This window comes from Dama dama, chromosome X (genome assembly GCF_033118175.1).
Source record: "Dama dama isolate Ldn47 chromosome X, ASM3311817v1, whole genome shotgun sequence".
In the NCBI taxonomy this organism is placed as follows: Eukaryota; Metazoa; Chordata; class Mammalia; order Artiodactyla; family Cervidae; genus Dama; species Dama dama.
In genome coordinates this window covers 84,899,388-85,143,180 of record NC_083714.1, presented here as the reverse complement: position 1 = coordinate 85,143,180, position 243,793 = coordinate 84,899,388, and the positions used below count along the sequence as shown (strand labels likewise).

The following is a 243,793-nucleotide window of genomic DNA, read 5'->3' as shown; positions in this document are numbered from 1 at the left end:
AAAACATCTATTTCTGCTTTATTGGCCATGCCAAAGCCTTTGACTGTGTGAATCACAACAAACTGTGGAAAATTCTTAAAGAGATGGTCCAGACTACCCGACCTGACTCTTGAGAAATCTGTATGCAGGTCAGGAAGCAAAAGTTAGAACTGGACATGGAACAACAGACTGGTTCCAAATAGGAAAAGGAGTATGCCAAGACTGTATATTGTCACCCTGCTTATTTAACTTATATGCAGAGTACATCATGAGAAACGCTGGGCTGGAAGAAGCACAAGCTGGAATCAAGATGGCTGGGAGAAATATCAGTAACCTCAGATATGCAGATGACACCACCCTTATTGCAGAAAGTGAAGAAGAACTAAAGAGCCTCTTGATGAAAGTGAAAGAGGAGAGTGAAAAAGTTGGCTTAAAGTTCAACATTCAGAAAACTTTGATCATGGCATCTGGTCCCATCACTTCGTGGCAAATAGATGGGAAAACAATGGAAAGAGTGAGAGACTTTATTTTGGGGGGCTCCAAAATCACTGCAGGTGGTGACTGAAGCCATGAAATTAAAAGACGCTTACTCCTTGGAAGGAAAGTTATGACCAACCTAGACAGCATATTAAAAAGTAGAGACATAACTTTGCCAACAAAGCGTCTAGTCAAGGCTATGGTTTTTCCAGTAGTCATGTATGGATGTGAGAGTTGGACTATAAAGAAAGCTGAATACTGAAGAATTGATCCTTTTGAACTGTGGTGTTGGAGAAGCCTCTTGAGAATCCCTTGGACTGCAAGGAGATCCAACCAGTTCATCCTAAAGGAAATCAGTCCTGAATATTCATTGGAAGGACTGATGCTGAAGCTGAAATCCAATACTTTGGCCACCTGATGCAAAGAACTGACTCATTCGAAAAGACCCCGATGCTGGAAAAGATTGAAGGCAGAGGAGAAGGGGATGACAGAGGATGAGATGGTTGAATGGCATCACCGACTCAATGGACATGAGTTTGAGTAAACTCCGGGAGTTGGTGATGGACAGGGAGGCCTGGCGTCCTGCGATCCATGGGGTCGCAACGAGTTGGACACAACTGAGCAACTGAACTGAACTGACTGACTATAATAGTAGATACATGTCATTATACATTTGTCCACACCCATAGAATGTACAATGCCAAGAGTGAACCCTAATGTAACTTATGGATTCTGGGTGATAATGATGTGTCAGTGTAGGTTTATCACAAGAATATCACACTAATTCAAATAATAATAGGAGAAACTGGGGGAGGGGGTAAGGTGATGTATGACAAAGCTCTGTTTTCCGGTAAAATTAAAACTTCTTGAAAAATACATTCCATTTAAAATGAATATAACTAAAAATCATAAAGTAGCAATTCATTTTTTCTCATAGATATGTCTAGTTTATTATTTATTTATTTTTGGCTATGCTTGGTTTTTATTGCTGCATGGGTTTTTCTCTAGCTGTGGTCAGCAGGGGTTACTCTCTAGTTGTGGTGTGCAGTCTTATTGCGGTGACTTATAGCATAGGCTCAGTAGTTGTGGGGCATGGGCTTAGTTGCTTCTTGACATGTGGGATTTTCTAGGACTAAGGATTGAAAATGTGTCTCCTGCATTGATAGGCAGATTCTTGACCACTGAGCCACGAGGGAAGCCCCTTGTCTAGTTTTTGTTTTGGGGGTTTTTTTTACATAAAATAAATTAAAATAACCTCTCCATTCACATTATGAAAATTATATGGAAGAACAGAATATTTAAAAGTAAACCAGGGACAAACTTCCAGTTATAAAATAAATGAGTCATGGGGATGTAATGTATACCATGATGACTATAGTTCATAATACTGTATTGCATATTTGAAGGCTAAGAGTAAATCTTGAAAGTTCTCATCGCATGAAAAGAAATGGTAACTACATATGTTGATGGATACTAATTAGACTTATTGTGGTGGTCATTTTACGATATCCCAAATCATATTGTTCACCTGAAGCTAATATCGTATGTCAGTTTTACCTCAATTTTAAGAAGTATGCCAGACAAGATTAATCTTATAGCTCCAAATGAAATAATGCTTCCTTCTCATAAACCAATATTTTATGAAGAATCTAAACCTAAGGCAATTTAAAATTTGTCAGTGTCTTTAAAAAGCTAATATTTCATTTGCTGATTTTCTCTGTTGTTTTTCTTTTCTCTATTTTGTGTATCTGCATTCTAATCTAATCTTTAGCATTTCTTTCCTTCTGCTAAATTTGGGTATAACTTCTTCTGTAGATCTTCTATATCTAGTTTCTACTATACCTATAGTTTTTTAATTTCTTTGTTTTTGTTCAGTCGCTAACTTGTGTCAAATTATGTCCTCTTTTCTAGAAGCTGTAATGTTAGGTTATTGATTTGAGACTGATTTGATATTTTTCTTATTTTTAATGTAGGCATTTACAGATATAATTTTCCCTCTGTTATGCTTTCACTGTATTCCATGCTTTTGCATGTTCTTGTTTTCACTCATCTCAAAGTATTTTCTAACTTCCTTTGTGGTTTCTTCTTGACTCATTGATTGTTTAATATTATACTATTAAATTTCCACATATTCATGAATTTTCCAAATTTTCTTTTGTTATTAATTTCTGGTTTTGTTACATTGTAATCATGGAAGATATTTAGTCTGATTTAAATCTTTAAAATTTATGTTTATTATTACCATACTGTCTTGCTGAAATGACCCTTTAATCAACATATAATGTCATTTTTGGGGGCTTATAACAATTTTTGATTTAAAGTCTATTTTTCCTGATATCTACAGCTACATAAGCTCCCTTTGGTTACTATATTTTACATGGAATATGTTTCTCCATCCTTTAATTTTTGATCTATTTGTGTCTGCATCTAAAATGAGTCTCAAGGGAGAGGACATACGTATACTGATAGCCAATTCATGTAGATGTATGGCAATTATCCTCCAATTAAAAATAAATTTATTTAAAAAATAAAGTGAGTCTTCTACTCACAGACTTAGAAAAAGAACTTATGGTTGCAAGGAGGAAGGGATAATTATGGACTTTGAGAAGCTCATGTACACTGCTATATTTAAAATGGATAACCAAAAAGGACTTATCGTATAGCACGTGCAAATCTGTTCAATTTTATGTGGCAGTCTGGATAGGAGAGGGATTTGGGGGGAGAATGGATACATTTGTTGCAGGAAGGGGCCCCCATCCAGGGCCCAAAAGCTCACTCAGAAATGAATTGTCCAAGGAGACACATGTGCTGACAAAGCAAGAGATTTTATTGGGGAGGGGCACCCGGCAGAGAGCAGTAGGTTAAGGGAACCCAGGAGAACTGCTCTGCCACATGGCTCACAGTCTCAGGTTTTATGGTGATGGGGTTAGTTTCCAGGTTGTCTTTGGCCAATCATTCTCATTCAGAGGGCTTCCTGGTGGCCCACGTATTGCTCAGCCGAGATGGACGCCAGCGAGAAGGATTCTGAGAGGTGGATGGATACGTGGTGTCACGTTTTGACACTTCCTGAACTCTTCCAGTTGGTGGTGGCTTATTAGTTCCATGTTCCTTACCAGGACCTCCTGTCATAAAACAACTCATGCACATGGTAACTATGGTGCCTGGCCAGGGTGGGCGGTTTCAGTCAGTGTACTTCCCCTAACACCTGTGTATGTATGGCTGAGCCCCTTCGCTGTTCACCTGAAACTAACACAACATTTTTAATTGGCTATACACCAATACAAAACATTAATAGGAAGTTTAAAGTTCAGAAAAATAAATAGAGTCTCTTCTCACAGATATAGAGAACAAACTAGTGGTTACCAGTGGGGAGAAAGAAGCTGAAAGGGGCACTTCAAGGCTAAGGGATTAAGAGGTATAAGCTATTCTGTATAAAATAAGCTACAAGAATATATCTTACTGTTAAAAAAATTTTTTTAATTTAAAAAAAAATAAAAATAAAAAGAATATATCTTTCAACTTGGGGAATATAGCAAATATTTTATAATAACTATAAATAGAGTATAAGCATTAACAGTTGTGAATCACTATATTCTACACACCTGTAATAGAGATGGGAATACCAGACGACCTTGCCTGTCTTCTGAGAAAGCTGCATGTGGGTCAAGAAGCAACCATTAGAACCAGGCATGGAACAACTGACTAGTTCAAAATTGGGAAAGCAGTATGACAAGGCTGTATATTGTTACCCTGCTTATTTAACTTATATGCAGGGTACATCATTGGGAAATGCCAGGCTCAATGAATCGCAAGCTAAAATCAAGATTTCCAGGAGAAACATCAACAACCTCAGATATGCAAATAATGGCAGAAATAACCACTAATGGCAGAAAGAAAAAAGGAACTGAAGAGCCTCTTGATGAGGGTGAAAGAAGAGTGAAAAAGCTTGCTTGAAACTCAGTATTTAAAAAATAAAGATCATGACATCCAGTCCCATCACTTCATTGAAAATGGATGGGGAAAAAGTGGAAGCAGTGATAGATTTCAATTTCTTAGGCTCCAAAATCACTGTGGACAGTGACTGCAGCCATGAAATAAAAAGACACTTGCTCCTTGGAAGGAAAGCTATGACAAACGTAGACAGAATATTAAGAAACAGAGACATCACAATGTCAAAAAAAAAAGTCCATATAATCAAAGCTATGGTTTTTCCAGTAGTCATGTACAGATGTACAGATGTGAGAGTTGGACCATTAAAGAAGGCTGAGTGCTGAAGAATTGATGCTTTCAAATTGTGGTGCTGGAGAAGACTCTTGAGAGTCCCTTGGACAGCAAGGAGATCACCCTGAAAATTCATTAGAAGGACTGATGCTGAAGCTAAAGCTCCAATACTTTGGCCACCTGATACAAAGAGCTGGCTCATTGGAAAGGACCCTGAGGATAGGAGGAATTAAAGACAAAAAGAGAAGGGGGTGGCAGAGGATGAGATGGTTAGAGAGCATCATCGACTCAAAGGACATGAATTTGATCAAACTCCAGGAGATAGTGGAGGACAGAGGAGCCTGGTGTGCCACAGTCCACGTTACGAGTAATAAAGTCAGACATGACTTAGAGACTCAACAATAATAAGAACATATAATGTTGTATAGCAACTATACTTCAATGAAGAAAAAAAATGAGAGTATCTTATAGACAGCCTATATTTGGATAGTGGGTTTTGTTGTTGTTAAATTTATTTTTGGCTGTGCTGGGTCTTCGTTGCTGCCCATGGGCTTTCTCTAGTTGTGGTGAGTGAGGACTACTCTCTAGTTGCAGTGCACAGGCTTCTCACTGCAGTGGCTTCTCGTTGCAGAGTGAGGGTTTTAAGGAACATGGGCTTCAGTACCTGCAGCATGTGGGCTCTAGAGCATGGGCTGAGTAGTTGTGGTACACAGGCTTAGTTGCCCCACAGAATATACAATCTTTCCAGGCCAGGAATTGAACCCTAACCCTAACCCTAACCTGAATTACTAGGCAGATTCATAACTACTAGATCACCAGGGAAGTCCTACATTTAAGTAGTTAGTGATAAGGAAAAACTAACTTCTGCTATTTTGCTATTTGTTTTCTATATGTCTATATACTCTTCTTCAGTTCCTCCATTACTTCTTAGTTTTGTATTTAATTGATTTTTTTTTTGGAGTGCATCATTTTAATTCCTTTGTCATTTCCTTTTCTTTACACTTCTACATTATTGTCATAGTGGTTGTCCTGGGAACTACAATAAATCTCTGAAATTTATACAATCTAGTGTGAATGAATACCAGGTTAACTTCAACAGTATGTAAAACTGATCCCATACAGCTTCATTTTTCCCCTTTTATGTTGTTACCATCAAACTTACATCTTTAAACTTTGTGTGTTCATTAACTAATTTGTAATTTTTGTTTTATGCACGTTCTTTTAAATCATATAAGAATATAGTTATTAAACAAGAATTCAATAATATTGGCTTTTATAATTACCTGTGTATCAGTGTCCTTTATTTCCTCAAACAGCTTTGAGTTACTGTCTAGTATGCTTTAATTTCAGCCTGAAGGCTTTGTTCTAACAAGTCTTGTAGAACAAATCTACTGGAAATCAACATTCTCAGCTTTTCTTTATCTGCGAGTGTCTTCATTTTTCCTTCATTTAATTATTTATTTGAGGGCTGCTCCTTGTGGCATGTGGGATCTTAGTTCTCAGACCAGAGAGCAAACCAAAGCACTCTGCAGTGGAAGCACTGAGTCATAACCACTTGGACCACCAGGGAAGTTCTTTCTTTCATTTTTAAAAGATTGTTAAGGGGGGACTTCCCTAGGGGTACAGTGACTAAGAATCCACCTTGCAATACAGGGGAGGCAAGTTTGATCCCTGGGTGGGGAACTAAGATCCCACATGATGGGGAGCAACTAAGCCTGTGTGCTGTAACTACTGAAGCCCGTGCAAGGCAACTAGAAAGTCCTTGTGCTGCAGTGAAAGATCCACATGATGCAATGATCTCTCCTGCCGCCACTGTGATCCAATGCTGCCAAATCAGTCAATCAGTCAATAAATACATATTTTTAAAAAGATTATTATGCCAGATATAGAATATCTTTTTCTTTCAGCACCTTAAATATGTCATCTCACTGCTTTCTGACTTCCTTAGTTTCTAATGAGAAATTGGCTGTTAATCTTTATTTCTTTAAACATTTTACTTTCTATAGTTATAGCTGATTAACCATGTTCTGATAGTTTTAGGTGAACAGAAGGGATTTGGCCTTATATATACGTGTATCCATTTTCCTCCAAACTTCCCTGCCATCCAGGCTGCCACATAACATCGATCAGAGTCCCATGTGCTATAAAGTAGGTCCTTGTTGGTTATCTATTTTAAATATAGCAGTGTGTACATGTCCATCCCAAACTCCCTAACTATCCCTTCCCCTCATATGTCCCACTGGTTACCATAAATTCATTCTCTAAGTCTGTGAGTCTCTTTCTGCTTTGTAAGTTCATATGTATCATTTCTTTCTAGATTCCACATATAAGGGATGTCATATGATATTTCTCCTTCTCTGTCTGACTTACTTCAGTCAGTATGACAATCCCTAGGTAGGTTCATCTATGTTACTGCAAATAGCATTATTTCATTCTTTCTAATGGCTGAGTAATATTCCATTGGGCTTCTCTGTTGGCTCAGTATAAAGAATCTGCCTGCCAATGCAGGAGACATGGGTTCAATCCCTGGGTCAGGAAGATCCCCTGAAGGAGGAAATGGCAACCCACTCCAGTATTCTTGCCTGGGAAATCCCAGGGACAGAGGAGCCAGGCGGGCTACAAGAGTCAGACATGACTTAGCTACTAAAACAATATTCCATTGTATATATGTACAGTATCCCATCACCTCATGGGAAATAGATGGGGAGACAGTGGAAACAGTGTCAGACTTTATTTTGGGGGGGGCTCCAAAATCACTGCAGATGGTGATTGCAGCCATGAAATTAAAAGATGCTTACTCCTTGGAAGGAAAGTTATGACCAACCTAGACAGCATATTAAGAAGCAGAGACATTACTTTGCCAACAAAGGTCCATCTGGTCAAGGCTATGGTTTTTCCAGTGGTCATGTATGGATGTGAGAGTTGGACTGTGAAGAAAGCTGAGCGCCAAAAAATTGATGCTTTTGAACTGTGGTGTTGGAGAAGACTCTTGAGAGTCCCTTGGACTGCAGAGATCCAACTAGTCCATCCTAAAGGAGATCAGTCCTGGGTGTTCATTGGAAGAACTGATGCTGAAGCTGAAACTCCAATACTTTGGCCGCCTCATGCGAAGAGTTGACTCATTGGGGAAGACCCTGATGCTGGGAATGATTGAGGGCAGGAGAAGGGGACGACAGAGGATGAAATGGCTGGATGGCATCACCGACTCGATGGGCATGGGTTTGGGTAGACTCCGGGAGTTGGTGATGGACAGGGAGGCCTGGCTTGCTGTGATTCATGGGATCGCAAAGAGTCGGACACGACTGAGCGACTGAACTGAACTGAACAATATCTTCTTTAGCATTCCTCTGTCGATGGACATTTAGGTTGTTTCTGTGTCTTGGCTATTGTAAACAGTGCTGCAGTGAACATTGGGTTGCATGTATCCTTTAGGATCATGTTTTTCTCTGGATATATGCCCAGGAGTGGGATTGCAGGGTCATATAGTAGATCTTAGTTTTTTAAGGAACCTGCATACTGTTCTCCATAGTGGCTGTACCAATTTACAATCCCACCAACAGTGTAGAAAGGTTCTCTTCTATCCATATCTTCTCCAGCATTTATTGTGAATTTTTTGCTAATAGCCATTCTCACTGGTGTGAGGTGATATCTCATTGTAGTTTTGACTTGCATTTCTCTAATAATTAGCGATTCTTATGTGAGAAATTGGCTATTAATCTTGAGGATCTAAGTGAAAAATCACTTCTCCCTTGGTACTTTCAAGATTCTCCATCTTTCTTGGTATGGATCTCTGTGTTTATTTTACTTAGTTTGATGAACTCCTTAGATGTGTAAATTCATGTCTTCCATCAAATTTTGAAAGGTTTTGGCCATCATTTCATTTTTTTCATTCTGCCTTTACTCTCTCTCCTCTCCTGCTGGGACTCTCAATTTTTTGTATATTGGTGTATTTGATGTTGTCCCTCAGATCTCTTAGGTTTTGTCCATTTTCTTCATTCTCGTTTTTTCATTCTGTTTCTCTGACAGGATAATTGTAATTGACTCATACTCATGTTCACTATTTATTTCTTCTGTCAGCATAAATGTGTTTTTGAAGCCCTCTAGTAAATTGTTTTGGAGAAGGCAATGGCAACCCACTCCAGTACTCTTGCCTGGAAAATCCCATGGACAGAGGAGCCTGGTAGGCTGCAGTCCATGGGGTCGTGAAGAGTTGGACATGACTGAGCAACTTCACTTTCACTTTTCACTTTCATGCATTGGAGAAGGAAATGGCAACCCACTCCAGTGTTCTTGCCTGGAGAATCCCAGGGACAGGGGACCCTGGTGGACTGCTGTCTATGGGGTCACAGAGAGTCAGACATGACTGAAGTGACTTAGCAGCAGCAGCAGCAGCAACAACAGTAAATTGTTTTTCATTAATGTATCTTCTAGACCAAGAATTTCTATTTTTTATATCTCTTTTATATCTCTTCCTCAAGTAATGTGTTTTACTTTTTCCAGCTTTATTGATATAATTGACAGATAATGTGTAAGTTTAAGGTGTACAACATGATTATTTGATACACATATATATATTGTGAAATACAGTAAGGTTAACACATCCTTTACCTCACATAATTACCATTTTGCTGTTATTTCTATTTCTTTATTGATATTCTGTTTCATGAGACAGTTTGTCTTGTTTCCTTTAGCTTTTTGGACATGATTTGCTTTAGCTTTCTGAACATATTTTAGGTAGCTGATTTTTTTTTCATTTATTTTTATTAGTTGGAGGCTAATTACAATATTGTAGTGGTTTTTGCCATACATTGACATGAGTCAGCCATGGATTTACATGTGTTCCCCATCCTGATCCCCCCTCCCACCTCCCTCCCCATCCCATCCCTCTGGGTCATCCCAGTGCACCAGCCCTGAGCACTTGTCTCATGCATCCAACCTGGGCTGGCAATCTGTTTCACATTTGATAATACACATGTTTCAATGCTATTCTCTCAAATCATCCCACCCTCGCCTTCTCCCACAGAGTCCACAAGTCTGTTCTATACATCTGTGTCTCTTTTTCTGTCTTGCATATAGGGTTATCGTTACCATCTTCTTAAATTCCATATATATGCATTAGTATACTGTATTGGTGTTTATCTTTCTGGCTTACTTCACTCTGTATAATGGGCTCCAGTTTCATCCATCTCATTAGAACTGATTCAAATGTATTCTTTTTAATGGCTGAGTAATATTCCATAGTGTATATGTACCACAGCTTCCTTATCCACTCATCTGCTGATGGGCATCTAGGTTGCTTCCATGTCCTGGCTATTATAAACAGTGCTGCTATGAACATTGGGGTACACGTGTCTCTTTCAGATCTGGTTTCCTTGGTGTGTATGCTCAGGAGTGGGATTGCAGGTAGCTGATTTAAAATACTTTTCTTGTATGTCCATTGATTGTCTTGGCTTCTTGAGGTATAGTTTTTATTAATTTCCTTTTTTCCCTGTGAATATGCCATACTTTCTTATTTCTTCATGTATCTCATAATTTTTTGTTGTTGAAAATTGGACATTTTGAGTATTATTATGTGATAAAGCTTGAAATCAGATTATCCTCCTTTCCCATTGTTTCTGCACATTGCAAGTTACAGGTTTTGCTTAGTGAACTTCCTAATCTATTTTTGTAAAGACTGTATTCTTCATCATATGTGGACATTGAAATGTTTCACTAGCTTAGCAGTCATCTAATGATATGAGAGTGATTTCCTTAAACACGTGAAGGCAAAACAAAAAAATGTTTTTCAGTCTTTGCAGACTGGCCCTGTTTTGGTATAGTCCTGTAACACAGCCAGTCTGCTTACAACTCTGCCTTAGCTTTCACTTCCTGCTAGAACTGAGCATAAATATTAGAGGTGAAAGCTTGTAGAACTATCAAGTCTATTCTGGGCATGCATCCTATTATGGGGATACAAAGCTTTTGTTTCCCAAATTTAAGTCTCTCCTCAGCTTTTGCTCCTAGACTTCTGACACATCTATTATGTACCACAACAGCAATGTTTTGCCCTTAGCAGCAGTGGCTTGTTCATTTGTCTTTTAATATTTTTGAGGAACACACTGTGTGAACAGCTGCTTTCCTGCCCTGAATGACTTCTGAGTTAGACAAAACTAAGGCAAGCCTCTGTGTCATTTGTTAGGGAATCCACAGACAGGTCAAAACAAACACAATTTCTTGGAAACAAGGTCTGCTGTGCTCTTTGGGAGCGACATGCTAAGTCAGACATGACGTAGTGACTGAACAACAAAATGATACTATACTGGTAAGAATAATTTGGCATTTTGGTACTTAAACCTCTCCCTACCTTTACCTCCTAACCTCAAAAAAGTGATCAAACCCCTCTCTGTATCCATGATACAACACAGATTTTCCCCACTGGGATTACATTTGTTTATATGTTTGTTTCCACAACAAGACTGCAAACAACTTGAAACTAAAGGCTTTTTTTTTTCTTTATTCAATCAGTGAAAATTTACCACATGTGTACTATGCATGTATTTTAGAAAAGGAACATACGAAGATGAGAAAGACAACACCTTTGTTCCCAAGGAACTTACAGTTTATGGGGGGGACAGATTACAAGGCAGGATAACAGAGATACACTGAAGAAGAAAGGAGCAGTATAAAACTCAAACTGGGAGGTCAGGAAAGCTTCCTGGAAATTATCATTTTTGAGCTGTGTTTGGATTTGTTTGAAGATCATGAAAAGAACTTCAGACCCAAAGTTCTCTAGGTACAACTGCTGACCACAGAGCTACAGCCAGGCATGATATTAATAAATTGGAAGGTTCAGACCAAATGCATCATTTAAGTCTGGATATTTTGGTGGAGCCAACATATCTTAGTGAGTTTTTTTTTTTTTCCAGTTGAAAGTCATTGTTTAAAGAGCACTCATTGGAATATACCAATCACTGATTTCTGCAGGCAGAGTTTACCTGTATGTCCTTAAAAATGTCACACAAAGAGCCTAAAGACCATACTTCAACATTTCCACCATGAGTCACACTCTATTCAGGTGTACTCAATTTTCAGGACAATGATCAAATAAAAAGTGGTGTCAGTAAGGATATGTTAATGTGACGTTGGCACCAAGGCATTAGCACTTGTTTTCATTTTGAGTTGTGGTAAAACGTACATAACATATACTTTCTTTACCATTTTTAAATGCACAGTTCAGTACTGTTAAGTTTATTCACACTGCTGTATGACCAACCTTCAGAATTCTTTTCATCTTGCAAAACTGAAACTCTTAATTATAAACAACTCCCATTCACCCTTCCCCAAGTCCAAACAATCTAGATATCAGGAAGCAATCAAGATAGACTCACTATGATTTCCATTTCGCCAGGGAGTAATCTGCAACCTGAAGTGAAATTTAATCCACAGGGAATTTGCAACAAAATAGGAAACCTGTAGCCATTTCTGTGGAATAACCTTCAGTAAATCATTTCACCTCTCTAGAGCACATATTCTTTAGTAGTCAAAAGGAAGGTAGTGATTGAATGGTATCTAAGGTCCCCTTAGTTTTGATATTTTATAATATTAGCATACTATTACACTTGTTCATCTCATTCTTGCTCGAAATTTAATAGAACCCACTTAAATCAAGATCTGATATCACCATAATCGTTTCAAGTGTATTCTTCCTAAAATATTTCAGTGCATATTATTAGTTTTCAGGTATCAATGGCCTCCACAAGCATTTCACAGCATCTTCAGAAATCTGACTACAAAACATCCTACATTTCAATTGATTTAATTCAACACCAACCCTGAATATCACAAATGATATCCATTCAGATTTAAATGCATCTTTAATATTTTACATCATGGAACAGCAGTGCTAGAAGTAACACTGAGGTGATTTAATCCAATGCACTCATATCAGAATAAAGAAATGGGTCCAGAGGTTCACTGCCTTGCCTGTGTTCACAGAGCTAGACAGAAACAAAGTAAGGAATAAAAGTTGTTTAAAAGCCAGATTTCTTTACTTCTTATCCAGTGTTTCTACTCCATGTTTGCAAATATATGCTTCCCAGTCTTATATAACCTGATAATCTGTCTGGGTAACTGTTTCAAATTAATTAGTATCAAAAGGAAATTCAGTTCAGTTCAGCTGCTTAGTTGTGTCTGACTCTTTGTGACCCCATGAATCGCAGCATGCCAGGCCTCCCTGTCCATCACCAACTCCCAGAGTCCACCCAAACCCATGTCCATTGTGTTGGTGATGCCATCCAACCATCTCATCCTCTGTCGTTCCCTTCTCATCCGGCCCTCAATCTTTCCCAGCATCAGGGTCTTTTCAAATGAGTCAGCTCTTCACATCAGGTGGCCAAAATATTGGAGTTTCAGCTTCAACATCAGTCCCTCCAATGTGAACACCCAGGACTGATCTCCTTTAGGATGGACTGGTTGGATCTCCCTACAGTCCAAGGGACTCTCAAGAGTCTTCTCCAACACCACAGTTCAAAAGGATCAATTCTTTGGTGCTCAGCTTTCTTTATAGTCCAACTCTCACATCCATACATGACTACTGGAAAAACCATAGCCTTGACTAGACGGACCTTTGTTGGCAAAGTAATCTCTCTGCTTTTAAATATGCTGTCTAGGTTGGTCATAACTTTCCTCCCAAGGAGCAAGTGTCTTTTAATTTCATGGCTGCAATCACCGTCTGCAGTGATTTTGGAGACCAGAAAAATAAAGTCAGCCACTGTTTCCCCATCGATTTCCCATGAAGTGATGGGACCAGATGCCATGATCTTAGTTTTCTGAATGTTGAGCTTTAAGCCAACTGTTTTACTCTCCTCTTTCACTTTCATCAAGAGGCTCTTTACTTCTTCTTCACTTTCTGCAATAAGGGTGGTGTCATCTGCATATCTGGGGTTATTGATATTTCTCCCAGAAATCTTGATTCCAGTTTGTGCTTCTTCCAGCCCAGGGTTTCTCATGATGTAATCTGCATATAAGTTAAATAAGCAGGGTGACAATATACAGCCTTGACATACTCCTTTTCCTATTTGGAACCAGTCTGTTGTTCCATATCCAGTTCTAACTGTTGCTTCCTGACCTGCATACAGGTTTCTCAAGAGGCAGATCAGGTGGTCTGGTATTCCCATCTCTTTCAGAATTTTCCACAGTTTATTGTGATCCACACAGTCAAAAACTTTGGCATAGTCAATAAAGCAGAAATAGATGTTTTTCTGGAACTCTCTTGCTTTTTCAATGATCTAGTGGATGTTGGCAATTTGATCTCTGGTTCCTCTGCCTTTTCTAAAACCAGCTTGAACATCTGGAAGTTCACGGTTCTTGTATTGTTTAAGCCTGGCTTGGAGAATTTTGAGCATTAGTTTACTAGCATGTGAGATGTGCAATTGTGTGGTAGTTTGAGCATTCTTTGGCATTGCCTTTCTTAGGGATTGGAATGCAAAGTTACCTTTTCCCATCCTGTGGCCAGTGCTGAGTTTTCCAAATGTGCTGGCATATTGAGTGCAGCACTTTCACAGCATCATCTTTAAAGATTTTTTTTTCCATCTTTAAGGATCTGAAATAGCTCAACTGGAATTCCATCACCTCCACTAGCTTTGTTCATAGTGATGCTTCCTAAGGCCCACCTGACTTCACATTCCAGGATGTCTGGCTCTAGGTGAGTGTGAGTGATCACACCTTTGTGATTATCTGGGTTGTGAAGATCTTTTTTGTACAGTTCTTCTGTGTATCCTTGCCACCTCTTCTTAATATCTTCTGCTTCTGTTAGGTCCATACCATTTCTGTCCTTTATTGAGCCCATCTTTGCATGAAATGTTCCCTTGGTATCTCTAATTTTCTTGAAGAGGTCTCTAGTCTTTCCCATTCTGTTACCTAGTCACAATATTGACTGACTAGGACAAAATGTAATGAACCATTGAAAACAGTCATTCATTTACATATCTTGATTGTTCTGACTAATCTAGAGGGTGACAGCATTAATAAAGGATAATGAATAGAATCCTGGAAGAATGTATTTAAATTGAGAAATGCCTAAGTAAATTGGCCTACCAAATTTACTGCCATTAGGACAATAGTAAACTTAATTATAATTTCAAAATGGAATATTCTAATATTATACTTCTATTTTAGTGTTAGTGTTAGTAACCCTCCTTTTGATGTTAACCAAAAACTCAGAATTTAGATTGTAAAAGTTTATTGATATGATCAAAAAGCAAACAGCCAGACATTTGGTTATCTTTGCCACTACAATGTATAATTTTGAATAGTATTTTAAAATGCATAACAAATAATATTTAAATCAATACTAGAAAAGTAAATTTAAGAATCTACTTAAGGCACTTCAGATGAAAGCTACTTTCAACATTTCCACAAAAGTAACACTATTCTAAGTATAGTAAATCTGCTCTCTACACATTTTAGCCAGAACACAACTTCTCTCCTTAAAGAAGAAGAATGTGCTCTTAAGAGAGACACAAAAAATACAAAGAACTGTCATTCTTCAATGCTCATTGCAAAGTATCTGGAGCTATAGATTACATGGCAGTAATACTCCCCTGGTTAGTCTGTACAAATCAGGGCATATTCATACAAGTCTCATAAGAATCACAGCATAAATTTATTTGGCCTGAGACAAGTACAAAAACAGCAGATAAGGAATCCAGATTCACACAGTTTATAGTGGAGTAACAAAAATGGGCTCCAATAGAGAGTAAATATCACCTCACCCACCAAATCTACTTAAAAAAAAAAAACAAATCAAAAGCCCCACATAGAACATTTCTTCTTAGGTAACTATATTCATCTCTTTCTTCAAACATCTATTATGTAAGATTTCTAGACCATGAGGGAGAGTTATTAGATGGTAAATAGTAGTAGGCAGTCACAATATTATCTTAATATAATACTTCTAAGGTTTCTTAAAATTTTTCACAATCGAAATTTGCATATTTCTATAATAGTGGCATTTCTGGATACTGTTTACAGCCATGGAGAAGATTATAGCTATATCTACTGAACCATCAACTTTCATTCTTCACAGAAATTTGGTTAGCACATATGGTTATTTTCATTGACAGAAAAAATATCAAATTCAAACAGAACTTCTTCAAATGATTACTTTGTTTCTCCACATAAAGTGAGAGGACAAAAGTTAAAATAATAGCAAGAAAACAACAGTTTACAAGAAAAATTTACTTTCTATTCATAAGCAACAACTTAATGTTTCATGATTTTATTTTCCCAATCTAGGGGAGTCCTTTTCCTAACCATAAGGGTTAATAAAATATGTTGTCACTGTAATACAGAAATTGATTTAACCAGATAAATCCATTTTTTTCACTTAGGTACAAATGAAATAAGTGATAATCTCTGAGTTGCAGAAACATTTTAGTCCATTCTAAACTTACACTGATTTTAATACTAAGCTACATTTTTATTAGAGAGGGGCCCATCTTAAATAAATTAGGGAAACAGAATGAGCCTGAAATCTTTCCAAATACAGGCAGCTACCACCACACTCATGAAGAAATCATAATCCTGTATTTAGGAATACTTTTTAATGTCTACAGCTACCAAGAAACATAGTCTGCACAATATTTCAGGAGGGAAGATGGAAGAGGACTGGCTAGTCATTTTTTTCTAAAGTCTAGATGTGTACGCTGAAGAATGGTGTTTCATTTTCAGAAGACACATAGTATATATGATTTCTCTGCTCAAAAGGAAAGATGTGTGAAGTATACACATCCATGCAACGATGGAAAAGCTTAGAATAGATTCCTGATGCTGTTATCAGTAACAGGCATAGGCAAGAACACCTGGTCACAAGTCCCCACTACCTTTGGATAAGATAAAAAATCACATGGCCAAACATTAAGCAACACAGTTTTGAACCCTGTTCTAATTAAAATGTAGTAGTTTTAAATTTTTTTATAAAACTCCACTAAATTAAATGTTCCAGAAAGTTTATTGGGAAGGGAAGGTTAAGAGAAGAATTGTATCCAAATACTTCATGAAAATTGCTTGTTAAGGCACTATACATCTTCTTTGGTTAAATGATTAACTATTTTAATCACTTGGAAAAAAAAGAGGTAATCCAAAATACATAAATTGCATTCTTCTTTTCACACACATTATTTTTCATTTTTCAATTTCCATTACTCCAGTGTCTACATATTTCTGGAATTCTTTTTAACTCATCAGAAAGCTGAAACAAAAATATATACCAGTCTATTAATATCTTAAAGAAAAGTAGTTTTTACCTCTAATAAATATCTTGATTTTATCATATCAGATCAAAGAACATCTGGGTACATGTATAATAAACTTTGAGTACCAATAACAAAAAGTAAGAGACACTGAGATGCTGAGGTAGTCTTAACGAGAAACGGAAGTAGAAATAACCTCAAATTAAAATATCTCCTGAAGAGATGCCAATTAATAACTGTATCAACCATGGTGATAAAATAAGTAATAGAAGTACTGGTAAGATTACCCTTGCATCCCAGTTAGTATTCTATAGGGGATAAATTATTTTAAAATACATATAGACAGAAGAATAAAAGTATAGAGCTGGAGGATTATTAGTCAAGGATCAAAGTTCTAGTAGGTTTTAATCTTTAGAATTAAACAAGTTTGCAAGAAATGCAAAAGGAGATTAAGTTGTTCACTGATCAAAAACATTTAGAAATGTTATAATATAATGAACCGGCCAGGGAATTAATTCAAAATTATCTACTAAAAACTTCTGTTGAAAATATGAAGAATCAATTTGTGTCTCAAAAATATCTCTTGATATACTTTACGTTTAGTATTCATGGTCCTTTATAAAACAGGGCAATGTTGAATTAAAACAAGAATTGTAGTAAATGGCACTCAGATTATAAAACTAACTCATGATATTGCCTGTTGTGTACAGGTACATTTCTTTTGGCTATTAACAGAATAAAATGAAGAAGTTATAACTAGGAGAATAATTTCTTCTCTGAGCTTTAGAGATCGCTATGAATATTTTAAGTCAATTAGACCTTCTTAAACACTCTTTCTTATTCTACAGTATACAAATTGGATTCTACTTAAATGTTCTGTTTATTCTACCTAAACAGCCTGAAAAGTAGACTGAGAAGTTTTGGAAAAAACATTAAAAAATAATTTGTCCTCAAAAAGATGTAAAGTATGCAAATAAGGAACTGTGCGAGGGTAAAAAATGTTCTAATCATTATGAATTTGATAGATTTCTAGGTTAAATTAAGTGATGTCAGAATAATACTGAATGATTTTCCTGAGAAATCACATAGTTTTATTCACTATATCATAATTATTATAATTTCTATATGCAACATAACTAAATTAAAGCCTATCTCTATGTCAGAAGCTAGAGTAATCTGGAGGTAAAGTAAAAAAATTATAAAGCACATCAATTCTAATCATTGAAAGCATAGGTAATCACTATACAAATGAAAAATAATACCTATATGGATATCCATGATACTTAGATCTGAAAATTGAGAGCATCCAACTGAAGAATAATACAACAAGTCCAATACCAGCCACACACATTACTGCAGAAAAATAAAAGGAGAGTGATATGAGCATGTTAAACATAGTAAAGAGTAAGAACATAAATTTTAGGCTACACTTCTAAGAGTAAAATGCAAGGGCTATATCTACTGGTAAATCTAAACTACAACAAATTTCATTCCCATTCTTATATCTTCAGGAGTCTGCCTTCACCTTTAATTTTCTCTATTACACTATAATGGAGCAGATTCTTGGAGGGCACAAACAAAACCTTATGCATACCAGGAGCCAGGAGAAAGAAGCAGCGTCCCCATAAGAGACTGAATAAGACTTGCCTGTGAGTGTCCAGGAGTCTCCAGTGGAGGCACAGTTGACAGTTTGGCCTCAAACAACAGTAAGGAAACACAGCCCCACCCATCAACAGAAAACTTGATTAAAGATTTACTGGCCCCACCCATCAGAACAAGACCCAGTTTCACCCACAGTCAGTCTCTCCCATCAGGGAGCTTCCTTCCATAAGCCTCTTATCCTTATTCACCAGATGACAGACAGAATGAAAACCACAATCACAGAAAACCAACCAAACTGATCACATGGACCACAGCCTTGTCTAACTCAATGATACCATGAGCCGTGCCGAGGAGGGCCACCTAAGACAGATGGGTAATGGTGGAGAGTTCTGACAAAACATGGTCCACTGGAGAAGGAAATGACAAACCACTGCAGTATTCTTGCCTTGAGAACCCCATAAACAGTATGAAAAGACAAAAAGATTATGACACTGAAAGATGAACTCCCCAGGTCAGTAGGTGCCCAATATGCTACTGGAGAAGAGTGGAGAAATAACGCCATAGAAACCTGGAATGCTAGGTCCATGAATCAAGGCAAATTGGAAGTGGTCAAACAGGAGATGGCAAGAGTGAACACTGACATTTTAGAATAAGTGAACTAAAATGGACCAGAATGGGCAAATTTAATTCAGATGACCATTATATCTACTACTGTGGGCAAGAGTCCTGTATAAGAAATGGAGTAGCCCTCATAGTCAACAAAAAAGTCCGAAATGCAGTACTTGGGTGCAATCTCAAAAATGAAAGAATGATCTCTGTTCATTTCCAAGGCAAACCATTCAGTATCACAGTAATCCAAGTCTATGCCCCAACCACTAATGCTGAAGAAGCTGAAGTTGAACAGTTCTATGAGGACCTACAAGACCTTCTAGAACTAATACCAAAAAAGATGTACTTTTCATCATAGGGGACTGGAATGCAAAAGTGGGAAGTCAAGAGATACCTGGAGTAACAGGCAAGTCTGGCCTTGGAGTACAAAATGAAGCAAGGCAAAGGCTAAAAGAGGTTTGCCAAGAGAATGCACTGGTCATAGCAAACACCCTCTTCCAACAACACAAGAGAAAACTCTACACATGGACATCACCAGATGGTCAATACCAAAATCAGACTGACTGTATTCTGTGCAGCCAAAGATGGAGAAGCTCTATACAGTCAGCAAAAAGAAGACTGGGAGCTGACTGTGGCTCAGATCATGAACTCCCTATTGCCAAATCCAGACATAAACTGAAGAAAGTAGGGAAAACCACTAGACCATCCAGGTATGACGTAAGTCAAATCCCTTACGATTTACACAGTGGAAGTAAGAAGTAGATTTAAGGGATAAGATCTGATAGACAGAGTGCCTGAAGAACTATGAACAGAGGTTCGTGACATTGTACAGGAAGCAGTGATCAAGACCATCCCCAAGAAAAACAAATGTAAAAAGGCAAAACGGTTGTCTGAGGAGGCCTTACAAATAGCTGAGAAAAGAAGAGAAGCTAAAAGAAAAGAAGAAAAGGAAAGATATACCCGTCTGAATGCTGAGTTCCAAATAGCAAAGAGAGATTAAGAAAGCCTTCCTCAGTGATCAATGCAAATAAATAGAGGAAAACAACAGAATGGGAAAGACCAGAGATCTCTTCAAGAAAATTAGAGAGTGCTCACTTCGGCAGCACATATACTAAAATTGGAATGATACAGAGAAGATTAGCATGGCCCCTGCGCAAGAATGACATGCAAATTCGTGAAGTGTTCCATATTTTTAGCCATTAAAAAGAATTCATTTAAATCAGTTCTAATGAGATGGATGAAACTGGAGCCCATCATACAGAGTGAAGTAAGCCAGAAAGATAAACACCAATACAGTATACTAACACATATATATGGAATTTAGAAAGATGGTAATGATAACCCTTTATGCAAGACAGAAAAAGAGACACAGATGTATAGAACATATTTTTGGACTCTATGGGAGAAGGCGAGGGTGGGATGTTCTGAGAGAACAGCATCGAAACATGTATATTATCAAGGGTGAAACAGATCACCAGCCCAGGTTGGATGCATGAGACAAGTGCTCAGGACTGGTGCACTGGGAAGACCCAGAGGGATGGGATGGGGAGGGAGGCGGGAGAGGGGATCGGGCTGGGGAATACATGTAAATCCATGGCTGATTCATGTCAATGTATGGCAAAAACCACTACAATATTGTAAAGTAATTAGCCTCCAACTAATAAAAAATAAACGGAAAAAAATAATAATAAAAAAGAAAATTAGAGATACCAAGGGAACACTTCATGTAAAGATGGGCACAATAAAGGACAGAAACCTTATGGATCTAACAGAAGCAGAAGATAATAAGAGGTGGCAAGAATACACAGAAGAACATTCGGCCCCATCACTTTATGGCAAATAGATGGGGAAACAATGGAAATACTGACAGGATTTATTTTCTTGGGCTCCAAAATCACTGCAGATTGTGATTGCAGCCATGAAATTAAAAGACACTTGCTCCTTGGAAGGAAAGTTATGACCAACCTAAATAGCATATCGAAAAGCAGAGACATTACTTTGCCAACAAAGGTCTGTCTAGTCAAGACTATGGTTTTTCCAGTAATCATGTATGGATGTAAGAGTTGGACTATAAAGAAAGCTGAGCGCTGAAGAATTGATGCTTTTGAACTGTGGTGTTGGAGAAGACTCTTGAGAGTCCCTTGGACTGCAAGGAGATCCAACCAGTCCATCCTAAAGGAGATCAGTCCTGGGTGTTCATTGGAGGGACTGATGTTGAAGCTGAAGCTCCAATACTTTGGCCACCTGATGCGAAGAGCTGACTCATTTGAAAAGACCCTGATGCTGGGAAAGACTGGGGCAGGAGGAGAAGGGGACGACAGAGGATGAGATGGTTGGATGGCATCACCAACACAATGAGCATGGGTTTGGGTGGACTCCAAGAGTTGGTGATGGACAGGGAGGCCTGGCATGCTGCGGTTCATGGGATCGCAAAGAGTTGGACACGACTGAGCGACTGAACTGAACTGATATTTACAGAATAATCCATTTTCCCTTTACAATTTTCATACAATATGATTAGGGGTCAAAAATGTAAATCTTAAACAATTTTTTATGAGTATTAACACATGCTCTTTGTAGAAGTCTTTTCTTCTTCCTAATCAAATGCACATATACAAGTATATATAGCTTCACTCCAAATATATATTTGTATTCTAATTTTTTCACATATCTAAAAAGTGCTTAGGAAAGTTCTTGGTACATATTAAGTGCTAAAGAAATATTTATTATTAATATTTGTGATCATTTCATTAGGTTAGAATCTTAGAAATAGATCTAATTGTGACTAATTTAATATATGTCACCAAAATGTTTTACAACTTAAATTCATCCCAGCATTGCAGTAGTAGCCAGATGGCCTTTCCCCAAAAATGAATACTGAAATAGGCATTTTTTCAAAAGTCAGGAATTAAAGGTTGTATATTGACTGGATGAAAAACTGCTACATTAGCTCTATTTTTCTAATATGTAAAAATTCATTTCAACAAAAAAATTATCTTCCAAATTTAAAATCCAGTATCATCTTTTTTCTAGAAGGAAAAAGTAGATAGATTTATTAACCTAGGTTAATTTTGATGACATTTAACTCTTTAACCATAAAATAAAAACTCAAACTGATTTCATGTTAAGTAAATTACATTGTTAGCATTTCTTTGTAACAAATATCAGCATGTGAATATTCTAATAAATAAAAAGTCCATGCAAACCAATAGGAAAAAGTGTAACATTCTAATATATAAATGGCAAAAGACAAAAAGGTATTTTAGACAAAGGAAAACAAAACAACTAATAAACATCTAAGAAAATATTCAACTACAATAATAAACAAAGAAGTACAAAATAATATAACATTTCCCCTTTATCTGATTAGCAAATACACACTTACATACATATTTTTAATAAAGTTCTCTAATGTTGATAAAAAGTTACAGTGAAAACAAGCATACTGAAATGCCACTGGTAGGAATCTAAACTATTAAACATTTGGGTAAAGAATTTGCATCATCAGCTTAAAACATCAAGATAACTGAAAATACTCATACACAGGACCACACAGTCATACTACTTTAAGGAATTAATATGAAAAGGGGATAAAGTTTAATCTATACCATAATAGTCACTAAATAACTATTCATTATAATGAAAGGAAAAAACTAAATGTTTAACAAAATCAGAATGGTTAAATAAATAGCATAAATAATAAATTAAAAATTATGTGTTGGAAAATATTAGTGAAAAATTTTAACTCCAATTAAAAAGGGGGGTATAAGATTCAAAATATTATACATACAGTTGAAAAGATGTTTTTAGAAATGGAAGAAACTTGTACTACAATGTTAAAATTATTAGCTTTTCAATGGTGGAATAATGGGTTACTCTCCCTCCAAATGTTTCATTCTCTTATTTCCCCCAACATTTTCTACAATGAGAACATATTACTTTTATAATAGTAAAGTAAAATAATATAAGAGGAGAAATGATTAAGAGGACATTCCTTTTTTCTGTATAAAGGCAGAACTGCCACATCTTGGCATATGATATGACTTACTCTTTCGCTTTCCAATATCCATGTCAGATGTAGCAGCTTCACATAAAAGCACCATTCCTAAGGTAACCCCACCATCTTAGAAAAATTGTTTAAGGAGAAATTCACAGAGAGAAATAACACAAACTTTAATATTCCTAGAATAATATAGAATGAATAAATATATAAACCTTCAATTACAAAAATCATAACTAAGTAATCATTTAAAAAATTGTATTCAGGTAGAACTGATTTACAATGTTGTGTTAGTTTCAGGTGTGCAGCAAAGTGAATCTGTTATACATATATCCACTCTTTTTTAGATTCTTTTTTCCCATATAGGCCACTACAGGGCATAGCGTAGAGCTCTCTGTGCTATACAGTGAAAGTGAAAGTCCTTCAGTCACGTCCACCTCTTTGTGTCCCCATGGACTATATAATCCATGGAATTCTCCAGGCCAGAATACTGGAGTGGGTAGCCTTTCCCTTCTCCAGGGGATCTTCCCAACCCAGAGATCAAACCCAGGCCTCCTTTTATTGCAGGCAGATTCTTTACCAGCTGAGCCACCAGGGAAGCCCATACAGTGCTATACACTAGGTCCCTATTATCTATTTCATATATAGTAGTGTGTATATGCCAATCCCAATCTTCCAATTTATCCTCTCCATAACCAAGTAATTGTGTGCCTATATAGTATGACAATTATTTACTGTGAAGATATAATAAAAAATTAAGGTTAGAAAATTACTTCATTTGTACAAATAAACTGATATTTTAAACAAATGTCCCACTATAACTTATAGATAAAACATGAGTTTTCCTCTAAAATTGTACTTTGAAATAAACTTCTGAAACATTCTTCCAACTACTGAGTCAATTTTGTATACATTAATATAAATTAAGTAGCCATTTTGAATATTTCAACTACTTGCCAAAAAAGAACACATTTGAAATGTACACCATTTAGAGAGAACAGCAACTAACTTCTATTTGAAAAATAACTTAGCAAATATTTTTTAGAATTTCAACAATTAACCTCAAAGCACAAATTACTACTAAACTACTTAAATTGTCCTATTTTTTTTAAAAAAAGAAAATCCTATGAGCCATGACTTCACTTTTATTCAGCTTAATATAGAAGCTGCTACTGCGGCTGCTAAGTCACGTCAGTCGTGTCCGACTCTGTGCGACCCCATAGACGGCAGCCCACCAGGCTCCCCCGTCCCTGGGATTCTCCAGGCAAGAACACTGGAGTGGGCTGCCATTTCCTTCTCCAGTGCATGAAAGTGAAAAGTGAAAGTGAAGTCGCTCAGTCGTGTCCAACTCTTCGCGACCCCATGGACTGCAGCCTACCAGGCTCCTCCGTCCAAGGGATTTTCCAGGCAAGAGAACTGGAGTGGGCTGCCATTGCCTTCTCCAAATATAGAAGCTACATAAATACAAAATAGACATACTCTTGCAAATAGGTAGTACGTGGCTTGGTTGAACAGTAAAATAAGAAAAATAAAATTCTGAAACAAAATAGAATGTGTTCAAGTAGAAAAGAGAGATTCACCCTGCAGTTTGGTGAATACAAAGATTAATTTAAAATGCTCATATTAATTATTCATATACACATGCACATTGTATGCTATCTCATGTGGGTAAAATTAAGCAGAAAGGGACAAATAGGTGTTCAGATAAGGCCTGAATTTATAATTGGCTCTAAATTTGTCTGTTCATCCTTTCATTACCATTTTATACACTCTTTTTAATAGTCTCTTTTTAGGGATGATACTCATTCATGGTTTTGTTGCTTAGCTAAGTTGTTTTCTCCAGTGATTTTTTTTTCCTTACTAGGATTCTTTATTATACACCTTACTAGGATTCTGTGTATTATACACCTCTGCATACCTATATGCAGGTATGCATAAAGATGGGCTTCCCTGGTAGCTCAGCTGGTTAAGAATCTGCCTGCAATGCAGGAGACCCCAGGTCGATTCCTGGGTTGGGAAGATGGCCTGGAGAAGGGATAAGCTACCCAGTGCAGTATTCTTGGGCTTCCCTGGTGGCTCAGCTGGTAAAGAATCTGCCTGTAATGTGGGAGACCTGAGTTCCCCTGGATTGGGAAGATCCCCTGGAGGAGGGCATGAAAACCCACTCCAGTATTCTTACCTGGAGAATCCCCATGGACAGAGGAGCCTGGTGGGCATCACAAAGAGTTGGACACAACTGAGTGACTAACACAGACACATGCATGAAGATTGATCATTTCTAAAGACTCTGGCTATAGATACTCTGATTAATGGTTGAGACTTGTTTTTGGACTGGTTTGCTTCTGTATCATGGTCTAGAGCTTTCCATCTTGCACTATACCATCAAGGTCTTTGTGTGCTGTTGTTCTTAGCTATCAAGAGCTATGATGCACTTCCATATGTATTGCTTTATTTCATTTATAGACTCTTTAAACTTTTACTAACACTGTCTATTATAGGCAGGCACTATTAGTTGGAGTTACAAAGTTAGAGGAAATATAGACCATTCCTTGAACAAGTTTACACTCTAGTAGGGGATACAAACAATAAATACTTACATAATCATCTTACCCTGAGAGAACTGAATAGAAAATAGAGGAGGTGTTATTACATAACAAACAGGAACTAGGCTATTAAACAAGCTAATAGATTTGTGGTACAGGTGGCAGAGTAGGAAGGAGAATGTAGAGCTCACCTCTCCCCAACACACATGCCAAAAAACCATCTATACTAGAATAATTCTCATGGAAAACTAACTGGATACTGGTAGAAGAAATCCTATACAACCAAAACTGCAAGAAAGATCTCCATGTAACCAGCAAAGGGTCAGCTTAGGACCTACCCATCTCAGAGGGATCTGTAAGGAAGAGAAGGTCCACAAAGGCAGATCCTCACTGTGGGGAGTGATCACGTGGAGCCACAATCTGAGTATCCCAGTCCTTGCCTTCTAGGAAATCCACTGGGACAGACAAAAGGGCGAGAGGAGCCTAGACTCTACCTGCAAGGAGCACACACATGATGGCAGAGTGGACAGAGCCTTGCACTGCTGGCTGTCACCTCACCACAACTCCAAACTGAAGGGGCGGAGGAGACACTGGCTGTGCTCACTCCACACCACAGCCTGGCGTGAGATCTGGGGAAAGACGGCCTAACTATACAGAGATATATCAGCTTGCCTGGGGTGGTACTACAAAAACAGGCAGCAGCTAAGTGCTGAAATACCAGGCAGAGAGACTCAGGGACAGGACTCATGTAGGACAGACTGGAGGGCCTGGGGTGTGGTCTGGGTGTACACAGTGGTTCTATCCCAGCTGCGCTCAGCCTCCATCCACTCCACACCCCAGCTTAGCCCTGGATCTGAGACAGACAGGTCCTGAGAGACGACTGCCACAGAGGCAGCCCAGATCTCTTGTGGCAGTGCAGCCATCTCAATTCCTGCTGCCACAAGGCCCCAATCCTCAGCCTATTCCTTACCACAGCCTTGCACTAGATCTGGGACAAACACAACAAAGGGACGCAACCTTGTGCTGCTTCTGACTGGAACCACAGACACTTACACAGACAGCATATAAGTCCTCTGTGACTGCACAGGCCTCACTTGCTTCAGCAATCACCTCTTTTGGGGCAGGGCATGCATTCAAGGGCAGTAGAGCCTGACTGACCTTCAGGGCTTCTACTCCAACAACTGAGGAGCAGACCCTATCCCTGACAGAACAGTGACAACAACAGAGCAGAGAGGAAGCTCCGCCTCAGTCTAGCCAGGCTCCAGATACTCCAACACCAATCACATCCCCTATCAAGGGGACAATGGCCAGCACACCCTGAGGGAAGACGTGGCTGGCTTCCATACCAAAACTACCTTGTAGCAGAAACACTGGACATACACAGTCTATACAGGGATGCTCCCACTTAAAAACACCCCTTTAAAATCACAGTAGATAATTTTTTCTCCTGAAGTCATAGAGACAGAGAAAGGTAAGTAAAATGAAAAGGCAGGGACTTCCCTGGCAGTCCAGTGGTTAAGACTTCAAATTTCTACTGCAGGGGGCACAGGTTTGATCCCTAGCCAGGGAACTAAGATCCTGCATACAGCAAGTGCGGCCAAAAACAAAAAAACACAAAAACACAAAGGCAGAGGAACTACTTCCAATTAAAGAACAACAGAAATCCGCTGAAAGAAAAAACAATGAAATAGAGCTCACCAGTCTACTAGACCCTGAGTTCAAAAAGGTGGTAATAAAAAGAAATGATTTAAGAAAGATGATGGATAGAAATGCAGATCATTACAACAAGGAACTAGATAAAGAGAGGATTCTAAAGGCAGCAAGAGGGAAAAAAAGAGTCAGTTACAAGAGAATGCCAATAAGGCTATTAGCTGATTTCTTTGTAGAAACACTGCTAGAAGGGAGTGGCATGATATATTCAAAGTCCTGTGAAGGAAAAACCTGAAACCTAGGGTACGATAGTCAGCAAGATTATCATTTAGAATGGAAGGAGAGAGAAACAATTTCTCAGACAAGTGAAAACTAAAAGAATTCAGCAATACTAAACCTACCCTAAAAGAAATATTGACATGTCTTCTCTAAATAGAAAAGAAGCAAGTATATATGGGAAAGGGAAAAAAATCACATTAGGAAAGGCAAATATATAGAAGGATTTAAGATCACTTAAATAAAAAAAAAGATCACTTAAATAAACCAGTATATGGATTTAAAAAACAATTTAAAAATTGTAAAAGTGATTATAACTACAATGAACAGTAAAATGATAAGCATGAAGATGTAAAACAGGACATCAAAATCACAAAATGTGGGGGAAGGGAGTATATGCACATGTATGAATATATATATATATATATAAAGGGCTTCCCTGGTGGCTCAGATAGTAAAGAATCTGCCTGCAATGCACGAGATCCAGGTTCGATCTCTGGATCAAGATGATCCTCTGGAGAAGGGAATGGCTACCCAATCCAGTATTCCTGCCTGGAGAATCCCATGGACAGAGGAGCCTGGTGGACTACAGTCTGTGGGGTCGCAAAAAGAGTCACAAATGACTGAGCAACTAAGCATGAGCATGGTACATAATATATATATAAATCCATGTATGAAACAGAAACAGGCTCATAGGCATAGAAAACAAACTTGATTATGAAAGGGAAGAGGGAGGGAAGGACAAATTAGGGGTATGGGATTAACAAATACAAGCTACTATATATAAAATAGATAAGCAACAAGTATTTACTATATAGCACAGGGAATTATATTCTAAATCCTGTAATAACCTATAATGGAATATAACCTAAAAAAAAACTGAATCACTATCTGTATACCTGAAACCAACACAATATTGTAAATCAATGATACCTCAATAAAAAATAAAAATAAAAGAGCCAGTAAAATAAAGTGTACCATAGATGATAAAGACAAAGATATGTGTATAAAATTAAACATAATTATAGAATTCTGAAGAAACGTTTAAGTTACTTTGATTATTATTGTCCAAACTATATTTAAACAATTTATTTTCCTACTGAAATAGCAGTTTAAAAAAATAATACATAACAATAATTAGGACTTGCCAGGGATAGCAGAGTACATATGTATTTCTGGCACATATGTATTTCCCTAGCCTCTATTGGGGGGTGGCTGTGCTGTGAGGCATGTAGGATCTTAGTTTCCTGGTCAGGGATTGAGCCTGTGCCCCCTGCAATGGAAGCATAGAGTCTTAACCACTGAACTGCCAGGGAAGTCCATCAATTATTTTTATGTGCAAGAAAACATTTTTTGCAATATTCACCAATAGAGAATAACTGAATTATGATATATCTATCATGGACTTTCCTGGTGGCTCAGATAGTAAAGAATCTGCCCATAATGCGAGAGACCTGGGTTTGATTCCTGGGTTGGGAAGATCCCCTGGAGGACATTTGATAATGGTGGCTATTTTCCTTTTCCTTGCTTACATTTTCTTATTTTTCTGTAATTCTCATGCATTTCATAACTATGAAGGCCATACGCAATTTATTAAATGCTTTTAATACACTAAAAAACTAAACTGTATGAAAAGTATGTCTATAACTACAAAAAATGGAATTCCTCTAAATCATCCAGATGACACAAAGCAGGGCAAATGACATTACCATCAAGTCACTGGGCAGATTCTCTAACCGTCTGGGCTACAACTGATTCCAATATGTCAATACCAGGACCCCTTGCCTGTTTGCACAACTTAAAAGAACATTACATCTGTTCACCTTGTTGATCTATTTCACAGAGTCACTGCTTATGCAATCAGGTAGGTAAACTATGTTCAGTAATACTAAGAAATGTATACTCTTACCTATCTGATATCACTGTTATCTACCCTTGCAGCTTACAGAGACATCTATTTTCAGATGTGAGAAAGTAAAAATCTGTCCTATGGGACAGAGGACGGGAAAACACACATATAAAGTAGCTGCATAATTCACGGGAAATAATATTTCTCCCTAGGACACACTGCAGCTGTAAATGTCAAAACAAACTCCATTTTTGAGTAACTACTGCTTTCCTACTCAATGAGGAACACTGTAATCTAAAATCATAAACTGATTTGAACTACATCAGTAAGAGGGAAATATTCCATTCTTACCTGGAGGATTTAAGTCACGCGATCTACAAGTACAATTTCTAAGTAGCCTCAATTCAGAACCAAAGTGACAGAGCTTCAAAAAAGGAGTTTCACAGATCACCAGCCCAGGTTGGATGCATGAGACAAGTGCTCAGGGCTGGTGCACTGGGAAGACCCAGAGGGATGGAATGGGGAGGGAGATGGAAGGGGGGATCAGGATGGGGAACACATGTAAAAACATGGCTGATTCATGTCAATGTATGGCAAAAACCACTACAATACTGTAAAGTAATTAGCCTCCAACTAATAAAAATAAATGAAAAAAAAAAGGAGTTTCTGAAAACAAAGTGTACATTTATCTGAACTTTGTAGTTTCCAGGAAACAAAATCCTGGATCCACCTCAGTCCAGACTTGACACTGACCCCTTTACACTTAGCCTGGCTTTGCTTTGAGCTCATCAAAACATTGCTTCATTTACACTTCATCTAAGCACCATCTTTCCCTAAGTCCTATAACAACTCTATCTTTCCTTAGGTAAGAAATCCCATGATTCCTCTGATTTATAGTCTCCCTTGTAGCAATGATCCAATAAACTTGGCTTTATCAGACTGCAGGTTTGTCCCTAGAGGTCTTCAGTTGATTGGGCTAGGGCAAGTGACACAGTAATATATTTCCAAAGATATTATGATTTGCATTAATAAGACAGCAGCCTCAACCAAATGCTACAGAGAAAATACTGGAAAGTGAGAAAATAGACAAAGTAAATGTGGCACCAAGAACTTATTATAAAGAGGATACTGAACAGAAGAACAATGTGTGTTTCAGCTACAAATTGAGCTTGGCTGCTTCCATGGATATAATTCTGAGGGAAAAAAAGACAAAATTTAATCTTTAAATAAATGTTAAAATTTGGTAATATAATCCTAAAATTGGCTATTTTTAAACACTATGAAATTATTAATTCATCTGATGTATGTAAACATTGGATCTGTAGAATTCACCAGTAAAAAGTCTGACTAAAATAAAAGCTATCTCTGTGTTATTTATTATTTACTCATACTTATATATATATTTGTACTTATTCACTATACTTATACTACGTTTTCCACAACAGAATATATGAGAAAACTAGTATTTTAGTGTACAAGACCATGAGGTAAAATAATATAAACTCCATGAAAACAGGGACTACATTTTTCTTATCACTGTATCTAATAATACCTAGCACAGTGCCTAGAAACAGTAAATGGTCAAGTACTTGATCAATTATTCTATTTAGCTGAAGACTGACTTTCACTCTTAGCCAGCTTACTCAAAAGAACTCACCAAAAGGGATAAAAAAAAAAAAACTTCCGCCGTTTAAGAGTATGGCACAGTCTTTTTAGCAATCGAAATTCATTAATACAGAGCAATTGAAAAGTCAAAACTAAATCTAGTTCCTTCATATACTAGCACTGATCTCACAGGATATTAATCATTAAGGTTAACTTTGGTATATAATGTAAAGAAATCCTGGACTTCCCTTACCACATGACCCGTGTGGGGATTCTTATGAGCATATGGTGGTCCTCTTATATGGTTCCACATTTGACCAGATGTCATAGCAAGCACAAAACACTAGGAAACAAAAAGTAACGAAATACTCATATAATATGGTATGGTCCCATTTTAATTAGATTAACAGGTATATGAAAAGTATATCCTCTCAAGTAATATATGAAAAAAAATTTTCCAGATAAATGACAAAAAGCTTATATTTCATCATAAGGATCACAAGAATCAATATTTACTTTAAAGGAAAGCACTGTTTCAAAATTATAACTAAACTGATACAAGTTTAAAATTGAATATTGAAAAGTCTTTTAGAAGAATGGTTTAAAAAATGGAGATTTTCATAGGGGTGACAGTCATTCAGGTTGAATAAAAACTAGGTACAAGGAGTTCCTTCAAGTTCTTGCCATCCTAATGAGATAATGGAGGAAACAAACTGATTTTAAGGTATAAAATAAAAATATCAATACATAAAATCTTTTTCCACGGGTAAGAAATAAACAAAATGCCACCTAACAATGTAATATTAGGAGTTTTATCTAAACAATTTTTCTTCCAACATTCACTCACCAGAGCCGCAAAAGCCCATCCAGTTTTATTAAAGAGAAATTCCATATTGCTCCTTCGAAGATACACAAGTCCACCAATAACAGCCAAAAGCAATCCCAACATAAGGGGACCAGCATAATTTGGGGGTCTAATTACTCTAATCTAATGGAAAGGAGAGAAAAACATTTTAAAGTATGAAATTTATTCATTAAGTATATAGGTCAAAATAATTTGAAATGAAAACAATCAAAATTAGTGTGGTTACTTTCATGAAAAATCACACTTTTTCTTTTCATCCTAATTAAAATAGCCTACAATGTATCCTAAAATGGTATGGATGCAATATTCTTTTTAACCACAACATAATATCTTTTAGGGACTTCCCAGGTGGCGCTAGTGGTAAAGAATCCACCTGCCAAGGCAGGAGATGCAGGAGACAAGGGTTTGAACCCTGGGTTGTAAAGATCCCCTGGAGGAGGAAACAGCAACCCACTCCAGTATTCCCGCCTGGAGAATCCCATGGGCAGGGGAGCCTGGCGGGCTACAGTCCATGGTGTTGCAAAGAGTTGGACATGACTGAAGCGACTGAGCACACATATACGTCTTTTAGATTAAGAAGTATTTGCCAAGTACAACTAGATACACCATGGATTTAATAAGGATGAAAGAGTGGTTTCCATGCTGAGTTGACTAAGTAATAGAGGATGTTTTAACATCACTCTTTCATCAGGATGATTCTGTTAAATGCTACTTATAAAGGGACTGACAAACTATCACCATCTCAGTGATATGAGGACGAGACCAATTAGGACCTCCCAGAAGAATAAGTGGATAATGACAAAGTAACTTTCTACAAAGCAAGGAAACTTACATTGACATCAGTTCTGTCAGCAATCCACCGGGCAATCTGCTCAGCTGAAAATCCACGCACCTGCAACTCATATGTATCACCCCGTTTTGGCTTCCCTTTTGCAGGAAAGTTGATGAAAGTTGGAGCTGAATTCATGTTTAGCTGAACAAAAAGTAGTCCATGAGAATACAAATTACCAAAAAAATAATCTTAACAGCAAATATCTTGAAATTTGGGCATTTTACAAAGACAAATAAGCCCAGGTTTAGGTGGGTTAAGTGATTCATCTAAGGAAAGTGGTAACTGATGGAGCCAAGAGTCAAACCCAAGGCTGCTTGTGACCCTAACTAGTACACTTTACTGACAAAATATAAATTCCTAGCTAAGAAACCTACATTTTACTCCCTTAAAATGGAAAATTTCCCATACCACAATTACTTTAATCTGTTCAGAGATTATGCAAAAAAGAATACATTTATGAGAACTAAAATTGTCTCATGTAGCTTAGGTAAGAGGAGAAGGCAATGGCACCCCACTCCAGTACTCTTGCCTGGAAAATCCCACGGACGGAGAAGCCTGGTAGGCTGCAGTCCGTGGGGTCGCAAAGAGTCGGACACGACTGAGCGACTTCACTTTCACTTTTCACTTTCATGCATTGGAGAAGGAAATGGCAACCCACTCCAGTGTTCTTGCCTGGAGAATCCCAGGGACGGGGGAGCCTGGTGGGCTGCTGTCTATGGGGTCGCACAGAGTTAGACACGACTGAAGCGACTTAGCAGCAGCAGCAGCAGCTTAGGTAAGCTTCAAATAGAGCACATTCTCAATGTGGAGGAAACAAGATCGGGGTAAGAGAGTGCTCTATTGCAGGGAAAACCAATACAAAATGGTAGCCAATTGGCAGAAATAGTCAATTCTAAAAGGTTCATAAGTATTTAGTGATAAGCATAACATTTCTCTGTCATGAGACCATGGTATTCTTAAGATAACACTGGAATTGCTAAGGTAAAGAATCTATGACCTACTCATTCGCATTGTATCTTTCCTGATGTGATAATACTTGTAGAAAATAGAAAATGTTAACAGGGAAAAGATGTTCATCAACAGATGCAAGCATTCAGGTACCCTCAGCAGATAACCCTTTAACAGAGATTGGCTTCTATAAAATAACTATAACTTAAAGACATCAACCAATAAAATAACCCACTCCCTTGTTTTTATTCTATACTTAAGAGTAACCCTTCTAAAAGTAGTTTTTTTAGACTTTCCTATAAGGGGAGAGGGTATACTGATTAGGTATATGATTAGTTTGGCTTTCTGGGCAGTAAAAGATGCTGAATTAGTGAATTTAAAAATTAGCTCTTTGGTTACCAATGTACATAGATTTTTATGGTTTGGCGAGTGTACACAAAGTCTGCAGAGCTAGATAAATTCTGGCTACGCTGTTAAAAATTCAGTTTGAGTCCACAAAACTAAGCACCAGACCCTGAGTAGTGTTCATGCCTCCAAAGTGCTTCCCAAATTTTAGGCCAAACTCTTCAATAGTTGTTTATTTATATGGTAGTCCTCACTTGTCCACAGTTTCACTTTCTAAAGTTTAAGTTACCCGTGGTCAACTGCAGTCTAAAAATACTAAATGGAGAATTCCAGAAATAAACAATTCAAAATTTTTAAATTGCAGCCGTTCTGAGCAGTGTGATGAAATCTCTCACCATCTTACCCAGGATGTGAATGATCCCTTTGTCCAGCATATCCCACCCATTAGTCACTTAGTAGCTGTCTTGGTTTTCAGATCAACTGTTGTGATATCACAATGCTTGTATTCAAGTAACCCTTATTTTACTTAATAATGCCCCAAAACACAAGAATAGTGATGTTGGCAATTCAGATATACCAAAGAGAAGCCATAAAGTGCTTCCTTTAAGTGGAAAGGTGAAAGCTCTCAATAAGGACAGAAAAAAAAATCATTTGCTGAGGTTACTATATTCGTGAACTTGTAAAGGAAAAGAAATCTGTGCTAACTTTGCTGTTCCACTGCAAAAATTACAGTAAGTGGTAAGTGCTTAATCAAGATAGAAAAGATAAATTTGTATAATAAGATATTGTGAGAGAGACCACACTCACGTAACTTTCATTACAGTGAATCTGTTAGTCGCTCAGTCATCCAGACTCTTTACGACCCCATGGACTGTAGACCATCAGGCTCCTCCGTCCATGGGATTTCCCAGGCAAGAATACTGGAGTAGGTTGTCATTCCCTTCTCCAGGGGATTTTCCCAACCAAGGGATCAAACCTGGGTCTCTTGCATTGCAGGCACCTTCTTTACCATCTGAGCCTATATTGTTTTAAATCTTCTATTCTGTTATTATTATTGCTACTCTTACTGTGCCTAATTTATAAGTTAAATTCTATCATAGGTAGGTATGTACATATGTATGTATAGGAAAAAATATAGTTACATATAGGGTTGAGTACTATTTGCAGTTTCAGAGTCTTAGAATGTATCCCCTGTGGATAAGCAGCGACTACTATACCACCTTTGGATTTAAAATATACACATATACATATGTGTCTAAAAGACCTATGTAATATATGAAATCCATTTCCTATATGAAATTAAAAACAAAAATTTACAGACCAACTCCAGTCCATTCTGCTAGCCACTATTACCATTTATAGACCTTTCTGAATTTATTCACATACATGTGCATATACCAACAGAAAACATAATATTGTTTTGTGTCTGCCTTATTTAACAAAAATGGTATCATATTAACTGAAATATTCTGCGTTTCATTTTGCTTTTTTTATTCAACCATGTTTGAGAGATCTATCCATAATAGTATGTGTTATGGCGCACCAGGGAAGTGCCATATGTATATGGGTGGCTCAGATGGTAAAGGATCCACCTGCAATGCGGGAGACCTGGGTTCAATCCCTGGGTTGGGAAGATCCCCTGGAGGAGGGCATAGCAATCCACTCCAATATTCTTGCCTGGAGAATCCCCATGGACAGAGGAGCCTGGAGGGCTACAGTCCATGGGGTCACAAAGAGTTGGACATGACTGTGTGACTAAGCACAGCATATATACATATATACATATATATATATATATATATGTTGAGGTTGAGATATATATATATATATATATGCTCTCATAGTTTATTAAGTAATTATGCTATTGTTGGCAATTTAGTTTTTTCCTTTTTTCCCAATTAAAAAGGATGTTTTAAGAAATAGTCACCAAAAAAAAAAGAAATAGTCATGTACATATTTTCCTGTATATATGTGAGAATGTTTCTCTAGAAATGGAATAATTAGTTCATAGAGTAGAAACATTTTAAATGAAGATGGATAGAGCCAACATGCCTTCAAAAGTGGCTGTACCAATTTACACTCCTACCCACCAACACAGGAAGGTATGTTTCCTCACATTCTTGCCAAAAGTTGATCTAATGGGTAAATATTGTAATAATGTATATAATATATATAATTTAACTTATATAATACATATAATCATATAACAACATTTATATAATATATAATTTATATAACACCATCATTATAATTTGTATTTCCATGATTACTAATATAACATCTTTACACCAAATCAGCTCTTTAAAAGTATCTTGTAGTCTATAGACACAATCAACAGTGAAAAAGCAATGGGAAAAAAATAACATATCTGATAAGGGGCTAATATTGAGACAACATAAAGAACTCCTACAACTAAAAAACACACATTAAAAATTGGGCACAGGAAAAAAAAAGTTGGGCAAAGGGAATGCCCTGGTGGCACAGTAGATAAGAATTTGCCTTGTAATGCAAGGAACACAGGTTTGATCCCTGGTCTGGGAAGTTCCACATGCCACGGAGCAACTAAGCCCATGAGCCAAAACTATTGAGCCAGTGCTCTAGAACCGGGGAGCCACAACTACTGAGCCCATGTGCTACAACTACTAAAGCCTGTGTGCCTAGAGCCTGGGCTCTGCAACGAGAAGCACCACAATGAGAAATCCACACACGACAACAAAGAGTAGCCCCCATTCACTGCAACTAGAGAAAGCCCACACAAAGCAATGAAGACCCATCATAACTAAAAATAAATAAATAATTTTTTTTAAAAATCGGGCAAAGGATATGGATAGACATTTCTCAAAAAAGATATACAAATTGCCAACAAGCACATGAAAAGATGTTCTACATCTAATCATTAAAGAATTACAAATCAAAACCACAATGAGACACCATCTCACACTCATTAGGATAACAACCATCAAAAAATAAAAAATAATGCAAAATGGTGCAGCTGCTATGGAAAACAATATGAATGTTACTACAAAAATGAAAAATAGAACTACCATATGATCTAGGAATTCCACTTGTGGGTTTAAATCTAAAAGAACTAAAAGCAGGGTCTTGAAGAGATATCTGCATACCTATGTTGATAGCAGCATTATTCATAATAGCCAAAAGGTGGAAGCAACCTTAGTGTCCATCAACAGATGAATGAATAAATAAAATGTGGTATATGCACACAATGTAACATTATTCAGCCTTTCAAAGCAAGGAAAAAATTTTTTTAATATTTATTTATTTACTTGGCTGCTCTGAGTTTTAGTTGCGGCAGGTGAGATCTACTTCACCTACCAGGGATCAAACTCAGTCTCCCTGCATTGGGGGCATGGAGTCTTAGCCACTGGGAAAGTCCCTGGGACACACCAGGGAAGTCCCAAAAGCAAGAAAATTTGGATGCATGCAACATGGATCAACTTCGAGGACAGTACACTAAGTTAAATAAGACAGTCACAAAAAGACAAGTATGTATGATTCCACCTATATGAGGTACTGACAACAGTCAAATTCACTGCAATAGAAAGCAGAATGATAGTTGCCAAGGGCTGGGGGAAGAGGGAATAAGAGTTATTTGATGTGTAAAGAGTTTTAGTTTCATTGTACAAGGTGAAAAGAGTTCTGGAGATTGGTTATACAGAAATGTGACTGTACTAAACACTACTGAGCTACATTCAAGAATGGTTAAGATAGTACATTTCAGCACTAGTGGTAAAGAACCTGCCTGCCAATACCAGAGATACAAGAGACGCAGGTTCAATCTCTGGGTCAGGAAGATCCCCTGGAGGAGGACATGGCAACCCACTCCAGTATTCTTGCCTGGTGAATCCCATGGACAGAGGAGCTTAATGGCTACAGTCCACAGGATCACAAAGAGCCAGACACGACTGAAGCAACTTAGCATGCACACACACATACTTTCTCACAATTAAAATTTGTTTTTAACTTCTTATAAATTCTTCTTTAATTTCTTATAGGCTTTGACAATCCTTAGATGTTAAAGAGCCAAAATAAGATGTACGGTTTTTGGTAGGTTATCACTTTTTATCCATGCATGGCCTTTGTATGCTGTGGCACATAACAACATTCTTTGGAGAAAGATTTGAATTTATTCCACAGATGGATACACTACCATCCTTATACCACTAACTCTAAATATAGCTCTAAAATGGACACTGATTTTAAAAGGTGTTTGATGTAGAAGAAAACTTTATATGTATCTTGGTAAAATAAATGAAATTACAATTTTTAATTTCCAAAACAATCCTTGCTTCAACAGTAGAGAATGAGAAAGCAATTTCTGAAACTCTAAAAATTGTTTCCTTTGGTCTAAAAAAGCCTAAACGCACTAATCTTTTAGGTTGCAGTATGTTTTATGAACACACTGATTTTGATTTATGGCACCGTGTGAGACTAGAATGTGACCAGCACATAACACACCATAAAGTGGAGCATTAAGTCACTCGTCTGACATTTACTTGAACATCTAGTACGTGCTTAGCACTAATAGCTACAAGATACTGGCTCTGCCCATAAGTTAAGTATACTCTAAGAAGGGCTGTCAAGCAACCCTAGGGCTAAAGGATAAAGTAGACAGCAAGCAAAAACAGATTAATAACATAAGTAGAGAGATGGAAATCCTACAAAGAACCAAAAAGAAATACCAGAGATGAAAACCACTGTAACAGAAATGAAGAATGCCTTTGATGGACTCAGTATACAGGACATGGCTGAGGAATCTCTGAGCTAGAGGATCTATCAATAGAATCCTTGAAAACTGAAAAGTAAAGAGAACAATGACAAAAACAAAACAAAACAGAATATCCAGGGACTGTGGGTATACAAAAGGTGTAAAATATACATAATGGGAATACCAGAAGAAAGAGAAAGGAACAGAAGAAATATTAATGACTGAGAAATTTCCCAAAGTAACGTCAGACTCTAAATCACAGACTCAGGAAGCTCTAAGAATAAGAAGTGGATAAATGCCAATAACATTATACCCATGCATATAATTTAACTCAAAGAAATCAAAGATAAAGAAAAAACTCTTAAAGAAATCAGAGGAATAAAATGCTTCGCCCATAAAGTAAGAGAGATAAGAATTACATCCAACTTCTTTTCAGAAACCATGCAAACAGGAAGAAAGTGGAGTGAAATATTTAAAGTGTTGAGAGAAAAAAATACCACCAACATAAAGAATTATGTACCCTGTGAAATTATTCTTCAAAAGTGAAAGACAGGGACTTCCCTGGTGGGCCAGTGATTAAGAATCCACCTTCCAATGCATGGGATCCAGGTTCTATCCCTAGTCAGGAAACTAAGATCCCACATGCTGTGGGGCAACTAAGCCTGTGTGCACCAACTACTGAACCTGCACACTCTAAAGTCCATGTGCCACAACTAGAGAAGCCCTCGCACACTGCAACTAGATGCCCAACAAAGAGCCTGTGCGCTGCAATGAAGACCTAGCACAGTTAAAAATTTTAAAAATAAACTTCTTCCCAAAAAAAGTGAAGGAGAAATAAAGACTTTCAGACAAACAAAGCTTGAGGGAATCCCTTGCAAGAAATGTTAAAAGTTCTTTAGGGAGAAGGGAAATAAGGTAGGTTGGAAACTTGAATCTACATAAAGAAAGAGAAGGACTGAAGAGGGAATAAGTGAAGGTAAAATAAAAACTTGTTTTTTTAAAAAAAAAGCACTTGTTTTTCTTATTCTTAATTAACTAACATATAATAGTTTGTTCAAAATAATAGCAGCAATGTATTCAATTTTATGTGTGTATGTGCCTATATATAAGTGAAATGACTGACAGAAATGAGCAAACTCTAGGAGACAGTGAAGACAGAGAAGCGTGGTGTGCTGCAGTTCATGGGGTCGCAAAGAGTGAGATATGACTTAGCAACTGAACAACAACAATCAAAACAGTGTGGTATCCAAAGGAACAGAATAAAAAGCCCAGAAGTAGAACCACATATAGTCATCTGATTGTCAACAAGAGAAAAAGCAATTACATGGAGACAGTATAGTCTTAACAAATGGTGTTAAAATAAGTAGGTATCCATGAGCAAAAAAAAAGACAAAAAAACCCCACAAAAGCTAGACACAGACCTTATCCTGTTCACAAAAAATAACTCAAAATGGGACTTCCCTGGCAGTCTGGTGATTAGGACTCTGCACTTCCAATGCAGGGGACATGGGTTGAATCCCTGGTTGGGGAATAAGATCCCACATGCTGCAAAGCATGGTCAAAAACAGAAGAAAGAAAATAACTCAAAATGGATCAAAGGCCTTAGTAAAAGACAAAATATAAAGCAAGCTCCTAAGAGATAACATAGTAGAAAATCTAGATGACATCAGATATAGTGATGAATTTTTAGATATAATATCAAAGACACAATGTATGATAGAAATAACTGATAAGTTGTACTTCATTAAATTTAAAAGTTTTGCTGTGCAAAAGACAAAAAGTAAGAGAGTGAGATGACAAGGCACAGACTTAAAACTCAACAAGGAGATCAAACAACCCAATTTTAAAAATGGGGTACTTCTCTGGTGGTCCAGTGGTAAAGAATCCGCCTGCCAAAGCAGGGGACAGAGATTCGATGCCTGGCCCAAGAAGATTCCACCTGTCATGGAAGAACAAACCCTGTGCACCACAACTACTGAGCCTGCATTCTGGAGCCCTCCAGCCACAACTACTGAAGCCTGAGTACCTTAGATTCCATGCTTTGCAAAAACAGGAGCCACTGCAATGAGAAGCCTGTACACCACAACTAGAGAATAGCCCCCACTCACTGCAACTGGAGAAAGCCCATGTTTAGCAATGAAAAACCAACATAGCCAAAAATAAATAAATATAGGCCTAAGACCTTAACAGACATTTCACCAAGGAAGATAAACAGATGGCAAATGAGCAGTTGAAAAGATACTCCACATTATATGTCATCAAAGAAATGCAGATTACAACAGTGAGATACTGCTACACAACTGTTGTTTTAGTTGCTAAGTCGTGTCCGACTTTACAATCCCATAGACTGCAGCCTGTCTGGCTCCTCTGTCCCTGGGATTTCCCAGGAAAGAATACTAGAATGGGTTGCCATTCCCTTCTTCAGGGGATCTTCCTGACCCAAGAATCAAACCCACGTTTTCTGCATTGGCAGGTTAACTCTTTACCACTGAGCTACCTGGGGATTAGAATGGTCAAAATGCAGAACACTGATAATACCAAGTGCTAATGAGGAAGTGGAGCAACAGGAACTTTTGTTCACAGCTCTTGGGAATGCAAAATGGTACAGCAAATGTGGAAGATGGTCTGGAAGTTTCTTACAAAACTTAACATACTATGTGTGTGCTGTGCTTAGTTGCTCAGTCGTATCTGACTCTTGCGACCCCATAGATTGTATGTAACCTGCCAGGCTCCTCTATCCATGGGATTCTCCAGGCAAGAATAGTGGAGTGGGTTGCCATTTCCTTCTCCAGGTGATCATCCCAACCCAGGAATGGAACTCAGGTCTCCTGCACTGCAGGCAGATTCTTTACCGACTGAGCTACAAGGGAAGCCCTTAACATACTATATGATCCAGCAATTGTACTCCTTGGTATTTATGCAAAGGAGTTAAAACTTGTGTCTGCATAAAAACCTGCATACAGGTGTTTCTAACAGTTTTATTCATAACTGCTGAAACTTGGAAGTAACCAAGATTTCTTCAGTACATGAATGAATACACAAAATCTGGTATATCCAGACAATGGGAAATTACTCAGCTCTTAAAAGAAATAAGCTATCAAGCCATGAAAAGACATGGAGGAACTTTACATTCATATTACTAAGTGAAAGAAGTCAATCTGAAAAGTCTACATACTGTATGATTCCAAGTATATGACATTCTGGAAAAGGCAAAACTGTGGAGACAGCAAAAAGATCAGTGATTACCAAGGGTTAGTGTGGAGGGAGGAATTAGTAGAGTATAGAGAATTTTAGGGCAGTGAAAATACTGTTTATGAATACATATTGATGGATACATCTCACTATACATTTGTCCAAATCAACAGAATGTACAAGACCAAGCGTCAACTACAATATAAACTATGCACATTGGGTGATTATGATGTGTTAATGGAGGTTCACCAACTGTAACAAACATACCACTCTGGTGGGGGATGTTGATAATGGAGAGGCTATTCATGTGCAGGGGCATAAGACATAACAGGAAACCTTTGTATCTACCTCTCAATTTTGCTGTGAACCTTAAGCTCCTCAAAGAATAGTTTTAATTAAAAAAAAAACAGGTAAGAGAGGTCATGATTGGTACAGCCAGTAGGTATGGGATACAGGGCACAGGAAAAAGTTAAGTGTTGAACAAGAAGGAGCTTTTCCACTAAGACAAGCAGCAAGAGGTTAAAGACAGGTACCTAGCTCTTACCAAGAGCTACAGTATTACACAACAGTGGGATTCTTGTTCTGAATTAAAGTTACTTGATAAATTGTTCACTTAAAAACAAAGTGGTACTTTTCAAATTATATTTTACCACCAAAAAATATACAAAAGTTTACATGATTTCTGCCCAATTTCCACATTCTAATAAGTTAGTATTGACCAACATATTTCACGTTTAGCTTAACTTCAGCTTTTATTTCACTAACTACTCTAGATCTTACATAAGACAAGTCCTATTTAACTTCTTGCAGTCATTGAAAAAGAGGTATTCCACATTATATATAGTTTACCTATTTCTATTTAACAGAATAACCAAATAGCTTACCATCTGAAATACATCAGAGCCTTCATCAAAATCCACCATAGCAAAAAATATCCTGTTGGTAAATGCACTGGAATATCGCCAGGAGTTTGCAAGGATCTGGAATTCTTCATCAGCTTGCCTGGATGCAATTGGATTTGTAAAGATAACATATAAAACATTTTTAAAAGCAATCTAATGCAAGTCAGGCTCTGTTGATAGGGTTAGGACAAACCTTGGAAAACAGCCACTGTTTTGGCATAAGAGAAATCTTATATCAAGAGTTGGGGATTTCAACAAGAAGTAGTGATTATCTGACTCTGCTTCATACTTTGTGCCTGTTTCTTATCAAAAAGCTCCTTCTAAATTCACTGGAAAAAAATCTAGCTACAATTTTTAATAGGCTAAATTACTTCTAAGAGTTCAAAGACAAAGAATTGAGATTAGTTAAAAACTCAAGCCATATTTTACTTTTACCTGATTTCCCATATGCTTTTAGCTCTAAGATCTGACATTTCTTCATCTGTGATTATCTTTTTTTGGTTTATCTTAAATTTGAATTTAATAGTATCATACATTTTCACTTCATAAATAAGAATCATAATATTAAATTAAGTGAAAAGATGAGTAACAGTATAAGAAAAAATATTTTCACTGAATTCTAATAGACAAGAAAATAGCTTTCCCCCTCAAAATGGAATTTACATGATTGTGAAGTAAACCTTAAAGTTTATTCTACAGTTTCCAATTGTTGTTTGTTGTTTTAGTCGCTAAGTCATGTCCGACTCTTTGCAACTCCATGGACTGTAGCCTACCAGGCTCCTCTGTCCATGAGACTTCCCAGGCAAGATACCAGAGTGCGTAGCCATTTCCTTCTCCAGGATGTGATTATCTTTTAATTCTATCCCTCCACATTTATTTTCATTGCTGTCACCTAAAATTAAATCTTTAATATCTGACATTTGGATATTAAAATTCTTAACTCTACTTTCTCCTCCTCCAATCCTTGAACATTACAATATACATCAATCTTTCTAAATAACCACTTTCTTGATACTCTTCCTCTTCTCAGAAACCATTGTTGCTTTTTTATTACCTTCAGAACACAATCTCCAAGCTCTTTCACTGGTTATTCAAGGTTCTTTATCATCTATTTCCAAATAATGCATCTAGCTTTTACACAACCTTCAGTCAGTTCAGTCGCTCAGTCATGTCCAACTCTTTGTGACCCCATGGACTGCAGCATGCTAGGCCTCCCTGTCCATCACCAACTCCCAGAGTTTACTCAAACTCACGTCCATTGAGTCGGTGATGCCATACAACCATCTCACCCTCTGTCGTCCCCTTCTCCTCCCACCTTCAATCTTTCCCAGCATCAGGGTCTTTTCAAATGAGTCAGTTCTTTGCATCAGGTGGCCAAGGTATTGGAGCTTCAGCTTCAGCATCTGTCCTTTCAATGAATATTCAGGACTGATTTCCTTTAGGATGGACTGGTTTGATCTCCTTGCAGTCCAAGGGACTCTCAAGAGTCTTCTCCAACACCACCATTCAAAAGCATCAATTCTTCGGTACTCAGCTTTCTTTATGGTCCAACTCTCACATCCATACATGACTACTGGAAAAACCACAGCCTTGACTAGACGGACCTTTGTTAGCAAAGTAGTGTCTCTGCCTTCTAATATGCTGTCTAGGTGGGTATTACTCAATCTCAAACAGGATCTCTTAATTCCAGCACTTTACTCCTATCTCTGTACCTTTCCACACATCATTGCTTCTAAACAGAATATCCTACCACCATGTAAATCTGATCCATCTGTCTAGCCCCAGTACAAGTCCTACCTAAGTCCTACCTTCTCTATTAGGCCAAACCTAACCATTCCTGTTATATGTCCTTCCTGAAATTTTGTAGCATTTATTATGTACACAATTCATTTAGTACTTAATCATAAACTGTGTCATACTGACAGATAAATTTTCATATGTGGAACTCATTTCCCTAGCCAGATGATAGGAGTGAACAGCACTCTGGGACCAAGCACTCTTATACTTCTCATCCTAAGAGCACCAACTACATAGTATTATACAAATTACTGTTACTTAATTTTAATTATTTGAATGAGTTTAGGAAAATGTGAGCTAATTTAAAATTTGGTCTTGTAAAAAGATACTATTAAAATCATGAAGAATTCCATTAATTTGCATTTAATGCATAATTATTAAGGACTTGGTTTTCTGACATTTTTGTATACTCATGATTGCCAGTGAGTAAACTGACTGAATTATGAGTAACTGCAGAGTTTAAGTTTATTCATAGTTAACACTTACTATTCTTTTTCCTTCTTCTACCTGCTTTTAATTTATATTCAGCATAAGCCCATCCCTGAAAAAGAAGAATAGCACTCTGGGACCAAATACCTGGCCTATCTCCTACCTCTGGGGAGGAAATCTTTAAGAAGAGTTATAAAGGCTTGGGGAAGCATAACACACTATTCTGAAAGAAGGCTGTCTGTTCCTTCACATGGGCTCAGACTATCAGAATTTGGAAAACCTCCCAAGATTTTACTAGTTTTTCACAAGGTAGCTTTATCATTTCATTTAAAGTGATTTCCCAGACCACACATATGATTTAAAAATATAAGTAAACGAATAACAAAAAGCAAAAGCTATTTTATTTTTTAGTATCCACTATTTTTAATTATCTATAATGTTTTTGTTTAAAGAAATACCTTTTTTCCTAAAAGCATTCAGAAATAGTAAAATCAAATCAAATAAGCATTGTTTGATGAAAGTTTGAGATTAATCTCCATTTCTAAGGTTTGAAATTACTACAAAATAATCTAGAAAAAAGAAATACCTCTACATCATGAATCTTTGTTTTCTAAAAAAGTTCTCCTGTAATTCCAAATTTTGAATATAGTCACCATTATTGTATTAATAAATATCCCTAGCTTTTGGTATACCATTTAAAACACTGGAAACTGTTTCTTCCAAAAATGAAAGAATATTTGTTTTACATAACTTCTGGGACTGTTGTCATAAAACAAGAGCACACAAGTACTACATCAATGCTATTGACATGCATTTATATAACTTGATATCAATTTTTGAAATTTAGATTTTCTGTTATTTCTATGATGGTTACCATGATACTTTATCCTTGCTTTTTGTCCCTCCCCCACTAATATGGACAAAGACTAGGGACTTCCCTGGTGGTCCAGTGCTTGAGAATCTCCCTTCCAATGCAGGGGATGCAGGTTCGACCCCTGGTCAAGGAACTAAGATGCTACATGCTTCAGGGCTACCAAGCCTGCACACCACAAATAGAGAAAAGCCCCAGTGCAGCCAAAATAAATAAATAAACAAAACCTTTTAAAAAAGACTATAAAAGAGTAATACTATTATATTTTAGTGAGAAGGGGATGGCAACCCACTCCAGTATTCTTGCCTGGAGAATCCCCATGGACAGGGGAGCCTGGTGAGCTGCAATTCATGGGGTCACAAAGAGTTGGACATGACTTATCAACTAAACACAGCACATTATGTGTTACTATAGACACGCTAAGAAAGTATACACATTAATTGTTTATGTACCCACTGAACTAATCTCATTCTTCTGAGATTGAAAAATGGTTAAAATCTTTTGAGTTATTTAATTTTTAAAGTGTAGTTGAAAGTTCATACTTGCACACGACACATTGTCTATGAAGTTGGAGAGCAGTGAACATGACAATAACGGAGTAGTTTCTCGGTGGGGCTTTAACAAGACGACGGAACTTGTCTCCATTCATTCTTATTACAGGCCTTTTATTGGTCCATTCCATCAGCTGACTAACCTTTTCAGACAACACCATCTAAAAAAAAAGATAAAGAAAGCATGCCATTAATACCCTCAACTTGGAATTTAAAGTTTCTTTTAACTAGGCAACTGAAAACCAAGACTAATAAGCAGAGGTACATAAAAAATATAAGAGAACTAAAAATGAAAATTGGTACTTGGGCCTGATGATGATAATTATTCTTAAAATTATATTATTTCATGATGAGATTTAAGCATATACTACATTTTTATGTGCATGACTTATTATTTCCTAATAAATAAAATAAGATAAAAATCATAAAAATTTTCATTGGCCAATGATTCCAAAGAAAGTGGGAAGAGCTACTCTATCTAATTTTAAGGCTTATTATACAGCTTCAGTAAGCAAGGCAGGGTTATACTGATAAAAGGATAGATACATATATCAATGGAACAGAAATAAGACCTTGATATAGACCTACACAATTATAGCCAAAGGTACAAAATTAACTCAGCCTTTTCAATAAACGGTACTGAAACAACTGGATATCCATAGTCAAAAATAAGAACCTCAAACTGAACTTCACACCTTATACAAAAATTAATTTAAAAATGGATCACAAAATTAAATGTAAAAATGAAAATCATTAAAAATTAGGAGAAAATATTCAGGATCAATGGGTAGGCAAAGAGCTCTTAGACTTGACAACAAAAGCATGATTCAAAAAAGAAAAAAAAAGATAAACTGGACCTCATCAAACTTAAAAACTTTTGCTCTGTGAAAGACCCTGTAAGGAGGATATGAAGACAAGCTATAGAGTGAGAGAAAATATTTTGAAACTACACACCTAAAACAGATTAGTAGTTTGAATATATTTTAACACCATCAAAATTCAGAAAAACAAACAAAATAGGCAAGACATCAAGAGACTTCTAGATCAAAGATGATCTACAGATGACAAATAAACACACAAAAAGATGTTCAACATCAGTCATTACTGAAATGCAAATTAAGGGCACAATGAGCCATCAATACACATCTGTTACTAAAATAAAATATAGCCACAATACCAAATGCTGGCAAGGATGTAGAGAAACTGGGTCTCTCCTCTACACTGGTGGTAGGAATATACCATGGTACAGTCTTTGAAAAAGAGTTTGGCAGTTTCTTTAAAAAATTAAGCAAGTGACTTGTGAAAGTGAAAGTGAAAATTGCTGAGTCATGTCCGACTCTTTGCAACCCCATGGACTATACTATCCATGGATTTCTCCAGGCCAGAATACTGGAGTGGGTAGCCATTTCCTTCTCCAAGGGATCATCCCAACCCAGGCATCAAACCCAGGTCTCCTGCATTGCAGATGGATTCTTTATCAATTGAGCCACAAGGGAAGCCCAAGAAAACTGGAGTGGGTAGCCTATCCCTTCTCCAGAGGATCTTCCCCACCCCGGAATCAAACCAGGGTCTCCTGCATTGCAGGTGGATTCTTTACCAACTGAGCTATCAGGGAACTAACCATATAATCCAGCAATTGCATTCCCAGACATACATCTCAGAGAAATGAAAATGTATGTCTATACAAAGAAAGAGCTAAATTTTGCTTGTTTCTTTTTATAAGTCAGTCATCATGAGGCAATGGAAAAGAAGCATGGTTAGTCAATGAGAATTTCAGTTGGAAATAAATGCAATCATATTCATTTATCCTTCCTCTCACCTCTACCTTTATGTTCAAACTTTGCAAAAGTAGTAAGAAGGGAAAAGATAAAAAAAGAAGTGCAGAAGACAAGAATCTCAGTGCAGGGTTAATGCTAATTCATGGTTTTGTTCTTCTTTACAAGACAGGGGTATGTTTGTTAATGGTTGGTAAATTGTGGAGTGGTTCACTATTCAGAAGCATCTGACCAATTACATTTCCCATTATTTACACTAAACTTTGGCGAGGGCACTGGCATTCAAACTGTAAAAACAATTCCTTCCCATTAAACTCAATCATCAAGGAACAGATGTTAGGATGTGCCTTTTCACTCTGAAAGTAGATCAGGAATCTAATAGAGAAACAGCACTCTTTGAAAGACAGACGTCACTGTATGCATGCTAAGTCTCTTCAGTATATTAAAAAGCAGAGACATTACTGTGCTGACAGAGGTCCATCTAGTCAAAGCTATGGTTTTTTGAGTTGTCATGTATGGATGTGAGAGTTAAGACCACAAAGAAAGCTGAGCGCTGAAGAATTGATGGTTTTGAACTGTGGTGTTGGAGAAGACTCTTGAGAGTCCCTTGGGCTGCAAGGAGATCAAACCAGTCAATCCTAAAGTAAATCAGTCCTGAATATTCACTGGAAGAATGGATGCTGAAGCTGAAGCTCCAGTGCTTTGGCCACCTGATGGGAAGAACTGACTCATCAGAAAAGACCCTGATGCTGGAAAAGATTGAAGGCAGGAGGAGAGGGGGACGACAGAGAATGAGATGGTTGGATGGCATCACTGACTTGATGGACATGAGTTTGAGAAAGCTCCAGGAGCTGGTGATGGACAGTGAAGCCTGGTGTGCTGCAGTCCATGGGGTGACAAAGAATCGGGGTCACAATTGCTCACAAGACTGAGCAACTGAACTGACTGACCTTTAAAGCATGTCTGTTCTGTACATCTGTGTCTCTTTTTCTGTTTTGCATATAGGGTTATCATATGGTGCACTGGGAAGACCCAGAGGAATCAGGTGGAGAGGGAGGTGGGAGGGGGGATCGGGATGGGGAATACTTGTAAATCCACGGCTGATTCATGTCAATGTATGACAAAAGCCACTAAAATATTGTAAAGTAATTAGCCTCCAACTAATAAAAATAAATGAAAAAAATATGATAATTTATGTCTATAATTACTGGATTAGGAATCTATTCATGATATTTTGGGAAATAAAAAATTAAGTTGTTAAAAAAAAATAAAGCATGTCTGAATTCAACCAATACTGAAAAAAATATTTATTTCCTGAGTACACTTTTATCAACAATAGAGAAAGATAGCATAGAAAGATAGTTTTGCAGCTGGGACTTCCCTGATGGTCCAGTGGTTAAAAATTTGCCTGCCAATGCAGGGGACACAGGTTCGATTTGACCCCTGGTCCAGGAAGATTCCATATGCCATGGGGCAAACCCATGTACCACAACTACTGAAAACTGTGCACCCTAGAGTTCATGCTCCACAAGAGAAGTCACTGCAATGAGAAGCCTGTATACCACAATGAGAGAGTAGTCCCCACTTGTCACAACTAGAGAAGACCCAGTACAGTAAAAAATAAATAAATAAATTTTAATGAAAATACTTTTTTAGCAGATAAAAGATAATTCCAGTAGGAGTCACAAAATGAATATGTCACATGTGGAAAAATGAATATAGTCTTTAACAAGCCCACAGAGAAACAGATACACTCTCAAAAGACTGGTATAACAAATAATTAACAAGACTTGTGGAACAATGAATGATACTAAGGAAACAGGCTGTGAGGGAGGGATAAATTAGGAATTTGAGATTAACATACATATAGTATAAAATAGATAACCAACAAGGACCTACTCTGTAGCACAAGGAACTATCCTCAATATTTTGTAATAACCTACAAGGGAAAATAATCTGAAAAAGAATACTGTGTGTGTGTATATATATATATATATATATATATATATATATATAACTGAATCACTGTGCTGTACACCTAAAACTAACACAACATTGTAAATCGACTATACTTCAATTTTTTTAAAAAAGGAAACAGGTTGGTGGTAAAGACAGTGGAAGAGAGTGAAACAGAAGGCAGACAGGATAAGGAACAAGTGGTGGAGTCTAGCTCAACAATAGAATTAGTTACAAAAAATTATCAAGAACAGGATATTTGATTTAAAATAAGGCTGCATAGATTAAACTCAGTTTTTCAAAACAAATGAATTGTTATTTGATACAGAATTAATGATACTCTTAGCTGAGAGAACAATATTAGTTCACAGTTTAAAAATATGCATTCAATATTCTAAAGCAGTCATCAATTTCTTTATATTTCAAATTAAATTTGACAGTTACCAGCAAATTGAAACATAATTTGGCTATTTTATTATCTTTAACTACAGATTCTATTTGGAGCTATTTTAGAAAAGAAAAAGTAAAGCAACAGCAGATATAGTTTCATATAGTCTGTCTATCTCTATTCAGTCATATAAATACATGACCATTCCAATAAAAAAAAAATGTGCTTTGAATTAGCGATAAACAGGTGGAGTCTTCTTAAACAAAGTCTCAAATAGGTCTGTGTAAAATTTTGTGATATTCCTCTTTCTGTTTATTAACAGACTGGAGAGACCAGATATCTGGCTTTACAATCCCTAAGTAATTTACCAAGTAGAAGAGATTAGTTCAAAGGAATTACAAACACTTTAAAACTCTGAAGAACTACACAAGAAAGGTCTTAATGACCCACATAACCACGATGGTGTGGTCACTCACCTTGAGATGGATAACCTGGAGTGTGAAGTCAAGTAGGCCTTAGGAAGCATTAGTACAAACAAAGCTAGTGGAGGTGATGGAATTCCAGCTGAGCTATTTCAAATCCTAAAAGATGATCCTGTCAAAGTGCTGCACTCAATATGTCAGCAAATTTGGGAAACTCAGCAGTGGTCACAGGACTAGAAAAGTTCAGTTTCCATTCTAATCCCAAAGAAGGACAATGCCAAAGGATGTTCCAACTAGCATACAATTGTACTCATTTCACATGCTAGCAAGGTAATACTCAAAATCATTCAAGCTAGGCTTCAACAGTAGGTGAACTGAGAACTTCCAGATGTATAAGTTAGGTTTAAAAAAGGCAGAGGAACCAGAGATCAAATTGCCAACATTCGTTGGATCATAGAGAAAGCAAAGGAATTCCAGAAAAACATCTAGTTCCGCTTCACTGACTACACTAAAGCCTCTGACTGTATGGATCATATCATAACAAACTGTGGAAAATTCTTCAAGAGATAGGAATACCAGACCACTTTACCTGTCTCCTGAGAAACCTGTATGCTGGTCAAGAAGCAACAGTTAGAACCAGACATGGAAAAACTGACTATTTCAAAATTGAAAAAGGAGTTTGTCAAGGCTGTATATTGTCACCCTGCTTATTTAACTTATATGCAGAGTACATCATGCCAAATGCTGGACTAGATTAATCACAAGCTGTAATCAAGACTGCCAGAAGAAATGTCAACAACGTCAGATATGCAGATGATACCACCCTAATGGCAGAAAGCAAAGAGGAGCTAAAGAGCCTCTTGATGAGGGTAAAAGAAGAGTGAAAAAGCTGGATTGAAACTCAACATTAAAAAATTAAGATCATGGCAACTGGCCCCATCACTTCATGGCAAATAGAAGGGGAAAAGTGGAGGCAGTGACAGATTTTATTTTCTTTGGCTCTCAAATCACTGCAGATGGTGACTGCCACCATGAAATTAAAAGATGCTTGCTCCTTAGAAAGAAGGTTACGAAAAACCTAGACAGTATTAAGAAGCAGAGACATCACTTTGCCAACAAAGGTCCATCTGGTCAAAGCTATGTTTTTTTTCCAGTAGTCGTGTATGGTTGTGAGAGTTGGTCTGTAAAGAAGGCTGAGTGCCAAAGAATTGATGCTTTTGAACTGTGGTGCTGGGGAAGACTCTTGAGAGTCCCTTGGATTGCAAGGAGATCAAACCAGTCAATCCTATAGGAAATCAGTCCTGAATATTCATTGGAAGGACTGGTGCCAAAGCTGAAACTCCAATACTTTTGCCAACTGATGCAAAGAGCTGACTCACTGGAAGAAACCCTGATGCTGGGAAAGACTGAAGTCAAAAGGAAAAGAGGGCAACAGAGGATAAGATGGTTAGATAGCATCACCAACTCAATAGACATTAATTTGAACAAACTCCGGGAGATAGTGGAGGACAGAGAAGCCTGGCATGCTGCAGTCCGTGGGTTCCCAAAGAGTCAGACATAACTCATCGACTGAACAACAACAACAAAATGGGATTATCACCTCAAAGCACTGCTTAATACAGAGGCAATTAATTACTTTCTGAGTTCATTTTTCAAAAATAAACTGAAGACAGATCACAACAAAATATGAACTAGTTTTAAACTTTTACAAAAAAGCAGATAAACATAGCTTGCAGCATGATAATTAAAAGTTATAATCCTTATTACAATGATCTAACCTTTAAAAATTTAATATGTCTTAAGGTAAGCCTATCTTGAATGGGTTTTATTGAGAAAATAGAAGCTACTATTTGGAATGCCTTCCATGTATGTGTCAGGCAGCAACTTCTCTCCTTACAGAATGAATATTCAATTCAATGGGAGGGTTCCCTGGTGGCTCAGACAAGTAAAGAATCTGCCTGCAATGCAGGAGACCCAGATTCCATCCCTGGGTTGAGAAGATCCCCTGGAGAAGGAAATGGCTACCCACCACTCCAGTATTGCCTGGTGAATTCCATGGACGGAGGAGCCTGGCGGGTTACAGTCCATGGGGTCACAAATCCTTACAACAACACAATTAGGTTAAATACTCTATTTTTATTTCATTTAAATGTTGAGTAAACAAGATCAGAGAGGTTAAGTAACTTGAACAAAGTGTCACAGTTAGTAAGACACAAAGCTAGGATTCAAACAGATCATTCTAAATCAAGCAATAGCAGCATTACTAACATGTTGGACCAGGTAATTCTTTGTTGTGGGGAGCTGTCTGGCACATTGCTTATTAAGCAGCATCCCTGACCTCTGCCTGTTAGATGCCTGTACCATCACCAGCTGCCACCAACCAAAAATATCTCCAGACATTGCCAGGTAATCCTTGGGAAGTAAAATTCTCCACTCCCTCATTGAGAAACATTGTTCTAAACTGAAAAGGATTTTAACAGCTCAACTCAAGCTTTTATAATTTTATTATGTATTCAAAAATATTTTTATTAATTACTGATCAGAACACAACGTAAAAGAAAGATTTGGTAATAAAAGTAAGTAAAAACTTCCTGGAGCAAGCCCTTAGCACGACAGATAATAAACTTCCTAGGCCTGTGTTTCTCAAAGTGTGGCTAATGTAAAGGAGCCTATTAAAAGTGCAGACTTCTAGGTTTCATCCTCCAGTAAATCTGATTCAGTAGATCTACATAAGCCCCACTCAAAGGATGCTGATTAGCAGGCTAGCTGATATAAAAGACCTAGCAGTATGCCTGAGTAAGACATATGTCTGTAACGTGCTGAGTTTCCTGTCTCGTTTGGTGGGCCAAAAACACAGATGTTTTTCCATGAACCCAATAGGAATTGAGTGTTATAAATCCATTCACTTAGTTCTAAGAAACTGCTTGGTGAGCAGGCCCCTGAATTTTGTCGGGTTTATCAGTTACTGCTCCTGGCTACTTCTGTGGTTAAGACAGCACTACCATCAATCATTGACACTGAGGCTTTTATTTGACAACAAGGCATCACCCATATAGTGAATGCTTTAAACATGGAAGGGAAAAATAAATAAATAAATAAACATGGAAGGGGAGAGGAAGTTATGCTAAACCCTGACTCACCAAGTAGTAGCAAATGGCAGGAGAGCTTTGGTACTCCCAGGGGAGACTATATACATATATAAGAGGCCTTGCTACCTGAATATGAACGGACCTTGATCCTCACATGTCAGTAAGATGGCAGAAGAAGGTGTTAGTGATGTCTAAGACTGTATACCACCTGTCATCAGACTGTGTAATGGATTTACCTGCAGTCACAATGTCTGGGAGCAACAATTGCAATCAGCTGGTAATAAGCTGCTATAAGACTTCAGTTCCTATTAGTCTTTTCTTTAACTGGCATTAAGGGCTGAGATAGTACATCACTTACCATCTCTGATGCCTTTAAGTCTTTAATCAAGGCTGTGATTTCCCATTTTCTTTCTGGGGGAGGGGGCGGTTCTTTAGCTTCTGGTGGATTCCAAGAATATGGAGTTTTAACATGTACCCAAAGTGATTCTGTACGCATTGAAGTTTCAGTACTGCTGTTCTACATTTTAATTCTTATGAGCAATTCATCAAGACAGTAAGGTACTGGCACAAAGAAAGAAATATAGATCAGTGGAACAAAATAGAAAGCCCAGAGATAAATCCACACACCTATGGACACCTTATCTTTGACATAGGAGGCAAGAATATACAATGGAGAGAAGACAATCTGTTTAACAAGTGGTGCTGGGAAAATTGGTCAACCACTTGTAAAAGAATGAAACTAGAACACTTTCTAACACCATACACAAAAATAAACTCAAAATGGATTAAAGATCTAAATGTAAGACCAGAAACTATAAAACTCCTAGAGGAAAACACAGGCAAAACACTGACATAAATCACAGCAGGATCCTCTATGACCCACCTCCCAGAATATTGGAAATAAAAGCAAAAATAAACAAATGGGACCTAATAAACTTAAAAGCTTTTGCACAACAAAGGAAACTATAAGCAAGGTGAAAAGACAGCCTTCAGAATTGGACAAAATAATAGCAAACGAAGCAACTGACAAAGAATTAATCTCAAAAATATACCAGCAACTCCTGCAGCCCAATTCCAGAAAAATAAACGACCCAATCAAAAAATGGGCCAAAGAACTAAACAGACATTTCTCCAAAGATGACATACAGACGGCTAACAAACACATGAAAAGATGCTCAACAGCACTCATTATCAGAGAAATGCAAATCAAAACCACAATGAGGTAGTCAGAATGGCTGCTATCCAAAAGTCTACAAGCAATAAATGCTGGTAGGGTGTGGAGAAAAGGGAACCCTCATACACTGTTGGTGGGAATGCAAACTAGTAAGCCACTACAGAGAACAGTGTGGAGATTCCTTAAAAAACTGGAAATAGAACTGCCATATGACCCAGCAATCCCACTGCGGGGAATACACACAAAGGAAACCAGAATTGAAAGAGACACGTGTACCCCAATGTTCATCGTAGCACTGTTTATAACAGTCAGGACATGGAAGCAACCTAGATGTCCATCAGCAGACAAATGGATAAGAAAGCTGTGGTACCTATACACAGTGGAATATTACTCAGCCATTAAAAAGAATACATTTGAATCAATTCTAATGAGGTGGATGAAACTGGAGCCTATTATATAGAGTGATACAGTACACTCACACATATATATGGAATTTAGAAAGATGGTAATGATAACCCTATATGCGAGATAGCAAAAGAGACACAGATGTATAGAACAGTGTTTTGGACTCTGTGGGAGAGGGCGAGGGTGGGATGATTTGGGAGAATGGCATTGAAACATGTATATTATCATATGTGAAATGAATCGCCAGTCCAGGTTCAATGCATGAGACAGGGTGCTCAGGGCTGGTGCACTGGGATGACCCGGAGGGAGGGGATGGGGAGGGAGGTGGGAGGGGGGTTCAGGATGGGGAACACATGTACACCCGTGGCAGATTCATGTCAATGTATGGCAAAACCACTACAATATTGTAAAGTAATTAGCCTCCAATTAAAATAAATAAATTTATATTTTATTTTTTTTTGTTTTGTTTATTTTTTTCCTGCTCTTTCCAATCTTTACTGCTTTGGAATGACTTTTTTTTTTTTGCCATACACTGACATGAATCAGCCATAGATTAACATGTATAAATTTATATTAAAAAAATTCTTATGAGCAATGATCCCATGTTATATAATTTTTATGCAATTATATATACAAATTAAATAAGCATTAAGCAATTTAAGGAATAATAGGAAATTTAAGGAACAATAGGAAAAAATACACCATTCCTAAAAATAAACCTCCACATGATGTTTCTGAAATGATTGAAGAATGTGATATAGTCAAGATAACTCAAATATAACACATATAAGGCCTTAATAATTCCTAGACACTTCTTTTACTACTCCCCTCATCTTTTTTGATTTTATAAAAGAATATCTCTTTTTTTAATATTTGAGTTAAAAGTTTTCTTCATTGGAGTAAATCTCTAGTAATGAAGAAACTTCTTCCTTAGGGGTGCCTCTCATCCATTGTTAAGAGCCCTTTGTTTGTTACTGAAAGCTATGGCTCAGAAACAAAAATTTCGTTTTCCTATAGCCTCTACATTAAGTCCCACTAATCACTCTCTAGATATTCCTTTATCTTTCAAAGTCATAATAATCAAAAGTAAACGGTTAAGGGGCTTTCCTGGTGGCTCAGTGGTAAAGAATTCATCCTGCCAATGCAGGAGGCACGGGTTTGATCTCTGGCTGGGGAAGATCCCACATGCCAGGAAGCACCTAAGCCTGTGCACCAGTTATTGAGCTTGTGCTCTAGAGTCCAGGAGCTGTAACTACTGAGTCCACTTGCCACAACTACTGAAGCCTGCTCACCCTAGAGCCTGTGCTCTGTAATGCGAAGCCACTGCAATGACAAGCCCACACAGCACAACTAGAGAGTATCCCCCACTCTCCACAGTTTGAGAAAAAGTCCAGGCAGCAACAGACTCAGTACAGCAAAAAAAAAAAAAAAAGAAAGAAAGAAATACACACAAACACACACATATATATATATATATATTTAAAACATAAACAGTTAAAATGTCACCTGGGCCCTTCAGGTCCTTCTACTTACTATTTAATACTTTAGAGTCATTAGTAAGAAACTCACTTTCCAAGAATGATAGTACATGAAGGTAAGAGATTTATCAACCGAACTCAGCAACTCAAAGTAGTAATTGATTTGGAACCAACTCTATTTCAAATACTTTTCCCACTAATTGTTTTAAAAAAACATTTGAGAAAATATATCCATCCAGTTTTAAAATTTGCACTGGATCTATTTATTCAAAACAAAAGTTTACTATGAAAAAACATTAGATTTGTTTCTCCCCTTCTTGGAGTACATTACTTTCAAGTACTCAAATAAACAGAAAAGTGATAATATTCACAACCAAAATATAATACCAACAAAGTTAAGTAAGCTTAAAGTCTTTCTCTCCTCTTGAAATTTGTAAATTAGTATGGCCACAAAATAATCCCACTAACAGGAAGTCAATTAATACCTCTAATCCTGTTAGTAATAATCAAGTATGATGAAACTTTTAGGAGTATAAGAAATTGCAGTGACAACAGGTTAATTTTATTCTACTTCCTTGCATAATATCTCAATTAGCTCTAGCAAAGTAGATTAAGCTTTAACAATCACAAATTCTCATATCACTGAATATCACTTATCAAAGATGGCATATAATAATTCACTATCATTTAAATTCTGATCCTGCCATTAAGATTACTTTTAAATTTCAGAATAAAGCTAAGCATCACTGGTCTGAATTCCTCTAATATGCACATCCTTTTTACTCAAAACTTACTTCATTGTATCTGTGTTCTAGACCATCAGGGTTTACTCATAAAAATTCTTGATTTTTAGCTTTCCTAATAATCCACTAGTCTACAAATGTTAGTTTAAAAAACTCCTGGTTAAGGAATAAATTTCCAATTCTATCCTTAAATTAAGAGTGAGACTGAACAGATCTGGAAACATATTTGGCAGGAGAAAGGCAGTGAACAGAGAAGACAGTATTTGTAATCCTTAAATGCTATCTGCTCCATTCTCGGTTTACATATTTCCTGGATAGAGCTAAAATATTCCACTAGATGTTTTATTTTTGGAGGATGTCTCAATTTGCTTGTTTTGCAATAATATTGAGCCTTTGGTTCTTGGTAATAAGGTATTTTCTAAGTAATTGCTGGGATTTTGTGCATGTGACACTTTTATGTATCAGTTCTCAAAGCAATGTCAGAGAATATAGAAGTTTTTTCAGTATTGCCTGCCTTGTCAAAATATGCAGATAATTTTATTTTCTGAATACTCTTCATAAAATCTTGACACAAAAAGATCAATTGAAAAATATTTTATATTGGGATTTCCCTGGTGGTTCAGTGATTAAGAATACACCTGCAATGCAGGGGATGTGGGTTCGATCCCTGATTGGGGAACTAAGATCCTACATGCTGTGGAGCAACTGGCCCCATGCGTCGCAACTACTGAGCCAGCTCCCACAACTAGAGTCCATTTGCCTCAATGAAAGATCCCACATAACGCAATGGAGATCCCACAGGCCACAACTAAGACCAACACAGCCAAATAAATTTTAAAAAATGTATACTGCAGAGGAACACAATATTATTTTATTTTCTAATATTCATCTAATGTCTTCTACATGCCAGATATTACATTAGGCACTTTACAGGCCCCATCTCCTTTAATTTTCACAATATGAAAATAAATAGGCATTTTCCCATTCTACTGATAAGGAAAATGAGACTCAGAGTAACTGGCTAAAGATCACTTGGATTACATTAACATACATGCTATTTAAAATTTTACACAATATTTTGAAAACTGAGAAAAGAGGGAAAACTATCTGCCATCCTAGCATTATTAAGACCATTTTTTAATGTTTCTGTATGCTTTGTGCATTCACTCTTTTCCAGGGAATTCCCTGGCAGCCCGTAGGTTTGGATTCAGTGCTTTCACTCATGGGGCCCAGGTTCGATCCCTGGCCAGGGAACTAAGATCCCACATGACTTGCAGCCAGTATAGGGAGGAGCTTGAATTGAGATGAGTCTGCGAAGAAACAGATTATATAAGTTCTTTTGTACTTTGCAAAATACATTTTTCTAACCTTTTGGTTTTCAGTTTTTCTCCTTAGCATCTCTGGCAACACTATGAAGGATGAGTTCAAGGATGATCAGTTAGACAGTTATGGCAATAAATTTGCAAGAGCAATAACAGTCTTGAACAGTGGGCATGGTGAGAGGAGAGTTAGAATCTGATTCCTTAAAAAATTTTATTGAGATAAAATTCACATAACATAAAACCTACCATGTTAACAATTTTAAAGTGCACAATTCATTGCTGATCCCTTTTAAATGTATTTTATCCCCTGCTAGGCTCTTCTGCTCCTAGTTTAGTGGGAGGTTAAATGAATAAATAATTTAACTAGTAGAAATACTGGTTATTAAAAATCTACACTTTTTTACTTAAAAAGGGTAAGTAGTGGTTGTAGAAATGTAGACAATACCAGCATACAAGGTAAAAAGTTAGTCTTCCCCTAATGAACAATCCCAACTATCCAGAGTAGCCACTGTTCTATATTCTTACAAAGCTTTCTTTCTATGTATACATAACTTGTAGTTTTTTTTTTTAACATAAAAGGTCTCCAGAATATAAAACTATGTATTGCTCTACATTTTGTTTTCCATGTAAAAAATGGCTTGGAATCCTCCTTAAAAAGCCCATCAATTTCTAGCTCCAGTATAAGAGCTTGCTCATTTTGTACACTTTGTATATTGTATATTTTTAACTTCACTTTTTGCCAATCTAATAAGTAACTCGTTTTAATATGCTACCTTTTTTATGGCATAGGACAAATATTCAGCAACAGAGAAGGCAGGTTCTTTTAAAATTCAGCTCAAGTTGACAAGCATCTGAGCCGATTAAATGGCATTTTAAAAGTGCATGTGAAATGAGGGGTCCAATACCTGGGTGGGGAAGATCCCCTGGAGGAGGGCATGGCAGCCCACTCCAGTATTCCTGCCTGGAGAATTCCACGGACAGAGGAGCCTGGTGGGCTACAGTCCATGGGGTCACAAAGAGTTGGACACGACTAAAGCAACTTAGCAGGCACGCACACACAGGTATTGTGTACAAAAGGAAGCATAAAATGTACAGGAAATAGCATAAGACTAACCAAAGATCTTAGTCTTTGTTCTTCAACGGTTAATCATGTAAGCTTAGGCCTTAGGTTTCCTCATTTCTAAAATTAGAGTGCATAAACAATTGCTAGTAATTTGTAAAGCTCTTAAGAGCAAACAGCTCTAAGTCACAAATGTTTCAAACCAATAATGTTAAAAATCCTCACCTTGGATTGCTTAACAGTGAGTAAAGAACATTGTATCTCCTCCACTTGTCAAAGCCAGTAAATTCCACAAGGAGGGACCTTAGTTTTGTTCACTTATGTATACTAAGTTCCCAGAACAATGGCTGGCGCGCTTGATATTTGGTAAATGGTTGAAAATGGCTTAAGAACTTCACTCCGGTAAAGAAAGCTGAGCGCATAAAAATTGATGCTTTTGAACTGTGGTTTTGGAGAAGACTCTTGAGAGTCCCTTGGACGGTAAGGAGATCCAACCAGTTCATCCTAAAAGAAATTAGTCCTGAATATTGGAAGGTCTGATGCTAAAGCTGAAACTCCAATACTTTTGCCACCTGATGCGAAGAACTGACTCAGTGGAAAAGATCCTGATGCTGGGAAAGATTGAAGGCAGGAGGAAAAGGGGACAACAAAGGATGAGATGGTTGGATGGCATCACCAAATCTATGAACATGAGTTTGAGTAAGCTCCAGGAGTTGGTGATGGACAGGGAAGCCTGGCATGCTGCAGTCTATGGGGTCACAAAGAGTCGGACAGGACTGAGCGACTGAACTGAAATTGCTTTCAATTAATTTTTTGGACAATGAAAAAATTTGACATAGCTCCGCTCTTCTGTTTAATCCTCTCATTCCTGAAGTGAAAATGCTACATAATATATAGTTCTTACATGTCTAAAATGAAGTCACATCTATTGACAGCAGAGTCAGATATTCTACCCCTTGAACCTAAAGTCGAACTTCCCTCCACCACCTGATGGGACCCATATTCAAAGAAGTGTCAAAATTCGTAGCTTTGTTTATCCACAGGCCTACAGAAGCCAGGCTGTCACCTACTCCGCCCCGCTCTCAGACTCGACAATCCCAGAAGGCAAAGTGTTACGGTTTCTTCTCTTGCGAACCCCACAATTCTAAAAACGGCAGAACTGAAGCCACCAAAGACACAGAACTGGCGGGGAAAGGGATTGGGAAGAACCAGATTCTCTCAAGCCCCTCTCGTTCGGAAAAGCCCATGTTGCTGGAAACAGCGTCCTCACCTCCTTCTTTCTCTGGGCAGAGGCTGAGGGAACCCCGAAAACGAGCAGCAGTGCCACCGCCATGATTGCAGAGACATACCAACGCCACCAACGCGCTGCCATGTTAGCCTTCTCTCCCGCCTAGAAGGGAAACTTTCCTAGGGCTGGGTCTGAGGGTTGGTTGGGCGTGAGAACAGGCAAACCAGCCCCCTTTCCCCTTCTCATTGGCCCAGCTCAGCCCTGTCGGTAGTCCCCGCACAAAACGTCACGACGCTGTACTGCCAAACGCCCGCTAAAAGACGGCTCTCTTCTAATTGGTCTCCGTTAGCCAATACAAAAACGATAATCTGGAGGTTTTACATTGGTCCGCTAAGGGTGATGGACCACCCCTTTCATTAAACGTAAAGATGGCGGGTGTAGGCTCTTGAGACGCGCTTGCGCAGTTGTGAAGCATTGCGGCTTTTCCGTGTTGGAGATAAAACAGGATCTTTTCTCCTCAGTTTCTTCTAGAAGTCTTTGAAATCGACCGGACTTCACTGGTAGTCCAGTGGTTAAGAATCCGCCTGCCAATCCAGGGGACATGGTTTGATCTTACCCCGTCTGGGAATATTCCACATACTGCGAGGGCAGCTAAGCCCCAGGCCACAACTACTGAGCCAGCGGGCCCTAGAGTCCGTGCTCCAGAGCAAGAGAGGCCACCATAATGAGAAACCCGGCATTGCAATTAGAGAGTAGCCCCGCTCCCCTCAACCAGAGAAAGCGCCCGACATCCCCGCCTCTTTCACCACCCCCGCCCAGAGAGGCAGACACAAAGACTCAGCCTAGCCAAAAATAAAGAAAAAACTAAATTAATTTCAAAAAGAGAAACCCACCTCTTTCATGTACTATTCTAGAAAATTTTTGCCCAGCCATATAATTGATGACACCAATCCCAAGCCCGTCATTTGGCCTCCAAAGTGTTTCAAATCCAAAAAAGGTAAAAAAAGCAAGAAAGGGAAAACAATATTGCTGAAGGAGATTTTTTTTAAGACGGTGCCACGTGTGCTGAACAGAGCAGATGTCAAAAGTTATTTTCTAAAGTGCTTATTCATGGCAATATTTTAGATGTATGAGGCAGGCACCAACAAGGAGTTAAATTTTGATTATAGACAACAAATGCTTTTTTTTTTTTACTTGTCATTAGTTTGTTTGAGGGGTGGATGCCACACTAAGGTTGTAAGAAAGCACTTAGGTCTTTTTAAAGTTTTTGTGTCATAATCGGTTGTCTTAAATATCCAAATCCCTTTTCTAAAAAATAACAAATATCCTACATAGCAGAACTTTCCATTTATTTGGCCCAGTTCTGTTTATCATAGTGAGTTGTAAAACTGGAATGATTTTATTGAAGAAGAATAATATATTCGAGAGGAAAACCACCAACAAAATCAATCGCCTGTAATTTGGATTTATTTTCATGCTTTGGAATATCATATGACCATTCTTTTAGGCCCTGGTGGGACATACACACACACAGAGGAAAATAATTTCATTAAGCTGGAGAGACAAAGAGATGGGCATGAAAGGGAAAAGAGCTGGTTCTGAAGAGATTTCATTTGATATAGAGAGGTGAAAAAAAATTAAAACGTTAAGAGACATTCATAATGTGAAAAATACAAAAAAAAACACTTGGACATGCCATATCATTCCATTTATGTGACATTCTAGGAAGTGAACAGATCAGTAGCTATCAGGGACTGGAGGTGGGAGAGGGATTGACTACAAAAGGGCCACACAAGGAGATTTTTTGTGAGGGTGCAACCTTTCTCTCCTTAATTGTTGGAGTGGTTACATACTGTTTGCATTTGTCAGAACTCAGACTATTACACTAAAAAAAGAGTGACATTTACTGCATATAAGTTTAACAAATAAAAAATTAAGGTTTTTAAGTACACAGAGAAATCTCAACTATCATTTTGGCAAAGTTCTATATGTGCTGTCATTGAGTCTATGAGGAAACAGGCACCCTCAATCATTGCTGGTAGCAATGCAAAATGGAGGATAACTTAACAATATCTAATACATTTATCTTTTGATTCAGCAATCCCACTTTTGGGGATCTACTACAATAATAAGAAGATATATGTGCACAAAATTATTCATTTCAGCGCTATTTGTAATTGAAATATTCTCAAAACCACTTAAATGTTCAAATGTAGGAGAGTGACTATAGAACATAAATACCTTGGAGTTTTTCGCAACTGTAAGGAAAAGAAATGAGGAAGAACTGTGTAAATGATATGGATTTTCAAGATCTATTGTTAAAGTGAAAAAGCCCAATGCAAAAGTATGTACATGTTATGCTACATGTGTATGAAATAGAAGATGAAATAAGAAAGTATATACAATGTTTAACCATTTTCACAAAAGAAAACACAGAAAGCTTAAATCAGAAACTAATGAAATTGGTTTCCTACAGGAGTTGGAGGAAATGGAGTGGAACAGTTAAGGAAGGGAATGACGCTTCTCTAAGTATACCAGTTTGTAGTTTTGACTTTTGGAATAATGTTAATGTTTTTAAAATAAAATATAAGAGCAAATCATGTGGTTTTGCAAGATGAAAAAAGTTCTGGAGACGAATGGTAGTGATAGTTATACAACAATCTGAATGTACTTAATACCACTGAACTGTATCCTTTAAAAAAGTTAAAAGGGTAAATTTTATGTAATGTATATTTTACTACAATTAAAAATAAGTTAAACATTTAAAAATCACATCAGTAAGAAAGGGTTAAAAAACTGAAATTAAATACAAAACAGAAAAAAGAGAGTACAACTCTACTTCAAAAGAAAAACAACTGCACTAAAGAAAATAGAACTAATCTGAATAATTTGTGAACACACTACTTTGACTATATACTATTAGTCTAAAGAAAAAAAATAACTGCAAGCAAATCTTAAACTCTACTAAGTAGATTTGTTTTTCATAGTGATATGACAAATCTGGAAATATATATAATGTAATATGTAAAAACATTGACGTTGAGAGCTAGGATTCTCACTGTGTAAGAAGGGAGATACAAATATGAAATAAGGAAAAGTGAAAAAGAATTTCTGGGGATTGGACTGGAATTGGCAGTATTTGCATAAATTTATCATTCATAACATATATTTCTAGCTCTATTCACTGAAATGACTAGAAGCAATGACACTCCAATACAAATGAGCAAACCTAATGCCAAATGTAGGTTGATAAATGCCATCCCTAAAAGAAATCAAGGCTCCTTAGGAAAATATATTCCAGTGCTGGGGTAAAGAAAGTACAAGATAAGCCTTGTGTCAGAAAATAAAGAACTCCTCAAAAAAGAAAATGATGGAGACCTAAAAAAAAAGACATATAAGCCTTACTATAGGTAAGCTTATTCTCTCCATTTTACATATGAAGGAAGTGAGTACAGTATCAAGATTAAGCAATTTTAAGCAATACGTCTTATGTAAGTCAGAAGGAAATCCTACTGACTACATCTGAGACTACTGAGCCTTAAAACAAATGATGATAGCAATAGATTATAACCTTTGGAATCCATGAATCCACACTGATGAGAAGCAAATAAATAGGGTAGAAGATAAAATTTCTCCTTACAAGAGAATACCTGGTGTTAAATATGGAAGGAATGATAGAGTTAGAAAAATCATCATTTTGCAACTTTCATACTAATAATTCTTTTAGGCAAAAATCATCAGTTCAGGTGAGTTCAGTCACTCAGTCGTGTCCAACTTTTTGTGACCCAGTGGACTGCAGCACACCAGGCTTCCCTGTCAATCCCAACTCCTGAAGCTTGCTCAAACTCATGTCCATCGAGTCAGTGATGCCATCCAACCATCTCATCCTCTGTCGACCCCTTCTCCTCCCGCCTTCAAGCTTTCCCAGCATCAGGGTCTTTTCCAATGAGCCAGTTTTTCACATCAGGTGGCCAAAGCACTGGAGTTTCAGCTTCAGCATCAGTCCTTCCAATGTATATTCAGAACTGATTTCCTTTAGGATTGACTGGTTTGATCTCCTTGCACTGCAAGGGACTCTGAAGAGTCTTCTCCAACACCACAGTTCAAAAGCATCACTTCTTCGGCACTCAGCTTTCTTTATAGTCCAACTCTCACATCCATACATGACTACTGGAAAAACCATAGCTTTGACTAGACAGACCTTGGTTGGCAAAGTAATCTTCTGCTTTTTAGTATGCTGTGTCTAAGTTGGTCATAGCTTTTCTTCCAAGGAGCAAGCGTCTCTTAATTTCATGGCTGCAGTAACCATCTGCAGTGATTTTGGAGCCCAAGAAAATAAAGTCTCTCACTGTTTCCGTTGTTTCCCCATCTATTTTCCATGAAGTGATGGGACCAGATGCCATGATCTTAGTTTTCTGAATGTTGAGTTTTAAGCCGACTTTTTCACTCTCCTCTTTCACTTTCATCAAGAGGCTTTTTCGTTCTTCTTCGCTTTCTGCCATAAGGGTGGTATCATCTGTGTGTCTGAGGTTACTGATATTTCTCCCGGCAATCTTGATTCCAGATAGTGCTTCATCCAGGATGAAAAATCATCAATGAATACAAAAACTAGTGGGTGGAAGTTTGATAAAGAATAGGATATACACATAGTCTCAATGTATTCTCATATTACTTAATAATTGGAAAGCGAGAAACAGTAACTTTTTAGTATAGAAACTTGGAGGCCACACTTTTGACCAAATGATTAAAGCTGGCATTATCAATAATGAGACAAGGACTTCCCAGGTCATCCAGTGGTTAAGTACCCACCTACCAATGCAGAGGATGTGGGTTCCATCCCTGCTTGGGGAAGATTTTACTTGCCCCGGGACAACTAAGCCAGTGTTGTACCACTGAAACCTGAGCGCCCTAGAGCCCTCTGCAACAAGAGAAGGCACCACAATGAGAAGCATGTGCACCGCAACTACAGAGTAGCCCCCATTCAACCTTACTCGTGGAAACTAAAGCCCACCCACAGCAATGAAGATCCAGCACAGCCAAAAATAAAAAAAAAATTAATTTTTTTAAATTAAAATAAAAAAATTTAATTTAATTTAATATTAAATTAATTTTAATTTAATTTAATTTAGTTTAAAATTAAAATTTAAAAAATGAGACAAATGAATATTATATATAGGCTTACTGGTAAGACACCCTAAGAAAACACATTTGTTATGTAGTATTTCTGTTAGAAGTGCCTTAACTGAATCTAATTACAAAACATCAAGTACACAAAAGTTGAGGGAACTTTTACAAAATACCTGGCCTGTACTCTTCAAATATATTACAGAGCACAAACTTGTAGAGTCAGAAGGTCCATTACCTGTTCTGTTGCTTAAAATTACCTAATCTTGATACAGTACTCACTTCCTTCATATGTAAAATAGAGAGAATAAGCTTACCTATAGTAAGAAAATAATGCTGTTAAAGTGCTGCACTCAATATGCCAGCAAATTTGGAAAACTCAGCAGTGGCCATACGACTGGAAAAAAGTCAGATTTCATTCTAATCCCAAAGAAAGGCAATGCCAAAGCAAGTTCAAACTATGATACAATCACAGTCATTTCACATGCTAGCAAAGTAATGCTCCAAATCCTTCAAGTGAGGCTTCAACAGTATGTCACTGAGAACTTCCAGGTGTTCAAGCTGGATTTAGAAAAGGCAGAGAAACCAGAGGTCAAATTGCCAACATCCGATGGATCATCGAAAAAGCAAGGGAGTTCCAGAAAAACATCTATTTCTGCTTTATTGACTATGCCAAAGCCTTTGGCTGTGTGAATCACAACAAACTGTGGAAAATTCTTAAAGAGATGGGAATACCACATCACTTTACTTGCCTCCCGAGAAATCTGTATGCAGGTCAAGAAGCAACAGTTAGAACTGTACATGGAACAACAGACTGGTTCCAAACTGGGAAAGGAGAATGACAAGGCTGCTTATTTAACTTACATGCAGAGTAAGTGAGTAAGTAAGTGTTAGTTGCTCAGTCGTGTCTGACTCTTTGCAACCCCATCGACTGTAGCCCACCAGGCTTCTCTGTCCATGGAATTCTCCAGGCAAGAATACTAGAGTGGGTTGCCATTACCTTCTGCAGGGCATCTTCCTGATCCAGGGATCAAACTTGTGTCTCCTGCATTAAAGGCAGCTTCTTTACCGTCTGAGCCACCAAGGTACATCATGTGAAATGCCAGGCTGGATGAAGCACAAGCTAGAATCAAGATTGCTGGGAGAAATATCAAGAACCTCAGATATGTAGATGACATCTCCCTTATGGCAGAAAGTGAAGGTGAAGAGGAACTACAGAGCCTCTTGATGAAAATGAAAGAGAAGAGTGAAAAAGCTGGCTTAAAACTCAACATTGAAAAACTAAGATCATGGCATCCAGTCCCATCACTTCATGGAAAATATACGGGGAAACAATGGAAACAATGAGAGACTTTATTTTTTGGGGCTCCAGAATCACTGCAAATGGCGACTGCAGTCATGAAATTAAAAGACACTTTCTTCTTGGAAGAAAAGCTATGACCAAACTAGACAGCATATTAAAAAGCAGAGACAAAAAAAAAAAAAAAGCAGAGACATTACTTTGCCAACAAAGGTCTGTCTAGTCAAAGCTGTGGTTTTTCCAGTAGTCATGTATGGATGTGAGAGTTGGACCATAAAGAAGGCTGAGCGGCAAATAATTGATGCTTTTGAACTGTAGTGTTGGATAAGACTCTTGAGAGTCCCTTGGACTGCAAGGAGATCAAACCAGTCAATCCTAAAGGAAATCAACCCTGAATATTCATTGGAAGGACTGATGCTGAAGCTGAAACTCCAATACTTTGGCCACCTGATGCGAAGAACTGACTCACTGGAAAAGACCCTGATGCTGGAAAAGATTGAAGGCAGGAGAAGGGGATGACAGAGGATGAGATGGTTGGATGGCATCACCAACTTCATGGACATGAGTTTAAGAAATCTCTGGGAATTGATGATGGACAGGGAGGCCTGGCATGCTGCAGTCCATGGGGTCACAAGGAATCAGACACGACTGAGCGACTGAACTGAACTGAAACTTAAGAAAAAAAATTAATACCATGAAAGACAGCAGAGGAGCTCTTCAGTTATAGGAGACTAAAGGTGGCAACTGCCTGCCATGCAAAAGACATAAGAAACACGGTTTTGATAATATTTTTTTATGAAAATGTCCAAACATACAGAAATAATGAAATAATTGTATTCTGAACACACACAGCCAAGACTCTACGATCAACAATTTGTTAAATTTGCTTTATCATAGATTTTTCTACGTATTAAGAATTCCTTTTATTGTTTTCTGATCGCCAGTCCAGGTTGGATGCATGAGACAAGAGTGCTCAGGGCTGGTGCACTGGGATGACCCAGAGGGAGGGGATGGGAAGGGAGGGGGGTTCAGGATGAGGAACACATGTAAATCCATGGCTGATTCGTGTCAGTGTGTGGCAAAAGCCACTGCAATATTGTGGAGTGATTGGCCTCCAACTAATAGAGATGAATGGAAAAAAAAAAAAAAGGCAAAAAAAAAGAAGAAAAATAAAGATAGACTATCTTGAAGTCAAAAAAATGAAAAGAATTCCTTTTACTGTTTTTGCAACGTCCCTCATAACTTAAAATCATTTCAAAATTCAAAATATTAGTAGGTAGTATTAGGAAGCAAAAAATTAAAGAAACAAAGGAAGTTTGGAGTGAAGAGAAAATACTGGCTAGTGTGGAGCGAGATACAAGCTCAAGCCTCTGAACACTACCTTGAAGTTTATGCGTTTGAAGACTAGTCTAAGATTAATGTCTCAGTTCTCCTCTAAAGAGCCCTAAACCTGGCTTCAAGACCAGCGATTTTCTCATTGTTCAATAAATACCCTAATGAGTCATTTATGAATCGCGAAACTACATTTCCCAAAAGGCGTGTACTTTGCGTGTGGTAAAGAGGACAAATTCTATAGGTTTTTACAAGTCTCGCGAGAGATTTCATCAACTCTCTTTAAAGAGCGCAGCGGAGAGCCATTTTGTTTTTCAGGAGTCTGCAAGGGTAGTAGGCGACGAATTGCTCGAGGCCAGCAGCTGTAGTTTCAGCCGTTTTGTGTTCAACCTCAGGATGTTTCCCTTGGCCAAAAACGCGCTAAGTCGTCTGAGAGGTGAGCAAAAATTGTGATCAGATCATTTCCAACCAACTTTTATCCATTTTTGCTCGTGGTCTCTCGTGACCTTTCTTTCCATCTGCAGCCCGACCTTGTAATTCTAAAGGCTCGGTCTCCCACCTCACCCTAAGTAATTGGGAAGATGTCATTGGCATTAGCCTAATCGCACAACGTTTCTGTTTGGGTTCCCAGCTCTGTTTCTGTTACTGGAGTCATAACCCTCCTCTGTTTCATTATTCGGTAGCCTACGATTTCAAGGGGGACACAGTGAACACTTCTTTTTCCTTAAATAATTTCGTAAATTTTAGCTTTGGGGATACAATTTACCCGCAAAAGAGCTTCTTATCCAGTTCCTGGTTTCATTGCAGTACTGCTACCTGCTAAATGGTAGCACTTTAGCATTTATGTTCTTTGTGGATTATTGGCTGAATAATTGTGGTGGTTTTTATTCTTACCTAAAAGTTAGATAAGTACAGGGAAATTTTGAAACCAGAGTTATGTATTGATAATGCTCTAGATTGGAGAAGTAGAAGTCTTTTCCATACTTCATTTGCACTGAAGGTGACCTTGAGTAACGTGAAGTTTTACAATGAAAGTGACTTTAAGCAGTTACCATTTAGTTCTTTAGCTACCTTTTTATTTTCAGCTCAAAGTCATTAGAAGTATTACTAGATTGTGTACGAAACACTGAAGCATCTTCGACAATAACGAAAAAATAGTTGCCTGACTGGTTTTTCATATTCGAAAAGCCACGTCTATTATCCCTTTCACTTTTGGCTAATAATTTAACGTCTCTGAATTTCATTTTCCTCTTTTGTAAAATAGGGGCTTAGTAAATATACCTACCTCATGGAGTTCTTGACGTTTATATAAAATTATCAATAGGTGGTAACTGAACCGTTTTTTGTCACAGAGAAGAGGTCTAAAGAAATCCGCTTGCCTAACGTGAGTGTTGAGGTCATGAGGTGTTGCAGAACTGTTTGGTAATCTTATTTTCTTTGCCTTTTGAGAAGGTAGGGCCTTGGACCTCAGGGAAGGGTGTTTGGGGGTTGTTACTTTCAATGCGGAATTCACATGCTCACTTTCAACTGCTCTAGAACGGAATATTGTGAAATGTTGTAGATTTGCCCATTCGAAATGTAACCAAAGGTGACAAAAACCTGTAAGGCCCTTAAGAAACCATTAAATGGTCAAACAACTCTAGAAATAACCCATTGTATCACATAGAAGCCATTATATTCATAAGTGCTAATGAATGGGCAACATTGCTATTTAATACGATTTTCATTGCACACTCAAATACCTTTTGAGGCTCTGAAACAATAAGGACCTGCTACTTAGATTGGAAAGGAAGAAAAAAAGCAGCTGGAAATAAGCATTTTCTAGTCTTCGTTCTTTCCCAAGCCCCGCAAGTGCCTCCAGAGGCAGTTTGAAAACTCTTTCTACTAAAATAACAGTAATGGCAAAGGTTTAATGTTGTCATTCTGCTCAGAAACTTAGCTCTACCAAAAAAGTGGCTTCATTTCCTCTTACTAATGTATAGGGGCTTCCCAAGTGGTGCTAGTGATTAAGAACCCGCCTGCCAATGCAGGAGACATAGGAAACCTGCAGGTTCGATCCTTGGGTTGGGAAGATCCCTGGGAGGAGGGCATGGCAATCCACTCCGGTATTCTTGCCTGGAGAATCCCATGGACAGAGGAGCCTGGTGGGCTACAGTCCATAGGGTTGCAGAGTCGGACACAATTGAAGCGACTTAGCACACATGCACTAATCTATACAACTTGTCCTTCAAACGTGATTGGTTTTATAGTACACTGGGTTTTCTGTTTCTGTTTTTTTTTCAGATTTCCTTTTCCCATATCTGCATATCTAAATCCTACCTGCTATTCAAAGTGCTTAGCTAACATTTTACTTCCTTGTATTATAATGGTTTGTGTCTATGTATATAATAGCCTTTTCTAGACTGGAAGTTACCTGAGAACAGTGTCTATGTATTATACTTTTCAAGTTGTTGAGCACTGCTGAGTAAACTTTTGTGAAAATCAAAATCATAAATACTCAGATTAATGAAGTAGGAGCCAAGTTCAAGGATTATACAAATGCCAATTTATCATGGATGTTACTGACATCACTTGTTCTTTGCTTTACCCACTCAACATTGTATTGGGGAAAATTTCAGACATATTGAAAAGTTGGAATAATTGTCTAATGAACACCCACATAGCCAGCATGTAGATTCTGCAACTATCATTTTGCACTATTTGTTATATCACATATTATCCATTTGTCAATTCATCTTATTTGTGAAGCATTTCAAAGTATGCAACTTTGCTTTTAGCTACAATATTTTAACATTTTATTATACTTCATAATACTATAGAGTAACTTCCTTGGTTTTCGTAAGTGGCAATATCAATTACAAATGTTCTCTTTTCCTGATAATTGGTAGATATTCTCCTGTATTCTCTTTTTTTCTCTTTAAGTTCAAACCATTCAGCAAGCAGTGGCAAGGCAGATCCACCAGAAGCGGGCACCTGATTTCCATGACAAATATGGTAATGCCGTATTAGCTAGTGGAGCCACTTTCTGTGTTGCTGTATGGGTATATGTAAGTACTATTGACTGATAATCTCTGTTTTAGATTTTTCTTATTGCCATTTAGTTTATGTATTCAAAATGTTTTCACACAGTTGTGTACATTTCTAGTTAGGAGGGGCTTTAGAGATTTTCTAACGTAATTACCGACTCATTGCAGGAGTTTTTCCTCAGCATTGAGCATTAGTTCATCATCTGTTCTTAACATTTCCAATAACAAGTTACTTATGGATCAAAAGGCAGTCTTTTCCATATTGTGTAGCTGTTGAAAAGATCTTATATTGAGTTAAAATCTGTCTCCTCCACATTTTACCCATCATTCCATTGCAACACAAATTCTGATCATATTTCCATGTATCAGCCATTAGATCCTGGAAAATCTCTATGTTTCCTGGATCTTCTCTTTGATATTAAACATTCTTAGTTCTATCAGTCATTTTGTTATATGGTTTCCAGAGTTTTCACCATCTTGGATCACCTTTCTTTGCTTAGTCAGTCTTCTGCATTCTACCCTTGGAACTGAGTACAGTGTTTTTGATGGATGAGATACAAAATGACTTACTTTTAATATTTTAGTTTTCTACATCTAACATTTACCAGTCTTATTTACCAGTCACCATACTTGCTGGTTCAAGTAGGAGTCTTGAAGTTATAATAAATATATAAATTGATTTTAAAAGCTATCCCTTGCCTTAATAATTAAAGATACTTTATTAATAGGCCTTTTTCATTCTTGTTTTGATCTTTCTGAAATCAGGTATGTTATTAAAATAAGTGTGTACTTAATTAGAAGAATAAACAGATGTTGAACAAATGTGTAATCAGGGGCATTTTTGGAGGTGAAGTGCTCCTTGATGAAGGGATATTACACATGTCCTCCTTGGCAGTACTTAGGTAGTTGTGGTTGAGTGAAGCAATATTTTGAGGAGGTAGTATAGAAATGTGAAATATCAATATGAATTAATTAAAAAATTTTAAAAATGTACTTGCTCAGTCATGCTGGCTACATCTTAGTTGCTCACTAGCTATATATGGCTAGTGGCTACTGTATTGGACAGTGCAGAGACAACATATCTGTCATCTCTGGAAGTTCTATTGAACAGTACTACCCAAGAGAATTAGAACAGCAATTAGGTTTGGCCTACATGGAGGGCACTGTGTGTTTTTAACCTATAGAGCAGAATACCTTTGCCACTTTAGGAAATAATCTCCAAGGGAGCATGGACTCTGATTTAAACATAACTGATAACTGACAGCATTTTAATTCTTACAGACGGCAACACAAATTGGAATAGAGTGGAACCCATCGCCTGTTGGCAGAGTCACCCCAAAGGAATGGAGAGAACAGTAATCATCCCAGCTGGTTTAATATGAATTGTTTCAAAATCAACTCATAATTGACGCCAAGTAAAAGTACTATGTACCCATTAAAATATGGCATGTTTGAAGAAATAAAGTATACTTGAAACCTTCATTGTAGGTTTGTTTCTTTTGTAAATGAAACTAAGCTTGATTGCTTTTATTTATTTAACCTTTGTGTTAATATTAAGGTCAAAACACTGTACAATTTTTTTAATACCCTATGCTGCCTCCTTCCTGCTGACATGAGCCTGAGCTGGAGGCCAAGCTGATGCACCTCTGTGTGCAGGTGAGTGAGGGGCCAGGGCAGGGGGGTTTGTACAACTTCTTTTCTGTCTTAGGTAGTTTGAAAGGAAAGTTTAGCTATAACCTGGAAGTCAACTTTATGGTAGGCTGAAATTACAGTTCATGAATAACTTATCACAGAGTTATTTTAGGTCATTTTTGAGTTTAAAATTTGGTGTTCATATCTTGGTTATATCTACTTTTCAGTCTCGTTTATGTTTATATTTGGAATTGCCATTAAGTCTTTTTAACTCCTGCCAAGAGAATATAAGTTGTCACCAGATCCATGAGAAAACTGGTCCTATCAAATGAACTCCTAAGATGTCTGAAGACTAGCTAGCTCCTTGGCTCCCTTGGTACATTTACTTTAATAACATTTTCAGCACATTTATTTGAGATGTTCATGATATTGAAGGATCTGTGAGATGTGGTTTTACTTTCACTTATCTATTAGTGACCTCTGCTGTTGGCTTTCTGTAATTATACCAACGTCTGGATTTGTGAATTGTCCTGAGTTCATTATAACATTGGATTTTATGTGTAAGATAGTAACTGAATAAAGTACAATATCTTAAACTATGTGCTGCTTTACTCCTTGTTCAAAGGCTGTGAAGTAAGTCTCTTGTAGTGGTTTGTTTATATTGCCCAGGTAAGCAGAGAATGAAATTTGAGTTGAGTAACCTATCTGTATTGCTTAATTGTTTAGTTGCCAAGTTGCATCCAACTCTTTTGCGACCCCATGGACTGTACCCCACCAGGTTCCTCTGTCCATGTGATTTCCCAGGCAAGAATACTGAAGTGGGTTGTCATTTCCTTCTCCAGGGGACCTTCTCAACCCAGGGACTGAACCTGCATCTCCTGCGTTGGCAGTGGATTCTTTACCACTGAACCACCAGGGAAGCCCATTGGCTAAATTAAAAGATTTCTAAAATTCACTTATAATGTAGGTTATCAGATAAGTGACTTTTAGGAATCTCCAGAATTTCCTGATGTAGATAAGGATTTATATTTAAGCAAACATTTGAAGAATGTTTACTTAATATATGAAATACTAAAAGAATTGCTCTTATGGCAGCATGTCCTTTTTTCTCATTAAATGTACCAAAGCCAGTAATTTCAAGTCGTAAGTAGGAAAAAATATTTGAATATCATTTTAATAAAAGGTTCCAAGATTAGTAACTACATAGTGCCACTGTTTGATTAAATTTGAACATGTTATATTTAGAATGTTAAAAGTATTCAAATGCATGTAACCAACATGATTAAGCAAAATAAACATGTCTAAGGAAGTTTCAACCTTTGTTCCTAAGTTGGCACTGAGAATTTCTAATGTAATTTTCAGTATAATTAGTACCACTTCTGTCAGATAAGTGATAATTGTCACCTATTCTAATAGGCAAAAAGAAATGGTATGACTTTTACCAGCATGTGTTGCCTTATGTGATCAAGTCTGGTGGTGGTAGTCAGCATCTTTGAAAATACTTTTTAAAACTTTTTAGTCTTGGCCTGATGAGTAGTTATAAAACTACTATGGCCACTACCAGAAATGAAGCTGTAGTTTAAATTGTTTTGTGCTATCACAATATTCTGACCTTGCTGCTTTCTTAGTGTATTCAAAGATTTATTCTCTCACAGATGCACTCATTCTGTGTGAAGGTTATCCAATTAGTTCCCCTATAAAATATGTTTGAAGAATTTAGATAAATTAGGGTGAAGGTCATAAATGCCATTCTTAGACTCAAACTATTTTAGCACACATTCTATTTTAATTAAGCTTACTTAGAACTAGGTTCTGTGGTAGTTGTAGAGACACATGTTGAGTTCTCACCCTCATGACTTAACATTACTGGTGATTTCAGTAACCACTTCATAAGCATTTGGGGGACACCTACTATCTGCTCAATGCCAGGAAAACTGATGTACTTAAAGACATTCCCTTCTATTTGAAAGCTCAGTTTAATACAGTAATTTTTTCCCCAATTATTTTTATTAGTTGGAGGCTAATTACAATATTGTAGTGGTTTTTGCCATACATTGACATGAATCAGCCATGGATTTCCATGTGTTCCCCATCCTGAACCCCCCTCCCACCTCTCCCCATCCCATCTCTCTGGGTCATCCCAGTGTACCAGCCCTGAGCACTTGTCTCATGCATCCAACCTGGACTGGCAATCTGTTTCACACTTGATAATATACATGTTTCGATGCTGTTCTCTCAGATCATCCCACCCTTGCCTTCTCCCATAGAGTCCAAAAGTCTGTTCTGTACATCTATGTCTCTTTTTCTGTCTTGCATAAAGGGTTATCATTACCATCTTTCTAAATTCCATATATATGTGTTAGTATACTGTATTGGTGTTTATCTTTCCGGCTTACTTCACTCTATAATGGGCTCATTTTATCCATCTCATTAGAACTGATTCAAATGTAATACAGTAATTTTGAAAATGTTGGTATGCTCACGCATTGATAAGGGAGATTAGGGATGATTCATTTAGAGGTATGAAGTGTTTTAAAAGTGAGGGAAAGGCCCAGTGACTAAGGATATAGAGGATCTTGGAGCTCATAACAATAAGCTTTATATAAAAAGTAGAGAGCTAATAGATTGATACTCATAAAGCTTTCTGGTTTCTGCCTTTCAGTAAGTTTCTTTGAAAGCTTAACACTGTTAATGTTGAGTTACAAATCATCTTGCTGATAATTGGAAGCCCACTTAAAAGCCATCTTAATTTTGTGTAATATGAGTCAAAATTTTAAATTTGGGTCTGAATTTGTATCTTAATATTTAAGGCTATGCACACTGATTGATAACTACAATTGAATACCCAGGGAGGTAGAGTCCTGAAGTGAATTTTTATGTGGATGGGTGTAGAGGGTCAAGGGCTTCCTCAGTGGTCAACAAAAAAGAATCCACCTGCAATGCAGGAGACACAGGAGATGCAGGTTTGATCCCTGGGTCAGGAACACGCCCTGGAGGAGGAAATGGCAACCCACTCCAGTATTCTTACTGGGAAAAATCCCATGGACAGTGGAACCTGGTGGGCTGCAGTCCATGGGGTCACAAAGTCAGATGTGACTGAGCATGCATGAAGAGGGACAAAGAGGGATCCTTTTTGAAATAGTTAATAGTAGGCCTAAGTTTTAAATCTATGGGCAGCTTTTAAAAATATTTATTTTAAATTGAAGGATAATTGTATTGATTTCTGCCATACATCAACATGAATCAGCCATACGTATGCATATATCACCTCCCTCTTGAACCTCCCTCCCACCTCCCACCCCATCCCATTTCTCTAAGATGTCACAGAGCACCAGTTTGAGCTCCTGGAGTCATAGAGCAAATTCCCACTGGCTGGCTATATGATAGAGTATATGTTTCCATGCTACTCTCCATTTGTCCCAACCTCTCCTCCTCCCCCCTTGTCCAGAACAGAACACGAGTCTGTTCTCTATGTCCGCATCTCCATTGCTGCCCTGCAAATAGGTTCATCAGTACCATCTTTCTAGATGCCATATAAATGTGTTAGTATATGATATTTGTTTTTCTCTTTCTGACTTACTTCACTCTGTATAATAGGCTCTAGGTTCATCCACCTCATTAGAACTGACTCAAATGTGTTCCTTTTTATGGCTGAGTAATACTCCATTATACATATATGTACCACAGCTTCTTTATCTGTTCATCTGTCTATGGACATCTAGGTTGCGTCCATGTCCTAGCTATTGTAAATAGTTCTGTAGTGAACATTGGGGTATATGTGTCTTTTTCAATTGTGGTTTCCTCAGTATATGCTCTATTGGCAGTTATTAAAGTATTGCCTGTCAGGGCTTAACAGGGATTTGAAACGGGATGAAAATTATTATAAACATGTAAATACAGATACTGTTTGCCACTTTTACAATTTTACAATAATATTTCCATTTTGTGTACTTAGTTCTGCAACACTGTTTAACTTGATACTGTTTATGGTAACTGGGTTAAGTGGTTCAAGATGAAAATATAAATAATCCTGTGATAATTTTCCCCCAACATCTTATGACTGATGTTTAATGAGAGAAAGTATGAAAAGACCACATGTTGCTTCAAAATTAGCAACTCAGAGCCTCTCCCTTTTACTTTTAATATTTATAGTTTAAAAAATTCTAGCATTTGGCTGCTTTTTAAAATGACAGATTCAGGAATAAAAAATACATTTTTTTCTGAAATGCTTTCTGTACCACTCATTTATTGTATTGCTACATTTTAGACATCCCAATTCTGTCTAAACTCAGGGTGATAGATACTCTAATGTTCTTTGCATCTTTGGAGTTTTGTAGATTTTTAAGATCTTGGGCAAATGGATGAATAAATGGGGAAGTGGTTGAGGGCTTAGAACAGTGATATGAAGGGAGTGTGAGGTGAGATCTCTGTCCCAACTCCAAATAACACATATGTAAAAATTATGAAACTAAAAGCATGAATAAAAAAAAGCTATGAATTAAAAAATTTTGAGCTTTTTTGGGGGATATCTTTCCATTTATTTGTATTTCAAATTTCTTTCATCAGTATCTTGAAGTTTTCAGTATACAAGATCTTTCAACTCCTTACATAAGTTTACTTAAGTGTTTTATATTTTCATGCTATTTTAAATGGGATTTTTAATTCCCTTTTCAGATAGTTTATTGTTGTTCTTTTCTGATTTTTATTACCACAGTTTATTTGCCTTCTTTGAACTTCATATAAATGGAATCAAAGCACATGTTCTCTTTTGTTGCTGGCTTCCCTCATGCAATACAATATTTTTGATATTCATACATGCTATTGCATGTGTCTTAAAATTTTCCTTTTATTGTCTGAATACACCGTCATTTATTTATCCATTTTCCTTTTATAGATGTTTGGGCTTTTTCCAGTTGCTGACTATTACAAATAAAGTCACTAAACATTTTTTGTACAACATTTTGTACATTTTTTTGTGGATGTATATTTTTATAATCTTTGATAAATACTTAAGAATGGGATTGCTGAGTCATATGGTAGGGTATGTTTAATTATATGAAAAATTGCCAAATAGTTTCTTTTTCAAGTCATTTGTACCATTTTTCACACAGTTGGTTCTGTTTTTTTTTTTTTTTTGGGGGGGGGGCTGTGTTGTTTTTAAATTTTATTTATTATTTTTATTTTTGGCTGTGCTGGGTCTTCATTGCTGCTCAGGCTTTTCTCTAGTGGTGCTCAGGTTTTTCATCGTGGTGGTTTCTCTTGACGCGGATCTCGGGCTCTCAGGTGCACAGGCTTCAATAGTAGCAACGCTTGGGCTCAGTAGTTGCAGTTCCTAGGCTCTAGAACACAGGCTCAAAGGTTGTGGCACACAGGCGTAGTTGCTCTGCAGCATGTGGATCTTCCCAGACCAGGAATCAAACTTGTGTCCCCTGCATTGGCAGGCATATTCTTTTCCACTGAGCCACCAGGGAAGCCCCCAGTTGGCTGTGTTTAGATTGTTATTTAATTAAATATACCTATCAATTTGGGATAAACTGACATCTTAGCAATATTGAGTCTTCCAGTCAACGGACATCATATTTGTCTCCATTCTCTTTGTTTTTTTTTCCTTCTCTCATAAACGTTTTTTTGTCAATCAACAAATGAGATGATTCATTGTTAAAATATATAAATGAAACTGATTTTTATAAGTTGATTTTGTAAATCGCAACTGTACTGAATTAGGGTGACAAAAATACACAATGGGGAATGGATAGTCTCAAAAGAACGAACTTGGGCCTTTATCTTAACATCATACAGGGGCTTCCCAGGTGGCACAGTGGTAGAGAATCACCTGCTGGTGCAGGAGACATGGGTTCGATCCCTGATCATGAAGATCCTCTGGAGTAGGAAATGGCAACCCACTCCAGTATTCTTGCCTGGAAAATCTCATAGAGGAGGGGTCTGGTGGCCTACAGTCCACAGGGTCTCAAAGAGTCAGATATGACTGAGTGACTGAGAATGCACAGCACACACAAATCAACTCAAAATGAATTAAAGACTTAAATGTAATTAACACTTGTAGAAGAAAACATGGGGAAAAACTGCATGACATTGGTCTTGACAATGTTTTATGGATATGATACCAAAAGTGTAAGCAGCAAAAGCAAAAATGAACAGATTGGAGTATATCAAACTAAAAGTTTTCTGCATATCAAAGGAAACAACAGAGTGAAAAGGCACTCTAAGGATTGGGAGAAAATATTTGCAAGCTATATATCTCATTAGGGGTTATGCTCCAAAATATATAATGAATTCCCACAACTCCATATTTGGCGGGGGGTGGAGCAATAGCTCTATTTAAAAATGGGCTATAGCTTTGATTAGATATTTCTCAAAGATACACAAATGGCAAACAAATATATGAAAAGATATTCAACATCAGGTAAATACAAATCAAAACCACAAATCACAATATTAGAATGGCTATGAACAGCAACAACAAAACCCCAAAAGAAAGCATGTGTTTGCAAGGATGTGAAGAAAGTGGAACCCTTGTATATTGTCGGTGCAACTGCTAAGGAAAACAGTAGGGAAGTTCTTCCAAAAATTAATAGAACTACCATATGATCCCCTGATTCCACTTCTGAGTACTTTTCCAAAAGAACTGAAGAAATATTAGCACTCCCATGATCACTGCAGCACTATTTGAAACAGCCAAGATGTGGAAAGCACTTAAATGCCCATCAACAGATGAATGAGTAAAGAAATGTACACACACACACACACACACACAATGGAATAGTATTCAGACTTTAAAAAAGAAGGAAATTCTGCAATATGTGGCAACATAGATGAACTTTTAACAGTAAGTGAAACAATCCAGTCACAGAAGGACATATACTACTACATGGTTCCACTTAGCTGAGAAACCTGAAATAGTCAAAATCCTACAAGCAGAGAATAGAATGGTTGTTGCCTGGGTCAGAGCTTAAGGGAAATAAGGAGTTGCTAATCAATCGGTATAAGGTTTCAGTTATGTAGGATGAATAAATTCTAGACAACTGCTATACAATCTGTCAGGGAATAAAACAGCTTTTCCTTGAATGCTAACAATCATGTAAGTTCACTGCTGTGTGCTGTGCTTAGTCGCTCAGTTGTGTCCAACTCTTTTGCGACCCCATGGATAGCAGCCCTCCAGGCTCCTCTGTCCACGGGGATTCTCGAGGGAAGACTACTGGAGTGGGTTGCCATTCCCTCCTCCAGGATGTTTTCCCAACCCAAGGATCGAATCCAGGTCTTCCGCATTGCAGGCGGATTCTTAACCGTCATAACCACCAGGGAAGCCCCAAAATACTGGAGTGGGTAGCCTATCCCTTCTCCAGGGGATCTTCCCGACCCAGGAATCAAACCATGGTCTCCTGTGTTGCAGGAGGATTCTTTACCAGCGGAGTAGATACCAGGGAAGCCCACTAGTGAGTTCACCAGTTTCCTCAAAAAGAAATAGTGTGTTCTGGTTTTGCTCCAATGTTTGGGTTTTCTCCGGCCCGCCCAAGACAAACGGATTTCTTCGGAGAGCGAAACCCAAGGCTCTGCCACCCAGCCTGACTGACTGCATTGGCATGGTGAAAAGCAGGGCAGAATCCATTTACAAGGTGTCTCAGCTGGGTGCTGAGCTGGAACAGATTCCTCCTTGTCCCCCCATTTGTTTTGCAAGAAAGCTTTAACTTCCTGGGCCTTACCACATACATGTGGTATTCGCAATCAGAATCTAACGTCACTTTTTCAAGCCTCAGCCATTAATTTTTTTAAACTTTTCAGGCACAACTATTCACCTTTTTGTTGGAGAAATACGGGAGTGAAGCAAAGCGAATTCCACTTCGCGCAAAGAATGTGATTTCCCAAGGCCTAACCAGAGGGAGTACAGAGATCATTTCTCAATGGAGGGATAAGTTCATAGTTCTGACATTCACATACACAATCAGACAGGAGCACGTTAATTTCATGCTGTGAGAGGCTGAACTACCTAGAAGAAGATTTATAAGGAGGTCTAAAGTATTTCTTGGCTTCAGGTTAGGAAACTACGGATTTTGGTGGCGGGAGGGCGTTGTTTTGTCCTTGGCGAAATGGGAAGAGGCCTCGCAGCACCAAAAAGGAAAACTTCCAACCGAGGCTGTGCGTCAGCCCGAGAGCAGTAGGGGGCGGGATACGCTTGACTCTCCGCTGCGCTTTTCTCCTTTCACGTGACGCGTCCCTCCGCCTCGCTGGCTGCTTCCGGTCGGGGCATCAGCCGGAAGTCGAGGGGAGGGAGGGTTGGGTCAAAGCGGCGGCCTGGCGGCGTGGGGTGGAGCAAGAGAAGCAGCAGAGGGAGGAGTTGGTGCTGCCGCGGCAGTCGCGGTGGTCGCCGGCCGTCGCCGTCGCCGCCGGGGCTTCTGTGACTTCTCCCGGAGTGTGAGATCGGAGTCCACGCGTGTGGATTTGTTGCCGCCACCGGCTGCGTAGCTCCGGAGGACAGAAAAAACAGGTAAGTCTTATATCAGTCCCCTTCTATTAGAGGGGTATTCGGTACTGTCTGTACTACTGAGTGGGACAGTATTATTTTAATATGAGGGTGTTTCCAAACTCTCTCTGCTTCACAAGCCAGGTATTTACTACAGTCTTGTTTTATGTCCCCTAGCAGAGGATAGAGGAGGGGAGATTAGGTCCTGACCCCCTGCCGCTTTCTTGTCCCCTCCTGAGGAAGTGTCCTGGTCGTCCATAGCCCATGTTTATCTAATTAATCGATGGTACAAGGTCTGTGCCCTGTGTTGGAATTCACATGGACTGATCACCGTTAATGAAATAATGTAAAGAAATTATATATCTTTCTTCTTGTCTCGTTCTGGGAGTATGCACTAAACTGCGAGAACACTTTTGTTTCCATTTCATTTTGTTCATTCTGTCCCCTCCCCAGTAAAGCTACTCTCCATCCTTGTTGTACTCCGTGGCATCTTTGTCTTTGACACTTTTTGTTGTGTATGTTGAGGTTTATCCTAAGCACTAGCAACTCTTCTATCGTTTCGCAAGCCTTTTTTTTTTCAGCATCTGATATTTGTTTTAATTACAGCCTCTTCATCTACAGTAGTATGACTTTGTATTGAGAATATGTGCAGAACACTGAATTAGGTAATATTGAGGTGTGGGGTGTGGTAGGGGTATACACAAGAAACAGGACAAAGTACCTGGCCTTAAGAGAGTTTACATTGAATTTGAGTTCAAAAAGAGCAAGCAAAAATAACCCCAACATACCACAAGCTTTACTTCTGTGAGAGATCTAAGGCAACATATTCTTTCTTATAAATTCCTCATGCTAACTGCTTTTATCTACATATTTAAAAATGCATGACAAACTTTCATCTAGACTTTTGACATCCCAGTGAGTGAAAATAATTTTTTCTTGCCAGTTGGGAAAGTAAATTGTGAGGAGAGATTTGTCTGTCATGATACAGGCATTGGCATAAATGAGAAAAATATTTGGGGGTTTTGTCTCAAAAGTCCTTCTACTCATCTTTATTTAAGGGAAGTTCACCTTTTAAAGGTTTTACAGTTTTGCTTTTAAACAGAAATCATTCTTAGGATGTAAATCACAATGAGGGTGCAGGGTGGGAGAATCAGGTGACAGTTAGCCTATTTCAGTTCAGTCTGCTATCCCAGCAACTATGTGTTTCATTTATAGATCTCAGTCTTCAGGTGGCTTTCATATCATCTGTTTACTTAATTGCTGAGATAGTATGGCAGAAATAGTGTCACAATACTTTTCGAATGTGAGGTGTTTCTGGTTTCACAAATATGTTCTAGCACTATTAGAAAATTGATTTCATCATCTTTGTGGGCTCAAATGTGTTGATATTGGTAGATTACATCAGTTTCCACAGATACTTCTATCTTTGAAGGAAATGAATATAAGGTAAGCTAATTAGCTGTGCTTTGTCCCATGTTGCCCATCTATATTTAGAATTACACAGCTATGGCTGAAGGATTAAATTTTTTAACCTATTTTTGCTTTATAGTTCTCTAGTGTAGACATTCAGTTTTCCAGACCTATAATCAGGAGATTTTTCCAGACCCGTAATCAGGAGATCATTTTAACAATATACTAATTGGAATAAATGGGTTATTCCACATCTTATGGAAATTATTTACCTTAGTTAATTTGTTTCTAAACAGGTAAAGTGTTTTGTTTGATATTGTAATTGCTCCTGATCGGCTTGTGGATTTTATGTCACAACCAAAGCAGATAGGGAGGGAATAATACTGGAATTTCTTCCTTCCTGTGATCCCACCTGAGTTTGCAGAACACTGTATATTTCTTGGAAATGTGGAGAAAATTGTTTCCCAACTCCTGAATGTTTACTTGAAGCATGCTACCTGCCACTCAGGAGAAAAGGGCATTAAGAGGGCTTCTGTTAAGACCTAAAACACTATCAACAAAGGTAGAAGAATGGAAAGGAAGAATTTCACAGTGGAGAGCCTGCTAAACAAAACTGTCAGGTGTAGTTAGGATAAATTTGTAGCTGATCTTTAGGGTCATTAGGATACTAAGAGTTGATATTGAGCTAACCAAAGCTTAAGAGAGCTTAGTTGTTAAAGAGTTCAACATGTAATTTCCTTTGTTGATCCTTTCACTTAAAATGGTAGGGAAAAAAGGTGTCTGACTTTTTTGGTAATGATAAAATTATTTGATCTAAGAATTCTAATTGAACTACTAATTATTAAGATAATAGTATTAAAATAGAAAGTATATTGTGTTGATTATTGGTAAGTATATTAATATCATTAAAACAGTAATATTAATATTCAATTGTTTGTATACAGCTAATTTCATTTTGACCAATAAATGCTTTCTCTTATTTTACTATAACATTTTACTGTTAGTTCTTAATATAAATTTTTAGTCCAGATTTATAGCCATAGTATCTTGGTAATAATTACTTATCATAACTGTAAGTACCTTTTTTTAAATATTAGCAATCAAATTGGTGTCATATGTCATTATTGTCCATCTAAAGCAAGGTATTTTATCTTGCTCATCTGTTTCTAATTAGGTAATAATAGGATTTATTTTAGTCATAAAATCCTTTGTAACCTTCAGATTGTTTTAAAGCCTTAAATTCATTGTATGATGATAGATAAAGGAATAAATTAATATTTGACCTTGAGTGTCACAGTATGATTAAGATTGCCTAATGAGGATGTGAAGAAAAGGAAACCCTCATACACTGTTGGTGAGAATACAAATTTGTATAGCTGCTGTGAGAACAGTATAGAAGCTTCTCAAAAAACTAAAAATAGAACTACTATATGACCTGGCAGTTCTACTCCTGGGTATATATCTGAAAAAACAAAAATGACTGATTTGAAAAGATATGTGTACCCCAATGTTTATAGTAGCATTGTTTGCAATTGCTGAGATATTGAAGCAGCCTAAGCGTCCATCAACAGATAAATGGATAAAGCAACCACACACACACACACACACACACACACACACACACACACACACTGTGGAATATTACCCAGCCATAAAAAAGGATGAAATCCTGCCATTTGCAACAACATAGATGGACTTGGAGGGTATTATGCTAAGTGAAATAAGTCAGACAGAGAAAGACAAATACTGTATGGTATCACTTATATGTGGAAACTGAAAAATACAGCAAACTAGTGAACATAACAAAAAAGAAACAGACTCATAGATAATAGCGAACAAACTAGTGGTTACCAGTGAGAAGAGGGGAGAAGGGAGGGGCAAGATACGGGTATGGCATTAAGAGTACAAACAATTGCGTATGAAATAAAGAAGCTATAAAGGATATATTGTACAACTCAGGAAATATAGCCAATATTTCATAAAAACTCTAAAGGAATATAACCTTTAAAAATTGTGAATCACTATATTGTAATACCTGAAACCTACATAATACTGTAAATCAACTATATCTCAGTAAGAAAAAAAAGACTGCCTTAGAGTTTGTCCACTTTGTTTATCATAAAACTAACCTGTGAATTCCTGTTTCTTAACTTTAGGGCAAATGATAAGTCATGGGATTTTGAATCTTTACTTTTTCTTTCTGTTGTGCATAAATGATCCCTTCATGGATCACCACCTTGTGGTGGCGAAGGGGCTTGTGTAACTCACTGAAGCTATGAGTCATGCCCTGCAGGGCCACCTATGATAGATGGGTCGTAGTGAAGAGTTCTGATAAAATGGGGTCTACTAGAGAGGGAAATGGCAACCCACTCCAGTATTCTTGCTGTGAGAACCCCGTCAACAGTATGAAAAGGCAAAAAGATATGATGACACCAGAAGCTAAGCTCCCGAGGTTGGAAGGTGTCCAATATCCTACAGGAAGAGCAAAGGGCAATTACTAATAGCTCCAGAAAGAATGAAGTGGCTGGGCCAAAACGGAAATCACACTCAGTTATGGATGTGTCTGGTGGTGAAAGTAAAGTCTGATGCTATAAAGAATAAACAATATTGCATAGAAACCTGGAAGATTAGGTCCATGAATCAAGGTAAATTGGACATCTTCAAGCAGGAGATGCCAAGCGTGAACATTGACATCTTAGGAATCTGTGAACTAAAATGGATGAGGATGGGTGAATTTAATTCAGATGACCATTTTATCTACTACTATAGGCAAGAAACCCTTAGAAGAAATTCAGTAGCCCTCATAGTCAGCAGAACAGTCTGAAATGCAGTACTTAAATGCAATCTCCAAAATGACAAAATGATCTCGGTTTATTTCCAAGGCAAACCAACATCACAGTAATCCAAGTCTATGTCCCAACCTCTAATGCCAAAGAAGCTGAAGTTGACTGGTTCTATGAAAACCTACAAGACCTTCTATAACTAACACCCAAAAAAAAGATGTCCTTTTCATCATAGGGGACTGGAATATAGAAGTAGGAAGTCAAGAGGTACCTGGAATAACAGGCAAGTTTGGCCTTGGAGTACAAAGTGAAGCAAGGCAAAGGCTAGCAGAGTTTTGTCAAGAGAACACACTGGTCATAGCAAACACTCTTTTCCAGAAACACAAGAGACGATTCTACACACAGACATCACCAAATGGTCAATACTGAAATCAGACTGATTATACTTTTTGTGGCTGAAGATGGAGAAACTCTATACAGTCAGCAAAAACAAGACATGGAGCTGACTGTGGGTCAGATCATGAGCTTCTTACTGCAGAGTTCAGGCTTAAATTGAAGAAAGTTGGGAAAACCACTTAACCATTTGGGTATGACCTAAGTCAAATCCCTTATGCTTATACAGTAGAGGTGACAAATAGATTCAAGGGATTAGATCTGGTAGACAAAATTCCTGAAGAACTATGGACGGAGGTTCGTAACACTATACAGAATCAGTGTTCAAAACCACCCCCAAGAAAAAGAAATGCAAGAAGGCAAAATGGTTGTCTGAAGAGGCTTTACAAATAGCTGAGGAAAGAAGAGAAGCAAAAAGCAATGGAGAAAGGGAAAGATATACCCAGTTAAATGCAGAGTTCCAGAGAAAAGCAGGGAGAGATAAGAAGCCCTTCTTAAATGAACACTGCAAAGAAATAGAGGAAAATAATAGAATGGGAAAGACTAAAGATCTCCTTGGGCTTCCCTTGTAACTCAGTCAGTAAAGAATCTGCCTGCAGTGCAGGAGACCTGGGTTCAAACCCTGGGTTGGGAAGATCCCCTGGAGAAGGAAATGGCAACCCACTCCAGTATCCTTGCCTGGAAAATCTCATGGACAGTGGAGCCTGGTGGGCTGCAGTCCATGGGATCTCAAAGAGTCGGGCACGACTGAGTGACTAATACTTACTTAAAGATCTCCTTAAGAAAACTGGAGATATAAAGGGGACATTTCATGCAAGGATGGGCATGATAAAGACCAGAAACAGTTAAGGACCTAACAGAAGCATAAGAGATTAAAAAGAGGTGGCAAGAATACTCAGAAGAACTATACAGAAAAGATCTTATTGACCAGGTTAACCACGATGGTTTGGTCACTTGCTTAGAGCCAGACATGCTGGAGTGTGAATTCAGGTGGACCATAGGAAAAATTACTACAAACAAAGCTAGCAGAGGTGGTAGAATTTTAGCTGAGCTATTTAAAATCCTAACAGATGATGCTGTTAAAGTGCTGCACTCAGTATGTCAACAAATTTGGGAAACTCAGCAGTGGCCACAGGACTGGAAAAGGTCACTTTTCATTCTAATCCCAAAGAAGGGCAATGCCAAAGAATGTTCCAACTATCATACAGTTGCGCCAATTTCATATGCTAGCAATCATTATGCTCAAAATCGTTCAAGCTAGGCTTCAACAGTAGGTGAACCGAGAACTTCCAGGGGTACAAGCTGGATTCAGAAAAGGCAGAGGAACCAGAGATCAAATTGCCAACATTTGTTGGATCATAGGGAAAGTAAGAGAATTCCAGAAAAACATCTAGTTCTGCTTCACTGACAATGCTAAAGCCTTTGACTGTGTGGGTCACAACAAACTGTGGAGAATTCTTAAAGAGAAGGAAATAACAGACCCCCTTACCTGTCTCCTGAGAAACCTGTGTGCGAGTTGAGAAGCAGCCAGTAGAACCAGACATGGAACAACTGACTGGTTCAGAATCGGGAAAGGAGTATGACAAGGCTGTATATTGTCACCCTGCTTATTTAACTTACATGCAGAGTACATTATGCAAAATGCCAGACTGGATGAATCACAAGCTGGAATCAGTATTGCCAGGAAAAATATCAACAAGCTCAGATATGCAGATGATACCACTCTAATGGCAGAAAGTGAAGAGGAACTAAGGAGTCTCTTGATGAGGGTAAAAGAGGAGAGTGAAAAAGCTTGTTTAAGACTCAATGTTAAAAAACCTTAGATCGTGGCACCTGGTCCTATGACTTCATGGCACGTTAAGGGGGATAAGTGGAAGCAGTGACAGATTTTATTTTTTTGGGCTCCAGTTTCACTTCAGACAGTGACTGCAGCCATGAAATTAAAAGACTTGCTCCTTGGAAGGAAAGCTACAACAAACCTAGACAGTGTATTAAAAAACAGAGATGTCACTTTGCCAACAAACGTCCCTATAGTCAAAGCTGTGGTTTTTCCAGTGGTCATGTAAGGATGTGAAAGTTGAACCATAAAGAAGGCTGAGTGCCAAAGATTTGATCTTTCACATTGTAGTGCTGGAGAATACTCTTGAGAATCCTGTGGACTGCAAGATCAAACTGGTCAATCCTAAAGGAAATCAACCCTGAATATTCATTGGAAGGACTGAAGTTGAAGCTTCATTACTTTGGCTACCTGATGTGAAGAGCCGACTCATTGGAAAAGACCCTGATGCTAGGAAAGATTGAAGGCAAAGGGGGAAGGGGGTGGCAGAGGATGAGATGATTAGATGGCATTACCGACTCAAGGGCATGAATTTGAGCAAAGTCCAGGAGATAGTGAAGGACAGGGAAGCCTGGCATGCTGCAATCCATGGGATTGCAAAGAGTTGGACAAGCTCAGAATGAACAACAATAACAACAAAGTGAAGGAGCCCGAACTGTTCCTCTGTCTGTTATGGAAAAAAAATTTATCTTTTACTTTGTCTATTGTTTGCAATTTGGTAAAAGTTGACACATTCTTTCTTAGGGCCAAATTTTATTCCTAGACCTAGCAAGTGGCTAAAATGAGCTTTAAAGCCAGTCAGTCTGGCTTCAGAAACTATGTTCTTTTCAAACATAAAGGAACTATAGTTTTTAGAAATACATAGATATTTGATGGGACTTCTCTGGTGGTCCAGTGGCTACAACTCTGCACTCCCAATGCAGGGGTCCCAGGTTCAATCCCTGTTTAGGGAACTAGGTCCCACAAGCTGCAACTGTTTGCATGCTATAACTAAAAGATCCCTTGTGCATGCCACAATAGAGACCTGGTGCAGCCAAATAAATGAATACTTATTTATTTATTTACTTAAAAAAGTTTTTATGATCCTAGCATTCTTTTTTCTTTAATTTATTTTTAATTGGAGGATAATTGCTTTACAATGTTGTTTCTGTTTCTGCCATACATCTACATGAATCAACCATAGGTATACATATGTCCCCTTCCTCTTGAACCTCCTTCCGACCCCTGTTTTTTAATTTACTATTATTATTATTTTTATTTTTTACTGCACTGGGTCTTCATTGTGTCACATGTGCTCTTCGTTGCGACATTGCGGACTTTCTCAAGTTGGAGTGCCTGAGGGTTTCTCTCTAGTTGCAGCACAAGGGCTTCTTGTTGCAGGCATGGGTTCACTAGTTGTGACACGGGTACTTAGTTGCCCTGTGGCATGTAGGATCTCAGTTCCTCACCGGGGATGAAGCCTAAGTTGCCTGCATTGGAAGGCAGATTCTTAACCACTGGATCACCAGGGAAATTTTAAAAAGAATACATAACATTTGAGCAAAATTAGGTCTATTGTAATTAAGTTCCTTGTTTATCCTAAAAACGGAAACACTTGTTTATCTTATTTGAAAGTATGAATGCGCAAACTGATTTGATGATTAAAAATTATTGTTAACTCAAAATTTCCTTAGTACTTTCAAATGAAATTCCAAAAGTAAAGACTCATAGTTTTGCTTTTGGCTAATTATACATTTTTTAAAGATATCCTCAATAACCTAATACTTAAAATGGTGTTAGTCTTATTTGATTTGTATTCTCAGAGTCTCCCAGGAAAAGAAATGGTTTATGTGTTTTTTTATTTTACAGTCAGCACATCTTTGAACTTGGCAAGACTTTGATATTTACCACATGCTTAGAATGTAAACTGTACTAAGAGAACATATAATAAAAGTTAATAAGCAAGCATAAATTGAGACATTGCTAGTTACATTTTTATGGATTTTTGGATATTATTCTGTTGATAATTTCAAGGCTTTTAAACTTTTAACCATTGTACTGTAATCTGCTTTTTGAGGTAGACAGTATAATATCGAGTTAAGAGTGGGACTTCAGGACCAGACTGCCTTGGTTGGAAATTCAGCTCCTCTGTTTACTGCTTATATGACCTTGGACTGGTCTCTTACCTTTTGTGCCTCAGTTTCTTCAAATTTCTAAAGCAGCAACAATAATGGTAGGATTGTCAATGAATTAATATATGTAACACCCTAAGCAGTGCCTGGCAGGTAGTAAATACACAATGAAGTTTAGTTATTGTTATTGTCTTTCAGTTCAGTTCAGTCGCTCAGTTGTGTCTGACTCTTTGCGACCCTGTGGACTGCAGCACGCCAGGCCTCCATGTCCATCACCAACTCCTGCAGTTACTCAAACTCATGTCCATTGAGTTGGTGATGCCACCCAACCATCTCATCCTCTGTCGTCCCCTTCTCCTCTTGCCTTCAGTCTTTCCAAGCAGCAGGGTCTTTTCCAGTGAACCAGTTCTTCTCATCAGGTGGCCAAACATTGGAGTTTCAGCTTCAGCATCAATCCTTCCAATGAATATTCAGGACTGATTTTCTTTAGGATAGACTGGTTGGATTTCCTTGCAGTCCAAGGGACTCTCAAGAGTCTTCTCCAACACCACAGTTCAAAAGCATCAATTCTTTAGCACTTAGCTTTCTTTATAGTCCAACTCCCACATCCATACATGACTACTGGAAAAACTATAGCTTTGACTAGATGGACCTTTGTTGGCAAAGTAATGTCTGTGCTTTTTAATATGCTGTGTAGGTTGGTCATAACTTTTCTTCCAAAGAGCAAGAGTCTTTTAATTTCATGGCTGTAGTCACCATCTGCAGTGATTTTGGAGCCCCCAAAAATAAAGTCTGCCACTGTTTCCACTGTTACTCCATCTATTTGCCATGAAGTGATGGGACCAGATGCCATGATCTTTGTTTTCTGAATGTTGAGCTTTAAGCCAACTTTTTCACTCTCCTCTTTTACCTTCATCAAGAGGCTCTTTAGTTCTTCTACACTTTGCCATAAAGGTGGTGTCATCTGCATATCTGAGTTTATTGATATTTGTCCCGGCAGTCTTGATTCCAGATGGTGCTTCATCCAGCCCAGCATTTCTCATGATGTACTCTGCATATAAGTTAAATAAGCAGGGTGAAAATATACAGCCTTGACGTACTCCTTTTCCAATTTGGAACCAGGAAATTGTCTTTATATATATTGTCTTTAAGATGTTTTTAGCCACCCCTAAATTGTATATTATAGGTTTACTGTAAAATTGTAAATTATATTGTTTCATTTACATAAGATTGTAAGTTATAGTTCAGTGTGTGACGCTTAGTTGCCAAGTAGTGTTTGACTCTTTGCAACCCTTTGACTCTTTGCAACTCTTTATGGACTGTAGCCCACCAGGTTCCTCTGTCCATGGGATTTTCTGGGCAAGAGTACTGGAGTGTAAGTTTCCATGTTACTCTCTCCATACATCTCACCCTCTCCTCCCCTCTCTCCATGTCCATAAGTCTATTCTCTATGTCTGTTTCTCCATTGCTCTCCTGCAAATAAATTCCTCAGGAAACTCAGACAAGGGCTGTGTATCAACCTAGAGGGGTGGGATGGGGAGGGAGATGGGAGGGAGGTTCAAAAGGGAGGGGATTTATGTATACCTATGGCTGATTCATGTTGAAGTTTGACAGAAAACAACAAAAATTCTGTAAAGCAATTATCCTTCAATTAAAAAATAAATTAATTAAAAAAAAAAGAATCCTGCAGTGGGTTGCCATTTCCTTCTCCAGGGGATCTTTCTGATCCAGGAATCGAAACTGTGTCTCTGTGTCTCCTCAGTTGGCAGGCAGATTCTTTACCACTGAGCCACCTGGGAAGGCCTAAATGATAGTTTTACTGTACTATAAATTTAGTGCACTAGAGGAATAGCATACTAGTCAATATCTGAGTGAGATATTTAATTTCTAAATTATGCCACAGAAAATGGGAAACTCAGATTGGGAGGGCACAGTAAACTACAGTCTACCTATAGTATGCTAAGCATAGCATTTCAAAACTCATGACAGCTAGCAAGTCAAATCACCCTGATATGCTCATTCTCTTTCTGTACCTCTCCACCAAGAAAACTCAAAACAATCTGCTTTGTGCAATTAATGAGCTGCAGATTTTGGGACATCAGATTTTCTAGATTATTTCTCTGCCAAATGGTGAGCCTTACTTCTGCTGAATGATTTCAGAAATATAAAATGTAGGCAACAGAAAAGGCTTCATGCATGTCTAACCTACTCTGCAGAATACCTGCTTTCTTACAAAGTTGTATATAAATTGAATATTTATAAAAAAACATCAGCACTCCAATGAATAAATGTTACTTGTGATTGTTGTATGTCTAGTGTTTATATAGACCCTGTGAGATATGCATAGAAGCATAAAATATACACTGAATGTGTAGTTAAGAAATAAGTCTAATACCAAACAATTGCATAGAAATTAGGTACTAAAACTGTGATGCTGATTCTGATGATATTCAGAATTCAATAAGAAAGTGGATATGAGGTTTTTTTTAATTTAGTTTAATTGGAGGCTAATTACTTTACAATATTGTGGTGGTTCTTGCCATAGATTCACATGAATCAGCCATGGGTGTACATGTGTTCCCCATCCTGACCCTCCCTCCAACCTCCCTCCCCATCCCATCCCTCAGGGTCTTCCCAGTTCACCAGCCCTGAACACCCTGTCTCATGCATCAAACCTGGACTGGCGATCTGTTTCACATATGATAATGTACATGTTTCAGTGCTATTCTCTCAAATCATCCCACCCTCGCCTTCTCCCACAGAGTCCAAAGGTCTGTTCTTTACATCTGTGTTTCTTTTGCTGTCTTGTATGCAGGGTCATTGTTACCGTCTTTCTAAATTCCATATATATGCGTTAATATACTGTATTGGTGTTTTTCTTTCTGACTTACTTCGCTCTGTATAATAGGCTCCAGTTTCATCTACCTCATTAGAACTGTTTCAAATGTATTCTTTTTAATGGCTGAGTAATATTCCATTGTGTATATGTACAACAGCTTTCTTATCTATTCATCTGCCGATGGACATCTAGGTTGCTTCCACGTCCTGGCTATTGTAAACCGTGCTGCGATGAACATTGGGGTACATATGTCTCTTTCAGTTCTGGTTTCCTCGCTGTGTATGCCCAGCAGTGGAATTGCTGGGTCATATGGCAGTTCTGTTTCCAGTTTTTTAAGGAATCTCCACACTGTTCTCTATAGTGGTTGTACTAGTTTGCATTCCCACCAACAGTGTAAGAGGGTTCCTTTTTCTCCGCACCCTCCCTAGCATTTATCATTTGTAGACTTTTTGATAGCAGCCATTCTGACCAGCGTGAGATGGTACCTTATTGTGGTTTTGATTTGCATTTCTCTGATAATGAGTGATGTTGAGCATCTTTTCTTGTGTTAGCCATCTGTATATCTTCTTTGGAGAAATGTCTGTCTAGTTCTTTGGCCCATTTTTTGACTGGGTTGCTTATTTTTCTGGAATTGAGCTGCAGGAGTTACTTGTATATTTTTGAGATTTATTCTTTGTCAGTTGCTTCGTTTGCTATTATTTCTCCAATTCTGAAGGCTGTCTTTTCACCTTGCTTATAGTTTCCTTCATTGTGCAAAAGCTTTTAAGTTTATTAGGTCCCATTTGTTTATTTTTGCTTTTATTTCCAATATTCTGGGAGGTGTGTTGTAGAGGATCCTGCTATGATTGACGTCAGAGAGTGTTTTGCCTATGTTTTCCTCTAGGAGTTTTATAGTTTCTGGTCTTACGTTTAGATCTTTAATCCATTTTGGGTTTATTTTTGTGTATGGTGTTAGAACGTGTTCTAGTTTCATTCTTTTAGGAGTGGTTGACCAGTTTTCCCAGCACCACTTGTTAAAGAGATTGTCTTCTCTCCATTGTATATCCTTGCCTCCTTTGTCAAAGATAAGGTGTCCATAGGTGCGTGGATTTATCTCTGGGCTTTCTATTTTGTTCCATTGATCTATGTTTCTGTCTTTGTGCCAGTTGCTTGATGACTGTTGCTTTGTAGTATAGCCTGAAGTCAGGCAGGTTGATTCCTCCAGTTCCATTCTTCTTTTTCAAGATTGCTTTGGCTATTTGAGGTTTTTTGTATTTCTATACAAATTGTGAAATTATTTGTTCTAGTTCTCTGAAAAATACCGGTGGTAGCTTGATAGGGATTGCATTGAATCTAGATTGCTTTAGGTAGTATACTCAGTTTCACTATATTGAGTCTTCCAATCCATGAACATGGTATGTTTCTCCATCTATTTGTGTCCTCTTTGATTTCTTTCATCAGTGTTTTATAGTTTTATATATATAGGTCTTTTGTTTCTTTAGGTAGATTTATTCCTAAGTATGTTATTCTTTTTGTTGCAATGGTAATTGGAATTGTTTCATTAATTTCTCTTTCTGTTTTCTCATTGTTAGTGTATAGGAATGCAAGGGATTTCTGTGTGTTAATTTTATATCCTGCAACTTTACTGTATTCATTGATTAGCTCTAATAATTTTCTGGAAGAGTCTTTAGGGTTTTCTATGTAGGGGATCATGTCATCTGCAAACAGAGTTTTACTTCTTCATTTCCAGTCTTTATTGCTTTTATTTCTTTTTCTTCTCCGACTGCTGTGGCTTAAGCTTCCAGAACTATGTAGAATAGTAGTGGTGAGAGTAGACATCCTTGTCTTGTTCCTGACTTTAGGGGAAATGCTTTCATTTTTTCACCATTGAGGATAATGTTTGATGTGGGTTTATCGTTTATAGCTTTTACTATGGAATATGAGTTTATGACAGTGTTTTTCATGAAAGAGGTGGTATTTTGGTTCATTTGCTCACTCAGTTATTTTGAATAGCTATCATGTACAGGGTGCTAGGATATGATAGTGAATGTAACACATATGATCCCATTTTTGTGGAGTTTACAGATGAGTGAGGTGATAGGATTTAAGTATGTAGAAGGTGAGGGGACAGTCTAAACAGAGTTGTAGAAATGGCAAGCATGGACTATATGGCAGTGAGGGCAGTTGCCTATATGGCAGTTCGATCAGTTGCCTGATTGTAATAGAGATTTTATTTCTGGGAGGAGTATTGAATGTGATAGATGTGGGTGGTCTTTTGTAACTCTCTGAACAGCTATTTAAGTCTATGGGAAGTGGGGTGGAAACAGTCTTGCAGGACTGAGGCCTTAACCTGTAGGATCTGTCTCCATTTCCATGTGGATAGTGTTAGAATTTAGTTGAATTATAGGCCACCTAGATGGTGTTGCAGAGAATTGCTTTGTGGCGAAAAATTTCCACGTGCCTGGTGTCAGAAGTGTTGTGAGTGTGGTAGTAGTGTAAGAATACAGGAGAAACACAAGAGGAACACAAGATTTTTCCAATACAGTCATTTTTTTTTCCAGTCATCTTTTGAATGCTTTGGTAGAGACTGACTGTAGGGGAAACTGGGTCTTGTTCTGATGGGCGGGGCCATGCTCAGTAAATCTTTAATCCAATTTTCTGTAGATGGGCCCTGTTGTTTGACCTGAGACCAAACTATGGTGGAGGTAATGAATATAATGGCAACCTCCTTCAAAAGGTCCTGTGCATGCACTGCTGCACTCAGTGCCCCTGACCCTGCAGCAGGCCATCACCAACCCACGCCTCTGCTGGAGACTGCTGGACTGTCACAGTCAGGTCTGGGTCAGTCTCTTGTGGGATCACGGCACCTTTCTCCTGGGTCCTGGCACACAGAATGTTTTGTTTGTGCCCTCCAAGGGTCTGTTTCCCCAGTCCTGTGTAAGTTCTATAATCAAACCCCATTGGTCTACAAAGTCAAATTCCCTGGGTGTTCTCAGTCCTTTCCCAGATCCACAGGTTGGGAAATCTGTTGTGGGTCCTAGAACTTTCTTAACACTGCAAAAATTTATTTGGTATAATTGTTCTGCAGTTTGTGGGTCATCTGCTTGGTGACTCTGTGGTGGGGTTAATGCTTCTCAAAGCTATGGTTTTTCCAATAGTCATGTATGGATGTGAGAGTTGTACTATAAAGAAAGCTGAGCGCCAAAGAATTGGTACTTTTGAACTGTGGTGTTGGAGAAGACTCTTGAGAGTCCCTTGGACTGCAAGGAGATCCAACCAGTCAATCCTAGAGAAAATCAGTTCTGAATGTTCATTGGAAGGACTAATGCTGAAGCTGAAACTCCAGTACTTTGGCCACGTGATGTGAAGAGCTGACTCAATTGAAAAGACTGTGATGCTTGGAAAGATTGCAAGCAGGAGGAGAAGGGGACAACAGAGGATGAGATGGTTGGATGGCATCACTGACTTGATGGACATGAGTTTGAGCAAAGTCTGGGAGTTGGTGATGGACAGGGAAGTCTCGTGTGCTGCAGTCTGTGGGGTCACAAAACGTTGGACATGACTGAGCGACTGAACTGATACTGATACTGATACTGTGGTAAATTCCTTTGGAAACACTTATTTTGGAGAGAGTCAGGAGCATGGACTTTGGAGCCATACTATCTCAATTTGATTCCATCTCCATTTTGTTTCCTAAGTTTAGCATTTTGTATTAAATTTTCTTAGTGACACAATTATATGGGCAGTAAAATGGTATTTACACAGAGCAGCTGGAGTCAGTAACCCTAGGAGCAATAGGTAACTCTAGAGAGCAGTGTGTACATGAAGTGCCAGTGGGGAGTCTAAGGAGACGTCAGGAGAAGTAGAAGAAAGCTAGGCAAGGAAAGAGAAAGAAATGTGTTCTGTGATGGTTGGAAGAAAGCATTCAGAAATGTCTTCAAGCAAAATGGAGTGTATTTGCCTAGCCTTTGTTTTCAGTTATGTTTCTGTAAGAATAGCGTGTTATCTTTGTCCAAACACGAGGAAGAGAAACTTAGCTGCATGTAATTGACATGGCCATTTGAGGTCTTCCATTGCTTGTTTTAGGTCCTCTTCTACATTTCTTAAACAATTTAAAAAATATTTATATATTTTTCTATTTATTTGGCTGCGCTGAGTCTTAGTTGTGGCACATGGGACCCTTGATCCTCATTGTGGCATGCGGGATCTTTACTTGCGGCATGTAGGATGTAGTTCCCTGACCAAAGATTAAACCCGGGCCCCCTGCATTGGGAGTGCAGAATCTTAGCTACAGAAGCACCAGGGAAGTCCCTCTCTTCTACATTTGAAGCATCTGGTCAGTTTTTGATTATCTTCAACATGAAGCATCTGGCTAGACCATTTGTGTCCTAGTTTTGTGTTGTACCTAAACACAACTTGATCAGAAGCTTAAATATTGTTTTGTTTGTAATCTGTGTTAGTATTCTCTTATTGGCTTAAAGCATGAGTGGATTACCAAATGAATGCCTGTTATGACCTGCCTTTTCTCTCTCATTACCTTTAGATTTAATGTAAGTATGATGATGTTCTAAGGTTTAACAGCATTATCCTGGCACTTCCTAGAATTTCTTTTCCCCCACTGGACAAATAGGAATGATTACACAAGGCCATCTTTTTTGTTTCTTCCCAGTCTTTTATTATGGTAATCTCCAACCTTATTATACAGAGGAACTTCTTTTAATCTGAGTCTTTAGATCAGCGCAGATACCAAAACTGTAGTCCTTGACTAGTTGCTGGTTGTGCTGTTCTCCTCTTCACTTTGGGGAAGTCAGCTGGGACATGTGATAGAAAGAAGAGTAGTAGAGAGAAGACATTATTGGGAACCAGGGTGCAGCTCTATGAGGCAAGGTTTCTAGATCTGCCAGCAGATCCTGATCTGCAGGTTGGAGACTCCTACTTTATTTCATCCAGTACAACTGTCTTATACAACTCGAATGGTCAGTAGTCATATTGTTATCTGTAGAAATTGTGACATGGAGTTATGCAATGTGGTGGCCCCAAACCTACCCAAACTCCCCCTTTCCCCTCAGTGTTTACTATGTGAAACAGCTGTGGTAGTCCCACTTCCCACTTTAAGGGTCTCCTGAAGTCCAACAGATGAAATTAGATCTTTGAGGATTTTAAGGAGTTGCATCATTTTTCTCAGTTTATGTAAGTGTACTCAGTAAAACAGTACCTTCTCTGTCTAACTTACAGGGTTGTTATAAGTATTGAGTGAAATAATGTATATAAAAACACTTTGTAAATTATAGAGTGATATTCAAATATAAGATAATGTTCTTTCTTGATGTTTTGTATTTTAGTGGAGTTCAGTTCAGTTCATTTCAGTTGCTCAGTTGTGTCTGACTCTTTGTGACCCCATGGAGTGAAGCTCGCCAGGCCTCCCTGTCCATCACCAACTCCCGGAGTTTTCTCAAACTCATGTCCATTGAGTTGGTGATGCCATCCAACCATCTCATCCTCTGTCGTCCCCTTCTCCTCCTGCCTTCAATCTTTCCTAGCGTCAGGGTCTTTTCCCATGAGCCAGTTCTTTGCATCAGGTGGCCAACGTATTGGAGTTTCAGCTTCAGCATCAGTCCTTCCAATGAACACTTAGGACTGATCTCCTTTAGGATGGACTGGTTGGATCTCCTTGCAGTCCAGGGGACTCTCAAGAGTCTTCTCCAACACCACAGTTCAAAAGCATCAATTCTTCGGCGCTTAGCTTTCTTTATAGTACAACTCTCACATCCATACATGACTACTGGAAAAAACATAGCCTTGACTAGACGGACCTGTGTTGGCAAAGTAATGTCTGTGCTATTTAACATGGTGTCTAGGTTGGTCATAACTTTTCTTCCAAGGAGTAAGCGTCTTTTTATTTCGTGGCTTCAGTCACCATCTGCAGTGATTTTGAAACCCCCCAAAATAGTCTGCCACTGTTTCCACTGTTTCTCCATCTATTTCCCATGAAGTGATGGGACCGGATGCCGTGATCTTAGTTTTCTGAATGTTGAGCTTTTAGCCAATGATTATACAGTGGAAGTGAGAAATAGATTTAAGGGACTAGATCTGATAGACAGAGTGCCTGATGAACTATGGATTGGGGTTCATGACACTGCATAGGAGACAGGGAGCAAGATCATCCCCAAGAAAAAGAAATGCAAAGAAGCAAAATGGCTGTCTGAGGAGGCCTTACAAATAGCTGTGAAAAGAAGAGAAGCCAAAAGCAAAGGAGAAAAGGAAAGATATAGCCATTTGAATGGAGAGTTCCAAAGAAGAGCAAGGAGAGATAAGAAAGCCTTCCTCAGAGATCAGTGCAAAGAAATAGAGGAAAACAATAGAAAGGGAAAGACTAGAGATCTCTTCAAGAAAATTAGAAATATCAAGGGACCATTTCATGCAAAGATGGGCTCAATAAAGGACAGAAATGGTAGGGACCTAACAGAAGCAGAAGATATTCAGAAGAGTTGGCAAGAATACACAGAAGAACTGTACAAAAAAGGTCTTTACGACCCAGATAATCATGATGGTGTGGTCACTCACCTAGAGCCAGTGAGTGTGACTTCACATCCTTTAAGTGGGTCTTAGGAAGCATCACTATGAACAAAGCTAGTGGAGGTGATGAAATTCCAGTTGAGCTATTTCAAACCCTAAAAGATGATGCTGTGAAAGTGCTGCACTCAATATGCCAGCAATTTTGGAAAACTGAGCAGTGGCCACAGGACTGAAATAGGTCAGTTTTCATTCCAGTCCCTAAAAAGCAATGCCAAAGAATGCTCAAACTACCACACAATTGCACTCATCTCATTTTAATGGAAAGAGCACAGAATTTGAGTCAGGTGTTCGGTGTGTTAAGTTCCAGTTTGCTATTAACAACCTGTGAAATTTGACAAATTAATTTCTGTTTCTGGGCCTTTGTGTCCCTATGTGGAAAAGGAAGCTAATAATGCTGCTCTTCTCTATCCGGAAACTCAAAGAGTTGTTCTTTTTCCTTACCACTTCATTCATTCAGTCACCAAGTATGTTATCTAGTTCTTGATATTTCTCAAAATTTCTCCTTCCTTTCATTTGTATTCAGTTCCTAATCATTTTTCTTCTGGGCAAGAGCTTTTTTTCTTTTTTTTTTTTGTTACTGTAAAATATACGTAATGTAATGTTTACGAGTTTAACCATTTTAAGTATACAGTTTAGTGGCATTAATCATGTTCACAATGTTGTGTAACAGTCGTCTCTGTCCATTTCCAGAACTTTTTCATCATCCTGAGTGGAAAGTCTGTACCCATTAAACAATAACTTCTCATTCTCTCTCCTCCCACCCCCTGTAAGCTCTGTTCTACTTTCTGTTTTTGTGAATTTGCCTCTTCTAGGTACTTCTTATAAATGGCATCTTACAATATTTGTCCTATCGTATCTGGCTTATTTCACTTAGCATAATGTCTTTAGGCTTCATTCATGATGCAGTATATGTGAGAATTTCATTCCTTCTTATGGCTGAATGATATTCCATTGTTGGACAGTAGGCTTTTTTAAAAAAATTATGTAGTGTTTTTATAAAGTACTATTAAAAACTAACTTTTTAAAGAGAAGATAAAATCTTGATATTATGCAAGTATAAAAGGAGTTACCTATCAAGATTTTTTAGGTCACTAAATAGTGAATAAAACAGTATGATGTTATAACTGGTTCAGAGGTGAAATAAAAGAATCACATGTTTATATTTGGTATATGTTCACAGAAAAAAAATTTACAAATGTAAAAACTGGTCAATAGTCACATAGTACTAATCAACTACATTTTGCCAAATACAGCTAACTTTACTTTCCATGGACAAAAATCATTCATTTGCATTCAGTTTTCCTTTTTAAACTGTTTTTATTTATTTATTTATGTGGCTGCTGAGTCTTAGTTGTCGCATGTAGGATCTTTTAGTTGTGTCATGTGGGATCTAGTTTCCTGACCAGAGATCAAACTCAGGCCCTCTGCATTGGGAGCACGAAGTCTCAGCCACCGGACCACCAGGGAAGTCCCCACATTCAATTTTCTTTTACATTCCTATCAAAAAGAATCTTTTGCATTATTGTCAGTTTTCTGTTGCATTTTTGTGGATAAGAATGCATTAATGTCAGTATTCTACAGCCTGTGGAGTATATTCTAGAAGACTTTATCAATGAATTAAAATTCATTTATATGAATGGCTCATTTCAGTGATAAAAAATAAAGTATCAATGATACCACATTTAGAAGACAGCATTTTTTTGTGGCTCTGGAAACATTGACTTGATTCATGTTATGAAAATAATACACCATTATTTATAATATTCTACTTATTCCCAAAGGAGTAGCTAATAGTATGGAAACTGGGACCTGTTATACATTTTTGACTGGTTTGTGTGTTTTAAAAGGTCTTTTCTTTACTTGTTTCTTAATCAAAAGCCTGCTTCTGGAGTTTTTGGTGAACCTTAAAATGCTACTTAATTCTCAGTGCTTATTTGCTTTGCTGATTTATTTGTGGGAGTTTTTTCATATGTTAGATGCTGGAATCTTGGGAGACATCAGGTAGATTTATCAAGCCCCAATCTTAGCAGCTATTGGGGTAAGTTTAAAAGCCAGTATAGTTTAGAAGGGCTTCCCTGGTGGCTCAGATGGTAAGGACTCTGCCTATAGTGCAGGAGACCCAGGTTTGTTCTTCCTGGATCAGGAAGGTCCCATGGAGAAGGGAATGACAACCCACTCTAGTGTTCTTGCCTGGTGAATTCTATGGGGTAGCAAAGAGTCAGACACAACTGACTAACACACACACACACACACATAGTTTTTTTAAAAAGAAAAAAGATGCATAATTCACCTGTTGCTAAAACCCAGCGAAAGTTTGTCACTTGGTTCTACAAAGGTTTAGGAAACCCTCACATTATAGCAATAGCTGTTGGGAGAGTCTGCACTGGGGATCAGATCCTTTTTCATGACTGACACTGAGATACGTGAAGAAAGCACATACCCTCCCTTTAATCAGCTAGCATGCAGGAACAATCCTGTAAATTTCAAAATATTTATAAATGTTTATAGGTTCAAGCAGTTGGGAGATCCTAAAACTCTTCCTCCTTTTCAGCTGTTATTTTATAACATTCTGATCTCTTGGTAGTAAGTCAGGAGGAGGAGGCAAAGATGGAATAAATAGGAGGCCGGAGGAATTACTGAGAGAGAAAAATGATAGTCTAGTTTATTATAAAGCATTGCCTAAAGCTTTTATTTCACATACTTTTCCCAAGGAGTTAAGAGGATCCAATATTGAATCAGACACTCCCTCGTGGTCTAGTGGTTAGGATTTGGTGCTGTCACCGCCGCGGCCTGGGTTCAATTCCCTTTCTGTCCTGCATTCATAGCTATACTTTTTTCAAAAAAAGGTGTTGTCAGAATTAGTTTTTAGCTGGAAGATGTTAATAAGTTCAATCTATGTCTTATGTGTATGTGTATATATATATATATATGTATATATATATATATATGTCTGTGTGTGTTTGTGCACATGAACCCTTCATCAGAAGTAGCAAAAAAGGGCAGATAAGGCAAGAGAAGAGGTGCTTTAATAATTTATTTCAGAGACCTAACAGAATATACTAAGCCATAATTTAGAATTTAGGTTTCTTAGAAAAATTAATTATTAATCTTTTTAGTTTTGACTATGCTGGGTCTTCATTGCTGCATGCATACTTTCTCTAGTTGTGGTGAATGGGGGCTACTGTTTGCTGTGGTGCACAGGCTTCTCATTGCAGTGGCTTCTCTTGTTGCAGAGCATGGGCCCACAGATTTTTAAGGATTAAGAAGGTAAACCCCCTTTAATTATTTTTATTTATTTATTTAAATTTTTGGCTTCACTGGGTTTTCATTGCTGTAAGTGGACTTTATCCAGTTGCAGTGCTCTGAGGCTTCTCATTGTGGTGGCTTCTCTTGTTGCAGAGCTTGGGCCCTAGAGCGCTCAGGCATCAGTAGTTGTGGCACATGGGCTCATCAGTTGTGGCACACAGGCTTAGTTGCCCTGCAGCATGTGGAATATCCCCAGAGCAGGAATCAAACACATGTCGCCTGCATTGGCAGACAGACTCCCAACCATTGGACCACCAGGCAAGTTCCTAAACCCCCTTTATTTTTTTTTTCCATTTATTTTTATTAGTTGGAGGCTAATTACTTTACAATATTGTAGTGGTTTTTGTCATACATTGACATGAATCAGCCATGGATTTACATGTATTCCCCAGCCCGATCCCCCCTCCCACCTCCCTCTCTACCTGATCCCTCTGGGTCTTCCCAGTACACCAGGCCCGAGCACTTGTCTCATGCACCCAACCTGGGCTGGTGATCTGTTTCACCATAGATAATGTACATGTTTCGATGCTGTTCTCTCGAAACATCCCACCCTCGCCTTCTCCCACAGAGTCCAAAAGTCTGTTCTGTACATCTGTGTCTCTTTTTCTGTTTTGCATATAGGGTTATCGTTACCATCTTTCTAAATTCCATATGTATGTGTTAGTATACTGTATTGGTGTTTATCTTTCTGGCTTACCTCACTCTGTATAATGGGCTCCAGTTTCATCCATCTCATTAGAACTGATTCAAATGAATTCTTTTTAATGGCTGAGTAATATTCCATTGTGTATATGTACCACAGCTTCCTTATCCATTCGTCTGCTGGTGGGCATCTAGGTTGCTTCCATGTCCTGGCTATTATAAACAGTGCTGCGATGAACATTGGGGTGCACATGTCTCTTTCAGATCTCTAAACCCCCTTTAAATTAGTTAACTAACTGAAGGGAAGCATCTACTTTGTGAAAACTGCTTGTTTAAAATGGGGAAAAAGGCTCCTTTGTAGTAAAGCACATTTTTGCTCTACTAGAGCAGCTTTTATTTTATTTTACTTTTTGAACATAAAGCACTCAATTAATTATTATTTACCATTAAAATTTTTTTGTTGTTGGAGTAGAGTTGATTAGCAATGTTGTATTACTTTCAAGCGTACAGCAAAGAGATTCAGTTACACATATATATCTATTCTTTTTCAAATACTTTTTCCATTTAGGTTATTACAGAGTATTGAGCAGAGTTCCCAGTGCTATATAATAGGTAGGTAGGTCCTTGTTAGTTATCTTATTTATTTTTTAAATTAACTAATTAATTTTTTTGGCCACACTACGTGACATGTGGGATCTTAGTTCCCTGACCAGGGATTGATCCCATGTTCCCTGCATTGGAAGTACAGTCTTAACCACTGGCCCACCAAAAAAGTCTTTGGTTATCCATTTTGAATATAGCAGTGTGTACATGTCAATCCCAAACTCCTAAGCTACTACCTGCCCCCCTCCCCATGCCAGCTTCTACCAATAACCATAAGTGCCTTCTCTAAGTCTGTGAGTCTTGAACTTCTCTGGTGGTCTAATGGTTAAGATTCCACACTTCTATGCAGGGGCATGCATTTGATTCCTGGTTGGGGAAGTTCTGCATGTCATGCAGCATGGCCAAAACACTCTGTGAGTCTGCTTCTGTTTTGTAAGTAAGCTTGTTTGTATCATGTTTTTTAAATTTCTTGCACAAAAGTTTATTCTTTTTTAAAAAATACTTATTTATTTGGCTATATCAAGTCTTAGTTGTGGCATGTGGGATCTAGTTCCCTGACCAGGGATTGAACCTGGGCTCCCTGCATTGGGAGCCTGGAGTTTTAGCCACTGGACCACAAGGGAAGTCCCAAAAGTTTATTCTTAAATGTACAGTGGATTCCAAGACAACACTACATTCTAGCTATAGGTGGCAACAGATGTTATGACATGGGATTCAGATATTTAAATAGGAATAAAACTAAGGATCATCATCATTGCCTCAGGCACAAGGAACAGCTTACTTGCTGCCAGATTCCTTAATTGTACCTATGGCCAGGGGACTTTTCCCCACAGCCTTGGCTTTTAGCCTTGAGTTTCTTCTGCTCCTCCTTCTGTTTCTGCTTGAATACCTTATCTTCCTCATCTGTCTCCATGGCTTGATTCTTGGGCTGATTCAGGGGCTTCTTGCCACCTTTGTTGCCCAGTATGGCACCTGCCAGCCCTTCCCCAGACTCTGCCACTGGAAACAAACTTGTTTGTGTCATTTTTTAAAACATTGTGCATGTAAGTGATACCATATGCTGTTTGTCTTTCTCTGTCTGACTTACTTCACTTCGTGTGATAATCTCCAGGTTTATCCATGTTGTTGCACATGGCATTATTTCATTGTTTTCAATGGCTGAGTAATATTCCATTGTATATATGTACCACATCTTCTTTATCCATTCTTCTGTCAGTGGACATTTAGGTTGTTTCTATGTCTTGGCTATTGTAAACAGTGCTGCAATGAAAATTGGGGATCTTTAATCCATTTTGAGTTTATCTTTGTGTATGGTGTTAAGAAGTGTTCTAATTTCATTCTTTTATATGTAGTTGTCCAGTTCTCCTAGCACCACTTACTGAAGAGAGTCTTTTTCCCATTGTATATTCTCACCTCCTTTGTCAAAGGTAGGGTGCCCATAGGCGTGTGGGTTTATCTCTGGGCTTTCTATCTTGTTCCATTGGAGAAGTGAGTTCTTTTATCTCACAGGACACATGAGAGGCTTAGAATTTGAAGGTAAGTGGTTTTTCCTAAAAGGTAAGGGAGGTGATCCAGGGCTGAAAATAAGGGAAATGTTTTAAAAACTGACAGAATGGGATTGGACCCCTTAGGTTTCTTCCCTTTCATGCTGCAGTAAGGTGATCCATCCACCTGCCCCTGACCCCCCCCCCCACCACTTCCACCCACCTTGAGTGGTAGGAGACCCAGAGGAGAGTCTCTGACCTAAGTGAACCTGACAGGCTTTGAACTCTTGGACAGTGGGCAGAGTGAAGGGCATTGAAACAAAGGACCGAGAACAGGGAGATTGAGTGGAAGTCTTCAGACCGAGTGGTTAGCCTCTTCCCCTCACCTTGTTTTAAATTTAGTGTCCTGGTATATGCTTCCCAGGCAGGAGATTGGAGAATTATTCTTCTCAAAAACAAATGACCCTATAGAAAAGAATTCCAGACACTAACATGTCAGTGTTTCACAATGAAAAAAAAAAAAAAAAAAAAACCAGCTAGCTGCTAAAAGGATGGGCTCTAGAACTAGACTTTTTGAGTTTAAATTCAGGCTTAGCTACTTATTAGCTGTGTGACCTTGCAAAAGTTACTTAACGTATTTGTGCCTTTGTTTTCTCATTTGTAAGATGGGAGTAATTGTACTGTTTACCTCAGGGTTATTGTAAGGGTTCAGAGTTAATACATGCTAAGTACTACTCATAGTAACCACTCAATAAATGTTAGCTGAGGAAAGAGGTGGTATTCAGAGACTTCCCTAGCTGCCAAAGGCAGTTCTAGAATTTAAATGATATTCCACAGTGACCAGCAGATTTTTTTCTTTAGTGTGGAAGATGATACCTGAACAGAGGCTTTGATCTCACAGTAGGTAACTTACCCCAGTCCCTCTCCATCATCCCCAATACTTTCTTTTAGGAAAAAAGCATCTTTTAATTTCATGGCTGCAGTCACCATCTGCAGTGATTTTGGAGCCCAAGAAAATAAATTCTGTCACTGTTTCCACTGTTTCCCCATCTATTTTCCATGAAGTGATGGGACCAGATGCCATGATCTTAGTTTTTTGAATGTTGAGTTTTAAGCCAGGTTTTTCACTCTCATCTTTCACTTTCATCAAGAGGATCTTCAGTTCCTCTTTGTTTTCTGCCATAAGTGTGGTGTCATTTGCATATCTGAGGTTATTGATATTTCTCCCAGCAATCTTGATTCCAGCTTGTGCTTCATCCAGCCTAGCATTTCTCATGATGTACTCTGCATATAAGTTAAATAAGCAGGGTGACAATATACAGCCTTGTCGTACTCCTTTCCCAATTTTGAACCAGTCCGTTGTTCCATGTCTAGTTCTAACTATTGCTTCTTGACCTGCATACAGATTTCTCAAGAGGCAGATAAGGTGGTCTGGTGTTCCCATCTCTTTTAACAATTTTCCACAGTTTGTTGTGATCTACACAGTCAAAGGCTTTGGAATAGTCAACAAAGCAGAAGTATATGTTTTTCTGGAATTCTCTTGCTTTTTCTATGATCCAACGAATGTTGGCAATTTGATCTCTGGTTCCTCTGCCTTTGTAAAATCTAGCTTGAACATCTAGAATTTCTCGGTTCATGTTCTGTTGAAGCCTCGCTTGGAGAATTTTGAACATTACTTTGCTAGTGTGTGAGATGAGTGCAATTGTGCAGTAGTTTGAACCTATAAATTTTGGTATTGCTAGTAAAAGAGCAACATTTCATGTGCATTGATGGCTTACTGTGTACAAAGGACTGTACTAATCAGTTTGCACAGATTGTCTCATTTTAACCTCAGCAATGTTATTATTACTCTTTATTTTTCAGCCCCATGGAAAACTGAAGCTTAAAGAGACAAAGTGACAGGCCTAGGGCTTTAAAGGTGGCAAGTAGCAGAACTAGGATTTATACCAAGGTAGCCTGATTCCAGGGCCATTGTTCTTAAATACTTTCCATTTTTATAGATGAAGGGATTTGTCCAAGGTAACTCTTTTTTAATAAACAATAATAGCTAACTTTTATAGAGATTCAAAATACGATTCTAAACATCACTGGGTCTTCACAATAACAGAGAAGCTTATGCATATTTTGGAGCTTCAAAATAGGATAAGTAACATATTTTGAGTGAATAAGCTTCTAGTGCTTTATGATTTTATCACCCCCAATTAGAAATTTTATTTATAAGAACTAATATGCATGAGTTATTTCAACACAAAGCCAGAGCCAGGATTTGACACCAAGCCATTTGACTTCAGGTGTAGTGCTGTTACCCACTCCGTTGCAAATAAGCGAGGTGAAAAGACAGCCTTGAGAATGGGAGAAAATAATAGCAAACGAAGCAACTGACAAAGAATTAATCTCAAAAATATACAAGCAGCTCATGCTGCTCAATTCCAGTAAAATAAACGACCCAATCAAAAAATGGGCCAAAAAACTACAGACATTTCTCCAAAGAAGACATACAGATGGCTAGCAAACACATGAGATGCTCAACATCACTCATTATCAGAGAAATGCAAATCAAAACCACAATGAGTTATCATTACCATCTTTCTAAATTCCATATATATGAGCTAGTATACTGTATTGGTGTTTATCATTCTGGCTTACTTCACTCTGTATAATGGGCTCCAGTTTCATCCATCTCATTAGAACTGATTCAAATGTATTCTTTTTAATGGCTGAGTAATATTCCATTGTGTATATGTACCATAGCTTTCTTATCCATTCGTCTGCTGATGGGCATCTAGGTTACTTCCATGCTCTGGCTATTATAAACAGTGCTGTGATGAACATTGGGGTACACGTGTCTCTTTCGGTTCTGGTTTTCTCAGTGTGTATGCCCAGGAGTGGAATTGCTGAGTCATATGGGAGAAGGCGAGGGTGGGATGATCTGAGAGAATAGCATCGAAACATGTATATTATCAAGTGTGAAACAGATTGCCAGTCCAGGTTGGATGCACGAGACAAGTGCTCGGGGCTGGTGCACTGGGATGACCCAGAGGGATGGGATGGGGAGGGAGGTGGGAGGGGCGTTCAGGATGGGGAACACATGGAAATCCATGGCTGATTCATGTCAATGTATGGCAAAAAACACTACAATATTGTAAAGTAATTAGCCTCCAACTAATAAAAATAAATGGAAAAAAAAGTAAAAAAAAAAACTACAATGAGGTACCATCTCACACTGGTCAGAATGGCTGCTATCAAAAAGTCTACAAACAATAAATGCTGTGGAGAGGGTGTGGAGAAAAGGGAACCCTCTTACACTGTTGGTGGGAATGCAAACTAGTACAGTCACTATGGAGAACAGTGTGGAGACTCCTTAAAAAAACTGGAAATAGAACTGCCATAAGACCTAGCAATCCCACTGCTGGGCATACACAGCAAGGAAACTGGAACTAAAAGAGACATGTGTACCCCATTGTTCATGGAAGCACTGTGTACAGTAGCTAGGACATGGAAGCCACCTAGATATCCATCAGCAGACAAATGGATAAGAAAGCTGTGGTACATATACACAATGGAATATTACTCAGCTATGAAAAAGAGTGCATTTGAATCAGTTCTAATGAGGTGGATGAAACTGGAGCCTATTATACAGGATGAAGTAAGTCAGAAAGAAGAGCACCAATACAGTATATTAATGCGTATATATGGAATTTAGAAAGATGGTAACAATGACCCTATATGCGAGACAGCAAAAGAGACACAGATGTAAAGAACAGACTTTTGGACTCTGGAAGAAGGCAAGGGTGGGATGATTTGAGAGAATAGCATTGAAACATGTATATTACCATATGTGAAATAGATTGCCAGTCCAGGTTTGATGCGTGAGACAGGGTGCTCAGGGCCAGTGCACTGAGGGATGGGATGGGGAAAGAGGTAGGAGGCGGGGTTCAGGGTGGGGGACACATGTCCATCCATGGCTAATTCATGTCAATGTATGGCAAAACCCACTACAATATTGTAAAGTAATTAGCCTCCAATTAAAATAAATAAATTAATTTTTTTAAAAAGATAGCAGGTAGCTTTTCTTTTTTCAGTGTACCTTGTGAAATCAATATATTGAAATTACAGTCCAACTAATAAAAAAAAAATAAAAACAATCCCCAAGGGATGTTTGTTAAATTATTTGTAATTTCCTAAGACTTTCATATATCTAAAAACAAAAGCTGAATAGAGACTTTTTCTTCATGGATTTGTAAACCATATAAGGGAATGGTCTGGAGTGAGAGCGCTGGGGTCAGATTGTTCTCTCATCTTCATTCCTTGATTTACTGACTTGAACTTGAATAGGCAACTTTGCCTTCCAAGCCTCAGCTCTGTTAATTGTGAAATAAGCATAGTGTAGTATCTTCCTTGTAAGTATGAGGACTAAATGAGGGAACCTTTCTATAAAGTGCTGGGCAATGTCCCTTTTGGCTGACTACCTCTCATCCTGGAAATGAACCCTCATTCATCATCCATGTAAAGTGAAGCTTTGGTTCCATTACCTTGGTTTCACCACTGCCATAGAGTGTCCATGAGCTGTAGAACAGACACTTTTCTGACATACTGTTGCTTGATGGCAGTTTTTTCTTTTTATTATGGTAAAATTATAAAACAAAACTTAACCTTTCTTTTTTTTTTTTCGGCCACTCGCATGTGAGATCTTAGTTCCCTGACCAGGGATTGAAACTGCACACCCTCTGTAGTGGAAGCTCGGAGTCTTAACTGCTGGACCACCAGGGAAGTCCCAACTTAATCATTTTTAAGTGTACAGTTTGTTGAAATTAAATATATTCACATTGTTATGACACCATCACCACCATCCATCTCTGGAACTTTTTATATCTTCCCAGACTGAAACTCTGTACCCATTTAAACAAAATTGATGGCAGTTTTTATTTGTTCTCGACTTTATGACTGAGGCTGGTAGTTAGGAGAAACATTACTCATATAAAGAAAGACATAAACAAAGAAATGTGATTAAAAATCTATATTACCCCCAAAGTATAATCCATAAGTGAAAACATGGATATGTGGACTTTATTAAAATAAAAAAAAAAACTTTGAAACAAAGTGATAATTCAAGTCACAAGCTGGGATAAAATATTTGCAAATCACATTTCTGACAGAAAGTTATATCCAGAATAAAATTTTAAAACCCTTAAGTGTCAACAATAGGGGGAGGGAGGGAGGGAGGCTCAAGAGGGAGGGGATATATGTATACTCATGGTTGATTCACAGTTTCGTACGGCAGAAACTAACACAATATTTTAAAGCAATTATCCTCCAATTAAAAGTAAATGTTAAAAAAAGCAAGGCAAAATGATTTATAAAGAAAAAACTAATGAGAAATAATCCAGTGGGCAAAAGATCTGAATAAACACCTCACCTAGAAGATTTACAAATAAAAAAATAAAAGAAATGAAAATTAAAATCATTAGAGAAGTGCAAATTAAAATCACAGTGTTGATTGTAATATACCAGTCTGATTCAGGATGTTCATAGTGGGGGAGGTTGCATGTGGGGGTGAAAGGAGTAAATGGGAAATCTCTATACTTTTTGTTCAATTTTTATCTGATTTAAAAATGCTCTGAGGAAAAAAAATGCTCTGAGAAATAAAGTTAAAAAAAAATCACAATGAGATACTGTATTGCACCTATTAGAATGTCAGAACAAAACCAACAATACCAAAGGTTAGCAATCAGAGCAGCTGAAACTTTCATACATTGCTAGTGCCACTTTGGAAGACAATTTGTTAGTTTCCTATGAAATTAAATGTATTTCTATCATATGACTCAGCAGTCTTATTTCTAGCTATCTATCCAAGAGAACTGAAAACTTATGTTCATACAAAAACCTGACATGAATATTTATAGCAGTATTATTCAGCATTAGTCACCCCAGATTGGAAAAGACTCAGTTATTTCAACTGGTGGATAAACAGATTCTTATATATCCACACTGTGGAATACTACTCTATGATAAAAAAGGAACTACCTATTGATTCATGCGATAACACAGGTGAATCTTAAAATGCATTTAGCTAAGTGAAAGAAGCTAAATTTAAAAGGCTACATAATGTCTTATTCCATTTATATGATAATCTGAAAAAGCAAAACTATAGGAAGGGAAAGAGATTAGTGGGTACTAGGGTTTGGGGATATAGGGAAGTGTTTATAGGAGCAGCATGAGAAAAGTTTGGAAGTAATGGAATGGTTCTCTCTCCCTCCCACCCCTCCCACCCCTCCCACATACCCTTCTTGCCAGTTCTCACCAAATCAATAGACATGCTGTTGGTTAGTGTTAATATTTATTCTGAAGAAATAAAGGGAACTATTTATTCCCTTAAGATGTATGTCAAGTTGGTAGCATATATACTACAATTCAATTAATGAAAGTAAATGTAACTTTATTAACTCTCAAGTCATGTAGAAAGTCATAGAAATGTCCTTGTCAATTAAAAATGGGAAATCATATATTAACAAAAAAACCTTTTCACTTCACTGGTATTTACTGATCATACCAGAAAAACTTTTACCACTGCTAGGTCATTCAGTAGACCATTTGTGTAAGTTAATGATAAATTTTGTGAGCATAGTATATCTACTTGAGCTTCTTGGACTCTTACAGAAAAGCATTTATCTTGCCCTCTAGGCAGCCCAAGATGGAAGGTGCTAACAAGAGATAAGTACTTTTCTTTCACAAGTATCCTGAAATTTTAAATATTATAGAGAGCAAGATTTTAACATACATTTTCAAAAGGCTTATTTAGTTTTAGTGCTTCTTTTTCTAATAAATTAAAATCTTCTCATAAACATCAGGAATTATATGACCCTTGTGAAACAGCTTGCCAGAGCTAGACATAGCCCAGTATTCTAACAGGATTGGATTAATCAAAGTGGAATTTGAACTTTGAGGAATATACATGGGCAGTGGACTGAATTGTCTAATTCCTAGGATTTATGGATTTGACCAGTGCTTCTCCTATGGGTCAGTGGATAAAGAATCTGCCTGCAATGCAGGAGACAGAGGAGACCCAGATTCAATCCCTGGGTCAGGAAGATCCCCTGGAGGAGGAAATGGCAACCCACTCCAGTATTCTTGCCTAGAAAGTTCCATGGACAGAGGAACCTGGTGGTCTATAGTCCATGAGGTCACAAAGAGTCGAACATGACTGAGCACATAGCACAGGCAGGCATGGGGTTGACCTCACATGTGTTGTCAGTCACTCTCTTTCAGTAAAGAATATATTAACTGTAGAAAACTTCATAAAGCACAGCAAAAAATCATAACAGTACTATCAGTATTACTACTCTCCAAGATAACTTTATATAGTCTTCCAAACTTTCCTGTGCAAATGTACACTTTGGTCTGTCTGTGTCTCCTTTGAAAACAAAGACTTATTATTCAGTATACTATTGACTGTCTCTCTATGTCAGAATATTTAAACTTCCTAGCTGTACAGTATTCCACTAAATACATGGATCATCATTTATTTTACTAATCCTCATTTTTTTTAGTCTTTTAACTTGTATCCAGTTTTTTTTGTGAAGAGTATTCTTATGTTTATACAGTATCTCTGATTGTCTTTCCATTTATTTCCTTACAGCTACCACTCTGACATGGCAGTACTGCTTTCAGGAATATACTATAAGGAAATAAATAGAAAGCTTCTTTTTCATAACAAAAATAATATATATGTTCGTAATAATAAAAAGTCACAAGGTGCAAAAAGTAAAATGCTCTGAATTCCCAGCTCCTCCTCAGAGAAAGTGTTAGCACTTTCTTGTGTATTCTAAAACACTTCAGTGCATTTTCACGCCTTTGTAATACCTATTTCTGTTTTTTACTCTTTACACACATGGGATTATCCTATACATATACTATTTTGCACTTTGCAGGTTTCATTTAGCATATCTTGTTCATCTTGTATGAAGAAATATAGACCCACCTCATTTTATAGAATGATTGTATGATGTTTCATCATGTCGATGTGCTATATTTTATTTAATTAGTTCCTTTTTGGTTAACATTTAAGTTGTTTTCAGTTCTGTTCTATAATAAACAGTGTTTCAATGAGTATCCTTGTATATATATCTTTATGAGCCTATCTTCTAGATTAAATTCCTAGAGCCTACCTTCTAGATAAAATTCCTAGAAGTGGAATTGCTAGATCAAAGCACATGTGCATTCTAAATTTTGGTAAATAGTGCCAAATTGCCCTCCAGAAAAGTGGTACACATTTATACTGCCACTAACAGTGTATAAAAGTGGTGAGTACTTTGAAAGACTTTTGATACATACTGCCAAGTTGTCCTCCAGAAAAATATAATTTCATGCTTTCACTAGCAGTGTAGGAGTGTGTCTGTCTAATCATACTGGAGTGGGCAGCCTACCCCTTCTCCAGCGGATCTTCCCCATCCAGGAGTCGAACCAGGGTCTCCTGCATTGCGGGTGGATTCTTTACCAGCTGAGCTATCAGGGAAGCCCTGGTACTTCTAACAGTATCTGCCTAAGTGTGGTTAGACAGTACTATTAGTATTACTACTCTCCCAGATAACTTTATATAGTCTTTCAAACTTTTTCTTTTGCTTATGGAAATTTTGCAAATTCCGTTGTCCCAAATCCATCCCTAAAGTCAGATTATTAGAACATTCTGTGTGTTTTCCTTGCTATTCCAAAGATTCTCAACCAGTTTGGCAACTAGTTTGTTCCTCTTTTTCTGAAAGTATGTAAAATTTCCTGATCAGTTGGATTTTTTTAGTCTTTTAAAACTGATTATAGTGAGATTTGTTGTTGCTGTTTACACTGTCTGCGACTGAAGAAACCTATTTCTCAGTTTTTCTTTTTTGCTTCTCTTTTTAATTTAAGGTTAAAGCATTATATTCTGTTCATTATTTTCAGGCCCAGCACTAAAAGAATTCCTTTTCCCACACTTCTCTATCAACCATCTTTTACTGTTCTTTCCCTCACTTCCTTTATTTTATACAGCCTCCTTTTTCTTTGTCACCCTTAACGTTTTTTTGTCTTCAAAAACAGGAACTGTATGTGACCTGCTTCCTCTTGTGTTTGGAAAAACACTATCTGCAGATGTCTAAAGCTCTAGAAAAAAATAGATATATCCAGTTGAAGCAAAGAAAGTATGTTTAGCCAATTTTAGCTTTTTTCTGAATACTAAAGTAATACATGCTTATTTTAATGAAATTGTAATATAAGTATATAAAGTAAAAACAAAACAAAACAGAAAGTCATCTCCACAAAGGGTAATCGCTTTTTTTGTTTTTTGTTTTTCATTTATTTTTATTAGTTGGAGGCTAATTACTTTACAATATGCGTAATCACTTTTAATGGTTTGTCTCTTTCTAGACCTTTTTCTATTTATGGATATGGTTCCATGTCAGTATATGTAGATTTAGCTTATTCTCTTTAACTGCTTTGTAGTCTTCTATAGTATGAATGCATCATAATCTATTTCTTTATTGATGTTTAGAGAATCTCCAAGTTTTAACTATTTTAGGTGTGCTTACCCTATAGCTTTGAACATCTGTGTACATATTTTTGTAGATTATAGTCTTTTAAGTAAAATTGCTTGGCTAAGGGTTATATTCATGTGATAATCTTGATAGGCATTGCAAAACTGCCCTCCAAAAAAAGCTATAGTGATTTATACATATTTTTCTTCTGATTGTGCTGTGTGGCATATGGGATCTTGGTTCCCTGACCAGGGATGGGACCTGAGCCCCCTGCAGTGGGAGCGTGGAGTTTTAATCATTGGACCACTAGGAAAGTCCCATAGTGTTTTATACTTGATTGACAGGATGGTAAAGCATTTTTCTCATCCTTGATCATATTGAATAGATACATTGGTCTTTTAAGTTTTTTCCACCATGATAAGCAAAATATATGATGTTATTGTTTTAGTTACTATCTAATTTGTATTTCCCAAATTTTATTTCTAGCTAGTTTTAACATTTTTTCATTGAATAACATTAATAAGTTAATAAGTAGTTTAATAACTACCCCATTTAATAACGTTATTCATTTAATAACAACCCCACGGACTATACAGTCCATGGAATTCTCCAGGCCAGAATACTAGAGTGGGTAGCCTTTCCCTTCTCCAGGGGATCTTCCCAAGCCAGGGATCGAACCCAGGTCTCCTGCATAGCAGGCAGATTCTTTACCAGCTGAGCCACAAGGGAAGCCCTTAATAATTACATTATATGTTAAATAAAAACGATTGTAAGCATACACTATGATCACTCAGTAAGAAAAAATGTAGGTGTTGGAAGAAATCGTGCAATCTTTATCCTCTCATTTCTTGCATATGGTGGGAATGAAGTAATGAGTGCATGAATTTTGTATGAATTGGTCATCTTTTCAGGTGCATATATAGAAATCCCAACTGGTAGATTTCAGAATGTGTTGGGCTGATGGCTTGTCTCTTTCCTAGGCTGCCCTCTCACCTGTTATCTCCCTGAATAGGCCACTGCTCAAGTCTGTCAGTGAGGGTGACTTAGCTTTGTGGACAGTTATGTCATTCCTGATTGTGGTCTAATTTTTTTTTACTTTATACATCTTTTTTAATCTGATAACTGATTAGTTCACTTCTATTTAACATCAACCTGCTATGACACCTGTTTATTTACTTTATGCTTATAGGCCAAAGTCCCTGTAGGCATATGCACTAAATTGACCAGCATTACACAATAAAATCACAGAGCCAAAAGGCAGTAGAAGTATAATTTGCCAAATAATCTCTGTAGGTTGACACTGAAATGATAAATTGTGAGTCACTGGGATTTGTGGTCTTCATTGAAACTTCATAAATTGGACAGATTCTTCTCTCTTCAGTGATTATATATATAACTGTGATTATATATATATATATATAATCACAGTTATAACACTGCCTTCACCTGAGAGATTTTATTTGCTGACCTTTGTTAAGACTTCTGTGATTCTATATTGTTATATTTCTAAGGCTACAAATTATATATATATATATTTTTTTAAAGGACAGATATAGATTTTTTTAAAGATTCATTTATTGATTTTTGGCTGTGCTAGGTCTTTGTTGCTTCATGGGGGCTTTCCCTAATTGTGGTGAATGGGCTTCTGGTTGCAGTGGCTTCTCTTTGTGGTGAACAGTCTCCAGGGTGCATGGGCTTTAGTAGCTGTGGGACATGGGCATGTGGGATCTTCTTGGACCAGGGATCGAACCCATGTCCCCTGCATTGGCAGGTGGATTCTTAACTACTGTACCACCAAGGAAGCCCAGAACAGATACAGATTTAATTCTGACTTTTACGTCCATCAAGAGGTGTGATTTAAAATAAATTTATAGATATAATAAGGTGGACTGAAGTTAGCAGTCTTTTTTCTTAAAGGTGTATTGAGGTATCATACACGTACAGCATTGTATAAGTTTAAGGAGGATAGCAGAAGGACTTACATATATTGCAAAATAATTATCACAATAAGTTTAATAACATCCATCACCTCATATAGATACTAGAAAAAAGAAAAAAAAATTTTTTTTCCTTGTGATGAGAGCTTTCAGGATTTACTCTCTTAGCAACTTTCAAATATATCATACAGCAGTGTTAACTATAATCATCATTTGTACACTATATCCCTAGTCCTTATTTATCTTATAACTGTAAATTTGTACCTTTTGACCACCTTCATTCAATTTTCTTACCCTTTACTCCCTGCCTCTGGTAACCACAGCTCTGGTCTTTTTCTAAGTTGTTGTTTTTTTTTTTTTTAAGATTCCACATACAGTATTTATCTTTCTCTCTCTGACTTATTTCACTTAGCATAATGCAACCAAGTTCCATTCATGTTGTCCCAAATGACAGGATTTCCTTCTTTTTTATGGTGGAATAGTATTCCAATATGTGTGTGTGTGTGTGTGTGTGTGTGTGTGTATATCACATTTTATTTATCCATTTATCTATTGATAGACACTTAGGTTGTTTCTGTGACTTGGCTATTATAAATAATGCTGCAGTGAACATGGAAGTCCAGATCTCTTTTTGACACAGTGATTTCATTTCCTGTGGATATATACCCAGAGTGGAATTGCTAGATCATATGGTAATTCTATTTTTAATTTTTTGAGAAACTTTCCTATTATATTCCATAGTGGCTTTAACAGTTTGCATCTTACCAGCAATGTGTAAGAGTTCCCTCTTTTCTGTGTCCTTGCCAAGATTTATTATCTCTTGTTTTTTTGATGATGAGTTATATTCTTGTAACCTCAAGATATGTTGATGAGTAGTTCCAACCTCTAAGGTCATCCCATATGTTCATATATGCTAAAACTTTTTCCTATTAGATTTTGCATTTCAATCATGAACATATTTGTCAAAAAAGATGAGATGTTCAAACTTACACTAGTATGTATTAATAGGAAAATAGTTCTGATTTATAAATCCCTGAAGACACAAGTAATTTCTTCCCATATCCTCTAATGCCTGTGTAGAGTAAAAATTCAGTAAATGCTGAGTGAATCAGATTTATTATAAAAGCATAAATATTAGCTATTAAAATTTGTCAGCATGTATCAAGAACTTTCTAAGTGCTTGTTTTTCTTTTTTTTTTCAAAGTGCTTGTTTTTCATTTAGAATATCCTCCCACCCACACACAGACACAGAAAAATGGTCAAATAATCAGTACACAAGAGAAGAAAAGTGGATGATTAAGAAATGTATAAAAAGATAACCAACCTCATTAATAATCTAAGAAACACATAAAGAATGAAATATTTTTACCTGTTATATTGCTAAACATTAAAAAGAACACTTGGGTATACAATTATCTGTTTGAGTGCTTGCTTTCAGTTCTTTTGGATATAGACCTAGAAGCAGAATTTCTGGATCATACGGTAATTCTATGTTTAACTTTTTGAGGAATTGCTGCTAAACTTTTTCGCAGTGAGTGCAGCATCTTATTTAATTTAATTTTATTTATTTATTAGAATGGTTTATTATACATTATATACATTATATATTATACAAATTTATTATGCATTTTATTTTTTGTAGTATTTGTTATTTTTAATTGGAGTATAATTGCTTTGGGCTTCCAAGGTAGCTCAAATGGTAAAGAATCTACCTGCAATGCAGGAGACCCAGGTTTGATCCCTGGGCCAGGAAGATCCATTGAAGAAGGGCATGGCAACCCACTCCAGTATTCTTGCCTGGAGATTTTCATGGACAGAGGAGCCTGGCGGGCTATAGTCCATGGGATTGCAAAGAGCTGGACACAACTGAGCGACTTAACACACACGCATAATTGCTTTACAATATTGTGTTAGTTTCTGCTGTACAACAATGTGAATCAGCAATATGTATACATATATCTCTCCTCTCTTGAGCCTCTCTCCCACCTCAACCTCATCCCATTCCTCTATGTCATCACAGAGCACAGAGCTGAGCTCCCTGTGCTATATAGCAGCTAAAGTACACCATTTTATATTCCTACCAGCAATGCACAAGTGTCCCAATTTCTCCACATCTTCACCAATGCTTTTTTTTTATTATTATAGTCATCCTCAGTAGGTATGAAGTGGTATCTCCTTGAGGTTTTGATTTACATTTCCCTAATGGCTGAAATGTTGAAATCTTTTCATGTATTTTTTTGCTCTTTATCTTCTTTGGAGAAATGTTTATTCAGGTCCTTTGCCCATTTTTCAACTGATTTTTTGTTGTTGTTAAGTTGTACCATTTGTTTATATATTCTAAATATACAATCTCTTATCTGATAACTATTTTGTAAATATTTTCTTCCGTTGTAGGTGTTGCCTTTTCACTCTCTTGATAGTGTCCTTTGATGCATGAAAGTTTTTTATTGGCATCTGGTCCCATCACTTCATGGGAAATAGATGGGGAATCAATGGAAACAGTGTCAGACTTTATTTTTGGGGGCTCCAAAATCACTGCAGATAGTGATTGCAGCCATGAAATTAAAAGATGCTTACTCCTTGGAAGGAAAGTTATGATCAACCTAGATAGCATATTAAAAAGCAGAGACATTACTTTGCCAACAAAGGTCCACCTAGTCAAGACTATGGTTTTTCCAGTGGTCATGTATGGATGTGAGAGTTGGACTGTGAAGAAAGCTGAGCACCGAAAAATTGATGCTTTTGAATGTTGGTGTTGGAGGGGACTCTTGAGAGTCCCTTGGACTGCAAGGAGATCCAACCAGTCCGTCCTAAAGGAGATCAGTCCTGGGTGTTTATTGGAAGAACTGATGCTGAAGCTGAAACTCCAATACTTTGGCCGCCTCATGCGAAGAGTTGACTCATTGGAAAAGACCCTGATGCTGGGAAGGAATTGGGGGCAGGAGGAGAAGGGGACGACAGAGGATGAGATGGCTGGATGGCATCACCGACTTGATGGACATGGGTTTGGGTAAACTCCAGGAGTTGGTGATGGACGGGGAGGCCTGGTGTGCTGCGATTCATGGGGTTGCAAAGAGTTGGACACGACTGAGCAACTGAACTAAACTGAGATTACCCATTTTTCCTTTTGTTACTTGTGCTTTTGCTGTCTTATATGAGAAATCCTTGCCAAATCCAGTGTCATGAAACTTTCCTACTATGTTTTCTCTGAAGAGTTTTATAGAGTTCACTCTTAAGTTTATGTCTTTAACCCACTTTTAGTTAATTTTACTGTATGATGTAAGTAGAGATTTAATTTCATTCTTATGCATGTAGATATACAGTATTCCCAGGCTCTTTGTTGAAGACATGTCCTTTCTCCGTTGAGTGGTCTTGGCACCCTTTTTGGAGATTATTTGACCTTATATGAGAGGGTTTGTTTCTGGGCTTCTATTCCATTGGTCTATATGTTCATCTTTATGCCAGTACCACACTGTTTTGATTACTGTAGCATTGTAATATATTTTGAAACCAGGAACTATGAGACTTCTAATTTTTTTCTTTTTCAAGATTGTTTTGGATACTTGGGGTCCCTTGAGATTCCATATAGATTTTAGGATGGGTTTATTTCTATTTCTGCAAAAAATATTCTTTGAGTTTTGATATGGATTGCATTGAATCTGTAGATTGTTGGGGATAGTATTGGCATCTTAATTTTATGTCTTCCAATCTATGAACACAGGATGTCTTTCCATTTTTTGGCATCTCCTTTAATTTCTTTTTAGCACTGTTTTGTAGTTTTCAGTGTTATGATCTTTCATATCCTTGGTTAAGTTTATTCCTAAGTATTCTTTTTAATGCTGTTATAAATGGAATTGTTAATTTTCAGATTGTTTGTTGTCAACCTACAGAAGCACAACTGATTTTTGTCTGTTGACTTTATATCCTGAAACATTGCAGAATTCTTTATTAACTCTAACTTTTTTTTTTGATTAGAGTCTTTGGGGATATAAGATCATGTCATCTGCAAACAGAGATCATTTTACTTTTCCTTTTTCAACTTAGATGACTTCCCCACTCCCCGCACCTCTCCCTACCTAATTACTATGGATAGGACTTCCAGTACTATATGAATTAGAAGCTGCAAGGTTCAACACCCTTGCCTTATTCCTGACTGAGAGGAAAAGCTTTCTAGTATTTTGCTGTTAAGTATGATATTAGTTGTAGGCTTTTCACAGATACCCTTTTTCAGATTGAAGAAGTTCTTTCAATTTTTCAATTTTCCATTTTCTGAGATTTTTTTTTAACATGAAAGTCTGTTGAACTTTGTCAAATGTCTTTTCTGCATCCACTTGAGATTGTTTTTTGTCCTTTATTCTAATACCATGGTGTATACCATTGATTGATTTTTGTATGTTGAGTCAACCTTGCAAATTCTACTTGATCATAGTGTATAATCCTTTTTATTTATTTCTAGATTTGGATTACTAGGATTTTTCTGAGGATTTTTCTGTCTGTATTCTTGCAATATTTGTATGTACTTTTCTTTACTTGTGGTACCTTTATCTTGTTTTTGTGTCAGGCTAACATTGGCTCATAGACTTTAGTTAGGAAGTATTTCCCTCTTCTCCTTTTTTTCTGTGAGTGTTTGTGAAGGGTGTGTATGATTTCTTCCTTAAATGTTTGGTACTGTTTACTAGTGAAGTTATTGGGGCCTGGAGTTTTTCATATAAAGTAAATTTTGTTTATACTGTAATTTAGATTCCTTTAATAGGTTAGGAATTTTAAGGCTATTTCTTTCTTCTTGGATGCACTTGTATCTTTTAGTGAAGTGGTCCATTTCGTTTAAATGTTAAGTTCATTGACATAAAGTTGTTTATACTACTCCTTAATGTTCTTTTCATGTCTGTAGAATCTGTAATGATTCACCTCTGCTGTTTCTGATAATGGTAATTTTTGTCATCATATTTTCTCTTATAACTCTGGAGTGAGATTTGTCAATTCTAGTGATTTTCTCAAAGAACCAGCACTTATTTATTTATTTTCTCTATTGTTTTTCTTCTTTTTCTTTTGTTGATTTTTGTTGTCATCTTTATTATTTTTTTCCTTCTGCTTACTTTAGGTTCAACTGCTCTTCTTTTTCTAGATTTTGGAGGTGGTACCTGTGGTCATTGATTTGAAACCTTTTTTCTTTTCTCATATAAACGTTTAGTACCATAAAATTTCCCCTAACTACTGCTTTAGTGTTGTAGTACAGATTCTGCTATGTCACATTTTAATGCTGTTCAAAATACTTTCTAATTTCCTTTTTGATTTTGTCTTTGACCATAGTTATGTGTATTTGGCTTCCAAATAATTGTGGGTTTTCTAGAGATCTTTCTGTTTTTTTATTTCTGCTAGAATTCCATTGTAGCCAGAGAAGATACTTTCTTTGACTTGCATCCTTTTGAATTTAGTGAAACTTACTGTGAAACTCAGGCTTCCCAGGTGGATCTAGTGGTAAAGAACCTACCTGCCAATGCAGCAGACTTAAGAGACGTGGGTTTGATCCCTGGGACAGAAAGATCTCCTGGAGAAGGAAATGGCAGCCCATTCCAGTATTCTTGCCTGCAGATTCCCATGGACAGGGGAGCCTGGCGGGCTCCAGTCCATGGGGCTGCAAAGAATCGAACATGACTGAAGCTACTTAACATGGCATGGCATTCTGTAACTCGAAGTTTGGTCTATCTTGGCTAATGTTCTTTCTGAATTTAAGAAGAAAGTATCATTCGTTGATGTTAGGTGGACTATTCTGTGCTTGTCAATCTGGTGAAATTGGTTGGCAGTGTGTATCAAATCTACTCTGTCCTCCTCGGCTTTCTGCCTACTTGTTTTATCAGTCATTAAGTGTAAGTACGTAAGTGTTAGTTGCTCAGTTGTGTTCGACTCTTTGCAATCCCATGGAATACAGCCTGCCAGGCTCCTCTGTCCATGGGATTCTCCAGGCAAGAATTCTGGAGTGGGTTGCCATTCCCTTCTCTAGGGGATCTTCCTGAACCAGGAATTGAACCCAGGTCTCCTGCATTGTAGGCAGATTCTTTACCATCTGAACCACCAGGGAAGTGCATCAATCATTAAGAAAGGGGTATTAAGATGTCTGACTATACTTGTAGGTTTTGCTATTTCTCCTTGCAGTTCTTTCACTGCTTCATGAATTTCGAAGCTGTCATTAGTTGCATAAACATTTAGAATTATTATGTCCTCTTTATTAATTGGTCCCTTTGTCATTATGAAATGCCCTTTATCTCTGCTTTATAGTCTTTGCTCTGAAATATACTTATGTATTAATATAACCTCTTAGCTTTCTTTTGAATAGAGTTAGCATGGTATGTCAATTTTGTCTTATTAATTGTGATGATAATTTGTGATGATAAACTTTTTAAAAAAGATTTATTTCCTATAAGGTTAATTAAGGAGTTGTTGTTTAGTTGCTCAGTCATGTCTGACTCTCTGCGACCCCATGGACTGTATAGCCCACCAGGTTCCTCTGTTCATGTGATTCTCCAGGCAAGAATACTGAAGTGGGTTGCCATTTCCTTCTCCAGGACATCTTCACAACCCAGGGATTGAACCCGTGTCTCCTGCATCACAGGCCAACTCTTTACCACTGAGCCGCCAGGGAAGCCCAATTAAGGAGTATTTTCTACTTATTTATTGCTAATTGGTAAGTATTTTGTGGGGTGGTACTTTGTGATTGTGTAAGTATCCTTTTTCTCATAAAACTTTTTTTTACTAGTATTAGCATTCATGAATGATTTCTTCCATAGTCAGTTATTACTGTGACATTTACCAAGTGGTGATTATTCTAACTTCATTATTTTGTCTACACTCATTAGTTGGCATTCTGAGAGATAGAGCTTTCCTTTCTGAAGTATTTGTAAACACATTGAATTAAAATATGTGTCACCACCACTAACACAAAATGTAGGAGGGTTGTGGTATGCAGAATAATAGCCCCACAAAGATGTATATGCCTGAATCCTTGAAACCTGTGACTACCTTACAGGTAAAAAGGACTTTGCAGATGTGATTGATTTGAGAATCTTGAGATGAAAGCATCCTTGATTATATGGTTGGGTCCAATATGATCACAAAGGTCCTTGTAAAGTAAACGGATATCAGGAGAGTCAGATGAGATGTGCAGGTAGAAGCAGAGGTCAGAGTTGTGCAATTGGGGGCTGGATTTAAGGAATGTTCAGTTCAGTTCATTTGCTCAGTGATGTCTGACTCTTTGTGACCCCACAGACTATAGCATGCCAGGCTTCCCTGTCCATCACCAACTCCCAGAGCCTGCTCAAGCTAATGTCCATCAAGTCAGCGATGCCATCCAACTATCTCATCCTCTGTCATCCCCTTCTCCTCCTGCCTTCAATCTTTCCCAGCATCAGGGTCTTATCCAATGAGTCAGTTCTTTGCATCAGGTGGCCAAAGTATTGGAGCTTCAGCTTCAGCATGAGTCCTTCCAGTGAATATTTAGGACTGATTTCCTTCAGGATTGAGTAGTTTGATCTCCTTGCAGTCCAGGGACTCTTGAGTCTTCTCCAACATCACAGTTCAAAAGCATCAATTCTTCGGCACTCAGCTTTCTGTATAGTCCAATTCTCACATCCATACACGACTACTGCAAAAACCATAACTTTGACTAGATGGACCTTTGTCAGCAAAGTGATGTCTCTGCTTTTTAATATACTGTCTAGGTTAGTCATAACTTTTCTTCCAAGGAGCAAGCATCTTAATTTCATGGCTGCAGTCACAATCTGCAGTGATTTTGGAGCCCAAGAAAATAAAGTCTGTCACTGTTTCCATTGTTTCCTCATCTATTTGCCATGAAGTGATGGAACCAGATGCCATGACCTTCAGGGAGTGTAGGCAGCTGGAAAAATCAGAGAGGTGGATTCTCCCCTTGAGCCTCCAGATGGATACAATCTGCCAATATCTTTATTTTTTTTCCTTTCCCTTTCATCTTGACTACAAGATGAAATCCTTTAGTTCCTATTATTTCCTGTATATTAGAAGTTAGCTCTAAAGGCTTGATTAGGAACATGTTAAAGATTTTTGGAGAGTTAAGATCCCTTAATCTCCAGCAAGGAGATTAAACCAGTCAATCCTGAAGGAAATCCATCTGAATATTCATTGGAAAGACTAATGCTGAAGCTCCAATACTTTGGCCATCTGATGCAAAGAACCAACTCATTGGAAAAGACCCTGATGCTGGGAAAGATTGAGGGCAGAAAGAGAAGGGGATGACAGAGGATGAGATGGCTGGATGGCATCACTGACTCAATAGACTTGAATTTGAGCAAACTCCAGGAGATAGTGACGGACCAGGAAGCCTGGTATGCTGCAGTACATGGGGTCACAAAGAGTGGGACATGACTTAGCAACTGAACAACAACAACAAAAAAGATTTTTGGTAAAAATGTCTCATAGGTGGTGCATAATATTCATGATACTAATATTTAAAAAATTTGATTGGCATATAGTTGCTTTACAATGTTGTGTTAGTGTCAGGTATATGGCAAACTGAATCAGTTTGTGTGTGTCTGTGTGTGTGTGCATTGAGTAGAGTTCTGTGCTATACAGCAGGTCCTTACTAGTTATCTGTTTTATATATAGTAGTGTGTATATGTCAACCCCAATCTCCCAATTTATCCCTCCCCCTCATTTACCCCCAGTAACCATAAGTTTGTTTTGTATATCTGTAACTCTCTGTTTTGTAGATAAGTTCATTGGTACCTTTTCTTTTTTTAAAAAAGATTCCACCTATCAGTTCACTTCAGTTCAGTTCAGTCACTCAGTTGTGTCCAACCGTTTGCGACCCTGTGGATTGCAGCATGCTAGTCTTCCCTGCTGATCACAAACTCCTGGAGCTTGCTCAGACTCCTGGAGCTTGCTCAAGAGATTTCACCTATAATCGATCTCATACGATGTTTTTCTCTGACTGATTTCAGTTAGTATGACAATCTCTAAGTCCATCCGTGTTGCTGCAAATGACATTATCATGATAATATTGATCACTGAGTGAAGGTGGACTTTGCTCCCTTCACTCTACTTCACCCAGTGAGACCTATTTCGGATTACTGACCTCCAAAATTGTAAGATAATACATTTGCATTTATGGCAGTTTTTTTTTTTTATAGCAGCAATAAGAAACTGATGGAGGGGGGATGTTAAATGGAGTTAACATGTTTTAAAGGTTTTTCATGACTTCCCTAGTGGTCCAGTGGTTGGGAATCCATCTGCCAGTGCAGGGGACATGGGTTTGATCCCTGGTACAGGGGAATTCCACTTGCCATGGGGCCCCTGGGCCCCTGTGCTACAACTGCTGAGCCTGCACACTCTAGAGCCCATGGACCACAACTACTGAGCCCAGGTGCTGCAGCTACTGAAGCCCTCATATTTTAGAGCCCATGCTCTGCAACGAGAGAAGCCACTACAATGAGATGCCTCCGTACCACTAGAGAAAGCCTGCGCACATGAGTGAAAACCCAGCACGGCCAAAAATAAATAAAAAATGAATAAAAATTTTTAAAAAAGTTTTTACACTATGTAGGCAGAGAATAAAAGTTTGAATTTAAAGTAGACTGTAGTAAATCAAGGATACATGTTGTAATCTCTTGGGTACTATGAGAGTAATGTTTAACAACTATAACATATCAAGCTATTACATGGGTGTGCTGTGTTGTGCTAAGAAGCCCTATTACATGGGAAAAGCAGATAATGAAAGATACTTGATTAATGCAAAATAAAGCAAGAAAGGAAAAAAAGACTCAATACTTGAGCCAGTTAGAAAACTATCAAGGAGATAGATATAAACCCTAAAATATTAGTAATTTTATTAAATGTAAATTGATCCAGTATTACATTTCAGAGTATTACTTATGAGGATTCAAAAAACCAACTAAATGCTATTCAGAGACATAACATACAAATTGTATGTCATTCATAAAAAGGTTGAACATAACGATATGAAAAACATCTTAGGCAAATACTTCCAAAAGATAACTAGTGTGGCCATACTACTGGAGAATACTTTATAATGATAAAAAGATTAATTCAACAGATAGGTATAATCTTAACTTTTTATGTAACCAATTTTATAGCTTAAAATGTATGAGACAAACATTGGCAGAACTGTAGGTCTATAATTATAGTTGGAGATTTTAATACACGTCTCTCAATAACTGATATAACAGCCTTTCCACAAGGAAAACTTAAGGTCCAAGTAGCTTCTTCAGTGAATTCTTCCAGTTAGTAAAGACCTAATACCAATCTAACACCAAATTTTCTAGAGAGCTGAAAAATAATGAATATTTTACAACTTTTTTATTGAATAAGTGTAACCTTTATACCAAAAACTGAGAAGAACATTACATGTAAGGAAAATCTCTTTCAATAAATGGTAGTAGATCAATTCAGTATCCTTATGGGGAAAATGAGCTGGACTCCTACCTCATATTATATACAAAACATAGTTCCAAGTGGATCACAGGCCTGACTTTCAAAGGTAAAATAATGATCTAGAGGGGCTTCCCAGGTAGTGCTAGTGGTAAAGAACCCATCTGTCAATTCAGGAGACATAAGAGATGTGGGTTTGATCCCTGGGTTGGGAAGATCCCCTGGAGGAGGAAATGGCAACCCACTCTAATATTCTTGCCTGGAGAATCCCACTGACAGAGGAGCCTGGTGGGCTACTGTCCATAGGGTTGCACAGAGTCGGACTTGACCAAAGTGACTTATGCACCCATGCACGCCTGCACGTGCAATGATCTAGAACAGCACTGTCCAATAGAAATAAAATGTGAGCCACACATGTAATTTAAATTTTTCTAATAGCCACAATAAAAATAAATGCAAATGGGAAATTAATTTTCATAATATATTTTATTTAACTTTATATACAAGTTATTGTCTTTCAATATTTAATCAATATGTACTTGAGATAGTTTGTGTTCTTTTTTCTACTACATCTTTTAAATCCAGTATATATATTTTCATTTATAGCACATCTCATTTTTGATTAGGAAAATTCAGGTGCTCAATAGACACATTGTATTGGACAGCAAAGATACAGAACATTTCCAACACTGCAAAAGTTCTATCGGACAGTGCTGCTCTTGCTCCACCTTCTGGAATTTTCTGATTATTTCCTCATGTTGTCACTAACTTCATCCTTTATTCCCTCTTATTTCCTGTACATTGGAAATTAGAGGTAACTAGGTTAGGTTACCTCTCACTGCCAATGTCAGTTAAGGATTTTTGGTGAGAATACTTTTAACAGGTGGTACATAGAAGGCATACAATGCCTGGTTGTTTCACTATCAGTGATAACTAATATTGATTACTGAGTTAAGGTAAACTTGTTCCTTTTCATTTTGCAGTCAGAAGAAAAGTAAAGAGTATCTGGAAAATATCTCAGGATGTTAGTAGTTTCCCACCATATTTGGGCCTCTGACTAAGAAGAAATCACTTTCCCTCATTCATCTTTCTTATCTCATGGTAGAGTTCAGAGTTGGTTTGTCTATCCAGCAAGTCAACTGACCATCCACCCAATAACAAAAAAGTGTTTATTAAAAAACTGCTTTGGGTTACTCTTTCTTTGGGTGTCTCTCCTTCCAGTCTGGTTTTCTCCCTAGTTCATATTTAGAATATTTGAAATAGATGATTTTCATCTAAGTAAGAGGGGAAACAGTAGAGGCACATGTATATGCTGTAGCTGTATCTGCCACTAGTTGGGAGTCCCTATGGAGAAGTAAAAAAGTGATTAATGTTGGATCAGTGTTTGGCTAAGTATATGTGATTTTGGCTCATGCCATTAATCTCTGACTTTTTATTGTATAGTAATAATACTTACTATATGACTATAACACATATAGCAATAACTAGTACTAGGTTGCTGTTTATATACATTTGCCTAATTTAAAATAGGTATAATTTCCTACTTAAATTTTCCTGAGCGGGATGCGTGAGACAAGTGCTCGGGCCTGGTGCACTGGGAAGACCCAGAGGAATTGGGTGGAGAGGGAGGTGGGAGGGGGGATCGGGATGGGGAATACATGTAACTCCATGGCTGATTCATATCAATGTATGACAAAACCCACTGAAATGTTGTGAAGTAATTAGCCTCCAACTAATAAAAAAAAAATTTTCCTGAGATTTCATGCATTTAATTGGCCCTAAATGTGTTACAAATTATTTTATTCTTCTGTGGGAGACATTTATATCAAAGCATAGGTGGGTTGAGAACAAATATTTATTTATTTTAAGTATTTTTTTGTTTCATAATTTTACTTATTTGTTTTTGGTTGTGCTGAGTCTTCATTGCTGCACAGGATTTTCTCTAATTTTCTCTAATTTCAGGGCTACTCTTCGTTGCGGTGTATGGGCTTCTCATTTTGGTGGCTTCTCTTGTGGAGCACAGGCTCTAGAGCATATGGGCCACAGTAGTTTCGGCATGTGGGCTCAGTAATTGTGGCTCATGGGTTTAGTTGCTTTGCAGAATGTGGCATCTTCTTGAGTCAGGGATCAAACCCATGTCTCCACCTGCATTGGCAGGTGGATTCTTTACCACTGAGCCTCCAGGGAAGCCCCAAGAACAAGTATTTGAATAAATAACTTCACTGTGCAGCATACAGGATCTTGAACCCATGTCCCCTGTAGTACAAGCATGAAGTCTTAACTACCACACTGCCAGGGAAGTCCCTGAATAAGTAACTTTTAATGATAGAATTCAGTCCCTCTGCTAATACTTTCCAAAGTGGATATAACAAAGAAGTTGTGGAGGGTGATAGAGTAATACGTTCCTAGATTCTAGATACTGCCCACATCCTCTTCACTGGTCAGTCTACTTTGCTTTAGTAATTGTACCTAGTATTGCTTCATTATTATTTAGCTATTCATTTATAGTGCTGAAAGCCAAATATTGTACCCTTTAGTATACTGTTACTAGCTTTAGGAAAAGCTTTAGAGAAATGTGCTTAAATCTGAAAGTTAGGTTTCTGAAGAACTGATGTAAATGAAATTTGCAACATTTTCTCTTTTTATATACACTACAAAAATAAGCACACATTGATTCAAGAACATTTAATAGTGACCAGTTGTTACATCTTCCTGTTTTGGGGGCCATGACACATAACTGGAGGGATTTTAGTTCCCTGACCAGAGATTGAACCCAGCCCATAGCAGTGAAAGCACTGAGTTCTAACCATTGGACCACCAGGAAATTCCCACATCTTCTTATCCTGATCCCTTTGAATTCATCCCAAGTTATTGTACTAATTTATTAAGCTAAATCACTCATACATAGGACTGAAACATAATCTTTCACATTTACAGTATATATTGTAGGGAATTCCCTGGTAGTTCAGGTTAAGAATCTGCATTCCAATGCAGAGGACACAGGTTTGACGTCTGGTTGGGGAACTAAGATCCCACATGTCATGGGGCAGCTAAGCCTGTGTGCCACAACTAGAGACCATGCACTCTGGAGCCCATGCATTCTGGAACCCATGCACCACAACTAGAGAGAAGTCTGAGTGCCACAAGGAAGAGCTCACATGCTGCAACTAAGACCTGATGCAGCCAAAAATAAATAAATAGATATTTTAAAAAATAAAGTATATATTGTAACCAGTTCTTGCCATGAAATCAGAATGTAGGATAAATTGTTAAGAAATAGTATAAGAATACATTGTAAATGAAATAAAATAACAATGAAATAGCTGATAATGAAAGATTATGGCTTTCCATCTACTTCATAATTTAGCATTAATTCACTAATTCCTTTTTAAAAAGCATTTATTTGTTTATTTGGCTTCACCTGGTCTTAGTTTCACTACTTAAGATCTTCAGTCTTCATTGCAGCTTGCAGGATTTTTGATTGTGACATGTGAACTCTTCGTTGTGGCATGTGGGATCTACTTCCCTGACCAGGGATCAAACCCAGACCTCCTACATTGGAAGTGTGGAGTACAGGACCATTAGAGAAGTCCCTAATTCACGAATTCTTTTTTTTTTTTCACTAATTCTTTATTGAAATTTCTGAGATGTAATGAATATGTTACCACTTCTCACCCATTGTTTTTTTTAAAAAGCAGAAAATAACAACAGGTGTTGGCAAGGATGTAGAGAAATTGAAACTCCTGTGTTGGTAGAAATGAAAAATGGTAAAGTCACTGTGGAAAACATTATGGTGATTCCTTAAAAAATTAACTGTGGAATTACCAAATGATCCAGCAATTTCAAGTCTGAGTATATAGCCAAAAGAATTAAAATAAAGAAATTGAACAGATATTTGTATAGTAGTGGTTATAGCAGCATTATTCACAATAGCACACAAGTAGAAACAACCCAAAAGTCTATTAGAGCACGGGTCCCCAACCTCTGGGTCGTGGACCAGTACCTCCTGTCAGATCAGTGACCGAATTAGATTAGAAATAAAGTGCACAGTAAATGTAATGTACTAAAATCATCCCCAAACCATTCCCTGCCCCATGGTCTGTGGAAAAATTGTCTTTCTTGAAACCTGTCCTTGGTGCCAAAAAGGTTTGGGACTGCTGTATTAGAAGAGTGGATAAACAAAATATAGTATACACATACAATGCAATATTATTCAGCCTTAAAAAGGAATAACATTCTGACATGTGATACAACATGGATAAACCTTTAACATATGATGCTAAATGAAATACAGCACATAAAAAAGGACAAATGATTCTACTTATATGAGGAAACCAGAGTAGTCAAATTAATGGAGTCAGAAAGTAGACTGGGGGTAGGTAGAGGGGATGTGGGTAATCAGTGTTTACATTTTTAGTTTACAAACATGAGCAAGTTCTGCAGATGGATGATGGTGATGGTTGCACAAGTGTGTGAATGTACTTAATGCCACTGAACTGTATACTTAAAAAATGGTTAAAATGGCCTTGACTCATACCTGGCTCCAGCCCTCTAATTCTAAAGGAATTTGAAAAAGAAGAACAAACAAAGCCAAAAAGTCAGAAGGAAGCAAATAATAAAGATAAGAGTGGAAATAAATAAAAACCAAAGAAACAACAGAAAAGACCTGTGAAACCATACTCCCTGACTTCAGAGAATATTGCAAAGCTACAGTAATCAAAACCAGCATGGTACTGGCACAAAAAGACACACAGATCAATAGAATAGAGTAGACAGCCCAGAAATAAATAAATCCACAGTTATGTTGTGAGTTAATCTATGACAAAGGAGGCAAGAATATACAATGGGGAAAAATAGTGTCTTCAGTAAGTGGTATTGGGAAAGTTTGACAGCTGCATAAAAAGAATGAAACTTGAACATTTCCTCACATCATATTTAAAAATAAGCTCAAAATGGATTAAAGACCTAAATGTAAGATCTGAAACCATTATTGTTGTTCAGTCACTCAGTTGTGTCCAACTGTTTGCATGCCAGGTTTCCCTGTCCTTCACCATCTCCTGGAGTTAGCTCAAACTCATATCTAATGGGTCGGTGATGCCATCCAACCATCTGTCGTCCCCTTCTCCTCTGGCCTTCAGTCTTTCCCAGCATCAGGGTCTTTTCCAGTGAGTTGGCTCTTTGCATCAGGTGGCCAAAGTACTAGAGCTTCAGCTTCAGCAATCAGTCCTTCCAATGAACATTCAGGGTTGATTTCCTTTAGGATTGACTGGTTTGATCTCCTTGCTGTCCAAGGGACTCTCAAAAATGTTCTCCAGCACCACAGTTCAAAGGCATCAATTTTTCAGTGCTCAGCCTTTTTTTATTATCCAGCTTTCACATCTGTACATGACTACTGGAAAAACCATAGCTTTGACTATACAGCTACCCACCCCAGTATTCTGGCCTAGAGAACTCCATGGACTGTATAGTCCATGGGGTTGCAAAGTATTGGACATGACTGAGCAACTTTCACTTTGACTATATGGACCTTTGTAGGCAAAGTAGTATCTCTGTTTTAATATGCTGTTTAGTTTGTCATTGCTTTTCCAAGGAGCAAGCGTCTTTTAATTTCATGGCTGTAGTCATCATTCACAGTGACTTTGGAGCCCAAGAAAAGAAAGTCTGTCACTGTTTCCATTTATTCCCCATCTATTTGCCATGAAGTGATGGGACCAGATGCTGTGATCTTTGTTTTTTCAGTATTGAGTTTTAAGCCAGCTTTTCCACTCTCCTTTTTCAGCTTCATCAAGAGGTTCTTTAATTCCTCTGCTTTTTGCCATAAGGGTGGTGTCATCTGAAACCATAGAACTCCTAAAAGAAAACATAGGCAACATGCTCTTTGATATTGGTCTTATGAATAGTTTTTGCATCTGTCTTCTCAGACAAGAGAAACAAAAGCAAGCATTTAAACATGAGAGTTAATCAGACTTAAAAACTTTTGCACAGCAAAGGAAACCATCAACCAAATGAAGAGACAACCTTGAATGGGAGAAGACATTTGCAAACAATATGTCTGATGAGTTAAATCCAAAATATATAAGGAACTCATACAACTCAACATTAAAAAACAGTTTGATTAAAAAATGGGCAGAGGACCTGAATAGGCATTTCTTCCCAAAGAACACATACAGATGGCCAACAGATGTATGAAAAGATGCTGAATATCACTAACCATCACAGAAATCAAAACCACAATGAAATATCACCTCACACCTGTCATAATGGCTATCATCAAAAAGATAAGAAATAAATATTGGCGAGGATGTGGAGAAAAGGGGGCCTTCATACACTGCTGGTAGGCATGTAACTTGGTACAACCACTATAGAAACCAATATAAAAGTTCCTTAAAATATAGAACTACCATGTGATCCAGCAGTGCCACTTCAAGGTATTTATCCAAAGAAAATGAAAACACCAATTATATATATATATGTGTGTGTGTGTGTGTGTGTGTGTGTGTGTGCACCTCATTGTTCTTTGCATCTTTATTTGCAGTTAGCAAAGATATTGAAGCAACCTAAGTGGCCATCAGCAGATGAATGGATACTGAAGATGTCGTCTGTATACACACACACACACACACACACACACACACACACACACACACACAAAAATGGAATATTTCTCAGCCATTGAAAAATGAAATTTTGCCATTTGTGACAACATGGATGGACCTGGAGTGTATTATGCTTAGTGAAATAATTCAGAGAGAAAGACAGATATTGTCTATTTTAACTTTATTTGGAATCCAAAAAATAAAAAACATGAACAAATAGAAACAGATAACATAGATACAGGGAACAAACTAGTGTCTACCAGAGGGAGATGTGTGGGAGGAGGGGCAAAAGAGCTGAAGGGGACTAAGAGGCACAGACTACTAGCTTTCAAGTAAATAAGTTACGAAGATGTAATGTATAGCACAGGGAACATACTATTTTATGATATACGGAATATATTCTATGAAAATATAAAATTACTATATTACCTGAAACTAATATATTGTAAATCAACTATAATTTAAAATATAGTTAAAACGATCAATTTTATGTATATTTTACCACACACACACACAAACTTTTACGAAGTATCTGCCTTTATCAGGAAATAGTAATTTTGCTAAGCCCATAAATACTTCTAGAGGAAAAAGAAATGCCATATAAAACTATGTGAGAAAAAAAAAAACTATGTGAGGAAAATCATCTGTGGCTTCCACTGAGGATTCTGAGTGGGAAACAAAAAATAGCATAATGTAGTGGACATAACTGTTGCAATAGACAATTGTAACATTTCATGTCTTTAGAGGACAAACAAGACATTCATGATGGGAAGAAAATTCTTTAAATCTCAATTTCAGTGATGTCCTTGTTAGGGATATACACTCTGAAACCTACCTTGTTATTCAACTATTTATAAAAGTTTTAGTCAAGGCTGAGAATGAAAACAAAATGGAATCAGGTATTTTTTCCTCTTTGTTCTGTGGTATATTCTAGAGACTTCCTCACAGAAGTTGGAAATAATGATAGAAACTCGTAAACCATCCAGTGGTTTGTCAGTTGAAGAAAGGAACCGTGTTAACTATGTATATGTACCCTGTTCATTTTGTAAAAACCTGGAACATATATTCATTCATTCCCCAATATTTATATGTAGGCCCAAGGCTTTTGTTTGTATATGGGTCCTTTGAAATCTTCCTTTTCTTTCTAGTATAGCCACATCCATATTGTTTCATTCCAGGTTTCCAAATTTCCAGTTTCTAGTTTGCTTTCATGAAAGTAGAGACTTTTTAGAATTTTTAGATTTTTGTGCTCCCCCCCCCCCATTCTGTTAAAGTTGCTTCATGTACAGCTATTTTGGCAGTTACTGTTCACCTTTATTGAATGTTTCTGAAGCATTCACCTTTGTTTTCATAGAAATAATAACTGTCTTTTATACTCACATTTCGTCAGTTTACATAATATTTAAATCACATTAAAGAAAGGTCAGTGGGCATACACAGTCTTGGGAACAAACACAGTTGAAACTAAGCATGTCCACACTGCTGGTGGGACAAGGAGCACACCTCAGCATGCTGTGGGCATCTGAATATTTTAGTGATAGAGTGGAGACTATCAGTTAATCCACTGATGGTTGGTTAAGAGAACTTTTTGCAGAGTGAAAATTAGATTTTTCTTACTTAATGTATTCTGAACATTAATGTATTTTTCCCATCAGTAAATGGAGATCTACATCATTGTTTTTAATGGCCACATGGTATTTATTATACATGTATTATGATGAGTTTTTGCTGGCAAGCAACATGAAGCAGCTTGACTCGCTTAACCAGACAAGGAATTAATTGGTAAGCTATTAAGACTGTTTATAGAGTCAACAGGAAAGATGATCAACCACGCTTGGAAAAATGGATAGAAGCCCAGGGAGGCTAAAACAGCCAAGGTCATGGTCCCCACAACAGTCTGGTAGTCATCTGCAGTGGCACTAGCTTTCTCAGAACTTCTGCCACCACCACTGCTGGCATCTTGACTGTGTTGCTGCTGCTGCTGCAAATTCTTTTAAATTATCATTGTGTATTTGTGTCACTCTCAGAATTCAAAAGCCTGGGCAGAAGCATCTGCCCATTCAGATCTAGACTTATTTAGCTTCGAGGATGAAGGGAAAAGGAATATCTCCTCCTCCAAACTTTGGCTTCAGTAGTCAGGGCCCAGTGCTACTGCCTGTCACCAAGATGCTCATTCACAGCAGGGGATTTCCTTAACCTAGGGTGTGTGTTTGGATGCTGGGTAGCCAAAAATATGACAACCATCTGTAAAAGTGTGAATATACTAGAGTTTATTTAACCAGTGCCCTACTGTAAAAAAAAAATGTAGGTTGTTTCCTATTTTGCTGATTTAAGCTACATGGTAATAGACACATTTTACTAATCCAGTAGGTAGAAAACATTGTATCTTAGTTGTTTTAATTTATAACTTCAAATGTAGTTTCATATGTTTATTGGAATTTTGGATTTCTTATGTTTTTTTTTTTAATTTTATTTTGAATTAGAGGATAATTACTTTACCAGATTGTGATAGTTTTTGCCATATATCAACACGAATCAGCCATAGGTATACATATGTCCCTGACCTCTTGAACCCCCCTGCCACCTCCCTCCCTGTCCCACCCCTCTAGGTTGTCACACAGCAACGACTTTGGATGCCCTGTGTCACACAGCAAACTCCCACTGGTTATATGTTTTACATATGGTATTGTATATGTTTCAGTGCTATTCTCTACAATCATCCCACCCATTCCTTCCTGCACTGTGTGTAAAAGTCTGTTCTTTATGTCTGTGTCTCCTTTGCTTCCCTGCAAGTAGGATCATCAATACTGACTTCCTAGATTTCATATATATGTATTAATATACAATATTTGTCTTTCTCTTTCTGACTTAGTTCCATCTGTATAATAGGCCCTAGGCCCATCCACCTTATTAGAACTGACTCAAATGCATGCCTTTTTATGTCTGAGTCACATTCCATTGTGTATATATACCAAAGCTTCTTTATCCATTTACCTGTTGATGGATGTCTAGATTGCTTCCATGTTCTAGCTATTATAAATAGTGCTTCAGTGAAAATTGAGGTACGTGTGTCTTTTTCAGTTATGGTTTCCTGAGGGTATATGCTCAGTGGTGGGTTTGCTGGGTCATATGGTATTTTTATTCCTAGTTTTTTTTTTAAGGAATCTCCATACTGTTGTCCATAGAGGCTGTATCAATTTGCATTACCACCAACAGTGTAAGAGGGTTCCCTTTTCTCCACACCCTCTCCAGCATTTATTGTTTATAGACTTTTTGATGATAGCCATTCTGACCTGTGTGAGATGATATCTCATTGTAGTTTAGATTTGAATTTCTCTAATATTGACTAGTGTTGAGCATCTTTTCATGTGTTTATTAGCTGTCAGTATGTCTTCTTTGGAGAAATGTCTGTTTAGATCTTCTGCCCACTTTTTTGACTGGGTTGTTTGTTTTTCTGGTATTGAGTTGCATGAGCTGCTTGTATATTTTGGAGATTAATTCTTAGTTGTTTCGTTTGCTATTATTTTCTCCTATTCTGAGGGTTGTCTTTTCACCTTGCCCATAGTTTCCTTAGTTGTGCAAAAGCTTTTAAGTTTAATTAGGTCCCATTTGTTTATTTTTGTTTTGATTTCCATTACTCTCAGAGGTGGGTCATAGAGGATCTCATATATGGAGGCTGGGGAGATATCCAAAATCTGTGGAGGGTCCCCCTTGAGTCTTCAGCGGGGAACAAATCAATGCATCAATTCAGTGGTTTATGTCAGAGAGTGTTTTGCCTCTGTTTTCCTCTAAGAGTTTTATAGTTTCTGGTCTTAGGTTTAGAAATCAAAGACCGCACAAACAGATGGACAGATATACCATGTTCTTGGATTGAAAGAATCAATATAGTGAAAATGACTATACTACTGAAAGCCATCTATAGAGTCAATGCAATCCCTATCAAACTACCAATGGTATTCTTCACAGAACTAGAAAAAATAATTTCACAATTTGTATCAAAACACCGAAGACCCTGAATTGCCAAAGCAGTCTTGGTAAAGAAGAATGGAACTTTCCTAACTTTAGACTATACTACAAAGCCACAGTCATCAAGACATTATGGTACTGGCACAAAAACAGAAATATAGTCCAGTGGAACAAGATAAACAGCATGGAAATAAATCCATTTACCTTTGGGCATTTTATCTTTGACAAAGGAGGCAAAAATATACAATGGAGAAAAGACAATCTTTTCAACAAGTGGTACTGGTAAAACTGGTTAACTACATGTAATGAAATTAGAACACTTCCTAACTCCATACACAAAAATAAAGTCAAAATGGATTAAAGACCTCAACATAAAACCAGAAACTATAAAACTCTTATTTTGTTAATTGCCTGACATATATTACATATATGGGCTTTTTTGAAATATAATTTACATGTCATAAAATTCAGTGTAATTTTATATGTGTAATTCTGGGGTTTTTAGTGTATTTGCAGACTTGTGCAACCATTACTACTGCCTAATTCCAGAACATCACCCCAGAAAGAAACTCCATGCATATATATTTTTATAATTTGCTTACATGGATATTTTTTCTTTTATTTTTTAAAACTTTTTAAAAATTATTTTTTGTTAATTGAAGTATAATTGCTTTATAGAATTGTGTTGGTTTCTGCCAAACATCAACATGAATCAACACATGGGTTTTTTTTTGCCACGTGACATGTTTTAAAATTCATAAAAGTTAATTTTAAAAATTTTTTCTATCTGCTTTTGGCTTAGGCTTAGAAAGGCCTTCCCACCCCAAGTTTTGTTGTTGCTGTTGTTGTTAATTATTATCTACTTTTTAATAGCATTAATTTTTTTTACAGTTTAGTCTTTAATTCATTTAGAATTAATTTTGAAATGATATGGAGTCTAAACATGTTTACCTCACATGGTTAGTATGTTGTGGCAACACCACTTATTTCTGCATTAATTTGAATATTTCCCTTATTATATACTAAATTCTTATATATACACACATGTCTGTTTCTGGTACTTTATGTTCTGTTACCAAGAATCTTTCTGTTCTGACATTAGTAATATTGTACACATGAAACTTATATAATGTTATAAGCCAATTTAAAAAATAAAACTTCTAAAAACATTTTAATGTGTGGTAGGGTAGTTAGCATTATTATCCTTTTTAGTGATGGTTTTTATAAAATTCATGACATACTTGGAAAGTTTAGTCAAACTGAATTGTCATTTTCAACCTCATCAAACCTCTATCATTTATTTTATGGTTTATTTTTTCTTAATCAGTTATAGCAAATATAAAATAAGTGCTTTTCCAACTTACTGCATATAGTGTTTAAGTACTGTCAGTTGTTTTTCTTTTTCATAGGTATTTAATGTTATTTCATCAGTGGTTTGGGGCACAGTTTTGTCTTAGAACTAAAATTAGAAGATGGATTTTTCCTGAAAAAGAGCTATAGCATTACAAGTGGACCATGACTTACCTACAGATTATATCTGACAAGCTTGAAACAGGTGATTGTTTTCATGGGGGAAAAAGCATTTCAGCTACTAAATAATCTTAGAATCTAAGTTAGATGACTGCACCAAGATCATATTTAACCCATAATATGATTGAAAAGTAGTTGACACATTTCGATGTCAAATTGTTGAAAACTATTTGCCTCTACTTTTTCTGGGATAAAAATGGCCTTGTCTGAGGCAAGAAAAGTTTCACCCAAAAACATTTTCCTCTAGTCTATTATTGACAAGGCAGCAAATGTTCAGTTCCTGGTAGAAAGGCAGATAGTAACTTGAGGTCTGTTTCTCAGTTTCTGAGTAACTTGTCCCCTCACCTGTGTTCATTGCAGAGTAACTATTTTTTCAAGCATTTTCCTCAACTCCAAAGATGGGAGCATCTTTGGCTGGTTTTCTTTTATGCCTTTTGCAGACATTACCCTATTAAGTTAATTCCTTTGAGGCTATTGTTAGCTCTAGACTCTAGCTTGAATTGCCTGTATGAGCATATGTAAGTCTGAGTATACTCAGTGAAGCTATGAGCCATGTTTTGCAGGGCCACCCAAGATGGACAGGTCATAGTGGAGAGTTCTGGCAAAATGATTCACTGGAGGGGGCGATAGCTCTTGAGAGCCCCTTGGACTGCAAGGAGATCAAACCAGTCAATCCTAAAGGAAATCAACCCTGAATATTCATTGGAAGGACTGATGCTGAAGCTCCATTACTTCAGGCACCTGATGTGAAGAGCCTACTCATTGGAAAAGACCCTGATGCTGGGAAAGATTGACAGCAGGAGGGGAAGGGGGCGACAGAAGATGAGATGGTTGGATGGCATCATCGATTCAATGATCATGAGTTTGAGTAAACTCCAGGAGATAGTGAAGGACAGGGAAGCCTGGCATGCTATAGTCCATGAGGTTGCAAAGAGTCAGACATGACTTATTGACTGAACAACAACAATGAAGTCTGAGTATTAGCTTCCTTAAAATAAAAGGAGGCTACTACTTTATTTATATTGCAGAATTGTTGTGAAATTATGTATATGAATGTTTTGTCAACTATGCAATGCTATAGGACTCTGAAATATCTGTAGTTATACAAAGAATAACACTTTTTTAAGAGGCAGTGATTTATCTAGGAGTCACAAAAATAGCCAGCAGAGCACATTGCCTTTTCCTAATTTGAATGTTTTGATCTTTTTTGACCTTAACTAATATGTCTGAAGTCCTGACTCCTTATCTTTTTTTTTTCTGACTCCTAATCTTTTGTGCATGCATGCTAAGTTGCTTTAGTTGTGTCTGACTCTTTGTGACCCTATGGACTGTAGCATGCCAGGCTCCTCTTTCCATGGGATTCTCCAGGCAGAATACTGGAGTGGGTTGCCATTTCCTTCTCCAGGGGATCTTCCTGACCCAGGCATCGAACCCACGTCTCTTACATCTCCTACATTGGCAGGCGGGTTCTTTATCACTAGCGTCAGTTTTGGGAATTGTCAATTGAGTAGAACAACTATGTTTTGAAACATACATTTGTCTACTCCACCTGTTTCATCTGGAATCTTAGTCTTCTGTTTGTATAATGACAATTGTCTGATGAAAGCGATTAGACACTTGATATTTTGAAAACAAGTTAAGGAGTAAGATGTGTTCATTTTAAATGTTCATGCAATTTAAACAAGATATATTATGTAAAATAATAAAGAAGCCAATACTTTCTCCCTTTTGTTTTCGATTTAGAGGTAGTAGATTTTAAATAAAAGCAAATAGGAAAAAACTAAATTAAAAATTTGATTTAGAAATACATACTCTGGAGACAGCTAGTTCAATGTTGTTTGCATAGCTAAAAATTATCAGTTTGCTTAACAAAATAGGGGTATTTTTTTATAGCCCTGGTGTAATAGACTGGGTAATTTTTGTCTGTTTATATGTTTCAGTTTATTATTAGTCTCACTTATTGAATTATTTCAATTTTGATAACTTTTCTCTTAATTGCTGCACATTCCCTACAGTTTTTCTTCATTTCCCCCTAAAGTGGGCTGTGTTTTTAAAGAATCTTTCTTCCTCCATCTTTATTGAGGTATAATTGACAAATAGAAGCTGTTTATATTTAAGTTGTACAGTGCGATGCTTTGATATACATTGTCATATGATTACTGCAATCAAGCTCATTATCATATCCATCACCTCACATAGTTACCATTTTTTGTTGTTTTTGAGAACAATTAAAATCTCTTTTTAGCAAATTTCAAGTAAACAGTACAGTATTATTAACTGTAGTCATCACGCTGTGTATTGGATTTCCAGAGTTTATTCATCCTACATCATTTCCCCAACTCCCCAGCTCCTGATAACCACAATTCTAGCCTCTGCTTCTAAGACTCAGACTTTAGATTCCACATGTAAGTGAGATCATGCAGTTTTTGTCTTTCCGAGTCTGGTTTATTTCATTTAGCACAATGTCCTCCCAGTTTATTCATTTATTTTCCTTTTAAAAATTCTTTTTTTTTTTTTTTTTTTTTTTTTGGTTTTTTTTTTTTTTTTATTTTTTTATTTTATTTTTTTTTAATTTTTTTATTATTATTATTTTTTTTTTTTTCCCAGTGGGTTTTGTCATACATTGATATGAATCAGCCATGGATTTACATGTATTCCCCATCCCGATCCCCCCTCCCACCTCCCTCTCCACCCGATTCCTCTGGGTCTTCCCAGTGCACCAGGCCGGAGCACTTGTCTCGTGCATCCCTCCTGGGCTGGTGATCTGTTTCACCATAGATAGTATACATGCTGTTCTTTTGAAATATCCCACCCTCACATTCTCCCACAAAGTTCAAAAGTCTGTTCTGTATTTCTGTGTCTCTTTTTCTGTTCTGCATATAGGGTTATCGTTATCACCTTTCTAAATTCCATACACATGTGTCAGTATGCTGTAATGTTCTTTATCTTTCTGGCTTACTTCACTCTGTATAAAAGGAAGTGAAAAGAGACAAAGAAGGACACTACATAATGATCAAAGGATCAATCAAAAAAGAAGATATAACAATTATAAATATATATGCACCCAACATAGGAGCACCGCAATATGTACGGCAAACGCTAACAAGTATGAAAGAGGAAATTAATAGTAACACAATAATAGTGGGAGACTTTAATACCCCACTCACAACTATGGATAGATCAACTAAACAGAAAATTAACAAGGAAACACAAACCTTAAATGACACAATGGACCAGCTAGACCTAATTGATATCTATAGGACATTTCACCCCAAAACAATCAACTTCACCTTTTTCTCAAGTGCACACGGAACATTCTCCAGAATAGATCACATCCTGGGCCATAAATCTGGTCTTGGAAAATTCAAAAAAATTGAAATCACTCCAGTCATCTTTTCTGACCACAGTGCAGTAAGATTAGATCTCAATTACAGGGAAAAAATTGTTAAAACTTCAAACATATGGAGGCTAAATAACACGCTTCTGAATAACCAACAAATCATAGAAGAAATCAAAAAAGAAATCAAAATATGTATAGAAATGAATGAAAATGAAAACACAACAACCCAAAACCTATGGGACACTGTAAAAGCAGTGCTAAGGGGAAGGTTCATAGCATTACAGGCTTACATCAAGAAACAGGAAAAAAACCAATTAAATAACCTAACTCTACACCTAAAGCAATTAGAGAAGGAAGAAATGAAGAACCCCAGAGTTAGCAGAAGGAAAGAAATCTTAAAAATCAGGGCAGAAATAAATGCAAAAGAAACTAAAGAGACCATAGCAAAAATCAACAAAGCTAAAAGCTGGTTTTTTGAAAAAATAAAAATTCTTATAATGAAATAACTTAGACCTACAAAGAGTATAGGAAACCCTGTAACATATGTGGGTATCCTGTCCTTAGCCTAAGAAATTAAACATTACATATATAGTTGAAGTTTCCCTTTGTGTTCCAATTGCATCCCTTCCCGCCTCCCCAAACTTCTGAATTTGGAGTTTATTATTCCCGTGCATATTTTAATAATTTAACTAATACTACTATATATGAATGTATAAAAAACCAATATTTGGCATTATTTTACACTTTTAGGCTTTTGTATCCTTCTGAAACTTTTATTTCCTCAACTATGTTTATGAGATTTTTCCATGTTGCTACTTATAGCCCTAGTTTGCAGTTTCTCAGTCTCTGTTTTGTTGCCATTTGTTGCTATTTCTTTGTTGTGAGGCCTTTTCTTGTCCTTTATAGGAAGTTTAGCAATATCCCAGTAGCACTTTCCCCTCCATTCCCCACCCCAGTTGTGATAACCAAAAATGTCTCCAGACATTGCCGATGTCCCTTGATGGCGAAATCTCCCTTCTCCCAGTGAAAACCATTGTTTTACTTCATTCATTTTAACTACTCTGTCATGCTTCATGATGTATATATCACCACTTATTTTTCCATTTTCCAGTTAATAGACATTTAGATTATTTCTAAAGTTTTTTTTTTTTCCCCGTGGTGAATATTTTTGTTCATGTTTTCTTACACAGTGTGAGATTTTCTGTAGGGTAATAGGCTTAGGAGTGAAAATGTTGAGTTCTAATACATGCATATCTTTAACTCTACCAGATATTGCCAACCATGTTCTGTAATAGTTGTACTAATTTACACTCCCAGCTGAATAAGGGAGATCCTGTTGCTCCACATTCTCATTAACACTTTGGTATTGTCAGATTTTGAAATTTTTGTCTACCTGAAGGGTGTAAATGATATTCATTGTAGTTTTAATTTGCATTTTCTTGATTACTGTAGTGATCAAAAATTACCCAGGTGGAGCTGTATCCAAAAAAATTAACTTTACCATATAATTTATTAAGAACCCAGACACCTTTCTCAAATTATGAGGACTCATTATTTTAGGTGGATTTAAAACTAATGTTTGAGCTTCTTTGATCAGCTTTAAGAAGTGGTTTTGAGCCATCAGACTTCATACATATAATGCTTGTTTGTACTCAACTTCTACAGTTTCTGTTTCCAAACCAGAGATGATGATCTAGTCATAATACTCTTCTTCCTCTTAGAAAATGCTATTACTGATAGTGATTACCATCTGTGTTTAGGGAGTGGTTAAAAATACTTTAATAACTAGAAGTTATTTCCCTCAGTGTTGTTGGATGCTCTTTTTCTCGGTCACCTCATTACTAATAGGTGCATGCCAGATTTGTTTCTTTGATATTGACACTGTATGCAATTATTTATACTCTTACTTTGTTTTCTGAGTCATTCTGCTAAATGCAGTGAGAGTTACAAAAGATGTTCTTGACTTTGTATCTATCTTTGAGACCTTTAAAATTCAAAAGATGGGCATAGCATATATTTACAAAATCAGTGAGTTGTGTGTTATATATTATGTATAAATATATGTACAATATATGAAAAAATGAAATAGTATGAAGGGGATGGAATTCGTCAGGTTTTGGGTGTAAGGCCCACTTTAAATATAGTTTTGGAGAAAAATGCAGGTAATTATGAAGGCAGGGGAAATATATGTTATTCATAGATGATTTGATATGCTTAAATTAGGATGTAGTGGGAAAAGTGGCTGTATTAATGTAATTTTCATTCATGCTCAGAATTTCTTTGCTCCCTAATACATATTTCCGGGACTTCCCTGGTGGCTCAGACGATTAAGAATCTGCTTGCAATGCAAGAGACTTGGGTTTGATCCCTGGGTCAGGAAGACCCCTTGGAGAAGGAAATGGCTTGACACTCAAGTATTCTTACCTGGAGAATCCCATGGACAGAAGAGCCTGGCGAGGAAAAGTCCTCAGGGTCGCAAAGAGTCAGTCAGACATGACTGAGTGACTAACACACACACACACACACACACACACACATTTCCAGGGTAAATAATCCAGTCACTTTAAAAAGCGCTTTGCTGCTTAACTAGTCTCTATCAGTTCCTCTTTGGCCTGAGACAAAGCCCAAAATAAAACTGTATTTCAGTTTTACATTCCTAACTAACCAGGTAAACTAGCCTTCATATGCTGAGTATATTGTATTCCAGAAGTTTGTTACCAATTCTGTTTTTTGAACTTGACAGTTTCTTATAAAACAATTTTAGTCAGTTTTGGTAATGTACCTGAATGAGCCCTGAAAAGCTCTATTTTGACCCATAACATATTTGAGCCATATAGGTACTAAGTGTGACTGTTTTGACCTAGAGGCAGGCAGCCATGTGCTGCAAGAGGAAGCATATTCTTTTTTAAGGAAAAGAATAATGGTAAGCAAAATTTTGATAATATCTGTTTGTTTTAGACATTATTCTACTTACCTTTTCATATATATTAGTGCTTCCCAGTGACCCTCTCCCTAGTGGTAGCCCTAATGCCTTCACACTTGCCTTAAGTACCCCACCTTGGACTTTTAACCTGGGCCTGCGAATGCCCTACATCCCAAGAATTCTTTGTTCACAATTACCTGCCTTTCCTGTTTCATTTGGGCTTCTGTTCTATTGTAATAATTGATCTTACCTAGTTTTTAGGAGTGGAGAAGGCACTGGCACCCCACTCCAGTACTCTTGCCTGGAAAATCCCATGGATGGAGGAGCCTGGTAGGCTGTGGTCCATGGGGTCGCTAAGAGTCGGACACGACTGAGTAACTTCACTTTCACTTTTCACTTTCATGCATTGGAGAAGGAAATGGCAACCCACTCCAGTGTTCTTGCCTGGAGAATCCCAGGGACAGGAGAGCCTGGTGGGCTGCCGTCTCTGGGGTTGCACAGTGTCGGACAGGACTGAAGCGACTTAGCAGCAGCAGCAGCAGCAGCAGTTTTTAGGAGATGTAATTCCAGCTGTCAGTGTCTTAAACTCTCAAAGAGGAGTTTGTATTTTAGAAAGAGGATACAATGTCTCAAACAGCTGACCTAGGTTCTTCAAAAAGTTACTTAGCGGCAAAGATATATGGGAGAGAGGCTGTTCTAGATTAAATGAGACAAAAGAGATAATTCCAAATACAGAGTATGAACCTTGTCTGGATCCTGATTTGGAAAAATATAAAAGCTGTAAAGAAAGCTGAGCACAGAAGCATCGATGCTTTTGAACTGTGGTGTTGGAGAAGACTCTTGAGAGTCCCTTGGACTGCAAGGAGATCCAACCAGTCCATCCTAAAGGAGATCAGTCCTGGGTGTTCATTGGAAGGACTGATGTTGAAGCTGAAACTCCAATACTTTGGCCACCTCATGAGAAGAGTTGACTCATTAGAAAAGACCCTGATGCTGGGAAAGATTGAGGGCATGAGGAGAAGGGGACGACAGAGGATGAGATGGTTGGATGGCATCACCGACTCAACAGACATGGGTTTGGGTGGACTCCGGGAGTTGGTAATGGACAGGGAGGCCTGGCGTGCTGCAGTTCATGGGGTCGCAAGGAGTCGGACAAGACTGAGTGACTGAACTGAACTGAATAGATGTTCTTGGGACATTTGGGACAGTTTACACAGAAAATTTGTATTAAAGGATGTACAATGATTAATTTTCTTAGCTGTGATCATAGTATTGTGGTTATGCGGCAGTCCTTAATTCTTTGGAAATGCATGCTGAAGTATTATGATCTCTAAAACTTAGATTAGAAAAATAAAGCAAATACAGCAAAATGTTAGCAGTTGTTGAATTCATGCAGAGGATATACAGATAGATGTTCATTGTACTATTTCAGCTTTTATGCGTGTTGAAATTTTTCATAATAAAGATTTGGAAAACAGGAAACCTATTCATTAATACAATAATATTTAAATTGTAAATTTCATGCAATGGAGAATTCAGACAGCATGAAGAACTTCTTGAGCTGGAGTAGCTAGTTCTGGCTCCTCTAAATTTCTACTGTTGTTGTTTAATCGCTAAGTTGTGTCCAACTCTTTTGCAACCTCGTGGACTGTAACTCGCCAGGCTCCTCTGTCCATGGGCTTTCCCAGGTAAGAGTACTGGAGTGGGTTGCCATTTCCTTCTTCAGGGCATCTTCCCGGCCCAGGGATCAAACCCACATCTCCCACATTGGCAGGCAGGTTCTTTATCACTGAGCCACCAGGGAAGCCCTCATTTCTACTGCTTCTTCCCTATTCCACTTACCATTCATTCAAAGATTCAGATTTTGTCCTGTTGACAGCAGCTGCTCGAGCTAGAGGAAGGAAGATGAAGTTTCTCAGGGTGATGACAGCTTATTTTTACATATAGATTATAAGTCGTAGATTACCAGAATGTGAATATCACTGGCAGTGTGGTTTGTTAGAGATTGTTGTTTTTTTTTTACTTTGAATAAAGGCTGTTTCAAGTCATTAAAAACAAAAGTTAGATAAACTATATTCTTTTATGTTGAATGGATATTATAATCTATGTAAAAATTGATAATTTAATACTAATTTCATAAGAATTAGTGGACATAACTGAATTGTTAAGTGTTGCATTTGGAATAACTTTGGCTCTAACTTTGAAAGTAAATAACAAAAATAGTCTATTTCAGATCAAATCACACTATAAAGTACAGTTCCATAGTTAGTGCTAGTTGAAATTAAGACTGAGAAAGATGCAGCTAGTGTTGAATTTTTCTTTCAGCTTTGTTAAGAGTTTTACATTTTAAAAATGGATATGGAAAACAGTATAGATGTTCTAAAAAATTAATAAGCAGAACTATCATATGATCTACTAACTCCTGGGTGTTTATCCAAGGGAAATGAAATCACTATCTCAAAGATATTTGCACCCCCATATTCATTGCAGCATTATTTGCAACAGTCAACACATGGAAGCAACCAATGTCCATCTGTGGATGAATAGATAAAATGTGATATACATATACATATTATTCAGCCATAAAAATGAAGAAAATCCTGCCACTTGTGATAACATGGATGGACCTTGAGGGCATTATGCTAAGTGAAATAAGTCAGACAGAGAAAGACAAATATTGTATGAACTCACTTATATGTGGAATCTGAACAAACCTGAACTCATAGATACAGAGAACAGATTGATAGGTTGGTTACCAGAGGTAGGGGGTAGGGAGTGGGTGAAATGGATGAAGGTGGTTAAAAGATGTAAACTCCTAGCTATAAGATAAATAAGTCCTGAGGATACAATGTACAGCATGGTGAGTATAGTTAGCAATATTATATTGTATATTTGAAGGTCACTAAGAGAGTAGACCTTAAAATTCTCATCACAGGAAAAAATTTTAACTATGTGTGGTGATGGAGGTTAACTAAACTTTTGGTGGTACTTTTGCAATATATATACATATCAAATCATTGTATTATACACTTAAAACTAATATGTTAAATATCAATTATATCAATAAAATGGAAATTTCATGTGATTCAAACTAATTATCAGTGGGAAAAAAAAGACTGCTGCCTTCATAGAATTTTCATTTTAGTGAGGAGTTTATTACAGTATAACATATTATTCCAAAATTTAGTGGCTTAAAAAAACCAACAGTTATTATCTCACAGTTTCTGTGGGTCATGAATTTGGGAGTGGTATAGATGGGTGGTTCTGGCCCAAGATCTCTCATGAGGTTGTAAGTCTATATGTCAGCTGAGGCTGCAGGCATCTAAAGATTTAACTGAGTCTGAAGAATCAGCTTCCAAGACAGTTCACTCACCTGTTTATTGGCAGGAGGCCTTAGGGTCTTTGCTGGTTATTGATTGTAGGCCTCAATTTCTCACCATGTCAGCCTCTCCATAATGCTGCTTGAGTGTCCTCATGACATAGCAGGTGGCTTCCCCTAGATGGGGTGATTGAAGAGAGAGGACAAGGAGCAAGCCACAATGATTTTTCCCCCCAACTTCAGTGCCTTTTATCTTGGAAATCACACCTTGTCACTTCCACTAGTGATTTGGAAGCAAGTCACTGAATTGAGGCCACATTCAAAGGTGTTAAATTTGATCTCTTGAACGAAGGAGTGACAAAGAATTCATGAAGACATTTTAAAACAACAACAGGAAGACAGATAATAAGTAATCAACATAGCAAATAAATTATGGAGCTTATTAGAAAGTTTTAAGTTCTATGAAAATGAGAAAAAAAGACGGAAGAAATAAGGGGAATCAGAGTATGTGTGTGTGTGGAAGGGATGTAGGTTGCAATTTTCAACGAGGTGCTCAGTGTAAGACTCGTTAGGAAGATTAGATTTGAGTAAAGACTTGAAAGAGATGAAGAAGTTAGCTAAACAGATATCTAAGAGAAGAAAGCACTAAATCAAGGGAATAGGTAACCTAAAAGAGCTGGGATGGGAGTAAAATGAGGTGAGAGAAAAGAATGCTAACTGTATTATATTAGTAGTATATTTTCAGTTGGGCAGGTGGGAACGTTGAAGGATTCTTTTTTCTTTTTCTTTTAACTTAAATTTTTTGTTGTTTTTTAAGTTTTTATTCTATAGTAGAGTATACTTGATTAGCAATGTTGTGTTAGTTTCAGGTGTATAGCTAAGTGATTGAGTTATACATATACATGTATCTATTCTTTTTCAAATTCTTTTCCTGTTTAGGTTATTAAAGACTGTTAAGCAGAGCTCCCTGTGCTATACAATAGGTCCCTGTTGGTTATCTATTTTAAATATAGTAGTGTATATGTGACAATCCCAAATTCCCAATCTATCCCTGCTTCCCACCTTTTCCCCCAAAACCCTAAGTTCCTTCTCTAAGTCTGTGAGTCTGCTTCTGGCTTTGTAAATAAGTTCATTTGTATCATTTTTTAGATGCCACATATAAATTATATCATATGATATTTGTCTTTCTCTGTCTGACTTATTTCACTTTGTATGATAATCTCTAGGTCCGTCCATGTTGCTGCAAATGGCCTGGTTCATTCTTTTTTATGGCTGAGTAATATTCCACTGTATGTACCACATCTTTATCCATTCATCTGTTGGTGAACATTTAGATTGTTTCCATGTCTTGGCTATTGTAAACAGCACTGCAATGAACACTGGGGTACATGTAAGAGGAAGGGTTATTTCCATGGCTGATATTAATAAGTTTATTGTTTCTAATAGGAATGTAAAGAAGAAATCAAAATGGATCTGAGTATGAGTGTGAATTCTGTCACCATCTCTGTTGAGGGAATGACATGTAGTTCCTGTGTTTGGACCATTGAACAGCAGATTGGAAAACTGAATGGTGTACATCATATCAAAGTAAGTTATTCCTTGGAAATCAGTGCTGTTGACTGGAATTCTTCTGGGAAATTATACTTCTAACACTGAAATAGATGCAGAAACACTAACATGTATGACATAAAGACTGTCATACTTCAAACCTTGAAGCTGAGTAAGTTTTCTTTGGCCCATTAACTTATTTTCTTGTTAAAGACAATAATAAATTATACATTTTTAAAATTTAAAAACATCTGAAGGTTGAGTCTTGATGTTATGGTTGTATCAGTTTATATTTTATGAGTATAGGTGCTGACATGAGTTTGAACAAACCCTGGAAGATAGTGAAAGACAGTGAATCCTGGTGTGCAAAGAGTCAGACACAACTTATCGACTGAACAACAACAACATTTTTTATTACTGTTGATGTCATATTGAACTAAAATACATGTTCTCAAAGGAAGGATTATGGGGTTTCTTTCTCTTTTATATCATGACAGTTAGTATGTTAGTAATAATGTAGTCTTCTCTAAGAACGTGCATATAAAGTATAACTAATTTTCTGAACATTTTCACTTTAGTTTTTAATTGCAAAACTAAAATAGACTTTTGTTAGACTATCTTAACACACTCCTGCTATAATTCATCTCAGATTCCTACTTAGTGTAAAAGAGTGATTTATTGTACATTCTAGTTTCTCTGTAGTGAACATGAATTGTTATTATAATTATTATACATAAATAAGAAAAGCTAAGCTTTGTTTAACACCTTTTAAACACAAAAGCCAAAAGTAGCAAAGTCAACACAGGACTACCCCAAAGGAAACAAAATGATACCATGCCCCCTATATCCTGTAAAAAAATGTCTTTGGATGTTTCCTGTGCTCGTTTTTTTTGACTAGACATAGTGTGTTAAAGCTGCAAGGGGTCTTAGATATGACTTAAGTAGTCTAACCCCCTCATTTTACACATGGACAGACTGAAGCCCAGATAAGGAAGTGATTTGTGCTAAATTACACAGCTACCTAATATCAAATAAAACTAGGACTCAAGTTCCATGATTCCTGGGCCAGAATGTTTTCTGGTCATACAGTATTTACAGATGCATTTTAATTTGCATATGGTTCTCAAACTTGTGATCTCCAATTTATTCTGTCATACGACTTCCAAAAAAAAAAAAAAAAGCAGCCTGCTGTTTTCATCACCAACTTGCTTCCTACCACCAAATTGCTGTTTTAGCTCTGTGTCACTATTCTCTATATAAATTCTTCTCAGAATAATTTGAATATTTTTAGCATGAGATGCTTTGAATTGTATTTTATTTGTCACTGTATTTTTAATCTTTCTATTTCCATGTTCATAAAAGTATCTTTTAAAGTCTTTGGGGTTAAAAATATGTTTTGATGAAGTCCAACTTTCTCAGTTTCAGCACTGTTGACATTTTGGGCCGGATAATTCTTTGTCTTAGGAGAGTGCTTTGAAGGATGTTTAGCAACATCCCTCGCCTCTAACCATGAGATGCCAGTAGCCTCTCCTTCCACTTGTGACAACCAAAAATGTCTCCAGACATTGCCAGTGTTGCCTAGGGATGAAATTGCCTTCAGTTGGAGATCACTCCTGTAGTCCCTTCTCAGAGAACCTCTATTGTATACCCTTTGGCTCTTCAGTTATTATTTGATGATGGTAAATTGATTTTCAAACAGGCTAATGTGCCCCTTTCTCTTCATATTAGCTTCTTATGGTTCTTTTTTGCCAGTGACAGGTATAGTGAACAGTGTTTCTCAAACCACAGCATGAGAATCACCTGTAAGGCTTGTAAAACATAGATTGCTGAGTTCCACACCCAGAGTTTCTGTTTTAGTAGTAGATCTGAATGGGGCCTAAGAACTTGACTAAAGCTGTGGTCCTGGGACCACAGTTTAAGAACCATTGTATTGCATGAGCTATACTTACATTAAAGATTATTTGTCATTTGCTTGAAATTTAAATTTAACTGGGTCTGTCCTATATTTTCATTTACTAAATCTAGTTGGTAACCTACTTTGAAATCATTCCCCTTTACTTTTAGAGCCTCATAAGCACTGATTTATTTATTGTTCCTATAGCTTTAATTTTTAAAAACTGCCATATAAATGGAATCATATAATATGTAGCCTTTTGAGCCTGGCTTCTTTCATTTAACATTGTGCGTCTGAGATTCATCCATGTTGTTGCATGTATCACTGGCTCTTTCCTTTTTGTTTCTGAGGCGTTATTCTCTTGTGTGGATGTACCAAAGTTTGTTTACCCATTCATCTATTGAGAGACATTGGACTGTTTTCACTTTCTTTTGTGATTATGAAAAATGCTCTGAACGTTCACATCCAAGTCTTTGTGTAGATATAAGTTTTAATTTCTCTTAGGCAGATTCCTAGGATTGGATTTGTTCTATCATGTGGTAAGTGTATGTTCAACTTTTTGAGACACTGGCAAATGATTTACCACAGGAGCTGTGCTATTTTATGTCCCCACCAGCAATGTTTGAGGATTCCATTTTTCTCACATTCTCTACAACACTTTGTATTACCAGTCCTTTTAGTTTTAGACATTCTCGTGGGTATGTAGTGGTATCTCAATTCTCATTCCCTTAATGGCTAATGAAATTGAGTATCTTTTTTTGTGCTTCTTAGGTATTTGTATACCTTCTTTGTGAAATGTCTGTCAAGCCTCTTGTGAAATTTTTAGCTGCATGTTTTGTTATTATTCAATTTTGATCGTTTTCTATATATTCTGAGTATGTCTTCTCTTAGATATACGTCTTCCAATTTTTTTCCCCAGTCCGTGGGTTGACTTTTTAATCTTTTAAAAGTGTCTTTCCCAGAGCAGCAGTTTTTACTTTTGTTGAATTCTAATTTATCCACTTTTTTTACGGAGCATGCTTTTGGTGTCATAGCCAAGAAATCTTGACCTTACCCAAGATCACAAAGATTTTACACCTGTGTCTTCTAAAAGATTTTACATTTAGATCTATGATCCATTTTAAATTAATCTGTATACATTATGAGGTATGAGTTGAGGTTAATTGTCTTAAATATGGATGTCCAGTTTGCTAAGCATCTCTATTTGTTGAAGAGTTTATTTTTTCTCCATTGAATTGCCTTTGCACCTTTGTTGAAGCTCAATTTACCATATACTTATGGATATATTCCTGTATACTCTGTTCTGGTCTATTGATCTGTGTGTCTGTCCTGTAAATATCACACAATCTTGATTATTGTAGCTTTGTAATGAACCTTAAAATCAAGTAGTATAGTTTCTCAACTTTGTTATTTTTCAGAATTGTTTTGGCTATTCTATTTTCTTTCCATATACACATAAATTTTAGAATCAGTATATAGGTTTCTATGAAAATATTGCCTGGGATTTTGACTGTGATTGTGTTGATTCTATAGATCTATTTGGATAGAATTAACATCTTAATAATATTAAGTATTTAAACCTTTGCACATGATAATAATATTAAGTATTCAAGCCTTTGCACATGATATAACTCTCCATTTATTTAGGTATTCCTTATCAGGGATCTGTAGTTTTCATTGTGCAGATCCTGCATATATTTTATTGAACTTAATTATTTTCTGTTTTTAAATGATGTTTAAATGGTACTTTTTTAAAATTTCAGTTTCAGTTGTTCATTACAAACATACAGAAATGTGGTTGGTTTTTGTATGTTGACTTTGTATCCTGAACTTTGCTAAACTATCATTAAATCTGTTAGCTTCTCTGGAGATTCTTTGAGATTTTCCACATAAGCAATTATATCATCAGGGCATAAAAATAGTTTTATTTTTTCCTTTCTAGTCTGTATGTATTTTATTCATTTTCTGTCTAGAACTTCCATTACGATTTTGAATAGGAGTGATGAAAGTGAACATCTGTGTCTTGTTCTGATTAAGGGGAAAACATTGTCCTTCACCTTTAAGTATTGTGTTAGTGTAGGGTTTTGTAGATGCCCTGTATCAGGTTAAGGAGATTCTTTCCTCTTCCTGGTTTTCTGAGAGCTTTTATTTGTAATCATGAATAGATGTTGAATTTTTTCAAGTGCTTTTTCTGCATCTAGAGGTGATCATATTGTTTTTCTTCTTTAAGGCTGTTAATATGGTGAATTACATTGATTGATTTTCAAATGTTATACTAGCCATGCACTCCCAGGATAAGCCCAACTTGGTCAAAGAATACTTTTAATGAAAAATTTCAAACATACACAGAAGTACAAGGAATCTCCTTGTACCTGTCATCCATGGAATTCCTTGCTATTTATTTTCATGACAGCATCATTTGATTTTGATCATGTATTTTGCTGATGCTTTGAAGATTTGATCTGGGCCTTCCTGCCTGTTGTACTTTGTTTAAGGTAGAGGTCCCTGACTATGCTTAGTTGCTCAGTAGTGTCCAGTTCTTTGCAGCCCCATGGACTGCAGCATGCCAGGCTCCTCTGTTCATGGGGATGTTCCAGGCAAGAATACTGGAGTGGGTTGCCATGCCCTCCTCCGGGGATCTTTCCAACCCAGGGATCAAACCCGGGTCTCCCATACTGTGGAAGGATTCTTTACTGTATGAGTCACCAGGAAAGCCCTGACTAATGGATTGGAAATTCCTAGCATATCTCCATGCCATTTTCAAGCCTTTCTGCTGCCCTCTGTCCACCTCTTTTCTTGTCACTCTTCAGAATTCTCAGCATTGTTTGGAGCATAATTTCAGTGCTCTTTCACGTGCTTCATTCAGTTTGGTTCCCCACTTGTTCTTACCAATTTCTCTTCAATTTGTATCTGAGGGCCCAAAGACATTAATACCTCCTTGCCAAAAGTTTGGGGATTTCTACTATAATGATGGTAATATATGGATGCTTTTTCTTAAATATACTGTGAATTGCTGACTCTTCAGCATGTTTATTTTTATTGCCAGGGCTTAATGAGTCAGTGTGTAATTTTGACTGAGTTGTGTCTTCATTTGTATAATATACTTATTGTTTTAATATATTGTTTAAGCTTTCAAATCATTAAAACAACTTTATACTGGTGGTGGTTCTATTTACTGGAAGTTTTCTGTAATTTTTCTTTTATTCAGTATTCATTACAGTGATGACAGAAAGTTAATGCAACTTTGGAATTTGATCAGCTTGCATCAGTCCTAAAAAGGTTTTTCTTTGACTAGTTCAGATCCATATGCAAAAGATAAATTTTAGACATGCTGCCCAGAGTAGATGTAAATATTCTAAAGGGAGCTTTATCTAATTGGACATCAGATTTACTACAGGATTTAGAATTAGGAATCTGATGGATTCTAATAATCAGAAGCTCATTACATATTTTAAGTGCTCAAATCATTAAATTGAAACCAGAATGTTTTGTGTATCTCCACATCAAATACTTATGGGAGTTCTGTCTTTTAATCTTAATCTAAACATTAAGTTTTTACCCATTCTTCAGAGATTTCAAATGGATTTTAGCTTTTCAGTGAAGTAGGGGATTCATGCTTTCTTGTCCTTACAGTGTTCTTGTCTGTGATTCATGCATCTCATAAGATCTTAAGCAAATTAGCTTCAGTTTACCTTGTTTTTATTACCAAAAAATTGGCTAATTGGCACATAGTGATTCTTCATGAAATTTGATACAAAATTTCACCACATGTTGTGGTGCCAATATGTTGACAGTTATTTTCTATATCTGAAACTCTACGTGTTTTTTTCCATGTCTGAATCTCATATTCATCTTGGCCAGAGAGGACAAAGTAAACTGTATCCATTTTACTATTTGTTTGGGAAGAAAGTAGTGTTTCTCATTTGCTTACTAAACTACACACTCTGGTCAGATGAAACTATGTTGATGGTTGTGGCAGGAAAATCTTCCTTTACATATTACAGTGTAATATGCCTTCTGCTGAGTTTTTTGTCCTGTAGGTATCCATGTGAATACTTACATACGAAGTTTTCACTTTCACTCATGCTCCAAATGTGGGGTTTTCTCTGATTCTCCAGGCAAGGATACTGGAGTGGGTTGCTATGCCCTCCTTCAGGGGATCTTTCTGACCCAAGAATCAAACCAGCATCTCTTACGTCTCCTGCATTGGCAGGCAGATTCTTTGCCACTAATGCCACTTGGGAAGCCCCATTTACCATCTACCTTAGCATAACTACAGTCTTAGAGGCTTCCTCATTGCCTCCTCTCTTCCTCCCCGCCCTAAGGACATTGCTGCCTTTAATTTGTTTTGAGGAGAGAGCCAAGTTGGAAAATCTGAGAGATAACAGGTAACTTTTATTAACTCTACTACAAGTTTCCTCCAAAGTGTTTGTATTCAGAATACTCAAATTTCTAAAAACATTTTGCAATTTTTCACTAATTGTGACTGTCCAAAAATCAGAGAGATATTTTTGCAATTTGCTAATTAGAAAAGAGGATGGCAAAAATAGCTCTGCAACCTTCGGTTCCAAAACTTTAAAAATGAATAATTTCAGTGAATAAGTATGACATCTGTACTTGATTTATCCTCAAGTGAAACCAATTAAACTTCTCCACTTGAGCTAAAATGGCTGTTGCTAGGGGCCAGAATAGAAGCTAAGTCTTAATTAAGTGTGTGCTAATTTCAGTAAAGCTGTTTTAACCATCTAGAAACTAGTTCACATAGTTTTTCTTCAAATTACTTAGGTTCTTATTGTCTGCTGACAACTTAATGCATTTTCCAAAACCCTCAACTCTCTGACAAACTGTTTTAAATTATTAAATTTTTCCTAGTTATCTATGTAAAGCTAAAAGATGAGATTCTCTTTTGACATTTGCAAATACATTCCTGTATAAATTTTCCCCTAGAGACTTATTGCACCCCACTCATATATAAGGCTGCATCTTCCACTTTACTGCATTCACCACTGCTTAATATGACCTATTTAAAGTATTGGAGTTTCAGCTTCAGCATCAGTTCATTGGAAGGACTGATGCTGAAGCTGAAACTCCAATACTTTGGCCACCTCATGCGAAGAGTTGACTCATTGGAAAAGACCCTGATGCTGGGAGGGATTGGAGGCAGGAAGAGAAGGGGATGACAGAGGATGAGATGACTGGATGGCATCACCAACTCGATGGACATGAGTTTGAGTGAACTCCGGGAGTTTGTGATGGACAGGGAGGCCTGGCGTGCTGCCATTCATGGGGTCACAGAGAGTCAGACACAACTGAGCGACTGAACTGAACTGAAAGTCAGAAAAATGCAATTAAGTTGGATTAAGCTGTACAAGAAAAGTAGCAGAAGTATAACATGAAAGCACTTTGTGTTATCAACAGTGATTTATATGGATCCTAGTGACAGATATTTAAGGCTATAATTTCCTGAGTACATTCATAATTTATTTGCTAAAAATGAAGGTAGACCTGTTTTTTCTGCCTTTTCCAGCTCTGCCTCTACAGTCAGAAGCCCATATGATACAGAGTATACTAGTAATCCTTCTTCTTTTCTCCTTCCTTTAAAATGTATATTACTAAGTGTTGTTTTCTAGGCCCAGAGACAGGTTTATGGTAAAGCTAAGCTTAAGTTTCAGAGCCTTCCACTTGCATCGACCCCTTCTAAGATCTGGAAGGAATCAAAGCAATGTTCCCATGGTTATGTGTTTTTGTGAAAGTAAAATATTTTAACCACAATCCTTTAAATCCATTGTCTACTTCCACTTCGACCCACCTCTTTTAGACTTCCCTTTTATGTAGGTAGTATTGGATGTGCCACAGGCATTTTGGGGATCTGATTAATAGGTTGAATTGGGGATATGTTTAGTTTGGGGTTAGTAAAATATTTGGCTTTAAAGGGCTTCCCAGGTGGTGCTAGTGGTAAAGAATCCGCCTGCCAATGCAGGAGACACAAGAGACGCAAGAGACATGGATTCGATATCTGGGTCAGGAAGAAGAGAATGGAGAGGGAATGGCTACCCACTCCAGTATTCTTGCCTGGAGAATTTCATGGACAGAGGAGCCGGGCAGGCTACAGTCCATGGGGTCGCAAATAGTCGGACACGACTGAGCATGCATATGCGTATGCGCGTGCATGCACATATACACACACGGTTCTTAGTTGCTTCTGTGTATAATGAAATTTGTGCTGCAGATTCTGGTAGAATAATGTCCTTACCACTCATGATGCCAACTCACCAGGGTCATGGCATAAAGGAGTAGGGCCTAGTGTAAAAGTGATAAATGAGTGTTATCAATTCAAAGAGTATTTAAAACTAGTTCACTTCACAAGTAAACTTCTGAAATGCCCTGAGATCTTATTGCTCCTATATGAAAGAAATTTGATAGTTTTCCCAAATTTGACAATCATATATAAAAGGATTTTACAAAATCACCGTTAAATGAAGCAGCAGAGTACATATATAGCCAAACATGTAGAAAGAGAAAATATTATACAGGTATAGGAGGTATTATTAATAAAAAAGTTACTTTAATGGATTTTATGGTATTTGGTAAGTTTCAAAACTTTATAACTTGTAATTTTGTTACTCATTTATTTTTTTTTCATTTATTTTTATTAGTTGGAGGCTAATTACTTTACAGTATTGTAGTGGTTTTTGTCATACATTGACATGAATCAGCCATGGATTTACAAGTATTCCCCATCCCGATCCCCCCTCCCACCTCCCTCTCCACCGGATTCCTGTGGGTCTTCCCAGTGCACCAGGCCCAAGCACTTGTCTCATGCATCCAGCCTCATTTAGAATATTTACATTTGTACAGATGTTTTTTCATTTATAGTTTTGTGCTATTTTCCTTAGTGAAGGTCCCTCAAAAAGCTTACATTTCAGAGGCCACAAAAGGTGGATTCACCTCTTTCTAGGCACTGTATGGAAAATTGTCCTTGTCCGAACATAATTTATAGTCAGAATGCAGCTTAACACATAAATATTGGTCACTTTTAAAGACTGTTAAGGTTTAAAATTTCTGGATCATAGTTTCTGAGATTATAATTAAGACTAATGTATAGTCAATTCAGAAACCAGATTTGAAGAGGACATTGTTTCAACTAAGTCAAGGAGCTGTTTGTTGTGTTTGGAATAAAACTCTGGTATGAATTGATATAATTGTGATGTTAAATTGAGTATGATTGTTTTATTTAAAAAATGTTGCAGTGGAACAGATTAGAGATTTAATTAACAGGATTCAAGGCAAGTGAATTGTCAAGAAGTCTCTAACTTTGAAATAAATAGTATCAATATGATTATACCTCTTTGCAGCTTCAGCATTTAAATATAGTTTGGATATTATGTCTTAAATTGCAAAGTTTATAAATGAGTGTTATACTCTTGTTCTGCCAAGACTGTAGACTTTAAAGAGATTAACTTGAAGTTTTATTTAATCACCCCAGTGGTCAGTTCAGCAGGAAAATAAAATGGGTAGATAATGTGAAGGTCTTTCTCTGAGATTGGCCTTTTTGAAAGGGGTAATGTAAAATTAAATTTAATTAGATATAAGCACCAAATGGCTCTAAAGGCTAATGCCTTATTACAGATTACTTTGTCCTTGAAACTTAACTGCGTTTTGTGTACTTTTTCCTTTACTCAGATAAAGGCTGCAGTCCATTTTCCTAACAGACTATCCTTTACAAAAATGGTCATTAAAAAAAAAAAGGTCATTTAGGTAATTCCCTGGCAATTCAGTGGTTAGGACTCATCACTCACTGCTGAGGGCCTGGGTTTAATCCCTGGCCAGGGAACTAAAATCCCACAAGCTGCACAGTGTGGCCAAAAAAAAAAAACCAATCTAGATGCTAGCAGTTACCAAATTCATCCTGTGGATCAATACATTCCTCGCTCCCCTTAAAATTAACTATTTTTTTTTAATTATTGGAAAAGTAACATATGTCCAGAGTAAAATCTCCTTTCCAAAAGAAACCAGTTATCAGTTTCCTATGTATGAATTCTCCTAGAAATAGACTGAATATAAGATGAATAACATTTGTAGATCTATATGCTTACTTGAACAACCTAGGTTTGAACTGCACAGGTCCACTTATGCACATTTTTTCAATAAATATGTGTTATAGTACTACACGATCTGTGGTTGGTTGAATCTGAGGGTGTGGAACTGAGGATATGGAGAGCCAATGTAAAGTTATACATGAGGTGGGTGCCCCCACCCCCATCTCCTTGTTGTTTAAGGGTTAATTGTGTATATATGTGTGTGTATATGTGTGAGGGCAGGAGGAGAAGGGGACAAAAGAGCATGAGATGGTTGGATGGCATCACCGACTCGATGGACATGGGTTTCGGTAAGCTCCGGGAATTGGTGATGGACAGGGAGGCCTGGCATGCTGCGGTTCATGGGGTCGCAAAGAGTTGGACACGACTGAGCGACTGAACTGAACTGAAGCATACTATATACATACTGTTCTAACCTTGCTTTTTTTCACCTGGCAAATACATCTTATTGTTTCCTGTCAGCATATAGAAATCTGTCTTTATTTCTAGTTGTAACTTTTTCCCTCTAACATTTGGTATGGCAAATGATGATAGTGCATTGAACATTTCTTTTTTTCAAATGCTGTATTAGAGTAATATAGGCATTTTGCCTTGTATAAATTCTTAGGTAATAAATGGCCATCCATGAAGATGTAGAATCGGTTATTCAAACAGGCTTAGGCTTCTGATTTAGTTGAACCAAGGATCAAAGAAATATCAAATCCAAGGTTTAAAACTAGCAGTAGAGGAATCATGTAAAGAGGGACTTTTACTATTTCCTTTCTTTGTATATAAATTTTTATAATGAATAATCATGCATTAGTTATATAATTTTTAAATAAAGTGAAATTATATTAGCAATGAAAATTTGGAAAAAACACTCAATTTACAGAAAAACAATATTACAACTTAAACTAACAAAATCTCCATGTCTTTTTCATTTTAAAACATTTGACCTTTGAATTGTTAGAGTGGTTTGGGGCTGTTGTCTTAGCCTCTAAAAATTGTCTTTTGCTAGTTCATACTACCTAAAGCAATCTATAGATTCAGTGCAATCCCTATCAAGCTACCAATGATGTTTTTCACAGAACTAGAACAAATAATTTCACAATTTGTATGGAAATACAAAAAACCTCGAATAGCCAAAGTTATCTGAGAAAGAAGAATGGAACTGGAGGAATCAACCTGCCTGACTTCAGACTATACTACAAAGCCACAGTCATCAAGACAGTGTGGTACTGGCACAAAGACAGAAATATAGATCAGTGGAACAGAATAGAAAGCCCAGAGATAAATCCACGAACCTATGGACACCTTATCTTCGACAAAGGAGGCAAGGATATACAATGGAAAAAAGACAACCTCTTTAACAAGTGGTGCTGGGAAAACTGGTCAACCACTTGTAAGAGAATGAAACTAGAACACTTTCTAACACCATACACAAAAATAAACTCAAAATGGATTAAAGATCTAAATGTAAGACCAGAAACTATAAAACTCCTAGAGGAGAACATAGGCAAAACACTCCCGACATAAATCACAGCAGGATCCTCTATGACCCACCTCCCAGAATATTGGAAATAAAAGCAAAACTAAACAAATGGGATCTAATGAAACTTAAAAGCTTTTGCACAACAAAGGAAACCATAAACAAAGTGAAAAGTCAGCCCTCAGATTGGGAGAAAATAATAGCAAACAAAGCAACAGACAAAAGATTAATCTCAAAAATATACAAGCAACTCCTGCAGCTCAATTCCAGAAAAATAAATGACCCAGTCAAAAAATGGGCCAAAGAACTAAACAGACATTTCTCCAAAGAAGACATACAGATGGCTAACAAACACATGAAAAGATGCTCAACATCACTCATTATCAGAGAAATGCAAATCAAAACGACAAGGAGGTACCATTACACACCAGTCAGGATGGCTGCTATCCAAAAGTCTACAAGCAATAAATGCTGGAGAGGGTGTGGAGAAAAGGGAACCCTCTTACATTGTTGGTGGGAATGCAAACTAGTACAGCCACTCTGGAGAACAGTGTGGAGATTTCTTAAAAAACTGGAAATAGAACTGCCATATGACCCAGCAATCCCACTTCTGGGCATACACACCGAGGAAACCAGATCTGAAAGAGACACGTGCACCCCAATGTTCATCACAGCACTGTTTATAATAGCCAGGACATGGAAGCAACCTAGATGTCCATCAGCGACGAATTGATAAAGAAGCTGTGGTACATATACACCATGGAATATTACTCAGTCATTAAAAAGAATTCATTTGAATCAGTTCTAATGAGATGGAGGAAACTGGAGCCCATTATACAGAGTGAAGTAAGCCAGAAAGATAAAGACCAATACAGTATACTAACGCATATATATGGAATTTAGAAGGATGGTAGCGATAACCCTACATGCAAAACAAAAAGAGTCACAGATGTACAGAACAGACTTTTGGACTCTGTGGGAGAAGGCAAGGGTGGGATGTTTCGAGAGAACAGCATTGAAACATGTATATTATCAAGGGTGAAACAGATCACCAGCCCAGGTTGGATGCATGAGACAAGTGCTCGGGGCTGATGCACTGGGAAGCCCCAGAGGGATCAGGTGGAGAGGGAGGTGGGAGGGGGGATCGGGATGGGGAATACATGTAAATCCATGGCTGATTCATGTCAGTGTATGGCAAAAACCACTACAATATTGTAAAGTAATTAGCCTCTAACTAATAAAAATAAATGGAAAAAAAATAAAGTTTTTAATTTGTAACTTTTATTTAGATTGGTCAAATTGAATAAATATCAATAGAACTTGATGCCTTCCTCTTATACTCTTATACTTTAATTTTCAGTATCCTTTATTGAAACATCAGAGTGTTACTCAGTTAAAATATATATATTATTTTTTCAGCAAACAGTGATAGAATTTGTATTAAGACATATGTAATATAAATGGGATTCCTATTATGTATTTTATATAGTATTTAGTTGGCAAAATATATTGTGCAAGAAGAATCAGACATATTAGAAATTCAAGATTAATGATGAATCATTTTACTTTTCTGAGTTTAGTCTCTGTAGAAGGACAGGATCCTTTCAAGCTCCTGCAAAACCTCTGTATCCCTCTATATTGAGTTGTTATGAAAATGTTAGAAAGTAGGCTTTAAACCATTTGAAGATTTCCCCACTGGCTTAGTAGCATGCTAATCTGAATTTATTTTGGGGATGTATCAATCAACTCCTGGGGGGATAAAAGGGAATTTCAGTGTGCTAAAGCAAAGTACCTTTCCCAAAGTGACTTTTAAAAATGGGGAAATGTTAGAATATACTGATTGTCAAATCTTGCTAAAAACCTAAAGAAATACATTCTCTTAGTCTTTTTTTATTTTGAGAAGATATGAAATGTAGAGGGGAAAAGTAAACATAGAACTAAAATTTAGTTCACACACTAGAAATATTTCATAATTTTCAGGTATTTTTAAGTCACAAATCCCTCAAATCACAGGCATAGAATTTTGGTTTTTCAGGGAGATCAAAGATCATCTAGATTTATCATTTATAAATGGAAAGAGTATGGACTTTGGAGTTACAGAGACCTACATTTGAATTCTAGCTCTTTCATTTTCTTGCTGAGCTTCTTGGGCAATTTATTCAGTGTCCTAGCCTTCAGATAGGAAATTGGATCACCTTTTATTACCAGATGAGAAGGAATACACAAAAGAAAATATACTAATAACAATCCAAGAAGTGGTAATAAGACAGTTTTTATAACACCTTTTATAGAAAGGTAGAGCTCAAAAGAACTGTCTTTCAAGAAACTTAAGCCCTTATATTTGTCTTAAGTTTCTTGCTTGAGAATAGATGATGCAGTCTTTTTATATTTATGCAAATTATACAGAAATTACATACAGATAAAGTATACGATGCTTGAATTTCATGTTTTAGACATTTCAGTAGACAAATAACTCCTTATGCATTAAAATAATGGATCTTTACAATATCTATGGACAGCACCCTCTACACCATTGTTAATACTGTTGAGGCCACAGGGTATGTTTGGTTTCTTCTCTTTCACTCCTGCCTTCATCTAAATATAGTGAACAGTGCTCCATCTTAAGTCCTTCATAGGAGCCACATTTATAGATTGTAGGCTTTTGGATGTTTATTTTCAGGGGAACTATTGATAAAATAGAAACATATTTCCTCTGGGAAAAAACAAAACAAAACCACATTGATTCCTAATGAAAGATTCTGAGAAGAAAAACAAGCAGTTAAAACTTCGGAGTACTGTGGGGAATAGGCGAAGGTGGTTTGCGTTGGTGGTGATCAAGGAGAGTGGCACAGATCCAGAATCAGACAGATTGCTCCCAGCAATTTCCAGTTGTTTGGAATCTGTGCTTGCTTTTACTCACCATTGGATCCCTAGCAGCTAATACATAATAGGTATTCAGTAAATGTTTGTTAAATAAATAAGTGCTATTTTAGCTTCCTGCTCAAGGATTTGGCATCCAGAATAGTTCTGTGATAAACACTGTGAATTTCCTCTTACACAAAGGTGCTGCCTGTTTTTGTTTCCTTTGAGACTTTCGGCTTGAAAAATCTCTGGTATCTAACATTCAGAGGAAAAGTCAAGTGCTGTTATCCCAAAGGGGAACATTTTTTTTGTGCTAGGTATGGTTGACCTGGCTTTAAAACACACAAATAGAAGTTACTAAATAAGGAAATGTCGCAAAGAGTCGGACACAACTGAGCGACTGAACTGAACTGAACTTTCTGGTTTGCAGCATGAAAACAACATAGGATAAAACAACTTTTTTATATAGTATTTTGTATACATAGTTTCCTTGTTTTTTTATGTTCAGGCTATGACAATGAAAAGTGTAGCAAATCGTTGGGTGATAAAGTGATTTTTGCTTTTAAAAATCAATTTTCAGAACACTTTCTCATTGGGTACCTCAGTAAATTGAAATTTGGCAGGGTGAGCGGGGGAAAAATCCCCTTCCCTTTTTTAAAAGTTTGGCACTTGATCAGCAAAAGTAGAGTAGTACATAGAGCAGTACTGTCCAATGGAACATTCTGTAGTGATGAAAATGTTCTGTATTTACTCTGTCCCTTGTGGCGGCCACATTGGCCATTGAACACTAGAAATGTGGCTAATGTAATTGAGGAACTGAATTTTTTAATCTTTTCATTTTTGTTTTTAAAATTATACCCCCAAATTGACTTCTTTTTGGTGTACAGTTCTATGAATGTTTTGTTTGTTTGCTTGCTTGCTTTTTTTAGGTTTGGTTAATTTTAACACATGTATAGATTAATTTGGAGAAGTAAGTGGCAACCCACTCCAGTACTCTTGCCTGGAGAACCCCATGGACAGAGGAGCCTGGTGGGCTACAATCCATGGGGTCGCAAAGAGTCGGACACAACTGAGCAACTAACACACTTAGATTAATTTAACTACCCAAAGCCAGGACAGCACAGTTCCATCAACCACATCACTCCAAAATGATTCTTCTCTAAATGCAAATATAACTATGTCATTCCCCTGCTTAACTTTTCCATGACTCTCTATTACCTATGGAATAAAGTACAGATGATTATTGGCATACAAAAGCCCCCATGATAAAGCAGTTGCCTAATTATGCAGCCTTTCGTTTACATTTGTCATGAGTTCCCTGCTTCAAATGTCCTTGCTAATTTCTGTTATTCCTTTAACATTCAGGTATTATCTCCCTTAAGAAACCTTTTTGACACACATTCCCAGGGATGAATGGGTGTTCTTTTTCTCTGTCCTCTGTTCTAGCATTGCTCCCTGTGACTATGTCATGATCAGCTTTGTATCATGAGAATCTTAGTTCCTGGTACATATAATAAGTGTTTGATAAATATTAGTTTTTCAGTGTTTACTTTTATATGACTTACTGCTTCAAAGAACTACTTTCCTGTTTACTCATATGATCCTTATAATAACCCTGGAAGAGACTAGAGCACATTTCTTCATTTTTCTGATGGTAGAGCTAGTGAGTGTGGTTAATTCATGAGTGGAGAATTGACACTGGAGCTCAAATCTTCTGACTCTTAACCTAGTTTTGTGTGTGTATATGACTACTTCATAAATCTTTATAATCCATGTGTTACCCAAAAAGATGCAGGGTTAGATGTCCAGGTAGTAGTTAAATTATATTCAGTTGCTGAGCTTTAAGAATACAATCATTATTTTAATAATCAAGTCAGGAAAAATGATAAAGATGTTCTTATTTTGCACAAAAGTAATACTAGACTATAGTGACTTAGAAGGTTATAGAAATACTTACTACAAAACCCTATGAATATTGCTTTCATAAACCAGCATGTTTATACCTTTTCTTGCAACAAGTTTATCTTAACTGAACATTTTAAAACTTTAAACTTCACTTCCAATTTGTTTTATGTAGCTGATCCTCTTTCCTGAAATTATTTTTTGAATTGGTAGAGTGCTGAGTGTTGGAATACTTTGTGAAAGGAGAGGAAGAGTAGTTTGTTCTCTGTTATGAAATTCTAGGGTGTGTTTGTGCACGTTTCAAATGCCTGATCATTACCTGAGTCAAGTACACCTGCATAGAGCTTTACCATTCCTGTGGGTACACAAGACATTTTGTGCTGCTTTCCAAAGAGAATAGGAAAAATGAGAACTAGTAAAGAAACTCTATTTGATTTAATTATTTGTTTCATTCTTGACGGTGGTGTGATGATTGATAATTTTAAGTTCCATATCATAAAATTTAATTAAAATGACTTCTGCAATTTCCTTCCAAAAGGTTTCACTGGAAGAAAAAAATGCAACTATTATTTATGACCCAAAACTACAAACTCCAAAGACCCTGCAGGAAGCTATTGATGACATGGGCTTTGATGCTGTTCTCCACAATCCTAAGCCTCTCCCTGTTTTAACTGAAACTGTGTTTCTGACTGTTACTGCTTCACTGGTTCCGCCATGGGACCATATCCAAAGCACATTGCTCAAGACCAAGGGTGTGACAGATATTAAAATTTCCCCTCAGCAGAGAACTGCACTGGTGACAATAATCCCTTCTATAGTGAATGCCAATCAGATAGTAGAGCTGGTTCCTGATCTCAGTTTAGGTACTGGAACTCTGGAGAAAAAGTTAGGAACTTGTGAAGATTATAGTATGGCTCAACCAGGTGAAGTCATGCTGAAGATGAAGGTGGAAGGGATGACCTGCCATTCATGTACCAGCACCATTGAAGGAAAAATTGGGAAACTGCAAGGTGTTCAGCGAATTAAAGGTAGTATGACTGATATTGTTTATTTGATTGCTTTGTAAGACTTGGTTTTCTGTTTTGGTCTTTTAACTTTAGCATTTTCCTTTAAGCATGGGTTTTGAATCCGTGGGACTAGAATGTTACTGCTTCATTGAAGTCTGAGAAACAGTGTATTCCCAGGATTAATGTCAAGTAAAATTAATGATTATAATTAAAAGTTACATGAATCTTGAACTAGCATAAAAGGCAGCCAAGGTGGCATTCATGGAGTTCAGGGTTCTTAACACAACATGCCTAGGGTCCTCTTGACCTCTGTTTCTATTCAGGCACGCAGAAACTTGGAGACCACAGATACAGTGGTCACATCTTTTGCTTTTTTCTAGTCCACGTCAGTAACATATTCTGAAAAGAACAGAATTATTTTAAGAAAGGATAATAACAACAATGAGAGAGAAACAATTATGTGTGGTATTAATTTGGTCTATAGAATGTTTTCTGAAGTGGCCCAGGAATAACTGAATTAAATATTTTTCTTTTTATTAACTAGTTTCCTTGGACAATCAAGAAGCTACTGTTGTTTATCAGCCTCATCTTATCACAGCAGAGGAAATAAAAAAGCAGATTGAAGTTGTGGGCTTCACAGCATTCATCAAAAAACAGCCCAAATACCTCAAATTGGGAGCTATTGACATAGAACGTCTAAAGAACACACCAGTCAAATCCTCAGAAGGATCACAGCAAAGGAGTCCATCATACACCAGTAATTCAACAGTCATTTTCACCATAGATGGCATGCATTGTAAATCATGTGTGTCAAATATTGAAAGTGCTTTATCTACACTCCAACATGTAAGCAGTGTAGTAGTTTCTTTAGAGAATAAATCTGCCATAGTAAAGTACAATGCAAGTTTAGTCACTCCAGAAACACTGAGAAAAGCAATAGAGGCCATATCACAAGGGCAATATAGAGTTAGTAGTGCAAGTGAAATTGAGAGTACCTCAAATTCTCCCTCCAGCTCATCTCTTCAAAAGAGTCCTTTGAATGTAGTTAGCCAGCCTCTAACTCAAGAAACTGTGATAAACATTGATGGCATGACTTGTAATTCTTGTGTGCAGTCTATTGAAGGTGTCATATCAAAAAAGGCAGGTGTAAAATCCATACAAGTATCACTTGCCAATGGCAAAGGGACTGTTGAGTATGATCCTTTACTAACCTCTCCAGAAACCTTGAGAGAAGCAATAGAAAACATGGGATTTGATGCTTCCTTGTCAGGTAATTATCATTTTGTCCTTTGATTCTTCTAATGTTTTTTTATTTACACTTTGCTAATTCTTTTGGCTTTTATCAGTGAAAAATGAGTAATAGGCACTGCAGTTCCACTTTTTGGAAATATGACATATGTCAGCAGCATATACGAAGCATATATAAAGATGCATAAAGATGTTTACATAATTATATAGAAACTAGAAACATTAAATAAAGCATGATACCTCCATATGAGGAAATGCTCTGAAGCCATAAAAATTATGGTGTTGAAGATACTTAATGCCATGGGAAAGTGTTTGAGATATTTTGTTAAATGAAAAAGCAAGTGAAAAAGTCATATGGTCAAAATTTTATAAACACATGTATAAGGATTTATGCCATGTATATGTTATTTATGTGTATGAATAAAATTCCTGGTAGAATATGAACAAAATTTTAATTGTAGTTATTTGTGAGTGGTAGGATAAAGATGATAATTTGTTTTCATCGTGCTTTCCTATGTATTTTAAGTTTTTTGTGACAGGGTTACATGTATATTTGTATGTATTTATGTATATATAATATGGGAGAAGCAAATGTTATTTTAAAAGAAAAATTAGAGCCTCAGATGTAGAAAACAAACTTAGGGTTAGCAGGGGATAAGGGGAGGAGGGATAAATTGGGAGATTTGGTTGACATATACACACTATTATATATAGAACAGATAACTAATAAGAACCTGCTGAATAGCCCAGGGAACTCTACTCAATACTCCATAATGGCCTATATGGGAAAAGAATCTTAAAAAGAGTGGATATATGTATATGTATAGCTGATTCACTATGCTGTACACTTGAAACTGATATAACATTGTAAATCAACTATATTGCAAACAAAAATTTTAAAAATAAAATGAAAATAGTAGAGATAAATAATAGAATTTAAGCTGTAGTTTCAAATTTAGGCATTCTAATTAACCTGACTCTAGAACTGGCCCAAAGTCTTCCTGTTTTCTGGTAGCTCTTACCTTGAACTGAAACCAGAGATGTATATCCAATGGAATTTGCCCGTGTGAACTTGTTTTGAACTAGAATTGAACCTAGCCTTGAATTAAACTGGAAATTCCCTAAATGAAATTTCTCGCTGTGAATATAATGGAAAAGTTGAATAATTTCTAGACAATGTCATTGGACTTCCCCGGTGGCTCAGCGGTAAAGAATCCACCTGAAGTGCAAGAGATACAGGTTCAATCCCAGGGTCAGGAAGATCCTTTGGATGAGGGCATGGTAACCCACTCCAGTATTCTTGCCTGGGAAATCCCATGGACAGAGGAGCCTGGTAGGCTACAGTTCGTGGGGTCGCAAAAGAGTCAGACACAGCTTAGTGACTAAGCAGCAACAATAACAAGCATGTTAAAAGCCATGATGAATAGGTAGAAAACCTTGGCAAAGTGATTGTGACCATAAAATAACTTATGAATTGTGACTACAGTAACCCATATTATTGGGGTAAAAAGTTGATATCAATTGACTGCATTGTGTGTTTCTGCTATAGATCAATCAGAGTTTAAGATGCCACCAGAATTGTGGCTGCCCATTTTCTGAATGCTAGTGTCAATGCTGGTCCAGGTTTCATAGTCTACCACCCTGAAACCTGTTCCTATAGACTTAGAGGGATCATTGCATTTCACCCTCATGTCATACCAGTCCTGGGTGGACCATAAATGGTAATAAAGGAAATAGTGAGAAATATAGGAGGTACTTTTTATCATGACCACCAATATCATCATTATCATAAAAAGATATATAATATATGAAGTTGTCTTCACTAACCAATTAAAGCAAACGAAATACTCGATTAAATTCCTTTTCCTTTTTTGTAACTTTTTCATCTTTAATTTCAAACTTACAGAAAAACTGCAAGAACAGTACAAAGAATTCCTGTTTACCAATTTTACTCGGATTCCATTGTTAATACTGTTGCCACATTTGTTTTATCATTCTTTTTCTCTATCAACAGATATATATTCAAACACACAGTACACACACACGTATCTATCTTTTTCTGAATCATTTGAGAGTAAGTTGCAGACATGATGTTTATAGTTAAACATAAACATAGTTGTTTTTAAGCCGTTTTCTGATTATATATTTATTCATATTACTTTAGACTAAACCTACCAGTTTTGAGGATCAGACTGGAAACCCTTTCTTGAAATTTTTGGATTCTTTTCTGATTGTTGCCTCACATGCAGGAGAGTCAGTCTTCTTTTGAATTAATTTATGCATAAGTAGTGTTGCTACTGGAGAAGGCAATGGCGACCCACTCCAGTGTTCTTGCCTGGAGAATCCCAGGGACGGGGGAGCCTGGTGGGCTGCCATCTATGGGGTCGCACAGAGTCGGACACGACTGAAGCGACTTAGCAGCAGCAGCAGCAGCAGTAGCAGTGTTGCTTCAGTTTATAGAAAAGCCAATTTAAAGAAACTAGCCATTTAATTTACTCTGGCTTTTTAACACCTGTACTGCTTCTGTGGAAGATGGAAGCATTTGCTCTTCTTGCCACATTCACTGGGATAAAGGTCACAATTTTGTGAATCTTTGTTGAGAAATCATGCCATTGTAACTAAAAGGGGTTACCTCTATGACTTATTTTAACTCAGTACTGTACTTCTAGAGTGTGAATTGCAGATGTTTTGGTTACTTCTGGTACCTGAAATAACTAAATTACTCTGGAATAAGACTTAAAGTAATTGGTAATATAATCTTTCTTTTCACTAAGTTCAGAATTTTAAATCTTCATAATAATTATGATAGAATGAATAAGCTCCTGGCTAGACTAAAATAATGTTTTTTTTCCCCCAAGCCAAAGCTATTTCCTTTGGGCAGATGAGCCTCCTTTTTGAATTTTTGGTACTGTTTGGTAAATTTTATCCTCTTTGTTCTAAATAATGCTCTCATAATCTGAATGAATATCATTTTCTGAATTGATTCACATATAAGATCAGAGACTGTCTAATTTTGGAATTAGGAGAATCTCATCCTTTGCTATTCAAAGTGTCCTTTGCTATACCCAGACTGGCAATACTGCCATCACTTGGAAGCTTATTGGAACAGAATTTCAGGCCTCACCCTCAATGTACTGAATCAGAATCTGCATTTTAACAAGATCCCCCACGTGACTGTATGTCAAAATTTAAGAGCCTTTATTATAACTGATTTGAGAAGTCAGGCTTTTGTTATGGAAGTGGTCAGGCTTTTGTTAAAGTTTCTTCAAAAGATGCCTTTTTTCAGTATCCTAAAAACTAGCTCTGCTATGCAGGATTTCCTCTGTGGACTAGCCAAATAGACTTGAATCAGTTTTTTGCCCAAGGGAAAGAAGTAACACGTTAGTGGAAATTTCCACATCACTTCTTTTCCTCCTTATCTCTGCAGTAGAGTTGAAAATCTTTAGCTTTTTTTGCAGGTACATGGATGTCCTAAAAAGAATACTTTCTCCCTTCTTGGGAGGTAATTAATACTGAAATGGATAAATTAAGTCTCCACTAAGACTGCAGGGGAGCTTCTGGGATGACAGTTGCTTTCCACTGTTTCACAGTCCATAAACATTCTACAGAAAAATTCTCTGAATACTTTGTGAAAAATGAAGATTATTGCTGACTTACTCCTTGCCTCTTCTTCCATTTTCCACCAAAGACATTTTAATTTAAAAAACACTATGTATTATTGTTAAAATTCGAACATACAGCAATGTCTATAGAGGAAATTTGTTCATCTTTCTGTTATTCTATTCCTGCCATAACCTCATTCCCCAGAAATAGCCTCTACTAGTAGTTTGGTATGTACCCTCCTAGGCTTCCTTATGCATGTTCTCATCTATGCACTCTAACAATTTTTAAATGACATTGTACTGCATTGCTGTTTTGCAGATTGCTTTTTGTCCCACTTACACAAATTGCTTTACTGCCAGTATGTAAATCATTAACATAATGATAGAAATTCATTATAAAACTAAGAGCTTTCTATTAATAAACCACTGTCTACTGGAGTTTGGGGTAGAGATAATGGGCTTGAAGATCTTGATAAAAAGTTCTGTTTATTAAGCTAGTTCTGATTTTCCCAAGAATTGGGATGGGCAGTGTTGAACTTGGAAGTCACTTCCTGGAAAGTGTAAAGATAGCTTTGCACAGGGCTAGGTCCATGACAGTTTTAAAGGAATGGATTGACAGTGCCTGGAGAAGGAAATGGCAACCCACTCCAGTATTCTTGCCTGGAGAATCCCAGGGACAGAGGAGCCTGGTAGGCTGCTGTCTGTGGGGTCACACAGAGTCGGACACGACTGAAGCGACTTAGCAGCAGCAGCTGCAACAGCGTTGACAGTGCTAGGAGGTGTGGATTGTGATAAGTGACGAGGATGCAACTGGAGAATACCTCAAATGAAAAGAATCTTTCCCTGTCCACCAGATACAAGTGAGCCATTGGTTGTAATAGCTCAGTCCTCATCAGAAATGCCACTTTTGACCTCAACTAATGAATTTCACACCAAAATGATGACACCAACTCATGACAAGGAGGAGCCAAAGACTTCATCTAAGTGTTATATACAGATCACTGGTATGACTTGTGCTTCCTGTGTAGCAAACATTGAACGGAATTTAAGACGAGAAGAAGGTAAGACACTCTTAAAACTTGCTATTTTATGTACTAATTTGAGAACTTTGTCCTTTTTGTCCTCTTATGTGTTTTGTAACCATGTTTATGATTCTTGCCAAGGCCTCATAAAGACTATCAGTGATTTACAAGACAACCTTGACTTCCTGATAGCCAGTTTTTGTTAGTGTTTTTGTTTCCTTAGATATAGTTCTTGTCTCATTTATCTCATGGCTGCACTTTAATATCAGTGAAATTTGTAGTCAAATAGCATAAGGAAAGGAGAAGGCAATGACATCCCACTCCAGTACTCTTGCCTGGGAAATCCCATGGATGGAGGAGCCTGGTAGGCTGCAGTCCATGGGGTCGCTAAGAGTCAGACACAACTGAGCGACTTCACTTTAACTTTTCACATTCCTGCATTGGAGAAGGAAATGGCAACCCACTCCAGTGTTCTTGCCTGGAGAATCCCAGGGATGGGGGAGCCTGGTGGGCTGCGGTCTATGGGATCGCAAAGAGTTGGACACGACTGAAGCGACTTAGCAGCAGCAGCAGCAGAAGGAAATACATAAGATTACTATCCTTTATGGACCTTGTCTGCAGTGGATTTTAAGAAACTAAATTTTCTGATAAAGCTATGCTTAAAACTAACAGCTAGAATCTGTAAGTTTCAGAGTTTCAGTATTACTATACCCAGGGCAAGCACTGGACCAAAGCCAAGTTTTAGAATTGTTCTCTTCCAGCAGTTTGATCAGTGATCTTTGCTTGCAGTAAAAGTGTTCAAAAGTTACTCAATATTGTGTACAAGTTTTCATTTTGGGTTACAAATTCTTAGAAAATCTGCAATACATTTTTTTATTTAGTCACACTCAGATGTTTTAGCTTTTAATTTTGCACTCACATTAATGGACTTCACAGCATAGTGAAGATTTGTTAACCATAGAGATAGATTTGTTAACCATAGAGATAGGTGATTATGTTTAATGAGCCTGAAGTCATAGGTTTGGTACTCAGGTAGCCCTAGCCCTAGGTATCTTACTGATAGTCACGAGGGCTGAATAAATATGATTAGTATAAGCTTATCATCACTATTGGGGAAATAATGTATGTAGAGTAATAATACAGACCTATGGCTAGTAGACTCACCTTATATGTAAAGATCAGAACATTATGGTAACAAAATGTATTGTTATATACGAGAACCATCTTAAGTTCAATATTACCTTGTCCACATTCTGTCATTTCTACATCCTTCATTTCATCTTGCATTATATCTAATTAGAATGCAGTCTGGGCTATATTATACTTTGTTTGAGTGATTAAGAAGAACAGGAGGAAGGTCGCAAGAAAATGAAATAAAAAAGAAGTTTCCAAGGGGCTTGTTTAACTTTAGAATCAACTATTTTAGGAGCAGTTCAGATATAGCCTTTCTCATGAGACAAGCACTGACTACTACAGATAACAATTACAGATTTTTTTTTAATCCCTAAAACTGATTGTCCCAATTACTTTCTACTGCTCCTTTACCACCTTTTAACCTAGTTAGAAATATCTTTGGCCTAGCTGGGGTCAACATTCACAGTCTACCTATATTCACTTCTGTTTTTTTTAATTAAGTGGCACTGGTCTTCCCTTAGTTTCACCTGAATTATATTTTTAAAAATGAATAGAAAAAAGTTCTAATTATATTTTGAAGTAAAAATTTTAAAAATTGTCCATAATTTAATGAGCCTGAAGTCATAGGTTTGGTACTCAGGTAGCAAAGAGAATAGAAAAAAGTTCTAATTATATTTTGAAGTAAAAATTTTAAAAATTGTCCATAATTTATATAAGTATAAAATGTTTTTGAAACTTGAAAAAACAGATTTTTCTGTTTCTTTTTGGCTGTAGATTACATCCAACTGAAGTGAAAAGATTTTTTTTCTTTCCTTATACCCTTATCTTATCACCAATACTTTCCTATGATCCAATCCTCTGAATTATTTGGTACTCACAAAGCCCAGTGTATAACTACCTTTTTTCTCCAAAGAAAAGAGTACTTTTTTTGGTAACCAATTTCATATAGAAAGCTTAGATTATATTAGATAGTTTATTTTCATATTAAAAACTATTATTAAATTAGTATTTGGATATTTTTTTCTTTTTATCAAACCCTGGAGCTGACCTATGGACTGTTGATTCCTATTCCCTGTCAGGTAGCAACCAAGTGCCACAGATTCCTAGAAAGAACTGCCATTTCTGCTGCATGTTATTAATTTTCTTCCTGGAAGTGACAGCAATAGCTGACCTAGAGAAGTGGAGTGGTTGTTAACAAAATACTGATACCAGAGAACAGCATGACTGCCATAAAATGAACTGCTTTGTTAAGTCGTGTGGCACTTTTTTTTTGGGGGGGGGGGGATAAGAGCATTTTTGATTAGTGTGTGTCAGGCAATACAATTTGAGAGAGAAATGACTGTTATTTGATAATATTATAATGTGTATGTTGGTATATTCTTAGATTTTTTGCTACAATTACATTGATTTCCTAAGTAAATGAGTTCTTTTCTCTAGGACTCTGTCTTACAGGTTTCTAAAAATACTTTATATTCATTTCCTAAAAATACTTTATACTTGGATCACAATTCAAACAGTTCTAAGACAGTTGTGGAAATGTGAATATTGCCTGGATGTTTGATGGTATTGAATAATTATTTTAGGTTTGATAATGGTATTATTATTTTTTAAAAGAAAAAAGTCTTTTTTAAAAGGTTATTTATTTATTTTGACTGTGCTGGGTTTTCATTTTTTGCTGTGTGTGGACTTTCTCTAGTTGTGGTGAGCGGGGCTACTCTCTAGTTGCAATGTGAGGGCTTCTCATTGTGGTGGCCTCTCTTGTTGTGAAGCACGAGCTCTAGGCACACAGGCTTCAGTAGTGAGGCTCGCAGGCTCAGTAGTTGTGGTACATGGGCTTAGTTGCCCTGTAGCATATGGGATCCTTGTGGATCAGGGATTGAACCCATATCCTCTGCATTGGCAAGTGGATTCTTAACCACTGGACCACCAGGGAAGTCCAAAGAAAGGAGTTTTATCTTTTAGAGATACATATTTAAAATTTTACATATTATATGATATCTGGGATTTGCTTCAGAATAATCAGGGTAGAGGGTAGGGATGAGTGGGTAGGAATATATATGAAACCTGAGCTGCTGCTGCTGTTGCTAAGTCACTTCAGTCATGTCCGACTCTGTGCGACCCCATAGACGGCAGCCCACCAGGCTCCCCTGTCCCTGGGATTCTCCAGGCAAGAACACTGGAGTGGGTTGCCATTTCCTTCTCCAATGCAGGAAAGTGAAAAGTGAGAGTGAAGTCGCTCATTCGTGTCCGACTCTTAGCGACCCCATGGACTGCAGCCTACCAGGCTCCTCCCTCCATGGGATTTCCCAGGCAAGAGTACTGGAGTGGGGTGCCATTGCCTTTTCCTGAGCAGCCCAGTATTACTGATAGTTATTGAAGCTGAGAAATGGGTACATTGAGTTTATTATGTTGTTCTCTCTTGAGTGTGTGTGTGTATTTGAAATTTTCCATAATAAAAATTTTTTTAAAATGAGGCCTAGTTTTCAAATAGTTTTATTTGGATTCAAGATTGTATAAAAGTAAAGAAATAAATTTTTCCAGATTCACTTAACCCTTTCACAGTTAAATGAAAAGAAGACTATTATAAAATTATTCTTGGGAACTTCCCTGGTGGGCCAGTGGCTAACACTCCATGCTGTAGATTCAGGTGACTTGGGTTCAATTCCCGGTGAGGGAATTAGACCCCACATGCTGCAACTAAAACCTGGCACAGTGAAATAAATAAATATTTTTTTAAAAGATTACTCTTTTTATGAGAAATGTTATTTGACTTGTTTTTCTTATCAATATTCCTAGGAATATATTCTGTACTTGTGGCTCTGATGGCTGGCAAGGCAGAAGTGAGGTATAACCCTGCTGTCATACAACCCCCAGTGATAGCCGAGTTAATCCGAGAGCTTGGATTTGGAGCCATTGTGATAGAAAATGCTGATGAAGGAGATGGTGTTTTGGAACTTGTTGTAAGTAAGAAGTTTGTGTGATTAATAGAATTAACAGGAAAAACTTGGCAAGAATTCAGAAAAAAGATCCAGAAATAATTAAAATGTTGAGAAAGTAAAACATAAAGTGAAAATGAAGGAAACTGGAAAGATATTGATAATGGTGACCTTCAAGTGCAGAATGTAAAAGATAATCATCATCTCTATTAAGAACCAATAAACAGGAATTGGGTTTGAATGAGTAAATGAAAATTAACTTTAAAAATATAGTATGATTCCTACCTAGTAGCATGTAAAAGAATAAATTCTAGATGCATTAAAGACTTAAATTTTATAAATAAAGTCATAAAGCTAGGTATAAGGTATATTGGTTTAAAATGACATTTTCGCCAACCCAGAAAATATTTTATTTGTATAACTTAAATAATTAAAACAAAAAATTTAACCTTGTACCAAAGTAAGTTCCAGCTCAGACAAAAATTTGAATGTAAAAAATGGAACCATGAAATTACTAGAAGACATAGTTTTTTTCAATATTTTATTATAAAAATCTCAGACATTGGAAAAGTCAAAAGAATTGTGCAGTTGAACACTCTTAAACACACTGCATGTATTCTACAATTAACATTTTACTCTATTTGTTTTATCATACATTAGTCCATCAGTCCATTGTGGAAACAATTTTAAAATCACAAAGAAGTTGCAAAAATAGTGCAGAGGATTTCCTTGTAGCCTCTACCTAGCTTTTCCCAATGATAACACCTAATTTAACATTTAAAATATAATACTAGAGTAGGAAGAGTCTTTTTAAGTGTCATATAAAATCCATAAAAGACAAGATTGATAAATTCAGGTACATAAAAATTTCATGTTTGGAGAAAAACATCATAAACAAAGTCAAAAGGCAAGTAATGTTAAGAGTAGGCACCCTTGTCTTGTTCCTGGTTTTAGAGGAAATGCTTTCAGTTTTTTGCCCCTGAGGATAATGTTTGCTATGAATTTGTTGTATGTGGCTTTTATTATGTTGAGGTATGTTCCTTCTGTGTCTACTTTCTGGAGAGTTTTTATCATAAATGGCTGTTGGATTTTTTCAAAGACTTTCTCTGCATCTGTTGAAACAATCATATGGTTTTTATCTTTTACTTTGTTTATATATCAATCAATGTATCACATTGATTGATTTTCATATATTGAAGAATCCTTGCATTCCTGGAATAAAGCCCACCTGATTATGATGTATGGTCTTTTTAATGTTATTGGATTCTGTTTGCTAGAATTTTGTTGAGGATTTTTGCATCTATGTTCATCAGTGATATTGGCCTGTAGTTTTCTTTTTTTGTGGCATCTTTGTCTTGTTTTGGTATTAAGGTGATGGTGGCCTCATAGAATGAGTTTGGGAGTTTGCCTTCCTCTGCAGTTTCCTGGAAGAGTTTGAGTAGGATAGGTGTTAGCTCTTCTGTAAATTTTTGGTAGAATTCACCTGTGAAGCCATCTGGTCCTAGGCTTTTGTTTGTTGGAAGATTTTTCATTATAGTTTCAATTTCTGTGCTTGTGATTGGTCTGTTCAAATTTTCCATTTCTTCCTGGTTCAGTTTTGGAAGGTTATATTTTTCCAAGAATTTGTCCATTTCTTTGAAGTTGTCCATTTTATTGGCATATGGTTGCTCATAGTAGTCTCTTATGATCTTTTGTATTTCTTTGTTGTCTGTTGTAACATCTCCTTTTTCATTTCTAATTTTACTGATTTGAGTCTTCTCCCCTTTTTACTTGATGAATTTTGCTAATGGTTTATCTATTTTGTTTATCTTCTCAAAGAACCAGCTTTTAGTTTTATTGATCTTTGCTATGGTCTTCTTCATTTCTTTTTCATTTATTTCTGCTCTGATCTTTATGATATCTTTCCTTCTTCTAACTTTGGTGGGTTTTATTTAAATCTTTTTCTAGTTGCTTTTGGTGTTAGGTTAGGTTGTGTATTTGATGTCTCTCTTGTTTCCTGAAGTAGGTTTGTACTGCTATGAACTTCCCTCTTAGCACTGCTTGTACTGAATCCCATAGGTTTGGGGTTGTTGTGTTTACATTGTCATTTATTTCTAGGCATATTTTAATTTCCTTTTTGATTTCTTCAGTGATCTGTTGGTTGTTAAGAAGCATGTTATTTAGCCTCCATATGTTTGTATTTTTTATAGTTTTTCCCTGTAGTTGATTTTTAATCTTACAGCATTGTGATCAGAAAAGGTGCTTGAAATGACTTCAGTTTTTAAAAAATTTACAAAGGCTTGATTTGTGGTCCAGGATGTGATCTATCCTGGAGAGTGTTTCATGTGCACCTGAGAAAAGGTGAAATCCATTGTTTGGGGGTGAAATGCCCTGTTGATATCAATTAGGTCCAACTGGTCCAATGTATCATTTAAAACTTGTGTTTCCTTATCAATTTTTGGTCTGGATGACCTGTCCATTGGTGTGAGTGGGGAATTAAAGTCCCCCACTATTATTGTGTTACTGTCAATTTCCCCTTTAACAGTAGTTAGGATTTGCCTTGTGTGTTGAGGTACTCCTATGTTGGGTGCATATATATTAATAATTGTTATATCCTCTTGGATTGATCCTTTGATCATTATGTAGTATCCTTGAAAATGAAAGTGAAGTCACTCAGTCGTGTCCAACTCTTCACGACCCCATGGACTGTAGCCTGCTAAGTTCCTCTGTCCATGGGATTTTCCAGGCAAGAATACTGGAGTGGGTTGCCATTTCCTTCTCCAGGAGATCTTCCTGACCCAGGGATTGAACCCAGTCACCCACATCATAGGCAGACGCTTTACCGTCTGAGCCACCAGGGAAGTATCCTTAGGGCTTCCCTGATAGCTTAGTTGGTAAAGAATCTGCCTGCAATGCAGGAGACCCTGGTTCAATTCTTGGGTCAGGAAAATCTGCTGGAGAAGGGATTGGCTATCCACTCCAGTATTCTTGGGCTTCCCTTGTGGCTCAACTGGTAAAGAGTCTGCCTGCAATGTGAGAGACCTGGCTTTGATCCCTGGGTTGGGAAGATCCCTTGGAGAAGGGAAAGGCTACCCACTCCAGTATTCTGGCCTAGAGAATTCCATGAACTGTATCATCCATGGAGTTGCAAAGAGTCAGACATGACTAAGAGACTTCCACTTCACTTCTTTGTCTCTTATGATGGTCTTTATTTTAAAGCCTATTTTATGACTATTGTTACTCCCACTTTCTTTTGATCACTGTCTGCATGAATCTGATATGACTATTGTTACTCCTACTTTCTTTTGATCTCTGTCTGCATGAAATAGCTTTTTCAGCCCCTCACTTTCAGTTTGTATTTGTCCCTAGGTTTGAGGTGAGTCTCTGGTAGACAGTATATATATATAGGGATTTTGTTTTTGTATACATTTGGCCAGTCTTTGTCTTTTGGTTAGAGCATTTAATCCATTTATATCAAGGTGATTATTGATAAGTATGATACTGTTAACATTTATTTTATTGTTTTGGATTTGATTTTATAGGCCTTTTCTGCGTTTCCTGTCTAGAGAAGGGCCTTTATCATTTGTTGAAGAGCTGGATTGGTGCTGCTGAATTCTCTTAGCTTTTGCTTGTCTGCAGAGCTTTTGATTTCTCCTTCGAATCTGAATGAGATTCTTGCTGGGTAGAGTAATCTTGATTGTAGATTTTTTTCCTTTCATCACTTTAAGTATATCCTGTCACTCCTTTCTGGCCTGCAGAGTTTCTGTTGAAAGATTGGCTGTTAGCCTTATGGCTTGTTGTTTGTTGTTATTTGTCATTGTTACTGTTTGTTCAGTGATTTCTGAGCTGATTATATAAAGTCAGTGTTCTCTGTTCTGTGTGTCCACTGAAGTCTCTGTTTGGTTATCTCAGTAGTCAGCTAACAATTCCACAGTGATTTCCTTAAATATCTGGAACCAGTAAGTATCCCAGTCCTTAGGAATAAAACCACCATATGATGCAGTGATCCCACTCCTAGGCATATACCCTGAGGAAACCAAAATTGAAAAACCACTTATACCCCAATGTTCATTGCAGCACTGTTTACAATAACTAGAACATGGAAGCAACCTAGATGTCCATCAACAGATGAATGGATAAAGAAGTTATGGCACATATACGCAATGGAATATTACTCAGCCATAAAAAGGAATGTATTTAAGTTAGTTCTAATGAGGTGGATGAACCTAGAGCCTATTATACAGAGTGAAATAAGTCAGAAAGAGAAAAATAAATAGCATATACTAATGCATACATATGGAATCTAGAGAGGTGGTACTGAAGATTTTACTTGCAGGGCAGCAATGGAGAAACAGACATAGAGAACAGACTTATTGACATGGGGAGAGGGGAGGAGAGAGGGTGAGATGTATGGAGAGAGTAACATGGAAGCTTACATTACTGTATGTAAAATAGATAGCCAATGGGAATTTGCTGTATGTCTTAGGGGACTCAAACAGGGTTTCTGTATCAACCTAGAGGGGTGGGATGGGGAGGGAGATGGGATGGAGGTTCAAGAGGGAGCTGACATATAGGTATATATGTGTACCTATGGCTGATTCATGTTGAGGTTTGACAGAAATCAACAAAATTCTGTAAAGCAATTACCTTCAATTAAAAAAAATCAATGAATTAAAAAAAAAAGAAAAAAAAAGTATCCAAGCCTTTGCTAAAGAGGTCTTTGTAAATGTTGAGGCAGGCCTTGAACACTCAGCCAAGCCGTTGTCAGTTTCGCCTTAACCTTCAATTCTTGCTTCTACAGAGCCTAAAGGTCAGCCTGCGGTGAGAACTTAGGGCTCTTTCAGTTCTTTTCTGAAGATACACACAGCCCTGGACATGTGCATAGCCTTATTCATGTGCATGGTCTTCTAGATTCCTAAGAATGTGCTGGAACTCTTATGGACATCTTCCTTCCCAGCTTTTTCCCTTTTAGGGTCTTTTGTTAGTCTATTGTTTTACCCTGCTGTTATCCATTGGCTCAGGCAGCCATAAGGTTAAATAATTTCCCCTAGTTGTTTTGACAAATTCTTCTGGGGAAAAGGCTTTTTGTATGCACTATCGTTGGGGACAGACAGACAGCTTTGCAAGTGGAATATTTCAGAGAACCATCAGACAGGTCAAATAATGGCAGTTCTATGGGAATGAGACTTTGAAGACATGCCAGTCCTTTTTTTTTTTCTCTCTGGTGGCTTCCCTGATGCTGTTTTTCACCATGATTGTGGCCTGTTGATCTTCATAGCTACCACCGAGCTGGAGGAGAGGGGATGGGAATACAGCAAATTGTAATGCCACATAGCTTACTCTTTTACTGGAATTTATCTGATTGTCTTGAATAAATGCTTCCTGCATTGCTGTAAGCTTTTAATTTCCAAATTTCTTTTTTAATCAGTTTTTTAAAATTGAGGTGTAGTTGAGTTACAATATTATATTAGTTTCAGGTATACAGCATAGTGATTCAGAATTCTTAGAGATTATATTCTGTTTAAAGTTATAGTAAAATATTGGCTCTATATCCTATGCTGTACAATATATCCTTGTAGCTTATTTTGTACATAGTAGTTTGTACCTTTTAATCCCTACCCCTATATTGTCCCTCTTCCCTACTTTCTCCCCATTGATAACCACTAGTTTGTTCTCTATGAGTCTGTTCCTGTTCATTATATTCATTTGTTTTATTTTTTAGATTCCACATATACATGATAAGATACAGTATTCATCTTTCTCTATATGACTTATTTTTCTAAGCATGATACCCTCCAACTCCATTCATGCTGTTGCAAATGGCAAATTTTCATTCTTTTTGTGGTTGAGTAGTATTCTCCTGTGTGCGTATATATATATATATATACACACACACACATATACATACATACAACATCTTCTTCATCCATTCATCTACTGATGGAACTTAGGTTGCTTCCCTATCTTGACTATTGTAAATAATGCTGCTGTGAACATTGAGATGTATCTTTGTGAACTAGTATTTTTGCTTTCTTTGGATTTGTGCCCAAAAGTGGAATCGCTGGATCATATGGTAGTTGTATTTTTAGTTTTTGAGGAAGATCCATCCTGTTTTCCATAGTGGCTGCAGCAATTTTCATTCCCACCAACTTTCTAACTTCTGAAATAGTTGGTGGTGACAACTTTTGCAGATTTTCTCATTGCTTTTAGGGAGGGGAGAATTTTCAGAAATCCTTCCTCTACTACTGATGATGTTCTTTTAGTAGATATTCTTGAATAAATACATTGTAAGTTGTTGTATACTCATTTTGGTTATTTCTCATAGTATTTCAGTGGTTGGTTTTTGAAACTTTTGTCCAATGATTAAACTTTCACAGTTTAATCATTGCCATTTGGGGCAAGGATTTTCTGAACTCCTTGCACAGTCATTCCAGCAGTCCTGCCCTTCCACTATAGAATTTATGTGTAAATGAAGTATAACTTTACTCAAGACATAGGGCAAAATATGTTTTTGGATAAAGGTAGAACACTTTTGTCATTTATTAACCTTCCCTAGAAGTAATACTAGAGGATACATATGAACATACATACATATATATGTACATACATGTCTACATACATACATATGCTTTAGCAGAGTGGTCCACTGGAGAAGGAAATGGCAAACCACTTCAGTATTGTTGCCTTGAGAACCCCACGAACAGTATGAAAATGCAGAAGGATAGGAAACAGAAAGATGAACTTCCCAGGCCAGTAGGTGCCCAGTATGCTACTGGAGAACAGTGGAGAAATAACTCCAGAAAGAATGAAGAGATGGAGCCAAAGCAAAAACAATACCCTGTTGTGATTGTGACTGGCGATGGAAGTAAATTCTGATGCTGTAAAGAACAATACTGTATAGGAACCTGGAATGTAAGGTCCATAAATCAAGGTAAATTGAAAGTGATCAAATAGGAGATGGCAAGAGTGAACATCAACATTTTAGGAATCAGCAAACTAAAATGGACTGAAATGGGTGAATATAACTCAGATGGCCATTGTATCTACTACTGTGGGCAAGAATCCCTTAGAGGAAATGGAGTAGCCCTCATAGTCAACAAAAGAGTCCGAAATCCAGTGAAAGAAAACAAAGTGAAGTCACTCAGTCATGTCCGACTCTTTGTGACCCCATAGACTGTAACCTACCAGGCTCGTCCACCCATGGGATTCTACAGGCAAGAATACTGGGGTAGGTTGCCATTTCCTTCTCCAGGGGCTCTTCCTGACCCAGAGATGGAATCCAGGTCTCCCGCATCACAGGCAGATACTTTACCCTCTGTGCCATCAGGGAAATGCAGTACATGGATGCAATCTCAAAAATGGTAGAATGAACTCTAATCATTTCCAAGGCAAACCATTCAATATCACAGTAATCTAAGTCTATGCCCCAACCACTAATGCTGAAGAACCTGAAGTTGAACAGTTCTGTGATGACCTACAAGATTTTGTAGAACTAACACCAAAAAAAGATGTCCTTTTCATTATAGGGGACTGGAATGCAAAAGTAGGAAGTCAAGAGATACCTTGGAGTGTCAGGCAGATTTGGTCTTTGAGTACAAAATGCAGCAGGGCAAAGGCTAATAGAATTTTGCCAAGAAAACACACTGGTCATAGCAAGCACCGTCTTCTAACAACACAAGAGAAGACTCTGCACATGGGCATCATCAGATGGTCAATACTGAAATCAGATTGATTATATTCTTTGCAGAAAGATGGAGAATCTCTATACAGTCACCAAAAACAAGACTGGGAGCAGACTGTGGCTCAAATCATGAACTCCTTATTGCCAAATTCAGACTTAAATTGAAGAAAGTAGGGAAAACCATTAGACCATTCAGGTATGACCTAAATCAAATCCCTTACAGTGGAAGTGACAAACAGATTCAAGGAATTAGATCTGATAGACAGAGTGCCTGAAGAACTATGGATGAAGGTTTGTAACATTGTAGAGGAGACAGGGATCAAGACCATCCCCATGGAAAAGAAATGCAAAAGGCAAAATGGTTGTCTGAGGAGTCATTACAAATAGCTGTGAAAGGAAGAGAAGTGAAAAGCAAAGGAGAAAAGGAAAGATATACCCATTTAAATGCAGAGTTCCAAAGAATAGCAAGGAGAGATAAGAAAGCCTTCCTCAGCGATCAATGCAAAGAAATAGAGGAAAACAATAGAATGGGAAAGACTAGAGATCTCCTCAAGAAAATCAGAGATACCAAGGGAACATTTCATGCAAAGATGGGTACAATAAAGGACAGAAATGGTATGGACCTAACAGAAGCAGAAGATATTAAGAAGAGGTGACAAGAATACACAGAAGAACTATACAAAAAAGATCTTCACAACCCACATATGCACGATGGTATGATCACTCACCTAGAGCCAGACATCCTGGTATGCGAAGTCAAGGGGTCCTTAGGAAGCATCACTATGAACAAAACTAGTGGAGGTGATGGACTTCCAGTTGAGCTATTTCAAATCCTAAAAGATGATGCTGTGAAAGTGCTGCACTCAACATGCCAGCAAATTTGGAAAACTCAGCAGTGGCCACAGGACTGGAAAGGGTCAGTTTTCATTTCAATCTCAAAGAAAGACAATGCCAAAGAATGCTCAAACTACTGCACATTTGCACTCATCTCACATGGTAGCAAAGTAATGCACAAAATTCTCTGAGTCAGGCTTCAACAGTATGTGAACCCTGAACTTCCAGATGTTCAAGCTGGATTTAGAACAGACAGAGCAACCAGAGATCAAATTGCCAACATTTGTTGGATCATCAAAAAAGCAAGAGATTTACAGAAAAATATCTACTTCTGCTTCATTGACTACACTAAAGCCTTTGACTTTGTGAATCACAACAAACTGTGGAAAATTCTTAAAGAGATGGGAATACCAGACCACCTTACCTGCCTCCTGAGAGATCTGTATGCAGGTCAAGAAGCAACTGTTAGAACTGAACATGGAACAACAGACTGGTTCCAAATAGGAAAAGGAGTACATCAAGGCTGTATATGGTCACCCTGCTTATTTAACTTATATGCAGAGTACATCATCAGAAATGCTGGGCTGGATGAAGCATAAGCTGGAATCAAGATTGCTGGGGGAAATATCAATAACCTCAGATATGCAGATCACACCACCCTTATGGCAGAAAGTGAAGACGAACTTAAGAGCCTCTTGATGAAAGTGAAAGAGGAGAGAGAAAAAGTTGGCTTAAAACTCAACATTCAGAAAACTAAGGTCATGGCATCTGGTCCCATCACTTCAGGGCAAATAGATGGGGTGAGAGACTTTATTTTCTTGGGCTCCAAAGTCACTGCAGATAGTGACTGCACCCATGAAATTAAAAGACACTTGCTCCTTGGAAGAAAAGATATGACCAACCTAGACAGCATATTAAAAAGTAGAGACATTACTTTGCCAACAAATGTCCGTCTACTCAAAGCTATGGTTTTTCCAATAGTCATGTGTGGATGTGAGAGTTGGACTATAGAGACAGCTGAGCACCAAAGAATTGATGCATTTGAACTGTGGTATTGGTGAAGACTCTTGAGAGTCCCTTGGACTGCAGGGATATCCAACCAGTCCATCCAAAGGAAATGAGTTCTGAATATTCATTGGAAGGACTGATGCTGAAGCTGAAACTCCAGTACTTTAGCCACCTGATGGGAAGAGCTGACTCATTTGAAAAGACCCTGATGCTGGGAAAGATTGAAGGCAGGAGGAGAAGGGGACAACAGAGGATGAGATGGTTGGATGGCATCACCGACTCGATGGACATGACTTTGAATAAGCTTCCGGAGATGGTGATGGACAGGGTAGCCTGGCATGCTGCTGTCCATGGGGCTCAAACAGTTGGACATGACTGTGTCACTGAATTGAGCTGAACTGAGCAGGGTGAGAAAAATTTAGAGGGAAACAAGGCACTGAATACAAGAAACAGTGATAGTTGTCAAATCCTTTATCACTGAGTGTAACAGGAAGAGGGAGACTTTTAATGAGATCCTCTTCTGTTTAACCTGTTGTTAAGTCATTTCAGTTATGTCTGGCTCTCTGCAACCCCATGGACTGTAGCCCACCAGGCTCCTCTATCCATGGGATTCTCCAGACAAGAATACTGGAGTGAGATGCCATTTCCTTTTCCAGGGGATCTTCTCAACCCAGGGATGAAACCTGCATCTTTTTTGTCTCCTGCATTGGCAACCAGGTTCTTTTACCACTAGCGCCACCTGGGAAGCCAACTTTTTGTAGCTGAGACCATATCTGTTCAATGTGATATAAAAACAGTGATCTAATGGTCATATCTAAAGCATGTTAATAGTGCAGATAAGATTTTGTGTGTTAATACTGTGTTACAGGAGTTCTTTCAGTTTAAAGTAATAAAACGTTTAATGGAGGGAAATAAGTGCATTTCTGAGTAACAAAGCCTTTGTCTTTAACAGGTGAGAGGAATGACATGTGCTTCCTGTGTCCATAAAATAGAATCTACCCTCACAAAACACAGAGGGATCTTCTACTGCTCTGTGGCCCTGGCAACCAACAAAGCACATATTAAATATGATCCAGAAATTATTGGTCCCAGAGATATTATTCATACAATTGAAGTAAGTGCCAAGATTTTGCATTTCCATGTTCTTACCTATCCAGTCAGGACTCTCTCAGATCACTTCTGGTTTGTATCAGAAAGGAATGATGAAAAACATCTGATTCCTTTGTTTATAGGTAATAATTGTCTCAAAATTTAATAAGCATGTGTTACCATTTTATTTTTTTATTTTTTGGACTTTGTCAGGAGGAATTAGTATTAATCAGGATCAGACTTGAAGTAGAACCTCAGGTCATTTAAAATGTTTAGAAAATATAAGTAAAGTATAATTTCTTCTGAGTAAAATTCATATTAATCATTATAAAAGTGAAACATCCTGCTAGATGCTATATTGTTTGTTAGCTCAAAGCAAATGATACCTTAGTTAAAGTAAGAAATATAGAAGACCAAACCTTTTTCATTGTGACAAATTCATCCTGTATTCTTCAGTAACTCGTAAATGGTAATACATGTGAAGTATAGCATGTATTGTTTCAGTGTGGTGTAGCATTGTTGTTCTAATGACCTAAAAAGCATATTAATCATTTAGATAAGATCCTGTTAATGTAGACAGTAGTACCATTAACATATTTGTGAAACTAGCATTATTGAGTATCTTCTATGTGCCAGTTATGCAAATTGAAAAGCTTCAGCTCTTGATTTAATTCTCACAACAGTACTGTCGTCTTCATTTTGTAGGTGAGGAAACTCAGGTTATATAATGTTAAGTTACTTCCCCGAAGTCACATAAGCTAGTAAGTGTCATGCCAGGGATTTGAGCCTAATCTTCCTGACTCCAGTGTTCATGCTTGCTCTTTTCTCTGTGCTACACTGTCAAGAAATATAAGAAGGCAGCATTTTCCCTAGCAGCTGAAAATATAGTGTATGTTACTGTCTATGTTCATATGAATCTTTTTTAGGTATAATTTTCTTTCAGTACTTTATTTTATTGAGGAAAATTTTCATTCTTGTTATTTATTTCTGCTAGAACAAGAGTAAAGACTACATATGCAAAGCCTTGAATAATATGTTTAGCATGGTGCTAACTTTTATGGCCTATCATTCAGTTTTCTGTGCTCTCGGGGATGCATGGATGGATAGATAGATGTCAAAATTAAAAGTAAAATTAAACTGACTAATATACATCAGTACTAGTAGGTGCTTGTCCAAGTATAAGATTTATGATTTTACTGCTGAATTCTGTCGTTATTAGATCATCATACAGTCTGTCAGCTTGACTGAGTAATAGATTTCTGCTTTTTTCCAAAATTACTTATTGGAGGCTTTAGTTACTTCTTGATAGAAGAACCTCTACTGAGGACAACTACACTTGAATTAAATTAATAGTTTGAGAATAGTAGGATAGATATTAACTAGAATTGAGGAAACATTTATTTCTTTGATGAAAGACTAGAAACAAAGATAATTAAGAGAAGGAATGGAGAAGGATATAGCAACCCACTCCAGTATTCTGGCCTGGAGAGTTCCACGGACAGAGGAGCCTGGTGGCTACAGTCTGAGGCGTCAAAACAGACACGACTGAGCATGCAAGAGAAGGAAGCACATCTTCATCTTTATATTCCCCATAGTGATTTGCATTTGAATTATTCTTAATGACAATACCACAGCTTAAAGTTTCTGTACATAATGTTTATACATTCAGAGAAATAATTGTTTTCTCATGAATTTCCTTAGAGCTTAGGTTTTGAAGCTTCTTTGGTCAAGAAGGACCGGTCAGCAAGCCACCTAGACCATAAACGAGAAATAAGACAGTAAGTACTTTTGGAGTGTCAGTAAAAAACAGATTTTGATTTATATTTACAAATTTAACATACTGTTAGCATGTCAGTTATTTTTTCAGTAGCATCCTTACACTGGGTAGGAATTGGTCACAAGTTATATTTCGCTATGGTACACAGAATCTTTAACCATTAGATGTTTACTCAAATGATCTTTCTTTTCTATATTAGATGGCGACGGGCCTTTCTTGTGAGCCTGTTTTTCTGTATACCTGTAATGGGACTGATGATATATATGATGGTTATGGACCACCATCTTGCAAGTCTTCACCATAATCAGAACATGAGTCAAGAAGAAATGATCAGCATTCATTCTTCTATGTTCCTGGAGCGCCAGATCCTGCCAGGATTGTCCATTATGAATTTGCTATCTTTTTTATTGTGTGTTCCTGTACAGGCAAGTGAAATGTTAGCAAGTATATTTGTTAATAATGAAAACTAGTCAAAACTAGTAGGTGAGGCTATTTTCAACTGTATGACAAATAGTGGCCAAAAGTATGATCATTTTATGCTGGATGCTTTACAAAAATAATCTTAAACTGAGGGTTAAAGTAGATATGAATTTCATGTTAATCCCTAAAGGACACTGTTTAACGACAGAGCAAATAATAAGAGTTCAATTCATATTTAGATATGAATTTGGCATTCATATCTGCCACTCTGTATAATTTCATATTTAAAGTTATTATAATAATAAAATGTTATTTTATTTCTTTATATTTTCATTAAAATTATTTTATATTATATATTTTATTTTAGCATATTTATTATTTATTCTATTAAATAATCATAACTGATATTATTATTATTATTTTTCCATGGCACTTAAGTTCATTGTTTTCTGTATGTTTTCAGCTCTTCTTTTTAGATAGATTTTTCCTGTGGAACACTTCTAATAGATTTATTCCTTTTTCTGATCCTCATAAAAAGCAATAATGATTTTTAAAACATCCTATTATGTTTCTCTAACTAGTTAAAAATAAGCTTTTCAGTTATATTTCTAATGAAAACAGTGGACAGATCCAGTAGCTTGTGATGTACCATTGGGTTGAATTCTGAATCGTTGTCAAAGAATATAATTCTTTCCCTAGTTCTTGTTTTTTGCTAGCTTCAAAAGAAAAATCCAAGAATCATTTGACTTTCTTTATATTATGGAATATTCATTGAATCATAGAGGATGGCTGCCAAGGGCTTTACAGCAATTTGAATCCCTACACACATGTATCTGCTAAACTACAAACACTTTTGTTTCAGCTTTAAAAAAGCCCTAGGGGAATTTCTCCATGGCCTGGGTTCGATCCCTGATGGGGGAACTAAGGTTCCCGCAAGCCATGTGGTGTGGCTAAAAAAAAAAAAAATTCTCCTTGGTTGTTTATGGATTGGATAAAAGCCGAAGGAAGTTAACATTGATACTTTATCTTAGTTATTGTGGTATAAACATGAATTTCAGCTTTTTTAAAAAAAAAAGCACTGATCAGTGTTTCTGTATTACAGTTTTTTGGAGGCTGGCACTTCTATATTCAGGCCTACAAAGCACTGAAGCATAAAACTGCAAATATGGATGTATTGATTGTGCTGGCAACCACCATTGCATTTGCTTACTCTTTGGTTATTCTTCTGGTTGCAATGCATGAGAGAGCCAAAGTGAACCCTGTTACTTTCTTTGACACACCTCCTATGCTATTTGTGTTTATTGCACTAGGCCGGTGGCTGGAACATGTAGCAAAGGTAAAGTAAAAAAGGGTGACATTTGTTAAAAATCTTGGGTAGATAAATGACTATAATATTTTCTAGACCAATTATTGGAAGTATACATTGATTTATGTTGTTAACCATGTACTAAAATAAATATTCTTATTTTAGCAGTATTTTAGGTTAAGTATTCCTTTGGAGGGCTTCCTGGTGGGTCAGTGGTAAAGAATCTGCCTATAATCAATGGTTTGATCCCTGGGTCAGGAAGATCCTCTGCAGGAGGGCACAGCAACCTACTCCAGTATTCTTGCCTGGGAAATCCCATGGACAGAAGAGCCTGATGGGCTATAGTCCAAAGGGTCAAAAGAGTTGGACACGACTGAGCAAACTAAACACAAGCACAAGACAAGCACATTTTACTTACATCACATTATTAATGGAAAAACTGATGTGACCACAAGATTTAAAATAACGATGGAAAAAAATTCACCCACAGTCCTATGCTATAATGGAAATAACTTTCCAATCCTATTCCATATTCATTTATATTTTACAGCGTGGCAAATATGGTATATATACCACTTTGTACCCTTTACATTTTAAAGTTTTTCCCCTATTTTTACAGTCTAGATAATTATTCAGTATTTCTAAATAATACTCTCTCAAGTCTTTGTGCTATAATTTACTGAACCATTCTGCTTTTGTTCTAAGTTAGATTGTTTCCAGTGTTTAATTTTAGATAATCCTGCATCAAACATATTCTGTTTAATAGTTATTTCTGTTGAATTAATATCTTAGGATAAATTACAAAAGATATGGCTAAAGGACATAAATTTTTCTATGGCTCATGCTATTAATCTTAACAATTTTTGCCATCAAGAGTATGTAAGTAGTTTTACTACAACTTCATCAGCACTGATTCCTATCTAAATTTTTGCCAAGTTAATAGGTATTAAATGGTATCATAGAGTTGCTCTAGTTTTCATTTCTATTAGTATCAGGAATAAACATTATTCTACATATCAGGTATTATATTTCTTCTTAAATGAATTGCTTATTTATGTCCTTTGCCTTTGTACCTATTGGGTTCTGATGTTTTTCTCATTAATTTACAATATTTTTATGAATTATACCTAACAATATATTTTATATTTTGTGTACTTTTTTATTTTCTAAGTCAGACGTCTTCTGATATGAATTAATTAACATTCCTAAAGTGGTCTCTTAGGTAAATGTTAAAGATTGTCTTTATTTTACATAAGACTTTTTCTTCCTTAGCATTGTTTACATGTGTGTTTTAATTTATAGGGCAAAACATCAGAGGCTCTTGCCAAACTAATTTCACTACAAGCTACAGAAGCAACTATTGTAACTCTTGACTCTGATAATATCCTCTTGAGGTATTTACCTTCATTATTCCTCCTCTTTTTTAACTTTTAGGAAAGATATTGAATATACACAGAAGTAGAGAGAAGGGTGGGGCTTCACTGGTGGCTCAGTGGTAAAGAATCTGCCTGCAATGAAGGAGACATGGGTTCTATCCCTGGGTTGGGAAGGTCCACTGGAGTAGGAAATGGCAACCCACTCCACTATTCTTGCCTGGAAAATTCCATGGACAGAGGAGCCTGGAGGCTACAGTCCATGGGGTCGCAAAGAGTCGAACATGACTTGGTGACTGGGCACACACCAGGGTATAATGAACCCACATAATCTTTCTCCAGGATTTAACAATTATTCACATTTTGCCACACTTTACTTCATCTGTGTGATCTTTCTTTTTTTTGTTGTAGTAGAATTTTAAAGTAAATCCCAGTCATATGGTTTTACTGCCAATATTCCTGTTGTATCTTTAAAAAAAGACATATTCTTATATAATTTAATACCATATTGCATCTAAGAAAATGAACAATAATTCTTTAATATGGTCTAATACACAGTCCTTATTAACATTTCTCCTGTTGTCTCCAAAATGTTTTGAGTTTCTTTGTTTAAAATGGAATTCAAAGTCCATGTGTTATTGTATTTGACTAACATGTATTTTTTATTTTTGAGTTATAGTTGATGTATGATATTATGTGTTGCAAGTATATAGTATAGTGATTCACAATTTAAAAGGTTATGTACGTTGTCATTTGTAGTTATTATAAAATACTGGCTATATTCCCCATATTGAACAATATATTCTTGTAGGTTTTTTTGTACCTAATGGTTTGTACCTCTTAATCCCTTACCTCTGTTGCTCTTCACCGTTCCCTCTCCCCACTGATAACCCCTAGTTTGTTCTCTGTATCTGTGAATCTGATTCTTTTTTATTATATTCACTGGTTTGTTGTATTTTTTAGATTGCACATATATAATAAATGATATCATACAGTATAAGAACTTGTGGTGCAGTGGTAAAGATCCTAGGGAGTTGGGCACAACTGAGTGAATAAGCACAGCACAGCCAGTACAGGAGATGTGGGTTTGATCCCTAGGTCAGGAAGATCCCCTGCAGAAGGAAATGGCTACCTACTCCCTTATTCTTGTCCAGAGAATCCCATGCACAGAGGAGCCTGGCAAGCTACAGGCCATGGGGTCACAAAGAATCGAACACAACTGAACACATGTACACACGCACACACATCATACAATATTTGTCTTTCTCCTGACATGTTTGCTTTAATCTAGAACAACTCCTCTCTCCAGTTCTCCCTCCCTCATTTCTTGCTGCTCCTCCCTCTCTCCATACATTTAACTTGTTAAAGACACATCTGTCAGTTGTCCCTGAAAATATCCTACAGTCGATTTGTCTCTGTTTCCTTCTGGAATCATTTAACTTGTTCTGTAACTCCTTTATTACCTGTAAACTGAAAGTTAGAGCTAAAGACTTGATTAGATTTCATTCTTTTGTATTTCTCATTTCTGTCCTTATAAAATTGTGTAAATAAGTTGTTTTGTTAAATAAAACCTATTACTTTATTTCTAAAGCTTTCATGTATTTGTTCAATGACTATTCAGCAAGTATTTAGAGTGCTACTTTGTGCCAGGCACTGAGCTATTCCCCAACAATGAAAAGGACTGACTGACATTGTAGTTCTTAAGTGTTGGTTCTAACTTCCATTGGTAGCAGTTATGGGGCCACAAGCGTGATGTGAACTATAAAGCCTGCATGGAAAGATCAGAAGGAAAAGCAGATTTTCATAGTGCCTTTTATTTTAACTCATATGTAGTGAAGAGCAAGTGGATGTGGAACTTGTACAACGTGGAGACATTATTAAAGTGGTTCCAGGAGGCAAATTTCCAGTAGATGGGCGTGTTATTGAAGGACATTCTATGGTAGATGAATCCCTCATCACAGGTATGTTCTTTCAGAGGATCATGACATTAAGGTGAAGTGAATCCAAAGTATTAATTAAAAATAGGCATGAAAGGTGAAGAGCTTTTTATAGAAACTGTAGACTGAATAAATAATAAGCATAGAGAATATGAGTTATTTTTAAGACTGTATTGAATCAATTTCTGCAGATTTACTTTGTGATTTTACTTATACTACTGAAGGCTCTTTTTCACTGAAGATTGTTAATTACTAGAATGTATAACCAGAAGAAGTTGTCATATCCTGCTGTAGAGCCCAATAGACTTTGGCAGATTTTCCTGAGTTCCTGCCCTAAAGACCCATCTAGTCTTAGCTGGGATAGGACTCCAGGTTTTCAACATCAGGGTCAGCTCTAAAGAGGATAGACCTGGAGTAGTTTTAGAGATCTTAGATAACTAAGGCCAGTCCAAAGTATAACCAAACTAACACTTTTCCTACCTCCACCCTTATCACAGTACCAGAAGAGGCTCAGCTTATGAACTGCATGTGAAAATAATTTAGGATTCTTCGTTTCTCAGTAGGGGTGCTATTGCTCATTTGGATGGGACAGTTCTTAGTTCCGTCTGACTATCCTGTACATTATGGTACATTTAGTATCCCTGATCCTGACCCACTAGGTTGGAGTAGCAATACCCTGTGCCCCATCCATAGTTATTACAGACAAGAACTCTCTTACATTTATAAATGCTCCTTGGAAACAGGTTGAGAACCAATGATCTAAGACTAGTGTGGAGTTCCAAAAGTACTTACCAAAAGAGTTAACACATTAGGTTTTTCCAGTTTAAGATATATATCCCTGGGGTTTGGCCCAGAACTGGTATAAGGAAAAAGTCAGGCAGTTTTCACCTAGGTGTTTGTCCAGATTCTGTTGCATGAAGGAAGAATCTCCTTTCTAGATGATTTTTTGATAATTAACAAATAATGGTGTATTTCAAGATAGTATTTACTTATGCTCCCTAAATCTATCTTTTTTCCTTACATAGGAGAGGCAATGCCTGTGGCAAAGAAATCTGGAAGCACAGTGATTGCTGGTTCCATTAACCAGAATGGGTCACTCCTTATCCGTGCAACCCATGTTGGAGCAGACACAACCCTTTCTCAAATTGTCAAACTTGTAGAGGAGGCACAAACGTCAAAGGTAACTTAACTCCCTAGGAACAGAAAGCATTTTCGTTAAAGCCCACTCAGTATAAATCTTGGGCTAGTTTTGTTGGTTCCTTTGTTTAATTCGTTATATTAATATGGAGTTTATTAAAATATTTCTGCTCAATACTACACATACTCTGTATTCATTATCAAAACAAGAGACTTTCACATACATATCATTATTATTATTTTTTAATTCTAGGCTCCTATCCAGCAGTTTGCAGACAAACTCAGTGGCTACTTTGTTCCTTTTATTGTTATTCTTTCCATTGCTACCCTTTTGGTTTGGATTATAATTGGATTTCTGAATTTTGAAATCGTGGAAACCTACTTTCCCGTGAGTGACTTATAAACATCTCTTTATCATATATAAAACAGTTTGTGAATCTTTTGCATAAGTAATTAATTTGGAAATAACTTTAATAATTACTGGTATCTTTAACAAACTGGAGTGAGAAGCTGATAAGAATAACTTTTGCATTTCTGTAGACATAAAAGATTTCCTTTTGGAAAGATTTTTTTCATTATAACTTGTGATTTTCCAAAAGCAACTACAGGCATACCTTGTTTTAGTGCATTTTGCTTTATTGCGCTTTGCAGATATTGTGTTTTTTACAAATTGAAGGTTTGTGTCAACCCTGTGTCGAACAAGTCTATTGATGACATTTTTACAGCAGCATTACTTTTTAAATAAGGTATATACATATTTCTTTGGCCTTTTTTAGGCTTCCCTGTTAGTTCAGTCGGTAAAGAAACTGCCTGCAGTGCAGGAGACACGGGTTCAATCCCTGGATCAGGAAGATCCCTTGGAGAAGGAAATGGCAACCCACTCCAGTATTTTTGCCTGGAAAATCCTATAGACACAGGAGCCTGGTGGGCTACCATCTATGGGGTTGCAAGAGTCAGATACGACCTAGCAACTAAACCAACACCAGACGTATTTCTTTAGAGATAATGATATTTCATACTTAATAGACCACAGTATAGTGTACAGTATGGGCTTCCCTGGTGGCTCAGTTGGTAAAGAATCACCTGAAATGCAGGAGACCTGGGTTTGATCCCTGGGTAAGGAAGATCCCCTGGAGAAGGGAATGGCAACCCACTACAGTATTCTTGCCTGGAGAATTCCATGGACAGAAGAGCCTGGTGAGCTACTGTCATGAGGTCGCAGAATCAGACATGACTGAGCGGCTAACACACACACACAGTGTATAGTATAGTATAAATATAACTTTTACCTTCTTTGGGAAATCAAAAATTCTTGTGACTCACTTTATTTTGGTGGTCTGAAACTGAACCCACAATATCTCTGAGGTATGCCTATAATAGGTTATTGATATCATTATCAGTAACCTCAGATAGGCAGATGACACCACCCTTATGGCAGAAAGTGAAGAAGAACTAAAGAGCCTCTTGATGAAAGTGAAAGAGGAGAGTGAAAAAGCTGGCTTAAAACTCAACATTCAAAAAGTGAAGATCGTGGCATCTGGTCCCATCACTTCATGGCAAATAGATGGGGAAACAGTGGAAACAGTGACAGACTTTCTTTTCTTGGGCTCCAAAATCACTGCAGATGGTGACTGCAGCCATGAAATTAAAAGACACTTGCACCTTGGAAGAAAAGCTATGACCAACCTAGACAGCATATTAAAAAGCAGAGACATTACTTTGCTGACAAAGGTCTGTCTAATCACAGCTGTGGTTTTTCCAGTAGTCATGTATGTATGTGAGGGTTGGACCATAAAGAAAGCTGAGTGCTGAAGAACTGGTGCTTTTGAACTGTGGTGTTGGAGGAGACTCTTGAAAGTCTGTTGGACTGCAAGGAGATCCAACCAGTCCATCCTAAAGTAAATCAGTCCTGAATGTTCATTGGAAGGACTGATGCTGAAGCTGAAGCTCCAATACTTTGGCCACCTGATGCGAAGAGCCGACTCATTAGAGAAGACCCTGATGCTGGAAAAGATTGAAGGCAGGAGGAGAAGGGGATGACAGAGGATGAGATGGTTGGATGGCATCACTGACTCAATGGACATGAGTTTGAGCAAGCTCCGGGAGATGATGATAGGGAAGTCTGATGTGCTGCAGTCCATGGGATTGTAGAGTCGGACACAGCTGAGTGACTGAACTCAATTGATGCCTGACCTTTCACATTTTATACATAGTCTCAATCCTAGCATGATTTTGCTTTCACAAAGGACTATGGATATATTTTTAAAGTTTCTGTCACCATCAGTGTGATCTGAAGTCAATTTAATTTCTCTTTGAGCTTCAGTTTCCTCAAGTGAGATTTTAATAATACTCATCCAACATAACTTGCAGTTGTTGTATAAGTTAAATGATGTATTAGCAACTCTTTGTAATTTATTGAAATCTTTATAAATATAAGGTAATATTAATGTCTGCTTCTCTCAAAGTCTATGATAGTCTCTATGGTATGGTGTCATAAAGTGGTGTAGTAAACCTGGACTGTGCCTCATGTTAGAGATATAACCTTTAATTCACTTAACTTCTCTTATCTTCAGTTTTGTCATCTCTAACATAGTGATAATAATACCTAAATTTCAGGATTGGAATTAAGGTATACATTTAAGACATATAGGAAAGCATAAGCTTAGATGTCTATGAAAATCCCTTCCAGTTCTCTCTCTGTATAACTCTTAGATGATCACTTTGTTTAAGTATTTGAGAACTTAGTAAGAATACAGCACTGTAAAACCATTATTACTAAGAAGATCTTTGTTGTATTTTTTTTAAATGCATGCTATATATACATTGTTTCATAGTGTTTGTCCCTTCAATTAAAGAACAGGTAGAATCAGAACATCTATTCCATGATGTGATCATTAGTATAATATTAAAAAGTTTCTTGAAATGATTCATATTGGTTAAATTGGAGAAGGCAGTGGCAACCCACTCCAGTATTCTTGCCTGGAGAATCCCACGGACTGTAGCCTGTCAGGCTTCTCTGTCCACGGGGTCGCAAGGGTTGGACATGACTTAGTGACGAAACCACCACCCATTGGTTAAATACTCACTAAACAAGAGGATTGCTGGGAAGTATTTTGGAATGTGTCTCCTTCATGAATTTTTCTCATGGGTTCAGAGGGTCTTAGGAGATTTCTCATAATACTATCAATCATTTTTACTCATGGATGCACATACTCAATGTCAGTAAGAGCTATACTACCAGATAACACTCATTAACATTGCTTTGTCCAAAAGAATTTTATTGAGATGTAATTACGCAACCTTTGCAAACTGAGTGATTTTTCTCATTGTCTTCAAAGAATAGTGTGAAAGGCAATTTTATGGTCTTAGTATATAGAAGGACAGAATTATTTTTGTTTTGGGTCAAATTTGTTGAGAATTAGGTCCCATGTTTGCAGCTATTTCTGAAAGTCCCTAATAAAAACACTTACTCTCAATGTGGGGAGTGGAGAAACTTACTTTTCTTGTTTTTTATATTCACTCCATAGTATGTAACTCTGGAATCAGCAAAATTGAAATCTTAAATTTTAGAACTGTAACTTGTTTACAGTTACGTCAACAATTTCTTATATTCATAAAAGAAAAAAAGTGTTTTCTTACTAGTAATTAAAACATGTTGATAGCTAAGTAGGATTATGTGTTACTACAGAATTGTGGTTTTATCTAGAGTTATGCTTTGTTCTTTTTGTTTTATTCAGCTACAAATCAGTAATCAAAATTCTTATTTTCTTCTCAAGGGCTACAACAGAAGTATATCCCGAACAGAAACAATAATACGCTTTGCTTTCCAAGCCTCTATCACAGTTCTGTGCATTGCATGCCCCTGTTCACTGGGACTGGCCACTCCAACTGCTGTGATGGTGGGTACAGGAGTAGGTGCTCAAAATGGCATACTAATCAAAGGTGGTGAGCCATTGGAGATGGCTCATAAGGTAAGATAGTTCCTAGAACTAAGAGTTGTCTCATCCAAACTGGCAATAGCACCCCTACTGAAAAACAGTCTTCAATTATTTCTACATTGCCCATAAGCTGAGCTTCTTCTGTCATTGTCCTGAGGGTGGAGGTAGGAAAGGTGTTATTTTGGTTCTGCTCTGAATTGGCAGAGAGTATAAGATCTCTTCTCCAGAGCTACTCTCTTTAGAGTATACCCTCGTGTGGAAAACCTAGAGTCCTGTCCCAACTCATTCTAGACTGGTCTTTAGGGCAGGAAGATATCATAGATACTTGCTGAGGCAATTTGCCCAAGTCTATCAGGCTTCTCATCTATTTGGGTGTGACTCCATGTTTGTGCTGTTCAACATTTGATAGGGCTTGCCCTTACTTTCATCTTTGCTGCCACCAGCTGACAGTTTGCAACTATGATTTCAGGAATATATAATCCTGTCCCTGATCTCTCTCATGTTAGAATTTCCATTACAGTCTCAATCAAAGCCACTTAATTTCACTAAAACCATGTTCCTTCTAGTATATTCTTATTATAAGGATATAAATTATATACCCATGCATGTACTAAACACAGAACACAACTTAGAACAGATTTGGAATTTCATCTAGCCAGGGAATACAGGTTACTAATTTTTATAGTAATTTAAGTTTTTATATAATTTCAAACTTAAATAAAATTTGCAAGAATAGTATAAAGAAATCTCACATACACTTTTTTTTTCACATACACTTTACTACAGATATCAGGCTCCTTTCCTAAGAACAAGGACAGTCTCTTACATAAACATAATACAAAGATCAAAATCAAGAAGTTGATACTGATAAAATACTGTTGTCTAATCTGTTGTCCATATTTCAGTTTCCTCAGTTGATTCCATAATCCTTTATATTTATTTCTTCTTTTGTCTGGAATCATGCATTATATTTAGTTGTCATATCTCTTTTGAAGTAATCAGTAAATTTGGCCTTGGAGTACAGAATGAAGCAGGGCAAAGTCTAATAGAGTTTTGCCAAGAGAATGCACTGGTCATAGCAAACACCCTCTTGCAACAACACAAGAGAAGACTCTACATATGGGCATCACCAGAGACTCAATACCAAAATCAGATTGATTACATTCTTTGCAGCCAAAGGTGAAGAAGCTCCATACAGTCAGCAAAAACAAGACTGGGAGGTGATTGTGGCTGAGATCATGAGCTCCTTATTGTCAGACTCAGACTTAAATTGAAGAAAGTAGGGAAAACCACTAGACCATTCAGGTATGACCTAAATCAAATCCCTTAGGATTATACAGCGGAAGTGACAGATTCAAGGGATTAGATCTGATAGAGTACCTGAAGAACTATGGACAGAGGTTCATGACATTGCATAGGAGGCACTGATCAAGACCATCCCCAAGAAAAAGGCAAAATGGTTGTCTGAGGAGGCCTTACAAATAGCTGTGAAAAGAAGAGAAGCAAAAGGCAAAGGAGAAAAGGAAAGATATACCCATTTAAATGCAGAGTTCCAAAGAATAGCAAGGAGAGATAAGAAAGCCTTCCTCAGCAATCAATGCAAAGAAATAGAGGAAAACAATAGAATAGGAAAGACTAGAGACCTCTTCAAGAAAACTAGAGATACCAAGGGAACATTTCATGCAAAGATGGGCACAATAAAGGACAGAAGTTGTATGGACCTAACAGAAGCAGAAGATATTCAGAAGAGGTGGCAAGAATACACAGAAGAACTATACAAAAAAGATCTTCATGACCCACATATTCACGATGGTATGATCACTCACCTAGAGCCAGACATCTTGGAATGTGAAGTCAAGTGGGCCTTAGGAAGCATCACTACGAACAAAGGTAGTGGAGGTGATGGAATTCCAGTTGAGCTATTTCAAATCCTAAAACATGATGCTGTGAAAGTGCTGCGCTCAGTATGCCAGCAAATTTGGAAAACTCAGCAGTGGCCACAGGACTGGAAAGGGTCAGTTTTCATTTCAATCCCAAAGAAAGGCAATGCCAAAGAATGCTCAAACTACTGCACAATTGTACTCATCTCACACGCTAGCAAAATAATGCTCAAAATTCTCCAAGTCAGGCTTCAACAGTACATGAACTGTGAACTTCCAGATGTTCAAGCTGGATTTAGAAAAGGCAGAGGAACCATAGTTCAAATTGCCAACATCCATTGCATCATCGGAAAAGCAAGAGAGTTGCCAAAAAAAAAATCTACTTTTGCTTTATTGACTATGCCAAAGCCTTTGACTGTGTGGATCACAACAAACTGTGGAAAATTCTTAAAGAGATGGGAGTTCCAGAACACCTGGCCTACTTCCTGAGAAATCTGTATGCAGTTCAAGAAGCATCAGTTAGAACTGGACATGGAACAACAGACTGGTTCCAAATAGGAAAAGGACTACGTCAAGACTGTATATCGTCACCCTGCTTATTTAACTTGTATGAGGAGTACATCATGAGAAATGCTGGGCTGGAGGAAGCACAAGCTGGAATCAAGATTGCCGGGAGAAATATCAATAACTTCAGATATGCAGATGACACCCCACTTACGGCAGAAATGAAGAAGAGCTAAAGATCCTCTTGATGAAAGTGAAAGAGGAGAGTGAGAAAGTTGGCTTAAAACTCAACATCAGAAAACTAAAATCATGGCATCTGGTCCCATCACTTCATGGCAAATAGATGGGGAAACAGTAGAAACAGTGACAGATTTTATTTTCTTGGGCTCCAAAATCATTGCAGATGGTGACTGCAGCCATGAAAATTTAAGACTCTTGCTCCTTGGAAGAAAAGCTATGACCAACCTAGACAGCATATTAAAAAGCAGAGACATTACTTTGCCAGCACAGGTCCGTCTGGTCAAGGCTATGGTTTTTCCAGTAGTCATGTATGGATGTGAGAGTTGGACTATAAAGAAAGCTGAGTACCAAAGAATGATGGTTTTGAACTGTGGTGTTGGAGAAGACTCTTGAGAGTCCCTTGGACTGCAAGGAGATCCAACCAGTCCATCCTAAAGGAGATCAGTCCTGGGTGTTCATTAGAAGGACTGATGCTGAAGCTGAAACTCCAATAGTTTGGCTACCTTTTGGGAAGAACTGACTCATTTGAAAATATCCTGATGCTGGGGAAGATTGAAGGCGGGAGGAGAAGGGGATGAGAGAGGATGAGGTGGTTGAATGGCATCACCAACTCAATGGACATGAGTTTGAGTAAGCTCCAGGAGTTGATGATGGACAGGAAGGCCTGGCGTGCTACAGTCCATGGGATTGCAAATATTCAGACATGACTGAGCAATTGAACTGAACTGACCTCTTCTCATCTTGGTTCCTCAAGCTATTCATTTCTCAAGGTTCATTGTCTGAGTTTACTGTGAGGCATCTATGTTCTGTAATTCCAGATTATTCCTCCTTCCTGCCTGATTTGAGTTCCCCTCGTTGATTTCCTGAGCAATATTCTCTGGCCGAGCTTCTCATCTAGACTCAATAAAGTCAAAGCAACCCAGAAGGTTTTAGCTGGTGCACACTTCAAATTAATTACTCAATTATAATTATTTACCTACTGCCCAGAATTTTTTTCCCTACAGATCTAAAATTCATTAGTATTGAAAGTCTTTTTCTTTCCCTAGAGGCAGTAGAGGCATCTCTAAGTTACCTATTAACGGTCAACTCTTAACAGGTAGTTCTAGCTATTTAACACATGTCCGCAGCACATTGAACATTTGCAAGGGAGGGTTATTAGGTATAACTAATGATATTTCTTCCCTTATTGTCCCTTCTTTTTCGTCTCCCAAAGACCCTTTAAGTCCAATTAAATCAAAGTCAGCTTATTAAGAAACAAAATAGTAATGTGTTTGTCACAGTAAACCTTTTTTCTCATTTCTGGAATGCTGATACTAAGAATTATTACGTCATACAATGCGTTCTATTTTGATTTTCTTACAGGTAAAGGTAGTGGTATTTGATAAAACTGGAACCATTACCCATGGAACCCCAGTAGTGAATCAAGTAAAGGTTCTAGTGGAAAGTAACAGAATATCACGCAATAAGATCCTGGCTATTGTGGGAACTGCTGAAAGTAATAGTGAACACCCTCTGGGAGCAGCCATAACCAAATACTGCAAACAGGTACAGTTTTTCCTTTGTTTATTCATGATTTCCATATATAATTGGTATGAAACTACAGAGACTTGTGTTTTCTCATTTTATTTTGTATGTTTTAATTTCTTCATAGAGAAAAGTAAAAAGATGAAAATGAAAATTAACTGTAACCTTACTGCACAGATAACCTCAGTCAACTAAGAAATAAAATAGAAATGAAACATATTTTGGGGAGGAAAATTTAGATAGTTCAGCATTACATAATGCAAAAGGAAAGCCTCATTTCCTGCCCCTTTCTGTAATTTCTCTCTCCAAAGTTTAACAAGTATTAACCTGTTAACAGGCTTTTTGAACAACAGCTTTATTGAGATAAAACTCACATACTCTAAAGTTCATCTTTGTAAAGTGTACAAGTCAATAATTTTTAGTATATTTACAAAAGTGCACATCTGTTAACTACTTTTAGTGTATACATCAACATTTGTTATTTTTAAACTTTACATAGAAAGGTGATAATACAATCACCAGTCTTTGGTATTTTTTTAAAAATTTGTGATTTTTTTTCCTTATCAGGACATACAGATTTGTGTCATTGTTTTTAATGGCTATATTATATTCCATTGTATGATTGGCTTTTTGGCTCTTAAAACCTGTAGTTAACATCCTTGTCAGCTTTTGCAAGTTTATCTCTAATGTTTAATGCCTAGCAATGTAATTGCTGGATCAAGGATAGGTGCAGTTAAATTTTGATGAATGTTACCAATGCTTAAATGGCAAATGTTATCAACACCCACACAAAAAGGTATATCAGTTTATACTTTCACCAGAAGTTGAATGACATTCCCCCACATTCTCACTAACACTTAATTTTTTCCAATTCAGTAAGTAAAAAATATTTATTCGTTGACTGTTTACTTTGCATTGTCTTAATTGTGAATAAGGTTGAGCATCTTTCCACATGCCTATTGGCCATTTGCATTTCTTTCTATATCCTATTTGCTTGTATCTGTTGCCTCTTTTTTTCATAAGATTGTTTACCTTTTCTTATTGATTTGTATAAGTTCTTTGTAAATTATCTCACATAATTTTTCAGTTAAAATGTGGCAGTTTCACTATTGGTGTTGCCATTTCTTTATTTGTTCTTTCCTTTTTACCTATTAACTATTACTGACCTGGCTTCTAAACACCCATATCAAACAATGGAGAGGACAAAGATATAAAGAGCCAGGAAACAGTGATGGTCACCAGAATTCTTTGGCTTACTAAGGACACAGAATCGTAATAGAGAGGCCCTCTGGTAACTAAAGGCTGTGTTCTTTGTTACCCTTTGCCCTGTATTAAATAGAAAATCTAACTTGACAGTAGCATTAAATATCTCTACTGGAAAGGACAGAGAATATTGATAAACCTTCCACATTTTCTTCCCCTAAATTTGGTATAAATCTTACAGAGTGGGATTTTTTAAAAGGTTTATGAGGTTCTCCTGTAACTTTGAACATTATACTCAATGCTCTGTTCCTTTGTCCTTATCAAAACCCACTGTCAAATAGGCAATGATAAGTGACAGTTTTATTCTAAACATTTAGAATTAACCAGGCCTGTAGATTGTATCTAAACATTTAGAATTAACCAGCAGTAATCTTTGATCTTGCTAATGATAACCTTGGATTGTTAGAACAGCAGAGGAAATCCTTCTGTTTCTATTTGTTAGGAGCTGGACACTGAAACCTTGGGTACCTGCATAGATTTCCAGGTTGTGCCAGGCTGTGGCATTAACTGTAAAGTCACCAATATCGAAGGCTTGCTACACAAGAATAACTGGAAGATAGAGGAAAATAATATTAAAAATGCATCCCTGGTTCAAATAGATGAGAGTAATGAACAGTCATCAACTTCGTCTTCCATGATTATTGATGCTCAGTTCTCAAGTAAGCTAATTTTCTTTGTAGTACCAATTATGGGACAGTTATTAACAGGTATCTAACCTTATAAATTGAACTGTTATATAAGAAACAAAGATTAGCGTCATGATTTCATTCTTGTAAATCAGTTTCACCACAGGCCTTCTAATTATTTCACTGAATTGCTGAAGAACATTTTTCAACTTCACTCCTTGATTACAGTAGAAGGTGATAAACCCTAGCTCTAGATGATCTTCCATCTTAGTTCAGCTGTCTTTATTTCTCACCACAGCTGCTCTAGACCTTTTGTATCTTTCACAAGCTCTTATGGCCTTCTCCCTAGTTCTCTAAGCAAATTGTCTGGCTTATTTTTCACACAGAAATTTAAGATTCTCAGATATGTGTTCTTTCAGTTTTATTTTTCCCCAGAATGTTTCCGTTTTCAGAGAAAGAAGTATGCCTCTTCTTACCTAGTGAATCCCCTTATCTTTGCTTCAGATCTCACCCTCTCTTGATTCCTCAAGGACCTCACACTCTGTTACATTATATCCCCTTGCTTCTTTTTTTTTTCCAACTCTTTGTGATAGCTCCTTCTCCTAAACATAGAAACATTTCTCCCATCAAAATCACTATATTCCCATCTAGATTTTTGTCCCATCTGTCTTTTCGTTAATATCCAAACTTCTAGAAGGACTAGTCTAAGCTGGCTGAATTCACTGCACAGTCTGGCTTCTGCCCCATCCATACTAGTGAAACTATTTTAAGTCCACCAATGGCCTTGTTTAGTCCCCTCTCCAGTGGTAAGTTTTCAGTCTTCATTGCTACATGACTTCGCTAAGGCATTTGACAATGTTGACCATTTCTTCTTTCCTAAATTTTTTTTCTCCCTTGATTCCATGACCCTGCTTTCTCTGGAGTCTCCTCTCACCAATTTGGCTGTTCTTTTTAATCCTCACCCGATTGCTCTTTTCTCCTCTCAAATGTTGGGTGTCCTCAGAGTTTTGGTCTTTTGTCTTTTGCTGATTTTACATACTCTCTCTATATAATCTCGTTCATAGTTATTGCTTATTCTACCACCTGTAGGGTTTCCACTGCCACTCTAAAATCTGTATCTGCAGCCAACGCCGCTTTCCCGAGTTTCTTGTTGGTCTATCCATCTGACCAAAACCAAGATATACATACTTAAGTGTGCTTGCACCTCCCCAACCATTTGAACTTGAGTAATTCAAACCTGATTATATCACTTTCTGACTAATACCTTTGATTGCAGTGGTTTATAACCTATTTTTGAGTCACGAACCTTTGGAGGAATGAGATAAAAGCTATGCCCACTACTCAGAAAATTTCTGTTTTGGACATTTGTATATATCCTTAAGCCCCTCTGTGGAAATCTGTTAAGGATCCTGGCTTTATAGGCTCTCCATCTCTGACAGGACAAAGTCCAGTCTCTCTGAGTTTTGTTCAAGATCTATTCCCCATGATATGTCTCCTGCCCCCCTGCACCACCCGTCTTGTGTTTTTCCACTGTCACCCATGTACCCTGTGTTTCGTTCTTATGGAACTACTTAGAGTTTCTCCATACATCGTGTCATTTCATGCCTGTTAGATCACTTTATTTACTATTTTCTCATCTTTGAAGACTCAGCTCACATCTCTCTTTAGTGAAGCCTCCACTGACTAACATACATAGGCAGAGATATTTGCTCTTCCTTTTTAGTCATAACTATACTTAATCTGGCACACTGCATGATAATTCTTTATTTACCTGCCTGATTCTACTAAGTTGTGATTTCTTTATTATTTGTCTATGAATTCATAGTATCAAGAACACTGACACATAGTGATTTCGTTCATCTGACAGGTTTTATAAACATTGTTCAAGATACTAAAGAATCAGCAAAGACAAAGACCCTATCTCATGGAGTTTACATTCCTGGTGAAAGAACGCTAGACAGTGTGCAAATAAATAAGCAAATAGAGTCTGTCTGATGGATATGCTATGAAGAAAATGAAGAAGAGCAAGTGGTATTGGGAATGCTAGGGAATGCTATTTTATATAGGCTGATCAGGGTAGGCCTCATTGAGAAGGTGCTGCTTGAGCAAAAACCTGAGGTGAGGGAGGAAGAAAGTTACGTGAATATCTGTGACAAAAGCATTCCAGGTAGGAGGAATGTTAAGTACAGAAGCCTTAAGTCAGGAGTGTGCTTGACTAGTTTGAGGAACTCTGTGGCTAGAACAGAGTAAATGATTGGGAACTTTATAAGGACTTTGGTTTTTACTCTGAGGTGGAAAACCATTGGAGAGTTTTGAGCATAGGAGTGACAGAATCTGACTTAATATTTTAATATTTAATAAATTATTAATAAAATTTAATATTTAATAAATTCAATAATTTGATAAAATTATTAATATTTAATAAAAGTATTACTTGGGCTTCTCTGGTAAAAACACACTGTTTCTGTGGGTAGGGACAAGGACAGAAGCAAGGGGATAAGTTAGTGGGCTGTTGCCATAATCTAGGTAAAAGATGATGGCTTGGACCAATGTAATAACAGTAGAGGTTGTAAGAAGTAGTCAAATTCTGGATGTATCTTCTTTTTTTTTTTTGACCATACCATGTGGCTTGTGGGAGCTTAGTTCCTCCACCAGGAATCAAACCTGTGCCCCCTTGCAATGGAAGTCCTAACCACTGAACTGCCAGGGAATTCCCCAGGATGTATCTTGAAGGGAGAGATGACTGACAGATCTCACATATTGGCAATGGGGTATGAGAGAAGCAGGAGTCAAGAATTAGGCCAAAGTTTGCAGCCTAACCAATTTAGAAGGATGGAGTTACCATTTAAACAAGATGGAGATCGCAGGAGAGGTAATGTTGAGGAAAAGTGATTAGGAGTTCAGTTTTTGACATGTTAAGTTTGAGTGCCTGTTAGGTATTCAAGTGGAGATGTTGTGTAAATGTTCTATCAAGGAGGCAGGTGGCTGTACAAGTCTGTAGACTTGGGAGTCATCCACTTATAGATCTGGGCTGTCCAGTGTGGTAGCCACTAGTTACATGTGACTATTTAATTAAAATTTAGTTTAAAACTCAGCCCTTCCGCCATACTAGTCATATTTCAGTGCTCAATAGCTTCATGTTGTTAGTGGCTACTGTATTAAACAGCAGATGTAGAACATTTCTGTCATCACAGAAAGTTCTGTCAGACAGTGCTGATATAGATGGTCTTTAAAGTGATGAGACTGCATAAAATCGTCAAAGAGTTGGGAATTCCCTGGTGGTCCAGTGGTTAGGGGGCTTCCACAGTGGCTCAGCAGTAAAGAATCTGCCTGCAATGCAGGAGATGTGGGTTCAATCCCTGCGTCAGGAAGATCTCCTAGAGGAGGGCATGGCAACCGACTCTAGTATTGCCTGGAGAATCCCATGGACAGAGGAGCCTGGCGGACTACAGTTTGTGGGGTCTCAAAGAGTCGGACATGACTGAAGCAACTGAGTATTCACACATTCCAGTGGTTAGGACTAGGCACTTTGACTGCCATGGGCCTGGGTTCAATCCCTGGTCAGAGAACTAAGATTCTGTAAGCCATGAGGTGTGCACCCCCAAAAAATCAGGAAGTGAGAGTAGATTGGTGGGGAAGAGGTTTAAGGATTAAGCCCTGCAACACTACAAATTAAGAGGTCAGGGAGATGAGAAATGATCAGTAAAGAAAACAGAAGTGGTAGGAGGTAACTCATGAGAATGTGGTGCTCTAAAAGCCAAATGAAGAAAGTATTTCAAGGAGAGAATGGTCAACTGTGTTAAATGCTAATAGTGCAAGTAAGATGAAGACTAAGAATTACTCTTTGCAGTTATTAAAGATCACTGGTGTACCATATGAACAATTCTTTGGCATAAGAGAGACAAAAGTTCTATTGGAACAGGTTCACAGGAGAATGGGAAGCTGATAGAGACAACACTTTGTAGGAGTTTTGCTATGAACAGAAGCAAAGAAGTGGGGCAGTAGCTAGAGAGATAAATGAGATCTGTTGTTTTGTTTTCTTTTTTAAAAATAGGACTGTGTGCAGCAGAAGTAGAAAATATGATGATGCAGAAGAGGAGAGAATTGTTGGAGAGATGTTCTGAAATAGGCAAAGAAGAGGGATCTATTTATGCAAGTGGAGAAGTTGGCCTTAAATAGGAGTAGGGGCTGCTTATAGTAACAGAAAAGAAGCTAGATCAGTATGTACAGAGGTTTAGGTAGTTGGGTATATATGGCAATGAGAGCTTCTGGAAGTTCTTTTCTGATTGCTTTTATTTCCTTTCTGAAGTAGGAAGCACATCATCATCTGGTATGAGAATGGGAGAAGAAAAGGTATAAAATAGCCATCTAGAAGGAATGGAGAATGAATGGACTAGGGAAATACAGTAAAATTGCCAGAAAGCACTAAGGGCCCACTTAAAGTTAGTAAGATATCACTGTAGATCTGTGTTCTTATCTAACCATTGATGGTTGTACTGATGTACACTAAATATTTTTAACTTTCTTCAGTTGCCATGGAAGATCATAAGGAAATGTTGAATGGAAAGCATCACCAAGAAAGTAATGCTTGAACTAGCTTTTAAGGAATATGATGCAATTTGGTATTTGGAGAGGAGAGATGAGGACCTCCAGGTGGAGGCAGCAACATGTGCAAAGGTCCAGAGGCATAGAAGAGCAGAGTATGTTCCTTGAATATTTGGAAATCAGTGTCATAGACTATATTCTACCAAAAAAAAACCAATGTAGTAACTGCAAGGTTAGAGAGGAAGAATGTCCCTAAAGGGTTGCTATAAATATTAAACAAGTTCACTAAATGTTTTTTCTGTACTTTCTTTCAGATGCTCTTAATGCTCAGCAGTACAAAGTTCTCATTGGCAACCGGGAGTGGATGATTAGAAATGGTCTTGCCATTAATGACAATGTAAATGATTCCATGGCTGAACACGAGAGAAGAGGTCGGACTGCTGTACTGGTAGCAGTTGATGGTAAGGTTTTCCTTAAGTACACTGTGACTCAGTGTTGTGATCTCAGTTGTTTTCTGTGTATTTTTGAGAGACATCTGAACTATGAGGGTTATTCAAAAGCATCTTGAATGCAAAATAAAAATGTCAGCAATACATAATTGTTACTGATTAATTTAAAATGCTCTTGTGTTTGCCTGGCTTTTATTAAATTATTTCTTAGAGCAAGTTTGTAGCTGTGAGATTAATTAGTTAACATTTATAATCTTTGCTAAGTATGAAGGCAGTATCTTACCATGGCCTTTTTAGGTCCAGGGAAAAGCAGAAAATACCATTTACTTTCATTTTTGAAATAAAATAGCTACTTGCAGTGATTTTTCTCCCCAGTATAAAATGCCAGTTTTGTTTTCATCCACCCCTTCACCTTTGAAAGGAAGAAAGTATTGGGTTTCAGTTTCATTTGCCTTTAAATTAGCTGAAGTGTTTGGAGCTCTTGGCAATACTTCTCTAAAGGAAGAAAGTAAGTCTTTTAGTATCCAGTAAAGTTTATTTTCATTTTCCTATTATTACCTTCATTAGTAACCCCTACGTCACTGAAATTTTCACAACCAAGAATAGAGGCTTACTGTGGGGTTACTGTGGGGTTACTCTGGGGTTTGTGGTATTTTCACAACCAAGAATAGAGGCTTACTGTGGGGTTGTGTGGTCTTGGGGGTATTTTGAGTTAAGCTAAGCCCTGAACAACTTTGTTTAACAAAAATCATTTCTTTCTGAAATTTTAAGTCAGAATATTATTCTACTTTCACAATATTCCAAATTCTATTTTCTGGTGCTCCTGTATTAGATGAGCTGTGTGGTTTGATAGCTATTGCTGATACAGTGAAGCCTGAAGCAGAACTGGCTGTCCATATTCTGAAATCTATGGGCTTAGAAGTTGTTTTGATGACTGGAGACAACAGTAAAACAGCTAGATCTATTGCTTCTCAGGTAATGGATTTACTTAGTAGTTGGGGTGGGAGTATGTGTTAACTTCTAACTCTTCATGTACATTTTCTTTCTTGCCTTCAGGTGCTAATGAATTCGTACTACCTATTATTTTCATTATCCCTGAGTTCCTTAAAAAAGAATTGGCATACTGCCTGTGCAGGAAGGACTTTGCACTTTTTTCTGGAACTGTTATAAGTAAAAAGCTATTTGCTTAGTTCATGAGATGCTTAGTGACATTGTACACAGTTTCTGTTGATGCTTCCTTTGAAATGTTGCTCGTAGTCTCTACCAGTGCTGCCAGCCTAAGCTAGGCTCTCATCCTCTCATGCCTAAAGTACAGCAGTAGCTCCACGCATGGCCCTCTCTAGTCCATCCTGAATACCACTGATAGAACAAAACATCTCTTCCATAGCATTTTCCTGCTACTGATCCCCCACATTTGCCTTCCCTCTAAAACTTTTCTCATGTTAGTCTTTTCTACTTTGAAATGCCTTCTCCCCTCTTCTATTGACTAATGCAAGTAATATATAAATACTGTCTTGTATAAAAAGATGCAGAAGGATATAAAGTAAGTTTGTCACCCTTTTCCCAAGCTCCCTGTCCAGCCCTCTCCCCTTACACTTTCTCGTATACTTATTGTTCATATACAGATGTATAGTTCTGGTATTTTCAACATAAATTGGATCATTTTTGTACAAATTGTTTACTTTCTTTCAGATAATAATATGTATGCCTTGTCCATGTCCATGGAGCTTTGTCCGTGTCTGAACATATAAAGTTACTTCATTCTTTCTACATCATTGCATTGAATTCCATGGTGTGAATGTATCATAATTGGCTTAACCTGTTTGCAACCCCATAGACTATACAGTCCATGGAATTCTCCAGGCCAGAATACTGGAGTGGGTAGCCTTTCCCTTCTCCTAACTCTAAAACAATAATTTATGTGCTTTTGAAAATTTTGTTGTTACAACTAAGGCAGTAATATACATCCTTGGACATACATCTTTTTATACATGTACAAGTATGTCCAAAATATAGCTAGGAGTGGAATTCCTTAACCAAATGACATGCACATTTTGATAGATGCTGGTACATGCCCTCCAAAATGACAGTACACATTTACACACCCACCAACAGTATCTAAGAGAGCTCATTTCCCTGTAGTCTTACTATCCCTAGATATTACTAATATTTTAAAATTTAGACATCTGGTAGGTGGAAAATGAAGGTGCCTCATCATATAAAATGATGAACCATCATTGTTATGTATATAAAATCACTATATAAAATAATAAATATTTTATATAAAATATAACAGTTATATTTTAGGCTTTGTTGTTTTTGTTATTTAGTCGCTCAGTCATGTCTGACTCTTTTTGACCCCATGGACTGTAGCCCACCAAGCTTCTCTGTCCATGAAATTTCCCAGGCAAGACCAGGGATTGAACCTGCACCTCCTGCATTGGCAGACAGATTCTTTACCACTGAACCACCAGGGAAGCCCTATATTTCAGGTACTCAGTAATATTTCTTGAAATGAGTGGAGTTTGTTTTTCCTCATGTAGGTTGGCATTACTAAAGTGTTTGCTGAAGTTCTACCTTCCCACAAGGTTGCTAAGGTGAAGCAACTTCAAGAGGAGGGGAAACGGGTAGCAATGGTAGGAGACGGAATCAATGACTCCCCAGCTCTGGCAATGGCTAATGTTGGAATTGCTATTGGCACAGGCACAGACGTAGCCATTGAAGCAGCTGATGTGGTTTTGATAAGGGTAAGTCTGGTGGCCTGACCTTTGAGGAGTGTGAAACTGCTCTTCATGGTCAGAGATAATGTTGTGTGTTGAACACAGTGATTCTGTCCTAATTCCCATCCTCCTGGCCTTTGAGAAAGGGAGAATTCAAGATGGGAGTATGAGAAGTCTTAGTAATTACTTTCAGACTTTCTCAATTCAGGGGAGCAAATGAGAATGACAAGCTTCTAAATGAAGAATTAAATTTAGGAATATACATAGAATACAGTTATCTTCAGCAAGTAGTTGCTGAAGTTATTTTAGTGGGATTTAGTCCCTGTGCCAGCATACAACCCTGAAAGTGTTTTTAGAACCCTGAGAAAAAAAAATTCCAAAAAACCTCTTCCAAGATTGACTCAAATTTTTAGCAGTATCTGAGATTTGAGTTAATTCACATATTTCCCTAAGATACACATCATCTTCATCATACATGGTATCAAATCCAAGTTACTAGTTAGAATCTGTTGCTAATATCATAAATATTTCTGTTCTCAGAATGATCTTCTGGATGTAGTGGCAAGTATTGATTTATCAAGGAAGACAGTCAAGAGGATTCGGATAAATTTTGTCTTTGCTCTAATTTATAATCTGATTGGAATTCCCATAGCTGCCGGTATGTGATGGTTAACTTGTATTGCTTTTTTCCTGAAGTCATTAGATGCCTACCATATTGGAAGTTTTAGTCTTCTTCTTACTAGTTTTGAGCCCCGTTTTGTATGTAGCCTGCTGGTATGGTGAGAGATAATATTAAAGTGAAAGTGAAAGTCACTCAGTCATATCCGACTGTTTGCGACCCCATAGACTATACAGTCCATGGAATTCTCCAGGCCAGAATACTGGAGTGGGTAGCCTTTCCCTTCTCCAGGGGATCTTCCCAACCCAGGAATCAAACCCAGGTCTCCTGCATTGCAGGCGGATTCTTTACCAACTGAGCTATCAGGGAAAATCAGTAATTTAAATTTTCAGCATTTTCATTATGCCTTAGAATGTATAATCTTTCAGACAGGTTTATTTTATTTTACCTTTTTCCCCTCCAACTTTGTATTTTGAAATTTTAAAACCTACAAAAATAAGGGGGGGAAATGATATAATAAAATCTGTATACCCTTCGCCTAAATTCACAGTTAATATATCTTGCCACATCATCTCTTTCTCCATATGTACTTATTTACTTGGTCATTTATTTTTTTGCTGAAGAGAATAAATTTACCTTTAATCTCACTACCCAAACACAACTACTGTTGGTATTTTCATTTGTACATGTCTTTCTGATCTTTTTTACTCTGTATCAGTTTTTATCTTGTTTCATTGTTGTAATTATACAGAGAATTTTCTTAATGTTTTAATAACCAACAGCATTTTTTTTAGGTTGGGGAGCCAGGGGTGTGTGTGTGTGTGTGAGAGAGAGAGAGAAAGAGAGACTGAACAAAAGAATATGACCCCCAAAAAAGCAGGTTAGAATTATTTAATAAGTATCTGATCATCCCTGTTACTTAGGGGCTTGGTAGGTGTTAACAATAACATGAGAAAAATAGTTACCAGACTTCCCTGGTGGTCCAGTGGTTAAGAATCCTCCTGCCAATTCAGGGGACATGGGTTCAATCCTCCCTGGTCTGGGAAGATCCCAGATGCCATGGAGTAACTAAGCCTGTGAGCCACAACTGTTGGAGCCCGCGCTTCTCGACTACTGATACCACCACAGTGAGAAGCCCATGCACTGCAGTGAAGAGTAGCCCCCACTTGTTGCAACTAGAGAAAGCCCACGTACAGCAATGAAGACCCAGCACAGCCAAAAATAAATAAAAATTAAATAATTTTTTAAAAAAGAAAAATAGTTATCACTTTCTTTTTTTTTTAGTTATCACTTTCTTTTTGTTCTCTCTGGTTAGAGAGCCAAAGATGAACATGAAGAACATGAGAACAATTACAAAGCTGGTTATCAACAGGGAAACACAGATACAGAGAGGACAAAGTAAAAGAACAATCAAAATCCAGGGAGATTAATTCATGGAGCAAGTTATTTTTGAAAAATTATACAAGTAATATATGGTTACTGTAGAAAAAGTATGAAAATACAGATTAGCACATAAAAAACAAGTACAGTAAGTCTATCTCATCCCTATCATTTGAACAAATTTTAAACTGTCTATCAAAACCAAGTGTAGATAAGTTTGTAGAATATGAACTCTAATACACTATTGGAGGGTTTGTGATCTGGTATAGCCACTTTGGAGAACAACTGAGAAGCATCTACCTAAAGTTGAAGGTGTGCCCATGTTATAATCCAGCTGTTTCACCTCTACGTATGTACCCTAGGGAAGTTCTTAAACGTACACAGGGAGACATGTACAAGAATGTTCACAGCAACACTGTGTTAGTGAAAAATTGGCAATGACATAAATCTGTACCAACAGGAGGATAAATTGCTGATTAAATATTGAGCAAGAAAATGATTTGTATATGTGTATTAGGAACACATTGGTAATGTTTTTAGTACTATCTGCTCTAATTAATCCAAACTTATTTCCTAGGAGTTTTTATGCCCATTGGTTTGGTTTTGCAGCCCTGGATGGGATCTGCTGCAATGGCTGCTTCATCTGTTTCAGTAGTACTTTCTTCACTCTTCCTTAAACTGTAAGTATGATGGCTTGCTCACGCTTCTCTTTTGTATTCCTTTTATCACCCACAGTCAGTCTTGCTAGGTTTTTTTCTTGTATTGATTAATGATAAGCCCAAACTGTTTTTAATAATAAATATTAACTTTATGTAATTATCACCTTGTGTAGTCTATACAGAGCAACCACAAGCACTGAGGGGTGTAAAATCTAGTGCACTGGCTCTGAGAAGTAGGATTTCTGATCATGTGACCTCACACAACTGCTTCTGAGCTAATTTCCTAGCAGGGACCACCTTTATACATTTCACACTACCCAAATCTCTTTTCATTTTTGAATGTAACAAGCGCCTGGTTCACATTTGATTATTTCAAATTAGTATACTTTTGCATCTTTCCAGTTACAGGAAACCAACTTATGAGAATTATGAACTACGTGCCCGAAACCAAATGGGACAGAAAAGTCCTTCAGAAATAAGTGTTCATGTTGGAATAGATGATACCTCAAGAAATTCTCCTAAACTGGGTTTGCTGGACCGAATTGTTAATTACAGCAGAGCTTCCATAAATTCACTACTGTCTGATAAACGATCACTAAACAGCGTTGGTACCAGTGAACCTGACAAGCACTCACTCCTGGTCGGAGACTGCAGGGAAGATGATGACAGTGCGTTGTAACAGGCCACAGAGAATGCTGCTAGATGATGTTGTCCTGCACTGACACAGTATTCCAGATCACCTTAGCTTTTTAAAATATTGCAAGGCTTTATGTTGGTCTCATGCTCTCATGTTAGGGAACCTATTTGAACTGCATTTGTCTGATGGCAAAAATATCTTTTTCAGGGCATCAGCTCAGAACCTAGCTTTATTGAAAATGAAATTCCAGTATTTTTTGTTTTCACTAGCAACAGATAAAGTAGAGCAGTGAGGTTTACAAGTCCTACAGCTGAAGATGCTGAATTGCTGCTGAAATCATAAATAATTTTTTATTTGACTAAAAGTTCAAGGAAAGATAATTAAACATTGTAAAATTTAGGTGCGTAATCTTGAGATTCTGGAGCCTTTCTCCCTGCCTGCCAGATTGGGGAGCAGTGGCTTTCAAAGCACTGTATAAAACGTCTAGTTTTTGAAGAAAAACAGTAGAAATTGTTTAAAAATAGACGTGCCTTATTTATTACAGGCTTTCTTCCCCTCTTATTCTCCCTGCATCTTGGTCTTTGCGGTTGCTTTCTTAGATGCCCTAGTGTGTTTAACTTTTGTTATGTTCTTTCAAGTGAGCTAAGTGTAGATAGTTTCTCATTGACAAAAGTAACTGACAAATTTTCCAGTACCACCTTTGTTTCTTTATCTTGTAGCTCAAAGACCTTAAGGGCCTATATAGTTCCCTGCTTCCCATCTTTCCACTGCTATAAAAAATGGATCAGATTCTTCCTTCAATGACTTCCTAGCTCTGTGTAATCTTTCAGTTCACTCCTGCTGAGTTCAGCTATAAGTTCTTATGGTCTGTCAGCCTCAATTCAGGAACTTAAGATTTTGTGCCACTTCTACAATTGATTTTTTTTTTCAAAGATTGACACTACCATCTTTAGCATATACTGGTCATAAAGTTACCTTGTTCTGCTTGCTGTTGTTCAGTCACTCAGTCACATCTAACTCTATGCCACCCCATAGATTGCAGCATGCCAGGTTTCACTGTCCTTCACCATCTCCCAGAGCTTGCTCAAACTCATGTCTATTAAGTCGGTGATATCATCCAACCATCTCATCCTGTGTCATCCCCTTCTCTTCCTGCCATGAATCTTTCCCAGAATCAGGGTCTTTTCCAGTGAGTCATTTCTTCATATCAGATGGCCAAAGTATTGGAGCTTCAGCTTCAGTGTCAGTCCTTCCAATGAATATTCAGGGCTGATTTCCTTTAGGATTGACTGGTTTGATCTCCTTGCAGTCCAAGGGACTCTCAAGAGTCTTCTCCAACACCCCAGTTCAAAAGCATCAATTCTTCGGCGCTTAGCCTTCTTTATGTCCATCTCTTACATCCATACATGACTACTGGAAAAACCACAGCTTTGACTATATGGACCTTTGTTGGCAAAGTAATATCTCTGCTTTTTAATATGTTGTCTAGGTTGGTCATAGCTTTTCTTCCAAGGAGCAAGTGTCTTTTAATTTCATGGCTATGGTCACAGTCTGTGACTGGAACCCAAGAAAATAAAGTCTGTCACTGTTTCCATTTATTCCCCATCTATTTGCCCTGAAGTGATGGGATCAGATGCCATGATATTCGTTTTTTGAACGTTGAGTTTTAAGCCAGCTTTTTCACTGTCCTCTTTGACTTTCATCTAGAGGCTCTTTAGTTCCTCATTACTTTCTGCCATAAGTGTGGTGTCATCTGCATATCTGAGGTTGTTGATTCCAGGTTGTGCTTCATCCATCCTGGCATTTCGCGTGATATACTCTGCATATAAGTTAAACAAGCAGGGTGACAGTATATAGCCTTGATGTACTCCTTTCCCAACTTACAACCAGTCTACTGTTCCTTGTCTAGTTCTAACTGTTGCTTCTTGACCTGCATACAGGTTTCACAGGAAGCAGGTAGGTGGTCTGTACTCCCATCTCTTGAAGAATTTTCCAGTTTGTTGTGATCACAAAGTCAAAGGCCTTAGTGTAGTCAGTGAAGCAAAAGTAGATGTTTTTCTGGAATTCTCTTGCTTTTTCTTTGATCCAGTGGATGTTGGCAATTTGATCTCTGGTTCCTCTACCTGTTCTCAATCCAGCTTGAACATCTGGAAGTTCTCTGTCCACATACTGTTGAAGCCTGGTGTGGAGAATTTTGAGCATTACTTTGCTAGCATGTGAAATGAGTGCAGTTGTGCACTAGTTTGAACATTCTTTGGCATTGCCCTTCTTTGGGATTGGAATGAAAACCTGGATTCACTAAATCTGTCCTTTTTGGAGAGAATATAAGACATTAGCTGATAATTTAATGGTTTTCTCCCATTTATTTTTATTAGTTGGAGGCTAATTACTTTACATACATATTTATAATTTAATAGATTTTAATTGTCTTATTGTTTTAGATAATCTCTCAAAATGATTTTAAAATAATGCCATTACACTAAGCTGCTTTTTCCAAAAACTATAGTAAATTGTAATACAGAAATGAGAATTTCCCTAGGTTGTGATACCTTTTAGCCAAATCTATATTTGTCTGTAGTTTAAAATATTTGCACTTGCTAGTTAGTGTGATTGGCAGATTTATGGGCTCCTCATTGGCATATAAATTTAGAAATTGCCCTGTGAGTACCTGGGAGTTAATACATTGGTCAGAGGCCTGGTACTTGTATGACTATTTAAATTAACTTGTTAACTGCAAGGTGGATTTCAGATGCAGAATATGTAAGTGAAAAAAACTCATAAGTTCCTAATATCTATTCCCATTGTCACATGTAAAGCTGCTAACTCAATGCCTAGCACATAAGATTTATACTCAGTAAATATTAGTTATTATATCCCCTTGAGGTCAGTAATAAATATTAAAAATTGTTTTTACAGAGCAGAGTCAAATCCTGTGGGAGTAGGGGATGGGTTTCTTCTTCCCCAACTTCCTTTTTCTCTTGTTCTGTCATACAAACTCAAAAAGTTTACAACATAATTCCACATTGACTTTTCAGATTTGGAAAAGATCTCATTTTTATCTCAGCTATCTTAAGAGAACTAAAATGTGATGAGGGTGCTTTTAATCTAGAAAAGCAAACCAATTTTAATGAAGTATGAATGAATTTGTATGTCCAGGCTCTTTTTAGACCAGTGCCTATGCCATCGTCCATGCTTTCAATTTGAATTTTAATACTTGTTTCTTATTTTAATTCCAGTGGTCCATCATACCATAACTTGTTTCTTCTAGAAGAAATAACTAATACAAAAAAATGTATAGTAGAGACTTTTGAAAAAAGTGACACCTTTCCCCTCATTCTCATTCCTGTCTCTCTGAAGGACTTGAACATAGCCAGTTACTACTTTTATTATCATGTGTGTGTTAGAGTTGTCCATTTGGCCCCACATGGCAAGAGATGCACGTCATGGGACAATGAGAAGAAAGCCTATATAATCTGAGAAAAATCAAGAATATAATTTAGCCTTTTGTGCAGGAATAGAAAACATGCTGTTTCGAAAGAATCCTGCTTTAAATATCTGTCACTATCTTTGAATTCTCTTCCACAAGTCTCTTGCAATCCTGAGCTCCCATTAGCTTCACAGAGCATCTGTAGTCACCAAAGAGAGAGGTGATATATGGAGTGGATCAAAAACACTGCTTTTAGTTAGTAACTAGCTTTAGGTAATTATTTACTAATGAGAACAAATTTTATAAATGTGTGTATAAGCATCTGTGTTTACTCGTATCATACACATATGCACATGTTACCATATAGAAGGAAATGGATTTATATTTGAATTTGATATTAGAATATTTGAAGTTTGATTTTTGTTGTTCCTTCATCACTCTTCTGTATTCATTCAGCAACCATGCCCTCAGTCTGATGATAACAAGGATGTTTTCATATCCAGTGCTGATTCAGACTCAACTAAGGGGCATCTTTTATCTTAAATACCCAAAGATGCCTTTTAAATTTCAAAGGTTAAACATAACTATTTAGTGTCATAGTCTAAAGAAGTATGGTTGTCAGTTGTGACAATAGAAGTGTTATTTTTCCTAGTTTAGTATCAACATTTTAGAGTATTAGATTTGATGCCTTGCGAACAAATAATTTTATATTTTGCTTTAACTTTTTAAAAGTTATTCTTCTATTGGATGTATTCCTTGTTAAGAATACTTAAAATTGCATTGTAGTCAAAATGTTTCCAAAAATTTAAGTGTCCATATCTTTTATATACACAGCTTAAAAATCAAAAATGTATGTTCTTAGAGAATTTTTTCCATTACTTGTGGATCTTGCTTTAAAATTATTTTCCTTAGTATTTATTTTACTCTATTTTGTTATTTTCTTTGGGTGAGGCATCTGGTTACTGGTTGTTTTAATAAGAACAAAAACATTTCTGGACTCACTCCTTTTAGGTTTTTTTGTTTCTTTTCTATAAAAATACTGTTTTACCAAATATAAAAAATTTAGATTCATGCCAAATTATTAGCTGTTTTTACACTAACTTTCTGTAGTCTTTCTGAAAGTTTATCTGGTATGGGTAACCAGATAAAGTACAAAAGCACGAATTCTTGTTCTTCAATGAAAAGAGCTTCTGTAATGGCATTGATAATAAATGCCTTTTATAGCCAAAACCAGGCGTCTCAACCTTATGCTTTTAGTTAAAGAAATGTTTAATTAACCATTGTTGAACATTGATTGTTTAATACCCAAAACGTCAGTGGACAATGTTGTGCAATAATCATCTACTGTAGTCAAGATATTCAGTAGTTCGTTTTTCCATAAGCATGCAGTTGATCATATTTCTGCCAAGGATGTGCCTTCAACTTTACAATTATAGTATTCTAAAAAAAAGATTTCTTGTGGTCAGTGTCTATTTTGTTATATCATCCAACTCCTCTACCAGAAGTTCCAACCTACCTTGTGGTTTTAGGTATCCTTTTTTTTTTTTTTTTTTTAAATCAACCATGGGGCAGGATTGGAGGCAGTTACCACACATTCACTAAGAGTGAGAGGGAAGAAATCTGTTTTCCTTCAGACTTCACTCCTCTTGCTGTATCTTTTAGTGAGGATAAGAAAGAAAGGAATATAATTGTCCTCCTTTCCTTCATAGCCTGTAATACTTTCTTTATAGATTTTCTACCCTAAATGAGCTAAATGGAGACAAAAGCTTTTCTAGCAATTGGGGAGTCCTATACAACAGTGTGTATGAGGATCCCACCCAAAATATATTCCCATACCTAACACTTATTTAAGTTAAGGAAGGGTTTTAAACTTATTTGTAAGGAAAAACTAAGTTTTATTTCCCTCTTAAATCCTTGGGATTATTCAGAGTATGAAAATAAGATTAGAAATGAAAGTAGAAGAATAAAAACACTGAGGTGTCTGCTTGGCTGGCCAGCCCTCTTTCCTATTGGAGCCTTGACTGACCTCTGAGAAAGACAGTGAGGTTTCAAAACCTTCCAGACAAAACCAAAGCAAAACAAAGAAGCCAGAAACCTTCTGTTGGGGGAGGCTTTAAAGGCCCTGCTAAAATTCAAATAGAGATGAGAGAGGTTGGCCTAATGCTTTCACAAATTTGACTAGAGCCAGTGAGCCCTAGTCAAATTTGTGAATTGCTTAATGCTTCCTTTTCATAGATGTGACCACTAGTTGTGGAAATGAGTGATGGGTAAGGTGTGAAAGGCAAGATTCTTGAGGACAAGGTTTAAATGAAATTGCTAGTATAAATAGGATCTCATGCAATTTAAATCTGAAAACTTCCATGCAGGCAGTTCTCTGAAAAATTTAAAGTAGTCTTTGGCATAGTGTATCTCTTGCCCTCGAATGGCCCCCGGCTTTTCATTGTCAAAGCCCTTCCCCCAGCCCCCAGGCCTGTCTGTAAACTGAAGTGCTGCCATTACTTCAGCATTATTTGCTTCACCCTCACCCAATCAAAATTTCAATTTCTTCATTGCAGTTATTAGCATCACATAATAAAAAACTGAGATTAATTCATTCTAAAGTACTAATGACCTTTAGATCTAGCCAGAAGTATTAGCAATTACTTGAAAAGATTATTTTAAATCCAAATAACTTTATTGAAATGAAAAACAACAGGCCATGTAGAAGAGGTCATATTGTAGAACACAGAATCAGCTCGAAGCTCTTCTTCCTTCTTGTAGCTTTTTACCTTTCACTTTTGTATCCACTGTTTCTTTTCTTTAATGTTTATTTATTTTTGGCTGCACTGGTCTTTGTTGCTGCATGCGGGCTTTCTCTAGTTGTGGCAAGTGGGACCTACTGTCTAGTTGCAGTGCACGTGCTTCTCATTGTGGTGGTTTTTGTTGCAGAGCATGGGCTCTAGGGCACGTGGGCTCAGTAGTTGCAGCACCAGGCTTAATTGCCCCATGGAATGTGGGATCTTCCAGATCAGGGACCAAACCCGTGTTCCCCTGCATCAGCAGGTAGATTCTTACCCACTGCACCACCAGGGAAGTCCCATCCACCGTTTCTTTAAAAGCACCACATCTCCAAGGTGATAGAAAGAGCATTGATTGTGGAGTCCACCAGACCTATTTGCAATATTCCAGTTCTGTCACATACCAGCTGGGTGACTGTATTATTTAATAGTTTCCTATTGCTGCTGTAACAGGTTACAATAAACTTTGTATCTTTAATTTAATTTTTATTTTATATGGTAGTTGATTTACAATGCTGTGTTAGTTTCAGTGTACAGTACAGTGATTCAGTTATACATATATCCATTCTTTTTCAGATTATTTCCCACTATAAGTTATTATAAAATATTGAGTAGGTCCTTGTTGATTATTTTATATGTAGTAATGTATATATATTAATCTTATATTCCTAATTTATCCCTCCTCTGCCCTTTTGTCTTTGGTAGCTGTAAATTTTTTTTTCTATGTCTGTGGATCTATTTCTATTCTATAAATAAGTTCATTTGTATTTTTAAAATTAATTTATTTATTTTAATTGAAGGCTAATTACAATATTGTAGTGGTTTTGCCATACGTTGACATGAATCAGCCATGGGTGTGCATGTGTCCCCCACCCTGAACCCCCTCCCACCTCCCTCCCCATCCCATCCCTCAAGGTCATCCCAGTGCACTGGCCCTGAGTGCCCTGTCTCATGCATCGAACCTGGACTAGTGATCTATTTCACATATGGTAATACACATGTTTCAATGCTATCTCTCAAATCATCCCACCCTTGCCTTCTCCCACAGAGTCCAAAAGTCTGTTCTTTACATCTGTGTCTCTTTTGCTGTCTCACATATAGGGTCATCATTATCATCTTTCTAAATACCATATATATGCGTTAATATACTGTATTGGTTTTTTTCTTTCTGACTTACTTCACTCTGTATAATAGGCTCCAGTTTCATCCACCTCATTAGAACTGATTCAAATGCATTCTTTTTAATAGCTGAGTAATATTCCATTGTGTATATGTACCACAGCTTTTTTATCCTTTCACATTTGTATTTTAAAGCTTTCACAAAAAAGTGTTATCATATGATATTTGTCTTTGTTTACTTCACTTAATATGATAATCTCTAGTTGCATCCATGTTGCTGCAAATGGTAATGTAATTCTTTTTTTCTTTTTATGGCTGAATAGTATTCCATTGTATATATGTACCATATCTCCTGAGTATAAGGGAAATATATTATCTCACACAGCAAGAAGTCCTGAGAGGGGCAGTTCCAAAGTTCATTACCACTGACATAATCAAAGACAAGATGGCTATAGCAGCTCCTGGAATCACAGCTTCACTTAATAACATCCAAAAACCTTGTGTCCCAGGTTTTTAAAAACTTCTTGTTTAAAAAAAATTTAGGACTTCCCTGGTGGTCCAGTGATTAAGAATCTGCCTTCCAATTCAGGGAACGCAGGTTCAATCCCTGATCAGGGAACTGAGATCCCACATGCCATGGGGCAACTAAGCCTGTGAGGCACGACTAGAGAGAGAAGCCTACACCCTGCAAGGAAGAGCCTATGGGTCATAGCTAAGACGTGATGCAGCCAAATTAATTAATTTTTTTTACTTCAAACATATAATAAAATTGGCTCCTTCTTTTGGTATACAGTTCTGTAAGCTATAGTACATGTAAACACCACAGCAGTCAGTATACAGAAGAGTTCTACTATCCACCAAAACTCAACTCATGTTATCCCTTTGCCACATTTTCCCTTCATTCCTAACTTTTGGTAACCACTGATGTACCTTTGTCCTTATAATTTTGACTTTTCAAGAATACCATGTAAATGGAACCACACATTGTGTAACATTTTGAGATTGACTTTCACTCAGCATAATAACTTTAAGGTCCATTAAATTTATTGTGTATATTAATGACTTTTTTTTTTTTTTGCTGTAGTAATAGTACTACATTGTGTGGACTTAGCATTGTTTTCTTATTCCTTTCTCCACTGAAGGATATTTGGGTTGTTCTAGTTTTTGGCAATTGTGAATAAGACACTCATGAACATTTGGGTTTAGGTATTTGCATGAACTCGGGTTTTCATGAACTTAAGTTTCGTTTCACTAGCAATGTGGTTCTCAAGTGGGGGCTATTTTGCAATCCCAAGGGATATCTGACAATGGAGACGTTTTGATTGTCTCATCTTGGTGGAAGGGGGTGCTACTTGCATCTACTGGAATGCACAAATTAGGGATGCTGCTAAACATCCTCCAAAGGATAGAACAACCTGCTCCCCACCACCCAATCAAGAATTAGCTGGCCGGAGATGTCAGTAGTGCCAGGGTTGAGAAATCCTGGTCTAGGGTAAGTGCTCAGGAGTTTGTTTGCTGGGTCATATGATGAGTGTCTGTTTGTAAGAAATAACCAAACTCTAAACTGGTTGTGCCATCTTACATTCCTGCCAGTATTATAGGAGAGTTGCAGCTGTTCTTGCATTCATGGATCACAGCCTTGTGGCAAAGGGGCTTGCATAACTCAATGACGCTATGAGCCATGTCGTACAGGGCCATCCAAGACAAATGGGTCATAGTGAAGAGTTCTTACAAAACATGGTCCACTGGAGAAGGAAATGGCAACCCACTCCAGTATTCTTGCTGTGAGAACCCCATGAATAGTATGAAAACACAAAAATACATGACACCAGAATATAAGCCCCACAAGTAGGAAGGTGTCCAATATGCTACTGGGGAAGAGGGGAGGGCAATTACTAATAGCTACAGAAAGAATGAAGTGGCTGGGCCAAAGTGGAAATGACACTCTGCTGGAGATATGTCTGTGGTCAAAGTAAAGTCTGATGCTGTAAAGAACAATATTGCATAGGAACCTGCCTAGGATATTGCATAGGAATAATTAGATCCATGTATCAACCTAGCTCAATAGCAGAAAGTATAGGGATTAAGAGAAGCCACATGGTCCTGGGTAAACAGTGATACCATCACAGCTCTGTTCCTTACCGGCTAGGTGACCTTGGGCTACTTGTTTTTCTGTGTCTGTTTCCTCATCTAAAAACTGGAACAATGCTATTTACTTCATAGAATTACTTGTTACCCGAGTAAATACATGTAAAGTACTAATTACACCTGGCACATGATAAATTGTTTCTATTTATTTATTACTTATTTGGCTGCATTGAGTCTTAGCTGCGGCACGTGGGATCTTTCCTTGTGGCACAGAGGCTTCTCTCTAGTTGTGGTGCACAGATTTAGTTGCCCCAGGGCATGTGGGATCTTAGGTCCCTGACGAGGGATCAAACCCACATCCCCTGCATTGGAAGGCATATTCTTAACCACTGGACCACCAGGGAAGTTGCCATTAGCTATTTTTATTTGAAAACAAGAGAGGATACATAGAATAGGTGAGAGTTTTGAAAAAGCCAAAAGGGGGTCCTTTCCTCCCAAAAAAGGCATTGCTACAAACCTCAGGGATCCTGCTAGGGAATGTCTCCTGACTCACAAAAAAAGATGTTGTCCAGGGGTTACCCCACCTCCCAATTATGATGTTTTTGCAAGACATACTATTCTGCTTTTATCTCTTTTTCCGAGAAACACCTCTACTGAAACCTTGTAGTTTCAGTACTTAAAAGTGAGAAGCACTGGACTATCAAAGGAAGGTTTCTCTCCAAGTTTCTGGAGTGTGACACACATGGTACTCTAGAGGTGTATGAAAGAGAGAGTACTAAGGTTAAAACTACTAAGACCTGGCTAGAAATTTCTGTTATGCCAAGAACTGGCCCTGTAAATGGGTTTTTGTGATGTTTCTTCCTCCCACCCTTTAGTAATGGTTTCTAGTTCTTGATCATGTTGTAGGTTCAGAATTCAGTCTCTTTACAGGCTTCTCTTGGCCATCATTAGGAGAAAGTAACAAATTCTGCACTTCAAACAAAAGAAAATATAAGACAACACAGGCAATATTGTCAAGCGGGCAGCCAAGTTTGTGGTAGAAAGGAGTCAGAGGGGAAGGAAGCAGGGTGAGACAGCCTGACCACAGTGCTCAGACACAGCTGGGATCTAGATGAAGATGAAGTACACCCAGTCCATATGTGCAATTCTAGACATTTTGGCTAGAATTTCTCTCAATGCAGGACTTGAACCAGCAGAGTAACCCCAAGAGCTCCCAGGGAGGAAGAAATCTGGAGAAACTTGTGGTGGGCAGAAGGTGAAATCTCACTAAAAGTGTTTGTTTCATAACACATGTCAAGCAGGATTTGAAACTTCCTTAGTTCCTGGGAAAAAAAAAGAGAGATCCAAAGAGGAAGAAAATGCTTTTAGCTTGGTCACATGTCCTAAGAGCTCAGCAATCATCTTGAGGTTTTGAAGATTCCCAAGAGAAAAGTTTCTCATTTTAGAGAAAATCTGACTACAGAAAGATGAGCAACAGGAATATGTACCAAGAGCTTCTCACCAGTATGTTGTTTTCCTTGACCCTTGGTTGCATCCCAGCAATATACAGGGGATTATGGGAAGAAATCCTTCCCAGAATGGTAGCAAGAGATAGATAGCAGTATTAGAGACTGAAGGATCAAGAAAATAATGTTTTCTTCAAAGTAATTCATTCACAAATTCCACTATAGATAGTGGTATTACATGGAGGTGGCATAGCATTTCTTTTCATATCACTAAACAAGCCTTATTTCCTACTGCTTAAACCTTCCACCTGTACCCAATGACCTAAGGAGCTCTAAGAATTTGGGATCTGAAGAGATATCTGCACCCCCATGTTCACTGCAGTACTATTCACAATGGCAAAGATCTGGAAATAAATGTCCAACAGCGGATGAATGGATAAAGAAAATGTGGTATGTATATGCAGGGAATAAAACTCATCCATAAAAAATAGGGAAATCTTGCCACTTGCAACAATATGGATACACTTTGAGGGCACTATGCTAAGTGAAATAAGTCAGGGAAAGACAAATACTATATGAGCTCGCTCTTATGTGGAATCTAAAAAACCAAACTCATAGAAACAGAGGTCAGATTTGTGGTTGCCAGAAGCAGGAGATGGGGGTAGGGGAATTGGGTGAAGGTGTTCAAAAGGTACAAGCTTCCAGTTATAAGATAAATAAGTTCTGGGGATCTAATGTACAGCATGATGACTATAACTAAACGTACCATTTTGTATATTTGAAAATTGCTAAAAATAGTAGGTCTTAACAGCTCTCTTCACAAGGAAAAAATTTTTGTAACTATGTGAGGTGATGGATTTTAGCTAAGCTTATTGTGATAATCATTTTCCAACATATACAAATATCAAATCATTGTGTTGTATACCTTACTCTTACACAAATTTATGTGTCAATTATATAACAATATAATGATAAAACTGGAATAAAAGAATTTGGGATCCCCAAGTACATCCTAAATTACATGCTTCTGTAACTACTGGGCAGAATATGCTTTCTAACTTTTCACAGTCCTTTAAAAATGCACTTGTTAGTCTAATAAACTCACTAAGATTACATATGCAAGTTTAGAGCTAATTTTCATTTTGACTACCACAGTGATTCTTGACTGGGTTTCACCACACCTCAGAAGTATCAAGAGTAAGCATTTAAAAGAAAAGAATAGAATCCAAGATACCATTCTGGGCCCATGTCACCCACAATCCCTTCAGCAGTGCTTGGAGAGCAGGTGTCAAGATCTGTTTGTACCACCTGTGCTGAGGTGGTAAGAGCATTGGAGTGGAGGTCAAGAGGACTGGATTTGTTATATCTATTTATTAAAGTATAGCTGATTTGCAATGTTGTATTAGTTTCTGGTGTACAGTAAAGTGATTCAGTTATACATATACATATTATTTTCCATTATAGGTTATTACAAAATGTTGAATATTGAAAAGAGTCAGACATGACTGACCAACTGAACTGAACTGAACTGAATTCCAAACTGGCTTTTCTGGGTGTCAGGCCCATAGACTCCTCAAAGTAGAGCATGCAGTGTGGATCATCTCTGCTCTCATCTCCCCTATCCTCAGCTGAATTTTCAAGTCATAATGCTGTCAAGAAACTTCCAAGAATAGAAATAAAAACATCTACTCTTTTCAATTTCACAGAGAAGGCATAGAATATTAAAAAATAATAGTAATAACATGATATGAACAGTTTAATTTGCGGCATACCTTCAGCCAATACTGTTAGAATGGATGTTTGCAGATGAGTTCAGTTCAGTCGCTCAGTCGTGTCCAACTCTTTGCAACCCCATGAATCACAGCACGCCAGGCCTCCCTGTCCATCACCAACTCCCAGAGTTTACTCCAACTTATGCCCAGCGAGTCAGTGATGCCATCCAGCCATCTCATCCTCTGTCGTCCCCTTCTCCTCCTGCCTCGAATCCCTCCCAGCATCAGGGTCTTTTCCAAGGAGTCAACTCTTCTCATGAGGTGGCCAAAGTATTGGAGTTTCAGCTTCAGCATCAGTCCTTCCAATGAACTCCCAAGACTGATCTCCTTTAGGATGGACTGGTTGGATCTCCTTGCAGGCCAAGGGACTCTCAAGAGTTTTCTCCAACACCATAGTTCAAAAGCATCAATTTTTCGGCACTCAGCTTTCTTCACAGTCCAACTCACATCTATACATGACCACTGGAAAAACCATAGCCTTGACCAGATGGACCTTTGTTGGCAAAATAATGTCTCTGCTTTTTAATATGCTATCTAGGTTGGTCATAACTTTCCTTCCAAGCAGTAAGTGTCTTTTAATTTCATGGCTGCAATCACCATCTGCAGTGATTTTGGACCCCCCAAAAATAAAGTCAGCCACTGTTTCCACTGCTTCCCCATCTATTTCCCATGAAGTGATGGGACCAGGTGCCATGATCTTGGTTTTCTGAATGTTGAGTTTTAAGCCAACTTTTTCACTCTCCTCTTTCACTTTCATCAAGAGGCTTTTTAGTTCCTCTTCACTTTCCGCCATAAGGGTGGTGTCATCTGCATATCTGAGGTTATTGATATTTCTCCCGGCAATCTTGATTCCAGCTTGTGCTTCTTCCAGCCCAGCGTTTCTCATGATGTATTCTGCATATAAGTTGAATAAGCAGGGTGACAATATACAGCCTTGACATACTCCTTTTCCTATTTGGAACCAGTCTATTGTTCCATGTCCAGTTCTAACTGTTGCTTCCTGACTTGCATACAGGTTTCTCCAGAGGCAGGTCAGGTGGTCTGGTATTCCCATAACTTTCCGAATTTTCCACAGTTTATCCTGATCCACACAGTCAAAGGCTTTGGCATAGTCAATAAAGCAGAAATAGATGTTTTTCTGGAACTCTCTTGCTTTTTTGATGATCCAGCAGATATTGGCAATTTGATCTCTGGTTCCTCTGCCTTTTCTAAAACTACCATAGTTTGGCCCCAGGTAGGTAACAGGGAGGGAACACAGCTCCACCCAGCAACAGAAATTGGATTAAAGATTTACTGAGCATGGCCCTGCCCATCAGAACAAGACCCAGTTTCCCCCTTCAGTCTCAGGAAGCTTCCATAAGCCTCTTATCCTTTTCCATCAGAGGGCAGACAGACTGAAAACCACAATCACAGAAAACCAACCAGTCTGATCACATGCACCACAGCCTTCTCTAATTCAATGAAACTGTGAGCCATGCTGTGTAGGGCCACCCAAGACGGATGGGTCATGGTGGAGAGCTCTGACAAACGTGGTCCACTGGAGAAGGGAATAGTGAATCACTTCAGTACTCTTGCCTTGATAACCACATGAACAGTATGAAAAGGCAAAAAGATAAGACACTGAAAGATGAACTCCCCAAGTCGGTAGGTGCCCAACATGCTACTGGAGATCAGTGGAGAACTAACTACAGAAAGAATGAAGAGACGGAGCCAAAGCAGAAACAACACCCAGTTGTGGATGTGACTGGTGATGGAAGTAAATTCCAATGCTGTAAAGAGCAATGCAATATTGCATAGGAACTTGGAATGTTAGGTCCATGAATCAAGGCAATTGGAAGTGGTCAAACAGGAGATGGCAAGAATGAACATCAACATTTTAGGAATCAGCAAACTAAAATGGACTGGAATGGGTGAATTTAACTCAGATGACCATTATATCTACTACCGTGGGCAAGAATCCCTTAGAAAAAATGGAATAGCCATAATAGTCAACAAAAGAGTTTGAAATGTAGTACTTGGATGCAGTCTCAAAAACAACAGAATGATTTCTGTTCGTTTCCATGGCAAACAATTCAATATCACAGTAATCCAAGTCTATGCCCCAACCAATAATGCTGAAGAAGCTGAAGTTGAACGGTTCTATGAAGACCTACAAGACCTTCTAGAACTAACACCCCAAAAAAGATGTCCTTTTCATTATAGGGGACTGGAATGCAAAAGTAGAAAGTGAAGAAATACCTAGAGTAACAGGTAAATTTGGCCTTGGAATACAGAATGAAGCAGGGCAAAGGCTAACAGAGTTTTGCCAAGAGAACACACTGGTCATAGCAAACAAACTCTTCCAACAACACAAGAGAAGACTCTACATGGACATTACCAGATGGTCAACACCGAAATCAGTTGATTATATTCTTTGCAGCCAAAGATGGAGAAGCTCTATACAGTTTGCAAAAACAAGACCGGGAGCTGACTGTGGCTCAGATCATGAACTCCTTATTGCCAAATTCAGACTGAAATTGAAGAAAGTAGGGAAAACCTCTAGACCATTCAGGGGTGACCTAAATCAAATCCCTTATGATTAAACAGTGAAAGTGAAAAATAGATTCAAGGGATTAGATCTGAGAGACAGAGTGCCTGAAGAACTATGGATGGAGGTTCGTGACATTGTACAGGAGACAGGGATCAAGACCATCGCCAAAAAGAAGAAATGCAAAAAAGCAAAATGGCTGGCTGAGGAGGCCTTACAAATAGCTGTGAAAAGAAGAGAAGTGAAAAGCAAAGGAGAAAAGGAAAGACATACCCATTTGAATGCAGAGTTCCAAAGAATAGCAAGGAGAGATAAGAAAGCCTTCCTCAGTGATCCATGCAAAGAAATAGAGGAAAACTATAGAATGGGAAAGACTAGAGATCTCTTCAAGAAAATCAGAGATACCAAGGGAACATTTCATGCAAAGATGGGTTCGATCAATGACAGAAATGGCATGGACCTAACAGAAGCAGAAGATATTAAGAAGAGGTGGCAAGAATACACAGAAGAACTATACAAAAAAGATCTACACGACCCAGATAATCACGATGGTATGATCACTCACCTAGAGCCAGACATCCTGGAATGTGAAGTCAAGTGGGACTTAGGAAGCATCATTACAAACAAAGCTAGTAGAGGTGATGGAATTCCAGTTGAGCTATTTCAAATCCTACAAGATGTTGCTGTGAAAGTGCTGCACTCAATATGCCAGCAAATTTGGAAAACTCAGCAGTGGCCACATGACTGGAAAAGGTCAGTTTTCATTCCAATCCCAAAGAAGGGCAATGCCAAAGAATGTTCATACTACTGCACAATTGGTCTCATCTCACATGATAGCAAAATAATGTTCAAAATTCTCCAAGCCAGGCTTCAACAGTACATGAATCGTGAACTTCCAGATGTTCAAGCTGGATGTAGAAAAGGCAGAAGAACCAGAGCTCAAATTGCCAACATCTGTTAGATCATTGAAAAAGCAAGAGAGTTCCAGAAAGACATCTACTTATGCTTTATTGACTATGCCAAAGCCTTTGACTGTGTGGATCACAACAAACTGTGGAAAATTCTTAAAGAAATGGGAGTACCGGAACACCTTACCTGCCTCCTGGGAAATCTGTATGCACATCAAGAAGCAACAGTTAGAACTGGACATGGAACAACAGACTGGTTCCAAATCAGGAAAGGAGTACGTCAGGGCTGTATATTGTCACCCTGCTTATTTCACTTATATGCAGAGTACATCATGAGAAATGCTGGGCTGGATGGAGCACAAGTTGTAATCAAGATTGCTGGGAGAAATATCAGTAACCTCAGATATGCAGATGACACCACACTTATGTCAGAAAGCAAAAAGAACTAAAGAGCCTCGTGATGAAAGTGAAAGAGAAGAGTGAAAAGTTGGCTTAAAACTCAATATTCAGAAAACTAAGATCATGGCATCTGGTCCCATCACTTCATGGCAAATAGGAACAGTGGAAACAGTGACAGTCTTTATTTTGGGGGGGCTCCAAAATCATTGCAGATGGTGACTGCAGTCATGAAATTAAAAGACTCTTGCTCCTTCGAAGAAAAGCTATGACTAACCTAGACAACATATTAAAAAGCAGAGACATTACTTTGCCAGCATAGGTCCGTCTGGTCAAAGCTATGGTTTTTCCAGTAGTAATGTATGGATGTGAGAGTTGGACTGGAAAGAAAGCGAGAAGAATTGATGCTTTTGAACTGTGGTGTTGGAGAAGACTCTTGAGAGTCCCTTGGACTGCAAGGAGATCCAGTCAGTCCATCCTAAAGGAAATCAGTTCTGAATATTCATTGGAAGGACTGATGCTGAAGCTGAAACTTCAATAATTTGGCCACCTGATGCAAAGAACTGATTCAGTTGAAGAGACTCTGATGCTGGGAAAGATTGAAGGTGGGCGGAGAAGGGGACAACAGAGGATGAGATGGTTGGATGGCATCACCGACTCAATGACCATGAGTTTGAGTAAACTCAGGGAGTTGGTGATGGACAGGGAAGCCTGATGTCCTGTAGTCCATGGGGTTGCAAAGAGTTGGACACTACTGAGCAACTGAACTGAACTGAACTGAGCAAGGTACGTTGTTTTGTTGTGTATTCATTAGCTCTGGGCTTAAAGAAAGTTCGTCTTAGAACAAATAGATTGTTGCCATAATAACTCAGAGCTTAAGAAAAAAAAAAAAGTCTTTTGTGACTAAGAGGAAAGAATGTAGGAAGAAAAAAAAATGTTTGTCCCTTTCTCCTCCTCAAGGGCCCCAGACCCTTTTCTCCCCTCTGAAGGCCCCAGACTCCTTATCAGCCTACCTATGAATTAACTCTCTCAGAAGGACACAGGGCAGGGTAAAAGCAATGGGGTCTTCAGCCTTGGCAAAGAACCTCAAGAATTCTCCCGAGGCATGATAATCCTTGTAAATGTGACAAGATTTGTCTTCCATTCTCAGACTTATGCTTATCTCCTGCTAGAAAATGCCTTGATTTGGGCCCTGCGAAATCAAGTCCGTGCATCCGAGAGTCGGTGCGTCCCTCCCTTACCCACGCAGCTTTCAGTCATGGCCTGCGGCAAGGCGCACCTCGGAAAGCCCGCCCCGGAATTCCAGGCCACCGAGGTGGTGGATGGCGCCTTCAAGGAGGTGAAGCTTTCCGACTACAAAGGGAAGTACGTGGTCCTCTTTTTCTACCCACTGGACTTTACCTTTGTGTGCCCCACGGAGATCGTAGCTTTCAGCGACCGTGCTGCGGAGTTACACAAGCTGAACTGCGAGGTGCTGGGCGTCTCTGTGGACTCTCAGTTCACCCACCTGGCTTGGATCAACACTCCCCGGAAGGAGGGAGGCCTGGGCCCGCTGAACATCCTCCTGCTGGCTGGTGTAACCAGAAAGTTGTCCAGTGATTATGGCGTGCTGAAGGAAGATGAGGGGGTCGCCTACAGGGGCCTCTTTGTCATCGACGGCAAGGGTGTCCTTCGCCAAATCACCGTCAATGATTTGCCCGTGGGACGCTCCGTGGATGAGGCTCTGAGGCTGGTTCAGGCTTCCCAGTACACAGATGAGCACAGGCAAGTCTGCCCCACCGCTGGACACCAGGCAGTGACACGATCAAACCCAACGTGGACAACAGCAAGGAATATTTCTCCAAACACAACTAGGCTGGCAGATGGTGGCACGCCTGGGTTCTTGGCCCGGCTCTAGGCCCCTACCAGTGTCCTGTACTGACCCAGGAAATGCCAGACCTGCTCCTTCAGACTCCACAGTCCATGAGCACAGAGGGGTTAAGCCAAGTCCTTCTCAAGCTCCCAGCTGCGAGCTGGTGAATGGTGACCCCCTCCTTGGAGCCCACATAACTGAGAACAGGCCTATAGGTGACTAATAAAGCATTAGGGACAGAAAAAAAAAAAAAAGAAAGAAAATGTCTTGATTTATCTGCACAGTGATTTACTTCCCCAAGTTGCTCTGTTTTAGGTGAGCCCCATTGAGACTATGATGTCAGAGACTGCTGTTCCCTGCTGGGCCAGCCCTGCCCTTCTGGATCCAGGAGTTGTTAGGGGGAAATTTTACATTACGAAGCAGATGGCTTGAGGTGCATGAAAGTGTGATTAGCCCTGGAGATCTTGGCAGTGTTGTGAGCTGATTGTTTTCTGTAGTGATACACAGAGTAGGTAGAGATTGACTTGATAACCAAGGGTTTGGGCTGGTTCAATTTTCCTCAGCACTTGTTTGGTACAAGGATCACCTGAGGAAGAGGCCATGAGAACTGCTTGAATCGAGGCCAAACTCAGATAAAGAGGCAATGCCAGTTGCTCACAGGAGTGTGGTCCCTGGACCAGTAACAACACCATCTGGGAACTTGAGGAAAATTCAAATTCTTGGGCCCCTCTCCAGACCAAATGAATCGAAAACTCTGGGAGTGGGGCCAGCAATCCATGTTTTAAAAAGCCATTCAAGTGATTCTGACTCATGTTCAAACTTGAAAACTATAGGATTAAGGGCTTCTCATCCCTGGCTGCACACCTGAGGCATTTGTTTAAAATACAGAATTTGGAGTGGGGCTCAGAAAATCCGTTTTTAATCCCTGCATGATACTGTTGCTCAGGCAGGATTGAGAACCACAAGTGTATTCTATCCTTAAGAACAAGTTTCTCGGGATTGTACAGAGTTTTCGTCATGGGCTTTCCAATCCATTGTCTGGACTATAGGTTGTAGGATTAGATAGCATTTCCTGGCTCAGGGCCTGTCTCTGTGATGGAATCAAGGCCTAGGCAGAGTGAATCCTGTGTTTCCTGGTAAGGAAGCTAGAGTGCCTCTGCCCATTGGTCCCCTCTATTCTTCCTTAAAGGTCTAGAAAAAGCCATTTGCCATATAGGATTCCTGTATAGAGGCCTAGAATAAGACATTCTCCAGAAAATAGTGACTGGGGACAGTGGTTGCTAAAATACAGCTACTGTAAAGTCCATGAATGTTCATTTCAAACTGGATATTTCTAGTCCCTTCATTTCTTTCATTATCCCCCCATTACTCCCAACTACCCTAGTCACAAAGTCAGATCAGGCACTTCTTTTGCTTTCATTTCTCCTTTTTTCATTTCATTTCTTCTTTTCATTTCATTTCATTAGTGGGACTAATGCCTGTCATCACTCAAAACATGAAGGGGGCAGGCAGGGCTGAGAGAAGGACCACCCACATTTGACAATGTATTAAATGCACAGTACAATGAAACCACCTCCATTACACAGTGAAATTTTTGTGGGGAAAAGTCCGTACTCATCATACTTGTTTAAAAAGTGGTTTTCAGGGGTAAAAATTATTTCATACATGTAACTATTGAATCCTGGAGCAGCAGTGAGATAATATGAACTTCTGTTTGAAGTTAAGTCAGTCTATTATTTTACATCTTCTCTTGGCTTACTGTTATAATAAAGGTGTATAGAAACAGAGTAATGTTTACATACATGTGGGGGAATGCATGTTGCACAGGGGCAAATATGGTTACATTAATTGAGGATCTATGTCATTTTATTTATAATCACTATATTTGATCCTTTCAATAATCTTATAAGAGTCTTACTTCCTTCTACAGAAAAGACTGAACTTATATGACCTGATTCCCAAAGGAGACACAATGTCAGGCAGGATTTGAACACAGGTATGTCTGATTTGCAGAAGCTTTTTTCCTTTTACAATCACCAGACTTGCTGTCATTTCCCTAAGCTTCACAGTAATGTGGTTGTTTAAGAAGCAAGCCAGGGTGAAGTGACCCCTTACTGATAGGTTTAGATCCAGGGGAGGTATAAGATTTGTTCCAGATGATTGAACAAGCTAAGACCAAAATCTAAGTTTTCTGACTAACTGTCAAACTAGAAAGTGCACCTTATGTCCAAAAGATAAGCAATCCCTTCTTGCTTGCTTGCAACTGCAATGCCAACATGCCTGAGACATCAAGAAAGGTGCTAGGTTGTCCTTACTACTCCCTGGGTTCTGAAATAGCATCCTGACATTTCAGATTGACAAAAGAAGGTCCTTGGAGATCTGCTCAAAAGGCAAGCATGATATGAGAGTCACATTATCAGATATATATATATGTGTGTGTGTGTGTATATATATATATATATATATATATATATGCATCACATATAACTGGAGTTGGGAGGTCAGCCTTCTTTTGGGCTATATTTTGGTCCAGGCTTTTTATTTATTTATTTATTTATTTATTTTTATTTTTTGGTCCAGGCTTTTTAAATCTTCAAAATATATGCTACTTTGGAATTCAAAATATATGTTATTTTATATATATATACACACACACTATCTCTCTATATATACTTTGTCTCTCTCTCTATATACACACACACACACACACACACACACACACACACACACACACACACACATACACAAAGTGAAGGGGCAGAAAATTTATTGAAAAAACATTTGTATGTTTTTTACTTTGTGCCAGGTGCTGGTACTTGCCATATATTAACACACATACACAAAGTGAAGGGGCAGAAAATTTATTGAAAAAACATTTGTATGTTTTTTACTTTGTGCCAGGTGCTGGTACTTGCCATATATTAACTCATTTAATCTTTAGTAACTTTCTGTGGAAGGGACAATTATTGTCCCAATTTTACAGATGAAGAAATTGAGACTCTGAGAAATTAAATATTTACCCAAGTCCAGAAAGTCAATAGTCAGGAGTTAAACTTTGGCAGTCTGGTTCCAGACTTCATACTCTCAGTCACTGTATTGTATTGCCTCTCAAGACTGCAAGCAAATTTCTAAAACAGTAGACTTCGAGTTGGAAAGGTCATTAAAGGACTTTCAGTCCAACCTTCCAACCAACACAAGAATCCCCTCTGTGTACTTCCTGCCCTGCTTGAACATTTTCAATACCTGGAGCTTAGTATCTCAAAGGTCCAATATGGACCATCTCTGACTGTTGAGAAGTTTATCTTTAAAGTGAACTGATCAACTCAGTGCAAATAAGCTGAGCCAAAAGTATGTTTAAACCACTCTATTTTGTATATACAAAGATAAGGAAAATATAGTCCTCGTCCCTTACAGATTCTTAAGAAAGACAAACATGCATACAATGGCAGAATGTGGTACCTGCCGTAATATAAATACTATAAAATTTATATTACATGCTATAACATACATAATATAATACAAATAAAATAAATATAAAGATGATCTGCTGGAGTAGAGAAGAGGTGAAACCAATTCCAAAGATGGGAGTTAGGGAAGGCATCATAGAGATGGTAAGAACTAAGCTCTATCTTGAAGTTTGGGTAAGATTTCAGCAAGCCCAATTGAGGCAGAAGGGCAAGAAAGAAACATCAAATAAGTATGGAAGTGCTTTCTTATGACCACCCTTCAGATAGCTGATGACATCAGATGATGCTCTGGGTCTGCCTACCTCCTGTTCCCTCAGTTGTTTAGCTTTTCAATTTACTGTTTAAGAACTTGGGTACTGGGTTTGGATCCTAGTTCTGTCACTCATTACCGGGGCCATATTATGACATTCATGGGCCCTAGATGCCTTTACCTTGTGGGCCCTTTCAGTTAAAGAAAAAAACTATAAAAATTAGACTTTTCAACTGTGTTGGTACAAAGACAAATATATTATGTATTAAAACATTTCCTTCAACCTGAAAGTTCATTTTTTATCTGATTTGAAAAAAGACAATAACATTTTTATGGACTCCTGAATACTTGTATAGATACATTGTAGATAAAGTGTCTACTTAGCCCTAGACCCTGTATCTACTTGTGCCTAACTGATAAGTCAGTCCTGTTCATTACCTTTATGATCTGGGGATACATATTTAAACTCTCAGAGACTCAGCTTCCTCATTCACAAAATGGGAATAATGATATAACACCTATATTACAAGGTGGTAATAAGGATTAAGCAAACTCTTGCATGACAAATATTAGGACACAATAAATGACACTAATAAATATTAGCTATACATGCTTTTGAACTGTGGTGTTGGAGAAGACTCTTGAGAGTCCCTTGGACTGCAAGGAGATCCAACCAGTCCATCCTACAGGAGATCAGTCCTGGGTGTTTATTGGAAGGATTGATGCTAAAGCGGAAACTGCAATACTTGGGCCACCTCATGTGAAGAGTTAACTCCTTGGAAAAGACCCTGATTCTGGGAAGGACTGGGGGCAGGAGAAGAAGGGGACGACAGAGGATGAGATGGCTGGATGGCATCACTGACTCGATGGACATGAGTTTGAGTAAACTCCGGGAGTTGGTGATGGACAGGGAGGCCTGGCGTGCTGCAATTCATATGGTTGCAAAGAGTCGGACATGACTGAGCGACTGAACTGAACTGAACTGATACATATGTAGGGTAACCCTAAAATTTATCATTCAACCTGAATACTTTGGAGAGTGGGAGGGGATAATAATTGAATGGAATGACAGCAATAGGCATAAACCGAGACATAATGGTCACTATATATATAGTGACTCTCTCTCTCTCTCTAAGATTCCCAGGTGGCTCAGTGGTAAAGAATCAGCCTACCAATGTGGGAGATGCAAGAGACATGGGTTTAGTCCCTGGGTTGTGAAGATCCCCTGGAGAAGGAAATGGCAACCCACTCTAGTATTCTTGCTAGGACAAGCCCACAGACTGAGAAGCCTGGTGGGCTACAGTCCATGCAGTCACAAAGAGTCAAGACACGACTGAAGTGACTTAGCACACACACATACATTCTTTTACCAATACCTTAACTATCTTGGCATTCAGCTCCCTCTTAGTCATATTTATTCTATCCTTTCCAACTTGAAAATGTTGATTGCTGTTGTTTTGACATGGAAGCTATAAATAAAATATAATTGAGTGGTCTCGGTTTCTCTTTGTTATCTTAGATATGTTGTTTTATTATTTTTAAATTTTATTTTAAAAAATTTTTTAATTAATTAATTTAATTTAATTAATTTAAAATTTTTTTAATTTTATGGAATTTAGAAAGATGGTAATGATAACCCTATATGCAAAACAGAAAAAGAGACACAGATGTACAGAACAGACTTTTGAACTCTGTGGGAGAAAGTGAGGGTGGGATGTTTCGAGAGAACAGCATGTATATTATCTAGGGTGAAACAGATCACCAGCCCAGGTGGGATGCATGAGACAAGTGCTCAGGCCTGGTGCCCTGGGAAGACCCAGAGGAATCAGATGGAGAGGGAGGTGGGAGAGGGGATCGGGATGGGGAATACATGTAACTCCATGGCTGATTCATATCAATGTGTGACAAAACCAACTGAAATGTTGTGAAGTAATTAGCCTCCAACTAATAAAAAAAAATTTATTTTTATTTTTTGACTGGGCTGGATCTTCATTGCTGTGCATGGGCTTTCTCTAGTTGTGGTTAGTGGGAGCTTCTCTATAGTTGCAGTGTGCTGGCTAATTGTGGTGGCTTCTCTTGTTACAGAGCATGGGCGCTGGGGCGTGCAGGCTTCAGTAGTTGCAACTTTCGGGCTCAGTAGTTAGTGAAGACTCAGTAGTTGTGGCGCATGGGCTTTGTTGCCCGGCACCATATGCAATCTTCCTGGACCAGGGGTCGAACAAGTGACCCCTGCATTGGCAGGTAGATTCTCAACCACTGGACTACCAGGGAAGTCCAAGTGTGTTATCTTATATTCAGGGGGACCAGATGTTGCAGTCTGCTACAGGTCAATTAGCGCCTATTGTGTTTAATGCCACTTTCACTTTCAAAAGTGTCCTAATTCAGTTGATAAATTATATCTAGTCATCTTTTTTTATGTCATGTTCCTTTTTCTTTCTGTTCAGAACATAACTGAAGAATTCCTTAGGTTGTCCTGTTATCCCCAGTATATCTTATTTTATAGGCATGTTTCTTTTTTACATTTATCCTAGCTAGGTACTGTATGCTATCGCTTGTCTTCACTTCTAGAAAGTCCAAAAAAAGGAATAAATTTAAACTGCAGAGAATAAGGCTGGAAGATCAGGACTATAAGGAACCAATAAACAAATACTTGTATATGTAAACTGAGAAGGTTGTGGACTCTCCGTCCCTAGACCTTGACAAACTGGCTCAGAATTCATCTATTGTATATTATTTATGCAGAGGCCTGTTTGATGGTCTTTGGAAGTCCCTCCCAGTCCTGAAATTCTCTACTTTTTAAAAAATATTTATTTATTTGACTGCATCGAGTCTTAGTTGCTTCTCTTTGGAGGTAGCATGCAGGCTTGGTTCCCCACAGCACATGGGATCTTAGTTCCCCTACCAGGGATCAAACCCACATCCCTTTCACTGCAAGGCAGATCCTTAACTACTAAGTCACCAGGGAAGTCCCTCTAACTACTTTTTAAAGCTAGATTAGCAATAAAGGTCAGTGAGCTATATGTGGAGCTAGGATCAGCAGATGATTGATCCCAGGATGGATTAAGCCATAGGGCAAGAAAATCTCTGTTGGGAACAGAGCAGATTAGTGGCAGTCTAGACACCTCTTAGTGAAATTTCTGGGTCCATCTATCTAAAGCTGGTTCCTAACCTCATCCACAGAAGTCAAGGGCAGTGTAGCCTGTACCCTATTCTGCCTGAGTCATACTTCTACTCCTCATTTTTCCATTTAAGAGCACCTGGCTTATGTGGGGAAGGAGGGGGGAAGGGATAGTTAGGGAGTTTGAAATCGACATGTACACACTGCTATATTTAAATAGATAACCAACAAAGACCTATTGTATAGCACTGGGAACTCTGCTAGATGTTATGTGGCAGTCTGGATGGGAGGGGAGTTTGAGGGAGAATGGATACATGTATATGTATGGCTGAATCCCTTCACAACTTGAAACTATCACAACATGTTTGTTAATTGGCTATACCTCAATACAAAATAAAAAGTTTTTTAAAAATACAAAAAGAAAAAGAGCAGCCAGCTTAGCTTCTGGCATGGGAGAGGCCAGAGTGCCCAAAGCCCC

The 243,793-nt window shown here is 37.5% G+C and overlaps 3 protein-coding genes, 1 non-coding gene and 1 pseudogene across 7 annotated transcripts; 4 read left to right on the top strand and 1 right to left on the bottom strand.

The window, feature by feature from the left end:
* Positions 1–15,300: 15,300 nt before the first annotated feature.
* On the bottom strand, positions 15,301–61,740 carry MAGT1 (magnesium transporter 1). The gene is made up of 10 exons (XM_061137384.1): positions 61,582–61,740; positions 46,491–46,660; positions 42,834–42,951; positions 32,739–32,879; positions 31,889–32,029; positions 31,295–31,384; positions 30,566–30,629; positions 23,167–23,241; positions 18,170–18,260; positions 15,301–16,906 (listed from the first exon to the last, which is right to left on the bottom strand). Exons 1-10 carry the CDS (start codon positions 61,681–61,683, stop codon positions 16,891–16,893), a joined length of 1,008 nt encoding a protein of 335 aa, XP_060993367.1. The 5' UTR covers positions 61,684–61,740; the 3' UTR covers positions 15,301–16,890.
* On the top strand, positions 20,206–20,312 carry LOC133053193 (U6 spliceosomal RNA). Its single transcript, XR_009692128.1, has one exon. It is a non-coding gene; the product is annotated as a U6 spliceosomal RNA (small nuclear RNA).
* A 7,831-nt stretch (positions 61,741–69,571) lies between the features above and the next one.
* On the top strand, positions 69,572–73,803 carry LOC133051646 (cytochrome c oxidase subunit 7B, mitochondrial). Its single transcript, XM_061136219.1, has 3 exons — positions 69,572–69,731; positions 72,218–72,342; positions 73,603–73,803. The coding sequence occupies exons 1-3, from the start codon at positions 69,692–69,694 to the stop codon at positions 73,678–73,680; spliced, it is 243 nt and encodes an 80-aa protein (XP_060992202.1). The 5' UTR covers positions 69,572–69,691; the 3' UTR covers positions 73,681–73,803.
* An 8,469-nt stretch (positions 73,804–82,272) lies between these two features.
* On the top strand, positions 82,273–223,048 carry ATP7A (ATPase copper transporting alpha). 4 transcript variants are annotated; one of them, XM_061137114.1, is made up of 24 exons: positions 82,273–82,456; positions 124,396–124,514; positions 151,369–151,509; positions 168,234–168,723; positions 169,247–169,972; positions 174,407–174,613; positions 178,505–178,668; positions 189,099–189,260; positions 190,937–191,013; positions 191,212–191,437; positions 192,535–192,768; positions 194,041–194,132; positions 195,945–196,072; positions 197,074–197,228; positions 197,439–197,573; positions 200,962–201,156; positions 205,110–205,292; positions 206,977–207,193; positions 212,020–212,166; positions 212,987–213,129; positions 214,698–214,901; positions 215,415–215,532; positions 217,451–217,553; positions 217,935–223,048. In XM_061137114.1, the coding sequence occupies exons 3-24, from the start codon at positions 151,390–151,392 to the stop codon at positions 218,209–218,211; spliced, it is 4,503 nt and encodes a 1,500-aa protein (XP_060993097.1). In that variant the 5' UTR covers positions 82,273–82,456; positions 124,396–124,514; positions 151,369–151,389; the 3' UTR covers positions 218,212–223,048. The 4 variants fall into 4 exon arrangements, with proteins under 4 accessions (XP_060993097.1, XP_060993098.1, XP_060993099.1 ...); XM_061137115.1 differs by having other exon boundaries at positions 124,358–124,514; XM_061137116.1 differs by lacking the exon at positions 124,396–124,514.
* A 12,478-nt stretch (positions 223,049–235,526) lies between these two features.
* On the top strand, positions 235,527–236,482 carry LOC133051810 (peroxiredoxin-2-like; annotated as a pseudogene).
* The last annotated feature ends 7,311 nt before the right edge of the window (positions 236,483–243,793 follow it).

Excerpts from the sequence above, each read along its gene's own strand:
- MAGT1 (XM_061137384.1), bottom strand. The coding sequence starts at position 61,683 with ATGGCAGCGCGTTGGTGGCGTTGGTATGTCTCTGCAATCATGGCGGTG. Across the intron at positions 32,880-42,833 it reads GCTCTGATGTATTTCAGATG|CTAAACATGAATTCAGCTCC; the intron begins GTAAGCTATTTG and ends CTTTTTGTTCAG. Across the intron at positions 31,385-31,888 it reads GATGGGCTTTTGCGGCTCTG|TGTTTTGTGCTTGCTATGAC; the intron begins GTGAGTGAATGT and ends TTTGTTTCCTAG.
- LOC133051646 (XM_061136219.1), top strand. The coding sequence starts at position 69,692 with ATGTTTCCCTTGGCCAAAAACGCGCTAAGTCGTCTGAGAG. Across the intron at positions 69,732-72,217 it reads CGCGCTAAGTCGTCTGAGAG|TTCAAACCATTCAGCAAGCA; the intron begins GTGAGCAAAAAT and ends TTTCTCTTTAAG. Across the intron at positions 72,343-73,602 it reads GTGTTGCTGTATGGGTATAT|ACGGCAACACAAATTGGAAT; the intron begins GTAAGTACTATT and ends TAATTCTTACAG.
- ATP7A (XM_061137116.1), top strand. The coding sequence starts at position 151,390 with ATGGATCTGAGTATGAGTGTGAATTCTGTCACCATCTCTGTTGAGGGA. Across the intron at positions 191,438-192,534 it reads TATTGTGTGTTCCTGTACAG|TTTTTTGGAGGCTGGCACTT; the intron begins GCAAGTGAAATG and ends TCTGTATTACAG. Across the intron at positions 207,194-212,019 it reads TATTGATGCTCAGTTCTCAA|ATGCTCTTAATGCTCAGCAG; the intron begins GTAAGCTAATTT and ends ACTTTCTTTCAG.